The sequence below is a fragment of the Ceratotherium simum genome, chromosome 17, assembly GCF_057802395.1.
Source record: "Ceratotherium simum simum isolate JZ-2026a chromosome 17, ASM5780239v1, whole genome shotgun sequence".
Classification (NCBI taxonomy): Eukaryota; Metazoa; Chordata; class Mammalia; order Perissodactyla; family Rhinocerotidae; genus Ceratotherium; species Ceratotherium simum.
This window is the reverse complement of record NC_141916.1, coordinates 28,795,424-29,083,781: the sequence shown is the minus strand read 5'-3', so window position 1 is coordinate 29,083,781 and position 288,358 is coordinate 28,795,424. Positions and strand designations below refer to the sequence as shown.

Genomic DNA, 288,358 nt, shown 5'->3' with positions numbered 1-288,358 from the left:
GGTCACACTTTGTATCTTACCTTTAGGGGCCTGCTGGGACTTAAGTCTAGTCATGGATCTAGAAGCAAAGAGGGGTTTTCTGGGGGGTGTTCTGAGGAGAATCAACAGTAACTACCTCAGGGAATGAGGGTATAGTTTCCTCAGGCAATGGAGGGTTAATTCACTCAGACAGGGATGTGGAGAAGCTTCTTCCGTTGGGTGTGGAAAGGCTGCTTCCACTGGCAAAGAGGACTTAGAATTTAGGGGTTCAACGTCCCCAGCTTCATCAGGGTCCCACATCTCCATGCCAACTTTCAGGATCCCATTCATTCCCAATCAATGCCCTGTCTTCCGTGTACATACCCTGTGAGGCTGGGAGTTCAACTTGCATTGTAATTCAGTCAGTTCTATGTGTGATTTTCAGCAATCTCAGCCTTGTGGCTACAGGAGACAAGGGTCTGCTTCAGGGCATCCAGAGAAGCTCACAGATCATTCTTGAGGTGGTTGAGCTGGGAATTTGAATCCTTGAGCTCATCCTTTTCTTTCCCACTTTGTCCAGCAACATTAGGAGCAATTTAGCCAATCTCATTATATTCACTAGTCTGCCAAAAATGTTTGAAAATATCATATACACAATCACCCAGATCCTTGCTTCCTTTAAGTGGTTGATTAGGAGTATTCAATGGTGATATTTTGTGTGTCTCTATTGCCAGATCATGCTATGGACTATCAGTGCTCTCGTTACTACTGGAAGTGTAGTCATTTGCATCTTTAAATCTAATCAGATTAGAAAGCCAACTCTAGAAACTCAGAACCAATGTATAAAACTCATCCTTAAAATTCCGTTCTCTCAGTACCAACAGCTGTATTAGCTAGGGTTCTCTAGAGAAACAGAACCAATAGGATGTACATATATATACACTATAGAAATTTACTATAAGGAATTGTTTCATGTGTTTATGGAGGCTGACAAGTTCCAAGATCTGTAGTCAAGAAACTGAAGACCTAGGAGAGCAGATAGTGTAATTCTAGTCCAAGGGCCAGCAGACTCAAGATCCACGAAGAGCCAATGTTTCAGTACACGTCTGAGGACAGGAAAACACCTATGTCCTAGCTTGAAAGCTGTCAGGCAGGAGAAATTTCCTCTATATTCAGGGGGAGGGTCAGCCATTTTTTTTCCATTCAGACCTTCAACTGATTGGATGATGCCCACCTGCATGAGGGAGGACAACCTGTTTCATTCAGTCTATCAATTTAAATGTTAAACTCTTCCAAAAATATCCTCACAGACACACCCAGAATAATCTTTGACCAAGTTTCTGGACATCCTTGGCCCAGTCAAGTTGACACATAAAATTCACCACCACATCTGGTAAATTTCATTGCATGTCAGACATTGTCTATTTGACCTTGCTGCCTGTTGGATATTTTTTTTATTCCTGTAAATTTTCATATACTTTGTTCTGGGATGCAGATAAGTTATTTGGAAAAGTTTGACCCTTTTATGTTTGTTTTAAGATTTATTTGGCACTACACTATTTGGAGTAGTGCTCAGACTACGTTTAATTACTTTATACCACTCAGGTAAGACTCTTCTATGTACTCTACCAAGACTCCATGAATCATGCATTTTTCCCCTTCTGCTTGGTAAGAGCACACACTATTTTTGGTCCTGTTTGAGTAGTAGACACTATTACTTCTAACCTTTTTGGGGTGACTGTTTTTTTTGTGTGTGTGAGGAAGATCAGCCCTAAGCTAACATCCGATGCCAATCCTCCTCTTTTTTGCTGAGGAAGAATGGCCCTAGGCTAACATCTGTGCCCATCTTCCTCTACTTTATATGGGATGCTGCCACAGCATGGCCTGACAAATAATGCGTCAGTGTGCGCATGGGATCCGAACCTGCAAACCCCAGGCTGCTGAAGCGAAGCGTGCGCACTTAACTGCTGTGCCACTGGGCCGGCCCCATTTGGGGGTGATTCTTTTTGGCACTGTTACCTCTAATCTTATTTTACCTGTCCTCAGGTAATTTCCTAACATATACGTGCTGATCAGTACTTGGCTGAAGACTCAAGGGAGACCCTCTACTGCTCTCTGGAGTTCTCTCTCTGTATAGCTCACTCCTCTCTGATACTCTGTCTTACTAATTCTAGCCTCCTTTATCTCCCAGACTTTCAGCTTTGTCTCCACACCCAGGGCATCCACCAGGCTCCACTTGGGTTCCCTCTCCTTACACCATGGTAAGAAAACTCTTTCACGCAGTAAACAGGAGCAATCATAGGTCTCACTTAATTTTTCCCCATCAATCAGGGATTATCGTCCCTTTGTTTTCTGTTGTTTGGTGCCTTGAAAATGATTGTTTCGTATATTTTATCTGGTTTTTGTCGTTTCAAGTGGGAGAGAAATACAATCCCCATCACTCCATCTTGACTGGAAGTAGAGATCCCCTCAGTATTTATTTTATTTTGTTACTGTATATGGCTTTCTTTCCAGTAGCCTGTGAGTACATAAAGAAGAAAATCAATGCCAAACACCCAATAGTAACCAACAAGTATTCCGTTGTTAATCTATGTCAAAAAACAGCTCTAAGAACGTCACATACATTTAACTTATTTAATCCTCACAACCACTCTATGAGGTGTGTACTATGATTAGTCCCATTTTAGAGATGAATACACTAAAAGACAGGGTGACAAGGTAACTTGCCAAAGGCTTCACCAGCTAGAAAATGATAGAGCTGGAATTTGAATCCGAGCTCTCTTAACAGTCATGGAATATCTCCTCTCCAAAGTGGAGGTTCTCAAAACTGACTACGTGTCAAATTTATCTTGGAAAGTTTTAGATCGATAGATTCACAGAAATCAGACTCAGAAATCTGTATTTTTAAAAATAATGCAAGATAATTCTAATATTTGCCCTGTTTGGTAACCTACTTACTATTTTAGAGGTGACTTTTAAAGTTGAAAGTTTTATTTAACCACATAGTTTTTCTTGAAGTTGGTCCAGCCTTCTGTTCATAGCACAAGTTGAATTGTTTGGGGGTTTTAAAATATTTTTATTGTTTTTTTACTTTTAGCTGTTATTTTTTCGGTTCCCTTCACTGCAGGAAAGTCTCTTCTATTTAGTACGGGATAGTGCTTCAGACCACATGTTCCTGAGTTTGTTATTTCCTTAGCTACAGAACAATTGGCAGGCCACCAGTCTCTGAGTCTCAGTTGACTCATCTGTAAAGTGGAGAAAATAATACTCAGAGGTTTTATTTTGAGGACTAAATAAAGTGATACATGTAGAATTCTTAGCACATTATAGATGTTTATTAAATGGTAGCTAGAATATTTGTTTAGCACTCAGATATAAAGCTTAAGGTTGTAAATTATTATTATTATTTTTTTTTTGAGGAAGATTGGCCCTGTGCTAACATCTGTTGTCAATCTTCTTCGTTTCCTTTTTTCTCCCCAAAGCCCCAGTACATAGTTGTAGAGTTGTAGCTCGTCTATGTGGGACACCGCCTCAGCATGGCTTGATGAGTGGTGAGTATGTCCACTCCCAGGATCGGAACCCGCGAACCCTGGGCAGCCGAATTGGAATGCGCGAATTTAACCGCTGTGCCACCGGCCGGCCCCTGAGGCTGTAAATTATTTACTGACATGTAGTTTTAGAAATTTTACTAAGTATATTTTATCAAATTTAAGGCATGCTTGATTGTGCTTAATTGTGTCATTATTTTCAGTACCAGTAAGAAATTTAAAAAATCACTGTCAGTTAACCTTTGACTCAATGCTTGCTTATTGTTGAGAATTATTTTTTGCTTTTTAAAAGAATTCTTTTAGACTTTTTAAATTACATCTTATATATCATATAAACGAAAATATTGGTTAATAGATTTCTAAAATTTCTGCACATTCGGAGTTCAAATCTTGCGATATACTATTATATTGAGATTTATTGATGTCCACTTTTTTTTAAAACGTGCTCTGTGCCAAAAATATCTTAATTAAAAAGATTTATTTTATTAATTTGCTCAATTTAATTATTTCATTAAATAGATTTTCCCAAAGCATTTATTACGAAAAAATTTAAACATACAGAGAAGTTCAAAGAATACTACAATGAATATTTATGTATACTCTCCACCTGGACTCAATCATTGATGCATTATAACTGCTGTCTGGGTAATAGCAACTTCATGACGCCATCAATCTTAAGTACATCCCTATTTTGGAAATGCTTCAACATAAAAAAATTCATACATCTTAGAATTGAAGAAATGCATTTACTTTTATTACATGTATGTAATATGAACACATTACATTTGTATGCTATTTACAAAGTAAGTTCATTTTTATGCTCCTCAGCACCAAGCTCAGAGATGTCCAATGGTATTAAATATGCTGACTGACTTACTGACTTAACTGATAGACTCTTATCACATCAATCATAATAGAGAATATTGAAAAAATGTCTTGAGTGTCAAAATTCTAATGCAGTTTCACTTTTCTGAAAATCAACAACGTTCTAATATATGATCGAGTGGAAATTCAAAAGCAAAAATTAAAAATCAAAACCCTGCCCAGATTTTGCTATTTAACCTTCAGCATTGTTCTCAATCTCCTTTGGTAGCAATTTTTACCATCTGTTATGAAAAGACTGTTGCTGCCTTATGGGTATTGCTTAGAAAATGTCATTAAAACTTTCCTCTACCTCCAGGATACCTGACAAGAAACATACAAATTGGTAACATTGGTTAGAAAAGATGTTAGAAAAATTGAAAACACAAGGTAATACTACTCCAGTTCAACAATGAGATACAGATAACTTGAAAGCTCATGAAGGAGACTATTCTATTGAGGTTTCCAGGCTGCTTGAATAGAACCAAATATGCTTGGGCACTTGTAGAGTTGACTGAAAGGTAAGGATTAGATTACCTTTCACACAGAATAAAATTAGATACAGCATCTCTCACGTAGGGAAATTAATCTGTCAGGATGGGGAGCCTTGCAGACCTATTTACTCTGAAGGATGTTTGTTTTTCCAAACTGAGAACTAAAACTACTTTTCAGCATGTAATTTTCAAAATAAAATATGTGGTGCTTTTCATACCAATGGGAGAAAATCAATGTGCGCTTATGGTCAGAAAAATTCAATTAACGAATATCAGCAGGAGAATAATAGTTGGTTTTTCTTCCAGGATCTAAAGGTTGATTTTCAGTTTTGATTGCATTCTTTATTCCTTTAACTGCTTTTCATCCTCAGAATTCCTTCCCAATTTTGATCTGGGGATTGATATAATAATAATCATTTGATTTTCCTGGAGATGATCCCATTTCTACATTGTCAGCAATTTTTTCTTCACAGGTGGTGGATGGGGAAAATCTTCAGCTGATCTGTAGAGGGAAGGCTACAGGCCATTGATGGAGAACTGGAACCACTCCCCTGTGGATGCTTCATGAGAATCTGCCCGGGAACTCTTACGACTCAAAAGCAGCTTTTGAGTATATGTAGCTACTAGTCCCACCCCAGAATTTTTCTTCTGCTTTTCCTTCTTTGAATTTAACCAATAGTTTACCTTCTCTAACTAAAACCCCTTTATGTGTTTTGTTCTTTAAATCACAGGATATTGGAGATGACTTAGGACTTAGACATCATCTAGTGCTTTGTTCTAGTTCTCTATGGGTCCCTTCAGGTAACAGAGAGCACCTGGACTCCCCACACCATTCCCCTCTCCTCCATCTGTTTAATATATTGGTTTATCCTTATGATTTCGTTTGAAGAGAGTTTGCCACTAAGAAATTTTTAAAAGCCTCACCCAATCCTCTGTCTTTTCATATAAGGCAACTGGAGAGGGTAATGATGGATCAAAGTTTACCTAGTCAGTGCCAACCTGGGGTCGTAACCTAGACCTTTTCACTTCCAGTCAGCAATCTTTCCACTACAACACACTGTCTTTACTTGTGTATATGACATGTCTTGGGCCAGCTTTGTTTTTTCATATATATTTTATATTAGCTAGGACTCGTGCTGTTGTAAATTTCAGAAACCCCACTTGAACTAGTTTTAGCGAAAAGGAGAATTTACTGGCAGAATGTAGGGGAAGGGAGTATTTCACAAAATCCAAGGATTAATTGAACAACCAGCTGAGGAAGTGGGAGGGCGCTTGTTACAACCCAACCTCTGAAACAATTGGAACTTGAGACCCTAGGGCTGAAGGCTTTTCTCCATCTGTTGTCTTTGCTTCTCTCTGTGTTTCTTTCTCACTTTTCTCTTTGCTGTTCCTTCTACGTGGTGGAAAATACAGCCTGGCTCAGCTTTGGGTTTCTGAATTCCAACTTCAATCAACATGAGAGAGACAGGCCTAATTTAACCCTTTCATTCCCAACACCAACGTTTCCAGGAAAGAAATCTGCTTGGTAAGCGTGGATTAGATGGCAATTGCTGGATGAATCAATTTGGCCAAAGAAAACATCACCTTTAAAAATGGCTGCTCCGGGCCAGCTCAGTGGCGCAGGGGTTAAATGTGTGCACTACGCTTAGGCGGCCCAGGGTTCACAGGTTGGGATCCCAGGTGCACACTGAAGCACTGCTTGTGGAGCCATGCTGTGGCTGCGTCCCATATAAAGTAGAGGAAGATGGGCACGGATGTTAGCCCAGGGCCAATCTTCCTCATCACAAAAGAGGAGGATTGGCATCATATGTTATCTCAGGGCTGATCTCCATCATAAAAAAAATAATAAATAGGGGCTGGTCCCATGGCTGTTAAGTGCACACACTCTGCTGCTGGCGGCCTGGGTTTGGATCCTGGGCAGGAACCCATGCACTGCTTGTCAGGCCATGCTGTGGCGGCGTCCCACATAAAGTGGAGGAAGATCAGCATGGATGTTAGCTCAGGCCCAGTCATCCTCAGCAAAAAGAGGAGGATCGGCATGGATGTTAGCTCAGGGCTGATCTGCCTCACAAAAAAAAAAAAAAAAAAAAACAGAGAGAGAGAAAAAAAATTAAAATAAATAAATAAATAAATTTAATAAAACAAATGGCTGCTTCCATGAGACTAGGTAGATACAGAAGGGAGAAGGGTGGCAGGTCCCATAAAAATGAGGGTTTAGACTGAAAAAAAAAAAATGAAAAAAGTTCAGTTCATGTATGCTTTTAAGCTGTATGAGAAAACAATTTTTTAAATCTTTCCTAGTACTTAAAAATTGATTAATTTAACAAATTTTATAAAATTAGACTGTAGTAATTTTTTTTTCTAAATGTTTCTATATGTAAGCTCCATCCGTCTAAAAAAAAAATGGCAAGCACTTGAAGGTCAAAGAAAAACCATGTAACCCCCACAGTGCTGAGAATAATGTTTAGGTCACAAAATTGTTGCCAATTTAATACATATTGAATTGAGTTGAATTAATAAGAAATTAATTACACATTACTTTTGAATGAATTAATTATTTCTTATTTTGGCTCCACTATGGTCTATTCAAAGAAGATCAAAGAAAAACTTTGATCTTTAAAAAGATGGAAGTAATAGTACAGTGTTGTGGGAACACATTCACCTACATTTGAAATCTTATGTCTGGCATATAGGCCCAGCTCCATCCCTAAACTGATGTGTGAATGTGATCAACTCAGAGCCTGTTTTCTCATCTATAAAATGACCTAAGTGATTTTTAAAATCTATTCCAGAAAAAATGCCATTAAAACACAAAAGGCTAATATTCCATTAGTAATAACTGTATGTGACCTGTCCACACATCAAGGAATGTTTTATTTATTTACTTATTTTTTAATTTTGTTTTTTGTGGGGAAGATCAGCCCTGAGCTAACATCCATGCCAAACCTCCTCTTTTTGCTAAGGAAGACTGGCCCCGGGCTAACATCCCTGCCCATCTTCCTCCACTTTACATGGAACACCGCCACAGCATGGCTTGACACGTGGTGTGTTGGTGCACGCCTGGGGTCCGAACATGGGCCGCCAGCAGTGGAGCGCATGCATTTAACAGTTATGTCATGGGGCCGGCCCCAGGAATGTTTTAATTCTCTAGTTCTTAGTGTGTTCAATTTTTCAAGCTTCTCTTCTGTTAGCAAAATTTCCTGAGATTACAGTGGACCAAACAGGAAAATTCAAGTAATGCTTTATGATTGCTTATACATTCAAATTGTTGAATCATGAAATCTTTGAGTGAGAAGGGAACTCAAAGATCAGACCTAGTCTATTCCGAATGCAGGAATCAGTTCTGGAGCACCCCTGAAATGTGGTCATCCAGCCAATGATGAGGAGCTCAGTATTTAACTGAAGCATCTGTTCAAATGTTGGATAACTCTAATTGTTACAGAGATTTTTCTTTTACTAGGCTGTAATCTGCCTTCCTATAATTACCTCTCATTGTTATTAATTCTGTTCCCTGGAGCAAAGCAAAACAAGTCTTTTCTCTCTTCTGCAAGACAGCCTTCAAATATTTGAATGTATTATTTTTTTCTATCAACTGAATATTCCACTTTCTTCAACTGTTCCTTTGACAAAATTTTCACGTTGCTCTTTTCTGTATATAGTCCAGTTGTCACTCAGAGCTTATCACAAACCAGTGATGAGATCTCAAGAGTATGAGGAAAAATAGGGCTATTATTCTTTGGGAATTGGATGCAATATTTCAACGAGTGCAGTGTAAAATGCCAATCACGTCTAAGGGGTGTAGGGATCAGAATTGGCCACCCCAAAATATGTCTCTTTGGCATGAGGATTATTTTGGGCTGGTTACTTTTTAAAAACTGCAGACACCGGAGAAGCTCTGAAAAGTAGAATTTACCCTTTGTAAGATACATTTACATTTGTAAGGGAAATCTCCCTCTGTAAAAGTATCTCTCTTTCTGTAGTAGGAAGAAGGGGGGATGACTTTATCTCTAGAAACTCTTTATCAGTGCGGAAGGCAAGGGCTTAAACCTGCATAATAACCTTACTCTTGTTTACTGTGCTTTTCTGGTAATCTCCCACAACTGGATCCCCCTACCCCCAACATCCTTCTTTGTCTTTAGCTGAAGATGGTATTTAAGATGACAGCCTCTGCCATTTTGGCGAGTTGCTTAGTTTTCCTGAGTGTCTCCTATGTATATGTGTTATAAAGCTTTGTTTGATTTTCTCCTGTTATTCTGTCTCATGTCATTTTAATTCATAGCCCAGCCAGAAAGACCTAGAGTGGGTATAGGACATGTCTTCCTCCCCTACAGGGGGCTACTCTCTATTCTTGTTTCACTATTGAACACATGAGGAGTTAAAATCCTTTGATTTTAACCTTTTGTTATAAATTTCTATCACAACTCTGTTTCTCATATTAGTAATAATAGAATTGATTTTTTTAATCCAAATTTTAAGACTTTATATTTACCGCAGTTAAATATCACATGATTACACTGGGTGCATGTGGCACTCATGAAAACGTGCCATGCAGATACTCTGCTGTAGGGAGCAAAGTTGATTGACAGTTCCAGCCTCTGCCATCTGAATCCACCAGTGCCTTTGCACAGAAGTCGTGTTATCCCTGGCTATTCTGAGTAAATGACTGAACACAATGGGGGTGTTAGTACAAGTAATTCTAGCTTGAAGACTTCCCCTATCTCTGGCCAAAACTCAGTAGTCTGAGATGCTTCCTATCCAATCCTTCCTTCCTCTCTCCTTTTGCAGGTGCCAGATTTGCTTTACAATCTGTAGGCTGTCCCTGCCTATTTCTGTTTCCTCCCCTTTTATTGTTAACAGATGTTTCCCCCAATAAAGCTCTTGCAACCGAATTCTACGTTGGCATCTACTTCTCAGAGGACTTGAAATCAGGCAGTAGGGTGGGGTTTGGAAACTGGCTCACTTGCCACAGTGGGCAAAGAGGAAGCTATCCTCAATGGTAAGTAGAGTATGGCTAGTTCCTGGTTCAGGGCACCAGCCTAAATGCTGAAGATTTCATGGATACTGACCTGAGAAGGCATCCCAGTGGATGTGTAATCACAGGACCAGGAGCAGAATTTGTCACCCCAAAATACGTCTCTTTAGCATAAGAGTTATTTTATGCTGATTATTTGTAAGAAACAGCAGACACAGGGAAAGCTCTGAAAACCTAGAAGTTACCCATTTGTAAGGGAAATTTGCAATTATAAGAGAAATCTCCATTTGTAAAGATGGCTCCCTTTCTGTACCAGGAAGGAGTGGACGACTCTAAATCTCTAGAAACTCTTATCAATAGAGAAGGCAATGACTTAAATCTGCATAACAACTTTAGCCTTGTTTGCTGTGCTTTTCTTGGTAACCACCCATAACTGACCTCATTTTAACAACAGGACGTTAAAAGCTATTTTTCAGGGGCTGTGAGCCAGCCAGAAGCATATGCAGAAGAGAAAATTTTGATCTGCCAATCGAAACTCATCCTGCCAGCTCTTCCTCATACCAGCCTGTCCTCCTTGATGCCTTAAACCTTACCCCATACCCTGGATTGGGGAGACAGAGTTGAGAGCCTATCCTTCTGTCTCCTTACCAATTGATTGCATGATAAATTGCTTCTTCTCTCAAAGACCAGTGTACCACGATATCAGCTTCTGTGTGCATCATATGGCGAGCCCTTGCTCAGTAACAGATGGGAACACCACAAAGAGTGGAAGATGGGCTACAGCCAAGAAGCACACTCAGGATTTGATAGAGAGGCACAGCCCCAGAAACTTCTCAGCCAAGACAAGTCTGTTATGCTAAGGTTAGGGCCCTGATCTGGGGTTCTGAAATATGGAATTGGGACATCTCAATGAATGCATCTGAGGATGTTGACTTTAAAAAACTCAATGGGCTTGCAGAAATGGCCTGCAAAGTCCTCAGGGCTTACAGACATGGTTCACCCCTCCCTAGTAAGAGCTAGCATCTCTAAGCTGGAAGATGCTGCAGAGCCTGCACCCACCCTCCACAACGTTAACAGTTGGCAATCTCCCTCCAAGAGCTCTTTCTACCTTCTTTACTGGCTTCCAGGCCTAAAACTAAGACTAAATTTCAGCATAACCTAGCTGAGTATGTGCTAGGCTTGATTAGGGAGGAAAGATATCATATACTGAAGGAACTGCAAGATTTAGCTAGAATGTACCAGCAAGATCTAGAGGAGTTCACAAATCCTGGGTTTGGGTTTTGAGGACATTTGATCAAGGGGACCAGGACGCAAGTATAAATAAGCAAGAATTCATTGAGTTGGGGTCATTTACTTGGTATATGGGAATTAACACCCTGGCAAGAACCCCAGAGGACCCTTGAGGGCAAAGTCACTGCTAGGTGGCTATTAGAAGCCCAGAGAAAAGATTAGCTTGAGTTGAGTGAAGTGGAAATGACTGAATTTCCCTTGTAGACAGTAGAAAGGAGAAATGAAGCTGATAGCAGTGAGCATATTGGAATGGATACATTATGTGAAGTCAGAAGACTTCAGAGGGTTATGTTCCATGTGAGAGTCCAGAGGACACACTTTCACCAAGGCCATCAGGAATGTACCGGTAAGAGGGGCAGTGGTGACTGTCATCTGCAAGCGACAACTGAGAAGTAGTCATGGAGCTCATTAATATCCGTGTGGATGATGAGGTTCCAAAGAAATAGAGGCCAGCTGGCAGCACTTAACTGCCAGAAGTCAGTACACCACAATTACCACAATGGCCAGTAAGGTAGGAGGGACAGCCAAGGAGTCATGGTGTTGGTTAATAGAGCACAGGCAGCCAACAAGAGTGCCGATTAACATCTACAATCAGAAAAGTGCAAGAATGAAGGAGCAGGAGACTGAGCACGTTTGCCCTAATAAAAAAGTCACAATAGCTTGCTCAGTTCTAGGATCTGAAACGATTTTCAGATCCAGAACCCACTGACTGAAGAGGTAGCTGGGTCCTTAGAAGGAAGGACCCTGCAACCCTGTGGCAAGTATATATGGTAATGATTGCCCTAGTCCTTCCTCCGTGAGGACCTACAGACATTTACTTGGGTAACTGCATCCCCAAGAAAGGGTAATGTCCAGACATTTAGAGGACTATTAGGTATAAGGCCTGAGTTGACCTTAGTATCTAGAGTCCAAAAGAATCATTGTGATCATTTATTACCAGTTTATATTGCATCTGTGGAGCTATGCAGTAGTCACTTTTCCAGTGTCTGAGTATATAACTGAGATTGATACACTAGAGAATTGGAGCAACCCATTGGGTCCTTGGCTTGTGAGATAAGAGCTATCATGGCAGAGAAGACTAAGAGGAAATTTCTAAAATTTCCCCCACCCCCTGTAGCCTAAATACTAAATTGAAAACAATATTGCATCTTATAGAGGATGACAGATGCTAGTGTCACCATTGAAAAGACAAAAATACAGAGTTGGCTATCCCTATTATATCTCTGTTTAATTCACCAGTCTGGCCCCTGCAGAAACCAGATGAATTTTAGAGAATAACTGTAGACTATTGCAAGTTCAGTCAAGTAATAGAAGGGATCAAAGTTGCATAGTGAAAATATGATATTATTGCAGGAGCAGATGAATAAGGCCTCAGGTACATAGAGGTAAATTCATTTGGTAAATGTGTTCTTATCTGTTGTGATTAGAAAAATGGAATAAAACAAAATATTAATTTAAAGTTTGACTTTAGGGTATAGTAACTCTCCTGTTTTCTATGTAATATAGTCCAAACATATCTGAACTACTTGGGCATTTTACCAAACCTCACATTGATCCATTACATTGATGACATCATGCTGATTAGACAGGAGGATCAAGAGGTAGCCAGTATGGTTGAGGCCTTGGTAGGACACATGCACTCAAGCAGGTGAGAGAGAAACCCTACAAAGAATCCAGGAATTACCAGTTTCAGTGAAGAATTTAGGAATCTAGTAGTCAGGAGCATACCAGATTATCCCCTCCAAAGTAAAAGACAATGCTGCATCTTGTATTCTCTATCATAAAAATGGAAGTATAGCTCTTGGTAGGCCTCTTTGGGTTCTAGAGGCAACATATCCACACCTAGGAATATACCAGGTGACACTGAACGTTACAAGCTTTGAGTGCGGCCCAAAGCAGAAAAGATCCCACAGTAAGTGCACGCTATATGAAGCAGCCCTGCCACTTAGGTCATACAATCTGGCAGAGCCTGTGGTACCAGAAGTGTTAATGGCGAGAAAAGTTGCAGTATTGCGTTTACGGTAAGCCCCAATGAAAGAATCCCGATCCTGCAGTGAAATTTATACACCTTTTCAGAAATAGCTCCTAGCATGTTTTTGGGCCCTGGTAGAGACAAAACATTTGACCGTGGTGCACCAAGTGGCCATACATTCATAACTGCCCATTATGAGTTGGTTTCTTTTGGACTTACTAAGTCAGAAATCCACATGGTCCCAGTAGCAATCCTTCGTAAGCTGGAAATTGCATATCCACTGTTTAGCCCAAACCAAACCAGAGGGGATGAGTAAGATACAAAAATAGATAGCCCAGACCCCCATGTCAACCAATACATTTTCACTAGCACTCATCCCTTAATTCACCCCTAATACTGTATAGTGTGTCTCATATGATGAAGGAGAAGAAAAAAGATTGGTTTTGGAGTATGGGTACAAATGAAAAATTAATTGCAGCTGCCTGACAGCTGCATTACACGTTTAAGGATGCCACTGAAAAACAGTAGAGAGAGAATATCCACCCAAACAGCAAAGCTACGGGGAATGTACCTGACCATCTACTTTGTGTGGAAGAAGTGATTTAAAGTGAGAATATATACAGACTCTTAGTAGGCAGCCAACGGTATGGCCCTCTAATCAAGGGCCTGAAAGGGAAAAGACTCGAAAATTGGAGACAAGGAGGTCTGGTTGAAGGCCTGCAGATGAACGTGTGGGAGCCGGCACAAAGTGTGAAGATGTTTGCATCATATGTTAATGCCCAACGTAAAGCATTCACTATTGAAGAGGTGCTGAACAACCAAGAAGACAATATGAATCAGGTCACCTCACTGCTGACACAATAGGCACTAAATTGAAATGGTCCCAGAAGTAGAGAAAGAAGCCTTATATTGGCCCAGAAGTTTGGACGCTCACTCCTGATCTAACTACTGCTGCCTCTGAACTTCTAAACTGTCAGCAACAGAGACCAATGCTAAGCCTCTAATATGACACTACTCCTCAAGGACCAACCAGCCTCTTGGTGGCAAGTTGACTGCATTGGGCCCAATGACTTTGGTTTGAGGGCCAAAGTCATGGCTGAAGCTTTTTTGGAACGGCACAGCAGTCTGAAACCCTTCCTGCCCAATCCTCCTTCCCTCTCCATCTCCGTTCACAGCTGTCAGACCTACGCTGAGTCCTGAAGGTGCTTCCTGCTTATTCCTCCTTTCTCTTCTTTATCCTTCATAGGACTTTCCCCCACAAAAATGTCTTCTACATCTAGCCCCTTCTTGGGGTCTGCTTCTTGAGGACCCAGACTTATACATTACATTATTACATTAGTTAAGATTATTTCGAATGATGATTCTCTCATCTGCCATTTTAGCAACCTTCATATCAATGCAAACTGTTGGGGGAATGACTCTTAACAAATCTCTTGCAGTTTATATTATTACAGGGGTGAAATTTTTTATTGTTGGCTGTGTGTTTTCAGCTAGTTGTGAATCCACTCAAATGCCATGTACTGCAAATATTTAACTTATGCCTGAAGATTTCATGAGTTATTTGTTATAAAAAAAATTCTGGAGTCAAAATACAATCTATGTATAAAAGTCTCATTAAATGTCAGTGAATTGTTAAAAGAAAAGCGGGTGGTCTGATACGAATTGTCTACTAATGGTAAATCCTTCTTATCACTGCATTGTGGTCTGCATCTTATAATTATAAAGCATGAATTATTTTACAGGGTTTTTTTTTTGGTGGGGGGGTGGCATTAGCCTATCTACTCACATGGCTCAAAATTCAAAAAAAATAATAATACAGTGGAAAGTCTCTCCCATATCTGTTCAGATCCAATTGTTTCTCACCTCATGAAAAATCAATGCTATTAACTTTTATATATTCTTCTCTTCTTCCATAGAAATTAAACACATACACACTCATGTTTTGCTCTTTTGCTGATTTCCAGATCTTGGATAACTTTCCCTATCAATATTTGAAGATTTTCCAGTCTCATTTTTACCCCCAAATAGTATTCTCTTGGCTAACTGTACCATAATTTATTTAACCTCTTTTATGTTGATGACACTTATCTTTTGTTCAACACTTTGCCATTAAAAATAATGCTTAAAGAGAAAACATAAATATCATTTTTCATATGTGTGAGTATATCTGTAAAAATCTGAAATAGAACTGCTTTGTCATAAGTTGTACATTTATAGTTTTGATATTGCCCAATTTTCCTCCATAACAATTGTGCCAATTTGTAATCCCACCAGTAACACAAGAGAATTCCTGTTTCCTCACACCCTCATGACCACAAGAGCTTATCAAACTTTTGACTCTTTCCCATTCTGGTAAAATATTTTATGTCAGTGTAATTTTAACTTGCATTTTTCTTACTAAAAATATTGTTGAATTTTTTTATGCTCTGTATGCATTTATGAGCCATTTGGATATCTTTCTCTGGGTGTTCTATGTCCATAGTCTTTGCCCATGGTGGAGTCTTTTTCTTACCAATGTTGTAGCAACTTATTAGATTTTAAGAAAATTAGGACTTTATCAGCTATATGATTCACAAATATTTTTCCAGATTTTATGTAAGTTTTTTTATTTGTGTGGATTCAAATTTGTCACATGTTTCTTTCACGGCTTCAAAGTCTTGTGTCATAGAAACAGATTCTCCACCTCAAGACTATAAAAGAATTCTCCCACAGATTGTTCTAGTACTTTAACGGTTATGTTTTGTACATTCAAATCATAGGCCCATTTGAAATATTTCTCAAGTAAAGAATTGGATATAAATCCAACTTCACAGTTTTTTCTAGTAGCTAGTCATTTGTCCCCAAATCATTCGCTGAATCATTTCCCCTTATGATTGGACACACTACTATTATCATATACTAAATTCAATGTGTATATACTCTACTTCTGTATTTTCCACTGTTCCATTGTTCTATCAATTTGTGCACTAGTACAACATTGTTTTAATTTTTCAGGATTTAAAATATCATTTAATACTTACACTAAACTCCTTCATTCTTTTTCTTCTTTTTGTCAGAATTTTTCTAGCTGTTATTATTTGTTTATTTTTTCCGTATTAAATTAAGATCAGCTCATATATTGCAAATGAAGACACATTTTGTATTGAAATAGAACTGCATTAAATATACAAATTAACTTAGACATAATTAGATGCTTATAATGTGCATCTACCTATCCAAGAACATGGATGATTTTCCATTTCTTCATCTTCTTTTGGGAGCTTATTAATTTTTGTAGATAAATCATGCATAATCCTTTTAGTGTTTGTTTTAAATATTTTATCTTTTAGTTGCTATTGTATGAGGTCTTTTCTTCCAGGATTTCTTCTAACTAGCTATTAATTGTATATATGTGAACTATTGATTCATTTATACATTATTTATTTTTTGCTCATTTCTTAATTCTCTTACATTTTTGTAATTGTTTTGTATTTGAAACAAAATTGCAAGTTGTTTTAATTCTCTTGTGGTTTTCCAATAATATAAAGAGATTAGCAATAATCTCATATCTTTTTCTCCCAAATTTTACACCAATAACTTATTTATCTTTTCCAATGCCTTGGATTAGTACCTCCAGTACAATGATAAGTAACAGTGATGATAAAAATTATTCTGCTTTATTCCCTGATGTTAATGGAAATGTTTCTAGTGTTTTCTCATTAAAAATGATGTTTGCTTTTGATCTAAGATAAATATAATTTATCATTCTCTTGTACTTTTTCAAAATTGATATGATATTCACATAACACAAAATTAACCAATTTAAAGCAAATAATTAGGTAAGTTCATCTACTCTATTTTATTAAATTTTAAAAATAAATAATGGGTTTTGAATGCTCCTACAGCATCTATGAAATATGGGTTTAGTTCACTAATATTTTATTTAGGATTTTAGCACTTGTATTTGTAAGTGAAATTGTTATTAATTTTCTTTTTGGTGAATTATTTTATGTTTTTTTGTTTGTTTGTTTGTTTGGTTGGTTTTTTTTGTGAGGAGGACTAGCCCTGAGCTAACATCTGGCGCCAATCCTCCCCTTTTTTCTTGAGGAAGATTGGCCCTGAGCTAACGTCCGTGGCCATCTTCCTCTACTTTATATGGGACGCCACCACAGCATGGCTTAACAGGTGGTGCGTCGGTGTGCGCTCGGATCTGAACCTGAGAACCCCGGGCCGCCTCAGCAGAGTGCTCGCACTTCACCTCTTGTCCCACCGGGCCAACCCCTATTTTATGTTTTGATACCAAAGTTATTTTGGCTTTGTAAAAAGAATTTGAAAGATTTTCTTTTTTTCTATGTTTGAGATGATTTTAAATGGCTTTGGAATTATTTGTTCTTCAAAAGTTTGATGTAAGTCAATGTGAAACAATTTTGGCCTGGTGCTTTTGGGAAAAGCATGGAACAGGGCATTTTGACAAATTTCTCAATTCAGATTAGGCATAATCATTCTTGGTCTTTGTTTTTCCTTTAAATTTTGCCATTTCTCCTGTCTTTAAAATGTATTTGCATAGAGAGAGCATATCAGTTTCTTGATTCTTTTGATATGGCTATGGTTATCCTTATCACTTCTTCTTTGTGTATTTGTGATTTCTCCAGTTAAAAAATGAATTAGTTGGGGGCGACGGGGTGGCATAGTGGTTAAGTTCACATGCTCTGCTTCAGCAGCCTGGGATTTGCAGGTTAGGGTCCCAGGCACGGACCTAGGCAATGCTTATCAAGCCATGCTGTGGCAGGTGTCCCACATATAAAGTAGAGGAAGATGGGTATGGAGGTTAGCCCAGGGCCAATCTTCCTCAGCAACAAGAGCAGGATTGGCAGCAGATGTTAGCTCAGGGCTAATCTTCCTCATCAAAAAAAAAAAAAAGGAATTAGATTATTATTGTTTTATTTTATGACTGTTCTTTTAAGAAACAACTTTTGGATTTATTTATTGGTATAATTGTTTTTCTCTTTTGCAATTTATTAATTCATGCTTTTATTTTATTTTTTTCTTTTCTCTCACATTCTTTAATCATTTTCCCCTAAATTTCTTAAGTTGGATGTCCAGTTCATTTATTTTCTTTTTTCCTTGTAATTATTAAAAGCTATACTTAAATAAAGTACAAATTTTCCTTTGAGCACAGCCCTAATAGATTTCACGTATTACATTTTTTCTGGATATTCTGAATATTTTCTAAATATTTTTCTGGATATTTTTAAAATCCACTTTATATTCTCTCTTTAAATAATTGTCTAAGAGAAAGTTTTAAAACTTTCAAGTTTTAATGTCTTTCTTTTCTAGTTTTTAAATTAATTTCAAGTTTCTTTGAACAGTGAGAAGAGAATATAATCTATACTACTACTTTTTGATATTTACTGAGGTTTTCTTCCTAATACATGGTCAATTATTGCAAATGTTCCATAGCCACTTGAAAAGAAGGTCTATTCTCTTTTTAGGGTTCAGAGTTGAATGTTTACCAATTATATTTACTCTTTTATTTATGTAATTTAAGTCACATATATTGCAGTCATTTTTCCTTTTTTTGTCTACCTAGACTGTCGTGAACTAAGAGAGAGGAACCAAAAATTTCCATTATAAACATATCTTTGTCTATTTCTCATTGTATCTCAGAGATTTTTCCTGTATGAATGTTAATGGCACACTATTTGGTGAAAATATGTTAACAACTTTTGTCTCTTTACTTTCCACATTATAAAGTGCTCTACTTAGGGCCAGCCCCGTGGCTTAGCGGTTAAGTGCGAGCGCTCTGCTACTGGCGGCCTGGGTTCGGATCCCGGGCGCGCCCAGACGCACCGCTTCTCTGGCCATGCTGAGGCCGCGTCCCACATACAGCAACTAAAAGGATGTGCAGCTATGACATACAACTATCTACTGGGGCTTTGGGGGAAAAATAAATAAATAAAATTATTTAAAAAATAAATAAATATAGTGCTCTACTTGGTCTCACATAATGCGTCTTGCTCTCAGTTAGACTTTGCTTGATATGATCACCATAATTCCTTGTCTTCATTTTTCCAGTGCACATCATCACTCCTTCTTAACTTTAATCATTTTGAGACACTTTACTTTCGAGTGTCTTTTTTCATTAGTGTTGGGTTTTATTTTGTAATCCAGTCAAATTTTTTCCTTTTATAAGTGAGCATAGCCCATTTATGTTAAATAATATGACAGAAATGTTTGGTCTTCATTCTCTTATACTTTTTCAAAATTGATATTATATTAACATAACACAAAATTAACCATTTTAAAGTGATTAATTCAACGACATTTAGTATACTAGTATAGTTTACTTAGTATATTATTGGGCTGCTATGTTGTACTTGCAAATATTCTTTGTAGCATATTTTTAAATATCTTGTATAGATTTAATAAAATCCTTTACTGTGTTCCCCTTGCTTGTGTGGGTGTGTCTTTATATCTTAAGAAGGTTTCTATTTTTATTCTAATTTTACTTTTATAACTAAACTTTATATAATCTGTTTAATTCTGTTTCCTACCATTAGCAATATTATGTCTGTTACCTCAAAATACACATGTATTTATCTCTTACTTCTAGACAAATTTACTAGATCATCTCTTTGTTAGATGAAGTTCATTATCTTAAGAAAGGCCCATTTTTTTACCTGGCTTTTATATGATCACAGTGGTTGATCTATCATGTTTTTTACTTGAAAGACAAGCCAGCAAGGATATGTAGCCATGGAGTTTTTCTTCCTAATATAAAGATTTTTCTCTGTCACCCTTGTTCTTGATGTTATATACTATGGGTTTGAGTTTTATACTTCAGGATACACTCCTCAGTTTCAGTAAGCATATTTTTGTTGTTTTTTCCTGAAGTCTATAGCCGCTGCCAACCCTTTCAGTGGGGTCTTTTTCCTCCCCTTTCTTTCGTGTCCCCACCTACTCCATTTCTATTCTGTTGGACATCATTCCAGCTGTTCGTGAATCTGGAGTTTTAGTTGACTTCTAGTTTTGCCAAAAAATAGATTTTTATATTTTATTTCACATCTCTTTGTTGCTTATCAATTTCCAGAAAGAAAAGGATAAAATGCTGGTGTTTTGTGACGATATTCAAGCAGGAGGTCCAAACTCTTGCTTTTATAATCCATCTATCACGGTTTTGTTACAAGGATATCAAGCATTCTCTTGGCTTTCACAGAATTTGCCTCTTTGTTTACAGCTTTCTGGTGCCCTTTTCATTCTTTGTAATTTTCCAACTGCTGTCATGACTCTGAACAATCAGTTTTGCAAATTCATTCAGCAAATTGGCTTATTATCTATTGGAACCAGATATTTGAATTCCTTGAAAGCAGGCTTCCTCTCAGTTCCCTGGCTAACTTGGATTTCAATGTCTGTTTTATAGTATTTGTTCTGTTCTTTAAATTCTGTTCTATTCTTTCCATTCTAATTCTATTCTAATTTCTTTGCCAGAAAAAAAGCAGAAGCAAACTGAGAACACAAAGGTCCTGCTTTCTCTCTGTCATCTATTGACATTGTTATCTTCCCCATGCAGCATGCGATCCCTGTCTGTGAAAAGAAAAAGAAACCCTGATTATAAAATGGAAATCTGGCTCTTTTATTTATTTATTTTTTTGACATTCTTACATTGCTTTCTAAGCGCTCACAAAATGAAATATACATCTTGGAATCAGCTACCCTACCTAAGTGTTTGTTCATTTTTAATAAATGTTAGAATGAATATAATGATTTAATATTTTATACAGGAGATTAAATTTCTCTGTTTATCATAATGGTCTTACCCTACACCTTTAATTACACAATCTTTATCATTTATTCTCTTTATCATACCTCCCACTGTCATCCAGCCTCTAACATACTGAGAGTCTTTCCGAGCATCAATGCCTTAAGATTCTCTCTGAGGCTATATTCCCTGGTGTTAACCACAGTTATGTTTCATTCTGCTAAATTGTAGCTCCAGACTACCTTTGTCTAAATCATTCATTTGTGTCTTCACAAGGCTTAATGTTGCTTAATTCATGTTGCTAAAATCATCCTTTTGGCTATCATTTGCTCTCACTCAAAACTCACTAATTTATTCACTTCTCTCTATATCAAATTTTTAAACTGCAAAACCAACCCTTTCTTCAAACAAAGGTTTAGACGTAAGTAAAAATATGAACCAGCTATAAGATATTTTCAATATATGTCCCAAATAATATTTCATTATCTACGAGCAGGTTTTGATCTACTCTTTCATCACAGTTTAAGAAAGAGGAGACACAATGGCTACCACCTCAACAAGGAGAGCAAAATAATGTACAGGGAAGTCCTGGCCAGAGAGGAAGAAAAACCCCAACATTTCTGGCCAAATGATTTGTAATGCAATGGATAATAGGAGACAGAGATGAGAGGCAGGGAAACCTGGGTCCTGTTGCCTCAGCAGATTTCAGTTTGGAAAGGTAGAGGCATGTTCAGTATATTAGGGAGATGCCCAAGGCAGAGTGTTTTCCTTTAGATTCAAGTGTAGGGTTCTGGGAGGAAAGCTCTGTACCAGGCAGTCTTCAATGGGCATGAGGCAACTTCAGGGCAGTTAGGCAGAGGGAGTGTCTCCCTTACACAGTTGATTGATCCTTCCTCAGTTCCCTAGGAGTCTGTATGTTGAATTAATAGCCAGCTGGCCTGCCAGGTTCACAGAAGTGGGGGCACAGGACTATCCACAGAGGCTATAGCACTGACACCCCAGCCCAGGGGCAGGGTGAGGTATATAGCGGATACTCAGAGGCATCTGCAGGGCAACAGGAAGAGAGAGGAGGGAGAGTCCCCATAATTTTCTCAACCATAGACCTTAGTAGCCATGTAAAAAGAATACCCAAGTATTCAACCAAGCCAAGTGTAGCTCAGAAGATGCCAGCAAGAGCTCAGCTAAGCATCAGCACATGACCAAAGCATCCTCTGAATGCCTTGATATTGTATATTTCCCTCCCTCCACAGCCCAATGCCATTTAGAAGAGGAGCAGGGGGACTGAACAAACATTCCAGAAAAACTGTGTTAAACCAGATAGTTTATGGAAGTCATTAGATTGGACTAAATTCTGCCCCTGGTTTGACTAATTTTTGGTGTGTGTGTGTGTTAACTTCTACCCAGTAGGTGGGAGTGGTTCATGAGAAATATCAGGGAAGTTTTAGAGAAACAAAGAAGCTACCTTTTTTTTAATATAGAGTATGGCTTAATGAGTTTGCAACATCCCTAAAAAGATGATAGCAAATATGCTCTGATTAAATCTGTGGTAAGAGGTATATATTTATTTTCCTATATTTTTCCAATAAAATTGCTTTCATTTACATTTATTTTTTAATTTATATTTACTTTTAAATATTTGTGAGATATTTCAAATAGAGAAATGAAAAAATATAACAAATACCAATCTTTATACTCATTACCTTTATTTCTATAACTCAACAATCCTATCTTTTACAATATTCCATCAAGTTAGCTTCACTTATTTTACTTTTCAATTAAAGTGCTATATTTACTGTAGTTTTGCATTTATTAGGAATTTAAAAGTCTCCTTATTAATGTGTCCTTTTAATTTCTAATATTTTCATTGGAGAGTTATTATTTTGGTCAGCTCCCTGTATAAGTTTTGAGTGGTCTAACCCAATCTGATTTTTCCTCCTAAGTTCTGCTATTTTTAACATGTGATTGTATAGAATACATATTTACTCATTTTTTCCGGGAACACTTACATTAGGTTATTCGAGAAATGCTATATATACAATTAGAGAAGAAGAACTAATTAGGTTGGTGGCCATCTCTACTCCTGTAAAGATCAAAACAAAGTAGCATCTTTCCTGCTCATATCTAGCGTCATTCCAGCTTGTGTTCCACCTGACTCGCTGAATCTTTTTTCTGTTAAAAATAATGGGAGCTCTACTCTGTCTTGTCCTTCTGTGCTTTCAAATACCACAGTAATTTATTTCATTTTCATCTTGATGAATTGCATTTGTTGGTCACCTTCTCTAGCTTACCAAGAGTATGCTTAATTATGATATTATGACTCCGCAATCATAACAAATCAGGTTTTGTTTTATTTGTTCAACTATTTAGTGAGATCTTAGAGAATACTCAAAAAAAAAGTGAGGCAGATAAAAATCTCACAGACAGGCCTCAAGGGTCCTATACTCCTCTTTGGTTGACATCACCATAGTCACAGCTTTGGGGCAGTAATGTTACTTCCTGGTTAAGAGTGTGGCTGTGGGGTCAGACACCTGGGTTCAAATCCTGGCCCCACCATACTGGCTGCGTGATCTTGGGCTAATTCTTTACCCTCTAACCTTCAGTTATTCTGTCTGAAAAATGGATCATCTTCCTCTTGAGATTACTGTGACATCTGCTGTGATATTAATTGAAATAACACACATAAACCCTGGGCACATACCTGACACACGATGAGGATGCAGAAATATTAGCTATTATTAGCTTTGTATGAGCTTTTGAATGCATATTTGGGGGAAGAAAAAAAGTTTCATGAACTTCTGAAGAGTAATTTTGCTCTTGGGTAAGCCCCAGAACACAGACACTCTTTGATATTGCAAATAATAGAACACAACCACATAGATTTGGGTTGTGACCATCATTTTAGAAAAAACATAATTTTCTCTTATGTATTGTTATAGTCATTTAACTACTCCTTTCATTACATTGATAAGAACTCAAAATAGGATCTCTTGGCTTCATGTTTCTCCCCCTTCGTAGTCAGTGTTGAGAGTTGATTTTTCTTCTATACTTGCTTTTGGCTAAACATTGTTTTGCCCTTGCCCTCATGCTGTCTGTTATAAGCACTTACTCTCACATAAAATGGCTTGCTGTCACACAGGCACACCCATATTAGCAGTCTGAACAGCTGCTGTGAAAGCAGGAATGGAAATTGGGGAGATTTTGCAGTCTTGCACATACGTGTTACCAAGGAAACCATCTATGTGTTAGCTCCCAGTCAGGCTGGCTTTTGTTTTGTGTCTTCAGTTCATAGGAGGAAAAAAGAAGAAACTCAGATTTCCTAAGAATGCCTCTTGAAAAATAGTTAAACTCTAATTAAAAAAAAAAAAAATCATAAACCCCACCAGTACCAGAATGCAAGTAATAGAAGGGAAAGTAGACTTTCAATGTCGACCAAAATTCATCATTAACTTTGATAAAAATGCATTTGAGATTTCAAGTACAACAGCCAGATAGTTGACAGGGAGCAGGGAGTTCACATTACAGCAGAGGAGGTGGGACTGATTTATTTTCATTTCCAAAGAGATTGTCATGAAGATACTGTCAGGGGATAGATGAAAAGGCAGAAGACTGGCTCCTTACCCTGAATTCACCCTTAACATCTTGGAATCTCAATGACCTTAGGTTTAAAATGAGCATGAAGATACCTTCTCTGTCTGCCTCAAGTTAGAAAATGGATGTGAGATACATTGTAAACTGCTGAATTGCTATTTAAATAAGTATATATATATGTGACTTTTCTAATTTCCTAAGATGTTGGGAAAATACAAAGTCAAATTATTTTTTTTAAAAAAAGGAATAAATTGGGTATGCTTATCCACAGTTTAAGAATGAGAAAAAAGTAATAGGGATTTCTAAGACCAAAGATTTAGAACTTTACTTGTAATGAGACTGCCCAGAGCAGAGAAGATTAGGACCTAGAGATTATAACAGTCTCTTAGCTTTAGTTTCTGATTCAAGACATTCTTTGCTATGGATTATTCTAAATGCTTCTAACAAACTCATTCTGCCATTGCCTTGATCAGTAACTTATGTTGTGTATCTCTATGATCTATCATGCCTGGTTTTTAAAGTCCTTCATAATCTAATCTCAGTCTCTTCAGCTCATGTCTCTTTATTTTCAGCATGTATTCTCTGTTCTTAGCATGTGTAATTTATCCTACCCCAAAATCAAGTCATAATCATTTCTACTCTATTAACTATGAAATATATGTCTTTTAATTTTAATATTTGCTACTCAAGGCAAATAGTCTGGAACATATAGTAGGATCTTCATAAGTATTTGATTGCTCAGTTAGCCTGACAGCACCTGCCTTCTCAGAATCATTCATGTCACCACCTCATGAGGTCAACATCAATTTCTCAATCAATATTTTTTAAAAACACAAATTCCAAATTTGGAGAAGTTAGAATTAGTGTACAAAATGACAGAATGTATTTTGGCCCAAACTCATATGCAATGGAAGGACTGAGTCATCATTGTAACAATCACGTTACTTTTTTCTAGAAACCCATTTATCTTCCTGGGTAACTAAAGCGTTCTTATTATATATAACCTTGATGACAGTCATCTTTACTTGCTATATTAATATTTGTTGGTAAAAACAATTTTTCTAAAACCAAAGAAAATAAGTCACTATATGTAGTAGGATTTGAAATCACACAAAAGTGTATGTTTAAGTCTTGGTTCTACCAGTAAGAAGATATTTATTGGGCCAGCCCTGATGGTCTAGGGGTTAAAGTTCAGCATGCTCCACTTTGGCAGCCTGGGTTCAGTTCCCAGGCATGAAACCACACCACTCATCTGTTAGCGGCCATGCTGTGGCAGTGGCTCGTGTTAAAACAAAAAAAAGAGGAAGATTGGCAACAGATGTTAGCTCAGAGTGAATCTTCGTCAGCAAAAAAAAAAAAAGAAGAAAACATTTATCCTGTCTAGATGTGTTAATCTAAAACTGGAAGAATATTACCAAACTGATTCAGTTGCAATGAAGTTGAATATATGGCAAACCACAAAACATCATATGGTACCTAGTACATGATCAACAAATGGTGGCAAGTTACTCAAAATTCTTGAATGTCAACTTAAATTTTAATCTGTGAATTTTCAAAACACCTGAGAGTCTTCTACTTTCTGGAGGAGACTGGTTCAATTTAAAAAAACTGTAAAAAAACAATACAGACTCACAGTTTTAAAAGTTCCTAAAGAACATCAAACCTAACTCTTCACTTCCTGATATCTTAAATAATTTGGAGGCAAAAATCATTCTTAATAAACGCATTACCTAATAGACTCTCCCCACTTTCTTAATTGAGGAGAAAATTATCTTTTCATACAAGAATTAAAAGGAAATTATCTCCTATTATGGAATAGAACTTCATAAAAGATTATTAGATGTTGGGGCTGGCCCGGTGGTGCGGCGGTTAAGTGCACACACTCCGCTGCGGCGGCCCGGGGTTCGCAGGTTTGGATCCCAGGCATGCACCGAGGCACCGCTTGTTAAGCCATGCTGTGATGGCGTCTCATATAAAGTAGAGAAGATGGGCACGGATGTTAGCCAGGGCCAATTTTCCTCAAGAAAAAAGGGGAGTATTGGCATCAGATGTTAGCTCAGGGCTAGTCCTCCTCACAAAAAAAAAAAGATTATTAGATGTTTATTAACTTCCTTAATTTCTAGGGACACTGTAATAAGTGCCTGCATTTTAGATAATCTAGATTGTCTTGTAGAGTGATTTCTTTGAAAAAATAGTAGATCTTTAAGTCAGATGTGTAAACAAAGTGGTGTCAACATAATGACCCACTTCACTCCTTTTAGAATTAGCATGAGACATTTAGACCTCTCCCGTCAACCTAAGTTTAGAACATAGGGGTGGAACATCTGTGGTCAGTATTTCACAGGATTTCAAACCAAGAGACAAAGTTACTTAGAATCCCTATTGGTGTTTTCTCTTCCCCGTCTTCACTGAATATCCTACTGCCATGTATAATTCCTCAAAGCTTCCGTGCTCTCACAAGCCTCTATACCACTGTACATGTGCTTTCTTCAGCCTGCAATGCCCCTTCCCTTGGTCCAACTGAACAATTTTCACTCATTCTTCCTAATTTGTTTTCTGTTCTCTCATAACACTTCATGCAAGCCCCAATTAGTCCACTTCTACAATTTTTTAGATAATTTGCATACCTCCATTATTAAATGCTGAGCTCCTGGACAGAATTTCTCATGGCATATTTAGTCTTATTTCCTCATGACTTAGTACTATGCTCTCAGGTAGTAGTCAATAAATGTTTGTTGTATTGTTTAACAGTTTAAGTGGCTTTACTTTCCTTTGTAAGTAGGATAATTTTGACACAAAATCCAGGAGTTAATGAAAAGAAAGATCCTGTATCTGATGAAAGCACAGAAAGAAGAGACTTTGAATGAGAAGATGCTTAGGGAGGCAGAGCCATAGCCCAAATGGGACTAACTTGAGAACAGTTCAAGACTCTGAAATGCAAAGAGAAGAAAGCCTTGTACACAATGCGAATCTTCAAGTCATAAATATTTTCTCTCAAAGTAATGGGGCTAGTGTGAAACAATATAAAAACAATATGTGTAGTCAAGAAGCAGTGCAAGAAAGTTGAAGTTGGCATAAATTAGATAAGCTGGGATATTTGGAATGCTGGAAATTCAGATGGTAACTGTACATGGGAATATGTTATCAAACTGCACTGATTAGTTTGTCATATTTCTTGTGCCTTTGTATTTCCAGCTAAAACTATCCTTTGTGGATGCTAATCTTGAGTTTTTTGAACTTCAGTATTTAAGTGATCTAGTACTCAAAATTTCTTCCCACTAAGAGGAAGATAGCCAGTTAATACACCAGAGAAATATTCTAATAACAAAGCATTACTATCTTACTGCTGTACCTGGTGTATTAGTTTTCTATTTATAGCCATAACAAATTACCACAAACTTAATGGCTTAAAAAATATTAATTTATTATCTTACAGTTCTGTAGGTTAGGAATCCAACACAAAATCAGTTTAATGGAGCTACATTCCTTCTGGAGGCCCTAAGGGAAAATCCATTTCCTTGCTTTTTTCTAGCTTCTAGAGGCTGCCCACATTCCCTGGCTCATGGCTCCCTTCCTCCATCTTCAAAGCCAGCAACACAGCAGCTCTCTGAGCTTGCTTCCATTGCCACATCTCTCTTCTGCCTCCTTCCTCTACTTTCAAGGACCTTTGTGGTATATTGGGACTATCCTTAATAATCCAGGATAATCTCCCTATTTTAAGGTCAGATGAATAGAAACCTTAATTCTTCTACAAACTTAATTCCCCTTTACCATGCAGCCTAACATATTCATAGATTCCAGGGTTTAGGATGAGGACTTCTTGGGGGCTGTTATTCTGCCTCACACACCTGGTAATGGAAATGTTTTTAGCCCTACTCATAAAGAACATATGGCTTAAAGGTTTCCTTGTGGCCAAGGTCTGCAGATTTAAGTATAAGTTAAACAGTGACCATATTCCTTGTTGTATTTGGCACAAAAGGAAAACGTCCCTATCAAACAATTTTTACTTTACCCTGGCCACCTCCTTTTAAAATATATACTCTTAAAGAATATTTTTCAGAATTTTCATAGTATGTTTTTAAATAAACCCAACAAAATATTGTAGAAAGATTTGCACGGTTGACTTAACTGGTCTAGAAATAGATCTGCAAGCTGTTTCTATTGCTATGTAGGGCACAAGCAATCACAATTGTATTTGCCATCTTTTTGACAGAGAAATGATATTAAGATCATTATCAATGTTAAAAATTATATTGAAACCATTATCAGTTTTTGTTTAAAACCTACTCCACTGTATTCAATTATGCTTGAAAAGATCAAAGGGGAGAAAAGAAAATCTTAGTTTCTGGCAAGAAACCACAGAGGATTTACAGGGTCTTCATAATTAAATTGGAATAAAACCCTGTGTTTGAAAAAGACTATTTAAAGCAAGTCATAATGCAGACATTAAGGGAGTTCTTCGGAAGAGTATGACATAGTTAATCTACAGGGGCTGAAAGCTCAAAACAGCAGGCTATGTTTGATCTCGGTTGGATAAAGTTAAAGTAGATAGACATAGAGCAGGAAGTCCCACAGAAAAAAGGAAGATGCTAGCAAGCAATTAATCTCTGTGCTCTGATAAGCAGTCAGGGACTAGAAATATGATTACATAGGTAAATAAATTTTTAGTTAAAAAATTATTTGCTGTCTAACTGAAATACTAGTTACTTTCGAGTTGAAATGCATTATCCATACCAATCTGTCCATTTAGTAATAGCCATCCAAGAATAAAAACAATTATTTTAAATAATGAAAGTACCCACAGTGTTTAGTAAATCTATAATTATACAGCTATACCATTATATCCCATGTTTCAAATTAACCAGATGTTGGCCCTATCTTCACAAACTTTATAGTTTGAATGATTTGATGTTAGTATGGATATTCATAAGAAAAATTTAAGCCTAATAGTGTCACCAGAGATAGTGTACCAGGAAGAACATAATTCAGTATAAATAATATGTACTGGTACATTTGAGACTGACAAACAGTCACACTCTTACTAACTTAATTTAAAGAGTGTCATTGCAGGAAGGAAGAAGAAGGAACTGCCTACTAAGGCTGCACATCCAGATGTCATAAAACATTGAAACATCACTTAGGTTACTGTAGTGACTGCAGCAATCTTCCAAATCAATCAAGCCCCCCAGATGACCTTTCTTACTTCCTACTCTAATGCCACCACCATTATGGTGACTCAAATGTTCTCTACCTATTTTACCTACACCACTCTCTAGCTCGTGACATCTTCTTAGTATCTTCTCTGTTTGTATTTTGGCTTTTGCCTTAGTCTTTCTGTATCTTTTATTCATGTGCCCCAAGACGAAGAGAATCTGAGTGCTTTAGTAGTTACATCCAATAGAGATGCGCTCGTTTATCAACACAGATGAGAGATTTTGCAAAGCTCTCATAGTGGCCCATTTTAAGAGCCTCTGCTCTCTGCCTTACGTCCAATCCACTGAGACCAGGGAGTGGATTCATGTGGTACAAACGTAAAAGGAAGCACCCGTGGCTTTTTTTTTCCTAACAGAGGATTGTAAACATGACAGGAAATCAGAAAGTTTTATTTTATTCACATATAATAAATATTCTATGGAATTTTGGGAATTGTCATAGACTAGAATTTTAGAATTCCTAGAATGATGACCTTTAAAACAATATTCACATCCTAACCAGGTAGAAGCATGATACAATTGAAGTGGTGTGTGCATGTGTGTGTGTGTGTGTGTGTGTAGGCATTATTCATTCACTCATCCATTATTGGGCATTTATTGAATGTTGGCTACTATTCTTTACATTGAGAATACAGTGATACATCAGGCACACATTTTCCAAGCCCAAAGAAGCTTAAAATCTAATGGAAGAGAAAGCTCTTAACCACAAAATCAGAAAAAGTAATTTCAAATGTAACAAGTACTATTTTCACATGCTGCCACAATCAAACATATCCAAACCATCTCCATCTGTATCTTTATGCCACGTCTTCCCTCCTGTTACTGTGGATCCATGACCCCTGATCCTACTAGGACTGAGTCTTCAAGTTGTGCACTGGATGACACACCCAACTCAAGGTCACTGTTACCACAAGTCTCCCTTTTCTCCCCTAACTCATCAATTTTTCCTTCTCCATTTGATTATTCTCATTAGTATTAAAAGATGTTATCATTCTTCACATCTTAAAAAACAAATGTTCTCTTGGGGGCCAGCCCCGTGGCCTAGTGGTTAAGTTTGGCACAGTCCCCTTCAGCAGCCCAGGTTCGTGGGTTTGGATCCCGAGTGTGGACCTACACCACTCGTCAGCCATGCTGAGGTGGAAACCCATGTAAAAAATAGAGGAAGATTGGCACAGATATTTGCTCAGGGCTCATCTTTCTCAAGCAAAAAAAAAAAGAGGAAGATTGGCAATGGATGTTAGCTCAAGGTAAATCTTCCTCACCAAAAAACCAAAAAATCCAAATGTTCTCTTGATCCCACATGCCCTTCTAGCTACAGCCCATCTTCTATGCTTCCATGTACAACAAAATGCCTCGAAAGGATTGTCTATATTCGTTGTCTCTCATTTCTCTTTTCTCATTCTTTTTTGCTGCCCGGTCCATCTATTTAACATCTCATTGAAGCTGTGATTGTGAAGGTCTCCAGCGACCTCCATCTTGCCAAATTATAGGGTCAACTCCAGTTTTCTCTCATTTGCCCTATCAGCAACATTTCCCATCATTGACCATCTTTCCTCTAAAACATTTTTTTCACTTTGCCTCAGGCACACAAACTTCTCTTGGTTCTCCTTAGACTGGGCTCATGACTCCTCTTTCTCCTTTGTTGATCCTCATCATCCCCACATTAAGTGCTTAAGTCCCTAGTCCTTGGGCCTCTCCACTATCTGTACTCAATATGTACGTGTGATGTGTACAGAGATTAAAGTTTGGATTGGTGGTTGCTGGGGGGGAGGGGGGGAGGAAGGGGGGTGAAGGGGATGGTTCGGTACATGTGTGTGGTGATGGGTTGTAGTTGGTGTTTTGGTGGTGAACATGATGTAATCTGTGCAGAAGTGAAGGTGTAGTGATGTACACCTTAAATTTTTACAATGTTGTAAACCAATGTTACTGCAATAAACAAAAAATTAAAAAAAAAAAAGAGATTAAAGAAAATTTAGTTCCTCTCTTCAAGGACTTTATAGTTGAGTGACATAAAAGGAAAAGAAAATTAAGAGTATTTCAGGTATGAGTGACCCAATTAAATCCTTGTCTATTACATCCTTACATATAGATTCTGTTTTTGCTCTGAATCATCATAGTTTCAACCCAAAAGAAAAAAATTACACACATGCATCTTAGTGAGCAATCTAGATTTCACAGATGATTATGCAGGGAAAACATGGAGGAAGATTTATAGCAGAGCCAAAACAAACATATTAAAAGTTTTTATTATACAATTTTGTTTTGCAAAATCTCTGTCAACTGTCCAGCCACAGGAATTTTATGTTTTTATTCTTGTTGTCATTTGTTTTTATCTCTTTAGATTATTTGTGTGGATTTTTTCTCTTTTTCTCCCTCTCTTTACTCAACATTTTTGTTTACTCTTCTCCTTTCCTTGATTTCCTCCAAAATTTAAAATTGTTCTCTTCTCTATCATGAAAATAATTTAAGACCTTTGACTTCAAATCTTACGTACCCATACCCCATTGTTGCACACTATTAGAAAGGTTACTCCAAGTATCAGAAATCCATACTCTTGGAAGACAGTTTGCCATTTATATTTTGCTATTTGAATACGTTTTCAGCAACTCAAAATATTAGTTAGGTTTTCATTATGCTGCCTGTAACAGAGAAGCCACAATAGCAGGATCTTATACAAAGTATAAGTTTATTTCCTTCTGTCATAAGAGAAATCTCTTCCTTCACTCCCAAGCTGGTTTGATATGCCATGGAAACAGTAACTGAAATCCCCAAACTTTATTGCTCTGCATCCTCATAGGAGGGCTCTTATTCTATGTTTAAAGATGGCTGCTCAAACTCCAGACATCTGTGTTTCAATAAGCACAATGGGCAAAACAACAAAGGAAAGGGATGACCTCTCCGACCTCTCTTTAGGAATGTTTCCAAGAAATTGCACATACCACTTCTGCTTAATTCCGTTTGCCAGTGTTTCTCATCCGGTGACACAATAGCTTCAAGGAAACCTGGAAAATTATTCGGGGCATTTATGAGTCCAGCTAAAACCTGAAGGTTCTATTATCAAGAAGTAAGGAGAAAATGGATAGGTGGGGAAAATTAACTCACTCTCTGACCATGTCACCATTCATCCAAAAAGGTTTATTAATCTTTTTCTTAAAAAAATTTAGTAATATCTCCCATTAAATTTTGGTGAGTGAAATTCTCTCTAGTCTATATTATCTATCATCTATCTATCTATATATCTATCTAGGTATCTATCATCTATCATCTATTTATCTATCAAATTTATCTGTCTACTTACATATACATCCATCTAGTTATCAAGTCAGCAACTATCTATTTATCTTTTTAAACTGCATCACTGCTTCCTGCTTTCTCTGGGCAATCAAATTCTAAGATTTTTTTGTTGTTGTTATTATCAACAGTTAGAAAAGTTGCTTAGAATGAAGGTAAGGGCTGTAGAAACATTGGAACTATCTGGGAGTATTGTAGTTGCTTGGCACATGGGATTAATCAGCAAAGCTTTGAAAGTGTGTGGTGACAGCCACAGCCTCTCCATTGCTGCGTAGTGTGCTTGGTACTAGTCAGATCAACGCTTCTGATAAAGCTAAAGCAGTGCATGTGAATCTGATGGGGAAATACAAGAATACCTCATCAGTACCAAAACAATTCCCTGATGAGAGGCATCAATTACAGTATTTCCTATTTTGAGCTGTGTAAAGAAATTGATTGATCTCCATTATTATCTGTAAATTTCATATCTCTTTTTATTTGCAACAAAATGAGAGTAATTGGAGGTAGAGATCATGGCTTCAGAGTATGACTTTATTTTTCTTAAAATTAGCAATCAAGAGCTGAAAGCCTCTTTCCCTATTATTCCTCTGCTCATATCTAGTTCATTTAAAATAAATAATTAGTACCCCGTTACACTCAGGTGCCATAATTCCAGACCATACAGCATCTATCTGAGTGCTAAAGAAAGAAGATGACTAATCTTAATCTGCGTCCGGGGTGTTACAGGTATTATCAATGTAGGTGTTAAAGGTACTGAAGCTAATGGCAAAGAAGTTGCACTGGTTCCTTGGATATATGTCAAGGGGAATGGGGACAGGATGTCTCAAGTAGTAAATGAAAAAGTAGTTTCCAAGAGTGTGGCAGCCTATACTCATGGGGAAAAGGGTGGGAGCAAAGTTTTCTCAAGATAAGAGTTTATTCACCCAGATATGGTGAAAGGCAGGATTCCAACTAGTGTACTTGTTTAGAAATTTTTATGATAAACTGAAGACTTTAAAAACTGAGAATGGCTTTTCAAACATTGGCTCAGAGATACAAAAAATCTAAACCCCAAAAATGTCAAGAAAAAGAGATCTAATCCTACTTTTTTTCCAATAACCACAAACATGTTTTGCAAATTTACTTGTAAAAAAATCTTACAGAGATCTGGACTCTTAAAATTTAATGTTATTTCATATGGAATACAATTATCAATCTTGCCTTGATAACTAATTAACAACATTCATTCTGTGGTCTTAGTACCAGCTAAGTAACTATTTGAATTTTCTTTATTATACAGGAGAGTCGTTAATTTACAGAGTCTCCATGTTCTCCCTTCAGTTGATTATTAATGGCACTACTGATAGTAGAAAATAATTTGTCTTAAAAATTTGCATGTGAAATTTTGTTTTTACAGTTGATACACAAGAATCATTCTCTCTTCATCTGCACTAGTTCTTCATTTTGTATTCCAAAGTAGGAATCTTCACTCCTTGAAGTAAACGGAAGGAGAGTTCCCACAATCCTTTTGAATTTACTCCTCCCTAAAAAATTCCTCCCTAAATGGAATTGGAGGACAGCAGAACATACAGAATTCTGCCCATCATTCTTTTCTTTTGGACCTGCCAGCATGCATAGAGAATATATTTGACTCAGTTCCTGATGTTATCTTGTAAGAACACTGATATCAGGACTCAGAAATGCCTTCTAGAGATAGGACTGAGGGAATCTGTCTTCCTTTCCCTCTCTACCATCTGGTCTGTATGGGTATAAGAAAGCTATCCGTGGTGTTCCCAAGGTATAGAATTGCCGTTGCTAAGAAGCCTGAGGTGGTTTCACATCCAAATCACATTGAGTACTTTATTTTTAGTGGTTTGATCTCCTTTAGTGCTCAGTTGCAGAATCAAGGATTATTAGAGCTACTTATAATTTATTTCTTGTTTTATGTACATAACCACAAACATATTTCCCTCCCCTCCCTATTCCTTAAAATTTATACAGAAGCAAACAAGTAATGGTAAAATTTTTAATTTAATCCTAAGATTATAAGATATCTAGGTGGTAATGGTGATAGAGATAGAATAAAAATGAACATCACTAAGAAAAACACAGTGACAGATGGAATTTTTGTGTCTTTCTATTCGGGATATTGTAAGTCACATGGGACAGTTGTATTTTCTTAGTAAAGAAATTTTATTTATTTTTATTTTTGTCATTATTGGCATTGAGAACTTTATTCATAAAATCATATGTATGTATGCTGAATCATATTTATGAATGCTGAACAAAGATGTTGACTGTACTATAAAGTAGGAGCACATCCATTCCACTGTCTTCTATGTTCCCGTCTGTGTTACAGGGACTGAGAGGTGAAGTAGTTTTCCCTTACAACTAGGATTCTGGATGTGCTTTTGGTTTTGCCCATGAAATTTACTCCCATAAGGTTTGGAAAGTGGAAATGAGATGGAGATCATTTTACTGTGGCTGTGACAGCTAACAAGAACGTTCTGACAGTGAAAAGTGTATGACGAAATGTGAGGCAGTTACGTCAGCAGCAGTGATAGAAGCACCAATCACAGCTTCCCACCTCTGGACCACAACTACAATAGTGTGACTTGGAAACCAATTGCCGTTGGAAGACTTGCATCTTTCCTACTCTTCCAACGATTTTGTAAGCACCTTTATTCTCTCTATTGAATCTCTTTCTGTTTGAAATACCTACGATGTTTTCTATTTCCTGCATGTAACATTGCTTAATATACCATGACACTGGCTTTATGACATTGAGGAGACCTCAAGTTTCTTCACTGTAAAATGCTGATTATGATACACTATAAGGCTCTGTGAGGACTAGAGAGAAGGTGTACAAAGTGCTGAGTTCTAATAAGTATTCAATAAATAATTGCTATTTTCACCGACACTCATTAATAAAGCATTTTTGTTTGAATATAAAGTACATGATCCCTTTATGAGTGTCCTATTATATTGTTAGATCAAGAAGAATACTACAGATGAATATGTTTTTGTTTTATAGTCATTTCCACAAATTATAATTAAACGATTCTGTGATTCCCTGGAGTATATTAAGATATTTTCTTTGGAGTTTGTGGAATAATTTCCTGTCCCTCTACCTATCATGCAATCCTCCTGATTATAAATCAGGTTGGAGAGATTATAAAGTTTTCTATTTTCACAAGGATTACCATTCACCTCTCCTTTGTTCACAAGAACGATCTGACTGAGAAAAAAGGGAGATGAAAGCCTGTTATGCTATTCATAGATTTGGAATTTTTCCTCTGGTAATTTATGCAACATAGATTTGCCACAGCAGAGGGAAATGTCACTGAACTTATGCTTTGATTGTGTGTGTGTGTGTTGGATTCCATAAACCTAGAAATTTCTAAATCTATTCTCCTGCACTATGTTGAAGTCTGAAGTTGAAACATGCAGCTTCTTAATCTTTAAAATAATATCTTTGAGGAATTTGAGATCCACATTCCTCTGTAATAAAGTAAGAAATAGAGAAATCTCTCTGCATGCTGCTGTGAACTTTGACAAGTGTCATAGCTAACTGGTCATAGCAGCAGGATTTATTTCTTTCACAGAGGTTTGTGTTCTGCCAGGTGGAAATAATCACTAAAAATAAATGCCTCAGGTTTAAAAAAAAAAAAAGTGTTTGTCTTTTTATCGTGCTTACTCTGGCTCTGAGTGGTCGATTTTTTTGGTATCCCATCAAGTCAGAGTAAACGGGCAGAGGAATGTTTGGAGTGAGATGAACTGTGACTAGTTCTAGATTTGTTTGGTTTGCAAATTGATGTCAGCTTTATAAACAAACCACCAGGGATTTCAAGAATTAACTTGTAAATATGTTGAGAATCTTTATTTCAGGGTATTTTCTTCCTCCACTCTTGCTCTCTCCAAAAACTGAGTCTTCAATTTCTACAAACATTTGGTCAAATTGACAATCCTGACTCATTTAGGGATCAATAAAAATCTGGGGCTCAGCTCTTCAGTTGGAACACATTACTGATGAGACCTAGCAGAGTCCATATGTCACGATCTGTAGCTACAACTATGACTTGACTCACCCCAGCATTTACAAAACCTGGAATAGAGAGTCCCTGAAATTCCTATCACTGATGAACTCACTTTAGAATCTAACAAAAATTCAGATGTACTAGCATCATTTATCCATAATAACACCTTGGGGTTTTTTTGCATATCTATAGTTTCCATAGTCTCTTTATAATATCACAATAGTAAATAAAATCCTATATCCAACAAAATTGTCCTTCAAAAGTGAGGGAGAAATTAAAACATTTCTAGACAGCAAAAGATGAGGGAGTTCATTACCACTAGACCTACCCTGCAAGAAATGCTTAAGTGAGGCCTGCAGGTTGCAATGGAAGGACACTAGATAGGAACTAGAAGCCATATGAAGAAATTAAGATCTCAGTAAAGGTAAATACTTGGGCAATTATAAAAGCTAGCAGTATTGTAACTTTGGTTTATAACCCTACTTTTGGTTTTTTACTTTATTTAAGAGACTAATACATTTAAAAAATGATTAGTCTAAAAGCTAGTATTATCGTAAATTTGGTTTGTAACTCCATTTTTTGTTTTCTACAAGAAAATTATTTTTGTTTTATTTGAGACATGCATTGAAAAACTTTATAGTCTATGTTTTGGACTCAAAGTATAAAGATGTAATTTTGTGACATCAATAACTAAGTGGGGGTAGGGTGGAGATGGACAGGAGCAAAGTGTTTGCACACTATTGAAGTTAGGCTGGTTTAAATTTAAATTGGAGTGTTCTATTTTAGGATGTTAAACGTAAAAACCCATGGTAACTGCAAAGAAAATAGCTATAAAATGTACACAAAAGGAAATGAGAAGGGAACAAAAACATTTCACTACAAAAAATCAACTAAACACAAAAGAAGACAGAAATGCATGAAATGAAGGACAGAAAAGAACTGTAAGGCATACACAAAACAAATAGCAAAATGACAAAAGTAATCCCTGCTCATTAGTAATTACTTTAAATGTAAATGGATTAAAACTGATCTCTCCAATTAAAAGACTGAGACTGGCAGAATAGATCAAAAAAACATAATCCAACTATATTCTGTCTACAAGAGACTCACTTTAGATCCAAAGACACAAATAGGTTGAAAGGGAAAGGATGGAAAAGGATATTCCATGCAAATCATAACCAAAAGAGAGCAGGGTGAATATACTAGTATCAAACAAAATAGACTTTAAATTAAAAAAGTTTATAAGAGAAGAAAAAGGATATTATATATTAATAGAATGTTGAATACAGCAAGAAGATACAACAATTATACTCATTTACACATCTAATAACAGACCATCAAAATATAAAAAGTAAAAACTGACAGAATAGAAGGGAGTAATAGTTCTATAACGATAGCTGGAGACTTCAATACTTCATTCTCAATAATGGATAGAACAAACAGACAGAAGATAAGTAAGTAAGTAAAGGACCTAAACCCACAATGAAACAAGTAGATGTAACAGACATATACAGAACACTCTACCCAACAACAACAGAATACACATTCTTCTCAAGTGTGCATGAGACATTCTCCAGTATAGACCATATATTGAGATGCAAATTAAGTTTCAACAGATTTAAAAAGAGAGATCATACAAAGTAAGTTTTCCAATCACAACAGGATGAAGTCAGAAATCAATAACAGAAGGAAAACAGGAAAATTCACAAATTCATGGAAATGAAACAGCACACTCTTAAACAGCTAATGGATCAAAGAAGAAATTATAAGAGATATTAGAAAATATTTAGAGATGAATAAAAGTAAAAACACAACACACCAAAACATAAGGGACACAGTGAAAGCAGTCTTAAAGGAAAAAATTCATAGCTATAAATGATTAAAAAAAGAAGAAAGATATCAAATCAAGAAACTAAATTTACAACTGAACTGAAGGATCTAGAAAGAAAAGAACAAACTAAACCTAAATCTAGCCAAAGGAAGAATAATAGATTAGAGCAGAGATAAATAATATAGAGAATAGAAAGACAATAGAGAAAATCAACTAAACCAAAGGTTGGTTCTGCGTAAAACTTAATAAAATTGACAAACTTTTAGCTAGATGAACTAAGAAAAAAAGAAAGACGACTCAGATCACTAAAATCAGAAGTGAATGTGGGGACATTACTACTGATTACAGAAATAAAAAAGATTGTAAGAGAGTACTACAAGTAATTGTACATCAACAAATTAGATAACCTAAATGAAATGGACAAATTCCCAGAAACACAACAAGGCTGAATCATGAAGAAACAGAAAATCTGATTAGGCCTATAACTAGTAAGGAGATTGGTGAAAACAGGGATTCGTGCCTTGTTCTTGACTTAGACGAAAAGCTTTCAGTTTTTACCATTGAGTATGATGTTCTCTATGGGTTTTTCATAAATGGTTTTTATTATTTTAAGGTTATTTCTTTCCATGCCAAGCTTGTTGAGTATTTTTATCACGAAAGGATGTTGAATTTTGTCAAATGTTTTTCTGCATCAGTTGAGAGGTCATGTGATTTTTATCCTTCACTAGGAGATGTGTAAGAATGAATCTGTTTTCACTTATCCATCTTTTTTGAGCTTCTTCAATCTGAAAAATAATAACATTATTCAATATTGAAAACTATCTTCTCTTGGACAGTTATCTTTCCAATCTTCTCTTTAATACTAATTCTGGAATTTCTATTACTATATGTTAGATTTTTATTCATTATCTTTCATGTCCATAAGTATTTTCATCTCTTTGTCTCACTGTACTTTGTTCTGCATAAACTGCTAAATCTATTTGCCAACTCACTATCCAGTTGAATTTAATGTTCCATATAACATGTCCGTTGTGTTCTTAATTTTGATACCTATGTTTGTCATTATGTTTGAGATTTGGCTTTGTTCCACATTTAGTTTTTTTATTTCCATACTGCTCTCATCGTGGGTTTTATTGTTTCTTGTAACTCTTTAAGAACTTTAAATATTAATATCTGATTGTCGTGTTTATACCATTTTTATTCCTAGTTTTTCAGATATTAATTTTCACTTTTGTTGCATTTGTTGACTCTTTTTGCATTGTAATCAATTTTCATGTCTAGTCTGCATTTTTTTTATTGTATCTCATCTTTAGTAAGGGTGGATTTTCTTTGTGGGAGTCTCATGTATTGTGGGCTGTAGCTTCTGCTGGGACCAATGTTAATTTATTAATTTTTGGCTTTCTACCTCATGAAGAGTAAACATTCCGACCTCACAGCATGTGATTTGGGATTGGGATTTTCATTTCTCCAAATTACATTCTTTCCATTTATGGATCTGGTAATTGGCATGTTTCCTGATGCTTCCCTGGGTCTGTGGTTTTTCTGATCCAATTTCCACAGACATTGCAGCCAATAATGACATCCTTTTTTTGACTTTGCAGAAAGTTCAATTCCAGCTAACCTCCTCATGTGAAGCCAAAACCACAGCTCCTGTTCCAACATGAGGAACAATACTCCAATCTGTCCACTTTATCCCAGCTCCCATACCTCTGAGCCACTTCAGTAACGCCTAAATTTCTGTTATGTTTCCCCTTCATTTACAGCAATGAGAAAATCTCATTTCATTCTTCCTAGTGAGTGTGGCTGTGTATTTTTCTAATGTATTTTTGTCTTGGAATTCTGTTTTATCCTGTAGAAGTATAATATTTTTAGGAGTTTTATAGCAGTACAGATCAGAAGAATAGTGTTAACTGAGTTTTCCATATATAACCTCCTTTATCCACTTAATAATCAACACAGACATATTTGTATGTGATTGATCTTCTATTGTATCATTTTTACTAATTAAGACTATTTAATTATATTTATGCATCTTAATTTATTCAACTAAATCCCTATTTTGGTTGTGTCCAGTGTTTCTTTCTCATAAAAAATATTGCGTTACACAATTTTTTTCTCACATTCAGTAGAAAAAAATCAAAGAATATACATAAAATAGTAACAAAGCCAAAAAGAGCAGAGGGTTCTAGAAAGTAAGTGACAATAGTCAATGAAAGAGTTAATACATGTGAGAGTACCAAAATTTTTCTTTCTCTGCGGCAACGTTTTCACTATATCAAAAGAGTTTGTTTGTCTTTTGGAAATACATTTGTTGGTTTGTTTTTGCCAGCTATCAATGGTCCAGAAAATGAAAGAATTTGTAATAAACTAGGACCAAATTCCTTTGCTGGCACTGTATCTCAGAAAGAGACCTTTATGCTCTCAGAAAAACATTAACGTGACTGGAGCAGACATCACTTTTTCTTTCTTGCTGCCTTCTTCCTATTTTGAGGTGCCTGGCGGATGGTAACATATTGCATCCTGAGAAAAATGACTTTTATCAGTCTTGAAAAGGGGTGGCAGTTGTGATTAGGGTACCTCAGCTGAAACTCTGGTAAACTCGTTGGAACTAATCCCCCAAAGTGTTCCTAACACCATAAAAGCTATACTTGCTTATCAAAGCTGAGGCAGTCTAGCACTCTTTAAAGCTTCCAGAACTCTCTTCCATCTCAGAAGCAGTCTATTTCCATTACACGGAGTAGACAGAGAGATATAACTAAAAACTTCCATAAGAAGCAGAATAAAATATTTTTAAAAATAAAACAACAAACTAACTGCAATTAAGAACACAACACATGAAACTAAGGATAATATACAGCATTCAAGACAAATGCTGAAAGAGACAAAGGAAGGAAACAATTAATTCCTACTGCTAATTTTCTTGGGAAAAAAGTCGGTGACCCAATTGTCGGTGACCCAATTGTCAGTGACCCAAAAGTCAGTGATCCAAAAGTCATTGGAAACCAACTCCATCATCTTTACAATCAAGGTTTTCTTCATAACCTGACAGTAGACCCAAGTTCTTAACAGCATTTCTTTCTGCTCACTGTGGTCTACGGAGAGCAGATCTTCTAATACATTTTGAGTTGAAAATAATGTACTTTATTTTCTATTTGAAGGTCCCTTTTTTACTCCCACAAATAATGGAAAGCTAAACTGCCTTCAGCTGTCAATTGGTTAACTGATTTGAGTGTCTGTCAGTTGCACAAAATACTCTTCCTGCTTGCTTCCGAGTTTAATTAGGTCCCTATAGTGTTACATGAAATGCAGCACTGCTTAATTTGTGGTGCATAAGCAACCAAACCAAGCAGAACTGAGTCTTATAATTTTTGATTTGGTCAGTTGAGGTCGGACAGGTTAAGTGACTTGCTTAAGTGACAGCCAGGACTGTCAGGCTGTTCTCAGGAAAGTTACTCAGGAAAGTCCTCACGGGGGAGATAAATTCTAACCAATTTTGATATACAAGAAGAATATAATTTTAAAAGGGAAGTAGACCATCCTAAAAGGAAGAAATAAAATTTAACATCTCTTCAAAGGCAAGAATTCTTTTTTTAAGTATAATAAGCAGGGAATAGAAGCACTTTTGCCTGAACAGAGGAAATAGCAGAACAGGCGAGACGAGAACAATCTTCTCATCTGTAAAATGTGTGTGTATTTCAGATGGTTTCTTCATATAATCTTAAATTGCATAAAACTTATTGTGTATTAAATATTAGAGAGAGCATATCCATTGGGATATTTGAAGGAAGTGTGGTAGGAATTTTTAAGTATTATTGGAAATGTGTAGGAGATGTGTTAGTTTCCTATTGACGCTATAACAAATTACTACAAACTTAGTGGCTTAAGACAGCACAAATTTGTTATCTTACAGTTCTGGAGGACAGAAGTCAGAAATGGGTCTTACAGGATTAAAACCATGGTGTCAGCAGAGCTGTGTTCCTTTTGGAGATTCTAGAGGAGAATTCGTTTCCTTGCCTTTCCCAGCTTCTAGAGGCCATCTGCATTCTTTGGTTTTTATTCTCTTCCTCCATCTTCAAAACCAGCAACATAACATCTTCAAGTCTGCCTTTCTCTCTGACCTCTGCTTCTATTGTCACATCTCTTTCTCTCTCTGACCCTCCAATCTCCCTCTTAGAAAGATCTTTGTGATTATATTGGGTCCACCTGTGTAACCCAGGATACTCTCTCCATCTCAAAACCATTAACTTAATCATGTCTGCAAAGTCCTATTCCCATTTGAATAAGGAAACATATTCATAGGTTCTGGGTATTAGGATATGGATATCACTGTGGAGTTGTTTTTCCATCTATCATCTAGAATGAGTATTATTTAAAACTTTTAAGGTTTATCATCAAATAAATAAACCGCCATTTACTTTGTGAATTGTTACTTTGTGAACAATTTACAATGTTACCGCACCAGGTCCGTTTTTGCCCGCCGCCCAGAAAGCCAATCACCGAGACGACAAGATTGCAGAGAGAGAGGGTTTAATCACAAGGCAGCCCAGTGAGGAAAACGGGAGAACAAGTCTCAAATCCTCTTCCCCGAAAATAGGGACTTAGGGGTATTTATGGGGAAGGAGGGCAAGGTGGTCTGAAATGATTGGAGGTGAGGAGAGATGAGGTAACTGATGATCTGTGCAAGGGTAGTCAGCCTTCATGTTTCTTCGTAGGAGGCATCTTCACAGAATGGTGGCATTAGCATGCCCTGAGGGGGGAGTTCCAACCTCTTGCCATCAAAAGGGCCCAGTTGACGGGTTGGTGGTCTCAGTCCCACCTGAAGTGGACAAGGGGCTCAGTTCCTGAAAAAAAAATAGTTCAAACACCCATTACCATGGTAACCCGGGCTCCAGGGAGATGTCATCTATAGGAACCTAGTGGGAGTCAGATAGCATATTGTCCAAACAGCACAGTTAACAATAAGCTTCTCATGCAGATTTAAGGCCTTGCCTTCCATTCCGATAAGTTTCTAGGTAAGACCATCCCCCCTTCTTCCTTGTGCAGGGAAGAAGATACCTTTACAAATGGAGATGTTCTTTACAAATGTAAATGTCTCTCATAAAGGGTAACTAGAACTAAGAATGGGTTTAGCACGACCCACCCAGGTACCCAGAGATGTCTATAGTAATGGCCTTTTCTGGGGGCAGGCCTCCCATCCCAAACTCCTTTGGTCAGTTAGTGGGAGTGGGAGTCAAAATGTCATTCAGGCAGAGACATATTTTGAGTTCGCAGATTTTGATGCCCCACAGTTACTAGTTGCTTAATCATCAATGGCTGTTTGCCGGTTTCAACAAGATATGAGAAAGTTGATAACATTTTATCACTGCAACAATGTCTGTCACCAATAATAATTTAAATGTGCCTTTCCATCACCATCATCGTAAAAATCCATCTACCAATGATAGCACACATTGTGTATCTTTTAGGTATCTTTCTTGCAGTGGTTCTTAACTTCTTTTTCGTACAGACCACTTTGAGAATCTGGTGAAAGTCATGCCTCTCCACTTGCAAAATGCACCTGTGGGCACATTCACCACATTTGTATACATATACCACTTTATAAAGCCCATTCATGAACCATAGGGTTCAACTGAAGAATCTTATTTTATGGGGTTTTATGGATCATCCATTTACTCATACATTTCAGGACATTTCTGCTCTTGGAATAAAGCAATTAGATGGAACAAATGATAAGAATGAAGAGTATTAAAATGTATGGCTCCATTTTAGGGCAATTCCTTAACTAAAGACTTTGTTACAATTCTACACATAAAATTAAGCATCTGTGTTGGCTTTCAAGATTACTTTATCACTACATATCATGTAGTATAGGCTTACCAGATTATTCACAACAGGAGAATTCACAGTTAACACAACTCTGCATAATTTGAGATCCGAGTATCTAAATCTGTGATACTACAAATAGCCATCCTTCTCCTCTTTCCCCTTGTTTCTCCTTTTTTCTCTCCTTCTTATTATTGTTCCTCTCCTATTCCTCTGGCTTTTTGCCTTAGGGCTACTCCACTGTTCGTTAACTTCTTTATTAAAGAATAAATCCAGGTCTAAAAAGGAGATGAAATTCAAATTTTTCAAATTGACCACTTAAGAATAGCCTGGCTGCATGTTTTAGTCGGAGAAGAAATTGATAGAATTTCTATAATTGTTTGAGTAGTGACCAAATAGAAGTATCAGTCTATAACAAAAGGCTATCTTCTCCAATGGTGCCCAAGGCAGTCTTTTTATTTACCATTTACAAAGACCTTATATCACTGGCTATTCTACTCTAGAAGCTACTGCTGTGCCAGTGATTTTAAATATATTTACTACAGGTATAGAAGTGAAGAGAAAAATTCATTGAAGTTCTGCATAACTGAGTTCATAGAACTATATCAAACATTACTTATTAAGTAAGTCTTTTCTATTTTCCTGAGAATTTAGGTTGATGAAGAAGAATTGGGGAGCCTTTTAATTATATATTTATTTATTTGGCACTGGTTCCATGTGACAAGCACTCTGAGTGTTTTACAGATGCTAACACATTTACCTTTCCTAACAGCCATATAAACTAGGTACTATAATTATTCTCGTTTTACAAATGAGAGAATTGAGTCACAGAAAATGTAAAAACAGAGCTGGGAATGGCCAAGGCCAGGCTTTGAATCCAGGGAGCATGGCTCAAATAGTCATAATCCCTATTTTCTGCTCCTTCTGTTTTAATAATCGAGGGGCTAGTGGTAAGAAATAGATGTTGTCAAAACAAAATTCTTAAGGCTCCAATAGAAACATATCACCAATGTCATGCAACTCCATGCTCATAGCTAAAAAGTCTTTTAAGATTGAAAAAGCACAGAAAAATAATTTATTTTTTTTCCACTCTATTGAAATATTTAAAATATCTACACTACATTTTTAACATTTAGTCTACAAAAAAATTGTTCTATGTAGAATTATATCTCTCAAGGTCCATCAGAATTACCTTGGATAATGGTTAAAATGCTGAAGCCTGGACCACGTTCCAAATCAATGGAATCAGAGTCTCCAAGATTGCAGCCTTGAAATATGCATTTTTAATACACATATCAGTTTATTCTAATGTTTTCTGAAATTTGAGATTCTATGCTGTCTAGGATGAAATGTTTTGCCACTATCCCAAAAACTTCACATTCTGTTAAAATGTACTAATATGGATATAGAGTCTAGGTCAGTAACAATGAGATAGATTCATTGGAGACTTAATTTAACCACACCTGGAATGCTGAATGCAAAGCTAGACACCATCCTTTGAGGGACATCAAGTTGGCAATATTATAGAGATTCCTGAAAGAAGTCTCCAGGATTATGATGGCTTGAACCCTGTACCATGTTCTGTATTATTTCTTCTTACTTGTATAATGGAAGGAATTCCTGCATTAAATGTCGTCTCTTCATCAATTTATGCATTCATTTATTCATTCAATTAAATTTATTGAGTGCTAAGTGCTGGGGATATATCAAGGCATAAATCAAAGTCATTTTCCTCACAAAGTTAAACTTCTAGTGGATTGTCTAGGATTGAATCAGATTCTTAAGGTATTAATTAGCATTAGGTTCAGCTGTTATTGTTATACCCTAAATAACAATGGTTTAATTAAGATTAAAGTTTATTTTTATCTCACATAAAAATCCCCAAAATTGGCCCAAATAGATAACCTAGGACCCATTATCTTTTATTTTGTTAAAGCTCTGTGCATAGCCTTCACCTTATGATCCAAGATGTAACATCACTAACCAGGAAGTAGGAAGGAGAAAGAAACGAAGAACAGTGAGTCAAGAGAACATGTGTTCTTTCCCTTAGGGGAAGCACTTCTGCCTGTACATCATTTGCTGCATGGCAACATCTAGGCAAAAAGGAGACTAAGAAACATAGTCCTTAATTCATGAAGTCACAGCTAAAAATCAGGAATTTTAGTAACAAAAACTCAGAAAATGGTTATTGGGGGACAGTTGTTAGACATGGGACAATCAGCCCCTTTGGCCTCCAAAATACTCAGGAGTACTCTCTCCTTCTCACATAACAAAATAACCTCCTCCTAAGTGAGACATCCCAATGTCCCATCTCCTCATTGCGTCCGGCCCAAAATCCAAGATTTGGGGGTGATGCATATCTCTTGCCATTTAACTCAATAGTATCTCTTTATGATCTATCCCATAAATTAGAAGACAGTGTTTTCCCTCATTTTATTTAATATAATATGGCAGAGTCAGAACAAAAAAAAGGCAATAAAAATTTGTATATGGAAAAGAGGAAAATGAGAAAAACACACAGATGCTGATCCTTAATTAACGTTATCAAATTTCTATGGGCAGACATCACAAAGACTTTCTTCTATGATAAATAAAGTCCTTGGAGAGCCCATCTTGCAGCTTCTAGTTCATTCTCTAGGGTGAAATTTCTTATCTGTTCACCTCCACAGTCCCTGGATCTGCCTCTAGAAGTTTCTCTGAATGCCTTTTTTGGAACCTGCACACTTTTGGGACCCAGTGGTATTATTGGATGGTTGAGGATTAAGGGATTTCTTTAGAAATTAAACAAGCTATTTCAGGCCAAACTGGGTTTCTTTAGCAAAACAATTCCTTTAAAAAGGTAATAAGCAACTGATCTCACTGCTTCTGGTCAGTTCTACGTGTGAATAACCAAATCCAAAGATCTCATTAGACATCATTTTTTAGCCTGGAAACTCCACCTTCTACTTATTGATGACTGCTGCCCATTCCCTTCTCTTTCGTTTAAATTGAGCATATCTTGAGGCCATATGAAACCACAGACTTGGGCAGAAAGGCAAAATCATTAATCTACTTTTTGCTTCTTCCATTTTTTGGCAGAAAATCCTTAAAGGAAGCTACTTTAAAAAGCTGCTTCAGTCTTTATCATCTAGTAAGGCATTTTCAGCCATCATTTATAACTGTTTCAATTTGGGGTACAGGGTAGTTGGTTTTTTCAACCATTCAAAGCCCCAAATTATAGACTTCCATCCATTTAAACACAGATCATAGATGAAAGTGCCTATTTTAGCAGAGTTATATTTTCTTCCACCCATACTTTGTTGGAAGAGAAAGAAGCATCCAACATAGATGACATATTGAATTTTTCCTATTATTTCTCGGTGGGTATGTGGACTACCTTTCAAGACATCAATGGCAACAGTTTAAATACTTTTTTTTTGCCATAGCATAATAAGGGTCACCAGCTTTCCAGTCTGCTATGTCTGTACCTTTCCTACTTAATACCTGACAAAACAAATGCCAAATGTTTTAGGTTCTGTTGCATGCAGCATCCCACTTTGAAGTTAAAATTTGTTTTATGTAAAATTAAGATTACCTATACATGACAAATAAAAATCAAAATAACATGGAATTAAATAAGATAGAAGTCTATTTCTCTCCTACTTAAAACATCTAGAAGGTGATCTAGGACTCATATGGTCCTCAAGATGTCATGAACATCTTACTATCAAGTTGCACTTACATGCATAGATTCAATCTTATGTATCTGTTTTCCAGGCGGTAAATACGAGATGATTCCAAAAAGAAGAGGCAGACACAATATGCTACAGTCTCTTAAGGATATGTCACATGACATTTCTGCCTATACACCTTTTGCCAGATCTTAGTCACATGATTACATAAGTGTACAAGGAAAGCTGGAAAATATAATTTTTACTCTAAGGAGGAGCCATATTTTCAGCTAAAAATCAGGGATTTTATTATCATAGCAAAAGGAGAGAAGTGGATATTAGGATTCAATTAGCCATCTCTGCCACGTTCTACGACCATTTAAACTTTAAGGATATATGATTTCAAAATACACTGGTTTTTTTTTGAAAAGATTGCATGATCAAGATCTTCAAACATAGGCTAATAATTGTTCCTTACTTGGGCCATTTATTCCTTCAGTCAATTAATTAGTATTAATCACACCCAAATTCATGCTATATTATTTAAAAGAAAATAAAAAGAGACAAACACTGACTCAGAACAAATGAACTTACAATTTGATTAACAGTATAAGAGAACTGCATAGTTATTAGAAAAAAACTAAGAAAATGTACTTTAGGATCAGATTCTAGCCCCCTATAGTTATATTCTTGATTATAGGAGTTTAAAGAAGCATGAGATCAGGGAGGTCTAATTTTACCCCTGGCTGCACTTGGGGAAATTCTAAAAATAATCCTCCTATAAAGTAACCCAGAACCCACCTCCTGAGAACCTGATATAATTTGTCTGGGTTCAAGAAGGGACACTGGAATGAAAAACAAAACAAACATCAAAAAGCTCATCATTGATTCTACTGTACGGCCATCACTGACAATCACTGACTTCTGTCATTAGAGAAGACTTTGTTGAGGAGGTATAACTAAACCTAACCCACAAAGGATGGATAGATTTGGGGTTGGTAGATAGCAGAACGGCAAAGCAGAAATTGGGCATTTCAGACCAGCGCCAGGAAAATGTCGATGTCTTTAATGTTTCCTTATAAAAAGCCATGCCAGCCACCCATAAGTTTAAGAAAATTATGCATATTCCATCACCAACACTCCACGTCCATCTTTGATCTTGTTTAGATTTGTTGCTTTCCTCTGATGATTTATATACAGATTCTTCCTCTTTTTAGGGCCTTTTCATGAAGCAGTCATTGGGTCTTCTATTTGACTTCTCCCTGTATCTGCTTCAACTCCTTATACTTTAATTGTACAAACATACAGTCAATTCTGGCCAAATATTATTAATCTGGGTACCCAACCTAAGTTTCCCTGATACTTATCACCACACCCACCATCCACCTGCATCCAGGGAAATGGAATGGCTTAGAAAAAGCTTTAACAAAAACAAGTGTCATCCAGTATGTAAAGTTCTGATTATAGATTATGAGTCTCCAACTCTTTTAGTCTAAGTGACTTCATGTACAGATTTTTAAAAATTCCTTTTTGCTTCCAGTATGTGGTCTCTATTCTCCTTAGACAGTTCACTTATATCTGGACTACCAATCTCCATACTTTTTCAAGGGTCAGCTCCAAATTCTGTTTCTCAATTAAGTAGTCCAGTGCCTGTAGAGCTGATTGGGAGAATGCCAAAGTTGGTACAGCAGCACTGTAGATACACCTTCTAGTTCCCTGGTTGACACTTGGAAAAATCCCGTTATTAGATAGTCTGTGATGTGAACTCAAAATGACCCTATGACAACATCTACTATTTTCCAGAAGTATTTGGAATTTAGTTAACTACTTATTTCAAGTAACTTGTTCTCAAAATTACCTTTCTTGTAGACTCAGGTCATTTTATTTATTTATTTTTTTGTACACACTACATTTAATCTTTCATTTTTGAGAAACTGTCAGTTTTATTAGTAATTTAAAAGGTAACTTATGTGAGTATACACAGTTCTTTTGCAGGCATTACCATATTTTTTCTCTTAGGAGATATGAGTATTTCATGTTTCATAATCTGTTCCTAGTTGTCCCACTGGGGCAACATGAAATTCTGGGAAATTTTTTTCTCATTTATATTCAACCTTACTGTTCTTCTTTTTATTTTATGGACAATTATCCATTCTTATTTTGTAAGATTGTAAATGTGGTGCCATTTTCTTTCTGAAAAGTAATATTTATTATACTGAAAAATTGGATACAACCTAAACTCCTAATAATGGAAAATTAGGAATACAGTCAAGCATTTTAGCTTTATTCATGTTTTTGTTTGTATGTTTGTTTCTAGTCTTTCTAGATGAGGTGTAACATCCATTCATTCAAGTGTACAAATGGAACTGATATTAAATGTACAGCTCAATATATATATGTATATATTGTATATATATTATACATGTGTAATATGTGTTTATATTATCTACACATGTATATGTGTATATGTATTATATGTATATATTTAAAAATGTATATTTATAATATATTTTATAATATATAATATGTATATATTTTTTATAATACACATATATAATCCATGGAACACAACCCAGATCAAGATATAGAACATTTGTATGTCTTCAGAGGTTTTCCTGTGCATTTCCTAGTCCCAACACCCCTTCTTTCAAAGGTAACATCTATTCTGACTTGAATCTCTACTGATTAGTTTTTCCTGTTGTTAACTGTCACATAAATAAAATCGTAGAATATGTATTCTCTTGTGCCTAGCTCTACTTGCTCAACATAATATCGGTGTGATTCACCCATATTGTTACATGTAGCAATAATATAATCTGGATCATTTAGCTAGGTTTTGGCTCTTATGTATAAAGCTGCTATGAACAATCTTGTGCAAGTTTTTGATGGATATATACAATCATTTCTCTTGGGCCATTTAGTCTCAACTTATCTGTTCCTTATTTTTTTTTTTTTTTTAATTTTTTGTTTATTGCAGTAACATTGGTTTATAACATTGTAAAAATTTCAGGTGTACATCATTGTACTTCTATTTCTGCATGGACTACATCATGTTCACCACCAAAATACTAATTACAACCCATCACCACACACATGTACCGAATTATCCCTTTCACCCTCCTCCCTCCCCCCTTCCCCTCTGGTAACCACCAATCCAATCTCTGTCCCTATGTGTTTCTTTATTGTTGTTATTATCTACTACTTAATGAAGGAAATCATACGGTATTTGACCTTCTCCCTCTGACTTATTTCACTTTGCATTATACCCTCAATGTCTATCCGTGTTGTCACAAATGGCTGGATTTCGTCGTTTCTTATGGATGAGTAGTATTCCATTGTGTATATATACCACAGCTTCTTTATCCAATCGTCCCTTGATGGGCACTTAGGTTGCTTCCAAGTCTTGGCTATTGTGAATAAGGCTGCAATGAACACAGGGGTGCATGTACCTTTGCAAATTGGTGTTTTCAAGTTCTTTGGATAAATACCCAACAGTGGAATAGCTGGATCATATGGTAGTTCTATCGTTGATTTTTTGAGGAATCTCCATACTGTTTTCCATAGTGGCTGCACCAGTTTGCACTCCCACCAGCAGTATATGAGAGTTCCCTTCTCTCCACATCCTCTCCAACACATGTTGTTTCCTGTCTTGTTAATTATAGCCATTCTGACAGGCGTGAGGTGATATCTCATTGTAGTTTTGATTTGCATTTCCCTGATAGTTAGTGATTTTGAACATCTTTTCATGTGTCTGTTGGTCATCTGTATATCTTCTTTGGAGAAATGTCTGTTCAGGTCTTTTACCCATTTTTTAATTGGGTTGGTAGTTTTTTTGTTGTTGAGATGCATGAGTTCTTTATATATTTTGGAGATTAAGCCCTTATCAGATGTATGGTTTGCAAATATCTTCTCCCAATTGTTAGGTTGTCTTTTCGTTTTGTTGATGGTTTCCTTTGCTGTGCAGAAGCTTTTTAGTTTGATGTAGTCCCATTTGTTTATTTTTTCTATTGTTTCTCTTGCCCAGTCAGATGTGGTGTTTGAAAAGATGTTGCTAAGACCGATGTCGAAGAGCGTACTGCCTATGTTTTCTTCTAGAACTTTCACAGTTTCAGGTCTTACATTCAAGTCTTTAATCCATTTGGAGTTAATTTTTGTGTATGGTGTAAGGTGAGGGTCTACTTTCATTTTTTTGCATATGGCTATCCAGTTTTCCCAACACCATTTGTTGAAGAGACTTTCTTTTCCCCATTGTATGTTCTTGGCTCCTTTGTCAAAGATTAGCTGTCCATAGATGTGTGGGTTTATTTCTGGGCTTTCGATTCTATTCCATTGATCTGTGTGTCTGTTTTTGTGCCAGTACCATGCTGTTTTGGTTACTATAGCTTTGTAGTATATTTTGAAATCAGGGAGTGTGATACCTCCAGCTTTGTTCTTTTTTCTCAGGATTCCTTTAGCTATTCGGGGTCTTTTGTTGTTCCATATAAATTTTAGGATTCTTTGTTCTATTTCTGTGAAAAATGTTGTTGGAACTTTGATAGGGATTGCATTGAATCTATAGATGGCTTTAGGAAGTATGGACATCTTAACTATCTTAATTCTTCCAATCCAAGAGCACGGAATATCTTTCCATTTCTTTGTGTCTTCTTCAATTTCTTTCAGAAATGTTTTATAGTTTTCGGTGTACAGATCTTTCACCTCTTTGGTTAAGTTTATTCCTAGGTATTTTATTCTTTTTGTTGCAATTGTAAATGGGATGGTATTCTTAATTTCTCTTTCTGCTACTTCGTTGTTAGTGTACAGAAATGCAACTGATTTTTGTATGTTGATTTTGTATCCTGCAACTTTACCATATTCGTTTATTACTTCTAAAAGTTTTCTGGTGGATTCTTTAGGGTTTTCTATATATAAAATCATGTCATCTGCAAATAGTGACAGTTTCACTTCTTCCTTTCCATTTGGATCCCTTTTATTTCTTTCTCTTGCCTGATTGCTCTGGCTAGGACTTCCAATACTATGTTAAATAGGAGTGGTGACAGTGGGCATCCTTGTCTGGTTCCTGTTCTTAGAGGGATAGCTTTCAGTTTTTCACCATTGAGGATGATATTAGCTGTGGGTTTCTCATATATGGTCTTTATTATGTTGAGGTACTTTCCTTCTATACCCATTTTATTCAGAGTTTTTATCATAAATGGATGCTGGATCTTGTCAAATGATTTCTCTGCATCTATTGAGATGATCATGTGATTTTTGTTCTTCATTTTATTAATGTGGTGTATTACGTTGATTGATTTGCGAATGTTAAACCATCCCTGCATACCTGGAATAAATCCAACTTGATCATGGTGTATAATCTTTTTAACGTATTGTTGTATGCGATTTGCTAGTATTTTGTTGAGGATTTTCGCATCGATGTTCATCAGTGATATTGGCCTGTAATTTTCTTTTTTTGTGTTGTCCTTGTCTGGTTTTGGTATCAGGGTAATGTCAGCTTCGTAGAATGAGTTAGGGAGCTTCCCCCCCTCCTCAATTTTTTGGAAGAGTTTGAGAAGGATGGGTATTAAGTCTTCTTTGAATGTTTGGTAGAATTCACCAGGGAAGCCATCTGGTCCTGGACTTTTATTTTTGGGGAGGTTTTTGATTACTCTTTCAATCTCCTTACTGGTGATTGGTCTATTCAAATTCTCTACTTCTTCTTGATCCAGTTTTGAAAGGTTGTATGATTCTAAGAATTTATCCATTTCTTCCAGATTGTCGAATTGGTTGGCATATAGTTTTTCATAGTATTCTCTTATAGTCTTTCGTATTTCTGAGGTGTCTGTTGTAACCTCTCCTCTTTCATTTCTGATTTTACTTATTTGTGCCTTCTCTCTTTTTTTCTTGGTGAGTCTAGCTAAAGGTTTGTCTATTTTGTTGATCTTTTCAAAGAACCAGCTCTTGGTTTTATTAATTTTTTCTATTGTTTTTTTGGTCTCTATATCATTTATTTCTGCTCTGATTTTTATTATTTCCCTTCTTCTACTGATTTTGGGCTTTGTTTGTTCTTCTTTTTCCAGTTCCTTTAGGTGCATTGTTAGATTGTTTATTTGAGATTTTTCTTGTTTGTTGAGATAGGCCTGTATTGCTATAAACTTCCCTCTTAGAACCGCTTTTGCTGTATCCCATAAATTCTGGCATGTCGTATTTTCATTTTCATTTGTCTCCAGGTATTTTTTGATTTCTTCTTTGATTTCTTCATTAACCCAGTCGTTGTTCAGTAGCATTTTGTTTAATCTCCATGTATTTGTGGTTTTTCTGATTTTCTTCCTGTAGTTGATTTCTAGTTTCATACCGTTGTGGTCAGAAAAGATGCTTGGTATTATTTCAATCTTCTTAAATTTATGGAGACTTGTTTTGTGGCCTAATATGTGGTCAATCCTGGAGAATGTTCCATGTGCATTTGAAAAGAACGTGTATTCTTCGGTTTTTGGATGGAATGCTCTGTATATATCTACTAGGTCCATCTGTTCTAGTGTGTCGTTTAAGGCCAATGTTTCCTTATTGATCTTCTGTTTGGATGATCTATCCGTTGGTGTAAGTGGAGTGTTAAAGTCCCCTACTATTATTGTGTTACTGTCTATTTCTGTTTTTATGTCTGTTAATAATTGCTTTATATATTTAGGTGCACCTACATTGGGTGCGTAGATATTTACAAGTGTTATATCCTCTTGTTGGATTGTTCCCTTGATCATTATGTAATGCCCTTCTTTGTCTCTTTTTACAGTTTTTGTTTTAAAGTCTATTTTGTCTGATATGAGTACTGCTACCCCAGCTTTCTTTTCATTGCCATTTGCGTGGAGTGTCTTTTTCCATCCCTTCACTTTCAGTTTGTGAGTGTCTTTAGGTCTGAAGTGTGTCTCTTGTATGCAGCATATATATGGGTCTTGTTTTTTTATCCAGTCAGCCACCCTATGCCTTTTAATTGGAGCATTTAGTCCATTGACGTTTAAAGTAGCTATTGATAAATATGTACTTACTGCCATTTTTTAACTTTTTTTTTTTTATCAGTGTTTTAGTAGTCCTTCTCTGTTCCTTACTTCTTCTATACAGAATTGATGGTCTCTTTAGTTTGACCTCTGTCTGAAAGCTGTACTCTTTAACTACCCTCCTCCCTCCTTTTATGTTTTTGATATCATATCTAACCTCTTTTTTGTGCATTTGTATCCATTACATTCTAATCGTGGAAATAGATAATTTTTCCTATTTGTGGTCTTCTCTTTTCCCCTTAAATCAGTCCCTTTAACATTTCTTGTAACACTGGTTTCTTGGTGACAAACTCCTTTAATTTTTGCTTATCTGGGAAAATTTTGATCTCTCCTTCCATTTTGAACGATAACCTTGCTGGGTAGAGTATTCTTGGCTGTAAGTTTTTTCCTTTTAGCACTTTAAGTATATTGTGCCATTCTCTTCTAGCCTGTAAGGTTTCTGCTGAGAAGTCAGCTGATAGCCTTATGGGGTTTCCTTTGTATGTAACTTGACATTCTCTTGCGGCTTTTAGGATTCTCTCTTTAATTCTGGACATTTTGATTATGATGTGTCTTGGTGTGGGCCTCTTTGGGTTTATCTTGTTTGGGGCTCTCTGTGCCTCCTGTACCTGGATGTCTGTTTCCTTCCTTAGGTTAGGGAAGTTTTCATCTATTATTTCTTGAAATAGATTCTCTGCCCCCTTGTCTCGCTCTTCTCCTTCCGGGACACCTATAACATGGATGTTAGTGCGCTTGATGTTGTCCCAGAGGTCCCTTAGACTGTCCTCACTCTTTTTAATTCTTTTCTCTTTTACCTGTTCACCTTGGGTAATTTCTTCTAGTCTTTCTTCCAGCTCACAGATCCGTTCTTCTGTATCCTCTACTCTGCTTTTGAGTCTCTCTAATGAATTTTTCATTTCCAGTATTGTATTCTTCATTTCTGATTGGTTCTTTTTTATATCTTCCATTTCTTTGTTGACATTCTCACTGAGTTCATCTATTCTTCTCCCCAGATCAGTGAGCATCCTTAACACTCTTAGTTTGAACTCTCTGTCGGGTAGGTTGCTCATTTCTGTTTCACTTAGTTCCTTTTCTGGGGTTTTGTCCTGTTCCCTTACTTGGAATGTATTCTTTTGCCTCCTCATTTTGCCTCTTTCCCTGTGCTTGTGTCTACGTATTAGGTAGGTCAGCTACGTCTCCTGCTCTTGGATAGGTGACCTTATGTAAGTGATGCCTTAGGAGGCTTCCAGTGTGCTTCCCTCAGTTCTCAATGTTCCAGGGGTGCCCCCTATGTGGGCTACATGTGTCCTTCTATTGTGGCCTGTTAGCTCTCCCTATAGGCGCCCAGGGAGGCTGAGTTATGCTCCTGGCCAGCTGTTGTAATGCTCAGCTGCTTGTAGTTGTTGTGGGCCCTTCAGTCTCTTTATCAGGTGTGGGGAGCCCCAGCACAGTTGGCTGCAAGTTCTAATACAACATTTGTGTTGCAGTATTTCTTTTAAGCGAGTAGGCCCCCAATGTGGCAGGTTGTTAGGCTCAGGGCCTTACAATTGCTGTAAACCTCTAGTCTATTAGGTCTCTTGTCAGCTCTCTGAGGATTGCAGCTGGGTGGGGCTGCCCTTAGGCACAGGAGCACCCAATTGTTTCAGGCTTTGGAAGGTGGGGCAAACCTCATATGTGGGTCTTTGAGAAGCACAAGTCTTCTGCAGCTGACAAGCCCTGTTGCCCACAGGTCCACACACACAGTCAACACAGTCCTGCCCCATGTGAGCGCCCTGACCTCCCCATGCGGACCCAGTCTCTCCACTGCGGGAGCCCCACACACTCCGCCACCACCCCACACTCTCCACCCGCTCCTTGTGCACACCCTGCCCCGCTCAAGTCAGCTCAGTTGCCAGGCTGCAGAGAATCCAGTCACCAATCTATGCAGGCCCACACGTTGCCTGAGGGCTTGTTGTTGGGTGGGGCCAGTCTCTAGGGTGGGCTGCCTGCCCTGGCTGAGCTGGATTAAATCGGTGCTCTAGCGGGTGGAGCAGACCCTGGGCTAGCAGGTCTCAGGGAGAACTCCAATGGCGTCTGTGTCAGCAGGCTCACACCAGGCCACAACAGTGGCCGCCACCAATGTCCCAGTCCCTGGAGAGGTCTCACCCCTCACCGAGATGCACTCAGGGCCTATTAGGTGAGTCTCTTGTCACCGAAGCACTGTGCACCTTTCTTTCTGGTGATCTTAGGATGCTTTCTGGAACGGGTGAGTTTGTGCGCGGGCCCTTTAAGAGCCAGTTTTAGTTTCTTTGTGAACCGGGTTTTCTGGGGGTGCTACCCAATGCTTTAGTAGCAGGCAAAGTCAGATATTATGCCGCTGGTCTCGATTGTGCTGGGTCCACAAAATACCCACAGCGGGGGCGCTCCCCGGCTCAGGACCCCGCGCCTCCAGGGAGGCTGCGTACCTGTGAGCTGCTCCCGGCGGCCGTGAAGCTGGCGGCTTGTGGAGGCGGCGTTTTTCCTCTCCGGAAGGGAGTCTCTGCCTCTTCTACCCCAGTTAGGATTGTCCGTTGTTGCAGGAGTTCCTCTTATCCAGTTTTCAGTTCTGTCTCAGGGGTAATTTTTCCACGAGTAGTTGTAAATTGGCTGTGTCCACGGGAGGAGGTGAGTTCAGAGTCTGCCTACGCCGCCATCTTGACTCTGCCCCCTCAGGTCATTTTATATTTATTCTTTTCCAAATATGCTCCACATTAACTCTGAAATCTCTCCTCCAGAGCTTGGCCATATAATTATGTTGATTGCATTCTCATTTCTTTATTTCCAAAGTGCACCAGGTAATTGCAGAGGTGCAGCAAAGTCTATGCTGGGTTCAGATTCATTTACTGTGCTAATAAAAGGTTTAACCCTTTGGTATTGGCAGCTTAGTGGCTCTCCCTTGCATATGTGCCTAAATTTTATAGCACAAAGAAAATTCCTATCACTGGGAGGCTAAATTAATAATCAAAACAGAATTATTGATGGCATTTTTTAAAAGATTAAGATATTCAGATTTGATGCATCCCTCTTACTTGCCACCAGAGATGCAGTCACCAAAGCAAACTTAATCAGAAAATAGAATATTTTATAGCACCTACGAAACACAAACAAAATCACTTTTCAAATGCAAATCTTCTAGAGTCTACTAGATACGGTAAATACGACACAGAATTTAAATAACAAGCTCTTGCAAACTAACCGTAGTTATAAGTGCTGAATACCAGGAATTATTAAAAAGCAAAGCTATGAATTATTTGAAATTTTACATGATGTGATATGCCCACGGAAGCAGATTTTGTATACAGATACGCGTTCACACTATATGATCTGAGGTTTGTATCAGCCTAAGGTCTGACCAAAGAAGATGCAACTCTTCCTGTATTTTACTGACAGAATTCATTAAAAAGTATAGGAGACAGAAGATTTGACATAAGCCCTAGGATAACAAATGACAAACGACAAATATCAAAAAATAGACAAATACAGACATAAAATTTTTACGTTTGCTTATACATCCAACCTGCCACTCAGGAGTCTCAAACTTTAAAAAATACTTTGTCCTTCATCTATTGGCTAAGTATCAAACTCTACTGTCTTTAACCTGATTTTTCTTTTTTGAAAAAAAAGAGAGAGAGAGAAAGAATAAGGAGAGAGTGTAGTCATACAAGATATTTGAGCATATCGAAATACCACTTCAATTAAAGAAGGGTGGTACTGATGTAGGCAAACAGAGAGATCAGAGAAAGTGGAACAGGACCGAATATACTATATAGGGAATTTAGCATATAAATATCAGTGGGAAAAGATGAAATATTCAATAAATTTTGTTGGGACAAATAACGAGTAAATAAACCCAGTTCCCCTTGTCATCCATTATATCACAATAAATTTTACGTGGACCAAATACTTAAATATTAAAAAATAAAATACTAGAGAATGCAAAGGCAATAATCTTTGAGTGGATAAACTCCCTTCTACACGAAAGAAAGAAACTGAAGCTATAAAGTAAAGAAATAACAATTTTTACTGCACACAGTTTTAAAGTTCTGTATAGCCAAACACTATAAAGAAAAAATTTTTTAATCTAGAAAAATTATTTGCAGTAGGTGTAGACAAAGCACAAATTTTCTCCATATATAAAGAACCCTTCACGTTAACAACAGCTCCACCATTCCACATGTAGGAATTTATTTTAGATACGCAAACATGGGTGTGCAAATTAACTTCATTGAATGATAAATCTAAATACTGATTAATAGCAGATTGTTTATTACATGATAGTATAGCCAAACAGCCAAGAAAATATGGCACAAGCAAATAAATTATGGTTCACTGGCAGTCATAAATTAATTAGCCAATTAATTAATATTTATCTCTATGCATAAATAAAACATCCAATATATCCATTGATAAAGGCAAATTTCAGAAAAACAAGTATAATATAGTCATATGTATGTACGTAGAAGGAAAGAATATATCACAGATGCTTGCAGAGGAATGGATTTTGTGAAATGATATGAAAGAAACTGCAAACAGTGGTTACCCCTGAGGAGAAACAGTTGAGGACCCGGAGACAGGAAGCAGAGATGTACTGTTGACTTTAAACCTATCTGGACTATTTCATTTTACTCAAATATAAAAAAGAACTGGAAAACTCCAAAGAGCAAATAAACATATCAAGTTCTTCTGCTGTTGTTGCCTAATGCTTAATGTCCAGATGTTTTCCTCAGATCCTCATCCCTGGATGACCATTCTCTTTGGCCTTGAAACTGCTTGTGTGTTGCATCAATGAAGCATGTTTCTGTAGAGACTGACCCTGACTTTTCAAACTTCCTTTCTTCATCAATAACTGCAGCCCAGGCAAACTAATCCAAAAGCCTGACATGAAGGTGACCACAGATTGAGGCAATTAATTCTTGTCAAGAACAGATGCATTCACTCTGAGTGCTCAGTACAAACTACCATTTGCCAAGCATATTACCACTGCCAAGGCTTCGCATGGGCTGCAGATGACAGTTTTATTCAAAGATTTCTACCCTCTTAGCCAAACCAGTAGCTGCTTTGTGGCATCTTATTGGCTGACATTGAGAATTGCAAAATGTTAGACCTTTAAGAGACCTTGAAAATAATTTAGTCCAGCTCTTTTATCTGGTATATTAGGAGTCCAAGACTCAACAATAGCCTGATCACTCAGTCAGGTGAGGACAGATGTGAAATTACTGTTTCCTAAGTTCCAGTGATGGGCTATTAACAGTGGACACAATGGTGCTAGAAATCCAGTAATTTTCAAAGATGTAGACAGATAACTCTTGCCTCTTCCTTCTCCTGATCTTTATTAACACTCTAACTGAATGGTTTGGATGAAATTAAAATTTCATAACAATGGCATTTCTGTAACAACTGTACAAGCCTCAAGTCTCCTGAAAGACCCATGGATGTCCACTCTTTTTGGCAAGGATTCCTTTGAGGCATAACTGTCAAGAGCAAGGTCTCTGGAGTCACGGTGTCTAATTCTGAGTCCTAGCACCATAATTTTACAACTGTATAATCTTGGGTGTGCTACTTAGTCTCTTGATCACTCAGTTTCCTTAAATATACAATGGGAAAAAATAACAATGCCCACTTCATAGAGTGGTTATGAGAATTAAGTAAAATAATACCTGTTAGGGTGAGAAAAGTACCTGGTGTGTGAAAAGTACTCAGTAACTACTAGCTCTTTCTACCACTAATACTATTATTATTACCAGTTCTTGGAATTTTCACCTGTTCTCCTAATGTGAGTATCTGATCCAAAATTTATCTGGTTTACTGAAATAACTTCCCAACATTCTCTCCACACCACAATGTTTCTTCATTCTTTCTCATCATTCTCACTGCTGTTAGCACTAACTTTATATGACGTTAAGTCTGGTAATGTTATTTCCCTTGTAAAACCTTCACTGGCTCCTTATCATCTAGTTAAAATCTAACCCCCCTGGCATGGCACACAGGCCATTTGTGTTCTGAGAAAGCTGACAGGTCATTGTAAAACAACAGCTCCTCCCCGCCTCCCCATGCATGATAAAATTATAAGGAAGAAAGAATGGTAGGTTTTGACTTGTTCTATCTTACCTTATAGCCCAGCCTCTTTTATAATATGACCTAATGGCATTACAGTGTGATCCTGTGTAAAAGTTTTAAAGATATTCACATTTTGGATTCATAAGTTATAAAAAAAACTGTATATGTTTTTCATGTAATTTAGTTCATTGTATTTAGATTCAGTAGGTTTGGAGATACTGTAGAATAACACTGATATGATGTCACATTTGTGTGGCTAAACTGTACATTTTATAACCTTTTTCTACAGTGTAAGGGCCTAACGGTAGTGCTGAAAACCCTTAAATATCTGTATAGTCATATCTAGCCCAGAACCTCCTCCTTGGTTTCAGACGTCTGATCTGAATGGACACCTGTACATGGAGATACCACAGGTATTTCCAACTCGGCAATGAAATACTGCTTCACCTCCTTTATTCTCCATTCCTATACGAAGCATCAACATGCACCCAGTTCCCCCAACCAAAACCTGGGATGCATTTGATATTCCTTCTTCTCACTCCTCTCCAAAACTCAATTTGTCACAAATTCCTTCCTAATTGCTTTCAAAATTGTCTTGTCCTCTCCCTTCCAACACTCATTACTCTCATCATGCCTTCAGGCGCCCATCATTTCCGGTCTGGATGATTGCAGTGACTTCCCCCCAAAATCTCCCTGCCTCTAGGCTCATCCCACTTGAGTCTATGCTCTTCACAGTTACCAGAAGAAGATAGCTATAATAAAAATCTGATCTTTTTAATCCCCTCTCAAAATCCTTAGTAGCCCTCCATAAAGCTTTAAGACAAAATTCAAATTCCTCAACCTAAGATGTAAGGTCTTTCATAAATCTTCTCTGATCTACCTCTTTAGACTTACCCTTGTTTCCTTAAATATATCCTTTACTCCATCCATATCTAAGTATTAGTATTTCCCTGCATGCTGTGCTGTTGCACGCCTCTGTGCCTTTGTACTCTTAGTCTTTTTATCTGGAATGCCTGTATCATTTTCCCTCTGCTACCATCCTCATTGGCTTAACTCATTCCTCCACATTTTTAAAAAGTAGCTTTAGGGCCGGCTCCGTGGCTTAGCGGTTAAGTGCGCGCGCTCTGATGCTGGCGGCCCGGGGTTCGGATCCCGGGCAAGCCCCAAGGCGCCACTTCTCCGTCCAACGCGAGGCCGAGTCCCACGTGCAGCAACTAGAAGGATGTGAACCTATGACATACAGCTATCTACTGGGGCTTTGGGGGGAAAAAATGAATAAATAAAATCTTTAAAAAAAAAAAAAAAGTAGCTTTAGTGTCCCTTCATCTCTAGGAAGCCTTAGTAACCCACCTGAATTAAAAGATATTCTGTGCTCTGTTAATCCTCCTGTGAATACCCATTTATAGCACATATCACATTTTCCTAAAATTATCAGCTCTCTTCTCTTTCTATCTCCCTCTGGAATATGAGTTCCTTGAGGATAGGGGCCACACATTATTTACATTTGCATTCTCTAATGCACTCACAGCGCCTGACATTTAGTCTGTAAGGAAATCCTAAAGTCAGTGTGGCAGTGGCTGCAAGATTATGGGGCAATTCCCAAAAGAAAGAGAAGCATGAGCATCCCTCCACTTTAGGGAGGGTCTCAGCTTGATTATATTAAGGAAGTTAGGAGGTTTCCTTACACTGACGCTCAAGAAATATATTTTAAATAAATACATGAATGAATGAATGAATAACAAGAACTGAGTTCTATTGGGAATGCTTCATATTTCTTCCAATATATGAGCCCCTTCCCAGGCTGCATATTGTCAGATTCTACAAGAAGAAGGACTTCCCAGAGGAAGGATGCAGTTCTAAATCCATTATCATATAGACTAGGCGCTGTTGCATCCATTCATTGCATGTGGAATCAGGTGATTCTAATTATCCACATGGGCACCTCAGAGGGCTGCTGAATTTTCCATAGTTCTCATAGACAATTGTGAAGGAAAGATAGAAACTATCTCCTATTGCAACAATGAAGGAAAATAGCATTTGTTTAGCAATAAAATACTGTTTTGTTGAGTTTGCTTATTCCCTGTCAATGCCTACCCCTCCCACACATAAAAATATCAAAACCTGGAAGTTTAAAGATTTTTCTTCTCATCTGAGTTGTGTGTCCTATATTATTCTCCCAAGAGACTTAGTAAGATAAGAGTGTTTTTATAGCAATTACCTAAGCCTTGCTTTAGCACAGAGAGTGGCCTATCTGAAGGAGAAAAAATGTCTTACAACTGAGTATTCCATCACAGATTTCGTGTGATAATTGTTTGAAAAGGACTGTTTCTCTTTATGTACATAAATCTCCTCATACTCAGGAAAATGGGTAAGCTATAAACATGATGGATTTTATTCACTTAAAGGAAAAATAAGCTATGTAGAATTTTTGTTAAAATACTAAAACAGATAGAATGTCTGTAACACCAACAACAAAAAATTGCAAGCCTCTTTTATGTTAAGAATCTATAACCCCCGAATAAAAGATGTTAAAAACATGTCTGGGTAAGTTAGTTGAAACTTGTTCTCCTCCCATCCAAATATTCTAGTTTATTCCTTTATTTTTGAGAATCTAATTCTCTAAACAGTGATGACTATGTGTAAATGATATTTTGAAATGGATCAATCCAGGGGCCAGTTTTATGAACTTAACTCTTGTTCTCTGGCTTTCCCACTAAGACGTAAGTCCAATGAGAGCAGGAGGATTTTTTATTTTTTCTATTCACTGCTAAATCCCCATTACCCTGTATAGCTTCATGCAAATTGTAGGTTCTCATTAAATATTTGTTAAGTGAATAAATGGCATCCTTTGCGATAAAACGTGTAGAAGTTAGGAGGACAAGAAATAACCCATTCGATAGAGTTAAACAAGTAATGCTTCATTGCCTATTTAATCCACCCAACAAGGTTAAATGGGAAATAGAGCAAAGAGAACATATATAATGCTGTTTGCACTAATATCTGACCAGTTATGACTTTGGATAATTTATCTCTCTTTTTGGAAGGGATTATCAGTCCCAGAGAGGCCATATTAAAGTTGTAGTCATCCAAGTCAGAGTTAACAGTAGAGTCATATACAGTGGTGGCAGTGGAAAATGAGAGAGTTAGTGGATTTAGGAGGTATTCAAAATAGAGAATAGACCAAATAGATTGAGTGACAAGACGTGGGAGGAGAGGACGAAGGTTTAAAAGTGATTTCTGGGTTTCTGGATTGAACATGTATGTTACTGTTTACAGAGCTAGTAATTGTTTCCTTGATTGGCAATGGCAAGAACCAACATTGTTCTAACTCCCAAGTTGCAGCTAGGCCTCATCCAGAGGGAAGAACACACTTGAACAGAGTAGCTTCAGTAGATGCCCTTGCCTCTCTTACTAAGTCATCATTCTTGGAGAGATGGTAATTTGGAACAGTGCTAGGGTATGGCAAATGAATAATTTGGATTTCAACAAATCCACCTGAGGTATGAGGTGTGTGAAAAAGTGGTGTTAGCTAAAGCAATTAAAAATCAAAGAAGAACAAGGCAAATTTTGGTGAGAGTGTTTTTATGAATAGCTTTCCATTAACAATGTGTTTCAAACTAAATATGTATCTGAGAAAACCCTTAAAAGAAATTTATATCAATCAGGTATTGAAGCACAGATAAAATTGACTTGACTTTGTATATTCTCATGCTTCAGAATACTCTCTCTGTCTTAGTATTTCAATAAATAATAAAACCAAGTATTAGTTTAACACATGACTGCTTAACAACTTTTAGTTCACTCAAGGATTCTATGATTTGAACGTTGAGTTTAAAGCTAACACAGAAATTTTCTATAGCTTGATAAGAAAGAGAGAGAAGTGAGAAGAAGGAGATTTGAGCTATTTTTCACTGGGTAGAGAATGGCTACAGCTATCAGGCATATGGAAAATGCAGATTTAGTTGATGCCATTAGAATTATTTTCTAAGACTTCAGAACGACTATCAAGATTTTCATCCCATAAAATTGCTAATATACTGTATTAGTTTGATTAATTGTGCCAACCACAACAAATATTCCTTGTCCATTCCCTCATTTTTTTGACAAGCATCCATTGAATACTCAGTATGAACAAACACTGCTAGGATCTGGGGTTTAAAGACAAATTATACTTATTATTTCCTCTCAAAAAGCAGAAGCATCCTTAGAAGAGAACAGCCACTAACTCCATGATGACAGCATTATGTCACAAACACTGTGATCAAGAATGTACCGAAGAGAAAGGGCAGAAAAAGACTATGTTTTGGGAGTAAAAGTTAACTCAACGGAGAAGGGGAGAGTGAGAAGAATGAAAATCCTAAAGTGAGAAAGCTGAAGGCTCACAAGCATGATGTCCAAGGGAACTACAGAAAGTCCCACATGATGAAAACAAAGGTGTGTGGGGAGCACAGTGGGAAATGAGCCTGAAGCAGCAGGCAGGAGTCAGGCATGTTATTAAGAACCTTGTATGCCAAGAAAAGGGGTTTGGATTTTATCCTGAAAGCTGTGGGGAATTATTGAAAGGTTTTAAGCAGAGAAGTGACATAATCCAATTGGCATGTTATGGAAGTTGGCAATCAGACATGAATTGGCAGCAACAAGTTTTGAGGAGATGGAGAATTGTGCTTGCAAAGATCTACAAATATAATAACATGCTTAGGTCACATTTGATGAATGACAAACCTTAACTAAAGTGAAGAGTATACAAAGCATCAGTAGGAATTGGTCTGACCGTGGAGCAGATCTATGCTCAAAAAAAGAAAGAAAAGTCTTAGCAATGGGAAGACAAAATGTAAATATATATATATATAGAAAGCAGTTTTTGGACTACATCCTAGGGAGTAATAAGTAGCTGAGGTAAATGGTTTGAAGCTGATTTCCCGGAAACTGCTATTAGGCCTTAATCCCCAGCAAATGCCCTGTGGTCTTGTTGTTAATCTCAGACACTGAGAAAAAAATAACCAAAGGTGTATTGGGGTTTTAGTGGGTCACTCAAATTTAATTGCCAGTGTGAAACACTTCCAGACACGATTAGTTTTTACTCCAGCTATCTTGCAACACAAATACCTGAAGTAGTGAGGCCTTGGTTTCATATAATATCCAGCTGAGAGATAATGAGACTCTTTAATAATCAATAATAATATCTAAATGATGCTAATCGCCTTCATTAGAGGCCATATGCTTATTCAAACAATGCTCTTTAATAATTCCATGCATTTACTCAAGCAAGTTATGAAATTGGAAATTTTATGAAAACATTCCCGAACAACCATAGCAGGAAAAATTGGCTGAAAGTGAGTTAGAACAAATAGGAAAATGTATGAAAAAATTGTAAATCCCATATGGTTTTCTTTTTCTCTTATTATTTTATTTTTCTTTATTTCTATTGCCCTTTATTTTAAAATAAAAGGATACACTTAAGTTATTTAGAAAACAAAACCAATGAAAAGTAATACAGAAATTAACAAGAACTGTAAAATTCCATGGAGTGGCTAACATATCGATAAGGGAAAAATAGTCATCGGTGAGGTTCACTATGGACCAAGCAACAGACTAGCCAACTTATCTTTCTACACTTGTTGTTTACCACATTTTTGAACTTAATAAATGTTTGTCAATCTCCTTATGAATTTCACCTTGTTCCCTGATCCCTGCTGCCCCTGAACGTAAGCTAGCATATGGCTCTCTTTGCCAGGGTCCTGCTTAGAAACCCTAGCCAATGCTTCTTTTTGTAGATTCGTAATGAATTCATGCCACAATTGTCCAATTATAAGAGGAGTGGATTAAAGAGGGATTTTGGGTGAGCTGCAATAACTTTCAGAAGTTTATTAACCAAAAGTTCATTGTTGGAAGTACTATGGAAGGGGTCAGGAAGATGTGCAGCAAACTAGGTAAAGCATGACTCGTGGAGCAAATGATGTTTTATACTATCTAAAGTAATTGAGACTTCAAATAAAAAATGAGGTAATTCTTTTAGAGTAATCTCTCTTACAATGTTGGCTCCTATGGATCATAACATGTGATTTTTAAAAAACAGTTTTGTTGAGGTATAATTTATATACCATAAAATTCATTGATTTTAGTAAACTTACAGAGTTGTACAGCTATCATCACAATGCAGTTTTAGAACATTGCCATGTTTTGTTACGTTTATTATTTGGCAAAATCAACGTGTTTGAGATCTTTAATAAATAGAATAAGGTAAGAATATATCAGAGTAAGCCTAGGTCAGGTCTACCACTGGGCTCAAACCATCTGAGGTTATCAGGTGAATGGGTGGATTGAACCACTAAAGTCTAGTTACAGGAGGAAATGTGGCATCTCCTTCAGGAAAATCATTACAGAGGAAGAAGCAGCCAGAAATAACCAGATTTATTAAGTAACAATGTGTTAGTCAGCACAGGGACCCAGGATTCTGACTCCAAGCTGGGGTATGTTACTAGAGATCTGTTGCTTCTTCCACTCCCATATTCAATTCATGCCCAGTGGCTTTTTACCTGGTATATATTAGGCACTAAATAGATATTTGTTGACTGAAATATTTTTGAATGAGATAATTTGATTTATATAGAGGGAGCCAAAGAGCAGGTTTTGAGACAATAGGAAATATGGCGCAATTTAATAGAATATACCACAATAAGGGAAAGGGGGCATTTTATCTACTCTGCAACAGGACACTCGGCAGCTTTGGCATATGCCAGTTCCATTAGTTGGCTGCAGGAAGAAACCACACTACCTGCAAAGAGAGAGCAGTACCTGTGGACAAAGTTCAACCCGGGGGACATGTTTTGTGAAGGATCAAAGAGGAGATATGAAGAGTGCGACATCGAATCTTCCTCAACATATCAAGGTGTTTGATGAATCTCAACAACCGTGGAGAATAAGAGACCCTGCTCTCCTTCTCCACCTCCTTCTCTGCCATCCCTGCTCTTCTACTCGCTCCCTCCTCAGGGCCTTTTTGCTAACTGTTTTTCTTCATGAAATGTTCTTTTCTTCTTGATCTTGCGGTTGATTCTTTGTCTTCAGATTCACTTGAGCTCCTGACTGCTCAATTTAAAATAAGCATCCAAACACTTTCTGTCTTATCACTTAGTTTATTTTCTTCATTGCACTTAATATACAATAATATCATATATATTATAAGCATTATGTTAGAAGACCGATGACTTGAGGGAAATAATAACAAAGTAACTTTAGTTGGATTAAAACTTTATGTTTTTCTTATAAAAATGTATTGCTAAAAACTTTCTATTACATCTCCAAGAGGTCATCCAGCTCTGCTGTTAAATAGATCCAGTAAGAGAAGATTTGCTATCTCCCAGGTCAAGCCATTCTGTAGTTGAAGGATTCTAAATTTTTTTTATTTCTCATATTGATATAAAACACTCTTTCTTATAACTTTACAACTAATCCTGCTTTTTTCTCTTTGGAGCTACATGAAATAGATTGACGAACCATATTTACACATTCGTTTTTTCCAATATTTGATGGAATATAGGTTATTGCAGATCCAATCTTTAAACAGGAATGAGAACATTGTAATATTCTGGGAAGATGGTTTCTTGAGAGCTTATTAAATTATCTAGGTAACAGTAACCAAAGCAATGCATTATCAGACAGAGAGCAAACATGAATTTACTGAAGTCACTAAAATGGTTGGTTGGTCCTTCATATTGCTGCCATGGAAATGGCGGGGAAAGCCTTAGGCACGAGGCAGAACAGATGTAAGCTCATGAAGGTGGGCTTGACTGGTTGTTAGTGGGCTAAAATCTTCATCTTACAGTTTATTTTAATCAGAGGATGAAGAAATGTCAACCACTGAAAACAGCTTGAGGCTTTCAGAGCTATTTTTCTTTAACCTATGAAGATATTTTGTGCCCCAAAATAATATCTTTCTGCTGTCTTGCTGCTTTACATTGAGACTGGTGGAATTATTTCCATCATAACACAGGAAAAGAAACCGTCTATGAAGCTATTTGCAATACTGAGTATATAAAAAAGGGATCAGAACAGTGAGAAACTGTTGAGCTTTATGCTTTTCCTGGAAAAGTTTGTAAAATGGGTGAAATATTAAAAATTTTTCTTTGAGTTAAATTTTATGCCCATGGTTCTGGACTGTTTCTATAATTTCAACTCACTGGACATTCAATTGGTTTAACGTATATTTATTGAGCACTGAATGTGTACCAGGCTCTGTACTAGCTGTGAATAATCAACACAAAAATGCAATCACTGTCCTCAGAAAGCTCACAGTATGGTGAGGAAAAAGGCCTGTAAGTGAAAAAATATAAGTGTCACAAACACAGTTGTGAATAGGAGTACCGAGCAGTGGACCTTGTAGGAAGCTACACAAAGGACATCTGTCCCAGTCTTGGAGGATCAGGTAAAGATCCTCAAGGAAATAATGTCTGAAATGACACCTGAAGAAGGGAAGGAATTAACTAAGAGAAGGAGGGTGGAGAATGTGAATGGGTCTACAAATATAAGAGACCATGACTCCCTTGAGACACAGCAAGGAGTTCAGCATAGCTGAAGCACATGTATCAAAGCTGAGAGAGATAAAATTATAAGGCTAGAAGGATGAACAGAAAGCATATCTTGAAACATTCCGTGTTTGGTTATAAACCAAGGAGGAATAAAAAGCAAATGATTTCTCATTCATATTCTCTGATTTCAGATTCCATTGCACCTGTGCAAGACCTCAGTTTTTCCTGTCCTATGTTTCACCATCAGACTATGAAATTCGATAAATATTTGAATGAATGAATGAATATTGCACATTGACTCTACTATTGCTCTAAAGTCAGATAGATGCCTGTTAATTCCTTTTCCTACAACTTCGGTCTTCTTACTTCCTCTCCTCAAACAATGTTCAAATAAAGATCAACTCTTTCTCATCTAGTAAATTTAATTTACTCATCATAAAAAGGGCATATTATTTGTCTTTAGGAAACCTTCATTATAGTAGGGAATACAGACATGTTAATAATTCTAGGAGCTTCCATTTCTAACTAAGATTAAGGAGCTGTGACAAAGCAGTACTTTCACACACACAACAAACAAACCTAGAAAAGCCAAAGAAGAAGAGAAGGAGTAGGAGGAAGAAGAAAAGAAAGAAGAGGAGGAGACGGGGAGGAGAAGAATGAGAAAGAGAAACTTGTTGGAAGTCAAGTATATAACGTTAGTAGGGATCCTCAGCCTAGGATCCTATCAGATACCACCTCAGAGGATTAGGGAAAGGGTCTAAGAGGCAACGATGCCAAAGCTGAGGACTAACAAGCATCCAAGATCTCGGGAGAGAAGGGATGCTCATTTAGTTAAGCTCAATGTTCTTCATTGATATTTTTTCATTGGGGGCATTTGCTGATTCTTGTCTTGGTGGGGTGGGGTGGGTAGACAGAATGCTAAGATCAGAGCGAATCCAGCCAAGATTTAAGCAATCTCATGGAGCTAGAAAACAAAACTTAGAGTTCAGAGCCACCATAAAGGAAAGAACCTAGTAAACACCCTACAATCTTATTTGGAACCCTTGCAAAGGTGCCTTCTAGAAGGATGAAGCAGAGGTAGAATCAACCTAACAGAGGATGGAGTCTTGCCTTGAAACAGCTCAGCCCCTGATTAGATTAAGGTGATCCACTCAACATAATCCATCTACCTACCTGTAGGAAAGTATAAGGAATATTCTATGGAGAAACAAACAAATTTTCTAGAAATTCTGTGTTTTCCAGACATGTTTCAAGTATTAAACAAAAATTACTAGGCAAACCAAGAAAGAGGACAAGAGACTAAAAAATATATATAAATAGATCCCTCGAAATCCTAGATATTGAAGTTGTCAGAACTAAACTTTAAAATAACTGTGGTTAATATGCTCAAAAAATAGAAAAGATGATGGAAATTTTCACTAAAGAACTAAAATTTATAATATATAACCAAATGGAAATAAAAAATACAATACAATCATGTGCCACAAAGCAATGCTTTGGTCAGCAATGAACCACATATGACAATGGTCCCATAAGATTAGTACCATATAGCCTAGGTGTGTAGTAGGCTACACAGTCTTGGTTTGTGTAAGTACACTCTATGATCACACAACGAAAAAGTTGCCTAAGGACACTTTTCTCAGAACTTACCCCCAACATTAAGCAATGCATGACTGTAATAAAAATTGAGAATTTAATAGATAAGTTTTACAGGATATTGGACTCAAGAGAAGATTAATGAAATTCAAAATAGATTAACAGAAAATATCCAGCTGAAGCACACAGAGAAAGATGGATGGAATATTCTTTAAAAATGTATAATAAGTTATAGGACATGTAACTGAAGTCCCAGAAAGGAAGAAAGAGAGAATGATGGAGAAGCAATACTTAAAAGGATAATCACTGATAATTTTTCAAAATTTATCAAAAATATCAATCCACAATTTCAAAAAGTTCTATGGACCCAAATAAAAAGAAAATAAAAGGGAAACTACACCTGAGTACGTCATAGTAAAGTTGCTGAACACCAAAAACCAAACATATCTTTTTGTAGGGAGAGGAAGGCACATTACCTTTAAGGATAAACTGTAAGTCCTAGAGAGTTGATTTCTTAACAATGGAAGTAAGAAGACAACAGAATGACAACTTTAAAGTGCAGAACAAAAGAATAAATGTCAATCTAAAACTTTTTGCTCAGAGAAAATATCCATCAAAAGTGAATGCAAAGTAAAGACCTTTCCAGAAAAACAAAAATTGAGAGAATTTGTCACCAGTAGACTCTCAATAAAAGAAAAAAATACCATTCTTTTTTTTTCTTGCTGTAACATTGGTTTATAACATTGTATAAATTTCAGGTGTACATCATTATACTTCTATTTCTGCATAGATTACATCATGTTCACCACCCAAATACTAATTACAATCCATCACCACACACATGTGCCTAATTATCCCTTTTCTTTCCTCCCTCCCCTCTTCCCCTCTGGTAACCACCAGTCCAATCTCTGTCTCTATGTGTTTGTTTGTTCTTGTTACTATCTACTTCTTAATGAGTGAGATCATATGGTATTTGACCTTGTCCCTCAAAAATAGCATTCTCAAGGCAAAAGGAAAATTATCCCAGATTGAAATACTGAAATGCAGGAAGAAATGAAGAAAAATGGAAAAGATATGTGGGTAAGTATAAATTAATACTAACTGTACAAAATTAATCATAGTATTTTATGAAGTTTAACATATATGTAGAATTAAAATATATTTTGACAAGATCATAAGAATTCAGAGTTAAAATAGTCTATCACCCTGGCATTATTTGAGATGTGGTATAAATAATAGTTTCTCTGGAATCTAATAAATCAGGATACATATTACAATCTATAGTAACATTAAAAGAAGAGTAAAGGAATATGTAACTAAGAAGCTAACAGACTGGTAATTTTATTATGAAATAGCAAAAAATACGTGATTAATCAAAAAAAGGTCAAGTAAGGAGAAAAAAACAGAACATAAAATGAGTGAAGCAAATTTTTTTTTCCTGAGGAAGATTGGACCTCAGCTAACATCCATTGCCAATCTTCTTTTTTGTATGTGAGCCACCGCCAGGGCATGGCCACTGACAGACAAATGGTGTAGTTCTAGGCCCAGGAAACGAAACGGGCCACTGAAGCAGAGTGTGCCGAACTTAACCACTAGGCTGCTGGGACTGGCCTTGGAGCAAATTTTTAAAAATAGTAAGATGGTAGATATTAACCTCAATGTATCAGTAATTACATCAACTCCCACTCTGGGAGATTATTTCCCTAATAAACTTCATGTGCCCAAATCTTACTTTTAGGCTCTTCTTTAGGGGAGAACACAAACTAAGAATTTGGGGTCCTATTCTGCAAGGTAGGGAGAACCCCAGTCAGGAGTGGCTGTGCAGAGCCATGCGGGAGATTGATTGTCAGACTGAATGTAGCAAAGATTGCCAGATTTATCAAGTAAAAATACAGGATACCCACTTAAATGCGAATTTCAGATAAACAACAAATAATGCTTTTTAGTATAAGTAGGTCCCATGCGATATTTAGAAATACTTATAATAAAACATTATTCATTGTTTATCTGAAATTCAAACTTAACTGAACGTGATGCATTTATCTGGCAACTCTAGTTGCAGCCTTATCATTGATAAAGTTATCTGTCCCGCTGGAGAACGTGACTCAACTCAAGCATCATGCAGATTAACCCATTCATAGCATTACCCCAGGCAGGCCTCCCACTGCAAATTCAAAGCCTGTTCCTGGAGAAGCAGAAATATAAATCCAAGTAAATGCTGCTACTAAAAGAGAAGTCTTAAATATAAGGATAAGAAAGACTGAAAGTAATAGAATGGAAAAAAGATACACTATGAGAGTACTAAGCAAAAGAAACCTAGCTTAGCTATATTAATTGCAGACAGAGTAAACTTTAAGACATGAAGCATTCCTAGGAATATGCCCAATAGAAATGGATGCATATTTGTTTCAAAAATCATGGACACTATTAGCCATAATCTTTCTTCATTATGTTCAAAGCTTAAAATAACCTCAATGTCCATCAAAAAAGAAAGAAAAACAAATTATGATATATTAATACAATGGAACACTACACAGAATTTTAAAAACTGCTATGCACAGGCACTTGGAGAAATCCCATAAACAAGATATTAGATGAAAGAAATAGTACAAATGAATACAAATTGTGTAATTCCACTTACACAAAATTTGAAAAAAAAAGACAAAACTAACCTACAGTGATAAAAGTCAAGATAGTGGTGACTTGGAGGGAAAGTTTGTGATTATGATGGGGCAAAGAGAGAACTGCGGGTAATATATTTTTGATCTGCATGGTGGTTACGTAGATATGTTCATCTTGTGAAAATGCATCAAGCAATGTGCTTATGATTTTTGCACTTAAAATGTGCTAAAAAAGCACATTTTTAAGTATATTATACTTCAATTAAAAAGTTATATCAAATAAATAGATATCATGGTATTTAATGTGCTAAATAGATACAAGTATGTAGATATACCTGAGCAGAGCTTCAGAAGATGAGTAGCAGTGAGAATGTTAAAGGATTGCCATGTGGGAAAGCATGGAGCATGAAATGAATGGTATATGTTTAGAACTGCATGCACTTTAAGATTTTATTTATTTATTTTTCCCCCCAAAGCCCCAGTAGATAGTTGTATGTCATAGCTGCACATCCTTCCAGTTGCTGTATGTGGGACGCGGCCTCAGCATGGCCGGAGAAGCGGTGGGTGCCGGGGATCCGAACCCGGGCTGCCAGCAGCGGAGCGCGTGCACTTAACCGCTAAGCCATGGGGCCGGCCCTGCATGCACTTTAATACAAGTTGCATTTCATGTGGGAAGGAGAAGTGGCAGGATATGAGGCTGGAAGTACAGGTAATGCCAGCTCTGTGTAGGTCTTGAAGGCCATGTGCTTCATATGCTCCTGATGACCCAGCTCATTCTCTTAGCCTCACTTCTGATTTCAGCCACATCTGGGTTAACGCAGGCTTCAACTCACTTTATGCGGACAACGTCTGACCTCAAGCACGCACTGCACATCTTTAACTTTTCACCCTGGAAAGGCTCCAACGCCGTAGATGCTGGAGAAGCCCATTCCTCAAGCACGTGTGGGCAGCCCAGCAGTGCAGGGCACTCTAACCAGTAGAAGATGGGAGCTTACAGATAAATGCTTCTCCCAGTCAGTCTGCAGGTAGACGATCCTGAGAAGCACTCTATATGTTCCTCAGAGGTTCAGGGGCAGGAGGGAGCCTTGTTGCCTTCAATGACTTTGATAATTTACTCTTATAATGTATTTCCCTGTTTCCATCCCTCTCCCAAGTCCCTCACTCCCACTCCGGGAGATTACCTTCCTAATAAACTACCAGCACCCCAGTCTTTGTCTCAGGTTCTGCTTTAGGGGAGGACACAAACTAAGAACTGTGGATTCTATCCTGCAAGATAGGGAGAATCGCAGTCAGGGGTACCTGTGCAGAGCCATGCAGGACATTGAATAACACTGCAGGCAGTGGACTCATTGGGAAACTGTTGGGGTCTTTGAGAGGCCTGGATAAATCACCCCCTTCTCTCAAGCAATAAGAAATAGGACAAAGAAGTAAAGCAGATGGGAGACAAAGCATTATCTTTATCTGTGGCAAAGGTCATATTGGAGAATGTGATTCATGTCTTTAGGCAAATGGGCTTTCTGTTAATGAACCTCAAACTTAGACAGATTGGCTCCCCACAGTGTTACGGTGGTAAGACCTCTCCACTGCAAACATAGCCTGCCCTTAGACAGGTAGAGCAGAATATGTATATACAGCCTGGAGAAAAAGAGGCGTTGATTCCTAGTAATCTAATGAATGCAGGAAAGCATTGTTGAAAAGCAACATCTGAGCTAAGCTTTGGTGGATGAGCAGCGTTTTGACAGGTGTAGACAGAGGTTACATGTGAGATAGTGCTTTGTAAGTGATTAAATGCTAAACCAAAGTCATTACTATGGTTTAGGAAATAGATTATCTAACGGCGGATATAGGTAAGATTTCGAGTATTTATTCATTCCTTCTTAGAAAGTTAAATGGAATTCAGTCTTGTCAAATGGTGGGTGGAATTCTGAGCTAAAATGCCAATATGTAATAACCACAATCCTCCACATTTCCTCCCCACAGCCAAATTCATATTCATTAAATCCTTCTCCCTTGTTGCTAAGCAGAGGATGCAAGAATACATTACAAATCATACATATTAGCACAGTAGGATTTGCAAGTCAACCTGTCCTATTATGAATGCAGTTGCAAAGTTATAACCTTCTGTGTTCTTGTCCACGTTCTGTACAGGCTGGGAATACTTCCCCCTGGATAGAGAATCAGCACCGGGAAAGGCAGTGAATGCTTGTCAAGCATTGTCATTTCTTCCGTACCAAATGCCCTTGTGAATGTGGGTTCGCTGTTGTGTACACATAGATGGAGGTACATGTATGAGTGAAGGCATATATTCACTCCCCCTCCCCACACGCACGCACAATCCACTTGGAAATACACAAAACACAGATGAAATGCAAAGGTAAGGACACAGTATACTTTTCCAGTACTTAAAATATAAATTCTTGCTGCTTTCGTTTTAAGGTAGAATGTAGGCTAACATGCTTAAAAGATTCTTTAATTTTGTTTTGTTTTCTTTTATTTAGTATGCTTGGTCAAAAGAAATTTCAGGGCAGAAATGAAATAAGATCCTGGCATCTTGTGAATATTTTCTTTTCAGACCATCCCAAGTCAGGACCTGTGGCTATCAGATGTGTCAAAGCTTCATTAATCTCTTCTCTGCTGCTGCCTGCCTGCCTTTTGACCATTTTACTGCTAATTAGCCCTGAGAACAGGTAGAGAGAGAAGCTGTTGATCTCTATTCATTCCCTTTCACAGATCTGGTTTAGAGGAGGGATAAATAAATGTGGGAAAAGTGAGGTTTGGTGCTCTTTTAAGGTTTACTGATCTCTCTTAGTCTGGATACACTGACATTCAGGCTTATCTTAAAATATCAAGTCATTAATGTCATTCTCAGTGATCAGTCTTTTAATTCAATTCACTTTCAATAATTCAATTGATGACCTACTAAATGCTAGGCCCTGTGTGACATGTTAGAAGAGTGAACAAGACTTGCCTGCTTTCTGCTATCATGGAGTTGCTGAACAAACCTGAAATACAGACAACAAACAAGTAATTAAAAATGTGGTAAATTGGGGCTGGCCCAGTGGTGTAGTTGTTAAGTTCATGCGCTCCGCTTAGGAGGACCGAGGTTCGTAGTTTCAAATCTCGGGCACGGATCCACGCACTGCTTATCAAGCCACGCTGTGGCTGGCGTCCCACATAAAATAGAGGAAGATGGGCACAGATGTTAGCCCAGGGCCAATCTTCCTCAGCAAAAAGAGGAGGATTGGCAACAGATGTTAGCCCAGTGCCACTCTTCCTCTCAAAAAATTTTTATAAAATGTGGTAAATGATGGGAAGATAAAAACAGGGACACAGGCATGAGGGCACACACAAATAAACTCAAAGACATTCACAGAGCAATGGGACTGGGCTTTATCTCTCATCTTTCCCATATCCTCCAGGTTCTCAGGCCAAGAGAAGAATGGCGAGAATATGTGACTGACTTAGAGTAATGGCTAAGCTAATGACCTGCCTTTTTAAATAAGAAGCTGAGATTTTTCACTTGCTGACCAATCTCTCAGAAGGCTCTTTGATAGCTCAGTTCATCAAGTTCATTCAATAACTTCCTCCCATCAGGCTCATAAAGGGCCAAGCTTCAGGATGTGCTCCAATTAAAGTAACTTCTATCATTGAGAGAACCACAGAAGGATAGTGCTTTAAGGACCTTTATAAATATCACCCAGTGATATGGATGATAAAAATTAGGTTTGGATATTTAACGATATTTTTCCAAAATCAGACAGCCAAGATGGAAACTCAGATCGTTTGACTCCAATATATGGCATGGTAATGAGTTATTCTCCTTCTGGTGAAGCCTCTAGTGATTTTATAACCAACGTGTAGAAAAGGCCAAGTACATATATAATCCTTTAGGTTTAGATTTCAAATCATTGGTTTAAAACTACTATACATCCTCAGAAAATAAATGAAAAACTAAAAAGTACCTATAATTCTTCATCTTTCCAGACTGCCATTTGATGACCTAACTCAGAATTTGTGAACTGATATCATAGATGTTTTTTGTTAGTTCTGTTTGTTTAGGGACTTGAAAATTTGTTCTTGATGAACCCAAAGGAGTTTTTCGTGATTGTCACTTTGTTTTCTCAGGGCTCCCTCACTTCCTTTTAAATCTTCTGGTGCAGAATTATCTAAAGGGTGTGTCGAATTTGCCCATCTCTGTATTATAGAATATGCCTTTGCTATTGTCGAAAACAATGAAATAGTGAAATAATTTTATTAATTTTAAGTAGATTCAGATTTAAATATTTTTTAAAAGATTTGATAGATGCTTTATTTAGTGTTTCTTGTCAGAATTATCTTGTGGAAATTGTAAGAGTTATCAAACTGCTTGTTCTCTGTCAAAATGACTGAACCAGTCTTATCACTTCTATTAATTCACTTATTCTGGAGGCAGGAAGGATCTCTGCAAAGGGAGATATTTTTAGGCCAGCCCTAAGCATATTCTTTCCTTCAACCTTCCTCCTAATTTGTAAGGTCAATGATATCCACCTCTTTGACTAACAGCAAATCCTATCCGTATAAAATCAGCTTATCTAAATACGTTAGGAATGCCCAGCAGGCCTGTTTCATGGAAATTAAATTAGTGAATAACTTTGTGATGAGAAAACCAGGAGGTCATGACCACTGTTGCTTTAACACTAAATGAGCAAATCTTTACATCAGTTTGTTTTTGCTCCTTCCATGGGAAGAGCTCAGTGGTCATCTTTCTCTTAGGTTTCAACATTCAGAGCAGCTCCAGGAAGTAAGGACAATGGCGGATGATGGGGTTGGGAGTGGCTCCATAGAGCGTGAAGTAAGCAACAACCCTGCCTTGTGACCTTTGAAGATGTTTCCTGTCAAACTGTTCAGAAGTCTGCAACATGAATTAGAACTAGCATGTCTTTAGGTAATAATCTTAGCACAGACAATATGTTTGGAGACTTTTGTGTATTATGCCGGTAAATTTTGTTTAATTACAAATAAATATTTCCCTGTAGTAAAATGATCGTTGCAGGCCACATCAATTTAAAGAAAAATAATTTTATTCTGGGGCATTTACCCTGCTCTCTATTGGCAAACACTTCTATTGGGTGGCTTCTTACTCCAGTTGTGAAACTTAAACTCTGAGATGTGGACGTTGCTAGGTTGATCATCTATGAAAAGAGTGACAAGCATAGCTCAGGCTTGTATTTATTGTTTCTTGTTCCCCTTTCACATCTTCAAAGGAAGTCCTTTCCAGCATTTGTCTGCTCATGATGTACCAAGTCTTCCCTCATCAAAATCATATCTTAAGAAAGGAACTGATGAGGAAAAGCGTTTTCGAAAAAAATTCTTGGTGCAAACAATTACATATTTATAAAATGTGCTTATTAATTCTTAAAAGTTCCATGTCTTTCATCTTAGCATCTCCCTATATTTTGTGGAACGAAAGGATTTGCCTATTGTTAAATGATTTTCAGGGATCAGCAGAGCAAAGGGAGGAATATTTGGTAAGAAGATGGGGTGAGGGGCACAGCAATGCTGAGTAGGAGGGGAAGTCATCTAGAATTGTGTTGATTCTAAGGGGAAAAAACATCAACTTTGAATCCCTTTGATTTTATGCTTCAGTGTCCTGTGGGTCATCTAGTGACACAGAGATTAAGGAATCCGTTCATTCTGTGAGTGGTAGAATGTTTGTGAAGAAGATGACTGAAAAGAAGAAAGTTTTCTCAGAAATTCTATAATGCAGTGTAAAAAGATGTACACGAATGAGGTAAACTTGAGATTCTCACGAGGACACTCACTGCATGTTCCTCTGGGCCTTGCTTTCCACAATAGATTTGTCAGGGAGTTGCATATGCAATATTCTTTCAATTTAATTGTAGTACAATTACACTAGGGAATATAAGTAGAAAAAGATTAAAGATGGAACCTCTTATAAGCAAAGATTATTTGAGAAATAATGTCTGTAATGCAGGGCTTTCCTCCCTTTTTCAGTCAAGAGTTACATTTGAAAAAGGAATATTTGTAAAATATCCTGAAGTCCACCAATAAGGATGCCGGAGGCTGGGAGCCCCAACTACCCTAAAGTGTACACCAGTAAGCCATGTGCAAGATGTGCACCTGTAAACTATCTGTGACATACTAACGGGAAAGCTCTGTACACATGTAACTTTATACAAGTAGATTTCCATCCTTTCAATCTTTATTAAGTGATACCACAGGCATCCAAAGGAAACCAATTTGATCCACAGCTCTGTTTCTTTATTAGGGAGTGTATCTGATTTGTGCAAATGACAGAAATTAGTCTTTGAGCTTTTAATAAGTATCTTGCCCTTCTGTGTCAATTATAGATATAAGTAGCACAAAGGCATAAAACAGTTAAAATGCACCCATATTGAGAGGAAAGGGCATGCTCTTCAGTAAAATTTTGGGTAGTTGATGGTCCTCTAAGAAATAACCACATCAATCTTATCCTTGTGAGAGAAATCTCTTTACATCCTAAGCTGATGATAAGACACAGTATTAAAAATGTACACTAGTCCACCTAATTATCTTCACTAAGTCTGAAGAATAAAATAACCTACACTCCAACTCTACTCCCACACATACATACAACACCATTCAGAATCATATCCACCTCTTCTTTTCTCCTTGTATTACATGCTGGAAGAGAGAATTTTAAAAGTAGTGATTGAGTCATCCCACGTTCTTTAACTGCAGCACGTATAGACACTATTTACACATTACAGTAAACTGGGAAGCTTTTAAAATTTACCTATACCCAGGTGCCATTAAATCATATTCTCTGGTGTTGGGGAGACAAGATGACCCAGACAAAGTAAAATAGTTTATAAGTAATATGAGGTAACAAATATACTAAAACGCAACGCAAAGGTGAGTTCATACAAAGTACTGATTATTGGTAGCTGACGTTTTAAAAGAACACGATTAAAAGGAGTTGGGGCTTGAGCTAGAAGAGGCAAAGGATATTCTAGGTGGAGGCCCAAGGACAGAGGCTGACAGAAAGAAAGAGTATGAACTGTGCCTGAGACTCCAAATGAACTCAGATTGGTTGGGGGAGAGTGATGAGACAAGTCTGGATAGTTTTAATACTCATTTAGGAAGCAATGGGAATTGATATTATATAATTGGGTGAGACCAGGTGATGGAGATGCTAGAACAGAAGGTCAAAGATTCATCCTGGAGTTAAAATGGTTTTCATTAGAGAGGAAGGAAATGGGATTAGAGAGATAAGACAGCATTTAAAGCCTTCTGGGGTTCTTGAGGGTGCCCAATCATAGCCTGCTTTCTGCCACAGGTTTGATGACTTGGAGCTATTATTCTTCTCTCAATACACACCTTTCTCGTTGCTCATTACCTTCATGTCTAAATACCCCAGATACGTAGTTTGTATGTGCAAATGTTGGTATACATTTGCGTTTACAGAATATGTCTCTGAGACTTTGCATTGCACGTCCCCTAACGGCAACTCACAAAATTTGAGTACTTGTGCAATGGTAACAAGCTATATAGTCTTGGATAAATCATTCAACCCCTTCAGTCTTGGTTTCTTCATTTATGCAATGAAGAGACAAGACTAGGTATTTTCTACATATCTCTATGTATTATCGTACATAGAGAACTAACATCGCATACGTTTCTGATGATTATTCTCAGCCATACCAAGGATACGATTTGTGACTGAGATGGTTTCATTCTTAGCCATCCACCCCCACTAGGTTTGGGCATACCATTATTAGATAAGAAAGTACACATCTTTCATTTTCTCTGATCAGTTCAAAGAAAAATAACTGAGTTTGACAAGCAGGAAAGAATATTGATCTTATTTATTTCTGATTTTTGGACTGATGAATGAAGGTAAATAAAAAATCTGTAGGTTAATAAACTATATTGGCATAAATATTTAAGATCAGTAAAGAAATCATCAGACTCCATGTCATTCATACATAAAATTTACAGAGCAAAGTTATCCTTTTAAAGATTTTAATACATACTTAAAAATGGACAATTTAGTATTACATAATTGTATAATATTGATACTGTTAGATATGTGGATGTATATATTTTTCTTTTCAGTAAAATAGTTTCATGCTTATAAAAGTCACCCTAAGTCAATTTGGGACAAAGAGAACAACATACAGTAGAAATAAACCAAGTAGTAAATAGGGTATAAATAAGGAAAAATATTATAAAGCAGTTACATTGTTGACACAGAAGAAAAAAATAAATACACTTTTCTATTATTTGAAGGCAATTCACAATCATTTCCAGGAATTCTGTGAGAATTTAAGGCCATTTGTTCTAAAGAAATGCTTTAATTGAGACACAACGTCACAAAATTGTAATTCTTGTAAAAACTGTACATGCAAAAACTCTTTACAATTAATTGTGGACAGGCAGATCAGTAGATAGGAGTAGGTTATTTCACAAATGTGTTGTGCACTAAGTCACATGGTTGTGTATATTTAACTGGGAATTTCACAAAAAACTTCCAGCCTGTGCACCCTGCGTGGCAACGTGGAAAGGTGATTGATTACAAGGAACCCAAATCAAGAGAGCCAGTATCCCTTTGAATTAAAATATCTAGACAAGGTATAATGGAATAAAAAGTTTAAAACTTCTGCTACATAGTTCACAGTTAAATATTCTGGGTTTTAGTCTTTCTAAATAGCATTATAATATAAAGATGCTACTTTTTACACAAGGTATTTTCTGTGCATTTACAGTTCACGATGTTTGACTTTTTATTATTTTTACTTAGCACTACAAAACAAAAACTGACTGCAGTCTAAATTTACAACCCAAACTCCATGAAAAATGCATGTTCTTACGGGATACACATCTGCTAAGCTTAAACTCCCATACTCGGCAAACAGTGCAGAGAGACTGATTCATAAGCAGATGCAGCTTCATAAGACAATTCATTTACTAAGAAATATGAAAGTATCTTTCCTTTCCCTTGTTTGCAATTGTATTTGTCCAGACAGTCATTCAAAGAGATATTGCTCTTGTGATTATAGCTATTGCAATTTAGAAGACAAAGGATTCAATATTCAAAACTCTTATTCTTAAGAACAGTTATAAAAGTATTGAAATTTAAAAAGTAGTAACATGTAAACATTGATACAGAGAGACTGCCTTCCTATACACACAGCAGTCGAGGACAATATTTGAGTTAAAAACATAGTTTGTGCTTTTTTCCAACAATACATTGGAAATTAGCTGTTTCTGTCAAAAAAAAAAAAAAAGTTAAAGATTCAGAGAAGACATCCATATTTTGCTTCAAGCATTTAAACAATTTTTCTGTTGCTCATGGAACAATCATATTTACAGTTTTGGTTTAGGAGGAGAATTAATTTTGGATCCCAGAAAGCATATTAACCAGTACTGCTGAAACCCAACTGAGAAAAGTTTATCTCATTCCCTGGTTCGTGACAGAGCACCAGGAGCAAAGAATTGACTCAGCAGTTCTAAGTGATGTGTAGTTAGCATTAGCATCTCAGAGCACAGTCATATTTGAGTCTGCAACAGATGTGTAGGTGGGGTGTACGGGGGAGGCGCAGGCGATGGCTTGATTCCTCGGGCCCTCATGTAGGAGAGAAACTGCTCAGGGATCTCGGCTAGGACATCTTTAGCCAATCTAGCCATGCTCAGGATGTGGTTTCCGCTTCTGTCAATATAATCCCTGAATGGCACGAACTAAAACAAAGGTGAAAGAAAGTTATTTCACAGACTTTAGCAAGCTATTTAACAGACACAAATATCAGCACATGCTGATGGATAATAATTACTAGGCATTTTAAAGATATTTGATTCATTACAAATAGCTATAACAGAGACCAAAATTTTCTAATATATATTTTATCTAAAAAGGAATGTAATTGTTTCCCCCCATAACTCATGTCTCCTGGTCTCGATACACCCATCGTGTTGCTACATGTGTTCTGTAGTTTTGAGTTCTGTACCTAGCCTGACTCCCAATAGGATGGAGCACTGATCCTCCTCAGGGCTCAGTTTCCTGTCAAATGGAGTTAATAGATGACTAATTTCAGCTTTCAATGCAGAAATATTACCCAACTCGAGGTAAAAAAAAAAATAGTGTATATCGTTAAGGAGTCCTAAACACATGTAAAGTGTTTTTAATTGTTACTTGAATATCAAGGGCCAGCCCTGGTGGGCTAGTGGTTAAGATTCGGCGCTCTCACTGCTGCGCCGGGTTCGTTTCTTGATCAGGGAATCGCACCACCATCTGTCGGTTGTCATACTGTGGCGGCTGCGTGTTGCTGTGATGCTGACAGCTATGCCACTGGTATTTCAAATAACAGCCAGAGTCACCCATGGTGGACAGGTTTCGGTGAAGCTTCCAGACTAAGACAGATTAGGAAGAAGTACCTGGCTACCCACTTCCGAAGAAAACTGCCCATGAAAACTCTAAGAATAGCAGTGGAGCATTGTCTGATATAGTGCTGGAAGGTGAGAGGATGGCGCAAAAAGATTGGGCAGTATACAGCGCTGCTGTACACAGGTGTGCTAGGAGTCGGAATCGACTCAACAGCACTAACAGAACATCAAATCACATGGACAATGAATATAAAATTCACACAGTTCATATTAGTAGGAACCTGATATATTCAGTACATTGAGTCTTGCCCCAATCTTGGTTTTTTTTATATGTTATGTGGAAAGGCAAACAAACAAACAAAAGAACTCAGCATGAGATTTTGGCATATTTCTTATTGAAATATCATCATTCTTATTTTTACATCATATAAAAATGGTGGCTATATCTTTATGTAAGCAATTATGTGAGAGCCCTTATCAGCTCAGCACCAAATACTCCGGCAATAGATTGCCTGATTTCACTCTCATTTATAATGGTTACTTAAGTTAATAAACATTGTGCTGTTTGAGGGCATTAGTTCAATTTCCCCTTAAAGACATGATGATTCTTGAAGCAACTTGGAAATGATTGGAACTGTTAATGTTGTGATAGTTTGGGAACACAGTAATTTTAGGTCTTAGATAAAGGCACAGTGAGGACATTTTAGGAGGTGGAATAATTTCTAAGTATAATATCTAAATGTTTGAATTAAATCATTTTTTTTCCTCCAGAGAGTGAGCCCCCTCTCATCTCATACTGTAACAGAACTATTTTAAATTTATTTTGAAAAACTCACTTTTGATTTAGGCAGTTATCAAGATGTGCTTTCAGAAAACAACTGTTATTAGGAAGTAGGTTTTAAAATGGTCAGGTTGCCAAGTTAAAATTCATCAAATAGCAGGTGTAATACCTTTTATGCAGTGAAAGCAGCCTCTTTTTTCTTTTTTTTTACAGGGAAGGATTCACCCTGAGCTAATATCTGTTGCCAATCTTTCCTTTTTTTTTTTTTTCCTCCCCAAAGCCCCAGTACATGGTTGTATATTCTAGTTGTAAGTCCTTCTAGTTCTTCTATGTGAGCCACTGCCACAGCATGGCAACTGACAGACAGGTGGTGTGGTTCCTTGACCAGGAAATGAACCCAGGCTGCCAAAGCAGTGAGAGCACCGAACTTGAACCACTAGGCTATCAGGGCTGGCTCAAAAGCAGGCTCTTTTAAGGAAGAGTTGAAAATCACTCCTCTCTTTTTAAAATAAGACACACCATAGGCAGAAGCATACCTATACAACTATAACTATACCCTATCTCTGTTGCTACCAGGAGGAAAACTCAGCACAGCTTTTAGAAAAGTGTGATAGGAAGGTGACAAGTCTTTCTCTTAGCCCTGTAGGTAGCTAAGTAAGGGTAAGAAAAGACTAACAGAGCGAACATAATCTTCAGCTGAGAAGAGAACTAGGCAGATGTGAACTTTTGTGAAGTCATAGCATCTAACTTTGGACAAGACTTGACATTTTTAACAAAAAATCAAAGAGGTGCAAAAAAAAGCTAAGGTTTCTTTTTCTCTCTGAAACTATAATTAGAAAAGTGAGAAAATAGGAGTCAACATAGTTAAGGATTAATGAGAAAAAGATATCTAATTGCAGCTATAGTTTATTTTATCTGTATTTCAAAAGGCATAGTATTTTAAAAATAAACATTGAGTAATGTTGGTATGGTTAGTAAACGCGTAATTATTTTTTAAACTATTTTTTAATAGAGTTCAGGTTTTTGTTTTCCTTTTTTTTGTGAGGAAGACCAGCCCTGAGCTAACATCCATGCCAATCCTCCTCTTTTTTTTTTGCTGAGGAAGATTGGCCCTGGGCTAACATCCATGCCCATCTTCCTCCACTTTATATGGGACGCCACCACAGCATGGCTTTGACAAGTGGTGCATCGGTGCACGACCGGCATCTGAACCCGGGCCACCAATAGTGGAGCACGTGCACTTAACTGCTATGCCACAGGGCTCGCCCCTAGAGTTCAGTTTTTCAAAATTCTGTAGCTAATACCTACATTTCAGGGAAGTGACAACACCTCTGGCAAAAGTGGACACTTCTCTAGGGAAAGGGAGATCTCACCTGCTAGTGTCTTTCCTTTGCTCAGCTTTGCTCTAATATTTTCCTTTGATTCTTTACCTTTCTCCTACACCACAGACATTAAACTCATTTATATTTTTACCCCCTATTCATACAAACTCTGGAATTGGACTTCCCAGGTTCAGAGGCTGGTTCTGTGGCTTATTAGCTGCACGATCTTGGACAACTTACTTTCCACTCTTTGCCTCAGTTTCCTCTTCTATAAAATGAGGATAATGATAATAACCTCTACTTCATTAGGTTGTTGTATTAAATAAGTTAACATGTAAAGTGCTTAAAGCAGTGTTCAACTCATATTATGTACTATATGTGATAGCTGTCATTATCATCATTACTACGGCTATTCATCCATTTGTACATTTATATTTTCAATATAAATATGATCTATTCTTTAATAGTTTTTTATTTACATTCATATCAAACATTAAATGGAAGGAATATTCTTATCAATTTTATCTCTTTCAAAGTCAGGTACACTACCAGCATTGTAATCTAAAACAGTAATTCCTGGCCTTTCTGTTATTTTAAACACCTGCTGTTTCACCTTTCCAGCAAATGATATAAGATGTGCTAACTTTTTTTATTGAAGTGAATTAAAATTCATTTTTAAGAATGTTACAAAACTCTGGAATGTTAAAACTAAGATTCACAACCACTCTTCTGACAATACTTATAGTTCTACTCATCTTTAAAACATGTTTATAAATAATGGGTAAAAAGAAATCTTAGTTTCAGCCAAGGGGGGAATATAGATCACATTTAACTTAAGTTTGTTAAGTGGGGGCACAGATCCTGTTACGCTCCTTCAGTATTAAGGGACTTTGCCCCCCTATCCCTCCCCCGGATCGAGAATCACTGTCATCGAAAGTTACTGTTATCAACAGGAGTACACCCCATCCACATGTGTGTTGGGAGCAGACAAAAACATGTTGAGAACTTTCTACTCATTAACCTAAATTATCTAAACCTTTTCCAAAGGAACATTCATCTCTTCAGTCATGTCAACAGGTACTCTCCTCAGTGAGAGATGAAAATGACAAGGGACTTCATTTCCTTTACCTCTTATTAATGTTGAATCTTACAGTTTTCATGAAAAAATATGCCCCCTTTCTTCTCAGAACTACTGCTCGATATCCTTTTACAATCAGTTTTCCACTCAACTTCTCAGACCACTCTGTTTATTGTCTCTTTTAATCATCCATTTCTGACCACTGTCTCTGGGGACCTCCTGTTCAAAATAATGCCCGCATATTTGTGAATGCGTGTTGATCATTGACTCTTACCACAATTTAACCTGGACTCTTAAAATATCCAGTTTAGAGGAATAAATCAATTTTTCCTTTGTACTCATTTATCACATTCATATGAAGAATACCAATAAATGCATTCTGTCTGTAGAAATATCTATAAGTTGATACTACTACATCTCTCTTTGAGCAGCCATTCAGTACAAGGAAAATGTTCCACACGGCTGCTCTCATGGCGGGCTTTGCCTATTTGTGAAAACAAGTTTGAATCAGTTTGGGCAAATGGGCTCTTAGTTGCTGTTCTGCTCAATTTTACTTGATTGTTCCCACTGTGCAGAGCTCCATTAGTGATTTTCAAGTCTCAGCCTTCAAGGTTATTATTCTCCTTTTAATGGAAAATATGATTTAAATATAATTTTTAAGGAAATGATAGGCTGGCCAGCAGCTGCATGCAACCAGGAGAAATGACACTGCACTATACACAATGGCCAATCCATAACACAAACAAACAAACAGAAAGCCTTCTACATATACTGATTTAAGAAAATAACTCATTTAACTTTTAGAATAACAACCGCACGATCTCATCCTGCTTACTGTTTATACTATAGTCATATGAGATTGAATCTTGAGGCAATGAATATAATCACACACAAGGCTGACTACAGCCTCATATGTAAAGGTACAGCTACTGTGAAATAGTCACATAAAAATGTCACTATTGACATTCCCATTGGACTATGCCAATGTACTAACTAATAATAATAACTGATACTGACATTAATGCATTTATTGAGCAACCAGTAGGTAGGAGGGCTTCTGCTAAAAGACACAAATATAATATCTCATTTAATTTTTATAAGCATGTTATCTATATTTTGAATTTACAGAAGAGGAAACCGAAACTTAGAGAGTTTAATTAACTTATCCAGGATTAGACAGTTATAAATAACAGAGTCATTATTTGAACCCAAATTGATCTGACTCTGAAACATTATCCACTACAGCAATATGAAAAGGAAAATAGATCCTAATAATCTCAGAGTTTTACCTTTTAGGAGAATAGGTGTGTTATAACAGAAAGAACACAGGTTTTGGAATCAGAACTCTGTTGGAAATTTGGATCTACCAATTTATGACTTAAACAATTTTGCCCAAGTTGTTTAACATCCCATCTTGGGACTCAGTTTCCTTATTTATACATTACTATAAGGCAAAAAGTGGTCAGTATTTTTAAGAAGTTATAAAGTGATATGTGAATAAAATGAAGGAAAGGGGAAATTAGTTCAAGTGTGTGAGAGGGCTTTGTGAAAGGTTGTAGAGTGGGCAGTTTCAAAATGTAGGATTTTAATCGGCACAGATGAAGAGAAAGAGTATTCCAGGTAGAAACAGAGAAAATAAAAGCAAAAACAATGGAAATATGTCATAAAATGACAGTTAGTTGTCTTATTTGTCTAGACAAAGTGTGTGTGTCTGTGTGTGTGGGTGTTTGTGCGTTTAGCTAAAGAGGAAAATTGGGGTCAGGTTATGGAGAATCTTAAACGCTATGCTTAGGTTTCAGAACAAAGTTATACAGAATGCTTGTTAAGATCTTTAGAATCAGATATTTTAAGATTAAATCCTGATTCCACTTCTTACTAGCTAGGTGAGTATAGACAAGAGGAATTAAACCTCATATCTTCTTTTGTAAAATGTGGTAATCAAAGTACCTGTCTCATAAACTCAAGTAAGGATTGAGTGAAGTAATGCTATAGCTCTTAGCCTGCCTAGTATATGAAGGACTTAATAAATGATTAAATATTATTATTATATGAAGAAATTGGATGCCACTTAAGATTTGACATAATGAAAACCCCATCTACTACCCCCAACTGTCCGCTGAAACTCAGCTACCTTAGGCATTTTTTATTATTTGCAGCCTTAAGCTTTTGTTTATCCACTTAAGAAATTGGAGTGTCACTATTATCTTGATTAGCCTCAACATGTAAGAAAGTAGCAAAAAAGTAAGAGAGCCTAAAAAGACCCGATTTTCTGATAATATTTTACCCAGCAGTGTTTATAGCATTGATTAGAATGGCTTAGATATTTTCTGATGTTGGGAAGGTTGACAAGGTTATCCTTGGTGTGCCCTTGCAACTCCAATATTCTAAGTATTCAAGAATATTTCTATTCTTGAAAATAACTCATTTGGAAAACGTTTTAGTGCATGGTACAACCTAGAAAACTGTGATTGGTGGAATGTTTTTTAAACCTTACTTAAGGTAAGAGGGAGGATGCTAATTCTTCTTCAATGCAATGTGATATGTAAATGATTACCTTGCTCACTATTTTTAAAAGACCAATTACCATTTAGGAACTTTGCCATGAAATTCGAAAAGGTGCACCAAATCTCCTTAACTAAATGTAGGCACGTAAGCCAAGATGTCACTTTCATTTAGGAAACTACCAATTCTCTGGGAACATTTTAATTTCCTATTCAGTATGTGTAAGATCCAATGGCTCTTTCAGTTCAACTTTATGAGGGAGAATCCCTTGAGTGTTCACCTATACCCCAGGTGCCTTCAAAATCTTTGGGGATCCCAGTGTCACTTGATAGTGGTAGACTGGTCTCAAGAACTCTGACTTTCAAGGAGAGGAAACATATAATTATACTAATATATACCTTATACTGATGAGTATTAAAGTATTTTCATGTGTTATTTCCTCTGAGACTCACAACATCATGGAAAGAGCAGAGATGAAAGAATTTAAAGTCTAGACCTAATGAAATAAAGGCTTAGAGAGATTTATTGACTTGTTCAAGACCAGAGTGACAATAATATAATTTCATAGATCTGGGTCCTATGTCAATATTCTGTCCAATGTAGTGTATCCATTGGGAAGCTAAATACTTTTGTGATCAAGGGCATTTTTATTTTATAAATGCTAATAGGCATGACTTTTGGTTGTCACTAACATAACATATTAGTCCTCTTAAAGGAAACCTTAATGATATGAGCAATTTTAACTACTTCTTAAGGGAGAAAGTAATACCACATTTCTCATAAGCATCATTTAGATGATACTATGAGATATGGAGTTGCCTCTGTTATCTTTGTAAAAATGCATTATCAGAGCAACCTAACACATTTGAAAGGACTTCAAATTCATACTTCCCTTCCGTAATTTGATTTTTTGGAAACTGTGAGCCAGACATTAAGGAGAGCTTTTAGATAAAGTGTAATTACTTGGACCTATAATTATGTTAATGAGGTTAAGTTGAATAATCATGTGTCTAATTATGAAAACAAAACACAATGAGATTCTTAAACAGATGACCACATCACCATGTTCCCTTTCTCAGCTGCTTTTAACCTAATCATTCATGTATGTGTGCTTTTTACTCTACCAAGAACATTAGGTTAAAAATTTAAATCATAATTAACTGTTTTTTTAAAATAGATATTTCTATTTGAAAATTAAATTTTACAGACTGATGAAGAACAATGCTTTTTTAATCTTTGCCAACTTAATCTTTATGTTATCATATTTACAGATTATTTTATATTATTTTCTCCTTCAAATTATTTTAATCATTTTCTAATTGTATTTTACTGAGTTCTATTTCAGGAATGTATTTTATATACATTATCTCATTTAATCTTTACAATAATGCCAGAACATTGAAATTTAGAAAGCTTGCCCAAATTATCACAGTGGACAATCCAGGATTTGAGCCAAATTCTGTTGGATTCCAAATTAAATTTTCTTAATCACTGTATTATGGGTGAATATATAGATTATTATTTAGGAGATAATACTGAAGTCCATTGTTTCCTCCTCCAAAACTTTTATATCATGTGCTTAAATGGTACTGAGACCTTCTTCCCTTTCCTATTTAAAAAGATGTACTTCAAAGTCTTTTTTCCCTTTTGATATCCTAAAAGATACGGAGACTCTGAAGTATGCAGAAATTTAGTTGAATTAACTCTTTGCTTTCAATTATAAATTTTAACTATATTAGTTACTGATTTTTTCCTTTCTAGTCACTCCCAGAGTAGTAGGCTTTACTTAAGTATTTTCTTGATTCTAATAAAATTATGAATCATATATGTATAATATATATTATTATATATATTAATTATGGTTTTTATATTACTGTATTATTATATATTTGTATATGACATATATTTTATATATAATTTATATATAATTTTAAGATCTATTTCTCCACATTTATAACCATAATCTACAGGGGAAATTGAAAATATCTATATTTTTGCTTTTTTCCCTATTAAGTTTACTTACTCTGAATACGTATCAGCTGTCTTAAAATATATTTAGTTTTTGATGAGGACTAAATAATGAATGGATAAGCATCATTAAAAAGCCCATTATGTTTTTAGCTTCTAATTTCACTAAAGATCTCAATAATATTTTCTGGTAATAATAAAGCAAGAAAAGGCACTTATTAACATTTCTATTTTGGATATGGTAAACCTGAAGTACAGGGGAAGGACCTGGGTCCTTATTCTAGGCCCTGTTACTTACATGCACCAGAGAGAATCAACCAATTAAATTAAACAGCACCTGAGACTCCTGATTTCAATTTAAGTTGTTTATTTACAAATCAGAGCTGACACAGGCTCTTCACCATGAACAAAATAAATAATTTTCATTAAATTTCTTACCTGCACAATGTCCCTTTCAGCATATTTTCCTCTGGAGGAAACTCTTATATTGTCTCCATCCAATTCGATCATTGCTTGAAAATAAAATAGGATCATTTATCCAGTGCATTTTAGCCATATACTAACACAATGTAGGCAACAAGGAAATCAAGATGTATGAAGTAGCAATACGTCCTCTGTAAAAGGAGAAAGCTTATTGATCTCTTCATCTTCTAAGTCAGTTTTCCCACAAAACTCAGGACTGAGTACAAATTTTACCAGTGAAGCAAGCAAGCCAAGACCTCATGTAACCCTTGGAAAGATGAGAAGAGCCAACGCAGTATAGAAGTCTTTAGGTACATCTCCCCATCCTAGGAGTTCTCAATTCTGGGTTACATGCTTACATGACTCATTGGGCAAGTCAGGCTAATCAATTCAATTTTAATTTTTTCTTTCTAATTTAGGAAACTTGGCACTAATCATTACAGAATTTCCAATAACAACTTGAACTTTATTCTCGTTGAAACTACAAAGTTATATATCCATATTGCCCAATTTCCACTTTATAAATAGATTTAAAAACAAAGAGGCATTGGCTCTGTTCTTATATTGATTGGATAAAGTATAGTCTTTCTGAAGTAAAGTATGATATTTTTGTTGGTTAAGAAACAATTTCAACATTACAGACATCAGCTGGTATTTGGGAATGCTGTGATATAATGGGACAGCTGGTGATACAGTAATGTTATGCTGCAATTTAGAACATTTTCCAGAGTTTATTAAGTTTTCAGTGAGAATTCTCTAAATAATTAATTACATGAGGAATGCTAATTTGTGCTTAAAGTATAATTCTATTACCGATAATTCATTTTGTATACACATGACTTTCACCAGACTCCGGAGAGCCACTTGCAATTATGTTTGCCTCTTCACCTGCCAAAATATATTGCTCAATCAGAATACAATCCTCACCTTTCTGTTATTTTCTTCAGTGCCTGGATAATGCATTTGGGTTAAAAATTTTGTTTTAAATTTTATTTTTCTACACATCTTCATGAGTCAATGTGTGGGCTGAAGCATCACTAGTACACATAATTGATAGCCACCACTCAATAATTTGCTTAGATATACATGTCATAATTTAGTAAAATGTGTACATGACCAATAAGAAGGTAATTAACTTATTCAGAATACAGAAGACCTACTTTTTCTCCCCTCCTTATTAGAGACGAAAATAAGAGAATTCATTATACTCAAATATTTTCAGTAGTTAATTCCTCCTTTTGGTCTAGGTTTGTTTTCAAAATTTTCATATTACTTTGAGACATAAATATACATTGATGGTGACATGCCAGCAACTGCAGAAACTTCTTTATTATCTTAATTTGCTAATAACTCATAATCATTACCCTACACTCACTCTAAAATGGAAAACAAGAATTAGATGATAATCTGAGTCTCACCTCCCCACAGTCCCTTACAGTCTCCATTGGCCTTTGTGGATTTTTCATTCCAATTAAAGAAAATGACAGTTAATCAGACAATAATGTATTAGAATGAGATCCCATAAAATAACTTCCACTTTTCAGCATGTTCTTCGGGTTAGAAGGGTGCAGGTAGCAAGAATGGGAGGCTACACTTTTGAGAGCAGGAAGAAGAGAAATGGTGTTTAAGTGGTGGAAGGGTGACATTCACCCTTCAGGTTCTCAGATCATCTGGTCCACCGAGGAGCCTGAGATTATAAGCCCCAGTTCCCCACCAGTACCTCTCCTTGGAAAAAAGCTATATGAGAGATAGATCTGCATTTCTTTCTAGCCATGGGAGACACAATGAAATTAGGACTCCTTCTACTTCTCCCCTTCTCCCAACTCAGATCAAAGCAGGTAGCCAGATGCTGCGTTAATTTGCCTTTTTGCCTTTTCAGGATGAAGAAATCCTGCCTTGAGAAATCTTTCTCTTAATGAAGGTGCTTTATAGAGGAGTGAAAAATCATTGGGGGAAAATTATACAGAAAGTCTTAAATTGTTCTTATTAAAATACAGAAATAAGAAATTTGAATACTCATTGATCTAATCGTTTATTCCTATTTCATCTACCTTCAAAGAATGAATAGAAAAATATTGCCTCTCTTGTCCATGCAAATAATGCCTTTCTGGTTAAAAATGTGTAGATGTTGGATTTAGGTGGTTAAATGATAAAATCTGCAAGTTTTAGGGCTGCCTGGTGTAGTGGTTAGGTACGTATGCTCTGCTTCAGCAGCCAAGGGTTCGAGGATTCGTATTCTGTGGCCAGACCTACACACTGCTCATCAAGCCATGCTGTGGTGACGTCCCATATACAAAATAGAGGAAGATTGGCACAGATGTTAGCTCAGTGACAATCTTCCTCAAGCAAAAAGAGGAAGATTGGCAGCAGATATTAGCTCAGGGCCAATCTTCCTCACCAAAAAAAAAAAAAAAATCTGCAAGTTTTGTTTCAGTCTTTTCCTATGTCAGTTTACATGTGTGATACATAAACTTAATCTGTGGTAGATTTGGAGGTGCAAGAGAAAGGTTATTCTGATAGGATAGCAGCAATTTGAATGTTAAGTTAGAGATTTTCTGTATTAAACATGAGTATTCTGTCCTTTTCTTCATAGTCATGGAGGGAAGAGATGTGTTTTGAGAGGAAAGAAAGAAAAATACTTTAGAGAAGCATCTATTGTCTCCTAGTGGAACAGTCTACTTTCTAGTACTGGGCCTGGAAGATGTTCTCTCCTCTAAAACCTCCATCATGATGCAAGCAGAAGCCAGGTGGTACAGGAGCCTAACTCCCTGTTTACATGTTTGTTGGAGGAAAGTTTCACTCTAACTCTGTGAGGAAACTCTCCTGGGAAAGCAACTTCCCTCTTTCTCTATAATGTTTACTTACTTTTCCACATGGAAAGAGGAGTGATTCACGGGATTATTAAGATTCAGGAGAAAGAACAGACCTTGATTCTCTTTCTTTTGGAGAGCCTATCCTCAGGTTGAAGGCAATTTCTCCCTGTGGCATGTTTAATAGGCAAGGCTCTGCCCCTGAATGGAGGAGGCCTGGAGATGAGGGGTGAGGTCATTTAATCTTGGGGGAAAAAAGGTAGTGAGAGGTCTGGTTCTGTGTATAGGTTAACCCAAATTCTCCAATTCTGCATTGCTAGCAATAAAGCTTATATTCTGGTGTCTGTCTGAGTGATTCCTGCATTTTTTTTTCCAGTTAGTTCAGAGAGGGAAATAATGAATTATCATACCTCAAAACTCTAATAAATAATTCATTGGGAACAAAAGACATGAAGAAAATAAATAGCCGTGGCAGTTGAGTGAGGGTAATACCCAAATAGCTGTGCCTGCCACTCTGAATAGAAATACACGACCAGAGGGCCGGCCCGGAGGCTTAGGGGTAAAGTGCACGTGCTCTGCTACTGGCGGCCTGGGTTCGGATCCTGGGCATGCACCGACGCACCGCTTGTCTGGCCATGCTGAGGTGCCGTCCCACATACAGCAACTAGAAGGATGTACAACTATGACACACAACTATCTACCGGGGCTTTGGGGAGAAAAGGGGAAAAAAAGGAGGAGGATTGGCAATAGATGTTAGCTCAGGGCGGGTCTTCCTCAGCAATTAAAGAGAAATACATGACCAGAAATATACATCAGGAAGGGTCTGTGGCTCTGTCTTCTTACATTATGTGTGGGGGTTCTTGAAGAACAAGTGACTGAGATTTACCATCTCTGGGGTCATACACCTAACGGTGGACTTCCATAGGAGTTTGGGAGACCTGAGATGTACTCAAGGAGAGGTGCATCCTTGAGAGGCAAAAGCAAATTAGTAGCGAAAGAAGAAAGCCTGAGTTATTTTAACCTAGCAATCAGTGACGTTTGTGAATCACAGTCTATCACTGATTAATGCAGATGATCAAGTGCACAAAGTGTTAACAAGAAAGATATGTCTTAGCTTTCCTGACTCCAAAGAGGTGGCTCAAATTCATGCCTGAAGCACAATGCAAACAGATGTGAATACACAGACAATGTTAGCAGAAGCAGCAGAAATCAGGGCTAAATGACTTTTGCTTTAGAAACTGGAAGATTATAATGATGCGAAGGGTGACCAGCCAAGCATGGAATCAAAGGAAGGAATTTCCAAAGTCAGCAATATGCCTGCCTGTGGTGCTTTACCTGAGACGGACTAATCTATACTATCCTCATGGAGGAGGCACTGGTGGTTAAATAAGAATCATCCTGTTGATGATCATACTATAATTAGCCACCTACGCGCCTAAATTAACCTATAATGTACCAAAGGGTGTTCCAGATATTCTATAATTATTCTCATTTCCAAAGTCCCACGCTAAATAAACTGTCCTTGTTGGTGTAAAAACACCTGAACCAGGTGAATGTCATGTGGTCATACAGTTGCTGTCTAGCATAGAGTTCTCTTAAAGGAATTCACCAGATGACTAGCAACATGTCCTTAAAGAAGTTTACCAGAGGGGAAGGGAGGAGGGAGGAGGGCGAAAGGGATAATTCGGCACATGTGTGTGGTGATGGGTTGTAATTGGTATTTGAGTGGTGAACATGATGTAATCTATGCAGAAATAGAAGTATAATGATGTACGCCTGAAATTTATACAATGTTATCAACCAATGTTACTGCAATAAACAAAAAATTAAAATAAAAAAATAAGAAGTTTACCCAGATCGCTAGTTACACAAACGCCTGTCACTTAATTGGCATTTGAGCAAGGCCTGGCCCAAACAGAAAACTGAGTATTAAGTCAATTTAGCATAATTATATAAAGTCACATTAAATCTCAGATGGTCAGTTCCATTTTCATCTTACTTTGCTCTTTCACGTAACAGAACTTATGTAGTTATAAAGCTAATGTCTAGCAACTAGCCAGGGTCTGGAAATCCATTAAAGTAGTATATTATGCTTGTGTTAACATTTCTATTCACAACCTAATGGTTTATTAATTTAGCACTCATTCTTCAAGGTTTTTAGTGAACCCAGAGTGTGTTTTGCCTTGGGAACAAAAACTCAATTTATCACTCTGTCAGTCTTAAGACATATTATTTTGAGGTACAAACCATCTCTAATGAAATGGAAAGCTACATGTTGAATTAATCTATACTAGAGAGATGATGTCCTACTTAGAGGACAATCTTTTAATTTGCTCACCTTGACAGACCTCATTGTGAGATATCTATATTTATGTCAATACGTACGTGAGCATTACACACAAATTCACATGCACATTCACATTCTTACATGTGAAAAAGAGTGATAGAAACCTAAGAGCATGTTGCTTCAGATTTAATAAACTCCCAGGGAATACTACTGAAATTTTATTACTCACCATCAAATTCTGCTGGTCCAACACCTACTATAATTATTGACATTGGAAGTTTTGAAGCCTTCAAAGAGAACACACAATTAGTTCACAATCAAGAAACTGAGTTATTAAGAAAAGAGTTAAGAATTAAGAAGAAAATATCCTGAGTTTTAGTTGATATTTTTTCACAGATGTTCTTTAAATAGTTTTGAACGTATTTAAAATTAACTTGATTCCACTTTTATCCTTTCTGAGCTCAGTACATACACTAATTCAGCAGGATGTTCTTCAGGAATGATCAGCCTTGAATAAGATAAAAAACAAAAAGCATGGAGCATCTGCTCTCACTTGCTACTCTCAGCCAAAATCTTCCTAAGCTGACTTTGGGTATCTTTGGTCTCTTTTTTCATGTTCTCTCTCCTTTCAAAAATCTTTCAGTTTCTAAAGGGGAAAAAAAGGTGCCATATTTGTGAAACAGTAGTACCTTACTCCAGCTCATTTATAGCCAGGGTTAGGAAAAGCAATTTCCATAGTAAATGAGTGAATACAAATGATAATTACATCAAGTTATTATTAGTATGATTAATTGATGTATTAAAATCCATGAAATTGTGTGGGATACTGAATATTTGATGTTACAGTATATTTTTCCATCATATGTGTCACTTAAATAATTTAATGATAAGAATGTGAGATCCAGCAACATACAGATGGAACACTATAGCAACCACATCTTCAGCTATAAAGGTCCCTAAATTATGAATAATTGTTCCTCAGTGCATCATGTCCTATTAGTTTAAACCTAAACAATTAAGTCCATATTTTAAAGTGTACACTAATGTCACTGAAAGAATATAAAGAAAATCAAGATAAATTCAGCCCAAGTGTGTCTAGTTAAAAAATAAACAAACAAATAAATGTGTAAGCCTTTACCTCTCCTCCTTTCTGTGTTTAGTTTTTCTAAGTATATGTCTATAAAGCATTTGATTTTTTTTCCCCACATGTAATTATTTTTTTCTCACACCAAACAGCTAATTATATTTCCTCTATGCTATTAATAAATATGAGGTATGATAAACAATTCATTCATGCAACCCATTTTTGTTAAATTTCTACTTTGTGCCAAACCTGGATATAGAAAGGTAAGTAAAAACAGATAATTTTATAGATTACAATCTAGTAAATATAGATTTTACAGATTATAATCTAATACAGAAGACAATCAATAATCATAAAAAATAAACACATAATTAGGAATTATAATGAGAAGAATGGTTTTTTAATCAAGTCCAGTTCCTATCCAGTTCTATAGAAATAGGAATTAGCCAGCACAGTTCTCTGGGAACTGAAATGTAAATACTAAGAAATAATCTGTACAAATCGTAAGATTGTATACAAGTAGGTCAAACTAACAGAGATAAACAGACTCATGCACATGAAGATAATGCTATTATTATTTTTTTTTCTGGAAATAATTTTGTTATAACTCAATTATCCACACTTCTTAGCTTGGTCCTTATGGATCAACGGTACAATGTGAGTTGTCTGGATAAGGTTAAGAACACAATCGGCTGCAAAGGCATGGACATTTTGTTTCTCTGTTAGGTCAGATAAGTAGACCCTAGTCTCAACCTAAGTAGCACCATGCTGTCACTTAGCCAGCCCAGGACTGAACGACCCCTACTCACGTTAACTATGGACTCCTTAGTTTGAGCCATATCCGAGATAACACCATCTGTCACAATCAGGAGCACAAAATACTGGGAGCCATCCTTTACGGAAGAAGCATATCTGAAAGGCAACAAAAAGGTAAGGAATACCATAGAAAATAAAACAGTTCCTCTCTATGTGATGGTTGCTAAATATAATTTGGAATAGTCAACAAACTTTTTAATCTCAAGAAAATATTTAAACATATGTTAGGAGCTTACATATGCAAACTCTCAAAATATACGTTTTTTCTGAAATAGCAGACTGGAATAACAGAAATATTACTACATGCCAGCACACAGAAATGCCTGGCTGCCTTAGAAGATCATTCACTAATAAAAGGCAAGCTGGATGACAGTATGCTTAGCACAGAGAAATGGATATAGATTTTGGAAAACAGACATCCTGGCTAAGCAACACATTACGTGTACGATCATCAGTAAATTACTTTAAGCTTTATTTTCTTACCTTTAAAATTGAGATAATATATCTTTGTATTACTGAATGAATAAAGAAATTACATGTATGATACTTAGTATACAATACAATTCTACAAGTGGGAGAAATAATCAAAAATGCTTTTTCTTTCGGAACTAGACAGAGGTGAAAGTTGCACGACATTGTGAATGTGCTAAACATCATTGAATTGCACACTTTAAAAAGGTTACTTTTATGTTATGTGAATTTCACCGAAATAAAAAAATGCAATAGAAGAAATGCTTTTTGCCACATCCATAATTCAAGTTCTTAATACATGTTAAATTGATGAAAGATGGGAAGAATGATAACAAAGACAAAAATCAGTTATGTAATAAGAACATATTCTAGCACTTGAAGAAGTTGATCAGAATTCTTGCCAAATAATACTCAGTAATTTAACAAATACGTTGTATGTTATTATATCTCTTTTTCCCATCACCTTCTATATTCTGAGTATCTAGATTACATTCTCAACAAGGATAACTTTTATGATTTTTAGTACTTAACTAGTATGCAGTTCATATCCAGTAATGAGAGAGCATTACCGTGCTCTTGGGAGATAGAGAGTAAACAAGAAGACTTTAGTCTACTTTTGTAAAAATCTTTGAGTAAATCATAGAACAACTGGGTTCAAGAAAACTCCCATTGATTGGCCAATGAAATTCCTTCACAACCTGAAGGACTCTAAGTGATCAAGTTTGAACAGATCTGGGACACACTAATAGCATAACAAGTCAGGGCAAAACTTATTTCTTGGAGAGCATAACTAACAACCATATCAACAAGAAAAAATTTACAGCTTTGCCATAGACTACAGAAACTAATAATTCCTTGTGCTGCTAATAAAATGATTGGTAATTTTACAGATTGATGAAGAGAATACAGTAAGTGTGGCATGTTCACACCCTGTAAAGATAATGTTGAACTGGTTCTACAACGTATGGTCAAAAATATTCCCACAATATTGAACGACTGATCTTGGACATTAAGGAATTTGTATTAATTTGATGGTAGCACAATCAATGGAAAAGAATCCAAAGCAGATATAAGCCAATTCTCCTCTTTTATGCTTAATTCTTTTTCTTTTTTTCTTTTTTTTTTTTTTTTAAAGATTTTATTTATTCATTTTTTTTCCCCCCAAAGCCCCAGTAGATAGTTGTATGTCATAGGTTCACATCCTTCTAGTTGCTGTACGTGGGACTCGGCCTCGCGTTGGACGGAGAAGTGGTGCCTTGGGGCGTGCCCGGGATCCGAACCCGGGCCGCCAGCATCAGAGCGCGCACACTTAACCGCTAAGCCACGGAGCCGGCCCTTAATTCTTTTTCTTAAGAAAAGAAGTCTGATAATCTCCGTCAGGAATCCATTTTTTAATTTTTAAATATCCATTATATTTTTTGTTTTAAAAAAGCATTTCTTACTGACTATACTTCAGAAACGTAGGGTTTTATATTTCATGTGATTAATGGAAGGCTAAAAATAGCAGTGAGAAAAGCTTCTACGAGTACAACAGTATCGTTTTTATGCTTTTCTTACCAAGCGATTCTCTTAAATTGGCAAATTTCTACTGGATTCAAAAACAAGATGAAAAGTTGAATATTATACAGTCTTGTAAATACCACTTCAAGTGGCTTAACTGTCTGATTTTCTTTCTTTTTTTTTTGTATTTACTTTTTATTTCTCATTCAATGCTTCTGGTTACCCATGGAGAAAGTCTCAGTTGTTGTTAGTATGTCTTTTTTCTCCAGCTTTATTAAGGTATAATTGGTGTTAATAAAACTGCACATAATTAATGTATACACTTTGATGAGTTTGGATATATGTATACACTTGTGTTACCATCAAAACAATCAAGGTAATAAACATACCCACCCATCACCTCCAAAAGTTTCCTTGTGTCCCTTTGTGTGTGTGTGGGTGTGTGTGGTAAGAACACATAACATGAAATCTACTCTCTTAGTAATTTTTGTTTTTTTTGTGAGGAAGATCAGCCCTGAGCTAACATCCATGCTAATCCTCCTCTTTTTGCTGAGGAAAACCAGCTCTGAGCTAACATCTATTGCCAATCCTCCTTTTTTTCCCCAAAGCCCCAGTAGATAGTTGTATGTCATAGTTGCACATCCTTCTAGTTGCTGTATGTGGGACGCGGCCTCAGCATGGCTGGAGAAGCAGTGCGTCGGTGCACGCCCAGGATCTGAACCCAGGCCACCAGTAGCAGAGCGCACGCACTTAACCCCTAAGCCACGGGGCCAGCCCTCTTAATAAATTTTTAAGTGCACAATACCTTATGGTTAACTAGAGGCACTATGTTGTATGGCAGAGCTCATGAATTTACTCATCTTGTATATCTGTAATTTTAAACCCATTGAACAACTACTCCTCATATCCTTTCACCCATCCCCCTAACCACCATTCTACTGCCTATTTCTGTATGTTTGACTATTTTAGATGCCTCATCTAAAAGGAGTCATGCAGTATTCATCCTTCTGTGACTGACTTACTTCACTTAGCATAATGCCTTCCAGGTCCATCCATGTTGTTGAAAATGGTAAGATTTCCCTCTTTTTAAGGCTGGATAATATTCCATTGTATGTATATACCACATTTTGTTTATCCATTCATTTGCCAATGGATATTTGGATTGTTTCCATGTCTCAGCTGTTGTGAATAATTCTGCCATGAACATAGGAGTGTAGATATCTTTTCGAGATCTGATTTCGATTCATTTGGATATATATGCAGAAATGGGATTGCTGGATCACATGGTAGCTCTATACTGTTTTTCATAGTGGCTGTACCAATTTACATTCCCACCAACAGTGTACAAGGGTTCCAATTTCTCTACATCTTCACCAACACTTATCTTTTTTTTTGGCCGGGGAAGATTGGCCCTGAGCTAACACCTGCGCCAATCTTCCTCTATTTTGTACGTGGGTCATCACCACAGTGTGGCCACTAACAAGTGGTGTAGGTCCACGCCCAGGAACTGAACCCGGGCTGCCAAAGCGCAGCGTGCTGAACTTAACCACTAGGTCACAGGGCCACCCAACACTCGTTATCTTTTGACTTTTTGATAATAGCCATCCTAACAGGTGTGAAGAGATAGCTCATTGTGGTTTTGGTTTGCATTTCCCTGATAAGTAATAATATTGAGAATCTTTACATACACCTCTTGACTATTTGAGTGTCTTCTTTGGCGAAATGTCTACTCAAGTCTTTTGCCCATTTTTAAATCAGGTATTGGTTTTTTGCTGTTGAGTTGTAGGAGTTCTTTATATATTTTGGGAATTAACCACTTATCACATATATAGTTCACAAATATTTTCTCACATTCCATAGGTTTCCTTTTCATTTTGTTGATGGTTTCCTTTACTGTGCAGAAGCTTTTTAGTTTGATGTAATCCCATTTGTTTATTTTTGCTTTTATTGCTTGTGCTTTTGGTATCATACACAAGAAATCATTGCCAAGACTAATGTGGAAAAGGTTTTCTCCTATGATTTTTCTAGGACTTTTACAGTTCCAGGTCTTAGGTTTAAGTTTTTACTCCATTTTGAGTTAATTTTTGTGAGTGGTGTAACATAAGGATCCAATGTCATTCTTTTGCATATGGATATCCAGTTTTCCCAAAACCATTTATTGAAGAGGTTATCCTTTCCCCTTTGTGTATTCTTGGCACACTTGTCAAAGGTCAGTTGACTGTATATCTGCAGGTTCATTTCTGGGCTCTCTACTCTGTTACATTGGTCTATATGTCTATTTTTATGTTCGTTCCTCGCTGTTTTGATTACTGTAGCTTTGTAGCACAGTTTTAAATCAGGCAGTGTGATGCCTCCAGCTTTGTTCTTCTTGCTCAAGATTGCTTTGGCTATTCAGAGTCTCTTGTGGTTCCATATAAATTTTAGGATTGTTTTTTCTATTTCTGCAAAAAATGCCACTACATAACAATATTAATTCTTCCAATCCATGAGCACAGGATGTCTTTATTTGTGTCTGCTTTAATTTCTTTCATCAACATTTTATAGTTTTCAGTGTAAAAGTCTTTCAGTTCCTTGCTTAAGTTTATTCCCAAGTATTTTATTCTTTTTGATGCTACTGTACATGAGATTGTTTTCTTAATTTCCTTTTTGGATAGTTTGTTGTTAGTGTATAGATACACAACTGATTTTTTTGTATGTCAATTATGTATTTTGCAACTTTACTGAATTCACTTATTAGTTCTAACAGGTTTTTTTGTTTTTTTTTTTGGTCTTTAGAGTTTTCTACATATAAGATCATGTCATCTAAAAACAGAGATAACTTTACTTCTTCCTTTCTGATTTGGATGGCTTTTATTTCTTGTTTTTGCTAATTTCTCTGGCTAAATCTTCCAGTACTATACTGAATAGACATGAGAGAGTAGGCATCCTTGCCTTGTAGATCTTAGAGAAAAAGCTTTCAGGGTTATACCATTGAGTATGATGTTACCTATGGTTTTTCCATAGATAGCCTATATTGTGTTAAGGTAAGTTTGTTCTGTACCTAATTTGTTGAGAGTTTTTATCATGAAAGGGTGTTGAATTTTGTCAAATGCCTTTTTTGTATCTCTTGAGATGATCATATGATTTTTGTCCTTCATTCTGTTAACGTGATATATCACATTTATTGATTTGCATACTTTGAACCATCATTGCATCTCAAGGATAAATCCTCCTTGTTCATGGTGCATGATTCTTTAATGTGCTATTTTACTCAGTTTGCTAACATTTAGTTAAGGATTTTTGCATCCATGTTCATCAGGGATATTGGTCTGTATTTCTCTTTTCTGTGGTGTCTTTGTCTGGCTTTGGTATCAGGGTGATGCTGGCCTCATAAAACGAGTTTGGAAGTGTTCCCTCTTCTATATTTTTTGAAAGAGTTTAGGAAAGATTGGTATTAATTCTTCTTTAAATGTTTGGTAAAATTCACCGGTGTAGCCATCTTGCCCTGGGTCTTTTTTTTTTTTTTTGGGAGGTTTTTGACTACTGATTCATTATTTGTTATTGGTCTGTGCAAGCTTTCTGTTTCTTCTTGATTCATTGTTGGTAGGTTGTATGTTTCTAGGAATTTATCCATTTCTTCTAAGTTGTCCAATTTGGTGCAGTACAATTGTTTAAAATAGTCCCTTATGATATTTTTTATTTCTGTGACATCAGTTGTAATATCTCCTCTTTCATTTCTGAGTTTTAGTCTTTTCTCTTCTTTCAAAAAACCAACTCTTAGTTTCATCAATTTTTTCTATTGTTTTTCTGTATTTTCTATTCTGTATTTCATTTATTTCTGCTCTATATTATTTCCTCTGCTTAGTTTGTCCTTCTTTTTCAAGTCTCTTGAGGTGTAAAGTTGGGTCATTTGAGATTTTTCTTCTCTTTTAAAATGTGGTGTTTATCACTATAAACTCTCTTAATACTGCTTTTGCTGTATCCCATAAGTTTTGGTGTGTTGTGTTTTCATTTTCATTTGTCTCAAGACATTTTCTAATTTCCCTTTTGACTTCTTCTTTGACTCAATGTTAATTTTCATTTATTTGTCAGTTTTCTTGATTTTTTTTTGTTATTGATTTCTAGGGTTTTTTTTCCATTGTGGCCAGAAAAGATACCTGGAATGATTTCAATCTTTTTAAATTTGTTAAGACTTGTTTTATAACCTAGCATGTGATCTCTCCTAGAGAATGTTCCAAGTGTGCTTGAAAAGAATGTATATTCTGCTGCTGTTGAGTGGAAGGTTCTATATATGTCTGTTAGGTCCATTTGGTCAATAGTGTTGCTCAAGTTTGCTATTTCCTTATTGATTTTCTGTCTGGATGATCTATCCATTATTGAAAGTAGGGTATTGATGTCTTCTAATACTATCATATTGCTGTCTGTTTCTCTGTTCCGATATGTCAATTTTTGCTTTACATATTTAGGTGCTTTGATGTTGGGTGCATACATATTTATAATAGTCATATCTTCCTTTTGAACTGACCCTTTAAAAAAACTTCATTCTTTTTAATAAAAATTGTATATATTTAAGGTGTACAACATGAAGATTTGATATACATAGTGAAATGATTACTACAGTCAAACTAATCAACATGCATCTCTTCACATAGTTGCCATATTTTTTTTTTGTGATGAGAGCACCTGAAATTACTCTCTTAGCATATTTCCAGTATCCAATACAGTATTAACTATAGTCATCATGCAATAGATCTCTAGATTATTCATCCTACATAATGCAATTTTATACCCTTTGACCAACATTTCCCCATTTTCCCTCTGTCACTGCTCCTCATAACCACCATTCAACTCTCTGCTTTGATGTATTTGACTTTTTAAAATTCCATATATAAGTGAGATTATGCAGGTCTTTTTTTTTTCTTTCTGTGTCTGGCTTATTTTACCTAGCATAACATTTTCTAGATTCATCCATGTTACTGCAAATAGCAGGCTCTCCTTTTATAAGGCTGAATAATATATATATCACATCAACTGACTTTTTTATCATTATGTAATGACCTTCTTTGTCCCTTGTGACAGTTTCTGACTTAAAGTCTATTTTGTCTGACATAAGTATGGCTACTCCTGCCTGCTCTCTTTCAATTACCATTTGCATGAATAACTTTTTTTCATCTTTTCATTTTCAGCCTATGTATGTCCTTAAATCTAAGTTGGGTCTCTTGTAGACAACATATAGTTGGATCTTGTTTTTTTAATCCATTCAGCCACTCTATGTCTTTTGATTGGTGAGTTTAATTCATTTACATTTGGTTTTCTTTTGATTCATCAGAAAGTATACCTAAGAGAAGGGGTGAATATGTTTATACTACCAAGAGAGTTTCGGATAGAGCCTGAAGCAGACATAGTAAACTTGGAATTTCTCTGAAGTTTGTTGTCTTATATTAAAAACTCATAGAAATTTTGTATTTTACTTTATAATAAATATGTGCTTGTATTAACGCTTTATGTTTCTTAACTTTGGGGAAAATTAGTGCTGTAGAAAGAAACAAATGTTTATTGTGTGGCTCTCACTACAGCTAGACACATTAATTTGAAAATAAATTACATTTTACGTAAGAACTATTCAATCCATTTAGTCTTTATCATCATTAGCACCATAAATTAATCTTTTTACACTATTCATTTTTCCTATGGCATTTGCTCTACACATTGGCATATTGTTGCACTTTGCAAGTAAATCTAAATTTCAAATAAAATAATATTTTGTACTACCATTTCTTCTAATTTAGCCTATTTTAAAATATTATATATTTATGATAAACTAATTAAACTGCTACAGAAATGTATGAAGTAGAAAGTAGAGGCTGATCACACCCCAACCCTTCTTCAAGGAGGTAACACTGATATATAACTTGCAGATTCAAATTATATTTTAAAGGTATTAAAGAAGCTTGCTTCTTAAAGGAAGCTGATGATAAATCTTTTTGTAAATTGCATAATTAAATCTCATTAAAAGCCTGCCAACTGTCTTTTTTCACATACAGGCAATCTATAATTTATATTTTAATATTACCATGACAAATCTGAGGGAGAAGTTAACTTTCTCAGAGTTTTAAAATCAAATACATTTCTTTAGAGTCTTTGTCAAGTAAGTTTCTGGGATTGTTTCTATAAAAGTTCATAAAAGGTTGGCTCAGATTTGTGGAATATTCTTTCAGCTCATTATTAGTTCACAGGAATCGAGAGGACAAGATAAGAAACTGACTCAGGCGTGTTTTATTTAAGTAGTTTAATTTTGATATACACAATGAATTAAATCTTCTTAATACTAAATGAAGGGATGCATTTAAATATTTCAGTACAAAGTAACAAGCAACTTTTATGTTACTAATTTGTTACCCAAACGACTTTTGGCAGTGTAATGAAGTGACCAATTGTATACACAATGATAGACAGTTTTTTTGCACTTTCCTCTGTGTGTCTTTACCTCTGTAGCAGAGATAGAAAGGTTTAAGTATGCAAGGCATCATAACAGTGATTTGGAATCAGATTATTCTGTTTGGAATTTTAGCTCCACCACAAATGGCCACTCTCCATATTTATCTTGTCACCAGTAAAATAGGAATAATAACACTACTGTCATCTCTTAGAGTTGTGAAGATTAAAAATAATCTACATTATAGCACGGAGGTTACTGCCTGAGATAGACTATAATGATTGAATAATGATTGTTGTTTTGATTTTATTATTATAAATCATACAGATGGAAGAGATAAAATATAACACATTCTTTAGATTAATTTTAAAATTTAGTTGTAGAAATTCTAAAATAAAGAAATGTTATTTCCTGAAAAATGAAAATTAATTTTAGCTCATTATCTGGGTCCTGGAACTTTCTCAATATCAGAAAAAAAGAAAAAAATACAAAAGTTTAGTCAATATTTAGAAATTGATAGATCCCTCTTTAATTAAAAACTGAAATGTGACAGTCTCAAAACAAGTAACTGGTTAGGCACAGGAAAGAAATGATTAATAATTAAGAAACAATGAATATTACGTAAGGTAAGTGAAGAAAACAGGGAAATTTTCATGATAGCCTGAAAAGAGAATTGATATTTTCACTGGTGTATTAGTTTTATTTTTGAAGTAATAAGCTGATAAAATATACCAACAAAACCTATTTCAAATAATTTGAAATTACTGCGGTAGAATTTTAGATGAAAAGAAACCTTTGAAAAAATTACCTAAATAGGAATGTAAAAATGATAATTACCGTATCTAAGAGGAAAATGAAATTAGTCAGGGGATGAGTAAACCTCTCTTTTATTCAAACCACATATCTATAAATACATGATTTCCTTAACATTTTTCTTCCTACTATTATTAATTAATGAGATTTAAACAGTGTTACAGACATTACATATATTATTAAGTTCATATATAGAATGACTTGAAAATATTTATCTGATTTTAAATTTGTTTTCAATTTACAACATAATGGTAACACATTTCTCTTGTGGTAGCTGTGATGGTAAGTCTTATGTATCAACGTGGCGCTATAATATCCAGTTATTTAGTCAAATGCTAACCAAGGTGTTGCTGTGAATGTATTTTGTAGATGTAGTTAACATCTACAATTGGATGACTTCAAGTAAACGAGATAATCTTTTACATTGTGAGTGAGCTTCATCCAGTCAGTTGAAGGCCTTAACAAAAACTAGTTTACCAGAGAAAAAAGAATTCTGACTCAAGACTACAACGATATCAAATCCTGCCTGAATTTCCAACCTGCCAGCTTGCCCTACAAATTTCTGACTTGCCAGCCCCTACCATTCCATGACTCAATTCTTTAAAATAAATCTCTTTATCTATATATGTATATCTATATATCCTATTGGTTCTGTTTCTCTGGAAAACCCTGACTGATACAGTAGGTATCAATCACAATTGCATTTTCCACAGATCATTGAGATTGACTAAGCATTATCATTAACAGTTTCTTTAGTTTCCTATTATAACCTTGCTTATTAAAATGTACCCATAATGTATAGTAGACAGAAAGTTCAATTGAAGAAACAGGTGTGGATTTCTCAGTATATGCAAAGTATTGTGTTTTCTATTCTTAGATATATATGATTAAGCCAAAATTCCTGTCTTTAATGTGGAAAAGATCTACAAGTAAAAATGGAGTAGGATCAAATTAGTAAGTGCGGTGACAGAGGTAGACATGGAGTGACATTATAGACCAGAAGAAGTAGCGATTCTCTATGACTTAAGTGCAGCACATTTGGGAGAATGTGGAGGGAAATGAGCTTGGATGAGTGGGAGGTAGTTGGATACTGGAAGTTCTTGAATATCAAACTAAAGTATTTGGACTTAAATTTGGGACAAGGCATCAACAGATGTTGAGTAGGATTTTTACATCATTTGAAATGCTGTTCTCCGGACAGCTCTGTGAACCGAGGACTGGGAAAGCAGGAAATTAGAGAGAGAGGGTTGGAAAGCCTCCAAATAACACATAAAACCTTCAAGTTTTGTAAACTTGATGCCTTGGGTCTTGACTATTTCACAATATTGTTATCTCATTATATCTTCTCAAAAGTCAATAGTTTTACATAAATTTCAGTTTTAAAAATGAGCATGTGCTTAAAATTATTATTCTTCGAAAGAAAAAGCAATGAGCATTCTTCAAAGTGCTTATAGAGAACTATTATAAATAACAAAGCTTTTACTAATATAGAAAATACACTTTTTAAGGGGAAAAAAATCAAGCAAAGAAAAAAGTACAAATATGTATTTGCTTTTGACTTTGCAAAAAATAATTTTTAATGACAAATATCTTAACATATACAGAATTCATTTATCAGACGTTCATTGAGTACTTATCTCCTATACACTGGGCGTGGTGAACTACTGTTAAAATCCATTTAAGAGTGACAAAATGCATTGGGAGTTTTATATAAATAGAGGTCATATACACTGTAACTTTGGCACTTCTCTCTCTCTCTCTTTTTTTTTTTTTGTGAGGAAGATCGGCTCTGAGCTAACATCCACTGCCAATCCTCCTCCTTTTTATCCCCAAAGCCCCAGTAGATAGTTATGTCATAGTTGCACATCCTTCTAGTTGCTGTATGTGGGACCTGGCCTCAGCATGGCCGGAGAAATGGTGCATCAGTGTGCGCCCGGATCCGAACCCAGGCCGCCAGCAGCGGAGCTCATGTACTTAACCGCTAAGCCACGGGGCCAGCCCGGCACTTCTCTTGATTTAGAAACAAATAGTAGCTTGTCTGTTAGTTGATAAATTTTTTGGATGACAATTTTGGGTCAGACAGAAATTGTCTGTCTTAATAAAACCTTAAAAATAAAATTAAACATAACTCTCAAAGATAAAAGAAAGGAGAAAGGTACTTCTTATACAGATTCATAATAAGAGATATTCAAATTGTATTGGAAGGAAAAGATGACTCCCCCAAAGCTGTATCTTACTGTGTTTCTTATTTTCTCTCATTAAAAAATAATAATAAAGAATTATTAGACCATAAATTATTTTCAAAGAGTCTGAAAGTGTTAGCTGGCAACTACCCCTATATTTGAGAATTTTAAAAATGCTGGACAAAACATAAAAATTAGTAACAGAACAGAGCCTACAGTTTTAAACGGTATATAGAAATGCACCTAGAAATTTTATCTACAAGCTTAACTTTTATAGTAGAGATGTACCAAGACAAAAAATACAAAATTAATTAGTAAGCACTGATAAGAACATTTATAACTAGCACCAGTTCACACAAAATAGATCCTATCATTTTTCTCTTATGTTTTTACAAAAAACAGTGATCTGTATGATAGTATGTGAGAGAGAGAGCCAACTATAATTTATCTTGCATTAAAATTATTTTGGATTCTGCTTTATTTGACAGCCATCAAAAAACTAGGAAAATAGAATATAGATAACACTACTAATATAGGCTAATACAATAAGCTAGGATGTGTTTTTCAAATTACAGGTAATGCCCATTAGTGGATTCTGAAATCAATTTTGTGGGTCAAGATCTGCACTAGAAAAAGGAATTGAAAACAATAGGATGCCCTAGAAATAAAGAGAAAATATGAGATAAGGATAAATATTATTTCATAAATAATCTTTTTTTAGTTATGTGTGTACAGAGTTGAGATGTAAAATTCATAACTTAGTACAGATTGTAGATGAAAATATTTGAAAAACTTGAGCTAAAGGGTCATACTCAGAGAATGATCATCAATGTATCACTGTCAACCCGAGGTGGAGTTCCACAGGAGAGGTCCACTGGGGTCAGCCCTGAGTGCAGCAGTATTTTAGCATCTTGTCTGTGTCCCAGATAATGAAAAGTAGAACACATTTAAGTTGTTGGTGATGTCCAATAGGGAGACAGTATAGAACCAGAACCTTCAAACAGAGAACTGAGGTTTCATATTGCCTGTACATTGATAAACCGATCTGAATGCAGTATTTTTTCAAGCTCTGGTTACGAATTCAGAAGGATACAAGATACAAGAGCTATGCTTTTTTGATTATCTAACCATAAGGCAGAGTTTCATAGGATTTTCAACTGGGTCAAGCCAAACTTTAGAGATTTTAAAAATGATGTCTAATTTATTTATGCACTAATAAAAAAAATGATAAGTAAGCATATATAGATTTTTACTTTTTAACATTTTTTTCCAGAACGTGTACCTGGAGTCATAAGCAATTATACCCTGATCTCAATACTATGTACTATATACAGGTAGAGCTCTGGGAATTTATAAAATTAGCTATTACATTAATTTCAGAGAGGTTAAAATAATGTGCCCTATATACCACTGAAAGTCTTCAGTCATCTTTATGGAATTCAGTCTCTTATTTTCTCTATGTTACTATGGAATGTAATATTAGACATAAATGATGTACAGTTGAGAGCATGATCGATCTTGTTATGCTCTCATGGGTGCCTTTTCAAAAAAAAAAACACACATTTTCCTTGGTTGAAGAAATATAAGTCCTAACATAACCCAGTATATATTTCTTCACTTGAGATTTTGATGTAAAGTTCTTAGCAAGGTATCATGATAGCTCAATGGAGACTCTTTCTACTGTATATCTTTTTCCTCACTTTCTTGGAGGTGAATTAGAAGAAAGCAACTTTTACATGCGGAGTCACGCTAGCAATAATGTTACGATTTCACTGTGGTCCGGTACACTAGAATAAATATCTTGTCTACTTCCACTTACCTGGCTACGTGATTAATTACAGGAGCAAAGTTGGTTGGCCCATAGAGTTGTACAGATTTCAGACTCCTATAATAAGCCTCCATGACCCCCTCAATGCCTTCACAGTAGGGGTTTTGAGGGTTCCCATTCTGTAGAAAGTTACAGGCAAAAAACAGTAAAAAAGTAATAGTGTCAATAAAGATCAACTGGAAAAGAGAATAATACACATTGTTACTCATAAAGATTTTTTTGGAAGAACACTCATTTATATATTAATAACAACAACAAAAAATAAATTAAGTGGTCAACAATACATTACAATATACTATGTAGATTGTGATATGTTGATATAACATGCAATCATTAAAAACAGATACAAAAAAAGGGCAGGAGAAAATTCTAAATAATCTTGACAAGCTGAATATCACAACATTTTATAATTAATAGTATCTTAGTTTTACACAGGTCTGTGTACATATAGAGATGAACATATCAAAATCCTGAAAAGAAGTAAACAAAATATTAATAGTGGTTAGCGTTAGATGGTTATATAATTGGTGACTTTTATTTCATTCTTTAAAGTACTCTATATGTTCGATTTTTCTGCAGTGACATGTACTAAAACCAGAAAAAAATGCTATCAATTCAAACAGGTTTACTTTACAAAAGGAAAAACGTGAAATATCTGCTACACGCACATTTTCAAGCCCCAAATGATAACCTCAACTGGACAAGCGTTCAGAGGGAATGTAATTTGATCTGAGACATATCAAGACAAGATAAAAGGAAAAAAATCAAAGAAACATATCCATGTTGTTCAAGGGAAATGGAGCTTGCTACCAAGAAGTTCTTATTCTAGAGATGGCATCCAGAAGGGCAACTTTGAACCTGGAGACCTAGTCTAGCTTTTTCATACATTGAATGCTCTGTTATTATTGGGTTTGATTCTCCTAGTTCAGATTCCACAAATAACATAAATAAGGCTGTGTATTAGTTATCTATACATGTAGAAAACTACCCCCAAAATGAGTGGCTTAAAACAATAAGCATTTATTATCTCACACATTTTTGGGGTGTCAGGAATCCAGGAGCAGCTTAGTCAGGTAGTTGTCGCTCAGGATCTCTCTAGAGCTTGCAGTCAAGATATGGACCCAGGCTGCAGTCATCTGAAAGCCTGACCAAAGTCAGAGGATCTGCTTCACTTACATGGCTGCTGGCATGAGGCCAACCTGAACTGTGCATAAGGCTGACTGAGTGTTCTCACAACATGGCCGCTAATTTCCCCAGAATGAGCGACCCGAGAGAGAGAGCAAAGAGGAAGCCCTAATGCCTTTTATGAGCCAGTCTCATAAGTTCCATACCATTACTTCTACTTTAATCTATTTGCTAGAAATGAGTCACTAAGTGAAGTCCGCACTCAAGGGAAGGGGAATCAGGCTCCATCTCTGGAAGATGGGGGGATATAAAAATATGCATAGAGGGACCAGTGCCGTGGCATAGTGGTTAAGTTTGGTGTACTCTGCTTCGGTGGCCAGGTTTGCAGGTTCGGATCCTGAGTGTGGACCTACACCACTTGTTGGCCGTGCTGTGGCGGCGACTCACGTACAAAATAGAGGAAAACTGGCACAGTTTTAAAAAAAAAAAAGGTAGATAGATTTTAAAACACAGTAACTGTATTTTTTTTTTTTCCTGAGGAAAATTCTCACCCTGACCTAACATCAGTTGCCAATCTTCCTCTTTTTGCTGAGGAAGATTAGCCCTGAGCTAACATCTGTGCCAATCTTCCTCTATTTTGTATGTGGGATGCCGCAACAGCATGGCTTGATGAGCAGTGTGTAGGTCCACGCCTGGGATCCAAACCCACGAACCCAGGCCACTGAAGCAGAGCACATGAACTTATATTCAGTAAGCATATTTTAACATAGCAATAATTTTAGCATGTATGTTTTTACCTGAACAATCACAAGTGACTAGTAATTTATAACTCAAATTTGTTGAATTCTATATACCAAGCTTTATATTAAAATATTTACACATATTATATTATTTTCATAACAACCCTAAAAAAGTAGATAAAATACTATCATCATCTCCACTTTACAGATGAAGAAATTGAGGCACCGAGAGCTTAGATATTGTGCCCAAAGTCACACGCCGCCAGTGAGAAAGCCAATATTTGAACCTACGTAGTCTAACTCCAGAGCCCAATCTCTTCACCACCACCAGGCACCTTGTTATGAAATCCTAGGCATTTTGAAAGATTGGGAATTTTAGAAAACTAAGCCAGATGTTACCAACCACTTCAATTTTTTCATTTGTGAGCCAGAGATTTACACCCACTTTCGCTTTTTAATTTTGTCTTTTCTTCAAACGCTTTATTAATTAACCCTCACAAAAATCTTTAAAAACATAAAAATAATAAAAGTCTTTATTTTATGAAAATGGTTACATGAATTGACTGAAATTAAAATGTAAAAGTTTAATATTTAGCACAAAGCAGTTAAAGGTTGGTTTTGATGTTAACCTGAGCTGACCTATTTAACCTTCCTTTAAATAAAATTTTACAATGTTCTTTTCCCTGGGTAAGGTATGAAGCTAATTAAAATTAAAACTCATTATTGATTTTGGGCTTATAAAAATGTATTATACATCTGCCTTAAGGGAACAATTATAAACCAGGATAGTTCTGAGCTACTTTTTGATCATTTTAACATTTTGACTGGGGGTTTATATTTCTATAAGACTATGTATTTCCTCTACTCCTCTGGAATTGAAATTACCAAAGTCACCATTTTTCTCACCACTTCATTTATCTTAGTGGAATGATAATTATTGGATGTTCTATTCACCATTGTGGGATATTTAAAGCACTGATTTCTGCATTAGTTCTAATTCCATAATAAATTGTTCTAAGATTTCCTCATATGCCTTGGATGATAAGAATACTTTATTACATAAAATTATACGTTCTTTTTAATATATGCTTTGCATTCTATCAGGATTCTTTTAAATCATTTACAACCATTAAAATGAGATTTTCCTCTAAATGATAGAGCTGTAATGAGTTATAAAAAGAGTTTTGTCTTTTTTAAAACTTGTTTCTTAAAATAATTATGAAGGAAATTAGTTTTTGCTTGTTAAAACAAATTAAAATAGGCTTATGTGTGGATCTAGTACAAAAGCAAAACACAGGACGCTTTTGAAAATAAGTGCATTCAATTTTTTGTTTGTTAATAAAGAGGGCAATGGATGCCCTATTTTATATTTCCCTTTTAATTCACAATCTTTTCCATTTATCAAATAATGAATGTTAATTTGTAGAACACATAGAATGTATAAAGAACAGAATTCAAAACGAGCAATGACTCCACCACGCAGATTTAAGGGGGGAGTGTTCAGCTCTTACCCGTTTTTCCCTCCATTTGGCTTCCTGGGGATTTAGATTCAGTTTTGAGAGAGAATCCTATAGTCTCTGTTAATGCCTCCAGCCTGTAACAGCCTTCAGCAGGGCTAACACGCCGAGGAAATGCTGAAGAGAAGCTGTGACGAGCTGTTGCTTTACTCTTTGAAATGCATCTGTTACTGTCTAGAGATTGCTTAGAGTGGGGAAAAGCTAAGCGCAATCTCCCTTTTATTCAATAAATAAACATCTATTGAGCTTCTATTTTATGCATACAGTGTTAAAGACCCTTGGTTATCAAATTATTAGCATCTAGTTGGGAGAAAAGGCATACACATAAATATTAAATTGCACAGATTTCTATAAATGCCAAAATAAGAGAAAAGTATGCAAGTGCTTTTAGATATTTAGTAGGAGAAACCACTTGGACAGATGTAGCATTTCTCTACTGATCAATGCAGAAGACCTTCTTTTAAGGGTCACTGGCCACACGCCCAGTAGAAGTACTGCCTCTAATGCCCTACACTATGGTATTTTCAGTTCTAACACCAACATAAGGAGTTATCGAGAATCACAACGAGAGGAGAGCAATGACTTACTCTTTTCATAGCCAAAAGTGCTAACATGGTGATTCTAGGACATTTTTCCTTTCCTTTTCCCACTATATCTGTTCTTATACATATTTCACATGAAAAGCTGGGGTTTTCCTGAGACCCTTTTGATTGAGCAAAGCTCAATTTCAACATTGGTGCTAACCCAAAACTCACCCACCAGGATTTAATTTTTAAAAAGGCCTCCCTTGGTATCTCAAAGATTGTTTGAACTTGGTGTGATAAATAGATTAATGGTTGTCAATATATATCACAAATTCTTACCATGGAAATATGAGGGTTTGTTAACATCAGGTAGTACATTAATTGCCAGATTGACATGGGACTGAGGTTTTTATATTTGCCATTTTTGGCACCTATAGATATATATTGCAATTATTTAGATGAGGTTATCACAGAATACTTTAATAGAAATCAAATCAAATACTATCTCATTGAAGACCTACTTAACCTTTGTTTGCCTTTCTTATCCAAGAAAACCAAGAGTGCTTTGAAAAAAATTAAACTAATATAATCATTAGGTAATATTAAATTTGAGGCATTACTATCACTATCATCATTGTTGTTTTCATCATCAATTTGTGAGACTATTTTTCATAAATTTAAAAGGGTATGATCTCTATCCTATAAGTATTTGAGCTGGGATCAAAGAACCATTTAAGACGCAAATAATAAAAAAAAAAATCCTTCCTTAGCAGTAGATATTTGCATAGGTTTGGTTATAAGGAATGAATGTAGAGATAGGAAAAGTAGAGAGGAGAGGATTAGAGGGAGAGAGAAAGGAAAAAAAATCATACACGAGGTTGAGAAGACACTTGCGGAGGAAAATTAATAAACCTCATTTAGCTTAACATAATTATTCCTTTTCTTAGGCTTTAAAATAGCTCATGACCTTTTTCCTGAGGCATTTAAGACTTAAGATCACATGAGTGATTTTCATGGTCTTATAAGTTCCTGAGAGATTTTAATTCTCTAAGACACTACAAAATCCCAACAGATATTCATTTTTATATGACATCGGGAATGTGGCATGTGGGCTATTTCATGGAAGAAAGAATTAAACCCTCCAGCAACCTTTCCCGAAATTGTGTGGGCGATGAAATAGAAAAGCAAGAATAAATATAGAAATAAAAATGCAAAAATATGGCTCTTAAAATTTATTTAAGGAAGATGAAATCTAATCACTTAAAAGCTTCTGAAAGTGCATGTGTGTGTGTGTATATATACACATATACGTCATGGTGTTAATAAAGCACATTTCTGAGAGATAATATTACAGGTAGGTACTTTTATAAAATGTGGATTAGTAGTGGTTAAGAGAATGGATTCTAAAATAAGACTGATCTGGGTTCAAGTCCCCTGGAACCCTGGCTAACCTCTGAGCCTCTGAGCTGAGTGCAGTCTTTTTACTGTATTCAATATGAGTGGCACTTGCTAGACTGGCGCAATGTGACAGCCATGACCTATGTAACACACAGGAACTTTATACAGATTATATAAGAAAACAAGTGTAAAGTACTTAGCTTTATACTCAGTAATTAATAAATGGTAATATTAGTATTTACTTTTGTCTATTTTGCTTGGAGAACTTAAAAAAAATCCCTATAATGATCATGCATTGCTTTTGTAATAAGAATAAAAACAACAAACAAAGACCTAAAAGACATTGGTGATGGGAGAGTTTACCTTCTACAACACACAGAGGGTAGGCTAGGAGGGCACTTCTATTAGGAAAAGCTAAATTTTTTCCAAAATGATAGCTAACCTTTTCTATATTGATTTTCCCATTATTTTATCAGAAAGTGTAAGTAAGAATAAGGCTGACTGGGCCTACAAGCATTATCTGTGTGGAGTTTATTTTGAAGGCAGACTGCAGCACATTGCTTATCTGTAACCATATAATACAGAAGTAGATCTATGTAAATTAAACATTAACTAGAGAAATAATTATTCCATTCACATCTATTCCATTATACTGAAATCATAATTAACTATAGTCATAAGTATTGCTTCACATTTGAAGACATTAATTCCAGCTGTAACTAATCCTTTAAATTTGAAATATCATTTTAGAAGATGATAGATTAAGGATAGCCACACAGTCTTTGATACTCCTCCCATTGAGAGGTGAAGGTTACTTCCCCTACCTTGAAACTGGACTGGCCTTAGAACTCGCTTGACCAAGAGTATGTGGCAGAAGCAGCATTCTGGGACTTCCAAGGCTATTGTATAAAGAACTTGGTAACCTCTGCCGCAGACTTTTAGAATACTCACTCTGGGGAAGCTGGCTGCCATGTACGAAATCTGACTACCATGAGATCACCGTACTGTGATGAAGCCCATGAAAACAGCATGGGCAGACAGTATGCAGAAAGAGAAGGAAATGTCCAGGCAACCCAGCTATTTCAGCCAACCCAGCTTGGGCATCAGACATGAGCAAAGAAGCCATGTTAGAGGACATGATAGTCCCAGGAGACATGACATCGAGAAGAACTGAGGAATCCAAGTGACAGCCAGAATGAAGCCCAGATATACAGCTCTAGTCAAACAATTCCAGCCATCTCTAGCCAATCAAGCCATCCCCAGGTGAAGCCCCAGACATTCCGAAGAAATGCACCATCCTCCATTGTGTTCTGCTTGAATTTCTGACCCACAAATCATGAACACAATGGAAAGGTGTTGGTTTGCACCTCTTGTTTTAGGGAGGTTTGTTAGGCAGCAATAGAGAACCATAGGACATCTGCTTTTTATAAATCAGATGCACTTTAAATAGATTTATTGCTAATCTATTTAGCTGTCTTTTTTTCCCTTAACATCACACATCTTTATCAATCATTTACCAATATTGAGCTGAGTCTACAGTCACAAAAGCTTGCTACACGATTGACTAAAGCATAAGCAGCAAACCAATACTAAAAGATCCGATATATTATTTTTTTCAAAATATCAAATCGCTGTGATATATTCTCACCAAAGCAAACTCATGAGATATCCTTCCATCTGGAGGCAGTTTTGCACCGAAACCTAAAGCTGGGAACATTTTATCACTGTCATAATCTTGAATGATTTCTCCCACTGCTTTCAGTGCCATCCCATAGGCATTCAGCTGGTAAGGATTCATGTAGTGGAGAGAAGTGGGCTGGGCAGGATTGCCTGAAGACAGAAAAAATATTTCAAACATGAGAGATCAGGCTAAAGATGTACTTTTTTTGACAATATTTTTCTTGATATCTATTTCAGAATGAAATATTTAAAATTATCTTTTCTGTCTACATCCATCGTGTGTCAAATAGCTTCTCTTTGGATGGATATTAACATGGAAATATTTATTACATTATATCAGACATGTAGAAAGTTTCCCAAAGATACGCCAAAGCATATGCAGACTTTCTAGAAATTATTCCTCATTGTCAATGCCACAGGCTATTCTTGAGTTGCAGTTCCAGAAGAAGTATAAATGTACTTTTGTTAATCTTATTTTACTGTAATCTTTATTTAAAAAAAAAAAGAATCATGTGCCTTTAGCTTGAATCCTTATGCCTATAATCATTAGAGGACCCACTCGATTTAATGGGCTTCAATAATTCTGAGGCCTTCCTAAAGTTGTACCACAAACATAAATTGAATATTTGAGAAATATCCCAATTTATCACTTATGGAAAAGGAGAGCATAGTGATTTTCACCTTCAAGCTAATTAAATATCTAGATCTGAAAAATTATTCAGAGTCTCTAACTAGACATTAAGCTAGGAGCCAGAAGGCCCAAACTGGAGTCTTGCCATTTGCAGGACAACATCTATAAAATGCCTGCAATAAATCCCACCACAGTGTTTACTGGGAGAACAAATGAGATTATATGTGTGGAAATGACTAAAAATAATAAAGCACCATAGAAATGTAAGGTTTACGACTGTAGTTATTGTCTGGGTCATCCACAAGGTTCTGAATTTTCAATAAGCTTATACTATGTAGAATGTTGCATTTGAATAGAGATGAATTTGAGAGAAAGTAATATATGTGCTACCACTCAAACACACTGAGATTCACACTGAGTTGCCCTAATTACCAGCACAAAGGCAGCCTGAAAGTCCATTTAGTTTCTTAAGTGAAAATGGGAAGTTAAATGGGACTTGTAACAGCACACAAAGCTCAATTCGGCCTTAAAACATTGCCTGAAGAAGGAAAGCCTCAGGGCATAGTGCTTTTCTGATAAGGAAAAATAATAATAATAAGCACTTGAGATCCAGAGAGAAACAAAAGAAAGGAGAGATCTCCCCTTGGTTTATAATACATATAATTAGACTCAGAACATTTTTGGTTTAAAAATAATTTATTGTACAAATGCATTTATATTTCCAAAGGGTTATCAGCATTCAAGGGCTGGTTCCACATGACACAATTTCTAAAAAAGTGTCTTCTGACCAAGATGGCCTTAATGTGTCCCTCAGCTTGACTAAACTTTAGACAGGTTTCTCCTGACTACAGGCCCTTGACTTCCCTTTTCTTAGAGCATTAACTTTAGAAAACTTATAATTGTAAATCCTTTCTCTGCCCCTTTGAGGTGTAAATCTTCTACAGCTCAGGAATGTCTCAGGAAAGAGTCATTACCCAATGGTTGCAATATGGCAACTAATTCTATTTCACTAACAAAACCATTAAGAAGTTAAAATAAAAATACTACTAATACCCCAGCATGTCTCAATTTCTTAGCCTATCATGCATAGCAGGGCCTGATCCTACCCATTCAAAGACGTTGCCTATCTCCTTCCAGTATCTTCACCCAGACCAGTCTCTTCACTGTACCACTAATGATACCTTCCTTCCCAACCCTACCTCTCAAGTTGCCACCCTGTCCTGAAATTCACTTTCTTCTCCTCCAGCTTACGTCTCACATGCACCAGACAATCTTCCTTGTTTGCGCCAGCCCTTATTGTCTTTCCTTTCCTCCTATTATGGCTCTTGTGTTCTGCACCACAAGATTTGGCAATTAAAAAATTGCCAAATTAATAGTCAACCCCTTGAATCTAGAACCATGTTTGTACGACCTCTGTCTCTGTAACATAGGAAGAAGGAACTTGTAGTAGGTTGATAATATTGGGGCCCAATGAATAACAATAATAATTATAATAGCTTGGCATCTAACATGTATTGAACACCTTACTTCATATCTCACTTAATCTTTTTTCAACAAGCTTATAACATGGGTACTTTTATTCTACCTATTTTTCAGATTAAATAACTTGCCCCAAATCACACAGTAATAATTGGTAAAACTAAAATATGAATCTAGGCAATCAGATTCCATAGTCCTTACTCATAGCTATAATCCTTTACTTAAGGATTTTGTAATATTTTAAATCCTAAATATTATCAAACTATATCTGATTTTGTTTTAGAGGTAAACTATGCCTTTGTGAAATATCACAGTTGAATAGACTCTTTTTCAAAAAGCTTTATTGAGATATAATTCACATAACTTACAATTCACCCATTTAAAATGCACAATTCAGTGACTTTTAGTATATTCACAGATAGGTACAGCCATCACTACAGTCAATTTTAGAACATTTTCATCACTTCAAAAAGAAACCTCATACCTATTAACTATCACTCCCTTATCATTCCATCCACCCCAGCCCTAAACAACGACAAATCTACTTTCTGTCTCTATTAAATTGCCTATTCTGGACATGTCGTATAAACAGAATCACATAACATGTAGTCTTTTGTGACTAGCTTCTTTCACTTAGCATAATGATTTCAAGGTTCATCTATGTTCTAGTATGTATCAGTACTTCATACTTCATTTCTGTTTATTGCTGAATAGTATTCCACCATTGTTATGAATATACCACATTTTGTTCATCCATTTATCAGTTGATGGACATTTGGGTTGTTTCTACATTTTGGCTATTATGCTGTTATAAACATTGGTGTATATGTTTTTCCATGGACGTATGTTTTCACCTCTCTTGTGTATATATCTAGAGGTGGAATTGCTGGTCATATGGTGACTCTGTGTGTAACAACTTGAGGAGCTGCCAAAGTGTTTTTTAAAGTGGCTGTACCATTTTACATTCTTACCAGCAGTGTATGAGCATTACAATTTCTCCACATCCTCACCAACACTTGTTGTTATCTGACTTTTGGATTATAGCCATCCTAGTGGGTGTGAAATAGTATCTCATTATGGTTTTGATCTGCATTTCCTGATGCCTAAGTATGCCAAGTAACTTTTTCATGTGCTTATTGGTCATTTGTATATCTTCTTTGGGGAAGCGTCTATTCCATTTTTTAATTGGATTATTTGTCTTTTTATTGAGTTAACAGAGTTCTTTATACATTCTGGATACAAGTCCCCTATGAGATATATGATTTGCTAACATTTTCTCCCATTCTGTGGTTCGTCTTTTCACTTTGTGAATAGTGTCCTGTGAAACATAAAAGGTTTTAATTTGGATGGAGTTCAGTTTATCTATTTTTTCTTTTGTTGCTCATGTTTTTGGTGTCATATCTAAGAATTAATTGCCAAATCCAAGATCATGAAGATGTATCCCTATGTTTTCTTCAAATAATTTTATTATTTTAGCTCTTACCTTTAGATCTTTGATCTATTTCATGTTAATTTTGTACATGATGTGAGGTAAGGGTCTAACTTCATTCTTTTGCGTGTGGTTTTCCAGTTGTCCCAGCACCATTTGTTGAACAGACTATTCTTTCCCCATTGAATTGTCCTGGCACCCTTCTGAAAATCAGTTAACCTTAGACACATGAGTTTATTTGTGGAATCTCGATTCTATTTCATTGATCTATACATCTATCTTTATGCCAGCATCACAGTGTCTTCATTACTGTTGCACTGTAATTAAGTTTTAAAAATGTGAAGTGTGACTCCTCCTACTTTGTTCTTTTTTTTCAAATCTGCTTTCGCTCTTCTGGGTCCTTTGAAACTCTATGTGAATTTTGGGGTCAGTTATCCATTTCTTCAAAAAAGGCCTTTCAGGTTTTGATAGAGATTGCAGTGAATCTGTCTTTCACTTTGGGAAATATTGCCATCTTAACATTGTTGAATTTTCCAATTGATGAACATGGCATGTTTTTCCACTTATTTAGAGCTTTAGTTTCTTTCAACAATTTTTTTCAGAATGCAGTCTTTAGAGTACAAGTCTTGCACTTAGTTTGTTAAATTTATTTCTAAGTATTGTATTCTTCTCATTACTATTATAAATGGAATTTCATTTTCAGATCATTCATTGGAAGGGTATAGAAAAAGAATTGATTTTTATATACTGATCTTCTATCCTTCAATCTTGCTGAACTCATTTACTAGTTCTAATAGATTTTTAGTGAATTCCTTAGGTTTTTCTATATATAAGATTATGTCATCTGCAAATGAAATAGTTTTACTCCTTCCTTTTCAATCTGGATATCTTTTTTTTCACTTGCCTAATTGCCCTGGCCACAACTTCCCATACAATGTTGAACAGAAGAAGCAAGAGCACACATTCTTGTCCTATTCGCCATCTTAGGAGGAAAGTATCCAGCTTTTCACCCTTAAGTATGGTATTAGTTATGGGTGTTTCATATTTCCCTTCATAAGGTTAGTAAGTCAACTGCTATTCCTAGTTCAGTAAGTGTTTTTATCATGAAAGTATTTTTGACTTTGTCAAATGCTTTTTCTGCATCAATTGAGATGATCATGCGGTTTTTACATTTTCTTCTACTGATATGGTGTAAAACGTTATTTGATTTTTGAATATTCAGCCAACCTTGCATTCCCGGGATAAATTTTACTTGGTCAGGGTGTATAATTCTCTTTATATGGTGCCAGATTGGGCCAGCCCCGTGGCTTAGCGGTTAAGTGCGCGCGCTCCGCTGCTGGCGGCCCTGGTTTGGATCCCGGGCGTGCACCGATGCACCGCTTCTCTGACCATGCTGAGGCCAGGTCCCACATACAGCAACTAGAAGGATGTGCAACTATGACATACAACTATCTACTGGGGCTTTGGGGAAAAAATAAATAAATAAATAAAATTATATGGTGCCAGATTCAGTTTGCTAATATTCTGTTGAGGATTTTTATATCCATAGCTATAAAAGGTATTGACGTTTCGTTTTCCTCTTCTTACGATGTCTTTGTCTGGTTTAGTTATCAAGGTAATACTGACCTCATAGAATGAACTGGGAAATGTTCTCTCCTCTTCTATATTTTAGAAGAGTTTGTGAAGAATTGGTATTAATTCTTCTTTAAATACTTGGTAGAATTCACCAATGAAGCTGTCTGGACTTGGGCCCAGAGAAACTTTGTGGGTAGTTTTTTTTTTTTATTATGAATTCAATCTATTATTAAAGGTCTATTCAAACTGTGTATTTCTTTATAAGTCAGTTTCAGCAGTTGATGTCTTTCTACTGAATAGATTTTTGCTCTTCTAGTTGTTGTGCTAATGTTCATCAGTGAACGTAAGGTAGTATTTTAAACCAGTTGGACTTTAGGTGTTATTTCTATGTTTCATATTTTACTGAATAAAACACATGAGTAAAAATCATTAACTTGAAGTCATAAGATGAGCTGAATTAGAGTTTGGTCTCCTCATCTGTATTCCTAATTCTAGTGGTAATAAACCAAGAAGTATTTATTAGTAAAGAGATTCTCTGGATCTGAGTTTTCTCATCTGTATAAGACGACAGTTGGAGTAAGTGATCTCTAAGATGCTTTCTTACCTAGAAATTCTATTATTTTGTGAAATGTGAGTCAATGTGAGGTCAAGGGAATATAATGTGACAGCCATAAGTACAGTAAGTAATTTTGGGAAAAAAAAACACCTAGATAAATATTGATTGATGGCAACTTCTGGTAAAAATTAAATACTGAGATTTTTGTTTTTATGATACATAATAACTGATTTCAAATGATTGCTCCATTTGAAACAATGTTGCTTCAAAATAAAATTAAAAGCCCATTATCTTTTCTTTCTTAAAATGTTTAGTATACAAATTATGAATATCTATACATGGGGTAATATAAGACAGTCCCTCTGAATTCATTAAAATATAAATGTGTTAACAAGAGCAATTCTTAAAAATAAATAATCAAGTAAAAACGAAGCAAGTTGCATAAGGTACATGTATTTGAATTGCATTTTTATAAATTAATATACACAAAAGTACTATAAAAATGAGGATTATAATTAGACACACTTCAGAATCACAGTTATGAACGGAGAAGGGAGGGTAGAAGAAATGGAGCAGGGTAAACGATGAGCTTAACTAGATCTAAGATTTTTTTAAAAAAAATATGTGAAACAAAAATGAGAATATTTCAATATTTAATAAATTTGAATGGAACTACTATACACTTTTGCTGTATTTCTTATATCTTCCTTATACCTAAACTATTCCATCGTATTAAAAAGAAAAGAAAAATTATCTGAATTTTACACGAAACTGTAGGAATAAAAGATCTAACCTCATGAAAATAAATATTTATTTTTCACTTAATTGCTGATAATTTTTATTAGGGGATAGTCATAATACTCACCATTTGATGCTGTAAAATCAATAGCCACTGTGAAATTGATTTGTGTTCTAGAATATAAGTAAATAAGAATCATTAATAATTAAATAACCTCATAAAAAGGAGTTTGATTTCCATTTGTATTATATTTTTTAACATCACTAATTTTCTTAAATGTTATTACTAGCAACTCTGTTGCAGTTCACACTGGAAAGCATCGGATAGGCCGTTTTACAGGGTAAGAACTTGGCAAAATACCTTTACAATCATACAACTGTAAAATGAAAAATAAAGAGTCAGGACTAAAAACACTAAAAACACTTATTGGGAGCACAATAACAAAGGGAGAGGCTCATAATGAAGAAGTCAAATTGCAAATAACTCTTTCTCAGTCTCCAATGTCAGCATTTATTATTAATTTGCTTTCAAAACTATCCTGTAGTCAATGTGAAATTATTATGCCCTTAAAAATGTGGCATAGCTAAAATCATTTCTGCTAATATCATTCCTTAAATGATGTAATTCTTTCTAACAATCCTGAAAACACGGGATTTTCTTCTGTTTTCTTCAGAAATGCAATAGTATTTCAGATGCTGATCTACTAGTACAAATACTATCCTCAGTGCTCACAGCCTTCCTGTGTGTACGTGTGTTTATAGATATACATAAGTATTTATATAGATGAAATTGATTATATATGTATACTTTAAATTTTCAGCATACGGTAGTTACCCCAAAATTGTTTTATTGGGTTATTATTTTTTTCTGATGGAAACCAAAGAGGTGGCATTCAAATAAAAAATTCACTCTTTTGCATATACTTCTGACTCTTTCTATATGCAATTCCACCACCTTTTCACCAAAGAAGTCATAAAAACACAAATAAGTGACAATGCTATGATTACTGGGATAAACTGCAATCACATCTAATTTAAAAAATAATTTTTATTTCTTATTTTTATTTTTTTGTTGAGGAAGACTAGCCCTGAGCTAACATCCGATGCCAATCCTCCTCTTTTTGCTGAGGAAGATTGGCCCTGGGCCAATATCTGTGCCCATCTTCCTCTACTTTATATGGGACACCACCACAGCATGGCTTGACAAGTGGTGCATTGGTGTATGCCCGGGATCCGAACCTGCGAACCCCGGGCCGCTGCAGCAGAGAGCGCCACTTAACCACTATGCCACCAGGCTGGCCCCTTAAAAAATAATTTTTAATTTAAATAGTAAATCATTTGAAAAAATGAATACTCAGACTGTTTTTAGTAACAAATGACTTTCAGAACACTGCACAATTGATTTAACACATTAAAGTCTGGAACTGTTGTTAAAATGGTGGCGGTGATGATGATGATGGGTACTACAACATAGAGTCCCTTGTAGTTCTCTTAGTATAAAGCATAGTAATATTTCCTTCTTTCTCTAAAAATTCAGCTTAAAAAGTCCTTAGTACCATTTGGGTATTGAAACAAATTCACACATTTTTTTTCCTAAGGAATGATCAACCTTTTGTGCTTTACATTTAATAAAAGCTAATATAGATTCTCTTTATAGCTATATGGTAATTTTTTCCTCAGAGTAGAAATTAGGTTTATAGGTTAAGAATATAGGCTAATTTGGAGTATAACACTAACCAGTATGAACCAAAATGAGTTAAAAACTTTTAGAAAAAGAATATAGTGAGACATTTGGGAGAACATTTTGAGATAATAAATTCCTTTGAGGAATTGAAAAGAACAGTCACCATCAGCATATTGCTTTGTCATTCTGCTGCTAGGGAGAGAACTGACTGTAATACAGAGTGGTGTGGTGTATTAGAAAGGGAACAGCTTTTGAGTCTGAAAGAACTGGGTTTGAATTCCAGCAACCCAGTTGCTGACATTAGCCAAGTCTCAAAACTCAGAGGGCAGGTGCCTGGCACACAATAATAAAGCAAGAGCTGACATAAAAACTACATGAAATATTATATATATATACACATATATATAAAATACATATTACATACATACACATTGTATTATATTTACAATGTGTTTTTACATAGCTTATATCAATTAACCTCTTTTTAAAAGAAGATACTATTATTCTCCTTTTACAGACAAAGAAATCTATGCTCACAAAACTTAATAACTTTCCACATGAGTAATAAATGCCAGTATTGGAATTTGAATTCACATCTAACCTCAGTTCATACTCATAAACTCAATACTACTCTATTTCTACAAGTAAATATTTGTAAACTGCCTGGTTGTAATAAGAACACAATACAGGACAGTGATTACTATGTTACAAACCTAAAAAAAATACTACACAGATATCCTTAATGATAAAGATGCCAGGACATATTCTCGTGTTTGAACAAATCTGTCCTTCTATCAAGTATGTTATCAAATACATAAATGACAAAATTATCAGTGTAAGTGCCTTTTTAAGCTATTTTACTCAAATGAAACCTCCCTAGGATGAAAAATAACTGTCAGCTTCAAGAACATGTGTTTTAGCACCTTATAAAGGTCAATTTAGGGTTGAGTCTTTAGGCAATCTCCCTTAGGTTGTAGGGATAGACACTTTGCCTTCATCAACTCTCTCTTATAACGGTGTCTGCACAATACTTTCCACATATTGGAACCTCACTGTGTTTATTGAGTGAATGAATGCATTAATTTTATGATTGTTTCTAATATGCTTTCCAGAGTAGCCCAGGATGTATAGCATAACCATCAACTTCTTAGAAGCATTAGTTCAGATAATAAACTTCAATAATCAGAGATACAAAGATCATTTCAAAGCCAAATTATGCCTAGCAAAGCTACAAAGAAAAGGTATGGTTACTAATTAAAGAACTATACTGTACATAAGAATAAAAAAAGAGAAAAGAGATATTTGTTCTTAAACTACCTTACTAAAACCTCTAGCTAGCTAAACAAACTAAATTACAAAATCAAGTATGTTAGGTATAAAAAAAAAGTGAAGTGTAAAAAAAAATAAGAAAAAAAGAAAGAAGGAAGAAGGGGGGAGGGAGGGAGAAGGGGGGTAAGGGAGGGAGGGAGGAAAGAGGAGGTGGTGGGGGAGGCAGGCAGCACCAAGAGTATCTCTGAAGCTTTGAAGACTAGGACACTCCAAGACTAAGTATAAAAAATTGGTGCATTTAGCACTAAATGATAACAAAGACCATTTGATAATCATGGTGCAACAGAGAATGTCAACAAGTAAAACAGAACCCTTGATGCATATCTAGTGGTTGATTGATTCTGAGATTCGATTAATTCTTTGCCTCATTCTGCATGTCAGAAAGAATCTCACTCCTTTACTGTTTTGAATCAGCATTTAAATCAGAAGAGAAATATGATGGCTCATTACATAAAACATTTCATGCTTGTGATGGTCTCTTAGCCTGTTATCACATCATTTGGATTTTTCTATTTAAGAAACTACGACAATTATTTATTGAGCATCTTCTGATTGCCAAGCACTATGTTAAGTGAAAAAGAAAAAATGGGAGCAAATCAAACACTATCCTTGAACTCAAAGAACTTACAATTCCAGCTTTCTACTATTAAAAACAATGACAAAACAGCACAACAGTTTATCATTGAATTCATAATCAATAGCATAGCCTATAACTCAACTGTGCATTTACTGTGGATAACAGCTTGTTCATTCCCATAATTCCTAAGAGTTCCCATTCATATTATAATGTATGCGTACCCTACCAAGTGTCACAATCTATGTATTTTGAAAATATTAACTAGTAAGTGTTTTAAAGAAAGTTGCTAGCAATACTATAACTTTAGGCTATAAGACAGACTTATTGAAGACTTTGATAAATGATTTATGTCATAAAAGAAACCAAACAAAACATCTTCATCAGTAATCCTGTTACCCTTTTTGTTTTACGTTTTTTATTTATTTATTTTGCCTTTAATATTGCTTGAAGTCTAATGTTACAGGAAAAAAAATCAATCATGTGTCAAAGTAAAAAATCTGAATTCACACAAGATGTCTCCTGACAGAATATTCATAAAACTATCACATATAAATTCTCAAAACATTTCGCTTAGCAAGTGTTACTTTAGCTGTCATTTTATCTTTTAGAAGCAGACAAGAAAGCATAGGATTTCAAGAAACCCAGATAGAAGTACAATATTCTAGAATATAAAAAAGGCATGCCTGCCAAATTTCATGAGTTAATAGTAACATTACATGAGACTTTCCAATGCAGATGTCCTAGCAATGCTAAAATATATACTTAGAAAATATCCCTATTTTATTCTGCCACATTTCCAAAAGCTGTGAATGTCAGATAAATCAGACGTCAAGATGGAAGATTTAACTAGCACAGCAAAGATCCTTAGAAAACAAGTATACATGTGCATGTCAAAGAAAACTAGACATACGCATGCGCACACACACAGACACACACAGTAATACCATCTTAGATAACTTTTCCATAGCTGTTATTATGAATTAATTATTGAGAACTAACAATTGTGATGGGGTGTGCAGAAGGACTGTTTTACTTTCTTTCCAATTTCAAATTCTGTTCAGTTGTACAAACTGAACATTATCAATATGAAAGATGAACTCTCCCCACCCTTCTTTAAATTAATCTTGACAAATGCAGATTCAGATCCACTAGCTGTTGGAATGTAGAATCCATAAATGCAGTTGAGATGCCCACTCAGCTCTATATTCCTCTCATTCTTACCATGCCAGTACCAAGACTGCTTCTGCCTTGATTTATTGATATGTACTCTAGTTCACACTTGGGTTCTGGAACCTTCCCTGAACCCTGAACCCGTGGTTCACTTGCCTCAGGCACTATTATTTGACCTAATCCTTCTCGACCCTAGCTCACCATAGGCTAAACCTTGAACCCTTTTCTGTCTTATTTTTTCCCGCTTTCTTAAAAGTAGTTCAACTACCTGAATGACAACAGATGGCTGCCTGATTCAAAACTTTGTTGCATCTTCAAAATTCCTGTTTTCCATGCCCATAAACTACTCACAGGATTAATTGCCCTCAGCAAGTGAGATCTGCTAGAATGAGGACGGGCTTTGAGATACACAAATGCAAATTCAAATATAAATACATTCACCTACTTGCAATGTGATCTTGAAAAAGCTATTTAACCTCTCTGTACCTCATTTGTAATAGGTTAAAGATAATAAAACTTTCCTTGGGTTGTTGCTGTGAGGACAAGAAAAGCACCTGTCCTTAGTAGGCACTCAATAAATAGTTGTTATGATTATTATCACCAGTATTGATGCCAGTTTTTCGAGACCCAAGTTTAGCATACTTCTTTGAAAACTAGAGTGTGCAGTGCTTAGTAAATTTCTGGATCTACTACAGTTTCAGGTTATTTCTCAGAATCTGACCCTCCCGTGTCAGATTTCCTTTCCTTCACGCCAGCTACTAAGGTCCCAACCTGCCCACCCCAAAACTGCACCGTGAATGACCTACTCTTGTTAGAAGATGTTATCTGGGCTCTTCCTCAAACAAAATCCCTCTGCATGAAGTAATTGTACGCTTTGACTCCTGCCTTATTTTCCTTTCTATCCTGCCAAAGATTCTGGATTTCTAATGGATCTGTGAAATGTCAAAAGTAAGAATAAAGAAACTGGAGACAACTGATATGATTCCCCAACTCTTTATGCTAATATTCCTGGTCCTCACTAAATCTAGTGTTCGTAAATTAACAAACCTTTGTGCCTTCTCCAGACTTTGAAGGTTGATTTCAGTATTTTTTTAACACAGTAAGAGTGTTCCAAGATACAGCTTCACTAGGAGGCAAGCTGATCTTCCTGTAGTGCAATAACTCCTTGTTAAGGAAGGTATACAAAATGGCCAACCCTTTTTGAAACGATTAGTTTAGAAAATATCTCATAAGTGACATAATCAAACAAACAAACAAAACAAATAAAATAAAAAATATCAACTCCCAACCAAAAATAGAGCACTATCCAATAGAATCCCCTTTAAAATGAGGTAGGTGCTGAAGAGGCAATGAGGCTTAGTAGAAAGATTAGGAACTTCTGAATCATAGACTGGAGTTTGAATCCTTTGCATAATTACCAAGTCTCTGAGTCTCAATTTTCTCATGTGATAAATAGGTGATAGCTGCTTGGAAGTTCTCTAATTATTAGAAATAAAATTCTGAAGTATCTGCACATAATGAATATTCTGCATGCTGGAGCACAAATCCCTTGAGCAACCCATGTCATCCTCTCCTCGTTCATATTAATCATTTCCTCTGTTGGGTCAGAAGAGATAGTTCTTTCTTTACATTAATGTATATTTCTTTTTCATTAATTCTTCCCATAGTGTTGGTCAGTGGTATGTCAAGGGTGTGGCAATGAACTCCTAATTGGTGTAGGCAGTAGGAGGTGCGTTGTCTATAGATAACTTAGAAACAATAGTGTAATCTACTAATATACAGTCTACATTTTAATATCACTGTATACCAGCAATTGTAAGCAATATCAGTGATAAATCCTTCCACCTTACCACAACCTGCCATGATAAGCCACTCTTCTTTGTTTAACTCTGTTTCTCCTTCCCCCAGCCCCCAACCTTGCCCTCCAGAGAGGAACTATCTTAGAGACAGCATGGCTAAAAGTGCACACTCTCGTCATGAAACATAACTAACAAACTGCCTGATACAAAATAAACTGTCAATATTTTGGCTAAATGAGCACTAGTTCTGATGATGAAGTATACAGGCAGTTTCCTTTGACTTTGAGATGAATAGCTCTGAAAAAATCATTTGAAAAATAACATGAGCTGGCAATCACATCACAATCTTAAAAGATTTAACGAGATATCGCTAGACTATTCAAGCATGCACAAAAACTAGAATCATGCACTAACCAAAACAATGTTTATGAGTCTTCTTAATATTTGTAAAAGTTTGTTTTCTAAATCTTAGTTTAGATGAGTTTAGTTTAGATATGATAATGTTCTATGTGAATGTATTTATAGAAGGCAGAATGGCTTTATTTTTATTAGACTTATCCCCATTCAGCACTGCAGAGTTTAGCTTTCCACTGATTTGACGAATGCAAAGCCCTTGCATGCCCAACAAGAAGCATTATAAAAAATCCTAGACATGTATATTCAGTTTTCAAATAAGAAACTGGATTAGGAAAAAAAAAAAAAAAGAATCTTATAGTGTTGCATGTTCTGGCAAGATGTGTTCCCTGAGGCAACATATCCAATAAAATGTCCCCAGTTTTATCAAACTAAGGTAAACATTTTACAGCATCATTGCACTTGCTCTAAGTATTTCAAGGAAAAAAACCTTTATGGGGCTTGTTGATAACGGGACTTACTGATATTCAACTCACCTTTAAAAGAAGTGGTATCAAGAAGCCCACTTTAGCCTTTAAAATGAGCTTATGATAGGTAGGTAGCTCCTTATTTTTTTATAAGACTTTTTATTTCTTTTGAGTGAGATATAAACCTTTGATCTATAATTTCAGGCAAGTTTTAGATTCAGGGTCAAGAGTTTGGGTCGAGATTGACTGGAATGGAAGAAATGTCCTGGCATTATCCTCCAAAGAGAACTGAACTATAAAAAAATGACTTTTACTGACTTTGTAAATTTGAAGATATCTTTTTCTCTCTCTGTCTCTGATAACTAGGACAATTACCACTGAAAATATTATGATGATCAAATGAGATAAGACATATTGGAACTTTAAACAAATTCAGACTACTCAGAAAAATGATAGCTAGCATTTATTGAAGCTTAACTATACGCCATGTAATCCCCATAGCCATTCTACGAGATTGGCATTATTATTTTTATTCCTATTTCATAGAAATGGAAGCAGGTTATGCTAGCAAGAGGTAGATCCAGGATTTGAACTAGGCAGTTAATGCCAGAACCCAAATGCTTGGCCACTACTATGTACTGCCTCAATTAAAAGCAACCCCTTCTTTGCAACTGACTTGACTTTTTGCCAAACATTTACCTCTTATTTTGATTCTTTCCCAGAACTTGCCCACTTTGCGTCTCCCCCCGATTACCTTCTCTCATGCTCCCTTTCTGTTAAGATGTGAGGAAAACAAGTATTTCATGCATCTAATCTTGATCTTGCCTTTCCTCCAAGTCACTAAAACCCAGATATACAGTTAAGCTGAGATAATTTCTGGCAGAGGCAACACAACAGCATTTGTTCTTATCCCAGAAAGCCTGGTGCACCTGTTTTGTTTGGTGATTGTGGTATGAGGCGTAGAAAGAGGAAGGTCACAAGATGATAAAATCTGAGAGAGACAGACATGGGGGTTTGTAATCCAGTTCACTGAATTGTCACACTCTTTGTTTAAAAGTCCAATTTGTCTATGTTTCATTATGCTAAGAGATTTGGGGATAAGTGTGGAAAGCCAGGCTTAAAATGGCTTTTTAATTAATCTATGTTTATTCAGTGGCTACTTTGTGTTCAGTTCTATAAAAATATTGTAAAATTGCCTGCCCCTTTGAGAAGATAAGTCATACAAATGGACAATTAAAATGACACCCAGGGAAACTAGCAACCACTGAATATAAGTGGTAGGGACTTGTGTAGCTCATTGGGACCAGCTGGATGAGAGTTTGGGCTTTCTTCAGAGGAAGAAAATGACAGTCTGCAGACTTGCAAGTTTCTAATACACTCAATTTTCTGATAAAAGTGTAGACTAGGGTTTCAGGTTGACAAGAAATTCTGGTAGCTTAGAGGTCCTCAGTGTGCACTAGAATTTGTGATCTGTTTTCCCCCTTCATCTGTCAGTTAAAGAGATGTGGAAAACTTGATAGATATTTGTTCCTTGGTCACGTTGGTGGAATGAAGAGTTTCATGAAGACTTGAAAGTCACAGAGGACTGAAGGCTGGACAAAATCAAATTGAAATTTACAATTCTGCCTTCAGATACTTACAGTATGAGCTGCTGGAATATGGAAATATATATTCTCCAAATCTGTAGAGGCCAATAAACTCACTTCATAAATAATAATAATTATAAAAATGATGCTATTGCCCTAAAGGAGTATCTTAGATTTCAGAGCAGTTTCTGATTTTAAATGAAACTGACATTGTCCTTATCAATGATAATTGGGATATTCAATGCCATAGATTAAGGATTACTGAATAAACATCTTTAGGTACCAATCATATCAGACTTTTAATATTAAAATTATTTCTTAACAAGTAAAGAGAAATAAAATAACCACTGGGATAAATGTACTGACTATGATTAAAAATAATAACCCCAAGGTCAATAATCCAGAAGAGGCAATCAGCTTTTTTCACTCTACAGTAAGACCTCCTTTGTGAATATTATTCTTCTATTTAGAAAATAAAACTCGACTACTTCAAGTCATAAAATGCATCTTATGCTCCAGGAAAAGCATGGTACTGCTTAACAAAAAAAAGGCCTAAAGATTAGATTTTTATTTCACAGCATATTTGCATAAAAATTGGATCTTGGCTGATTTAGAATGCATCTGTCTCATCTGTTCACTGTGTACCTGAATCTATAAACCTGTCTACTGCAGCTAAACGCAGTGGTTGAGGCATTGAGACAATGAATGAAAAGTAACAAGCTAACAATATGGTTTCACAAACAATCAAGGTTATATTTTCATGTAAATATCTACATCAATAACAAGTAAAGTAATGGAAGCCTAGACTATCCAATACTAAGAATTAAGCCCATAAAGAAGTTCCTTTGAAGGGGAAGATATTAAAGGACTATGAAAACAATTTTGTTTAATATTTACATGTGCTCATTCTTAACTCTGAATAATTTCTACTTGGATTCATGAGAAAACAAATAACTTTTATAATTTTCTATTCAATTCTTTTTTTGTGAGACAAAACAAGAAGAGAGGTGAAATTTTAAAGTGCATTTCAAGAATTTCTTTCTAAGAGTTGAATCACAATCTGTGAGCCCTACGTATTCCACATCAGTCACCTGTCTTGCCCCCTTTCTCTATTCTCATGCTCCCATACATCCAGTGAAAGGGAAATGGTTTGTCAAGTTAATGTAGAGAACAAAATTAATACAGGAAAATCTCAACCAACTTCATATTGGATGGCTCAGAGCTAGCCAAAGTACCAATTTAATTGTCGTTATTCATATTTCATCTGATGATTTTTCACCCTTTTTGAAGACCTCCAGCTTTACTGTCAATCAAGATTCAGCATAAGTGTAACTCAACAATAGTTTCTCCTAGACTAGAAAGGGTATGGTGAGTAGTTCCCTGAACAGATGCCACTCAAGTTAGCAACAATGATGCTAACCCACGTTAGCAACAAAATAATCCACAAATACCAGTAATAAATGCTGATATCTTGGTATTTTAAGTTAAAAGTGAGTAGTTACTAGGATTTATTATAAAAATCAAACTCATTTCAATACTTTGTTCCAATTGCTTCTGAAATATCTTTTTTTTTTTTTTGCGTAAGGAAGATTAGCCCTGAGCTAACATCTGTGCCAGTGTTCCCCCATTTTGCACGTGGGTCACTGCCATAGTGTGGCTTGACAAGTGGTGTAGGTCCGCACCTGGGATCTGAACCCGTGAACCCTGGCTGCCGAAGCGGAGCATGTCATACTTAACCACTATGCCACATGGCCAGCCCCTGAAATATCATAATTTTTTAGAAATACGGTGGGGCATCTCTTCAAAAAAGCTAACCTTGAACATTTCCCAAATCTTCAAATGTACTAATATGACCTCCAAAATAATACTTGAGATTGCTTGGTTGATTGCAACCCAAAGTGTTCTTTTACTGTTCTTCTTCAGTGTAATCACAGGGCAAAATGCAAGGCCAGATGGCTAAATTAAGAAGAGTCTCTTTAGATGTGTGCTGAAAAGTAGTAGTTTCAAAGACCTACATGTGAATATTGGGTAAGTTTAGTTGAAGCATTGACCCCACTAAAGGATTCTGCTCTTCTGCCTTCTGTCCCCAGCTGAAAATACTCAATCCTTTTTGGTGGGACGGAAGGAAGAGGGAACAGAGGAAAAGCAAAAGAGTTCTGAAATCTGTTTCCAAACACACAGCTGGTTAAATAGGGGCTTTTACAAAGGACATCAAAATGGCTAATAAACAGGTTTCACAGATTAAAAACTGACAATGACTTATAATGTTTGTCTATTAAATTAGCAAAATTGAAAAAGGAGTGACGCTATTCAGTAAGGGTAAGGATATGTTAAACTTCCATACATAGACGTTAGAAGTAGAAATTATTATTATTACCCTTTCAGCAACACAATTTAGAAATATCTAACAAATTGTAAAATATATATACCATTTCAACCATCAACACTATTTCTAGGAAGTGACCCTGTAGACATGCTTAATGAAATGCACAAAAAGGTATGCACCAGGGTTTGACATTGTAGCCTTATTTATAACAGGAAAATAAAATGGACACAACTAAAGTGTGTATCAACAGGAGATTTTTACACTAAAGTATGTACATCTATACAACGGAAAACTGTTAAAATAAGGTAGATATAAGTACTGACATGGAAATACATATACACAATATAGTTAATGACAAAATATACATTATAGAATATTGTGCACAGCGTGATCCCACTCTTATAAAAAATAATGATGTGTGTTTGAGAATAAACAAATTTCTAACAGTGATTATTTCTGGAGAGTATGATTACAGAGGATTCTAGCTTCATAATAAATTATTTTTATTTTACCTAACTTTTCTTTTTACCATTTCATGTTTATGTTTATGTTTATAATGTGAAACACAAATATAGATATTTATGTTTAAAATTTGGGTGACATAATGCTTCTTTCTCCAAAACCTGAAAATAAAACACTAATAAAATAAAAGTATTCTGTGGTTTCAGAAAAAACTACTACAAAGAGTACTAAATATTACTAAAGTGTTCAACAGTTTTCAGAATTGTTTTAGTGCAAGAGACTAGAAATTCTGACTGTTTTTTATGAGTTAACAGCCATTATTGAAACTATACATAATTAATTGTCAATTATTACAATTAATTCTAATTGAAATGAGTGTAGCTCATTATATTCTATTTTGCTATTATTCAGAAATTTTGTATAATTATGTGTCTGCTTTTAATATGACTTTCTATCACTGCAGTGCATTTATCTACCTGGAGGATGGGATTTCTTAATAGCAACTGCAGAAAGCCCAAAAGACTTAACCATGTCTAAAACAGATGAAAAAAATCGGTAGGAAATGTATCAAGGAAAATAAAAATAATTTACTGAAATATTTGGAATAGATGTTTGTAGCTACATTTTCACATTGGTTTTTATGTTGGTGTTCTCCATTTCAAATTGCTATGATTTGTTATTTTCATATCAGTAGAGATTTTTAAGAAAGATAAGAACATGAGACTCCATTTTTCATTCTTATAATTAGAGTTCATCAGGTATTCACTGATCAAGCCCCATAACTCACAGTTAAATAAAGTGTAAATCTTCATAAATATGTAATAGTAAAATTCTTAGGTATTCTGCATGCCAAGGCATCACCTCCCTTTAGGCTATGTAAATTAAACTATTTTTGACTGGCAGCAATTTGACGGTAAATATTAGTTATACAAAGACTGAAAGTTAACAGTACAACAAGTAAAGGAATTTCATTTTAATTATTTTTTTAAAAAACAGAAGATTATCAATGTGAGTATTACTCATGAGAGAAAGTGGGAGAAGGAGAAAGGGGGTGAGCAGAAGGGGAAGGGGTCACTGTAGAGTTAATTCCCTTGAGGCACTTAGCTCCGGGCCTGACACACAATAAGTGGTCAGCAGATGTTAACTATTATTATATGCAAATTACACTGTATAGTAAGTTGATAGGTAAGAATAAGTCTTCTGTAGGAATATAAACAACAACTTCAGAGGGAAGAAAAATAAGATACCATTAAGGCCATGAGAGAGCTGGAAGATCTGGTTGAATGCCATCATTTTACAGGTAAATGTAAGCAGGCAAAATGTAAAAAAAAAAATTATTTTACAGTCTGTGTAGAACTACATAGACTCGTGAACTACAGGAAACTAAAGTTTAGATATACGAAATGATTTGCCTGTCGTTATATAGCATGAGGGGTGCCATGATAGAGACGGATCTCATCACATTATTAATAAAAATCAGAATTTAAATTTTGTGTCCAATTTCATATAACAAGTCCTTAAGAGCAAAGACACATACAGACACATAATTCAATAATTATTTTGCTTGAACATTTGGATTTGCATTATCAAAAAGGACAATATATTAATAAGTCTGTATTATAAATTTTACAAATAGTGATAGGTAAATATGTAATTGTAATATATTTAAAAGATATATACATTTATTACATACATCTTCATATAAAAATAATGTATTTGGGGCCGGCCCGGTGGTGTAGCGGTTAAGTGCGCGCACTCCGCTTCGGTGGCCTGGGGTTTGCAGGTTCGGATCCTGGGCGCGCACCGATGCACCACTTGTCAAGCCATGCTGTAGCGGGGTCCCATATAAAGTGGAGGAAGATGGGCACAGATGTTAGCCCAGGGCCAGTCTTCCTCAGCAAAAAGAGGAGGATTGGCGACAGGTGTTAGCTCAAGGCTAATCTTCCTCACACGCACACAAAAAATAAGGTATTATATGTAGATAATATTTTTCATGTCCTTTTCAGATAATAGGATTGTAAAGAAATTAATATAAGTCCAGTTAGATTAATTATGTAGTGAAGTTCAAACTCTATTTCCTTAGGCCCCAGTTGTAAAAAAAAAAATGGGTTCTTATAAAAGTTTTGGGAAGCCAGGGCTGGAACAAAGTGTACCTCACAGGTTGGGGGTCCAGGTATATGCTGACTTCTGGCAGAAAAAGGTCACTAGCATTTCTTCCAGCCCAGGCAGTGCTATAAGTAGGAAGTGTGTAAGGCAAAAAAACAAAAGAATCTTGGAGGTTGTAAGCAGCAGAAAAATATGACAGTGTGATATAGTCAAGACTGCCATTGCTCTATGTACTGCAGAAACTCATTGGCTCTGACTAGCCCTAAGGATCCTCAAAAGGAGAATGTGAACAACCAATAAAAGTGATTCATTGGTAACATTCTGAAAATGTCTTTTACTGATAAATTCACATCAAAATATTACTAGATTTGCACTGCTGACAAAACATGTTGGGTATTTCTTTCATACACACACACACACACACACATACACACCAGCTTTACAAAGCAAAACAAAACTGAAAAAAATTTTAATATTTTAAAACTTCAAATCATTATTCAAACACGCGAATTACAGCCAGATATATCAAGCACTTTTTTTAGGTTTATAAAGAGTATAATAAGGGATTTCTATTATCTTACCCTCTCTCTTTATCAATTAGTATCTACAGCTACTAAGGAGTTTAATTATCTATACAAGAATCTACTTTTTATAACAAATTCAACTTTCTATTTTCCCATCTTCTAAAGTTAAAAATGTGCACAGACATTGGAATAGTAAGGGGAGTTGGCAAACATTTTTTCTACTTAGTACATTTTCCTTTAGCTTTATTGAAACAAGCGTCCCAGCTTCTGAGTCTTTGTAGCCAGGTGGCAGGTTGCAAGATGCCCATATATAGCAAAGATTCCCCACTTAGGCAAGTATAGCTTTGTTTGTTTTGTTTCCTTAACTAAGAGCAAAAAGGGGTAAGCTTTCTGTTTTTGGGGAAACTATCTTTGTTCCTTTGGCCTTCTCATTCTCTCATCCCTTTCTTAGGCCTGACGACATTCCATTAGTGAATCAGTATTAGAAAAAAAAAATTGCTGAATCATAATTAGGAAGCAATTCACATGAGTGATGTCTCCTCTGTTATTTGTCATGAAGTTACTAAACACATTCAAATTTGCCTCTCACCATTTTTGTATATTGTAGACACAAGGTAATAACAAATAAATTAGAATATGTGGCCATTCTTGACTGCATGGTAATGAATTATTGTTTCAATCTCTGGAGATGCTAGGTGAGGTAAAAAATAGGGACAAGTAGGTTAAAAATAGGAACAAAATTGAAAAAATTTCCCTATTTACTAGAGTATAAGAATCCACAGGGGCCGGCCCGGTGGCTTAGCGGTTAAGTGCGCATGCTCTGCTACTGGTGGCCCGGGTTCGGATCCCGGGCACGCACCAACGCACTGCTTGTCCGGCCATGCTGAGGCGGCGTCCCACATACAGCAACTAGAAGGATGTACAACTATGACATACAACTATCTACTGGGGCTTTGGGGAGAAAAAGGGAAAAAAAAGGAGGAGGATTGGCAATAGATGTTAGCTCAGGGCTGGTCTTCCTCAGCAAAAAGAGGAGGATTGGCATGGATGTTAGCTCAGGGCTGATCTTCCTCATAAAAAAACCAACAAAAAAAAAGAATCCACAATACATTACCAAGACAGACTCTGTCTAGACTGTGGAAAATTTCACAAATGGTTACAACAACCATTTTTTTCTGAAATGCATTCCTGCCTGGAAGCCTAGGGAGTAACTAAATGACTATTTACCATCCATTTCTGCATTATGATTTTATGACAAGATACATCCTTTAATATTCTGGAGCTAGAATATACATTTACAACAAGCCCTCAAGCTTGTCTTCTATTTTAAAAATAATAAAAAGTGCAACTAAAAAGTCCCATGTGTTAGGCTAATGAAAACATCCTATGAAAGTGCCTATAATAGCTTTATCTACAACTATTATTAACACAATAAAGTGTTTTCTCTTGGTCAAAGAAAAGTTACAATTTTCCCCAAAAGTAATAGCTTTTGGTATATAAGGTCATCCCTATAGGTCTGAAACAAAAGTGCAATAGGTCTGCCATGAAAATATAATAAAGGTGATCATTTCAGTTGCCTATTACCTAGTGGTAACATTTGCTACACACATTGAAAGAAATGCTTAAGCAATGAAAGAATTTCAGAGAATGACTTACCCTCCCTTAATATAGTCAAGGAATGAAACTTCTGTTTCTACCAAAAAAGAGAGTAAGGTTACCTGAAAAAAAAGAAAAGAAAAGCAAGGCAGAATTAACTGCTAGGACCAATTACAACCCCAAATGGACTTTTTTCTATGAGAGAGAAAATCATATTTCCTAGCATTTTGAAAATCAGTAAAGATATTATTCTCTATTAAAATCTGCTAGGACTGATTATTCTCACATTTAAAATGATCAGAAGGAAAAGGGCCAAAAAAAATTAACTAACTCTTTTCTATGACCAGTTTACTTCCTTTGAAGAACAGTATGAAAATTATGTACAAGGACACTGTGCTACTTCCCATTTTAGATAAAAGGAAAGATGAAAGGGAGTTGGAAAATGGTTAAAATCAAAAAAATCAAAATCCGTGAGCTAAGCTATATAATAAGAAATGTGCATTTTTGTCATGGTCCTTTACTGAGGCCATCTAATATTTTAAGTGTCTTGCTTTATAGAAATCTTTAAGAGATGAGAGGGAACTAAGATTTTACTTCTCCCAAGGAGAGTTAATCTTGGGATAAAATCTTAAGAATATTTTTTATCAAAATAGGATGATTTTGATTTTTCCCAATTTTAAGAAACTTTTACCTCTGCACCCTCCTGCACTGATTTCGTCCACATTCCCCCAGAGTTGTAAATTTTAATGCACTATAAATTAGCACTCTCATATCCCATAAAATGAGTCTTAATAGTTAAACATAGTCTATCAAAAATATAATATTTCTTACTACTACTTAAACTTTTTCACGTCTGCTTGATGCTCTCTAGTGTGATTTCATTGAATGAAGAATTCATAACAAAACTTCAGCTTCTGTCAGAGGCCATACAACCCCTGCAACAACCTGCAGGAAGCTGGGTCACTACCCCTATAAGGAATTCTCCATTTCAACCATTCCCATAGCAAATTAATTTTTCTATCATATACCTTCATATTAAAATCCTAAGTGAAACAGCTCAGTTTTTAGTTGCTTCTATCCTGATAAAAAATGTTACATATTTTTTTATTCTTTATTTGAATCTTTAATGAATAACATAAAACTTGACTTACTGTTCCTGAATTGATATATTTTTTCTTTTTTCCTTTCTTTTTGGGATTCACCACCTTAAAAAGCAGATGAAACAATTAGAATGTGTTAGGTTTTGTACTGAAATACTTTAAAAATGTGTAGTTCAACCTAGTGCCTTGACTTCTTATATATTTATTCATTCACAAATGCCTTCAGTATGACTTTTGGACATTTATTTTTTTCACCTGTTTTAGACATCGTAAGTCTTTCAGGCTTTCTGCCCTTGCTGTTAAGAAATCTCAACCTCCAAGTAGATAAATGCACTTCAGCCAAAACTTCCCTGCAAAAGGGAAGTGATCATTTTTTTAAAAAAAATCTTTTTCAGTAATATTCTTCTCAACCACTTTATGCACTGATTACCCTACCCATATGCACCTTCTTGATGTGAGAGAGACCTTTAATATCCAAGGTGCTAAATAACAACGATTGCTTTGTAGAAAAACTACACGTTGCTAAAGAAAAATATATCCAAGAGACACAATTTTTTTATTAGATTATATACATTAACATAGTAAATCACCTAAATATGTAACTATTTAAAGGTTCTATTGACCTAACTACTGCTTTATAATGGTAGTAATTTCCACTAGACACCCAACTGTATAATAATTGGTAAAGGTCTGCTTTGTATATAAAAGATTGAGTTTTTGACTGTTTATTCCGTGAGGAAATATTATTGCACTCCTATATTTTACAAGATACTGGAGGATATAAGAAATATAAAGATGAATAAGACCCGTCAATCTAATGGGATAAATAGAACACGTAAATGCCTTAAGAGAGGATCCTTCAGCACATCTCAATCCAAAATACAGAGGAAGCATTTTGACAGGGAAAGAAAGATGAAAGAAATTATATATAAGTATTATTTGAGCTAGAATATATTAATTTAAACTAGGGCTCCAATAAAAACAGAATAGAGAAATACAACATTCTAGAAAGATGAAAACGTAATTGGCTCAGGTTGGCTGGAGCAGACAGCAAATACAAAGAGATTAAAAATGAGACACTCCTGTCTGTGCTCCTGGAGATCCTGAAAGGGCCCTCTAGTCAGCTCCAGCCCCCTCACAGCCACAGTCCACCAACAGTCCTGCGGGTTCAGGGTCCCAGTGGGAAACAATCCTGTCTGCACACCCGGGGATCCTGAAAGGGCCCTTTACACAGTTCCAGCCCCTCCCAGCCACAGTCTGTGAGCAATCCTGACAGCACAGGGACCCGCCAGGAGACACCGATGTCTGCACTTCAAGAGATTCTGAAATAGCCCTATGCTTATTCGGCTCCAGCCCCTCCAACCTCAGTCGGGAAGCAGTCCAGCCCACCCAGGGACCTAGTGGGAGACATGCCCATCTGTGCCTCTAGAGCCAGGTCTATAGACCTCAATCTTGGCTGTGGAACAGCAAATAGCCTGGGGCTCAGTTCCAGCCCCTCTCAGCCGTGGTCCAGGGATAGTCTTGCCCACTCAGGGGACCTATCCGGTCATCAGGCAGGAGCCCTCCCAAGGATCTGGTGGGAGCCACACCCGTCTGTGCACCTTAAATAGCTACATGTTGAGGACTGAGGACCCAACTGTGCACCTTGAAGAGCTTGGTCTGGTGCCACCGTACTGAACAAGGTCCTGGAGCCAGTCTCATCCACCCAGAAACCAGACATGATCCACTCCCGCCCAAGCCCCTGGTAATAAGCATGCCAACTGCAGACCAGACCACAGACCTAGCAACAGCCTCAAAACCAGCTCCAACCCAGCACTACTGGAATTCTGGAGGGAATCCAATCAGTCCAGGGAATGACAGAAGAAGGTCTTTACCTGCCAAAACCAGTCTGTAAAGCTGTGGGGGGCTTTTAAAAGCTTGGGCATGTTGCTGAGGATCTAGAAGGCCAAGTGCTTATGCAGGACTGTGCACATGGCCAGGAAAGACCTTGAGGAAATCCTAATCTTTCATCTCTGTCTGACTGTGAGGCTGCTTAAACAGCAAGTGAAAGCCAAGGCAGAGTTTTGCACTGTTGGAGCATATAAGGAGTGCACCAACATCAAGTCATGTGCTCACCACTAGCTAACCAGGCCAAGACTTCAATGGCCCACACAACAAAGAAAACAGACTTTATAGAATTAGCCCAGGAAAGTCACTAAACAAACGGCAACAACAACAAACCCTGGGGAGGATCCAATCTCCAGTGTTACTACGCTATGTTTTTTAAAATTTACAGTATTCAACAACAACAAAAAAATACAAGACATGCATAGAAACAGGAAAGTATGGCCTAAACATAAGAAAAAAGCAATCAATAGAAACTATCTCTGAGAACGTGCAGATATGGGATTTATTTGACAAAAATCTTTAAATCAGTTATTATAAATATGTTTAAAGAACTAAAGGAGACTATGCATAAAAAATTAAAGAATGAAACAATGTCTCACCAAATAGAAAAATCAATAAGTAGATTAAAATTATAAGAAAGAACCAAATAGAAATTCTCAACTTGAAAAGCATAAGAACTGAAATGAAAAATTCACTAGAGAGGTTTAACAGAACATTTGAGCCGGAAGAAGAAATAATTAGTGATCTTGAAGATTGGTCAATTGAGATTTTCTACTTTAAGGAACAAAAAGAAAAAATTAAGAAAAAAATATTAACAGAGCCTAAGAGATCTGTGGGACACAAACAAGCATAATAACATATGCATAATGGGAGTACCAAAAGGAGAAGGGAGAGAGAAACGAGCAGAAAGAATATTTGAAGGAATAATGGCTGAAATTTCCATGGTTGCCTCAACAAAACTGAATCCCTTGTATGTGTGCAGAAAATGAAGTTTCCAATGTATTGGACCAAGAGCTGTCCATTGAAATCCTAAAACTACCTGTACATAATACATAATGGTCTCCGATTTTCTTCAGACTTATCTTTTCTATTGACAATATGTATAATAAGAAAACATTTATATTTGACATTATGGCACAAATATCCATGCAGAGTATTTAATAAGGAATAATTGTTACTAAGCTTCTTTGTCATCTCATCAGATGTGGCACCAATCTCCTCATTAAGCAAGCTTTGTTGAATAAGATAGCGCCAAAGAACAGAAGACATTATAAAAGCTGAGCAACTCAAAGTGGTTGATCTCTGGAAGGTTATGTGGTGACTGGCAGTAAATGAGTCCTAAGTACAAAGAGGACTGGTACGCATATGTTGTTCCTCCTCAGTCTTGAAAGCAGGCAGGGAAAACAGGCATCTATATAATTACAACCTGTCGTATACTACTTTCATTGCCTCTTTAGAGCCTTATTAATATTCCTTCCTTGGAAGACCCAGATAGAAAAATCTATCCATTACTCCATCTTTGTCTTTGCCTGGGAAGCTTTCTTGAGTTGAGTTTTGCACCCCTCTGCATTATCTCATAGTCCACTAAGTATACAACTATCTACATATAGCACTTATCAAGACACAGTAGACATATTTCATGTGTTTGTCTCACCCATTAGACACTGAAATTTTTATTCATCTCTGTATCCCCAGGGCCTAATATAGAGTGTCTGATATAGAAGCCATGTAATAAATATTTTATTTATAAGTTAATAAATAAATGAATGCATGGAATACAACTGCTTTAGCCCAGAAAGAACGTGGTAGAAGAAGGAGATTCCTCCACTCTTAACTTAAAAGAGGTTAATTTTAGTGTCAATCTGGCAGGAAACACTAAATATTGAGATATGCTCCTTTAATATCAATGCATATTAAATTAAAAAATTATAGAGATTGTACAGATAACTTAGCTCAAGGATTGACAGTGCTAAAACATACCGTATGCTCCACACATATCTGGTAGTTAACTGGCAGGGTAGGTTTCAGGCAGAAACAACCAGTGTGTTTGCTTTAATAACTTAGATTTCTCTAATGACTGAGTCATACCTTCTCATTCCCTTCAGTCTTCAACTAAATACAGTGAAGGTGCTCAGACACACTAAGCAGACCACAGCTCATTTAATAAGACCATGTGTACACAACTAAAATGTATGCTGTTCTCTTTTTATTAAAAAAGGGTTGAAGTGGCCAGCCCCAGTAGCCTAGTGGTTAAGTTTGGCACACTCTGCTTCAGCGGCCCAGGTTCAGTTCCCAGGAGTGGATCTACACCACTTGTCTATCAGTGGCCATGCTGTGACGGAGGCTCACACACAAAATAGAGGAAGACTGGCAACAGATGTTAGCTCAGGGCGAATCTTCCTCAGCAAAAAATAAATAAATAATAAATAAATAAATACAAAGGGTTGAGGGAGGAGGTTGGTAGGAAGGCAAAACAGCAAGGCTGAAGCTTAAGGAAAAATAAACTTGCACCCATATTGAATTTTTTTTAATAGAAAAAGTTTAATAGGGAGGCATTTCTAAATCTCTCAAAGTAGATTTAAAAGACTATGTGACTTGAAGGGAAATAATATCATTTAATCTCAGAAACAAGTCTGTTCAAAATGTTTAAAGATTCTTACATATATTGGTACTCAGTTAACCTTTGGCAATTACCCTTTGCAAAATCTACTTTTGAAGCACAAATTTACTTATTCCAGAGGAAAATAATAATAAAATAAAATTTCTCTTACCTCATATACGTTGAACTGTGATTGCCCTCTAGAAAGTTCCCTATAGCTTGTTGTAAATTCTCCAATGAAATCATGACTAAAATTAAGGGGAAAAAATTTATACAGTATTAACTTTCACACATTTGGCAATTATATTTTAAAGCTTTTTAGAAATGTATAGTTTAATCATAAAAAAAATGCTTGATATTATGAACATAACTTAATAACTTGTGATAATTTAAAAGAGACTGATATGTAATTTCATTGTTCTTTAGCCCAAAATTATGCATAATCAAAAATTACATTAGTATTTAAACAATATTTAATTTACCCCACCAATATTAATATTTCAAACAAGCATTTTAGCTCATATCTCAAAAACATTTCATCCTCTATGCTATCCAAATGATTATTTATTAGGATGAATATTTAAGACAGTCAAAAATTTGTTATTATCCATATCAATAATCACAAATATATAATATACAAAATCTTCAAATACTCCTATGATCAAGATATAATAGGACAGCATTTTTAAAAGAGTATCCTGTGTTAACATGGATAATAGTCACTAAGCCTTGTTTTCAATAATAATAACTTAAAAGTACCCTGCTAATACCAATACGGTTATTCCGAATTTTTTCACCTTAATGCAATCGCCACTACGTTCTCAGAAAGCAGAACTTCTACAGACGCCTTTTCAGTTTAGGTGGGGAGGGGTAAGGATTGAGTAAGCATGTCTTAGTTCTCACTGTAAATCCTTATCAATGTGATTATGAGGCTGACCTCTGCAACTGTAAAAGCATGTTATGCATTCAGCAATTTAGAGAGGACTTGTATTCTACTACTCTGCACTAACGTAATGGCCACCACTAGGTTGAACACACACTGCTGAGAAACAAGTGCCAAATTCTGGTATTCAATGCAATGGTGAAACATAATGCATGAAAAGCAGAAGATGACTGTAGGAGCTAACGTAGTATACCACACATAAGGGATGTCGCTGCTATTTGTATCGTAGAATTTAAGCTTGGCCCACTCGCTTTGCAAATGCAAGGTGCTCATTACTGTAAAAATGGATATTTTCCCAAAACTCCATGCAGGTTTATGCTTAACTGTGAATCACTAAAATGCACAGAACCTTCCATAAACCTGATGACCAGTAACAAGCAACAAACAAGTTGTGTCTACAGCCAAGCAAAACACTGATTTCTAAACATGGGGTTTCGGAGAGAAAACAAGCTGCCATTAATCTTAGTAGAGTTTTTGCAATAAGAAATGTTTTTCAAAAATTGATATAGCTCGTTTAGACATCCAGCCTCCCAGTTCTCCCTTATAGCAAAGATCTTGTACATATATCACAGTAGGCCATATGGTGCATCCCTCTTTACACCAGTATCACCTTGACCTCTTCTAGATTTAACTTTCAGAAGCAGATCTACAAACAAGAAAATGGTAAAAGGAAAGAGGATTGAAGACCGTGATAAATATATTTGCGTTTATGAACCCAAACCCATAGCACTCATCTTTCACATTACATGAGGAAAATTACAAAACAGTACTTTAACGCTACTTTTTTTAAATATTTTTATATTTTTAATAAATGAAATAATTCTCTTTGATCTTCAGAAGTGCAAGCTCATAACCGTGAAATCTTTCACTGCAATCTTAAAAACTCTGAGATATGGAGATTATGTTTAGAATCTATCCTCCTCCATTGCTATGCATGTTTCAGATATCTTAAGTAATAATCACTGAGATAAAAGGTTCTTTTAGAGCACTTCAAACATAGCACTTTGATACTAATATGTGAACAAGACTTTTATATAACCAGGCCTCACCACACTAACGGTGGGAACCTAATATAGAGGCATTAGAAAATGCCTAGATCATTTAAGGTCTTTTGGTAGTTTTCTGATTGTGCAAGTCCTACCCCTGTTTTGTTAATTGTTTAAATTCAATTTTCAGCTCTTATTGGTAACACTAAATTCCTGCCACGCAGCACTAATCAAAACTTAGTAGAGAGAAGCAAAATTTACTGGTCTCAAGTAAATGCACTTATTCAATCAAGTCTCGAGGACATATGATACCTCCATCAGAATAAAGCCATTCCAACACAGTAGCAAATCTGGACCCAATTGCAATGGTCGGGTTTACTATACTGCACATTGACATGTCCACGTTGAAGTCATTGTGGAACTTTCTAAGAAGCAGTTCTTTGATATTTGGTTCTGCTTTGTTCCTGTTAAATTTGTTACTCTACAGAATTGAGTGATGAACAATGGGGTACAATTCTCTTTGATCTCCATGCTAGGAATCTGTGCTGCTCATGTGTGTTTCCTATTCTGAAAAGACCCTATTTATCATGAAATGGAGATTTTCCCTTCTGAGGTAGTTGTTAGAGAGCTTAAGCCAAATTTGTGGCTCATTTCTAGCAGGATGTGTCTTCACGATGTGCTGTCCTCTGCAGACTTTTCAGATATCTCACTCTTGTTTCCTCTTTGCTTCAATTTCCTCACAGTTTATTTTGCCATGTCTTATTATACGCCTTCTTATAAGCTTCTGTGGATCCTTTCCAGAATAAGACAGGGCATAAACAAATGAAAGAATGAATAACTTTCCCCTCATTCTGAATCTTGTTCAAGATGATTATTTTGAATAAAACACTGAATTTGCTTGTCATATAAATGCAATGTTCTCCTGTGTTGTAGAGGAGAAAATGTAGAGTCACAAATTGCATTTCGGCCTCCAAGACAACATTCTGTGAGATAAAGAAAACACATCATTGTATCTATTCAGATTCAGAGAAATGGATGATCAAGAAGAGAGGATTTGTCAAAAGGTCATAAATATAAGGCAGTAAGTGGAGACAGCAATAAGAAAGCCAAGCCTAGATATAAGGTGCCACGTCTCAAGAAGAAATCTGAAGAATTTGGGAGGATAAGTGGATAGATTCTCAGGTCAATTTTGTTATAGATCTCTTGGAATACATGGAAGTTTTTCTAGTTTCCTTTGTAACCTGTCATATCTCAAATACTACATATTAAATCATAGGTAAGTACCCTAAAAAACTATTCTAGGTGGTTTTCACTGATTTATTCTTATCATTCTTTTTCCCTATCACCTATTCCCAGATTCTACTAAGATCAAAAGAAAGAAAATTTAATTTGCTTTAATATTTTTATCTGCTCATGACTGTCAATACTATAACATTGAAACAATTCTCACCATACAGAGAAATACGATGGAAAGTACTTTGATAAATCACAACCAACAACTTCCTTGGGATTCAATAATACTGCTTTGCTATTTCCTGTTAATTTAATTGCAACTAAAATAATTATTCTATGTCTCCAGCTCTCTGACTGCATTTACAAAATAAAGTTTACTCCAGAGCTGTTTATCTGATTTGTGCCTATTTGCATCTCTAATTTTTTCCATGCTTTTTTATAATTTACATATGTTATGTCAAATCTGAGGAAATAAAGAGATACTTAGAGCAAATGGATTAATATAGCTAGTACTTTGGCTCTAAAATGCCTTGTTTGAGTAAAGTGATTAAATTGTTGAATAAAATCTGTACATTATAATCATTTCTAAGCTCTATTAATAGTGGAAAAACGAGTACTATGTATGTCCACATTTACATCTGAAAACTGTAAGACAGCCACTAGTCCCTATTTAACAAACGTGTCCATCCTCCCCTACTTTTGGCATCTGTTTCCCCTGCATCACTTATCTTTTACTCTACAGATTAGCTATTTCCTACAAGAAGCCTTTTCTGTTTCATGCCCTTCCTCTTTGCTCTCAAAAAATCCTCAGTCTCTCATTACACTTCCTATATTGTATTATACTCATTGTTTATATAGCTCCCCTATTAGGTTTTAGCAAACTTGGAGGTAAGAAAGCTGATAAATTCATCTCAGTATTCCCAGCAGCCACCCCAATGGCTGGTACCCAGTGAGCACTGTTGTACGTTACAAATTTACTCATGTTAATATCACAGTCACGCTGTGATCTTACCTTGCTGGTAATATTAATAATATTAACAATTTTTCTTCACATCAATTATATTTAGTCCAAAAGAATGGCACAAGTGCCAAACATATTAACATGGCTACTCTATCTCCTTAAAACAGCTCTGAGAGTAATGCAGACAACTGTTATTTTCCCACAGAAATGCATCCACATAATTACACCAAAGGTACAGAAAAAAAAAGGTAGAGAACATTGCCTTTTGTTGGCATTTCCGATGGTTTTCCTAAAGGCCACCCTGCCTTGGGCACAATGGATGATGCTTATTTTCCTTGCAGTCATTAAACTAATTTTCCACATAATGTGTACAAACGGCAAATACATACTGAATCCACCGCATCACTTTCTCTATCACTATGCGGTCTTCAGTAAGTCAGTCAACTTTGAGGTCCTTGTATCTGCACCCAAAAATTGGAGGCAATGCCTATTTACTGTTTTGAAAATAAACCCGGAGAATTCATTTGATTCATTCTGTGAAAGGTGTTTAACTCCTTAAAAAAGACACCATTAAAACACATTTTTCTAATTATTAAGAACATAACTCCAGACATCTATATATGTAGCTTTAAGGAACTTTTAATCAAAATAACTTGTGAAGATGTAATAGGTTTATGAATTGATATTTTGGAGCTACACAAACACCTGTGGCTTGTACTGTTCTGCTGAAGAATGCTTAATTCATTAGGCATACCTCGCCTTTGGAGTACATCACAGTGTGATGTGTTTCAGGTGTGTACTGAAGGATATCTCAAATGAAGATTTGTACACAAATTATACATTAAATACAAATTCTCTAATTGGGATGTTGAAAAGATTTCAGCACGAAAATTGTCATGATCTTTCCTATGGGAAAAACAGCCCCAGATACTGTCTCTTCCGTTTGTATTTCAACATAATAATTTCCCATGTTCCTCCATCTTGTCTAATGTGTCCCAGTCCTAGCAAGCACAGTGAGATTTAGGAAAATAGCAAAAGATTGAGCGGTTACAGAAATGACAGATGCTTTTAATCGAAGTGTAGTTATGGTGACCCTAATTCAATGGATAGGTTATAGACATTTTTACTGCTCAAACCTGTATCTGTAAGAGGAGAGCAGCAATGTTTTTCCAGAGGTGACTGAAACCAAGCCATTAATTCCATAATTACAAGTAAAATATACCATGGGACTTGTAATTTCCTATGACGGCCACAAAAAATTTTCATGAGTCCAGAAAACAACATAACAGCGGTCTATGATTTTGCTAATTTTCTTTGCTTTTCTTCTATTCAAAGCCTTTGACTTGGACACAACTTTTCAGCATCTAAGTACACTTTTTCTTTTTGCTGAGGAAGATTTGCCCTGAGCTAACATCCGCTGCCAATCATCCTCTTTTTGTATGTGAGCCACCACCACAGCACGGCCACTGACAGAAGAGTGGTGTACCGAAACCAGGCCACCAAAGTGAAGCATGCCAAACTCAATCACTAGGCCACCAGGGCTGGCCTAAGAGTGTTTTTTTTAACGAGATAACACTAGCTTTCATTGATTCTTAAAGGAAGTAGTTCTATTTAAAAATTTCAACAAAATCAAGCCTTCTTTGCCTTGTAACTTCCTCAAATCCTGATGGAGACTTTAGTTTCCTTTAAAAAGTCCAGAAATATGACCTTCAAATATTCCTAGATTATGAGCTGGTCTATTTCTAAACCTACAGAACTATTATGATTCTTAATTAATAGCCCCAGTAAACACAGATTATAAGCACATTCTGACAAAAGTAATTTTTTTCTTCATAAAGACCCAGTTTATGTTTTTACTGGTAGAAATTATCATACACAAGATCTATATGAATGTACTCAATGTAGAAGTGATCATTTATCTCCAGCTTTGTTGAAATTTTAAATAATTTCATGAGATTTACAACTTCTTTGCTCCCTCTGTAGATTACAATAATACTTCTGGGCCTCCAAGAGGGAAATAGATATAATCATTCTCAAATATTAACAATTCAGCAAGAGAAATAGGCTAATTTTATCAGTCTTATCCACACCTACTCCTTGATCCATTTCTAATACAGATAGAAATTTTAAAAGATATAAATACCATATGTGTATAAAATAAGTCTGATTGCCCTTTTGAGTATAAACATATATAAAATTTTATAGAATAATATATATTACATCTACATAATCATACATTTGAATGTTTGTATTTTACCTATTATTATTTAATATTTTGTTTATTAACTTTATTTTCACTTATTTATTGTATCTGCCTAAAGACTTGGATAAATCACATTTTCTAAAATAAAGACAATATTTTTAATGTGTTTTACATTGATATAGCAAATGATATCTGCCATAATAAAGGAAATGTTCTACATGATGATTTATCGCATTTAAGCCAAAACTGTGTGCCTACATAGTTACTCCAAATTAAAAAAACATACAAGATATACACATATTTTTAAAGTATATTTATAATGTTAGATTACCTAAATTGCATGTGTATCTATTAGACATAGTGTAAATTTTAACTACACATAAAGTCTAACTTTTGTTATATAATTACCTTTAATTCTTTTCTATTGCCTCTAATAATCTTAATGCACCAAAATATTTTCAAGCAAAAACTCCTCATTCAAATTAAAATCTGTCTGATCAAATAAAAAGCATTATCTTATTTAAGGCCATATATTCTTAATATAAAATAGCTTTTACCCAGCAATAGTTTCACACTGCAATTCAATCCACTGAAAGGTAGGACGTAGTTTCTTTAGCCAGCCAGGATCTTTGGATATTTTTCTAAGTTATATGAATTAGAAAGTTGACTGAGATACTGTCTGAAGTTAAAATCTTCTCCAATATCACGGACTTTTAAATATTTACGTCATCCATGTCACATACCTTTTCTTCTGTAATTTCAAAGTGATTGAATACTAGCTTTTATTTTAGAGAAGAAGGTCTGTGTGATCCAGTATCCTGTTTCCAAAATTTAAACTAACAGCCAATGAATGTTATTTAGTTCAGAATAATGAGAACTAATAATAATTAATATTATTATAATAAACAAAACAACAAAAAAGAAACAGGAGGAACATTAGCATAAAATAATGATAAATTTAATGTTGGCCAAAGGATCAAAGTTAAAAAAAAAATTGGACAGTAAATCTCTATTCTTGCACCTTTTTGTTCTTTCTCTGTCACTGGTCTGTAGTCATATAAATGCAATTCAAAGTAATCATTTCTTTTCCAACATATTAATAACAGATACCTTTATTTAAAAAGTTTAAAAAAAACTGTCATAAGAAGAAAAATTAATTCATAGTGTTAAAAAATTTTACTTTAGCTATGCCTCATATGCTTTTGTAAATTGTTCATTTATATACTAATATATTTCTGGGCTAGTGCTGAATAAAGATTGGTATATTAGTATATTTATATTTTACTTTTTTCACTCAAAGTTGCATGAGTTCATAGATAGATCTATCTACCCATCTATCTCGATTTGATATTATACTGCTAGCTTTCTTTATTCTCTGTAAGCTTTCACTACCACTGTATGTCGTTAAGAAATAATAATATCATCTTAATTTGTCTTGTTTTTTCACAATGATTAAGTCTAGAACAGAGGAATTCTATCACTGCTCAACCCAAGGTTCATATTTTGATAAGAAAGCACAAGGGAAAAAAATGTGACAAGAGTACAACACTCTCTCACACACACCCACACACACACACCCACACACACCTATATAACACACAACTCCCAGCCTGAAGTAGCAAAAGTTGGCAAATTGCACACTACAGTCCACTGCTACCCAAGGTTAGGGTCTTTTCAATGGTGAACAATCCCTTCTTTGCCTCTGGAGTATCCTCTCCACTCTGTGTGTTGGGACACCACTTCCCACAGGCGTGCCAGAGTTGCCAACAGACATCATAAGTGTTCTAGCTTCCTTGCCATCCTTGCTTGTGGAGCCAGCTACCAGTTTCCATGCTCTTTCTGGCCACTGGTCTCCATACTGCCCATTATCTTCCTAACAGACTAAGGGACTCCAAAAAGGGCAACAGGGATCAACTGCTAGGGGTAAGTCACAAAGAGGAGATTAAAGTAAATTTGCTATTGAAATTCTTTCAAACATATGGGGAAAAATGCACTTTGGAGAGCTTTTTTTGATCAGTGTCAAAGTCTTAGATTTAATAGTCTTACAAGCCAAAAAAAAGAAAAGGTGTGTCTACTCAGTACAAAGTTATATGGATTATTGCTGCTGTAGTTTTTCATCTGTATAGACAATTCAGATAATTCAAGTCCGAAAAGCTGTCATCCCACCAAATTGCCTAGAATATTTATCTCAAAAAAAAAAAAAGTAATTCACAAAATTCACTTTTATTTTGTGCTGTGTAGACAAGGTATTCTTAGTAAAAAATGTACGTTACAAATGTTTAAAATGATCATCTCACTTTGGCTAAATTTCACACTTAGAATTGACCAGAGTTTACTGTACTCCTTGACAGAGATCTCATTTGGCAGCTCAGAACTTTCAGATTTGAAAGAATTTCAGTCTCTGGAGGTTGTTTGCTTATTTTTATACTAATATAAAAGTAATAACTATTTATGAACATTCAAGATTTGTAAGGTTTTCTTTGAATTCCTATATAATGGAAAAAAATGAAAATTATTTTCGTATACTACTTATGGAGAAACAAACTTTTTAGGTATTTTGAGAGGCTTTAATAATTCTTTACGTGATTTTTAGGGGTGTTACTTGTATGATAATGGCTTTAACAATGTAAATATCTTCAAAGTATTAAAATATGGAAATAGGATAGCCCACCTCATAAAGTTTGTTGTTTTGTTACAAGCTTGAATAAATTAGTATATTTTTAACCAAGTGAGGCTCCAGGAGACTATGAAGCAAAATTTCAGAATTATCGAGTTCCCAAGAGATACAAATCTAAGACATTAATCAAAGAATTGAAAGCACTGAATGATTTAGTGTTCAGGCTGCTTAGATGGGATAATATCTACTTGAAGAAGCACTTCCTTTTCAATAATAGGCATAGTAGGAAGCTTGTCCCTAAAACACATTATAAAAATCTGTGAATTTTCTAGTGGAAATGAAATAAATATCCATGCAACCCAATAAAAATAATGTCTCCCTATTTGCTCTACCTTTGAGTTCTACTGACTTTGGGTAAGTCATTAGGCTTTCTAGCAAAATTTTCTCATCCCTCAAACCCACAAAATACGTTTTCCTATTTACTTCAAAAAAAGAGTTGAGTTGATTAACTTGAGTTGTTCTGAACAACTCACCAGAAATATGCTTTTAAGTTTTTGGAAGAAAGGAAGTATCTTAGAAAATGGCCATAAATGCAGCCCTAATCTCAATATATGTTAAAAATAATTTTAGAGATTTAAATATAAATTTATAGAGGCCAACCCCACGGCATAGTGGGTAAGTTCAGCGTGCTCCACTTTGGCAGCCCAGGTTCACCGTTCAGATTCCGGGCGTGGACCTACACCACTCGTCATCCATGCTGTGGCGGCGACCCACATACAAAATAGAGGGAGGTTGGTACAGACGTTAGCTCAGGGCTAATCTTTCTCTAACAAAAAAAGAGGAAGATTGGCAACAGATGGTAGGTAAGGGCAAATCTTCCTCAGAAAAAAAAAAAATTATATATATAAATTTATAATACATATGTTCCATTGGCTTACTCATTTAGACTATGCTCTAATACACGCAAACATATTAGCATTTGATCTAAAGTATATATGGTAGATTCCTTCTACATATTAAATATCTTCTATACTTTCAGGAAAAATAACACTAAAGAACTGTTTATAGTTTAGATAGTAATGACTTCAAATAGGCATTGTGAATATGTGAAGATTTAAATATAAGGATATTTTTCTATAGATCTAAATAAACATTCCAATTGTGAATTCACTTTAAACATAAACCATAAGGAAAAACAGCACATCAGAAATTTCTTCCCTGGCTTGCATGTTTACTTTGTTCTATCTACGTACAAAATTACAAATTGAGGCTAAAAAATATAAGTTAAATTTATATCTCTATCCCAGGATTATAATCATAGAATAATACTAGTAAACCAAGCTACTTAAGTAGTACACTCTATAAATATTCATATACTTTTATTTGTTTACAATGTTTTATTTCAAGTGTGTATCAACTCGTAGATTTAGAAGATTTAGTTTCTGGAAAAGGTTGCCAGGAATTCTGCAACACATCTTACCACAGTATATACAATTGTAATTAATACATGCCATTAGTTAATTATATATTATTAATCAGAAAATCCAAAACTTCAGATTATGTTGACATCCTTAGAAACATTATATAATAAATATTAATCATAGGAATAATTGTGATACCAAAAAAAATATCTAGTTCTTTTTAAGGACCTTACTTACTAGGCAGAAAACAGTTCCTGAGTACTTCCTCTAACTGAACCTTAATGCCAAATAGTTACACTTAGTCTGTTTAATATACACATAGAATAGATAAGAAAAAGCAAAAGAATGGCTTATTCTCAGAAATTCTTTGATGGCGTCAAATTCAGTGCAATGCCAAAGATGTAAATTTTATGTGGTGTTAGCTTAACATTAAAATGTTGCTAATTTTTAGTAGCATAAATATTAATGTAGACTTCATAATCTGGTTTAAACTATAATAGAGAAATGATTCAAAATATTGCGAAACATACATAACAAAAGAAAGTTGTGTTTTCCATTTCTAATGAAGTGGATAATTGAGGCAATTACTTAGATAATTAAAATACATAATTATCTGTATATTTCAAATAAAACTATTTTGAGGGCTTTGTTTTCCCTCTTCAACTTGCATGTACAGACACAAGTTAGAAATTATAAGTACCAAAGCTATGTACCCAAGAAGGATGGAACTAAGAATGTCATGGTTGAACACCAGAGCTTAAGTATAAAAAAATAGGGTAGAAATGTTTGAAGGAAGAGAGCAGCAAATTGAAATTTAGGACATAAAATATTTAGGGAGCTCAGCTTTTACCCATACTAGAGAGGCATGTATCAGTCATCTGGTCAAAAAATTTTAAAAATAAATAAATAACACTAGTACTCAAATATGTTTGAATATTTACCAAAGCTAAATTTTCATTGGTAGTGATAATATTCTATGTGTCTTAGTTTTCCTCCAGATCAGCAACTATAAAATTTTCCTTTCCAAGCATGATTTAACTGTAACATGAATAAATGTCTAAAATATATTTTTGTCTTTTTTAATTCTCTCAGGTTATGCCTACTATAGTCATCATCCAATGCTAAAGGTAAGAACTTGTGTTTCAAAGGGAAGATTGAGGACTTCTGAATATCATGTTCCATTTTTCCTACATGAAGAAGCAAAGGATGACGGGAGATAAAAGCAGTGCTTAGAAAGACAGTTATGACAGAGAATAATTCAGTTGAAAGCCAATGACTACTTGACAGTCATGCAAAATGGATGAGTCATTTCCAGATTCTGAGCCTTAATTTTCATATCTAAAAAGGAAAAAGAAGAACAGTAATATTCCTTATTGGGATTTTTTTTTTTTTTTGAGAATTAAGAGGGGATGTGTAAAATTGCTTAGAATATCAAATTAAATTTAAAACTCTCATAATGAGTGATCACAAAATTGGGTCAGCAGGCTATTTTATAAAAGCAATTTATATAACAGAAAGACCACACCACAACAGTCTCTCTTTCCCATTCATATTCTCTCTCTCTGACTAGCCAAATTCAATGGAATATTAAAATTATTACAAAGCAAAGGTATTTGGCAAATTCATGGCTGTAGTGAACTTCTTACTTGCTAAATTTTAACAAATTGTTTTCAGGACTTAGTTGCTGCTAAGCTTAGTTTTATGCGTATTTGGAAGACTAATAGGTGACTGACGAACACTGTACAGCTACACATGTTGGTAACACAAAATCTCAAATTGTCTTAGTGTTTAGAATCACAGAGAAAACTGGGTGACCATTACATACCAATAATCATCCTCTCGTATAAAGGACAAGCATCAATACTATCAGACAGTCTTCATCGCATCCAGAAGTTTCATTTCACTGGTAAGAACTTTATGGCCAGCTCTGCCTAAGTTTCTCCCAAAATTTTGATTAAGCAATCACATATACTTCTATTATCTCAAAAAGATATTTTAAGTAGAAGATTCCCCAATTTACACCTTTAATTTATACTCCAGCTTCTCTCCAACTCCCTACTCTCACATCTCTAACTGCCTGACACACATCTCCACTGTGACATATAATTTTAAAAAGAGGAACTAGGGGTAGGAAAAAGTAAAGGAAATACAGTGAATGGCAAAGTCTTTAGCCATGCAATCTTGGGAGAGATAAAGAGAAGCAGGGTAAAACCTAGCCAGGTCTTGGAAACATGTGTATCTATTAGGAAGAGAGAGCTGAGTCTCGTGTAAGAAGGCACAACAGAATTAAGCTGATGTGATCTGAAATGTTTTCATTCCTCTGGAATCATGAATTCCAGTATTGCCTGATTGAGACCACCCACTAGGTTTACATTTGGGAGTCTCCTCATCAAAACTAAGCAAAAGCTAATATAAGAAATTTAAATTTGCCAAGTCCAAAACCAAGTCCATCATATCCACCTTTATCCCCACAAACTGACAAGTTAGCAACCCCCTAATCCCCTATTTCTGTCAATGATGCACATTTTTCACTGTCAACTATCCACAGAATCTGAGAATTCTAACAGTGGTTCTCAACACAAATCTACATCAGGATGACCTGGGGAGTGTTTTTTAAAACAATTCACATTTAGACTGTAACCCAAGCCCAGTGAAGCAGTGTCTGGAGAGGCGACATTTTGAGAAAAGCTCTCCAGCTGTTTCTCATGTACGCCTCCAGTTGAGACCACTGCTATAAATGGTCCACAATGTTTCTGGCAATAAGTGAGAAAATTTAAATACATTTTACTCTTGATTACAGAAAAAGATCAAGATTTTCTGTTTCATAGAATGGAAATGTCACTTAAGATCATTACAGAGATATGCAAAATATTTTCAATATAAGCAAAGGGAAAACTCTTCTGAGCATGGATCAAAAATCTTTTGGGTGGCCGGCCCGGTGGCATAGCGATTAAGTTCTCGTACTCCACCAGGGCGGCCTGGGGTTCGCAGGCTCGGATCCCAGGCAAGCACCGACGCACTACTCGTTAAGCCATGCTGTGGTGACATCCCATATAAAGTAGAGGAAGATGGGCATGGCTGTTAGCCCAGCACCAATCTTCTTCAGCAAAAAGAGGAGGATTGGCATCAGGTCTTAGCTCAGGGCTAATCTTCCTCACACACCAAAAAAAAAAAAAAATCTTTTGGGATGCACATGGTAAAATTACTTGAAGTCACAAATATGTTAATCAATGCAATATTTTATCCAGTAACTTGGTGGTCAAAAATGATTACCATGAATGGGGAAAAGAGGTAAGCTTTGTGTTTTTTTTCTTTTGAAATCTCAATACATTTCTCATGCATGTTATAATATAAATAAGCTGTAGTTTTTTTCAGACTAATTTTTTACAAAATTACCAACTTGTAAGAGAGTCCAAAGGATACCATATGCATGAGATAACAAAAATGACAAAAACAATGTTGAGTTGCTTCAGAGTCGAATGACTGAATATCTTGTCTACACAAGTGTCAGTCTCTCAAAATGGTATTGAAAACTGCTTTCTTTCATCAGGAGACTGTTGTTTGGCTAAAAGCATCTTTATAAGAAATTATTCTCGAATGTTTTAAATATAACAGAAACAGAAAGGTTTTCATTTTACGGACAAAAACTAAGGACCCATAGAGATGCTAATAGGAACTTGAATCAAAATCATCAGCCGTAAAGCAGGCGTTACCTTAATTTTTATGGAGAATAAAGTGCAATTAAAAGTTTCCTCTTTGTTACTGCTCAATTTCAAAACAGGATCTAGAATCCCATATACAGAAAATACAGACTGAATTTGCATATGATTTAGATGTGTTTGTCTCCTGAACTAATAAGACGGGAGTACAACATATATTAATTAAATGAAAGAAAAAAACTAGTTTCTATAAAAAGGAATTGGAAACTTGACATAAACAGGTGATCTGTGAGCCAGTTTAATTTTTTCCACCTCATTCACACTTAACTCTAAACCTCTATTCTTGGAATATAGAATCCCATCCATCTGATCTTCCCATGCTTCTCACAAGCAACAAGATTTTCTGGATTTATTCTAACAGAAATAACGTCCTCTACTAGCAGCTAATCAAGCTACTATTACCAATATTTGTAGCTATTGCCAAAGATTTTCCAGATAGAACCTTTGTAATGTTGTTACTTCTCCCCCATTGTGTATCTCTCTCTCAGGGTACTCTCTGATAGCTTTCTTAATCATCTCCCAATCCCACAAGCAAAGAGGTACGAACTGGATTAGAAATTGAGCTCTCTAGTCACACTGTGGAACTGGAGAGTTATGATGTCAAATTGATTTATTTACAGTGTTGATTTTTCTAGATATTTGGTTGACATCTTTTTCTCTTAATCTATTTTAAGAGCTCATGGTAAAATTTTTGAGAATACAGAAATGCATAAAAAAAGGACTTAAAAGGGTACTTAAGGGGCTGGCCCAGTGGCGTAGTAGTTAAATTCATGTACTCCGCTTCTGCGGCCCAGGGTTTGCGGGTTTGGATCCCCGGTGCAGACCTATACACCACTCATCAAGCCATGCTGTGGCGGCATCACATATACAAACCCGCAAACGTGACATCCATTGGCATGGATGTTAGCTAGGGACCATCTTCCCCAAACAAAAATAAAGGAAGATTGGCAACAGATCTTAGCTCAGGGCCAATATTCCTCACCAAAAAAATAAAAAATAAATAGATAAAAAATAAAAGGGTACTTAACCTCACCACCCAGAGATAACCTTTTTGATGGTTAATGTATCTTTTCTATTTACATATTTTAAAACATATCCCAGATACTGTGTAGAAAGCTACACTGTCCAATAAGGGAGAAATTAGCCACAGGTAGTTACTGAGTACTTGAAAATGTAGCTAGCATGAACTGAGGTTTGCTATAAGCATGTAAAATATATACTGTATTTCAAAGACTCAGTACATTGAAAAAGAAAATATCTCATTAATAATTATATTAATCATGTTGAAATAGTAATATTTCAGATATATTGATTTAAGTAAAACATATTATTAAAATTAATTTCATCTGATTCTTTCTACCTTTTTTTAATGTGGTTTCCACAAAATATGACTCATATGAAATTTCTATTGGGCAGTGCTGTTATAAAGTACTCTGAATTTTTCACTTATCATTTTATTAAAAGGATATCTCCAAATAATTAAGCACTCCTAGAAAACAATGTTATTATAGACACATAACATTCTTTTTGATAGATGTTTCACAATTTAATTTGGAAATTAATTTATGTTGTTCTATCATAAATTTTCAGCATAAGTTCTCTTTTTCAGGTTTCTGATAATTACCTTAGAATAGATTCTTGGAAGTGAAATTGGTAGATAAAAATCATAGAGGTATTTTAAGGATATTAATACATATAACCAAATTGGTTTCCCAAAATTGTACCCATTTATAATCCCTTAAAAATATGAAAATACCTACTTCAATTCTCTCTGAACAGCACTGATTAATATATTTTAAAATATTTGCCATTTAGTTTAAAAAGTTATATGTTATTTGTTATATATAAAGCTGTATGTTTTAATTTTTACTCTGTTTTTGTTGATTACTAGTAAACTTGAATTTTTTCATATTTTTCCACCATTTATGTTCCTTTGGTAAATTGCTAGTCTTCACACATTTGTAACTGGATGTGGGTATTTTCTTATTGTACTACAGCTCTTTACATACCAAAGAAATCTTATGTTTAGTATATATATTGCCAATTTATTTTCCAATAGTCTTTCACCTTTCAACTGTATGATATTTTTACATACAAAGCTTTATGTATTTAAATCTACAGACTTCACCAAATGGCCAACAAACTTATGAAAAGATGTTCAACCGGATTGGTTATCAGGGATATGCAAAATGAGATATGCACAATGAGATATCCACAAGAATGCTAAAATTTAAAAATTGGATCTAAATGTTGGCAAGAATATAGAGCAACTGGAACTCTCATACAGTCCTGGTAGTAAGGGAAATTGGTAAAACCATGTTGGAAAAGCCTTTGTCAGTATCTACTAAAACTAAACACAGGCACATCCATGACCTGCTTCTAGGTAGATATCCAAATGGATTGAATTTTACCATATAAAACCAAAAGACATACACAAATACATTGATGCAGCACTAATCATAATAATAATAACTCGAAAAAACCCAAATGTCCATGAATAGTAGAATGAATAGACATCCTAAAGCTTATTCATCAGCAGAACACTCTAAAGTAATTGATATGAACAAGTCACATGTAACAATGTGAACAAACCTCACAAACTTAATGCTGAGTTAAGCCACACACAAAAGAGTACCTACTATGCAATTCCATTTATATCAAATTCAAAAACAGGCAACACTGAACTCTGACAACAAAAGTCAGGAAAGTGGTTACTTTGCAGGAGGGGAAATAATGAATGGGAGAGAGAAGAGAATGCCTTCTGCAGTGCTGGTAAAGCTGTTTCCTGACGTGGGTGCTGAATATAACTGGTATATTCAATTTGCTAAAATTCATTGAGCTGAATATTTATGACTTGTGCACTTTTTTATCTCACATTATAATTGACTTACAAAATTTATTTTAAAATTGGATTCTTTAGTTCCACCTCTTATTATGTTTAGAAATCCCTTCCAAATTTGGCCATTATTTCATAGTCTTCTATTTTCTTTTCTTTGGGTTTTATTCTCTCCATTTATGTGGAAATTATTTTGATCAATGGGATGAGTTTTGATTAATTCTTAGGTTAGTATGAATCTTTTACATAAATTATTACAAATCATATAAAAGGCTCGATTGGTTATTTTCCAATTTATCATTCTTCCTATTCTTATTCTAAAGTAGAAACTTCATTGCCCTTGAAATAACAGCCTACTTTCCTAGCAGGTCTCAGCCTGAGTTACTGCAGAATGTTGGATTCTGAGAGCTATAGATTTTAATAATAAATCATGTTTGCAGATTAAATTAAAAAGTAACATTTTTGATAACTTGAGTTCTTTTTCTATGCCAAGGAGTTAACCCCAATTCAACAACGGTGGCACTGGAGATATAAAACGATTTATGTTGGAAAGGTGGACTTATTACCAACATCCTTTCTGACACACATTTATAAAACCTGAGCTCTACCAATTTGCCCTCATTCCAGAGCTTGCTGGGAGGTTTTGTCCTATTCTCAACAGTCCTCTCTATAAATTCCCTTTCTCCTATTTCTATGGCTATGTAAACTCTACAACTCTGTAAGTCTTCCATTACTATGATGCAGGATTTCTTTAGTTCTTATTTCTTTTCTCTTTCCCTAAGCTGCATTGTAAAAAATATTTTCTACTGTTCTGTTGCTCTCTTTACCATTCTTTTTGTATATGTTTACTTTGTTTTTTTAAAAAAGTACTCCCATAACTTTGTTGTACAAATTATGATACTGTTGCAAAATAAATACTGATTTAGCCTCGTAACAAATATTTACCCTCTTCTTCTCATAAATATATTTATTTCATCTGTTAACCTAGTGGAAACTGTAAATAATTACAGAATTAACTTTAGGAAAATCATGAATTCATTCTAGTGACAATAATGCCATGATTTCATTGTTTATTTCCTACAGATGCAGGAGTTGGCAATCCACTGATATGGTGGATAAGAGCAAGGAAGGAATCAATATGATAATCTTTCAAGTCTGCAATCCTGGGATTGTGGTAATGCCTAGAGATAATATTCAAGGGGTGTAAATCAGTAAAATCAAAGTAAATGTAAAAATACAAAAACATTTGTCTACTCACCCATTGTTCAGAGTGAGTCTACTCTAGACCCATTGTCTACTCTCTTGTGTGCCTTCCTACTACCCCAGCTTCCAAGGACCTTCCCCTGGGCTCTCCAGGCCGGCAATTAAAAGGTTGAACCTGGAGGCCAGCCCGGTGGCATAGCGGTTAAGTTCGCACGCTCCACTTCAGTGGCCCGGAGTTCGCAGGTTCGGATCCCGGGCGCGCACTGATGCACTGCTTGTCAAGCCACGCTGTGGCGGCGTCCCGTATAAAGTAGAGGAAGGTGGGCACAGATGTTAGCCCAGGGCCAATCTTCCTCAGTAAAAAAAAAAAAAGGGGGGGGGGGAGGATTGGCATCAGATGTTAGCTCAGGGCTAAACTTCTCCACAAAAAAAAAAAAAAAAAAGGTTGAGCCTGGCAAACAAAAGGGTTTCCAGGACCCCACTCCTATTGTACAGCTCTCATCTATTTTGATGGTGATAAACATGTTGAATACCACCCCTAGTAATCTCAAAATGGAATAAAATCTACCAGAGGAAAGACAGATTTAGTGGTGAAATCAATGATTAATTCAAAATTGGACATAACTAAATAGGCTCAGTCTCCTTCTTGTAAAATAGAGTTAATTCTAAAGATTCCTTCCAGTCCCAAGGATGCTAACATTACCTTATATCAAAGTTAGAAATTAATTTATATTCCAAGTTTGACTGATGACATTCTAATGGAAGCGAATTAAACAGTACCGTGATCAAAAATCAAAATTTACACTGTAAATGTATTTGTTGATTTGAATTTGATAATTCTGCTGCTGAGTTGGTGAAAGTCATCAGTATTTGAACATGGAATAAAGCAGAAAAATTAATCTGTATGACAAGAAGATCATAGATATATGAATATAAAATCTAAGACATCTGCAAATGATTAAAAGAAAAAGACAGCTGAATTAATTACTCACTGCCTGAAGTTTCACTAGAGAAATAAAAGCTCTAATATTATTCAAGATGATTTCACAATTTCAAGTAAAGGGTAGAAAGGAGATAAATAATAAGCACTGACGGAGGACTGAGTGTTCATTAGAAAGACAACAGTTATTTCACATATTCTGTCCTGTAATATTGAAATAATATAGCAAGAAGCTACTATAGTAAAGTCCCTGTAATCTACACTGTGAGGAATAATAAGACAAAACACAGACAGTCCTTGACCCTAGGGAGTTTACAATTGAATATGAAAGATAAAGTAGAAACAAACAATTTCAACATAAGTCATATGTGTTAGATGTGCTAATAAACATTCTTAAAGGGTAAACACAACACACAGGAGAGAGGGATTAAATGAATTTAGATGTATAAGGAAAGCTGTCAGACAATTCATAGCATTGAAGTTGGGCCTGAACAGAAAACCAACAGGCAAAAATGAACACAGAGGGGCTTTCAGAGTTTTGAAGCTATCTAAGCAAATATTTGGTGACAGAAGAGTAGAGGCACATCTCTGGAACCGCGTGGTGGAAACTGGCTCAGATGCCACATGCTCAAGCCTATCCTGAAAACGTCTTTTAGTCAAGGGCCAGTGTGAAATGTTTATATGATTTTCCTTAAAACCTTATTGAAAAAGAGAAAAAGCTTTTTTCCTTGAAATATAGATCTGAAAGAATCCACAATCATTCAAGGTGAGCGGAAGGATATAAAAAAAAATATTAAGGAAAATTAAAATATTGTTGTTATAAAGACTGGAGTTTTTTGTTGTCACATCACTTGGCAAACTGTTTAGCATATAATAAATACTCAGTAATAGTTTCTCCCAAAATTAATTAATAGAATTTCTACTGAAATTCTATAAATAAATAAAGACATATAGAAGTAAAAAATTGATTACCACTTTAGGTATCGAATATCAACATAAATAAATCAGTCTCTCATGAGGGCAAGAATTATAGATTGAAGGGAAAAAGAGGACCAAAAACCCACAAGCCACTTGTGAAAAAAATAATTACCTAAATTTTTAGTAGGTGGAAGAAAAAATAGTATGTCAGTAAATAACGTAGATTATGAAATTCCATTTATCAACATTTTCTGAAAGTCTCAAAGAAGTGCTAGGTACTAAAACAATGAAAGGCTGAATCTTGTCTATTGAATACACATTCAGGACATTCAGGGTTAATGCAAGCCAACAGCTATGGTTAGAGAAAGATTAATTAGGATAAGTGAGGAAATTTAAAATAAATGTGTAAAATATACAAGGTTTACACATGCTCCTCCGAAATGAGTTATTATGTCTTAGACAACTTACAAGAAAGTTCTCGAGTGAAGCAGTGGACGAAGAATCACTTATTTCACACCATGATGATACATAATCACAGAAATAAGACATCAAGTGCATTTATCAATTATTATCTTCAAAGGTAACATACTAGAAAATGATAGCATTTGTATAGCTTTTCACAGATAAATGAAGTTTGCACTTATAATAAGTATCACTATTTAAAATGACTACATTTGGTAAAACGCAGAGTGGTAATAATGAAACTTTCACTCTCCCTGTTCAGCAGACTTCAAAAGCTGCATTTTATGATTGGTAGTTCACTAGCTCAGCGTTTTCATCAAATCATCATCTTCTGAGAGATAGCGATCTACTCGGTGGCCCATTTACAATCAGTCCCACATGAGAGTCACATGGTTTTAATGCAGAACTGTTCCATTAATGCTCCCTGAATTTTAAATTAAGCCACAAAGTCAGCTGAAGCAACTTCAAGCAATTGAAGCTTTTCCGATACCACCGATTGCTCTGTAGCCCAGACAAGTCAGTTTCTCAGCACGTCAGCTTTTCAGTTGTTAAAATGAGGTTAGTCTTCCTTCATGTCCCTTGAAGAAATGGTGGGAATTATGGGGATGGTTTTAGTAAAGTGGCTTAACTTGTTGAAAATTAAGTACATTTAAACTGATTTATTCATACTGAGGTCAAGCAATGCCCCTGCACTCTGAGACCATCCTTTGTCAATGTGTTTAAATAAAAAAACGACAAATGACGATATTTCTTCTATTCTAGATTAGCTCAGGATACCAATTTTTATGTCAACCGGTTACTTGCTCAACAGTATTACCACCTTTTTGTATGCCTCCTAGATGCACAAGATGTTTCTTACAGAATTAATTTCAAGTTGACCAACTGAGGCAAACATGCCATCAGATTTCCGACCCAAGATCACACCACTTCCTGAAGTTCCTAATCTGAATATCATTATCACCTCAATTATCTGAAGTACCCTAACTAGTAAAACAAAATGTGATTGTAAGCAAGTAACCCTGTCAAGCATTTTTCACGTGAATTTTTGACTGAAATATTCTCTTTAGATTGAAAGATCAGATTACTTTATTGGTTTCATATGGTTAAATTTATACACAAAATAATACAGATGTCTGACCAGTTTTTCCCCGCTTTATAAGGGGACAATTCTAAACTTCTATTAAATGCAGACAAATAAAACTGATTTAAAAATAAAATGAATAGCTGATACCAAATTACTTAAGATGATATTACATGGACTTCATTAAACTCCACATGGTGCTGCCCAATATGGTAGCCACCAACCAGATGTTTCTATAGGGCACCTGAAAAGTAGCCAGTCTGAAATGAGTTGTGTTGTAAGCATAAAATATACACTAGATTTCAAAGACTTAGTCTTTTCATTTTTTTTGCATTTACATAAAAAATGTAAAATTTCTCAATCATTTTATATTGATTCTACATTAAAATAACATTTTGCATATATAGGATTAAATAAAATATATTAGTCAATTTCTCTGGTTTATTTTTGCTTTTTAATGTTACCACTAGAAAATTTTAAATTATATATGTGACTCGCATTATATTTCTACTAGACAATGCTGGTCTAGCTGTCAAAAAAAAAAAAAAAAGAGGGAGAATCCACTGAGCAAATAATCTTTTCTAAAAAGAGGAATCAAATGTTCTCAATCTAGATATAGAATTCAAAAAATGATACACGTACAGGATTTATGACAAATATTATGGATGACAGGTAGACAAACAAGAAATAAGAAACAGTCTCTGCTGATAATTACATTGTATCATGAAATATAATGAGTGTCATATCATATTCACTCTGATTGACGAGAACATCTACATTACGAAATTATATCAGATAACCAAAAATACTTGTAACAATATAATAACCATATGTTATTCTACCATGCATAACCACAAGCTGGAATATCAACTTTTATAACAATTCACAAAGTGACTATTATTATTGCATTATAAAACTAATATCCGGATTTTATACCTTTTATGCCTCATTTTTATTGGAGACTAATATGCCTTTCAAATTTCATAAATAATATTATTTAGTTGAAAGGGTTATCAAGAATTATTTAATCACGATTTTAATTTTGCTTTTTACATGTTATCCACGAATAATCCATGATAATTTTGTTAACATTGAAAAAAGTCTGCTTTAGTGCACATGGATTATATAAAATTATACACTGAAATTTTTTATACTAAAATATGGATCTATATTTTGGATTAAAGAAAGAACACTTTACCCCAACATTAAAAAATTATCAGACTGCTTATAAAATTACAATATATTCCCCCAACTATTGTACTAATCATATAATTCGTTTCCAAGGAATATTTAAAGTTCCCCCTAACAATTTCCCCCTCCCAACATCATCCCCTTTATTGTCAGACAGTCTTGAATTCCTCAGGTTTCTTTTGAACATGCCGTTAATGGTGGTATACTGAAGTGAAATTTAAAAATAAATCAATATTGGATCCACCACCACCAATCTTCCTCCCCAAATAGTTGATGATCCAATGACAACATGAGCTTACAAAATCTCAATATCTAAATATTTTCTTTCCTTCTAAATTCATATCTCAAAAGCAAATCATTTTTTATTGAAAAAAATTTCCCAATCTACTGACCCAAATTCTTCACTTTTTTTAACTACGTTTCATAAAGGACCTCTTTCTCTGTCTCTCTCTCTCTCTTTTTTTCTCTCTATCTCTACTCTCTTTCACTTGCTCTTGCTCTCACACTAGCTCTCATTCTCATAATCTAAGACAGCTCTTTTATACATTTCATTGACCCTTTCATTTCATTGTTCATTAGGATTTTTTTAAATCTATATTACTCATTTTTCTATACCTAACTTTGTGTTACATAAGACTTGCTACCTAGGAATGCTTCATCCGTTTTTGCAGATAATATAAAATGTCAGAGAATAACATACTTATGTTAAAAGTTTTATTAATAAAACAGCCCTTGCATTCTTCTTAATCACCACATTACCAATTACCAAAGAACCATGGAGTAAGACTTATGACCAGGTTGAAGGCTTTTATTTAAATGCCAGAATCTACAATTGTAAGGCCCCAGCAAACAGTGTATTAGTTATGAGCCAGCCCTGGGGGTCTAGTGGTTAAGATCTGGCACTCTCACTGCTGCAGCCCAGGTTCATTTCCTGGTCAGGGAACCACACCACCCATCTGTCAGTTGTCATACTGTGGCGGCTGAATGTTGCTGTGATGCTGAAAGCTATGCCACCGGTATTTCAAACACCCATGATGGACAGGTTTCAGCAGAGCTTGCAGACTAAGACAGACTAGGAAGAAGGACTTGGCCCTCCACTTCTGAAAAAACTGGCCATGAAAACCCTATAAATAGCTCCAGAAGGTGAGAGGATGGTGCAAAAAGACCAGGCAGCGTTCAGCTCTGCTGTGCACAGGGTCCCTAGGAGTCACAATCAACTCGACGGCACTAACAACAAAACAACGAAGTTATGAGTGCACTGTTGGAAGCATACTACCAGGGCCTCCACTATTTATTAGTCGTGTGACCTTATGCATGTTACTTCTTTGCGTTGGTTTCTTTATCTGTAAAATGATATCAACATAGTACTTATCTCTTCTTGTGAAAATTAAATGAGAAATAACATGAAAAATGCTTAGAGAATACCTGACACATTGGAAACATGGAAACAAATAAATCATATGCTGGGTAGGAATGCTCAAAACTCCAACATCAAAAGAAAGGATAATTAAATTCCACGGTAATTCTGATCCCCAAAGCTATTCAAAATTTTTGTGGCTCAGAAGTAGACTAGAGACAATAGTAGAGTCATAAAAACTCACCTTTCAAACAAAACAAGAAAATATCTACAATTTCTGCAAATTTAGGATAAAATGCTCACAGATGCATATGAAATCTGAATTTACATCCTTCATTTCTAAGTGGTCAAATTAAAACCATTTCCCCAATTTCCTAAAATTACTAGGGAAAGGCCACCACTTTTGCCCATTCTCAAGTAAAATTTAAAATAGGGTAAACGATACAGGGCATAAAGTCCTACTTTACTCAGATTGGCATTATTTCTTTTTCTATTTATTCTGAGGAGCAAAACTCACTTTCTCACTAAATAAAGTTTAATGAAGCAATGGAGCATAAGTCCCTTTGGGAAAACATAAGGTTTTCTACTGAGATTTCTCCAGAGTGCACATAGAATTCTTGTGAAGGAAATCTAAATAAATAACTAATTGAATGAGTCATCTGGCAGAAATGTATAGCTCAGTGGTATAACATGGATCATCTCTAAGAGTAAACTTCAAACAGTGTTAGGATGCTTTAGCACAATCATGTTTGGGACATAACTTGAAAATTGAAATCAATTATTTGGTGATAGCTCCATCTCCCTTATCATTCATTGAAAAGGAGAAAATACTAATTAGGCCAAATTCCAGGACACCTAGTGGACCACGTGTGTGAGTGAGTGTACGGGCAAATGTCATCTACACGGTTGTGTGTGGCTCTCCAATTAGGCATCTTCCTACCCATGTAGCAGAAGGGATGAGGGGAGGTGCCCTCTCGGTACAGGCCACGCTTCTCGATCGAACTTATTCCTGTACCAACAGGAGTGCTCAGGTCTCCAGACACTCATCCCTTTGGGCTTGGCTGCTGGCTTATATAAAATGCAGAGAGAATGGCCTTGCTTGATCTTGAGCTTTCACACCCCGCTTCAGCTCCATTCACCAGTGAGCTCTGAGCTCAGTAGAGTGTAGGACATTAGCCAAGTAAAATTGGGTGCCCTTTGCTTTCCCACTTGTCATTCTCGTTTGGCATCTGTATATTCAGTGTCTTCAGGAACCACCTAGAGAGGCAATTATCTAGGGCAAGGTAAGATTTGAACATTTCTGGGTTCCTTAGCTTAACATCATTTAAAAATACTTCAAAGTCGATCAAAACAGTGGAAAAATACTTAAAGAAGAAAGAGAAAAAGCAGTATATTCCCTCTCTTTTAGTCTTTACCATCTGCTGTGATATGAAGAGGGAGACCATGATTTTGGAGCTCTCAACTATTTGTACTCGCAATCACCAGGCATAATTCCAGAGTTTTGTTTCCTAGTTTGTTTGTGAGGTCTGTGTCTTTTTTTGCTGTGTTGGGGGGTACTTAGGTGTGTTCCCATGAATGATATGGGATAGAAAGGTTATAGGAATCTTTGAGAATATGTGAACAGAAATTTGAGAATCACTACTCTACAGCTATAAAACAAGACATCTTTAAGTTGAACGCAATGAGGAATTATCAGGTCCAAGTTGAAAATGTTTACTATGTTATTGGAAATGAGGAAGATCTCTATTTTATTCTCTAAGTTGAAAAAATTACATTCATTCTTAAAATCTCACGTAAACACCTCATAACATTTGGAAAAACAAGACAAAATCTGCAACCTGAAAATTAAAATTAAAAAACGTGGCCATTTCAGTACACTTGCTTGGTAAAGCATAGTAAATTTCAAGAGTAAGAATAAAAGAAAAGACAACGTCTTACCTCCCATCTCGATCCCAGTCATACACCTCTACTTTGATTGTTCTGTCCATGGGGAAAACATACACACAGAGTAAAGTTACTTAGTAAGGTCAAAATAACATATGATTGAGAATTAAAAAATAAGTCGCAGATTTTCGTAGATAAAATATTGTAGGCTTGTAGGTTTTACAAAATAGTTTGAAGTTAATTTTGCTAATTTTATTACTATATTTCAATTTATCTTAAAATAGGTTTCTAAAATTTGTATTGGGTCTTTAAAGAGAGTAGAGAAAGTATACGGGAAAAGCATGTACAGTTTGACGGAGCGCCTCAATAGGGAGGTATGCAGCTATTTCTCTTGAAAACCATTGTGTTAGAGTAGAATTTCTCAAACTCAGCGTGGATCAGAATTACATGGAGGGCTTGTTGAAACACAGATTGTTGGACTTCATGCCCAGAGTTCCTGGTTCAGTAGGCCTTGGTTGGGGCCTAAGAATTTGAATTTCCACAAGGTTAACTGGATGATGCTGATGCTGCTAATCAGGAACCACATTATAAGAACCACTTTGTTAGAAAAAGAATGAGTCCAGTTAAGCAAAGTTATGATCTTGTGAAATGAATAAAATGACAGTCAAGTGGTAAGATAAATTTTCAAGTAAATTTAATGACAGATTGGTAATCTATAGTTCCTTCTATGATATTGGTTAACAGAATAAATTCACATTTTTCTAATATATAAGTAACAAGATAAATAAAATAACAAAGAGATTGAATTTTTACTTTCTATTTATTTATTTTTCTTTTGGGGTGAGTAGGGGTTTTTATATTATAACCTTATAATCAACTTTCATAAGAAAAAGGAAAAAACTTTGATATTAAGAAATCTTCAGGTATTTTGTGGGAATATCTTCAGGGCCTCTTCACCCACCTACTTGTAAAACACCGGAATCTACCTGTTCCATATCTGTAGAACTTTTATGATTCAGTAACCATGAGAGCAACGATGCCAAATGGCATTTTCAAGAGTATGTTAGGGTTGATAATATATCTGGTCATAGTCTTGTATCTATTATATATTTACTTATTTCATCCACTCTAGAAAGATACCATGAAATGAAAGCCTTGAAGCAATGAAAATTCTGGAATGACTTTGAATAATATGTTAAGATAAACTAATATTCAATATATTTTTAGCACTTGGCACATTTTTTCTTGTAAAATCAGTCAATTTAACCAAATTTTAATTAGCTAAACTATCCCTCTTCCCCAAATCATTGTGGATTAAAAATAAAGTTACTTTTTAAATTCTGAATAAATCATCCATGCTTTTGTAAATACACATTTACATAGGTAAAGAAGCTACCTTAATTAAAAAAAAAATTCAACTCAGATTATTGGATACAAAATCTATAGCAAATATTCAAAACTCTCAGATAAGTTGTCATTTATTTTACCTGTCATAATCGCCATTACATAATGCTCTGACTGAGATCTTGAATGCTTGCCATACAGGATTTAGAGTGTTTTTGACAACTTCCGTTTTATGACAAATTGTAAAACTGTAAAAAAAGAGGTTTTCAGTTATGTTCATGATTCAATTATGAAATACTGTTGTTTTTTTTTTTTAAAGATTTTATTTATTTTATTTTTTCCCCCCAAAGCCCCAGTAGGTAGTTGTATGTCATAGCTGCACATCCTTCTAGTTGCTGTATGTGGGACTCGGCCTCAGGATGGACGGAGAAGTGGTGCCTCGATGCGCACCCGGGATCCGAACCCGGGCCACCAGCATTGCAGCGCGCGCACTTAACCACCAAGCCACAGGGCCGGCCCTGAAATACTGTTTTAGCAGAGTTTCTTCTCTTTTTTTGTGTGTGCAGAATAAATTCTGCCAGTCCCTCTATTGCTGCTATATCATTTCATAAAAAGAGATTTGTGCTTTTAAGACTTTAAATATTAGCTCACTGTAATATAAAGCAATGAGATTTTGCAATAAGTTTACCAAAAATGATCTTCCGCAAATTCAATAAATCCTAAAGATGCTTTGTAAATAATCTCTATAAAAATTGTGATGACATATCGATAAAATGAAAAATATCCATGAGTCACTAAGAATATGAAGGTGATATTCTGAGAAGAGCAGTTTTGTTGGAGTGTTGGGACAAAACCTGATTGAAATGAGTTTAAGAAAGAGAAGAGAACTGAGGCAGGGTGTGTAAACAACATTTTTGAGGAGTTTAGCTGTAAAGAGAAAAAGAGAAATTGGGAGTAGCTTAAAGGGAAAGATTAGTCAAGCAAAATGATTAGTCAAGCGAAAAAAGTTTTGTTACTTTTTAATTTTTTTCAAGATGGAAAAAATGACAGCAAGGTTGTATGCCAAAGGAAAAGATCCAATAAAGAGGAAACAATTTGTGATGTGTGAGAGTAAGGGGAGAATGGCTGGAGCAATGTCCTTAGGAGATGAAAGTGGATGGGATCCAGGGCATCAATGGAGGAGTTGGCCGTGGGAGCACAGATAGTCAGAAATGCAGGAAGGTTCATGAAGGCAGAGAACACAGGTAAATGTTGTGATGGGATCACGAAGAAGTTTGTCAGTTACTTCCATTTTCTTATGAAATAGGAAGCATGATCATCAGCAAAGGAGGAAGAGGACAGAAGTACTGGTGTCTGGGAGGGAGGGAAAGTTGATGGATTAAGGAAAAGGAGTAGGATTCCTGGGGAGCCTCGAGGGCCCATTTAAGATTAACATCATGAATTTATAGTGAGACTACTCAGTATGTGGTTGTTTCTTTATTTAAACTGTTGGCTCTATATATCTAAAGAATTCCTGGAGGGAAGGAAGATAGCAATTCAAGAATACACAATAAGGACAGAATCCACAGAGCCTTAAACTTAGTTTTCTGATTCAAATTCCAGTGTTCTTTCCAATAAAACGTTCAATCTCTAGACACCAATCAGGTCCTGGAAATGTTCTTGCCTAATGAAAATTTATGCAGGAGTGCATGAGCTATAAAACATTTAAAATGATCTTAGTTAGAACAATACCTAAACCCAGCCCTCATCAAGACCTTAGTCATGATGTGTTCCAAATGCAGGCATCTCTCTAACAATCATGAGCATGAGAATATTACATAATTATCATAGTGACATACTGCACCTAACGCCTACAAGAAAATATTCTCATTTTGAAAAGACTTTGAGTCCATTTTCCTCCTCTCAGGCAAGCAGGGTTTGTTTCTATTAAGAGATCAAATAGATGTCATATAAAGGGATCAAGTATTCATTACAAGACTTATGGAATTAGTGCCATCCCCTTCCTGGAGTATCATCACCCATCTAAAGAAACTCATGTTACTAAGGTGACAGAGCTCAAGAGAATATATCTGTGGTCAAATGTGCTCAGAGCTGACTTGCCTGAAGCGATTTGGGAACCACTGGGGGCAAAAGGCATGAAAAGAAAGACAGAGAAGACTGGAAAAGGACAATCAAGATATTTAAAGTAGAGGGAAGAAAAGTCAACGGGTAAGGGAGAAGTAGGCAGGGAAAAAATAGAGCGAATCAAATGAGAAAAGGCAAATGTACACAAAAATGGTTAAGAAAAATTTATAGGGACAAAATTACATGTATTGTTTTGTTTTAAAAACAGGCACCTGCCTCCTTTCATAATATAATACTGTACATTCTTAAAGATCTACAAAGGGCCTTTCTCTTCTTCTCTTGTACCATATTCTAACGTACACCAAGTCTTTGGTATGGTGGTAGATAGAGATAGATAGCTAGATACATGATATCAAGATAGAGAGACACAGAGAGAGAGAGACAGAGACAGAGATAGAGACAGAGACAAACCAACGCACCACCTTCCAAACCAACATGCTCAACAATCTACTGACTTTTTGGCCTCTTTGTTTATGGTTAAATCAAAACTTCTGTTATATTCCTAGTATCACGAGCCATAGTAATTAAATACTTTGACATTTGAAACTTCTCCTCTTAAGAAAATGACTCATCTCTTAGTGAGATACTTATGAGCCAGGTAGTCATCTGTCTTCTATTAACCATCTTCACTTGTAATGCATTAGAGGTGATATAGACCACAAAATCTCACTAGTAATTCCAGTGCTACTGTAACTAGTGACAATTCTAACAGGAGTCTGATGTAGTTCTTTCTAACATTCAGGAGTATTGCTATATAAATATAAGTGCGTATGTAAGTACGTATTATAAGAAAAAAATTTTACTAAATAACCTGTATTAAAATACATTAAATGAAGCCATCTACCAAAAAAAACAGGTATTCCAAAGGAAAAGTATTACCTAATTATGAATACTGGTCATGTTACTAAATAAATGTGAAAACAAGAAAATAAGAATTTATAATCATATATTATTAAGGTTTTTTATTAATGTTTCTAGGAGAAATCAAGTTTTACTCTTTCTTATAAAATGAGCCATAAACACACTAGGCAACAGGCAATTTTTGAAATAGCTCCATATACAAATAAATGTTAAAAATCAAACTAAAATCTTGGCAAAGATAGAGACTTACACATAAAAAGTGAGGAGTAAAAGCATTTTTACTCATTATATATATATACACACACATTAGTATATATACTAACAACATATATATAAACATATTAATTTATATTGTGTATATAAACACATTACATATATATAAACACATTAATACATAAGCCTTAATATATATATTTGGATCTAGCTGGTGAATTAGTTTTCTGTGTGTAAACGTAAGCGGAAAGTTTTCTGAAATGAGACTTACCAAATTTTAGCAATTTGTTTCTAAATGATTTGAGATTTTTGGATTAGTTGTACTTTTTCCTTAGTATTTTGATTTCATTTAATGAACAAGTTAATATCATTTTTACAAGCATAATAAATTTTTCTAATATAATTTTCACCAGTAGCATCGAATTGTGATAGACTGAAATTCTAAAATCATACAACTAATCTTTATAAATAAAGAAAATTAATAAGAATAAAGATATAAAATTCAGGAAACAAATAGTTTAGACAGGAGGAAGCATAAGAAGATTGTGATTCAACAATTTTGAACTATTCTTTAGTTTTTCTCTACCTTTGAAATAAGTGGCAAATAGTATTTTCTTCACTGTCCAATATTTTTCGCTTTGGATATGGATAAAATTAGTGTTCAGATGGAAATGCTACTTTGACATTTTTATCACCAAAATAGAAGGGCAATATGTAAAATCCAATAATATGACACCATAACAAAAATAACCAACAGTTGCCCAGTAGCTGCACCAACAAAAATTGCACATTAAGTACCATTTTATACTGCCAAGCGTATTCACTTTAAATAGCAAACTTTCTATTTTTATGTAACATTTTATACACTTATTAAGATTAACATGTTGCATAGTTTCATTTCTAAGTGTAGCAGTAGTGACCATTTTTTTCATTCTATTCCCCTCATTTTTAATCTCCAAATGACATTTTCTTTAGCTAATATTTTATTATGCATAGTTAAGGAAAACAAAAAAGAAACATTATACTATAAGATAATAAGAATAATAACAGCTAACATTTAAATTCCTCTTATGTGTTAGGCAGGCTTCTAAATGTTTTTTGTGTAGTAACTCATTTAATACTCTTAACAACCCTGTGAGGTAGCTATGATTAGCTATGATTATTAGCCTGTTTTACAGATGAGGAGACTGAGTTTCATATGGATTAAAAAACTTGGCCAATGGTCCCATACTATTAAGCAGTAAGATTGTGATTTAAATCTAGGCAACAGGACCTTAGCTCATAATTTTAACCACTAAACTTTCCCATGAATACTGACAGCAAATATGAATCACAGAAAACAATAATAAAATACATTTAATGGTAGAATCATACATATTAAATTATACTTTATAACCATGGATACATTTTCAAACCACATAGAAACCAGTCTAATCATGACTGATAAAAACATCCAAATTACGAGAATGTAATGAAAAATTTTATTGAATGTTAGACTTAGATATTATTGGGGGGAAAAAAAATACCTGTAGTATAAAAAGCAACCCATAAATCCCTATCTTTCTCCAAGAAAATGGTTTGAGTTCAATTCTATAACAAAATACATTAGTTGCAGCATTTTAGATTTCCGCAAAAATATAATTTCTCCATACTATTAAGGCAATATTATAATTTTAGGAAAAGTAAAGAGGAAATATTTCTAGGAAGCTGAAAATCATTCATTTTAAATATTAAACAAAACATAAAATGCTTATAAAGTTATACATTATTATTGACATACAAAAATCAAATCAAATTTTAAAATACAAAAATATTTTACTGTTTATCAATTTAATGAGCTTCTCTGAGAAAAAATAATTCAAATATCATCCTTACCAAAGAGCTAAAATGCATAAAAATAGATCTACCTGCCATCTTCATTACTTCGATAAAATACAAGAAAAGGATCTGATTTTCCAAAGAAGTCCTTCTTGTCCAATTTGTTGGCACAAAATTGCATCAGAACAGCATCCTATCAACAAAATGAATAAAATAGCTCAAAACCTAGGTTATAAATAACTAGACACTGCAGATCACAAGCGAGACTTGACAAGAAAACAAATTTGCTGTTTTAATGCAAATGGTCAGGTGTGCGAGAATTCCAGAGAACATAAAAAGCTGGATGACTTTAGGTATCCAATATTATAATACAAGATCTTCATTCACATCTTCAAGTATTCAAGCACACATTTTTGGAACATAAGTGTTTCTTTAATTCCTCAGGAGCTATTTACGAAGCATCTACTACATATCTACTATGTATTAGATGCTGAGATGTATTAGATGATTAGATGAGGCACAAGACAGACCCAGATTTACCAGACAGTTTACAACCTAGAGGGGAAAAAGGTTTCTTCTTAATTATACACAAGTGCACTACAATGTCTCAATAGTTATATCTCAAAATAATTTCTATTATATTGGGCTTCAAGAAAAGTAAAGCACTTTCATTTTCATCTGTAATTTAAATTACATACTTGTATATTAATTATTATGCCAAACCAATTATTTTCATCAATTTATATACTCAAGCACTCACCGTCTACATGGTTTAGCTTAAAGGTAAACAAGCTTTTAAAGTAAACAAAGTGTATTATAAATCAAGGAAGTTAAACATTATTCAATTAGGTAGGATAAGCATTTTTAAAAGGTAGAAAATATACAGTAATTTAAAAATTAAAATCAGTATTTTGGGGGCTGGGCCTATGGCCTAGTGGTTAAGTTCAGCACTCTCCACTTCGGCAGCCCAGGGTTCAGTTTCTGGGCACAGACCGACACCACTCGTCGGCAGCTATGCTGTGGTGGCGACCCACATACAAAATAGAGGAAGATGGGCACAGATGTCAGCTCAGGGTGAATCTGCCTCAAGCAAAAAGAGGAAGATTGGCAACAGATGTTAGCTCAGGGCCAATCTTTCTCAGTCAAAAAAAAAAAAAAGCAGCATTTTGGGTTTATTTGGTTTTTTAACTGAAAGGAGATGCTAAGCATTTTGGAAAGAAGTGGAGGGTCAAAGTAATTCAGATTAAATCAAGAGGTCACAGTTTTAGATACTATTTACTGACAATGTTAACAGTGACTAAAAAGTCAGTCTCTTATTCACCACTTCTTTGTTTTGTAGAGTCCAGCAATACTACTAAGCAACCATCTAAAATTCTCATTTCCTTTCAGTAATTCCAGAACACTATACAAGAGATAATTATCTCTCTCTTCTTCATTCATTCGTTCATCTACTTACCTACCTAAGATTTCACAAGCAATACTCGGTTAGAATCTGGGAGTAGACAGATGCACAGGACACATCTCTAGACTTCTGGTTTTCAAAAGCATTAGTAGAGTGTCATTTTAATTGTTACTTAGCATATAGATGTGATAACTTCTATATGCCAAGGGGAACACTCATAATAGAGCAGGAAATGTGCTTCTAGGCAGGCATAGTGACAACACACGTTTTAAAGAAAATTAAAAGAACAGAGGCAAGGACAATATGGATATCACTATCACCTCCAACCTCTCAACCATGATCACTTTTCAAATTTGAGGTTTACAGATCAAAAAATTCTATACTATCCTTAAAAAAGCAGGGAGAGAATTATGCTGATGATCCAACTATAAAATCAAGGCAAAATGGAGAAGGAAGGATTGGTTTTGTTTTTCTGCTTTGTTTTGAACGCCCTTTCACCTTCACATATACTCAAATGCCCTTGGGAGAGAGTGGTTTTCTAAGAACATGAGACAAGGACACTGTTCTTGCCATAGAAAAAAAATTGCTCCTTTAAGACATTCTCCCAAAGCACCTGAACCAAAACACAAACTACCAAAAAACATTCTGATATACTTAAAATGCATAATAGATTACTGAAATGTGTATATTAAACTTATTGTGAATAAAACTTCAAAGAGATTAAATATTATTAAATATGCATTTTCAGTCTGAAGACTGGTAAACATTATACCAAATTGCAATTTTTCAAATTATATCCCCTAAGGCTTGCAAAACGAAGAACTGATTCAAAATAAAGATTTCTTTCAGTGCAGCAAATTATACAAACTTGTGGAAAAAAATTTTTTTTTTTTTGCAATTACAGGTTAATAACTTAGCAGGGATTCCATCTGTATCAAGCACAAAAGAAATCTAACTTTTGGGGGAAAAACAAGTATTTACTTACTTTTAGAAATATACAAGCTTCATTGCAAAGTGGTATTTTTGTTGTTTTTTTTGTTGTTGCTGAGGAAGTTTAGCCCTGAGCTAACATCTGTCGCCAATCTTCCTCGTTTTTTGCTTGAGGAAGATTAGCCCTGAGCTAACATCTGTGCCAGTCTTCCTCTACTTTATACGTGGGTCACTGCCACAGCATGGCTTGATGAGTAGTGTAGGTCCGTGCCCAGGATCTGAACCCACAAACCTGGGCCACCGAAGTAGAACGCATTGAGCTTAACCATTACGCCACAGGGCCAGCCCCTGCAAAGTTTTTTTTTGTAAATCTTTTATGCTTAATACCATCTGAAAGAATCTTAAGACTTTTCTTCAGTACTCCACGTCAATGTAACAAACTTCCTATTGAAGAAACCCATTTGAATGTATCACAGACACTTCTAACAACTTCAAATGAAAGTTGCTTCTCCTGCAATTTTCCCAGCTCAATTAGTGGCTTGTCATCCACTCAAAGTACTCGAGGAAGCTGTCCTTGACTCCTCCCTTTTCCTGACCCTTTTCTAATCCATCACCAAGTTGTATGTACCATTCTATCTCTAAAACATTTCTCAAATCTCCACTCCAGCCACACTGGCATCATCTTAGTCCAAGCCAACCTCTGTTCTCACCTGGACATGCACAGTGGCATTTATTCCTTTCTCCCTCTTTCACTCTTGGACTATCCTATCCATTCTCCATCCAGCAGACAGAGTAATGTTCTTAAAACATGAAAGAAATAGCACTGTTCATAATGCGTCAAGGCTTTCCCTTGCTTTTAGAATCATTAACATGGTCTAAAAAGCCCAACACTAAACAGGCTCTGAGCAGACTTTCCCACCTTCATCGGTCCTCAATCATCTCCCACTCCCAGCCCCTTGCCGTCACACACCAGACACACTCCTTTCTTTGCCTAGGACCTTACACAAGCTATACGTTCTGCTGGAATTCTTAGCCTTTGGCTGGCAAACCGTTCCTTAGGGATAAGCTTAAATGCCATTTTCTCAAAGAGACCCGCAGTGACCCCCTCCCCAATATAAATTAGATTCTCCATTGTACTCTCTCATATTTGATCACTTAGTATTTCTCATGACATATTTATTTACCTGCATCTGATTAATGTCCGTCTTTCCCACAAACTACATGCTCATTAAAGACAAGGACCAGGGTTGTTTGTTATTGTTGTTGTTTCTCACCATTGTACTCTAACCATCCATTCTAGGGACTAGCACATTGTTCATTTTATGAATATTGTTCAATCAACCAATCAGAATGAAAAATACTATTTGTGGATATTTTCAAGCTACTTTTAAAATATTGAGTGAAGAAATATTCCTAATATGACTTCAAAATTACATTAGTTCTTACTCTGGCATTTGAGTAGATATATTACAAAAGTTGCATTTGAAATAAACTATGTAATACTAGGTTGAGATAATCAGGATTATCACACTAAAAATAAACATTTGTATAAATTTATAATGTACACATCTTTCAAATGCTGCCTCTTTTTTATTCTGCAGGGTAACCATGTGGGGAGGTATTAAGATGTTTAGCACTTTACAAATGCAGAAATTAAAGCTCCAAGAACATAACTTCACTCAGCTGAATACTGAAAGAGACAAAACTGAAATTTAGGTGTCCTGATTCCAAAGCTTACGGTCAAGTTAATAACTAACGATGTGTTTCTTGTTTTCTGTTTTTTTTTGTGAGGAGATCAGTCCTGTGCTAACATCTGCCAATCCTCCTCTTTTTGCTGAGGAAGACTGGCCCTGGGCTAACATCCGTGCCCATCCTCCTCCCCTTTACATGGGACGCTGTCACAGCATGGCTTGACAAGCGGTGCGTCGGTGCGTGCCCAGGATCCGAACTGGTGAACCCCAGGCCGCCGCAGCGGAGTGGGCGCACTTAACCGCTTGCACCACCAGGCTGGCCCCAGCAATGTGTTTTAAAGGAAAAAAAATGTCAGTTTGTATGATTTCGAATGTGAAATAAAATTATTTCATTCAAAATTCCAAATGACAATGCCTGATATTTTTAAAGTACCCTAAAATGTACATTTAAAAGCCATTGTCTCTTTAACTATGAACATTGCTTTGAATATACTCGTTTCTTCTACTATACTAGCATAGAAATATTATTTCAAGGTTTATATGTCTTAATGATGCTAATTATCAGTAAGGCTGTAGCTAAGAATCAGAAGATAGGACACATAAGTGAAGCTACATCAAGATTCTAAGCAATATTTAAAACAGATTTATAATTTCTAAGTATGAGAAATATGTTTACTTATTAAAAGATAATTCCAGATGTTCTGAAAGTTTTAGTAGTAGAAAGAGTAAAAATGCCTCTAGATCACTATTTAATGCATTCCACTTCATTTGTATGGAAGCTTTGGAAGAATTTCCCCTTTCTTGGAAGCAAAACAATAGAATTGAAAGCAGAAGATATTTGAGATTCAGCCTGGCCATAATCTATGCCCTTGGTTTCTTGGTTCTATTTTGAAATAAAACTAATAATGTGTTCATTGGCATATTTAAACAAAATCATATTAATGTCAAGATTTTGACAAAGTAGCATAAAGAACATGTATCTTTTTGACCTTGAACTTCTTTTTCTCTCTCCTCCCTCAGTATACAAAACACATATTATCATAGACATATACAAATTCAGAAACAAGAAGTATAAAAGATGATTAGATGAAATAATTAAAAGAAATCATTGTGCCATTTTAACTAAAAAACAGGATGGTAAGTAATATTTCTGCAATTAAATAATTTCACTACTTTTTGTAAGGCATTTTTATTTATTTATTTATTTATTTTATTTATTTATTTTGTGGGGAAGATCGGCCCTGAGCTAACATCTGCCAATCCTCCTCTTTTTGCTGAGGAAGACTGGCCCTGGGCTAACATCCGTGCCCATCTTCCCCCACTTTATATGGGACGCCGCCACAGCAAGGCTTGACAAGCGGTGCGTCAGTGCGTGCCTCGGATCTGAACCCACAAACCCCGGGCCAACGCAGCCGAGCGCGCGCACTTAACCACTTGTGCCACCGGGCCGGCCCCTGTAAGGCATTTTTAGTATACATAAAATGCTTTCGTATATATTATATTTTCAGATTTAACATTATTGTAGTCCATTATCAGAGCTGGGAGAATATTTTAAAATAATCTAGTGACTGGTTCACATATTTGGCTTTTTGCTTCCCCTGAAAATACAGAAAGTAAAACAGAGCAGTTCAGAAACACATTATGTATATAAAGCCATAGTGATTATCCAATATCAAAGTATTAAGTTTTTGGTTTGCTTTGGAAGTTTCTGTTCCTAAAATCATGAAGCAAAAATTGAAAATAAAGAGCCCTAGAGATACAATCTAGGGCAAACAATTTTCCCCCACAAATAACAATTCCTAGGGATCTGCTGGGCCACATTAAATAGACAATATTGACTTCGGATTCAGCGAGCCGAATTACCTCCAGTGTGGAGTGTCATAGGTATCACCTCATTTCTTGATGATAGTGAAATCACTGAATGTGAGTGAATGGCTATATCAGCAAATCACAACTAAAAATAGCAGTTTTCTAAAAATATCAATGATGCACTCTATGTCGTCATACTCCTAGCTGGAGCAGTAGCTGGTCCTTTCTTCAAATGTGAGCTTCCCAAGCTAATAAAAGATAGGACCCTATATAAACTCTGAATTAATTTAATTAGAAATATGGAAAAACAAGTCTGTTATGCAAAAGGGCTAAAGTCAAGTGAGTAGAAATATTCCTTCAGAATCACACATAAATCTTCAAAATTTCTGCAAGAACTGAAGTGACTGGTACAATTGACAATTCCTTGTATTAATGCCCCCAAAAGGATATTGACATTAGGTTTTATTTTAATAATTTCTATTCTTTAAAAAGACTGTTATGATAACTGATTATCCTTTTTGGACTATAGCATGTAGTCTCTCTGGATAAGGTACTAAGCATCTAAAATGATATTTTATGGATTATAGAATTATATAACACAAAATTTTAATTAATTTTTGCTAAAATTACTCAAGAATTAGCCATTTAAGTATAGTTTCAGAAATGTCATTTCAAAAAAGTTTTGGAGGGGCCAGCCCGGCGGCACAGTGGTTAAGTTCGCCTGTTCCATTTTGACGGCCCAGGGTTCACGGGTTCAGATCCTGGGCGTGGACCTACACACCGCTCATTATGCCATGCTGGGCAGCATCCCACATACAAGGAGAATTGGCATGGATGTTAGCTCAGGGCCAGTCTTCCTCAAGCCAAAAGAGATGCAACAGATGTTAGCTTGGTGTGAATCTTCCTCACCAAAAAAAAATAAAAATAAAAAATAAGTGTTGGAAATACTTTTTAAACCAAAGAAATATTTACTTACTCTGCAACAGTTTAATTCCTCTGCTGTAAGTATGATTGTACCACATTTCTTCCCTGGAATTCCTCTAAAACAACAAAAAATATATTTATATACATTAATATTTTATATTAACATTATATAATATAAACTAATATTATATATTTTATTTTTATGCAACCAAATAAAGAGCATACACTTACAGGCAGGCTCTTTCCTAACAAAATATATTCCCAGTTTCAACCTTGAGATAATCCTATAGATCCACATTTCTTGATGAAGCTAAACTTTGATCACTTTCAACACGTCAATCCTCTGCCTAAGTCTTCAGTAATGTCATATTGTCTATCACACATAATACAATATAATAATCTAAAACATAATAAAACTTTCTCCCATGGTTTCTAAGATTTCTATTATGTGATTAAAACCTATTCCTGATTTGAGTTTCAATATTTCTTGCTCCTTTCATCAACATGATTCATTATTTGTGCTTATTTCTTCTTTGTGCCCATTCCCACGCCCTGACATACCATAGCATGTTAACTGTTCCCTATTCTGCCTCAAACTTTCCATATCCCCAGATGAAGTTCTATTTGTTCCAAGAAACCTTACCCCAGTCAACCTCACACAAAGCTGGGTCTTCTTTGCATTCCTACTACACTTAAAGTCAGTACCACAGGTTTAAGCTTTTAATTATTCCTACATTGTTACAATCACATATTTTTACCCTTCCTTTTCTCAAGTTGATTATAAGCTCTACAAGAGCAAAATTCATGACATAAACCCCTTGTAAACCAACAGAACTAAATATCTATACATAGGTTATCAATATATAAGGAAAATACGTAGTACATAAGTAAAATTAAGCAAAGTAAAACTCGCACTCAATTTTCTTTCTACATGTCTCTGGTATATTGATGCTCATATAGCTTCTAGCTGACATCAAAAGCGAAGTCCACTAGGAAAATGCAAGGTGTGTGCCTGGGTTCCCTGCTTTACATGAGGCACTACAGAGACAAGTCCATGAGAATCCTCCAAAGAGTAAACCTAATGCCCTAAAGGTATACTTCATGCTTCTTTTGTCCTATCACAAACCACAATTCAGACTCTTCTGTTTGGCCTGGGAGCTACAGGTTGTGGAATTAGAGCCCAACAAGTGTTTTTGTCCTCAAGAATATAATTCATCCCTGACAATCTATGCCACCATGTATGCAACAAATACATAACCCCTTGTTCTCCATGTATAAACAGATTGGAGTCTTAGTATCTTGACTGGGAACAAAGTAAAAGAATGGAAGCTTAAATATTCTGAGTTGTGAGTATATGAATATATGAATGTACTCACACTAAAACTGCTCTATCCTCTCTTTCTTCCTATTCTAAACTTTCTTTTGGAGACCACCACTCGGTCTTGAGCTAAAAATGCCCTCTCACAGCTTGTGCAGGAAACTGCCTATCACAAAATCTTGTTTCCTCTATCTCTTTACTCCCCATTAGTGTAATTGTACATGTCAGGATCTTCAATTTTCTCCAGGTCTTAATGACTAAGAGATCAATTAATTTGTCCTTGCATGTTTTTTCTTAGAATATTACTACATCATTTTTAGCATCCATACAACATCTTAATCCATTGGTTTTTCTAATCCAGCTGTACCTTTCTTTCTTCTTTCTATTTGTGAACCACAAGATTTATATTTTTAGCGTTATGTCAAACTAAATACTCTGAATGAACATCTACCAGAAAATACTTTAAAATGCTGAATAAAATTTGCAAAAAAGTCTTTATAAAAGCTCTAACATTCTGGCAAGAAAGTAAGGACCAATCAGAAGCTGAAGATGGAATGCCAGCTCAGAAAGAACATTAGAAGCTGAAAGACAACTGAAAAAGAATCTTCAACGGTTTTAAAGAAAATAACCGTCACCCTAGGAATGTATACTGTGTATATTTCCTTTAAGAACAAGCATGAACAATAGATATTTCCAAACAAATAAAAACTGAGTGAATTTATGTCCAAGCACCCTTGCTTCAGAAATTTCTAAAGGATGGACTTCAAATTGAAACAGAGTGATCATGGATGGAAAGTCTACGATGAAAGAAAAAACAATAAAAGAATGGGCAAATAAAAAATATGGGCAAATCTTAATAAATATTGACTATAAATCAATAATAGTAAGGTTAAAAAATAAATAGCAAATACAAATGCTAATGATAGCATTAATCAGGAGGGTGAGAATTTAAGTTCAAGTCTTCTGATGTTCTTTAATTGTTCAGGAAAAAATAAAAGATGTTTTAAATTTAATAGAATTTGAGAAATGAAGTAAATGTGTTTAAAAACTTCTAGGAAACTACAATTTTTTAAGGACTTTATAATCTAAAGGTTAGTAAAGGAAAATTGTGGGATAGTGCTTTAAAAATACAACCAATTCAAAAGAAACTCCAGAAAAAAAGGGCAGAGCAGATAAGAAGCACTAATTAGGTGACAGAAATAAATCCAAAGGAATAGCTACTAAGGTACACATTGATAAACTAAATGCTCCAGATTAAAAACAAAGGTTGTCATTCTATATAAAAAAATAAAATTCATCCATAAGTTATTAATAATAGACATCAAAATTTAAGGATTTAGAAAATTCACAAGAAAAGAAGGGAAAGATATACTAAGGGGAAAAAAACTAACCCTAAGGAAAACCGGTGTACCTACATTAATAGCAAACACATAGATTTTAAATTTAAAAAGACTGCTAGAAATAGTTACTGAGTAATGACAAAAGATTTAATTAATTAGGATGATATAATAATCTCAATATTGTATGCATCTAACATTATAGCTCCAAAATATATAAAGCAAGAATTGACTGTACTACAAAAGGATAAATATACCATTATGTTGAGCAATTTTAACCCGGCAAACCTTTGGCCAGTAATCAAGGCTAACATTGCCAGTGATAAGTCATGTTGATATCACGTACCCCTAATATAATGTAATAAGAATGGCACTTCACCTTTGTGGCCTTCCCCTCCAAATCCATAACTCCAATGACTTCTAACCACGAGAAAAACGAGACAATCCCAACTGAGGAACATTCTAGAAAATATCTGACTAGCACTCCTCAAAACTGTCAAGATCATCCAAAACATAGAAAGACTATGAAATTGTCACAGAACAGATGATACTAGGAGACAGGATGACTAAATGCAATGTGATATCCTGAACTGAATTCTGAAACAGAAAAAAGACATTAGTGGAAAAACAAGGGAAATTCAAATGAAGTCTGGAGTTCAGTTAATTGTAATGTATCACTGTTGGTTTCCGAGTTGTGACAAACGCACCATGGTAATGTAAGATGTTAATGTTAGGGGAAACTGGGTGAGAGATATACAAAAACTCCCTGTACTATCTTTGCTACTTTTCCGTAAATCTAAAGCTATTCTAAAATAAAAAGTTTATTAAAAGCAATGCAAGGCAAGAAAAGACAAAGACAAGCTGAGGAAATATTCCAGGTTAAAAGAGACTAAAATCAGGACTTGATGATATAGGTATGATTCAATGTATGATTCTTGATTAAATTTTAGACTGAGGAAAATGGCTATAAAGGACATTATTGGGATAATTCTTGCAATTTGAATATGGAGTGTGGATTAGATGACATCATTGTATTGTTATGAAGTTTCCTGATTTTAATCATCATATTGTGGTTATGTAAGAGAACATCCTTATTAAGAAACAGACACTCAAGTATTTAGAGTCTCCAACTTTCTCTCAGGTGGCTCAAAAAAAAGAACTAGAATATGAGAGGGGAGATGAGAGGAAGGGAAGTGGGGGAGAAAATGATAAAGCACATAGGACAAAGTTAACATTTGTTGAAGGTACACATTATGGGTAAAGTGCATACAGGAGTCTCTTTACCAGAGTCTTACCCTAGCAAATTTTCTGTACAATTGAAATGATATCAAAATAGAAAGTTACTCAAAAAAAATCCATTTTGAAAATAGTTTCCCGTACTTGTATTCTCCCATTATATTTTGTAACACATAGAAAGAATAATAGAACTCATCCCCAAAACAGCTGAAGATACATCTCAAGAGAATTATTAGAGATGAGTAATCCTTTCCAAAATTGAGCACATGAAGAATAAATGGCCTTTTGAGAGACTGGGTGGTTTGTTTTTGTTTGATTTGATTTGTTTTGCTTTTTGCTGATTGCTGCAGTTGGGTTTTTTCCTAACTTCAACATGTTTCCATATGTCTTACTACTTCTTCATTACCTCTACCACTGCCTTAGTTCATACCTTTACACTTTCACTTGGGTTACTGCAGTTTTCTTGTTCCTAACTGGTCTCAGGCTGCTACTCCTTTAATTTATCCTCTCCATTGATGCCAGATTGATCTGATCATGAATTCTAATCATGAAGCCTTCCATCTTCCAGTGGCTCTATATAGATCCTACAATAATTTCAAATTTATTAATTAGGACATAATATCCTTCATAAAATGCAGTCACTGTTAAGTCTCTAATTTCATCTTTCCTGCCACTTTTCAATAGAGCCACACTTTTAGTTCCCTGAATCCATAACAGATGTTTCATTTCTCCCTGACTTCGCCTGGAATACTCACCCTACCAACCACTCAAGGACCCTTTTTCATCTCGGTGATTTCTACTCATTGTTCAAAATTTGCTTTAACTATGGAACATTTATTAAAATTGACCACATATTATGTCATAGAATATTTACTAAAATATCTGAAACTTATTGGTCAAAAAAAATTGTTAGCAATTAATGACAAAAAGCAATTTTTAAAACAGTTCTGAAAATCATTATTAAAAGAAAGAATAATGGAAAAGAGAGAATACTTAAAATTGTACAATAATAAAAATAACACCTGTGGGATTCTACTAGTTTAGTATTTCTTACCCAAAAAATATAAACAGAATGGTATTAAACAAAAATCCAGCAGTGTGTTAACAAAAGATAATGTAATAGCAATACAATAATAGTAAGAAATATCAATATGCCACTTTCAATAATGGATAAAACAACTGTATAGAAGATCAATAAGGAAACAGAGGACTTGAACAACACTACACACCAATTGGACCTAACAAACATATACAGCACACTCTATCCAATAACAGCAGAATATCCTTTCTTCTCAAGTGCACATGGAACATTCTCTAGGAGAGATCACGTTAGGCCATGAAACAAATCTTAACAAATTTAAGAAGCTTTAAATTATAAAAAATATATTTTCCAATCACAATGGAATGAAATTAGAAATCAATAATGGAAGGAAAATTGGAAAAAATACACAAATATGCAGAAATTAACACACACTTAAACAACCAAAGGGTTAAAGAAAAAGTCACAAGGAAAATTAGAAAATACTCTGAAACAAATGAAAATAAAACACAACACACTAAAACATATGGGATGCAGTGGAAGCAGTGCCAACAAGAAAGTTTATAGATTAGACCAGAGATAAATGAGAGAATAGAAAAACAATACAAAAAAAATCAATGAAACTAAGCATCAGTTTTTTGAAAAGATAAAAAAAATTGATCTAAACTCAACCAAGAAAAAAAAAAAAGCACTCAAACAAATAAAACCAGAAACGAAAGAGGGGACATTACACCCAATGTCACAGACATAAAAAAATTATAAGAGAATACTATGAACAATTGTAGGCCAACAAATTGGATAACCTAGAAGAAATAGATAAATTCTTAGAAAAACACAATCTACCAAGACTCAATCATGAAGAAATAGAACATCTAAACAGACCAATAACTAGTAAAGAGATTGAATCAGTAATCAAACATCTCCCAAGAAAGAAAAGCCTAGGATCATATAGTTTCATTGGAGAATTCTCTCAAACATTTAAAGAATTAACATCAATTTTCCTAAAATTCTTTTAATAAATTGAAGAGGAGAGAACACTTCCAAGTTCATTCTATGAGGCCAGCATTACCCTGATACCGAGCCAGACAAAGACACTACAAGTAAACTACAGACCAACATCCATGATGAATATTAATGCAAAGATCCTAAATAAAATACTAGCAAACTGAATTCAACAGCACGTTAAAAAGATTATACACCATGACCAAGTGGGATTTATTCCTGGAATGCAAGGATGGCTCAACATATTAAAATCAATCAACTTAATACACTTCATTAACAGGATGAAGGGCAAAAATGTGATCATCTCAATGCAGCAAAAGAATTTGACAAGATTCAATACTCTTTCATGATTAAAAAACACTCGGCAAACTAGGAATAGAAGGAAACTAACTTAATATAATAATAGCCATATGTGAAAAGCCCACAGATAATCTCATACTCAATGGTAAAAGACTGAAAGCTTTTCCTCTTAGATCATGAACTCTAAGATGCCTACCCTCACTGCTGCTATTCAACACCATTCTGAAAGTTCTAGCCAGGGGAATAAGGTAAGAAAAGATATAAAATGCATCTAAATTGGAAAGGAAGAAGTAAAATTATTTCTGTTTGCAGATGATATAATCTCATATGTAAGATTACATCTAAGCCCTAAAGATTCCACATTAAAAGAAACTGTTGGGGAGGCCCAGTGGCGTTGTGGTTGGGTTCATGTGCTCTGCTTTGGTGGCCCAGGCTTCGCGGGTTCAGATCCTGGGCACAGGCCTACATACCGCTCATCAAGCCATGCTGTGGCGGCGTCCCATGCACAAAATAGAAGAAGATTGGCACAGATGTTAGCTCAGGGACAATCTTCCTCAAGAAAAAGAGGAAGATTGGCAACAGATGTTAGCTCAGGGACAATCTTCTTCACCAAAAAAAAAAAAAAAAAAAAAAAAACTGTTAAAACTAATAAATAAATTCAGCAAAGTTGCAGGATACAAAATCAACATAAAAAAAATCAGTTGTATTTCTATATACTAACAATGAGCAACCCAAAAAAGAAATTAAGAAAACACTTCCGGTTACAATAGCATCAAACATAGTAAAATACTTAGGAATAAACCTATCCAAGCAGGTGAAAAACTTTTACACTGAAATGTATAAAACATTGCTGAAAAAAATTAAAGAAGACACAAAGAAATGGAAAGACATCCTGTGTTCATGGATTGCAAGACTTAATATTATTAAGATGTCTGTACTATCCAAAGCAATTTACAGATTCAACACAATCCCCATCAAAATCCTAGCAGCAATTTTTTCAGAAATAAATAGAAAAATTCATCCTAAAATTCATATGAAATCTCAAAGGACCCCAAATAGCCAAAGCAATTTTGAAAAATCAGAACAAAGTTGGAGAACTCACACTTCCTGATTTTAAAACATATTACAAAGCTACAGTAATCAAAACAGTGTGGTACTGGCATAAAGACAGACAAATAGACCTATGAAATACAACAGATAGCCCAGAAATAAGCCTTCATACATATGGCCATATGATCTTCAACAAGGATGCCAAGACCACTCAATGAGGAAAGGACAGTCTCTTCAACAAATGGTGTGGGGAAAACTGTATATCCAAATGAAAAAGAATGAAGTTGGATCCTTATCTTACACCATACATAAAAAAATCAACTCAAAATGGATTACAGACTTAACCATAAGACCTGAAACTATAAAACTTCCAGAAGAAAACATAGGGGGAAACCTTCATGACATGGACCTTGACAATGATTTCTTGAATATGACCCCAAAAGCAAAGCAAAAAATAGACAAATGGAACTTAAAATGCACCACTTAAAAACTTGTGTGCATCACAGAACACAATCAACAGGATGAAAAGGCAATCTATGGAATGGGAGGATATGTTTGATGTTAATATGTCCCATGATTCATGGCCCTCGCATATGAAAACACATTCACCTGCTCCACAGGTCCCTGAAGGTTTCATCCCATTACAATATCAACTCAGTTCAAAATCTCATCTAAATTTTATCAGCTCAAAAGTCCCAAATCTCATCATCTAAATCAAGTGTGGTTAAGTCTCTAGGTATACTCTATCATGGAGCACAATTCCTCCCATCAGGGCACCTGTGTTTCTAAAGAAACAAATCATCTGCCCCAACATACAATCCTCGGTCAGGCATAGGATAACAGTTATAAGCATTCCAGTTCCAATAGGGGAAAAATATAAGGTAAAATGAATGATCAGTCCAAAGCAATTTTGAAATCCAGCTGAGCAAACTCTATTAGTTTTCTGTGGTTTGTAGCTCCAAACTCTGGGTTATTCTTCCTTTTTTATGAAAGGTAACAAGAGACTGCAGCTGAGTAGTTTTACCAGCCTATTTCCTGCCAGTAGAATTTGGGGGTTCCAACACCCTTCTTTCATTTGTAGTCTCTCTCTTTCCGTCCAAGCTCTCGGTGTTTCTGCTGGCATAAAGTTCTCCTAGAGTTTTGTGGGTCTCTTGTGTATGTCATAGGGACTCACTCCATCTGACAAAAATCTCCTCCACAGATCATTCTTCTATCTATCTTCTACACTTGAAGGTATTTATTATAGCAGCACCCCACTTTTAGCTACCAAAATATGCATTAGTCTCCTATTGCTGCCATAACAAATTACCATAAACTCAGTGGCTTAAAACAACACACTCATTCATTATCAGACAGCTCTGGAGGTCAAAATTTCAGCCAAGTGCTCTGCTTAGGGTTGCACAAGGCTGACATCAAAGTGTCAGCCGGCCTGGGTTCTTATCTAGAGGATCTGGGAGAGAATTAACTTCCAAGCTCAATGAGTTTGTTGGCAGAATTCATTTCCTTCTCATGATTTCCATGTGGTCTCCCACATCTTCAAGCCAGCAAATGCAGGTAAGACACTTCTCATGCTTTGAATCTCTGACTTCCCCATCTGCTGCATCTCTCTGACTTCCTGTTCTGTCTTTCTCTTCCGTTTTGAAGGGCTCATGTGATTACATTGAGCCTATCTAGATAATTCATGACAATCTACTTATCTTAAGGTCAGCTGATTAGTCATTTTAAATATATCTGCAAAGTTCCTCTTGCCATGTACAGTAACATGACCATGGGGTGTGACACCACACACCAAAGGTCATGGGGACCAAAATTTTCCCTTCTTTACCGCACATATTCTGTGACCCCAGAATTTCATTTCTAAGCATATAATAAAAAAACATATAATGATTTTTATTGCAGCACTGCCTATAGAGAAAAAAAACAAGAAACTACAAAAAAGTCCATCAACTTAATATTAGGTAAATCTGTAATTCATAAAATGAATAACTACACAGCAATGAAAAAATGAATAAACTACAGCTAAACTACAAAAAAGTCCATTGACTTGATATGAGGAAAATCTAGTCATAATTTATAAAATGGATAAAGCAATGAAATAAATGAATAAACTACAGCTTCACACATTCACATATCACCCATTACATGGATGGTTCTCATAAACAATTTTGAGCAAAAAAAAAAAAAATCAAATCACAGAAAAATATATAGTATAATTTCAGTTATATAAGTTGAAAAACATGAAAAATGAAACATCACATTTAATAATATTATGAAGGAGATGCTATCAGGTTTAACATTTTTCAGAAAATTAATCAGTTTATGCTGAGCTGAAAGCAATAAGTCATATCACTAAAGCGGTATGTCTTTGGTAACATAAAATGTTTCCTGCCTTAAAATATCTCCTTCATCAGCCTTTCTTAAGGTTTAAAACTTTCAGGGTGTCAGATTCATCTTTAGACTGTTTACTTGGTAAACTCTTTTTCATTTTTCAAAGCCCAATTCAAACGCTGCTTCTCTGACTCCCATAACTAGAGTTAATTAATCCTCTCCTTCTCCACCTTGTAGATACTCCTACTGTGCTACAATGAGACCTAGTACATAGAGACTGTATTTAGGAGGTTAAATCCCAAGTTACATCAGTTAATGACTACGACCTTGTATGAGTTGTTTAACTTTCTTGAAACTCAGTTTCTTCATCTGAGAAATCAAGATAATAATGCAGTTTTAAATATCAAATGTGTATAAACACAGCACAGAACAAGTATTCAATAAATTATAGTTGTTATTATGTGTTGACACGCATCATTCACAAGAGCAGTGAGTTCCAGTAGGGGAGGAATTATGCATTGCCATCTCTGCACGACTACACCTAAAGACTTCTGGCACTTATTAGATGTTCTCGAAGCATTTGTTGAATTGAATTGCATTTGATTTAAGAGAGTGATTTCAGAAGCCCGCAAGTAAACAATATAACTCAATATGGATAGGCGAGAAGAGTAACAAACCAGTAGCACACTTTCAATACAACCTTAGTACTGATTTGTTTATTATAGTACTAGCTCTCTGACGAATGGGCCAAAGATAATAGGATGCAGTGCATTCATTGATTGAGGGCAGGGAGAGAGAGGTGATAAAAAAATGAAGGGATAGTCCATGATACAAAATGTTAGGCAGCTAAAGGGGCAGAATGAGAATTCTAAGTGTTTTACCTGTAAAGGTAATAGAATTAAGGGATAATCTTCAACACAAAATTTACTAATGACATATGGTTTGGACTAGTCTTGACTGCTATTTGGGTAACAAATACCCAAATTGGAAGGGGGAACGGAGGGGACAAAGGCTCTAGTACGGGGTAGTTCCTAAGTGGGTAAAAGATAAATCAAGACCTTTTCCATGTTAAACCACTCTATTTCAATCGGGGCGAGAAGAACTCAAACTGTCTGGATTAACTCTTTTTAAAAAATTAAATTTAAAAAAAGTTAATGTAACTCTCAAAGTTATCTGGTGGCACAATAAAGTTATCCAGTGGCACAATGAAGCATTTATGTAATACTGCACTAAAATTTGGTAACACCTAAATAATTAATAGATGAGAGTTCTGTTTATACTTGAATTGTGAGAGGAAAAGACTTAGATCTTAGCGGGGAAACAAATTATACAAATAATTGACTGAAACTTGCCCAGTAGTGATGTAAGCTATGTGATAAGTAAAAATTAATTTGTTATTCATCAACATTAATGATTTTAATCTAAGAAGTAAACTTAACATGAAACTATGATTTTTCTGTTAGTGTATGAACACTTCTTTAATCCCCAAATGAATTATTCATATGATCTTATTTCACCATCTTATGATACTAATATATGAAAATGATAGTCAAATTGGCTTTCTGACTGTGAAATACTAATGAAAAGAGAACTTTGTATTTCATATTATTTATAGGTCCAAATAGCAAAACGAATATAGATAGATCACTTAGATTTACAGAATTACAATACAAACAGAATAAAATTCATTTACTTATTTATGCAACAAATATTTGTTATCAACTTATATGCAAGGCATGGCAACTAGTACTCTCTAGGGTTCAGTAATATAATCATTTAAAAAAGATGTATTGAGTGCTTACTCTTTTATAGGCATTGTGCTAGATAGTAGAGAAACAGATAAAGTGAAGAAGATTTAGTCCCTAGCCTAAAGGAGCTCAGTGGGAAGAAAAACAAACACACAGTAAAGACGCTGTAACTGATGCAGTAACAATAAAGGATGATGAATATTATAACTGAAATAAGACGCATGTGCTAGAACACCAAAAATGGGGCATTAACCCTCGTCTGGCAGAAATAAGGGAGATTTTGCATAGATGACAGGAACTGAGTCTAACAAGGTGAGTACATACTGGCAAGCGGGAAAAAGTGCAGAAACACCTTCCACACACGGGGATCAGACATAGCAATGTGAGAATATGATCCACTGAAGGAAATGCAAGTTGTTCAGAGAATAATATGTGTTTGGGAATATTAGAGTACACACCTGAGTCTCAAGCGTTATTGCAAAGAGTTGAGTTTTCTCCCCTAAAGCTTATGGGAAAGAATTGGAGGATTTCAAACAAGGAAAGGGACTGAATTTTAGATCTGACTCCAGAACTGGTGCATGCAGATGGGACTAATGCAGACTGCAACTACAGACATCAAGGCCGGTTGGGAGAGTTGCATAATTATCCAAGTAAGAAAGGTTGCTGCACAAGGGTAGTGGAGGTGGAGATGGACGAGGGATTCTGGAAAACTTGGTCACTTATTGGGAAAGGAAGGAGAAATGGAGAAAGAGCATAGTATGACTCCCAGCTATCTTGCTTAGAAAACTGTCTAGTGATGCTGTTACAGAGAAAGGACAGAGCAGGAGGAGTTTTGGTGATATAAATGGCAAATTCACTTTCGGGGTATATTCAGTTTGAGATTTCTTTGAGACATCTATGTTCAGTGGGCAGTTGCACATATGCATCTAGAACCAAGGAGAGAAATATGATTGATAGAAGATGTGAGCATCAACAGCATATAGCTGACAGTTGAAATCAGGGCCATATCAGAGATCATCCAGAGTAACATACCCTGTAGGCTGTAAGTCTTAACCTTTGTTGAGTCACAGACACATCTGAGACTCAATAAAAGCTACGAGAAAAATGTCACCCAGCATTTTGCACACAATTTCAGGTCATTCTTGGGCCAGTGAAGGAGGGTAAGAGGACTTCCAGGAAGCCAGGAGGAAAACTAGGAGAGATGGTGTCATGAAAGCAATGGGAGAGGAGCTTCAAGGAAGAGGTGGTCAATAGCACCAAAAGCCACAGAGAGGCTAAATCAGTTGAGAATTGAAAGCACCTGATGGATATGGCACAGAGGTGGTGCCTAGTCCCAAGTAAGCCACTTGAGTGGAATCATGAAGAGTAGGTTGAAGAGGGAGTGGTAGCTGAGGAGCTGTACAAGAGTCTTTGAAGATTATTTGCCATGATGGGAAGAATGGAGAGAGAGCCAAAGAATAAGGTAGAAGCACAGCTGCGTGTCTGAGGGATGGCAGGGAGAAAGCTGAAGATATAGGCCAGGTCCCCAGGGATGTCCGTGTGGAGTGCGATCCAGGGCTCAGATGGAGGCGACTGTTTAGGTGAAGAAGAGAAATATGCTCAACTAAACCAGGAGAGAAAAAGGTAAAATAAATCTCACAGGCAGCGGACAAAAAACCGAAGAAAGATTAAGGGGCCAGACCTGAGTTTTAGAAAGCTATTCTGGGGATTTCTTCTCTTGATTTTGGTTAAGGTATTTAATTTCTCTAAGTCTCACTTTGCTCCTCTGCAAAATATAACTGATAATCTCTATTTCGCTAGGTTGAGGAATGATTAAATGCTATAATATATGTAAAGCTCTTGGTACAGTCTGATAGAGTGTTAAATAACAAATACAGCCCGAATCTAGCAACTAATATTATTTGGTATTATATTCTCTGAGAGTAAAAGGTAAAGTTGTAAAAGTGGAAGGCTAGGGGGTGAGGAGAGGAGATAGACTTTGAAGAAGGTTATTTGTAACTTTTTGTAAACGCTGCTGAGGAGACAGGGAAAATGTGCCCATGAGGGTCACAGAGCATTGAAGGCGGAGCTGAGCCTGGAGCCCAGGAGTCAGTGGTGTCACCAGACCATTTGCTTCTGTGCTAGGACCCTATAGTGCTCAGACCACCTGGGCGGGAATGCAGAGAAGGTAAATAGCTGGGGTTGATGGCATAAGATATCAAATGTTTCTTGTTAAAGAAAATCAAAGCCACATACATAGCCCAATAACTGAAAACTCTAACATTCAAGTGGAGAGAAACTTATTTTTAGTATGTTAGTTTTATTTTGAGATCTAATTACACGAGGAAATTATGTCATTTCCAAAGGCAAAGATAAAAGATCCATGCAAGTACAGTTTTTTCAAAACTAATGATTCATTTAAATCTGATGCATTTATCTTTCTATGCATTATGTTTTATCTCTAAAATATTAACAAAATGCCATTTCTAAGATTTTATTAAACCAGTTATCATAAAAGGAAATATACTATGCTCACTGTTAAAATAAGTCATATTTTAAATAAAGTATAACCTTTGCTTAAAATTTGAAACACTGTGCTCATCAAGCAATCCGTTACCCTGTAATTTTTAACATTACAATTAAATTAAATGTGATCTCGTTTTATAGTTAGAATGTAAATGTTGACGTTAAAAGGAAAACAAGATTGTTATTATCATGGTACAGAATCACTACGAGTACAATCAATGATTTGATACACAGTTTTTCAGTAACAGAAACCAAGTAAACTGCTTATAATCTCTGGAGATTGAGATTTTCTTTGGAAGTAATTATTGATAAGAATGGTGTGATCCTAGCTCTTAAATACCACATACGTCAAAAATTTTTAAGAAATTACTTTCTTTGCTTGTGATAAATTAGTTCTAGCCATCTATCTACAGAAATATTAGGTTGCTAATAACACTAAAAGTATACTTTGCATTTGTAGTGTAATAAAACGCATATGCAGCAATGATATTATAATCTAAGAATTCTGTTCCAAGTTCTGGGAAACTGAAGCACAAAGTTATAATGTGCAGGAGAGACACTTAGAGTACTTAACAAAAGGGGAGAAGCATAATAGTGTGACTATTATTCTGGAAAATTAAGTTCAATAAACATTTATTTAATTCTAACTACTTACAAGGCACAACAACAGGTCTCTACAATATAGAGGATATAATGGTTTCTTTTTAAGTCTTTTCACAATTGTTACATGAAGAAAGGGATGGGGGGTGGGGATGTATTCAGCCTCTTGATTGAATTTTAGAAGGCTGTTTAGGTGCTTTGCTCCAGCATGCTGTGGAACCCACATGTGTTCGCAGAAGAATTAATAAAAACAGAACAGGAGCATCTACTGTGTATTCCTTTGATTATTTTTTTTCAGTAGACCTGCTTAAGAAAGGACAATAGAGAATTTAAGACAAACAAAAATAATATGAAAGGAAGAAGGAAAGAACGCTCATAATGCTGGGAGAAGCTAACAATTCAGTTAGCTAGAAATAGTATTTATATTTAAAAAACTGAATACATTCATGCAAAAGACTAAAAATATATTGGAATATAGATATATTTGGAAATGTCAGTTTACTAAACTGCCCTCCATGTTTAGAGTCTTTCATCAGAGTTAACTCAAATTGAGAAAGAGTAATTCAATTGATCTATCTCTAAGATTACAGGGAGGGTCCAGTCAATATTGCTATCAAAGCAGACAGTTGAGTTGCAAAGATTATTGAGATTTTTCACTTACTAGAATTTATTCTCAGGACATCCTGTTGCACTGTGAGAATCTACCTATACCTAAAATGGCACCATACCCCAATCAAGGTTAATTATTCACAAAGGCTTTTTAAAAATAAATAAATAAATAAAAACACTAACAGTATGTTTAATCTCTATTCCTTCCGATCTTTGATAGGGAAGAAAGCAGCAGAAAGCTCAGAGTTTTTAGAAATGGAAGCAAGTCATCCTGCATTACCAAATGGAAGAAATGACCAAGAAGTATGAGAACATGGTTCAGTTTACTTGTCAATACACTGTGAATTCAAAATGATGATTTTTGAGAAGATAAGGAAAAAAAATCTGATATACTTATTTACTTCTTTCCAAAACTAGATATGGATTTATTTTTAAAATTTCGTCCAATAGTCTTTCTATTTAGATTATTTTGGCACTAAGAAAATTTAATGCCGCTCCTGCAGAAGAGTACTTTCATCTTAGTTGACCGCAGAAAGAGCGGCTGCAAGCCCCCTGGACATACCTGGCTGGCACTGGAAAGTCATATGTCACCTTACTTAGAGGGTATTGCTGTCTTCTCAGTAATCACAGGGAAGAGCAGAGTCTCAGTGCACATCCTACGGAAGCCTGGAGTAGCCCATAGAAGCTGAGTGTCCATGACCCAAGATGGATGCAAGAAGCGGAAATTTTGAAGAGATAAGCACTATTTACCTCAGGAAACAGTGGGACACTGGACTGTGCCTGAGGAGGAGTTGTATGGGGGAGAGGTAATTAGAAGGAATCTCATCCTTGAAATGACCTTAGTCAGAATGGATGTCCCTTGAAAGCTCTTCTCAACATCCAGAGGTGTTCTTGACTTTTAAGTAAATACTTTTGTATTACTAAAATGAAATATAATAAAAATTTAAATTTTCTTTCAAAGCTGTACATAAACATATTCATTTACTGAAGGCAATATGGTGCTGTCGTTAAGCAGCAGTTTGGCTCAGAAGCCAAACAACCCTATTTGAAGCTGGTTTCTCCTGAGTCCTTGTCTCGGTTTCTTCCACTGATGAATGGGGATAATAACAATACCTACCTACCTCATAATGGTGCTATGAGGGTTAAAGAAGTTACTATGTGTAAAGCAGGTAGAATAGCAACTAACACATTATGAGAACTCAATCAAGTTAGCTGCTGGTATTATTTTAAAAAATCATTCACCGCTCCCTTTCACTTGCTTAGAAGACAAAGAACCAGTTGAGTGTAAGTATAGGAGCAGAGACGATCCCCAAATGTTTGTTCCAAACATTCATCTCAACAGTGAGTAAGAGCTCAGACCAAGATGCTTATTCCAAGGTTGGCCCATAAAAGTCTTTTCTCACCTACTAGTTTGCTTAACTATAGAACTAATATTCCTAGCCTGCGTTTTGAATCTCAGAATCAGCAAATTATGCCATATACAGGAGGAGAGAAAGAAGAAAGGAGCAATGAATTTCACTGTAGAGAAAATTGCAGTTTCTCTGCAAGATTTTACCCCAACGTGATTTCTAAACATTGTCTATAAAAAAGGTTCTAACCCTTTAGAAACTCATCTGATATTTAAACTAAGTGAAACTAGGAATGTTTATTTAATAAAAGTAGGTACTATTTAATTTAGAACCCATCTTCCAAAACAACGCAGATCATGCCTTATTCATTTCTTTCTTTCAGTTAGGTTTTTCTACCAGTTTTCAACCCAACCAAGGAATTTAGGCAAATACAAACAAAAAAAATGTTGCAAAGGTTTATACTCCGGGTAAACACCAGCATCTGCAATACAAGGATAGAATGACTCATCTACTCCTAAAGCTTATGATCACTTGTGGCAAACTCAGAAATGGATGATCTTCACCTTAGAATACAGTACATCCATCCACCCAGTTACTTGTGTAAGAAATCTGAAGGTCATTCTTGAAATCTTCAACCAAGACTACCAGCCTACCACCAATCTTTGTGAAATAAACTTTCAAAACATATTTTGTGTGTGTGTGTGTGTGTGTGTGTGTGAGGAAGATCAGCCCTGAGCTAACATCCATGCCAATCCTCCTTTTTTTGCTGAAGAAGACTGGCCCTGGGCTAACATCCATGCCCATCCTCTTCCACTTTATGTGGGATGCCGCCACAGCATGGCCTGACAAGCGGTGCCTCGGTGTGCGCCCGGGATCCGAACCCAGGTCACCAGCAGCGGAGCACATGCACCTAACCGCTACGCCATGGGGCTGGCCCCTCAAAATATATTTTTAATCAGCCCAATTCTTCTCATCCTTTGAACAGGATTATTTCAACAGTAATTAACTTACTGATCTTTCTGTTGACTACCCACAACCATTCTCCATACAGAAGTGAATGAACCTCTTCGAACAAAAATCATGAATTTTCCCACTGCATTTAGGATAAAATTCAAATACTAAAAATGGCCTATATATTCCAGTCTAAGCCAGTCCTCTAATTTTCATAGGGTTTATATCAACATGTAATTATATTTAATTGTGTGATTATTCATTTAATGAATAGATGGTAAACTCAACGAAGACAGGAACGACTCTGTGTTTTCATAATTGTATACCCAGTGGCTAACAGTTTCTGGTCCATAATGTATTCTCAGTAAAGATTTGTTGAATTAAGTGAATTAAAAGAAATAGTAAAGAATCTCTAAGACCTCTACTACACTCAGCTTGTCTGACAGAAAAGTAAACAAATCTAGTCAGCAATATAGTCTATACTGTAAGCACTGACATAAAATGATTTTGCCTTTTGTTTTTCCTTCTTAAACTGGGGTTCTTATGGAGTTACTTGTACACAAGCCTCATAGAACAGGAAATCTAACACCCAAATCAGAACAACAGATCGACCATTCTAAGGCTTGTCTCTGATGATGACATTAAGGGCTATTTTGAGAAAAATTTATTTATCTTACCTATATCTCTCATGATTGGCCATATCCTTTACAAGCCTTTCTATCCAGAAGAGTTCTTCATCTATGGGCCTATAGCTATAACCACTGGAATTTCTGAGTAGAGCAGAAGTGTGGGAGCTTGCAGCTGTATACAGTCTGCTTATTTTGGTTAAAACAATTAAACCTCGCAAATCCTTCCAGAAAATGAGGTCAGATGCATGAATGAATGTAAGAAAGTGGTCCAGCATAACATTTATTAAATTTCCTTTATATGGAAGACTCATAACCTTGTGCAAGATACAGAAGGAAATGTACTGAAATTCCCTCTACTCTTGGCCTTTAGAGAATACACAATTTTTCATTTGGGGCTCTCCCAGAGGTAGATAAATGCTTTTCTCTAGGTCCATGAAGCATCTAACATCTCTCTAAGATGCAATCAGTGGCTCAATTTTTAACATGTGGGATCACAGGAAAATTACTAATATGTATTCACATCTATGTGATCTTTGCATATGAGAGAAAAATAATTTTTAAGTGATACTGAACGCTAGATTACATTTTGCAATTACATATGAACACAGGCCCAAAGCTTTAGAAATTCAGGACATTTCCAACAAAATAATAACACTATCTTACACAGGCATGCCTCAGAGATATTGTGATTTCAGTTCTGGACCACCACAATAAAGCAAGTATCACAATAAAGCAAGTCAAGTGAATTTTCTGGTTTCCCAGTGCATACAAAAGTAATGTTTACACTAAAGTAATGTTTACACTACTTTAGTAGTGATACTAAAACACACTATCTATTAAGTGTGCAATAGCATTACGTCTGAAAAAACAATGTACATATCTTAAATAAAGCATACTTGATTGCTAAAAAATGCTAACCATCATCGGAGCCTTCAGTGTGTCATAATCTTTTTGCTAGTAGAGGGTCTTGCTTCGATGGTGATGGCTGCTGACTGATCAGGGTGGCGGTTGCTGAAGGTTGGGGTGGCTGTGAAGTTTCTTAAAATAAGACAATAACGTCTGTTGCATTGATTGAGTCTTCCTTTCACAAAGCATTTCTCTGTAGCATGCAATGCTATTTGACAGCATTTAACCTACAGAAGAACTTCTTTAAAAATTGGAGTCAGTCCTCTCAAACCCTGCCGCTGCTTCATGAACTCAGTTTACGTAATATTCTAAATCCTTTCTTGTCATTTCAACAATCTTCACAGCATCTTCACCAGGAGTAGATTCCATCTCAAGAAACCACTTTTTTTGCTCATCCATAAGGAGCGACTCCTCATCTGTTCACGTTTTATCAGGAGATTGCAGCAATTCAGTCACATCTTCAGGCTTCACGTCTAATTCCAGTTCTCTTGCTATTTCCAGCACATCTGCAGTTACTTTCTCCACTGAAGTCTTGAACCCCTTAAAGTCATCTGTGAGGGCTGACATCAACTTCTTCCAAACTCCTGTTAATGTTGATATTTTGACTTCTTCCCCTGAATCACGAATGTTCTTAATGGCATACAGAATGGTGACTCCTGTCCAGAAGGTTTTCAATTTACTTTGCCTAGATCCATGAGAGGATGGAGTGATTCCATCAGAAGAATCACCATCTACGGAAGCTATAGCCGTTGGAAATGTACTTCTTAAATAATAAGACTTGAAAGTTGAACTTACTCCTTGATCCATGGGCTGCAGAATGGATGCTGCATTAGCAGGCATGAAAACAACATTAATCTCGCTGTACATCTCTATCAAAGCTCTTGGACGACTAGGTGCATTGTCAATGAGCAGTAAGAGTTTGAAAGGAATCTATTTTCTGAGCAGTAGCTCTGAACAGTGGGCTTAACATATTCAGTAAACCATGCTGTAAACAGATGTGCTGTCATCCAGGCTTTGTTGTTCCATTTATAGAGCACAGGCAGAGTAGATTTAGCATAATTCTTAAGGGCCCTAGGATTTTCAGAATGGTAAATGCGCATTAACTTAAAGTCATCAGCTGCATTAGCCCCTAACAAGAGTCAGCCTGTCCTTAGAATCTCTGAAGCCAGGCACTGACTTCTCCTCTCTAGCTATGAAAGTCCTAGATGGTATCTCCTTCCAATATAAGGCTGTTTGTCTACATTGAAAATCTGTTGTTTAGTGTAGCCGCCTTCATTACTTATCTTAGCCAGATCTGGATACCTTGCTGCAGCTTCTACATCAGCACTTGCTGCTTCACCTTGCACTTTTATGCTAGGGAGATGGCTTCTTTCTTTAAACCTCATGAACCAACCTCTGCCAGCTTCAAACTTTTCTTCTGCAACTTCCTCACCTCTCTCAGCCTTCATAGAATTGAAGAGAGTTAGAGCCTTGTTTTGGAATAGGCTTTGGCTTAAAGGAATATTGTAGCTGGTTTGATCTTCTATTCAGACCACTAAAACCTTCTCCATATCAGCAATAAGGCTGTTTTGCCTTCTTATCATTTGTGTGTTCACTGGAGTAGCACTTTTAATTTCCTTTAAGAACTTTTACTTTGCATTCACAATTTGGCTAATTGTTTGGCGCAAGAGGCCTAGCTTTCAGCCTATCTCAGCTTTCGACATGCCTTCCCCACTAAGCTTAATCATTTCTAGCTTTTGATTTAAAGTGAGAGATGTGCCGACTCTTCCTTTCACTTGAACGCTTAGAGAATATTGTAGGGTTATTAATTAGTCTAACTTCAATATTGTTGTGTCAGGGAACAGGGAGGCCCAAGGAGAGGGAGAGAGATGGGGAACAGCCTGTCAGTGGAGCAGTTGAACACACACATTTATATATTAAGTTCGCCAACTTGCATGGGTGTGGTTCACGGCAGCCCAAAACAATTACAATAGCAACATCAAAGATCACTGATCATAGTTCACCGTAACAAACATCATAATACTGGAAAAGTTTGAAATATTGCAAGAATTATCAAAATGTGACACAGAGACACAAAGTAAGCAAATGCTATTGGAACCATGGCACCAATAAATAGACTTTCTCTACACAGGGCTGCCACAAACCTTCAATTTGTAAAAATACAATATCTGCAAAGCACAATAAAACGAGGTACACTTGGAAAACCCAACCTAATGAAAAGCACAAATTTAACTCACTTCCCCAATTTGATTGTTTAGCTCTACACTGAAAATAGACAAAATAGTTTTTAATATTTATATTTGGTTTATACTTATTTTAAATAAATGTAATCAAGTTTGGTTGAAAATTGCCCTTTATGTAAGCTTGCCGAACTCCTAGCTAAACAATTCTCCAAGGAAAATAAAGACAAAAAAACAGACAGAAAGACAGGAACGAAGGATGGGAGTGAGGGAGGAAAGGGGGGAGGGAGGATATTATTAGGTGATTTGATTTAAGAGGTCTTTCCTACAATATATTGGCTACATTTAATAACAACACGATATTAAAAACCACCATTTGAGTGTTTATTAACTTCCAGTATTCTCCATGACAATTATATAAAGTATTGCTATTTCTTACAGCGACTCTTTTAAAAGTGTATTATTCATATGTTTCAGGGGAGGAAACTGGAGCTAAGGAATTTAAAGCAATTTGCTCAAATGATACACCTAATAAATTATGAAACCAGGTCTGACTGCCCCGGAAGCCCATGTACTATCAACTCCACTACGTGGCTATTTACTTATCTCCAGACTAAATTCTTCATAACAAATGTGACCCACAGAGATAAAAATACAATATAGATGTGTAAATTTTGTAATATTATATTACAAGTTAGTAGCAGAGATGAGACTAAAAACGTCATCTTCTGATTCCCAGCTCAACATTCTTTCTAATAAAATAAACCGGAGAGTATAACAACATCAATCTAATTTTCAGGGAAGTTAATAAAGTCAAGACAACTTTGAAGGTCAAAATTTCCCCCACAGTTGACGATATTTTCACATGCGAAAAGCTGTCCAATAAAGACGTGCTGCTTTATTGCAAGTTTGTATGTTTCTCACCTTCAAGACTAACTGTTCTCCTATCCCTCCTGCTCCTCCTCTCCCTTCTCCCACTGACTCGTGATCTCTACATGCGCTCACAGCCACAACAGAGCTTTCAGGATAAGGCCACATTTGAGTTAGATCTTTAAGCCAAGGCTTTAAGGCTCTGCCTCAAGCCCTATTCTTCCATTTTGGTCTTCTGCCTTCTTCCCAAGCTTCCTTTCTACTTTGTTCCTCTTCCCATATTTCCCCATGTTCTCTTGGACTTCGGCACCCATTGGGCTGGATCCCTGAACCCTATGTCAGAGTTGGGATTCCTGTGTCCATCAGACAACTGCAAGCTGGTCTTCCAGTTACCATCTGCCTCTGAGTTCCTGTCCCTATACTCTTCACACCTGTCGGGACACTCACTAATACCTCTTGGATCCCTCCCTTTATCCTCTCACACTACTGACTGCCTAGATCACAAGCTGCTATAGCCAGCCTACAGAGAACATAATCTTTCCCCTTACCCAAAGCAGCTGCTAGTTCAGTTACCCCTGGAGTTCCCGCTCCTCCCCATAGTAACAATCTTCTTTCTAATCACAACCAGTCCCTGCCTTCTTGCCCCATCCTTTCATACAGAACCAGTCAGGCCTGGATGAGAGTAACGGGAACAAACAGGTCTATTACTTGATGAATATAATAAATACTTTCCTCCCAGAGGAAAGAATGGCAATCTTTCTTAAACTGGTGCTGATTCTAGCATTTTGGAAGGCTTTGCTGAATCCATCACTGAGATCCCTAAAGATAGAATAAGACTCTCTGACAGCATCATGCAGAAAATTGGATACAATCTCACAGCATGAGAAAACACACTGCTGAGTGAGTATAATGCTAAATAATAATGAGAGAATCTAAAGAGAGGAGCCGATGAGTCATAGGAAGACACAGTAAATGCTGCAGACAAATTAAGTAGCACGAGACTCATTTTAGGAGGGTTAGGGAAAAGACCAAAGTGTAAGATGGAATTAAGATATGAGAAATGTGTTTGTTCAAAACTTGAATCCAACAGAACAGACTGTTGGAAATTGTGAAAATCTTGAGCTGCTATTAAAAAGTAAACAAAATTCTTGATCATCAGTTTCAAAAAATTTCACCTAAGTTCCTACAAAATATTTTAAAAAGAATTTTTATTCTCATAATAAAATGAGAAAATCTATTTTTTAAAAGTGACAATAACTGAAGTACAGAAAATAAAAAGACTTGAGTTTAAATTTAAATTCTGATTATTTAATAGGGCATGAACCTATATACAAGAAACCATTTTTCCTTTGTAATAAACATAATTTAGTTTTTAAAGGCTTGATTAATAATAAATAATTTAAAGCTCTAGTATCTTCGCTTTAAATATCTGAATTTTATAGATATCATCATTTTTAAAAGACCACCTCTGAGGCCTTTAAGAAGAAATTATTCTGAATACCTCAACGGAAAATAATTTAAACAAGGCCATTTAAAGGGAAGAAAACAAGGGAATATTTTTGAATAATTTAGAGTATAAATGGGAAACTAATTGGAAAATAAATCTCTAATCTAAAACAAATTGACAAATAAGCATTAAATCACTTGGACGATGCTATTTAAGATAAAGAACATTTGGGACACAGAAAGACTTCTTAAATTCAAGATGAGTCAATTTTGTTAATTACAGGTGCATTATCTGCCTCAGGAGATGTCCTGTGTGGCAATTTTGAGGCCTATAGCCGTCCAGATAGGGAAAATCTCCTGACTGCTTAACAAGATTGCCAAAAGTGGCTGCAGCAGGAGAGTGTACAAATTCTATTTCTAGCTGCAGCCATGAGAAACAGACCATGAAAAACAGTAGGATGTTTACTGACCATCCTGCAATGTTATCTTTAACTAGATAGCTAAGCCCTGGCCAGGGCAGGTTCACAAGGGAGGAGAGGGGCAGGGGGAGGTAAAAAGGACTATGAGCTATGGATGTAAGAGCTACATTGTTAAATACATATTATTTCCCCAATGCGAACTTCTTCATCATTTCTGCCATGCTTTCACATATTCCACTATTTTTACATATTATGTGATAAAACTTGGAACCTTTAGAATTTGTGTTTGTCATCAAGCTTCCTGTCAAAGAAGAAAACACTTTCCTGACCTTGCATCATCTACAATATTCTCCCTGGCTCCAACCTTTCTTCCAAAGCCATTCCCTCCTCCACTGAAATGTCACATATCTTCCAATCTTCCCATCTCTCCCCACCATCTGTCCATTAGATTGGTTCAAAACATCAAGTACATGGAAAAGGATGTCACTGGGCCACGGTTAGCAGGGATGAGTGTGGAATCGGAAAGCATCCACAGAGTGCCCAGCTGCTATAAAGGACTATTTCAACATTATGGGCAGAGAAAGATTCCATGCAAACAGTATTTCACTCCCTTCCTCAACCCAATTATGCCTTTTCAAAGAAAGAGTATGAATGGTTTTGATTGCTTCTCATTTGAGGGTGAGGTAAGGGGGTAAAATGCCATTTGAATAGAAGCTGCATCTTCTCTCAAAGCACTTGAACTTCCAAGAGCTTAAGACAGCATCCTTAGCCCAGTGGACCTGGTTCTTCAATCCACCTACTACTCCCTTTCCTCTAGACACATGCCTTCCATAGCTAGAGTTTTTAATGAAAGCCAATATTTTCTCAAGCAAGAGGGTGGGTGACCACAAAGTGGTTTTTTTCCAATCCAGCGTTCACCTGGGTTGGAGTAACTGCTCTGGTGAGAGCACATGAATATATTACTGGATGCTTTGATGAATAAATGCAAAATATCCTTCCACTAGCAAGCTAACTGCTTTCAGTTTTACTGTCCTGTTTTTTTTTATTAATCTCCTATTTGAGTTCCCTTTCATCTCTTTCCTTTGTTCTCTTAATCTCAAGTATTCAGTTTAATTCCTTCATGTAATAAGCCACCATTCTGCAATTCTTACAGTTTTCTTCTTTGTTTCTTTCTTTTGTAACCAATCTCTTTGTTACATCCAAGCCCTACATTTCATTACCCATTTAGAACTAACACTTGCTTAGCTAAACTTACTTAGAAAAATAAAAAAATCTCTCACTGCTCAAACAATAAGCCCACCTCTAAACCCTTTTCTTAATGTTTATTTGCCTGAAAAGATTGCCCAATAACATCAATGGCTGAATAAAAGATTAGTTACATATACTTTAAAAAATTGAATGAATTGTACCTTTTTCAATAACAAAGATATAATATCAACACTTTTAATAAACTTGCGTAAATTACAAAATATCCTATAGATGTAGCAAAACGTGTAGCTACAATATCTCCACGTTGTCTGAAGAGGTTTCCAACGCTTTGCCTCATTTATGCTACCCCATCCTCAGCAGGAGCTAAGAAAAATCTAAAGGGCATTGCATCCTTTCTGATTATGTAAAATGATCATGACTCAACTGCTAGCAAATACTACCAACATTTACATATTCTGCCAATCATTACTCTAGGTATCTTCACCCTTTAGCATGAATTTGTTTTCGTTGGTCTTGTCTAGTGAGAACTGCTGAATCAGCTGAACAAGGACCACATCTTACACTATATTCTATTTACCACATACCCCAACCAATATAATATCAACTTTTTGACATGTCTCCAGACTAATATAACGGTGATTTTCCACTGGGAAAAATTTTCTGCAATTTAAGAGTTTTCTGAAATAAGAGTTATGACTTCCTTTCATGGAGAAAATAACATCAGAGAAAAATTTCCAATAAAATTATCAATTTAAAAATGAGTGCCAGTTCCATAAAAATCTCTATTCTGTTGCCCTGAAATAAAAATACTATATTTTAACTGTTTTTCTTTTCTCTCAAAGAATATCAAAGGCATCCTTAAGGTGGCATTGTATATATTATTGATTCTTTTTTCAGCAAAAAAAAAGGGTAGATTTAGTGATCTTCCAAAAATCCTCGTGGGCCTAAGTCACTAGACTAGAAAATGCAGTGAGAATTATATACACTTAATAAAATATTTATATTTGCTATACAAATTACTTATTAAAGTGAGCATAAATACATTTGACTCATAAACTTCCAAACTCTATACTAATGTGAAAACAAATTACACAAGAAAAGAAAGGTAGTTGATATGAAAAGTTTTCAAACAGACATTCGGTAATAATTTTCTGTGATAATCAAGTTAAATCAAAGAAGTTAGAATGCATAGACTTATTAGCCTAAGAAGTTTGTGCATAGCACTGAACACATTAAGTATAAAGTTCAGTTTTACATAGTTAAAGTAAGAATGATGTCTCAGTCATTTCAAGTGTTTGATGTCAAAGGTGAATAGATTTGTGGAGTTTTGACATTTATTTTGTGAGTCTGAGATTCTTAAAAGACTGGTGAAGACACAGACTTCGATATTCCCCAAACCTTTAGACATTGTGGTTCGCTCTGCAAATGCCTTAGTATTTTTCCTAGATCTTTTGATTTTTATAAACAGTAAATATAACAGATTATATTTGAATCCAAATATAATCAAGATTAAGATGGGGGAAGAAGGACGACAAGGAGAGGAAAAGGTCAGGGGAAATGTCTAGAGTTTGTTTTCCACCCTATTTGGAACTGGAGAAAACAGGATCATCCCATGCAATTGATCTGAAAATGAAACATGAGCTCAGGAATTGAAGACGAAGGTGAAAGCTATAATTCTTCACGACTGCCTTCTCTTAATATTTACACACTTACTGCCTTCCTTACAGACAAATTTTGTAGTAAAACTTACTATTAAAATCTCAATCACTAAATATACATTTATTAAACGTATGGTATAAAAGGGGGTGCTACATATAGTCCCTGGCCCAAAGGAGTAAAACCTTTTGCAAAAAGTACTAAATCTAAGACTTACTAGCACAACCAAAAGGAAAACAACACATTTTCTTATTTAAATCTGCTACTTTCATTTTGCGAACATTTTGTAGCAGGGCATATGACAGCTAACATATAAATTATCCTTTACAAACATGTCAAAATTATTTGCTGGAAGAAAAAACCCAAATAAGATTTTAAAACCCACTTTTGGTCTACAACCATGTATTCATCAATTCGAAACTGCCAAAATAGACACTGAAGAGTTAACATTTCATTGTCTGAATCAAAAAATACTTACACTATTGGCTTTTCCAGGCGACTTCCCTGTGAACCAACAATCTCCCCCAATGTACAAAACACTTGTCCCAGAAAGTCCTAAAATAGACAAAAGGATTAAAGCTCATAAGTTCCCAAACTGTCTTTTCACTATATATTTTGTACATTATATTTGCATTGTTTTCATTGCTGAAATACTGAATTCCCTAATTTCCAATAATAAATAAAATAAGCTCAATATGCATTAATATTAGCATGTGATTTTCCCCTAAGTTTCCACAGCCCTTTATCTTTTTAATAACAGAGCAGGCTTGTTATTCTGAGTATTTAGACATTGCATTTATTTTCTTTTTTAAATTAAAATGAAAATGGAAAAAAGTTCCAGGATTTGAATGCACAATTGACTTGAGTTTGGACGTCTCTGAAACTGCTAAGCTTTTGGCTGAAGAGGCAAATCGTGACAGCACAGAGCAGAGGTGGCTAAAAATACCAGCGATACTTACAGAGAGGTCATGTGATGTCATGGCTACAACTGGGGTCCAGAGCCACACTGCCCATGTCTACTGCAGTACCACCACTGACTACCTGTGACTGTGGGCAATTAATTAAGCTCTCCAGTTTCCTCATCTGTAATATGTATTAGTCCCCCACACAGTGCTGTTTTGAGAGTTTGATGAGTTATTGCATGAGTTAATATTAGCACATATTAAGTGCCTAAAAATGTGTTAAGTATAATACATTATAAAGTTCATTAACATACAAGTAGATGAATCTTATTTTCAAGACTCAGAATAACCTTGAAAAATGAGAAGTCTGTTATTAATACTTCATTTCACATAGAAAGAAACTAATCATCTAGGAAGTTGACTTTTCCATGTTTTAGGCAGTGAGTAAATAGCAGAATCAGGACCAACCCAGATGTTCTGATTCTAGATTGATATGCTGCCCAAGAATTTAAAGACCATAAATACAATGCAACTTCACATGCCAATAAAATAAGGGCTTCAACATCATCTGGATATGCGGGTCAAGAAAATATGGAGGTGTTTCAGGGAGAGACACATTCTCTAGTTTAGCCTGTATGTGACTCCAATCTGTCCTACAGGAGGTGGGAGATCTTCCTAAATTGTACAGTCAACTGGCCCAGGAGAAGCCCTAAGAAGGATGGACAGAGAAATGACAGCAAACAAAATGTTGCTTTAGATTTTACTAAATAAAATTTTAAAATGCCTAACAAATCACAAAAGTAAAAACTATGTGGTTCAGTGAAAAAAAAGGGGAAGGAGACAGTGCTCTAAGTCTCATGAGGGAAAAAAGTACCACTGTAGACTAGGATAGTCAGGGAAATATTTTCCCAAAGGAAGTAAGCCTTGAGAGCCAGGTAGGAATCAGATCATGGAGAGAAGAGAGCTGGACATTCTAGTCGAAAGGGAGCAGAATTTGCCACCCCGAAATACGCTTCTTTGACTTAGGGATTATTTTAGGCTGATTATTTTTAAGAAACAGGAGAAGCTCTGAAAACCGAGTTAGAAGTTACCCTTTCGTAAGAGATACTTACATTTATAAAGGAAATCTCCATTTGTAAGGGTGTCTCCCTCCTGTACTAGAAACTGGAGGATGATTCTAAATCTCTAGAAACTCTTATCACCGGAGAAGGCAGAGACTTAATCCGCCTAACAACCATACCCTCCTTTACTATGCTTTGCTTCAAAATCTCCCACTACTGGCTCCCTATCCTCCAATATCTTCTTTTGTGTTTAGCTGGAGATGGTACTTAAGGTGATGGTTTGGGCCATTTTGGAGAGTTACTTAGGTTTCCTTGGTATCTCCCATGCAAACAGTAGGCATATATGTTATTAAGCTTCTGTTTGTTTTTCCCCTGATAGTCTATCTTTTTTATTACAGGAGGGTCTCAGCCAAAAACCTAGACGGGTAGAGGGAAAATTATTTTTCCTCCTCTGCATAGTCCTAGAGAACAGATCAGAGTTACAGGCAAGAATGTAATGAAAAAAGAGCAGGCCTCAAGTAAAGGGCAGAAATGAAGATGAAGAGCCAAGACTGTGGAAGGCCCTCTTGGCTAGGCAAAAAAGTTGCCTCAGGATAATCACAAGGAACCGGAAGTGTAACCACGGGCCCTCCAGGACCAGTTCAACTCACTCATCTTATCAACAGAGTAATTAAGAGTGGTTTTTTAGGAACTGAGACCCCTTGTCCAGTTCAGGCCTGTTGAGACCACCAACTCATCAACTGGGCCTGAGCAAATGCTCGACAAGTGACCTTTCTGACGTCAAGGAGCTAAAAACTCCACCCTCAGATCATGGTAATGCTGCCGTTTGGTGAACATGTGTCCTATGAAGAGGCACGAAGCTGGACTACACTTGCGCAGATCATTAATTACCTCACTTCTCCTTACCCCCAATTATCTATCTCCATACTTCCGACCGCCCTGCCCTTCATCCCACAAACTGTGCACCAAACCCTGGATGGGGGAGGCAGATCTGAGAGCATACGCTCCTGTCTCCTTGCAGATCAATCTCACAAAATAAAGCTACATTTCTTCTCCCAAAAGCTGATGCTGTAATAATTGGCTTTATTTTATGTGCATTGGGTAGGAAAACTGCATTTGTACGGTAACAAAAGCCTTCAGCAATGCAGGGACACCATTAGAATAGCACATTCAGAAGATTACTCAGGCACCAGTTTGTAGAATAGACTGAGAAGTGAGGAAATAACGTGGCAGCCACATCAATCAGAAGGTGATAGTAGTTAATAAGAAGCCAAGTGTTAAAGCCCAAACTAAAGTTGTAGCAAACAGTAGGGAACAGTGCAGAGAAAAGTGACAGGATTTGGTGTAAACTGTACTTGCATATGGTGGAGTGCGGGGTGGTGGGGAGAGGAAGAGTGAGAAAGACAGAAGATAATTCTGCATCTGGAACTTGGTGGCTGACAGAACGACAATACCTTTACAAAATTGCAAATCATTTTAAATTTTGCTTCCAAGTAGGTAAAAAAGTACTTAAGGTAAAGCCTTGACATATTTAAATGAAATATCCTTAATAATAACATGTCTTTCCCAACTTCAAAACAGACTTTACAAGTATGTTTATGAGTTAAAAAGCCTAAATTTCTCTAAGTCTCATGGCAGAAAATTAGCGCTGAATACCGAAGATTTGGAATATCTCATTGCTCTTCTGAGTCAGCAGCAAAAACTCATATGAGGGATTCTAGAACTCTTTTCTAGAAGAAATAAGGATACGGATATTGATGGGCAGCTGCACCTGCTACATATTAAATCTATTTGGCCAATGGAGTTACAAGTCTCAGTAAAAGCTGTTCTGTGCTATAACTACTCAAGAAAACAAAACAGAAGTATTGAGCATATCCATATTAGGATAGACACATATCAACAAACAGAGAACACACAAATATCAACATTCCAGACCAAAAAGAAATTAAAATAATAAAATCAATAAAATGTGCAACAAAAAGATATGCTGTGAATCTATACACGTTATCTCTACAGTAATTGCACACTTCGTCCCTAAATATTCATGGCATTTACGTAGTTATTACACGTCTGCTATGTTTGTGAATTCCCTATCAAGCAATGCATTCACTACTCACAATGCAAAAATCAGCACATAATATTTGTCAACTACTGCCTGTGTTGGAAAGCTCTACTGAATCCATTTTTCAGTCATCTCAAGGTTCACATTTCCTATGCATTTTACACAATAGTAGTAGTATAATTAGTGTCCTTTAATGGATATTTTTAGATATTTTGGTCTGTGGTTAGATAAAGACAGAAATAAAAACTAGCTATAACATGAACTGCTTTATTGTTTCTTATTACGGTGCTGTATTCCTGCTGATGAGTCTTTATAATTAGGTCATAATAGAATTTCCAGTAATAATTCCAGGCACCTTGCCACAACTCTTAACACACACATAGACCAAATCTAGTTTAGAGTGGCTGGTAGTAAAGAAATGCTTCAATTTATTCAATCATATTAACTATTGAGCTTTCCCAAAGCTGACCATGGGATCAATAAATAGTTGTCAAATGAGTAATTATTACTTTATAATCTAAATAATACACAGATAGAACTTAGTTTTGAAATATGTTCAAATGGACATAAACCGTATTGTTAGTACATAGGATGCATTCTACCACTCTTTAAAAGTATCCAAATATTACCCTTAATCCAATGTGCTGGTACTAAAGCTGAAAGACCTAGCAGTGAGAAGTGGAAGAGAAGAAAAAAGCAGAGAGCATAGCAAGACAAAGAATTATAACAATAATATGAGTTTCACATTGCATAAGTAGTTAAAAAAACTTAGCAAATCAGAGGGAGTGTTTGGATTATTCTCATAACAATCTAAATCTAGTTTTATTACTAGCACAACACAGCTCAAAATCCAAGGAAACACTGCCATACCATCAGATTCCAGCTGATTATTATACAAACACATTTAGATTTCTCTTCTCTTCCTTGTTCATATTCAGGGGAATGTCTACTTTAACTGTATGCATGAACATAATATTCTAATTTATTTAAAATTATTACTTTATTATTTCTTTTGTACCAATTTTTACTGATCAATTCCATCCATCTACATTTTATATTATGTAGCTAGCTACTTATCTGTATTCATGAAAATTACATTAACGCTATATGTGCTTTAATAATTCCACATATATAAAAAGGTAATTTACCAAGTGGTTTTGTTTGTTGGTTTGCTTGCTTGATGCTAGGTACCAGTATTAATGATTCCTATATATTCTTTTTAAAAGATCTTTTACATACATACATACATACATGCATATATACATACCCTTATTTATTTAGCAAAGCAATATAACATACTCCTTAAGAGTGAGAATCATGAGGGTCTATACCGCCTGTGCTTATATTCTGGCTGAACCATTTGCTAATGTCTCTATGCCTCAGTATCCTAATCTATAAAATGGACATAATAAATAATATCTACATATTAAATTGTTGAGAGAACTAAATAAGGTCATATATGCAAAGCACTTAATAAGATAATGTATGCAAAGCACTTAGAACAGATATTTGGAACATGGTAAGTGTCTAATAAATATATGCCTCCCCTCTCCTTCCTACTTCCCTGGAGTTAAAAGGATATTACTACATACTCAAAACTTACCACTTGCCACTAGATTCCAATACTGGAGATACTACAATTATGTGAATAAATTATATATTTTCTTTTCCAAAACCACTTTACATGCATGGTCAATACAAATGTTCATTTCAAGTGTCATTAGAAAATCCAAATGTGTCCTATACACTAACTTATCTTACAGTCATGTGCCACATAATGACGTTTCAGTCATTTCAACATTGTTTTAGTCAATGACAGACCGCATATACGATGGTGGTCCCATAAGATTATAATGGAGCTGAAAAATTTCTATTGCCTAGAGACATTGTAGCCACCCTATCGTGGTAGTGCAAGGCGTTACTCACGTGTTTGTGATGATGCTAGTGTAAACAAACCTATTGTGCTACCAGACGTATAAAAGTATAGTGCAATTATGTGCAATACATAATACTTGATAATGATAATAAATGACTATGTTACTGGTTTATGTATTTACTGTACTATACTTTGTATCGTTATTTTACAGTGTACTCTTTCTACTTGTAAAAAAAAAAATTTACTGCCAAACAGTATGCCGTGTTACTCTGGCAGCAGCCTCATACATCTTGTGTTTACCATGTATCTTGATTGCATCATTTCCTCTTGTGCTTGATTTAAGTACACTCTATGATGTTCACACAATAACAATATCACCTAAGGACACATTTCTCAGAATATATTCCCGTTGTTAAGTGACGCATGACTGTAGTATACATATAAACACATATAAATAAAAGAATGACATTTTTAAAACAATGGTATAATGAAACAAGAGGCATAAGTGAAATTTCTGATTTCTATACTGTAACAACGCTAATCAATGCATGTAGTTTATCATTAGCATCATCATAAACAATCTCATAAGCATTCAATGGTGCAGCATCTTTCTTCTAAAAGGTCTACAAAGAAAATCTTTAAATGGCTTTCTTGTCGTATAAAGTGATCAATGAGTATCTGAAATATAATATCTCTAATTAATAGATAATTTAAGAGACATTAAATGCGCTTACTGATAGCTAAGTTTTCATAAAGCACAGTAACTGGGTGCAGTCAACTGTTTAGGAGTTAATCATCCAATTTCTTGATAAGAGTGACAATATGCCTCCATTTATTGTTTTTACCCATCTTGTGATCATTTAACTGACTCTAAGCACATTCATGCTAAGCCAGTAAGAGCAAGAGAAAATAAGTGATACAAAACTTCTTGCTTTTATAACATTTTAATCACATGGAAAAAAACTGGTGAGGAAGTTTCTATTACCTGTGAAATTTTATTGTTGGCATTATCTACTAATATTCCATTGCTGGTACTCCCTGCTAATATTGCTGGCTTCCTTTGTATTTAATTAATTCATACTAATCACATCAACTATAAAGACTGAGGTGTGACTTAAGTTATATGATGCACTATATCCTAATACGGCAATCATTTATAATAATGGAATATGGTGCTTCTTTGTTCCAGTAACGACTCCTACTTTCTTAATGGTTGTTAGCACATCTATACGCTGTTTTGGGAATAAGACAAACTCAACATGAAACAACTGGATTCAATATTTTAGTAGAAACAATTTCTCACGTTTTGACACTATAATAATAAAACTCTTTTCCTTAAGCAAGGATTTGTCTTTTTAATGGATGGATAGATCTCACAAAGCAAAAATGCCAATCTTACTTCCAAGAGATTAATAAAAAGTTCTAAACTTAGACATCAGTAGTTAAAATACAAATACTATTTCAAAATTATTCTCTAAAGCTGAATTTATTTATTTCTTTTCCCCCAGCACAATTGTAGGTTTTCAAAGTATTTTTTTGCTTGCTAAGAGTCCAAATGAAAGCAGTTAAATAAGACACTGAATGAAAATTAAGCTTTTCAGCAAAGAGTGGGTAGTCAATGATCTAAATTAACCAATTTTTTAAAATTATCCACAAACATACATATTTAATACTTGCAAACCATACAATAAATAGATTTTAAAATAAAGCTATACTATTCACGAATATAATAAATCTATGGAAAATATTTACCTTCTGGAGGCACATCACTTTTTGTATAATACTAGTTCTTATCAGTAAAGAAGTGAGAAATGTAAGATGCTAACAGAAAATAAGTAAATATTCTACCTGCTAGTAAAAATCATGAGACAGTCAGCAGGCCAAATAATTAGAAAACTTACTAAATATTATTATTAAATAATATGAAATATATTATAACGTTATTAAGTAATAATATTAAATATGCCATAATAGTATTACACAATATCATTATTAAATACTAGGGCCTGAGTAAGAGCCAGTTTAACCTGCAAACAATCTCACCTAATATAACTTAATGAGTGCTGAAGATACTGTCATTAAACCTACCTCAGGCATTGTCTTTATCTCTGTCTCAAAGTCTAAGACAGATTCTGTAAGATCCTATTGAAAATGCAAATGGCAACACAATCCATTTATAGAGCATCAGTCATAAATACTTCAACTCAAATCTGCTTATAAGGCTCGCTCTCATCATCTAATGAGGACCAGGAAGCATGTAACATAGAAAAAGAAAATTATTATTGAAAAGGCACCAGAAGAAACACGGAGAGCTCTTTTACACAGAGAAGTCAGGCAAGGCCTCTCAGTAAGTGACAATTTAGTAGAAATCTGAATAATGTGAAGGAGACAAGCATGTGAATATTTGGGACAAAAGTACTCCAGGTAGGAGAAAAAGCAAAAACAAAGTCCCTGAGATAAGAACATATTTGGGTTGTTGAAGGAAAAGCAAGAGGGCCAGTGGGGCTAGAGCAGAATGAGCAAGGAAGAGAATGGAAGGAGAGGAGGGAGACAGGGGCCCCTGAAAGACTGTGAATTCCACAGTAAGTGTGGAGGGAAGCCATTGGAGGGTCTGAACTGGAAAGTGACATGTCCTGACCATCCTTTAAAGATAATAATTCTGGCTAATCTTCTTCTACCAGATTTCTAAATGCTGAAGTTCCCCCAAGGTTCTATCCTATTCTCTTCTCCATTTATACTTTTTTTAGTTGATTTTATTAAGTTCCAACTCTATAGGCTGATAGTTCCAAATCTCTCTCTCTAGTCTCCAGACATGGCCTAGTCAATATTTCCAGTTAGATGCCACCTGGGGTCTCAAACAACATACACCCGCCCTGACCAATGATTTCTCTACCCTCATCCCCACCACCTCAATCCCTTCCTCTCTAGTGTAACCCATTGCAACAAACTGGATCACCATTTATCCAGTTCCTCTCACCTAGGAGTCATTCTAACTTCTCTTATCTTTACCCCTGACATCCAACTCATCAGCAATCATATCACCAAATATATTCCAAATCCAACCACTTCTTTCCACTTCAAGAGCTACATTCACCAAATATTGTTCACCTAGCCAAATTACAGCAGCCTTATAACTGGTCTCTGTTGGTTCGCAACCATGGGAGTTTCCCAAGTAAAATCTGAAACTGGCCCCCATATATGGAGGGCAGGAAAAGACCAAAAAAAGAGGCAGAGCACTCCAGCTTGTCTTGGATGGCTGCAAGAATCGTAGATCTCCATCCCGTCTGCCAGAATCTTAAAAGTTTATATAAAGGCCGTAATAGGGTTCAGTCATATATACTGTCCAGATGGTCTCAACAACACATTACTCTCTCAATGTTGTGTCCTTGAAATGGCTCCAACTATTGGAAAAGTGAGCAGAACATACATTCCAAGGACAGGGGAGAGGGTGAGGAGCCTCTGATTGCCCGGGTCCAGTGCAAGGGTCAACCGGCAGTCGCATCCTCTCAATGACATCCTCCAACAGTCTCCTTAAGTCCTGTCTTGCTTCCCATTCTCTACTTCAGCTGTCAGTCATCATTTAAATATATCAATCAGATTACAGACCAAAAATCCAAACTTTTTTTTAACCATCATCTAGAAATCTCCGATCCACCTGAATCCTATGTACCTTTCCAAACTATTTCATTCCGCTCTCCTCATCATTCACAATATTCCATTTATAGTAGCTATCTTTCAGTCACACCAACATTCAAATTCTTTCCTGACTCAAGATCTTTGCACTGCCATTCCTTTTGCCTGGAATGCTCTTCCCCTAGATTTTCAATATTCCCTGCTTCTCTTTAATAAGTATACCCAGGGTGAGAACTGGTACAGAATCATGCTGCCTGGGTAGCAGAAACCTAAGCTTCTAGGTAACATGCTTCTTCAGTCACTCTCTCAGTATCAACATCTTATTAATATGAGTGCTATAAAGAGGTAAGTTATTTTAATCATTTATTTGCATTTGTTTTTATGAACAAATATACCCACTCCACCTCCCCAGCTCCAAAAGGTAAGCTGTTTTAGGACAAGGACCTTGTTTGCTTTATTCATTGCTATATTCCTCAGCACTAGAACAGCACCTGGAATATATTTACTGCTTGCCTGATTGTATGAATATACATTAGAATTCACTTCAGTTATACATGGGTTAAATTGGCTTTTATTCTAATGAAAGAATCTTGCCCCACTTATAAATCTATTCCTATGAGAAAATGCATTTCATGGTGCAAACAACTAACTTTCAAGTGAAATTTTCAAATACAACAGGTCTACAGGTAGAAGTTTATATATATGACATTTAGAAAATATAATAAAGAACATGCACAACTTCACTGAAGGCTGATGTTTTGTGGTCAAAATAACCCAATGAGCCACTAAGACATCTAAAACAAAAATTTTAGTGGGTACTTTCCAAGATCAACCAAATGGATAAATGTATTTTGGATTGGTGGATATGAAAATTTAGTACACAAAGTACAGTTTCAATGTCATCTGGTCCAGAACACCAAGCGGAACCCTAGATACACCAATTATGAGCCTTGTTATTAATCTTTTCATTAATGATTTGGCTGATGCAATTAAATTATGCAAATGAAAATATGCTATGTAGTTCTGCTAACGGCATTACGATGAGTGGGCTCAACAGTAACTCAGAGAACCAAATGCCAGATTTTGTTCACAGGCTCTAACATTTTGGGGGGATAATATTTTAGTAAAGTGATTTCCTTAGAGAAACATAAAATGGATAAATCCTCTAAAGAAATATTTAGAGGATTTATTTATGTCCCTGGATTCCATAAGTCAGCCTGGAGCACGATATTCCTCCACTAAAAACTTTTCCGCCACCAATAGAATCAAAGTTATACTGATCCACTGATCCTTTATCCACTCACCTCGTATTCATTTGCAAAGTTAGAAATCTAAGGTAGAGTTCTATATTATATCTCCATTTTCCCTAATAGTACAAAAAATTTAAGAATTTGACCCAAGATCCTTAACTACTAGAAACCAAATACAGTCATCCTGAAAGGGGTTTCTTTCAAAACTATCAGAAATGAGAATGAAAAAAAAAGATTTTATTATTGTTAACTCCAGGGATCTCTCCTGCTATCAAATTCCTTTTGTAAAAGATAAGTGCTGCATTCCACATGTAGGCCCAGGCACTTAGCATTCTTTCCTAAAAGGTTCCAGTTTTTATTTCACTTTGCAAAATTGGCAGGTAGACAACCATACTTTTAAAGAATCGTATCCTCAGGGAGTAGACCAAGCTTGTTTATTGGTACGTCTGATGTTCCAAATGCCTCCTGAATTCCTTTTGGGTTGAATGAATTACATACTCTTTTACCCAAAAGCTGTCCTTGGATGCTTTCAAGTAAGGGAGGGCTTTTGTCATTGTTAATTTCTACCAGAAATTCAAGGCAGTCATCTCTAACAATTCTTGTAACAATTTAAAAACACAATTCCTCCCTCTTTTGACACACTTTATCCACTTATAAGCTCAGGCACTTATTAACTAATTTGTGTTGCTTACTAAAAATATTTAAGATAGATGACACAGAAAGAAATGTAAAGCATACATTAAAATGTGAGATAATATAAGCCACAGGAACTATAGGCTATGCAATACTTTAAGAGAAAGGTGATGAGAATCTGAACTAAGGCAGTAACAGCAAGAAAGGAAAGAGAAATCATTCTTTGTTAAAATGAATAGGATTTGGTGACTCACTAGATGCAGCATGTGAGACGGAAAGAGGTTAACAATCGTTTTCTAAGTACACTATGTTGACGATAATTCTCAAGATAGATAATACAGGCAGAGAAGCAAAACTAGGATGGAAAAGACAATACATTTTAGATATTTTAGATATATTTGAGTTTCAGGCTTTTGCAGAATATCTACCAGTCAATATCTAACAAGCAGTTGGAAGCTTGGATTTGCTGTGGTGTATAGAGGGATAGATCCTAGGGAGTCATCAGGGTAAGGCGTGGAAATGGTTGAGTTCTCCCAAGGAGAGCTTATACAGTGAGATGAGATGGAAATAAAGCCCTGAGAAACACTAATATTAAGGGAAAAGAGGAGGATGAGAAACTAAAAAATGATAGCTAATGAGTAAACAGAGAGGCAGGAAAAGAAGCAAGGGAGAAGTTTCCATGGAAGTCAGGGGAGGTATTTCAAGAATAGTCAAGTGTGTCCAAAATAATAGAGAGGCCAAGTAACATAAAGAATGAAGGGGGAGTGGGCAGCCTGATGGCATAGTGGTTAAGTTCACACGCTCCACTTCGGCAGACTGGGGTTCACAGGTTTGGATCCCGGGGCATGGACCTACACACCGCTCATCAACCCATGCTGTGGCAGCATCCCATATAGAGGATATACAAAATAGAGGAAGATGGGCACAGATGTTAGCTCAGGGTCAATCTTCCTCAAGCAAAAAGGGGAAGATTGGCAACAGATGTTAACTCAGGGCCAGTCTTCCTCAGAAAAAAAAGAATGAAGAGAGGCCACTAAATTTTGATCTAACGTGTGTCAGAATAGTTTAAGCAGAAATGAAAACCAGAAAACAGTAACGTAAGTTGAAGAGAGAATGAAAAGGAAGTTAGGATAGAAACCCAGGATGTTCTGTAAAAAAGTATGGTGAGGAGAAGATAGTAAAAGAGACATCATGAGGGTAAAGTAGAGTCAAGATAAGAATTTTTACCATGGGGGAGACATGAAAGTTTTCTTACAGAAAAAAAAAAAAGCCATTCTACAAAAGAAAAATATTTGACAAGATATGTATATTCACGGCTTCTACAAGACATACATCGTATAGTAATAGTCATTATCAACTATTAAGGAAGATATAGTTAATCATGTTTGAGCTACCTTCCTATCCCCTATGGTACTCTCTGCCCTGAACGCAAGGCAACTATGTTGCTAAGAACCATGTTACCACCTTCACACTCACCCTTAAAATATTCAACCCCTTAAGGTCCTTAACTGGCCAGTTATAATGCCCTCTGAAGAATAGCTTGAACTGAGAAACACAGAAATTATATTCGGGGAGAGTGGGCACTTGTAAGTCTACATCCAATCAGGGTTAGGGAGGTTATTTTTCCTATGTGCACAATGATGAATAAGCAGAGAAATTTGGTCTTCAGAGAGAAACAGAGGCTCAGAGAAAAGTCATAGTGCAAAGAAGACGTGGCCTCAGAGAGAAAGAAAAAAATGAAGAAAATAGCTGTCTCAGTCCCAATACACCATGGCTGTTTCTAGCTGCAGTTCCCAGAAGGGCAAGCTACATGTCACATTTACGAGATGCTCCTAAATCCCTGTAATAAACCACCTACGTGTGAGATAAGGGAATGCATTTTCTTTCCTTGCAACTAAATAATTTTGACTAGAAAATACAGTTCCTTTTTCGATTCTTCCAATGAAACTTGGAAAACTTTCAATACAAAGCTATGCAAATAAATTTTAAATCTCCAGCCACAACGCTATACTTCTTATCGTGAGGAGTACGGAGGGGGCATGGCAACCACAATGAACCTTACTTATGGGAAGGAATGAGCTTATTACAGCATTTTTTTCAATTCGTATAAAAATCAATCAGGCAGACTGTTCTTTGAATCTTTCTTCAAATGATTCTGCTCTATGCTTCACAACAAAAATAAATACCATACCTCCTTTAATGAAGGGAAGGAGTAGTAAATTATGATTTTTACCACCATACCCAGGCTTCCAGTTTCCCCAAATCAGTCTCTTAGCTTGGGATCATCCCTTATTTTCCCCCTCTTCTCTGAATAATGACATTCCCCCTCTGCAAACTACACTGGAAATCACATATATATGTATATATGATATATATATATATCAGTCTATTCTAGTTAATAGCCTACAACAATGGAAAAGTGGAAAATCTCGCCCTCCAGAGCCTCTGGGCATGGACATTAGTCCAGCTGGCCTCTCAACCCTGGCACAGCTGGGTTCTACATCTATGTACTCAGATTTCACTTGGAACCAGATTCCACTTGAAACTTCTTTCAGAATACTCTTTTCACCCCCATTCAGCCCTTCCTACTAGATCGGGCCTAATTCCAATCCCACAGGTCAATAAACAGGCTGATGGAACCACCAGCGCTCAGCCAGAGGATCTCACGCTCTTCCCTCTCTTCCCACCTCTTTACCTGCCTAGCTCTGCCACCCCTGCTGCTCCTGAACCTGGAACTTTCCCCAGGTAATGGCTGTTGCCTGGTGAGCAAAGCTCCCAAGAAAAGAGGAATGGAAAGATCAGGACCCCAAAAGAAAAAAAAGAGACTGTAAGTGACTTGAGGACAGACTTGATGTCTGTCTTGCTCATACTGTACCCTCAGAAATAGGCTTAGTGACTCGCATGAGAAGGTACTTGGAAAATATTGTTGAGCAAATGAACTACAAGGATAGCAGAATTGCAAATCACTCTGCCTACACCTAAGTACCACCTAAGTAAAGCCTCCCTAAAAGACACAGGTTCACTATTTCATCCTGCTTAACCTGATCCAACTTCAAACATTCCAGGGAACTGACAATATTTCTTTATAAAAAACAAAAATAAAAAATAAATAAATAGGATTAATCCATTTCACATACTGAAGGTGTCTTTCTTTTAATAAGCTCCTCCAAATGTTATTCTAGAGTCCTTTAAAAATGTTATTTTCTATGACAATTATTATATGAAAAGTAACGGACATATATTAATAAATCAACATAAATTATAAATCATATAATTTATACTATGCAATCATCATAAATAACATAAAAATATAAACTTACATGTTTGGACAAGTTGGGACTCTTTGAATCAACATCATACCTAAAAGATTAAAATACAAAATTCAAATTATTTCCATAAAATACAGCTAGGGAAAAATATCAGCATTTTCCAAAAAACATAAATAATATAAAAATGAATCAAAATTATATCAATGGGGAGAAAGACTTAGCAAATTTGAAAGTTTCTCATAATCTGTGGCCTACATGCCAATGGTAGAATTCACAATCCTTGGGTGCTTTTATTTCTACAACCTAAATATTAGTCCTAATATTTTCACAGTCATCAATTCTGCTGCTTAATAGAACAAGTTAATTATGAATCAGCAGTATCCTAATACAGTTCAAAATTCCCTAAAAACTGAAATTCCTCTTCTCTGGATGCCATTAAAAAATAAACAGGTGCTGGTAACAGGGTGTCATTTGCATACATCGTAATTCTTATTTAATATCTAAAATGCAATTGCTAACTTTGAAATTTGACTAAAATAGAGAGACATTCTTTTTCCCGAATCACAAGATTTGGGGAAACTGTATACTCATGGAAAGACAAATATATTCATATAGGACTATTATATGCCCTATTTTTGACCAGTTGGTTCTGGAAATAAAGGATTTCTTGGAGAAATCCTGGGAAAACATCACTATCACTTTAGCACCTCGTTTTAAAGAATTTGTAGAAATGGAAAGATTGCTAACAGTCAAAATAACCTCAATGTGCTGAATTGTTGAACAGGAAAATATTTGTGTTGGCTCCAGTCTCTCTCCCAAATCACATTCCTTTCACATTCCTTGTGCACGCACAGCTTCCTACCAGAAATTAACTGCCTTTTCCTTTACTGTTAATTAAAGTCATCCTTCTCACATAACAAGAATGTTTCCACAAAGAAACAAAGTATCTCAATCAATAATAGACAGGGAAACAGATGAGGTGCCCTGATGCTGGGCAGAGGTACTTACTCAATAGCAAAGAATGTTCACCACAAACTGGCTTTAAAATTGGATGATGCAAATACCTGCCTCAGAAGAACTACCAATTATTCTCCTTCACAGGAGGACATCAGGGCATTCTGATCACTCTCATCAGATGTAACCTAGAATTTTATATTAGCAAATTGCCAGCATCTACTGAAGACCTACAGATGTTAGTACAAAAAATATTTCTTATTCAATAAATTTTTCTTATTCAAGACAATTTTTGTAAGAGTCAGATCAAAATTAGTAACTGCAGCAATATCAAAAGTGAAACCTAACTATGCTGGCTCTTTCCCAAGAATCAGTCCTGGAAACTATTTTCTATAAAGTGTTTAGTGTGGACTGAAGAGAAATAACATGGTATGTTCAGTTCAGTTCAAAGAAGCAAACAGAAAAGAGTATATGTTTTCATCACAAAGAGTTTAAGTATTTTCAAACACAATCCTCTTTCATTGTCTTTAACAAAGCTTTTTTAATGTTATTATCTCAAAAGTAGGTAATTTACAGTATACCTCTGAAGGCTGCAGATAATATGTTGGATTATAATGCATTTGAAATTACCATGACTTGCCTTTTAATGGAACTTTCCTTCTAACTTTTCTTAACATATCAGGACTACTCTGGTCCTCACCCTAACAGGTCAGAACATAAACACTACATCTTAAATGGTTAAAATGTGTGTGCGTGTGTGTGTGTGTGTGTTATGAGTGTCATATTCTCCTTAAGGAAGAGAGAATACATTGCAAAGTAGGCAGCTCAGTAGTTTACCCCTAGGACGGCGCATCCCAGTGCCTAAATTTATGAAGGGCAATCTTGTAAACAACTTCATCCTGCTATTGAAGTCTTATTACTAGCGTACTAAATTGGCAGTAACTGATTTGAGTGGCTCCTAAGGATTATGTTTTCTATTAGAGGGTAACAGATGTTGACTGGAATTTTTCCTGTATTTCTGGAATTCCAGCTAAGGCCCAAATGTGAAAACGAAAGATGCTAAGTATCCCCTCACGCTGAGCTCAGAGCTGCCAATGAGTCAGTCTCGTCTCCTTAGGTTCAGACCCTTCTCCACAAAGTTACTCATAGAGTGACAGGCTATTCTCTGCCTCTTAGGGGGCAGGAGGAGGTTCTTTCCACTCCCCCCAGCCAAGTGAAGGGGAGCTCCAAAATCTGAGGTGCTTGTGAGAACGGGAGAACAGCATCTGGTTCCGCAGTCAGCTAAGAACCAGCCCTAGGTCCACCCTAGGGCTGCCAATGGAAGAGAAGGTCAGGAAACAGTCCTAGGAAGGGCCTTCTCAGAGCTGAGGAACAAGGAAGAACGTCCTTTTTAGTCCCTCCACGATGAGGAAGACAAGCAGGGTGCCTGACAGGTGTTCCCTGAGTCTGCTACCCTCTAAGGCCTAGATGTTTCAGGAGGTAGGAGACCCACATCTCTCTTCCCAGCTCCCCTGCCTTTCTGTTCTTCCTCCTCCCTTCTCTCCTGCAAGCAGCTGAGACAATGGCTCCAAGTGAGGGGAGAGGAAGTGAAGAGCTTTGGATTAAGTTTGTGATTCAAGTTTTAAAGTGCAGAGTATATAACGACTAACAAAATGAGATGGTTCTAATCAACAAAAGTGACTGAAAAGTCATGAAATTAGACCTTGACATTGTTAAGGGAGCCCTTAACCAATGGGGAAAACTGGAATTGACAGTGTTGGGACAAATTATTGGAAGAAATAAAGCAATTTATTTTCCCCTAAACTGTTGAGAGCCTTGGAAATTAGGTTGTTAATAACATTATACAGTTCATAATTATCACCATTTAATTTATCAAGAAGGAAAATAATTTACTAAGTAAGTCAAATCTAGACTTGAAGCTCCCTTGTTGGTGCTCTGGTCTAAATGGAAAAACAAGAGTGAAAGGGGTTATATTTCATTTTTCCTATTTCCTTGAGCAACATGGCTACCCACACTTCTTACTCAAAGACGTTTTTGTACAGCTGTTCTGTCAATAATAAAGTTTTCAACTGTGACAACAAAATGATTTGTGAAGTACTCATACTATTCCCAGTGTGATAATTATAACAAAACAAATACCAAAGTTTATGACTTTGTGATATATACATAGCATGATGACAGAGACTATGTCTCCTGAATGAATAAGTACACATCAGATCAAAAAGGCAGGAGAATTTTAAGACTTATAGCTGATAAACTAGTCTTAAAAATATATCTCATGGGGTCGGCCCAGTGGTGTAGTGGTTAAGTTTGTGTGCTCCGCCTTGGCGGCCCGGGGTTCGCAGGTTCGGATCCCGGCACGGACCTACGCACTGCTTATCAAGCCATGCTGTGGCGGGCGTCCCATATAAAGTAGAGGTAGATGGGCGTGGATCTTAGCCCAGGGCCAATCTACCTCTGCAAAAAGAGGAGGATTGGCAACAGATGTTAGCTCAGGGCTAATCTTCCTCACCAAAAGAAAAAAACCAAAACACACAAAACACAAGATATGCCTGTGTCTCAGGCATATCAGTAACATTTATCAGTAATAATAATAATTACTGCAGATTAATCAGAATTTACAGGAATTTGGGCCAGTGGTGCCAGGAATACATACTCATTTTCTCTCTCTCTCTCTCACTTGCTTTTTCTCTGACATTATAATTTTCCATCAGCTTTGAAGGTTAAATAAAAAAGCTCCTAATAGCCATTTCTCAAACCTTCTGTAATACACAATTATTTAGATCATACACTTCAAAGTTTCTTTTTTATTGTTTTTTAGAATTTTGTAAAACCAATGGACAGATTAACTGAATAAAAAACAATTCTGAGGGCCAGCCCCAGTGGCGTAGTGGTTAAGATTGGTATGCTCTGCTTCAGCGGCCAGGGTTTGGCTCCTGGGCACCGACCTACCCCACTTGTCTGTTAGTGGCCATGCTGTGGTGGTGGCTCACATACAAAAAGAGGAAGATTGGCAGTGGATGTTAGCTCAGGGCAAATCTTCCTCAGTAAAAAAAGAAAAAAAAAATTCTGAAAACCATTTATATCTATTGGCCAATTTAGACTACTGTATTCTTCAGCATTGCTGTTCCCTCAGGGGGACATGTTCCTATAAATATGTTGGAGTGTTTGCGGTAGTTCTCTGGATGATGCAGGTTGAGATTACGGGTGATTTTATTGCCTACTTTACCCATTTTTTATTTTCCAAATTTTCTATAATGAACATTTTTTTCCAGGAATAACGCATTGGTAAGACAAAATTTAAAAACCAATCATAGGTATAGCAGATACACATAACTAGTAAACAATTACACTGTTTTCCATACTTATTTAGGTAGATACGCTGGAAAAATTACAATGTAAAAAAAAAATGAAAGAAAGCCTGCTCTCACAGGTTCAAAGTGTTATGTGAGATATTCTAATAAATGGGAAATCAAAAGAAATTAATTAAAGTGATATCAAAAATACTACATGAGCTAAGAGAATATACTTGTTGCCTTTTTTGATAATCTTCTCCAGGTATTGCTTTCTCTGGTCCTAACTGTTTGAATTTTTCAGAGATCATATAAAATTGAAATAACATTTGAATCAAATTTCTGAAATTAACCAAATACATTCAAAAGGTAAAATGAAACTTATTTAATTCAATTTTGCAATATGCTTTCACATTTCAAACATTACACAATTTCTGTGAGAATTACTATAATTTTTAGAAAAAAGGAAAGCTGAAGAAGTTAAAATATATCAATTTACCTACACTAATTTCTGTTACTTTATTTCTTCTTGTCACACTGAGATAAAATAATACAACATGCTCCCATTCCAATCAAACATAATTCCCTAGATATTCTTACTTTTGCTTACTTAGATAGATTAAATATATTCCATTATATTATTATATTCAATGTGAAGCAGAGTACTTCAAACGTATACTTTCATCAGTATTAGATAACCAAGGCAAAACTAGAAATACCCCGGTTTAGACATTACTTTTAATCTTCATAAAATTTTAGAAATTCAGGTTTTGTACCATTTAATTATAAACTATTTTAGGCCAAATTTGACTTTATTGGAGAGCTCATTTACTGGCTAACACTTGATTGCTATCAACCTCTTGAGAGCATCATTTCTTTTCTTTTCAGTCTACTTGTGCAATTCTATAATAGTTACAGTTATGAATATTAAGTGATAAATGATGAGCAGGACGTGGACTTAAGAAATCAGTACAAGGAGGGCCAAAATGTGGGAGAGCGAGTGAGTACAGTCACCTGGCAGCAGCTGCTCATGATGGTGACAAGGACTTGTTGGCAGACAGCAACCAAAAAACAGAGAAATGGTTCTAAAAGTCAGAGCTAACATATAGGCGAGGAGTTCAGAGAACTAACAAAGCATATAGGATCTCTAAGTTGGTCTCAAAGATTACAACCAAGCAATGAGTAGTCTTGTCCATAACCTTTCACCCTAAAATTTGACTCTGAGTAATTTACATTCTGAAAATGGAAGAAAAAAAATTTCAAAAAATTTGCATACCAGGATACTCACTGCAGGATTACATGTAATAGTAAAAACAGAACCAGGCAAAATGTCCCTCAGTAAATGTTTGGCTAAATAAATCACGGTTTTTTTGAACAATGAAAATTATGCAGACATTAAGATGAATGAGATATATATACATACACACACACACACACACACATATATATATATAGTGGCATAAAAAGATATCTAGAAAAATACACGTAACAGGAAAATACTTGAGATTTTCAAAATATCGAGATTCCCATATGCGTGCATATCTTTTAAAAAAAGATATGAAAGTATATACATTGAGTCATTTACAGTTTTGGTTGTGGTTTTTTGTTTTTTTTGGTATTAGGATAACAAGGAACTTTTACTTTTTAAATGCCTATATTATTTAAAGTTTATAATAAATATTTACTACTTCTAAATGAGAGAAAACAATACAGATGAACGAGAAAGGGAGGGAGAGAGAAATGGAAATAGAGAGAACAAAGACTCATGAAACGGTGGCTGGTTTTAGGATAAAGTTAAATCTGAAACTACAGGGAAAAAATTAAGAGGGTACCATGCTGGGGTGAGAAAGAAGGAAAATTCTTAAAAACAATTGCTATGAAAGCCCTGAACAATGGAGAATGAAATCATATCCTAAATAATTTATACGTTTGTTTTTAAATAACAACACTGTGCAATCGCCATGATAAATTTGATTTATTTATAGGAAATCATTACATTCCACTTGGTTTTTTTTCTCATGAGCCTCATTTTTATTATTTAGAAAGGGGTTTCAAGGAAATAAAAACCAAATGGGGCACAATCAATTGTATTTGATAAATATAATGAATACTTAGAACTCCTATCATTCTTAAAGTAAACGGCCTGGTATAAGATTCTCCTTTTTTAAACAGAAGCACTGCAGGCCATTTTACTGCAACACATTTTAGAGGAAAATGAGAAACACTATTAACAGTACAGAACTTTTTTTTTATATTAGGAGGCAAATGGTGACATTTTCAAATAATATATTGATAGCTTTTGTTATCAAAAAATATTTATAAATTGTGACAGCATGGTACACTTTATTGTTTTCAGCCATTTAAAATAAGACATTTGTCTTTTTAAATACTTGTGATGTTCACAAACTCTAATTATTTTGATATATTAAGCACATATTATAATATGTGGTATACTTTTCTCTCTCAATATATTTCCTTTTAACAATACTCAGATACGTCAACAATCACCACAGTTTACCTCTGTGGAACCAAAACTCAATAATTAATACCTTATAAGCAGACTGACTCTAGATTCTCTGTGGATAGGGAACTGAACTTAGCAATTATATTTTAATAGGCGTGATTCAGCATCAAAATAATAAGAATATTAAAAATATTAAAACTTCTGATTCTAGCATCCTGGGTCTTGGAAGTAGGAGGCCAGGAAGGGATCTAAGGAAGCCGTAGTTAGGCAGAGACCCATGTACTATAGAAAAAAGCAGCCGAGAGAAACTTACAAATCTGAGAGACATCAACCATGGGAGTAAATGAGATCACCTTTGAGTATATGCAGCACTTGTAAGAAACCCACTAAGGCATAAGACAGTTTGAAAGAATGTCCATATATACTGCCTTGCATTTCTACATGGTTAAATTATTCACTTATTTTTCAATAAGCATATAGCCGAAAACCTATAAAATGCAAAGCAGTGCTGGGACAGTACTCAGGCCACACTCTAAACAGAATTAATCTGTTTTCCTGCCAATATAATCTAGTATTCAGAGCAACCACAGGACCCAGCCTTATGTTATGAAAATTGCCTTTAAAAATCAATTTTTTAAAAATGCGAGTGTTACTAGAACTTACAAGTCAAAGCGAAGATTCTCTCTTTCTTCAAAAAAGTAGTCCAGAATAAATTTTCTTACAAAATCAGGATTTAAAGTATTATCAATTACTTCAGTTCTTCCAAACTGTTGAGAAAGAGAGACAGGGGTTAAAATCAGGCCTTGCATGGTTTACTTATTATAGTATAGTATTTAGCATTAATACAGTTCCTGGAAAACATAAGCAATAAATATCCAAATGACTTGACAAAATAAAGCCCTTCAGAAAAATTTTTAGAGATCAAATCATCCATCTTATTCACTCATAGAATTCAGAAAATGAGGGCTGAGTTCATTCAAATTTACCAGAAAAGCTGCTTCTGGAAATTCATATAAAAAGCCATAACACATCCTCTCCTCTTCTCCCCACTTGAAAGCCAAATCCCTTTCTAATCAAAAGAAGCTACTTATACATTAAATTTAAATTTATCACAAATATTTTTCCTAACCTAGTGTGTAACACTATCCCAAGCAACACATATTCTTACAATTGGAGGAGTCCAAGTATTCATAATCAAGCAGTCCTCTACACAAAACAGGTTATTAGCCATGTGTGGGGGAGAACTATCTTATAATCTATTATGCACTTCAATCATTTGGTTTTTGTTTTGTTTTGTTTATTTTTATTTTTATTTTTTTTGCTGAGGAAGATTCACCCTGAGCTAACATCTATTGCCAATCTTCCTCTTTTTTCTTGAGGAAGATTAGCCCTGAGCTAATATCTGTGCCCATCTTCCTCTATTTTGTATGTGGGTAGCTGCCACAGCATGGCTGATGAGTGGTGCAGGTCCATGCCTGGGATCCGAACCTGCGAACCTGGGCTGCCAAAGTGGAGTATGCCAAACTTAACCACTATGCCATGGGGCCAGCCCCTGGTTTTTGTTTTGTGTTATTTTCTTATGATATCTAAATAGCCAAAATGGGACCTACAATTCTTGCATGTTTTTAAGCTAGTGTATTGCACTTTTGCTTGGAAAAAATAAGTTCTTCCATCTTAAGGGAAGTGAAAACCAAGAAACAAAAGTCCACATCTAGTCCTCCCTCCTTTCAGTGTGAAGGAAGGTCATCAGACACTGCTTCCAAAGACAGAGCAGAAATATATACTTTCTATCTCTGTTTTGCATTTGGCTTACATTCTTCCCCTTCTACTGCCGTGGAATTCTAATGAGGGAATTTTAACCTTTACTTCTGACCAGCATTATGCATGCTGTCTTATCAGAGAACCAACTTTTTGTTAAAGTTTAAGGAAAAACTATCTTTTTAATAGGAATAAGAGAACTATGCTAATCCACTAAAAGGTGAAGGTCATAGTTCACATAAATTTTGATAATAAAACTATGGTACAAAATATTGATGACAAGGGATTTACTCTGCTACTGCTAAGTAATTATTCAAAAAAGAACTAACTTGCAGAGGCTTATACATTGAACAATGTTTTATATCATGGAACAACATCATGTAGACAAACCATAACCCAGGTAACTAATTCAACATTTCAAATATTGAACATTTACTTCAAACAATAATAAGAATTACAGCCACCATTTATGGAGTATTTAACTTTGCTCCAAGCACTTTTCACACATTACATTAAATCTTTACCATAACCCTGCAAGGTATGTATTACTAGTTCTACTTTATAGATGAGAAAATTGAGGCAGAGTGTTCCAACCTAGGTCCCTTTGGCTACGAGATCTACATTCTTTCTAGGACTCTCCTCTGTTACAGCATAGAACATGTTAGGCCCTGGGAAGATTGAAGATGAGCCTATTTATGGTTTCTGATTTTAAGGGAATGAGAATAAGAGCATGTACCAAATAACCACGGGCTGGCAGTGCCCATGCACCCAAAAAGAGCAGTGCAGAGGTCAAGGGGTACAAGTCTGAACCAGAGAGAGCATGGGCCCTCCCAGCCTTTCTACTGCCTAGAAGCACAATGGTTTCCAGACCAGAGCAGAGAGAACCAAACTGGCAAATACACAACACTCTCAAAGAGAAACTCAGCCACCACCCAAATCCCTCTTATGGATTTTACCGAAACCCACACTCAGAGGGAAGAAGCCAGAGTGAAATTCCCCAGGGTAAGGTCCACTGAGTTGCAAGCCAGCAATTCCTCAGTGCCTATGATTAAAACCTCCACAAGCCTGTTTCTTAGGGAACACTGGCTTTTCAGCAATATGGGTGGCTGAGTACACTTCACTACCTCAAGTGAAGATTAATATGTAGCTATTAAAATTTTAGCTAATCATTTATAAATCATGAACATCTACTACAATATGCCTTCCGACACACAGCCCTGAAATTGCTTTTGACGATATCACCAGTGACCCTCGTATTGCTAAATTCAGTGGTCAATTTTTTGGCCCTCATCACACCAGACTGTTCAGCAGCATTTGACACAGCTGTCCACTCCTTCCTTTCTGAAGCAGTCTTCTCTGGCTTTTTGACACCACACTCCCGTTTCCTTCTTCTTCTGAGATTCTCAGACATGCAGTCTCTCATTGTCAGAGCACAGTTTTGGCCCTCTTCATGTATCTGTCTTCACTCTTCTATTAGGTTATTTTATCTATTCCTTTGGCTTCAAATCTCATCTACAGGATGATAACTTCCAAATGTACACATCAGCCCAGATTCGCCTGAGTATAGACTCGTGCTTGCCACTGTCATCTCTGCTTACTCTTGTTCCCCCTCCAATCATCCTCCATATAACATCCAGAGTAATTTTTTGAAAAACATAAACATGGTCATGCAATTTCACCACCCTCAAAGTCTTTAATGACTTCCCATAGTACTTCAAATAAAATCTCTTTTCTTTGGTCTACAGGACCTGGCCCCTGTTTACCTCCTGAACTTCATCACGGGCTAGTATCCCCTGTTTCTGTCTGCTCCTGCCAGCTGGCCTTCCTTAGATTCCTTTACACCTCAAACCCTTCCCATCTTATGGCCTTCGCACCTGCTATTTCTTCTTCCTGGAACACTCTTAACCCCACTCTTGCATGGCTAACGTTTTTTCATCCTTTAAGCCTCTGCTTACATGTCAGCATTCTGGCTCTAAACACCCAATCTAAAGTTGGTCCCCTACCCCTAAAATTATTCTCCTTCATAGCACCCGGTTTTCTTTCCTTCATAAAACTTATATTTTGGTATTATACTTTTATTTGTTTGTTTTATATTTTCCTCACTAGACAATAAGCTCCATGAAGGCACAGGACATACAGATCTATTGATTTACACCTGTACAAAACTGAACAAATGTTAACTTAAGGAGATCTGCAATATATTGTTCAGAGAAAAAAATCAAGGATAATGTACAGTAGAATATCAAGTTTGATTAAAATATGTTTATATATATATACAGATAAAAATAGAAGAAAGTATACCATAATATAGCAATTATCTTCTAATTGTTATTTTTTCATTATGTATTTCTGGGTTTTCCTAATTTCTTGCAATAAGTATATTTTACTTTTAAAATCAGAAACATAACACTTTTCAGCAGTGTTCCTGTTTTTTAATTCATTCTATTATGAAAAGTGAAAACTGGCAATAATAAGAAATCCACAGATATATTATGACTAGTTCAGCTCATGGGAAATATGTTGGTTCTTTCCCAGAGGCTGGAATATATTAGCTATCAACCAAGTGATTAATCTTTTTGACATGAAATGAAATTTAAGTCTTAGCTAATGCCTTATACTACTAAATAAAAAATTTCTAATTCCTTGGAAAATGTACAGTTGCATATAATTCTATGCAGATCAGAGAAGATTAGAATTTTGAAGAAAGACAATTATTAATAATATTTGTTGATGGTATACACCCAGAAACAGCTACATTTGAAAGAATTGTAACTTGTACCCTAAAAAACCTTTTTCTGAATATCAACAATCCTGAATTGTCGGAAGTTCCTACAAACCTGATTACAATAATTCCCAGCACAATGAACATATCCAAATATGTGGACAGTCAAGCACTTTCACATAATTATACAGTGTTAAGTTTCATCATCTCATAATTAGAAAAATATAGAAAAATGTTCTTTTATTCACCAAATGTGAAAGTTTTCAGTCATTTGAAAAACAGTATGTGAACTGTTAATTTTGCTAGAACATAAAACATTGTTTCTTGTAAAACTTTAAGCGAAAAATAGAAAACAATTCACAATTAAGTCGTTGAAAGTTTTCCTTTGTTTTATGCTTGAGCTAATCGGATAAGTACCTACTTTTCCTATTTAGGAACAAATCTTGCAGAAAATGATAGAATGGAAATACTCCTGATTTCTGAATCAACTAATTGTTAAACCACTTCAGAGGAGTAGTACTGGAAAGAAATTCATCTATTTATGGCACCAGGGAAATGAACTCTGTTTTGAGAAAAATGTTCATAAAGGTTTACTATATTGTGAAGACCCAGAACAACCACTCAGTCTCATATTCATTTGTCAACTCAAGTGAAAGTGATGGAGGGAAAAGGTCATTTGGACTAGCGCATATCTTTATTTCAGTTATTATACTAGAATTAAATCTTAGTAGCAGTGATATACAGAGGACAGTCTCCAGAGGTTAGACAAAAAGACTATGTAAACTGAGGAGTGCAGACAGAATATTAAGATAAATTCAATTTAAAAAAACCTCAGTTTAGGTTTTCCTGATACATACCCAACCTGCATAAAGGATACCAAGCACAAGTGCACCCATGGGTGCACACACGCACAACACCAAAAGTGAAGACTTACATTCTTACACACTCCCTCTCAGGAGTTAGAACCGGTTTACCAGAGAATCCTTGGACCTTTTCCTCTGAGGAAAAGAGATATAGTTCTGGCATGTAACTCACTATCCAAGACATTTTTTAACAAATCAATGATCTGTAATTCACTTAATTATAAGAAGACAAATAAAAAATCTGAAGGCTTTATCTAGATCTTACATTAGTATAGACCAATGAGATGTAGCCATAGATACAGATATACATGTACATACGAACAAACAGAAAGAGAAATAAAATGACTTCCTTCTAATATTCTTGGTTAAGACAATATTTCACATAAGGGACTTTCTTTCGCTTTTTAGGATCTTCTATTTTTAGGAATGAATCTAAATCATTAACCAGCAAAAAAAGGACACTTTGATCACATCTCTATAATTGTCACACATAAAATATAGACAGGACTACAGTCCATCAATTTTTTAAATTATAGTATTTTAAAACCTTAGATAAAATATTTTATATTAAATCATACTTTAAAAAATAATATTTTAAGGAACTGCTTTTACCATGTCATTGCTTGCTCTTAATTCTGTGATCAGTGACATGTTTTACCATCTAAAGAGAAAAAAATTGGACTTTATTTATCCAGGATGTCCTTACTGGAGATTATGGGTTAATTTTATCCCATATCAGTTAGATTTTCACTTATACGAGACAAAATATTTTTTAAATGAATTGGGCAGATTATTATTTTACTCTACCCAATTACTTCTAATTAGATTATTTTATTTAGATGATTATCTAAATTCAATTGAAAATAAACTTGAAAAATGTATTCACACCAACCCTGAAGTTTTTGAATATTTAAAAGCAGTTCTACTCACAAATGCACAATAAATGTTGTTGACTGACATTCATCAAAAAGTAGGCAACAATGAATTTCACATACTGAAAACTAACTTTTGATCAATTATCTTTAAAATCCTCCAAATCAATAATTCCTAGATTTTTGTTTTAGAATTATTAAATTCTATTACTGTCTTTCTTAAGATTTTGCAACACTCTTTCTCTCCTTCCTGAAATTATTGTATAAGATAGAACTTTAGGCACAGTTTCAGCACTGAGATTCTTAAATTCTCAATGCTTAATTTGTAAGTTTTATTCATTTTAACTTTTTGTTGAGAATTTTGCAGGAAAATAGAAACATCACAAAGCTGTCTGAGAATTATTTTCATTCAAAGCGGTCAGAACAAACTTTTAGTTCTGCCAATGGCAAATTAGGTTGTTTCAGACCAACTCTTCCACTGAGAATAACTAGAAAAGTGAAACAAAATATTAAAATAATCTTTATGAAGGCACCAAAGAGCTAACAAATAGGTTTTTGTGGAACCAAAAACCTAGAGTAAAGAGGAGCCCTGTAAGGTCCTGTATTTGATAAAGGGAAGCCAAACTGAGCAAAGACTTCCACAGTCTCATCAAGCTGGGGGAGACAACAAAGTTTTAGAAAATTCACAAAAGCAGTGTATATATGTTCATTCTATATTTCTTTCTACTTGTCAATATGTTTAAAAAAATTTTTTTAAAAAGAAGGATTAAAAAAATAAGGCAGCAAAGGTTTTGGATTGGGGCCCCCCAAAGCTAAAACTTCCCCAGAAGCAAAAACAAACCCACCCTGGAGAAATATAAAATCATCTAAAACCTCAAGTTAGCTCTAATTTTTTCTATAGAATATTCAGCAGTTATTACCAGGCATGAGGATGTCCGCCTCCAGCTCTAACGGAGTCACTTGTAATAAACCAACACTCCTGCTGAGAACCAGAAAAAGTAGATAATATACAAAAATTGATTGTCTGATATTATTGTAGAGATGCAAAAGCAGCCAAGAGTTGAAGGGCCCAATGCTGCAGAGAAGGAAAGTTAATTAATGTGAGCACAATTTTTGCTTGAAACAAACAGTGACAAAGAAAGAGAAAGTCCAGATAAAAATGGAGAGAGAAGCAAAGCCAGGAAGTCTCAGCAACAATTAGCCATGGTTTTGAAGATTATATAAGTGAATAGGAGAGCTTTGTGAAGTTAGAAAAGCTATCTGAACTCAGATTCCTTTTAAATTTCAGGAAGACTAAAGATATCAAGGTCTAATTACATTCCAAGTTACTATTAAAAAAAGAACATTTCCAAGGTGCTGGCCCCATGGCCTAGTGATTAAGTTCAGCGTACTGTGCTTCGGCGGCCGGGTATTCACGGGTTCAGATCCTGGGCATGGACCCACACCACTCATCAGCCACATTGTGGGGGCAACCCATATACAAAATAGAGGAAGACTGGCACAGATGTTAGCTCAGGGCAAGTCTTCCTCATGAAAAAAAAAAAAAAATTTCCTACAGGAAATGAGAGCATGCCAAAAGATAAACTCAAAAATCAGATCAAAACTGTAATGCAGAATTTCACATGGAGCTAAACACATAAAGAAAATTATAGAAGACATGAAAGAATAGTATAAATCAGAATTAGAAACACTGAGAAAGGAGGTGAGAGAAACAAGGAAGAAATAGAGGTAAAATGAAACATTTTAGAAATGAAAGAAAGTAGTAAAGACACAAGAGTAAATAAACACAATAGACAATGCCTTAATTGGAAAGAAAGGTTTTTGTTTTTAAGAATCAAAAAGGATAGAAAGAGTTGAGAGAAGGTAGCAAATTTTGAATACAGGCAAAGTGGATCCAACATATGATAATAGAAGTCCATGAAGAAAATCAAAGCAAAGAACAGACAAATATTAAAAATTACAATTCATTAGCACATGACTTAAAGAAAAATAAAATTAGATTCTCATCAGACTTTCTGACAGAAATGCTTTATGACAGAAGAAAATGGAATAATATATTTAATATACTCAAGAAAAGAAAATGTGATCAAAAGATTTTATATTCTTCCTGTTTAAAAGGCGTAAATTATTATCAACATACAAGACCCAGGGGAATATTGTTCCCATGAGCTTTTCTAAAGAATCTACTAGAGATTGAGCTTTAGATAACCAAAATTACTAGAGAAACATTGACATGTGGAACAGTGGTGAGAACTACTTACAGAACTAAGACTAAATTAAGGATAAAAGAGAGAAAATAAAGTATGCAATGGCAATATGGTCTCATAATGCTGATATAGGACAATATTATTTCAAGTAACAAGTGAAAATTCCCAGTGATCTAGGCACTAAGCATCAATGATTACTAACACCAAACAAGAGTGAAAACAAGACACCATTTGCCTCCTAGTTCACACCGCCGCCAATAGGTTTACTAAATGAACTGAACCTGTGTGTGATCAACCTTCTGATTCAATCTGTCAAATTGAAGAAATACAAAGAACAGAAAAACACAATGAATCGCATCATAAGCACATAGTCAGTAAGATCCCAGCTGTGGAACTGTAAGTCAGATGGTCTAGACACTCTAAGAGATAAGTTGTAAGAAAAACAAAGAGATGGAGAGAAAACTGTAGATTAAAACAGACAGAAAATACATACCAATTCTTTTTTTAAATGAGCAAGACTAAACTATAATGTTGAGAGATGCACACTTGGATGATAAAACTGTAAATAAACTCACACACACACATAAGTCATTACTCTTTGAAAATAGAGAGTGCTTGATTAGGAGGGGCACATAGAAGGACTTTTTGGGGTGGCTGTCAAAGTTCTATTTCTTGACCTTGCTAATGGTTACAAAGATGTTTGCCTTATAATAATTCACTATGTTTTTCATTTTTTGTACTGTTTTCTCTATTTTTTACAATAAACAAAAGAGAAAAATAAATGCAAAATAAAAGACTTTCCCCTCTAAAAATAATTGAGACAATTCATTGACAGCATAACTGCAAAACTGCACAAACAGAAATTTTACAGAGATTTCTTTATAAAGAATAAAAATGATCCTTGAAGGAAACATACAAATGCATGAAAAAACAAAGAGCACATGATAGGAAACATATGGAAAATATAAAAGACTATTGATGATATAAAACAACAATAAAATTTCTTGCATGTTTACATTGTATGCAAAATTAACATCACAGGGGCCAGCCCTGAGGCATAGTGGTTAAGTTTGGCATGCTCCGCTTCGGCGGCCTGGGTTCTCAGGTTTAGATCCCAGGCATAGACCTACATCACTCGTCAGCCATGCTGTGGCAGCGACCCACCTACAAAATAGAGGAAGATTGGTACAGATGTTAGCCCAGGGCTAATCCTCCTCAAGTGAAAAAAGAGGAGGATTGGCAGCAGATGTTAGCTCAGGGTGAATCTTCCTCAGCAAAAAAAAAATTAACATCATAAAAATGGCACCAAAGATGGGAGTGGAGATAGATAAGGAGTTAAAATGTTTGAAGGACCAAGTATTTTCTGGGAAGTTGTAACAAAACTAATTTGCATCAGATTCTAAAATATCAAGACTATATGCTGAAATCTTTAGAGTAACTAATAAAAGAATAGTAAAAGAAAGTAAAACTAACAAGCTAACATTGTGAAAAATGTATATATTTAGTCAAATCCAAAGAAGGAAAAAAAGGAGAGATAAAGAATTTAAAATATGTGAATAAAATAAAAAGAAATAGTAAAATGGTAAATTTAAACCCAAACATATTGGTAATGACATTAGTTGTAAATGATCTAAACAGTCCAAATAAAAGACAGAGATTATAAATGTAGATTTATTTTTAAGCCCAATTATCTGCTACTTAAAGAGATACACCTTACATATAAAAACACAGGAAAGTTAAAAGTAAATCCATGAGAAAAGATAAACCATACAAACATCAAACAAAAGAAAGATAGTTTATTCAAATATCATGCAAAGTAGAATTTAAGGCAAGAAACATTACTAGAGAATAAAGCCCTGAAGTGAGGAACTGCTAAAGAAATGACAGGGGCACTTTTAAAGGAAACAGAAGCCAGCTTGAAGGTGCTCCCATTGGGCAAATTTGGGACAATTTGAGCACCAAAATAAATGATAGTAACATATGAAAATCCATCAAATAAAAGAGGAAATCATGAGTCCACATTTATAAAATAAATGAATAAATTAAAAGTTTAATGAGGAAGAAGTTTAACGCTCTCAAAGTATCTCCCCGTATATTCATTAACTACCTTCCCAACATAACTCCCAGAGTCCCTTCGCAAAATCAATATTAACTACAAAAAGGAAAAAGTAACTTTTTTGCTGGAGAAGGCTAGCAAACACCAATTTCAAGTGATCAAAGTTAACCTAACCAGAAATAAGGCAAATCAAAATCTGTACCACCAGACAGGATATAATGAGAAGAGCACAGTATCACTTTTGTGATATTCTATCCAAAGTTGCATCATGACGGGGAAAAAAATATCACATAAAGTCAAAATGAGAGAAATTGTACAAAGTAGTTGGCATTCCAACTGGCCCTGATGGTCTAGCAGTCAAGATTCAGTGCTCTCACCACTGCAGCCCAGGTTCCTGGTCAGAGAACCACACCACCCATCTATAGGTTGTCATGCTGTGGTGATCGCATGTTGCTGTGATGCTGAAAGCTATGCCACTGGTATTTCAAATACCAGCAAGGTCACCTACGGTGGACAGGTTTCAGTGAAGCTTCTAGACTAAGACAGAGTAGGAAGAAGGACCTGGCCACACAATTCCAAAAAGTGGCCATGAAAACTCTTATGAATATCAGTGGAGCATGGCCTGATATAGCACTGGAAGATGAGGGGACGGCGCAAAAAGAGCCGGCAGGGTTCTTCACTGCTGTACACAGAGTCACTAGGAGTTGGAATCAACTGGACAGCACTAACAACAAAGCTGGCATTCCATCTTCAAACGTGTCAAAGTAATCAATTTAAAAAAAGACTGAGAAACTACTCAAGATCAAAAGAGACCAAAAAAAAAAAAAAAAAAAACAGGTAAATGCAATAGGTAATTCTGAATGGGATCCATTTCCTAGAAGATATTATGGAGGGTCCGGCCTGGTGGCGTAGTGGTTAAGTTCACGTGTTCTGCTTTAGCAGCCTGGGCTTCGCAGGTTTGGATCCGGGTGCGGACCCACACAATGCTTATCAAGCCATGCTGTGGCAGGCATCCCACACATAATGTAGAGGAAGATGGGGATGGATGTTAGCCCAGGGCCAACCTTCCTCAGCAACAAAATAAGAGGATTGGCCACAGCTGTTAGCTCAGGACTAATCTTCCTCACCGGAAAAAAAAACAAAAAAAGATACTATTGGGACAATTGGTGAAACTTCAATGGGGTTTTAGGATTAGATGGCAGAAATATGTCAGTGTTAGTTCCCTGATTCTGATTATTAGATTATGTTATGTAGGAGAATGTCCTTTATACAATAAAGTATTCAAGCACTATAAGCATCACATTGGCAACTTATTCTCAAATAGTTCAAAGGGAAAAAATTGTTTGCAAACTATATTTGCAACTTTTCTATGTTTGAGATAGTTTCAAAATTATAAAAAAACACTTTGAATCTGAAAGCTAATAAAAGTCTAACATATCAAAACTTGCTGGATATAGTGAAAACTTCTTTAAAGGGAAATTTATAGCCTAAAATGCATAATTAGAAAAGAAAAATAACTGAAGATAAATGTTAAATTCTCTACCTCAAGAACTTAGAGCAGCAAATTAAATTTTTTTAAAAAGTAGGAAAAAATAAAGATAATTGCGCTAATCAATGAAATTTTTAAAAATTAAATAGAGATAACCAACAAAGGCAAAAGTTGATTCTTTGAAAAGACTAATAAACTTGATAAATTTCTACCAAGATGGATCAAGGGTAAAAAACAGTGAAAATACAAATAATCAATATCAGAAAGCAAAAAGGGGAGCATTATTTTAGATCCTACAGAAATTAAACATATCTTAAGAGTATATTATAAGCAACTTTATGCCAATAAATTTGAGAATTTGGTTGAAATGGACAAATTCCTGGAAAAACAGCATATAAAATTGACAGAAGAGGAAACTAAAATCCAAAGTAGACATATATGTAAGAAAGAAATAGAATCTGAAATTAAAACATTCCACAAAGAAATAGCCAGGCTCAGAACACTTTAGCAGCAAATTCTTCCAAACATTTATCTAAGACATAACATTAATCTTTCACATATTCTTCCAGAGTATAGAAAAAGAGGAAATACTTTCAAACACTTTTAATGGGGTCTGCCTAATCTTAACAACAAGTTTATGCCAAGGAAGAAAATTTATAGGTCAAGATCACTCATAACATAACGCAAAATTCTAATAAATATCAGCAAAGCATAGCAAGCAATATATTATAATGATAATAGATCAAGAATCAGTTGGATTATTCCAGAACTATATTTATTTTAATACTGAAAATCAAGCATGTAATTCACCTCATTAACAAAATAAAGAAAAATCATATAATCATCTCACAGATGCAAATATATGAAAACTTTACCCCTAGGATCAGGAACAAGACAAGGACACCTCCTATCAACACTTTCATGCAACACTGTATGAGAGGTACTTGTCAGTACAATAAATACTATGATTAGAAAGAAAAAATTAAAATTCATTATGTGCAAATCACTCTAGTTCACGAAGGAAAATTTTTTTAATCCACAAACTATCATTAGTAAATAAACTGAGCAAGGTCACTTCAGAGTTATTATCCAAAAAATCAAGAGATATTTTATAAGCCACAATAATAAATAGAAATGAAAAATGAGTTACACTGGCATCAAAAATATATCGTATCACTAGGGGTAAATCCTATTCAAGTTGTACAAGACACCTACATAGAAAACTATAAAATATTATTCAGAGAAACTAAAGAAAACATAAATAGAGAAGTATCCATATTCACAGATTATAAGGCATACTATTTCACATATTTCAATTCTTTCACATTGATCTACAGCTTCAATGCAATCTCAAATCTCATAGGGTGTGTGTATAAATTAAGAAATTCTAAGATTTCTCTGGAGATGTAAAAAGCTAAGAATAGCCTAGAACACGGTTCAGAAAACTACAGCCCATGAGCCAAATCTGGCCTGCCACCTGTTGTATAAATTAAGGTTCATTGGGGCATAGCCATAATCAACCATTCATATATTGTCTACGGATGCTTTCATGCTACAATGGCTGCAGAGACCACAGGGACCGCCGAGCCTAAAATATTTATCCCTGACCCCTATTGACACCTGGTCCTTTACAGAAAAAAAATTGCTGACTCCTGGCCTAGAAAATCTTGAAGAAAAAGAAAAAACTACAAAGTGCACACAACCAGTTATTAAGACAGAGCAGTGTAACACAACGGAACCCTCAACAAGGCCCTCACATATAAAGTAATTTCATTTACGGCCAAGGAGATATGATTGTACAGAAAAGAATGAAAATCTCTTCAATAAATGCTCCTAGGTCAAGTAGATACCATTTGGAATCAAAGCAAATTTTCCCTCAAGCCAAACACAAAAATTAACCCCAGAGGAATTATAGATCTAAATATGAAAGTTAAAACAATAAAACTTCTTGAAATATAACATTGGGAACACCATCATGGCCTTCAGATAAGAAAGATTCCTTAAACAGAACAAAAGCACAGATCATAAATAAATAAATTGCTATGCTGACCTAAATTAAAAACGGGAACTTCTGTTCACCAAAATATACGGTTCAGAAAATATATGGTTCAGAAAGTAAAAAGCCATGCTCCAAAAGAGGAGAAGATATTTGCAAGACATATCAATAACAAAAATTCCTATCCTGAAGATATAAATAACTCCTAAAAATCAGTCAGAAAATAAGCAGACCACCTGAACATACACTTCATAAGAGGACAGTCAAATGGCCAAGAGGCCTACCAAAGGGTGCTCACCCACATTACTCATCCGGAAGTTAAAATGAAAACAAGATATCTTTACACTAACCAGAATGGAAATATTAAAAAGACTGATAATACAAAGCACTGGCAAGGATGAACTGCAATGAGAATGACAGATGGAAAATTCTGGAAAACAATTTGGCAGTATCTACTGAAGATGAAAATATGCATACCCGTTGGCTCAGAAATTTTACTCCTATATGTACAGACAACAATAATACATAAATATAAGGTCTAAAAGACATGTACAAGAATGTTCTAATCAGTTAATCACAACATTCAACAACTGGATACAAACCAAAAGTCCATCCAGAGTAGAATGGACAAATAAATTGGGGTATATTCATAAAATAGAAAACCATACAGCAACGAATATGAACAAACTATTGCCATGTGCATGGATAGATTCCACAAGCATAATTCTGAGTGAAAGAAACTAGACACAAATAAATAAATACTATATAACTCTATATACGGCTAAAAATAGGCAAAATTATTCTATAGTGCTAGAAGTCAGGTTGGTGATTTAACTTGGGAGGAGGGAAGGGCACAGTCAGAATTCCTGGATGCTAGTAATGTTCTATTTCTTGATCTGGGTGGTGGTTACACGGATGTGTTCACATCTAACAAATTCATTGTGCTGTGTGATTCATACACTTTGTTTGGGTGTGTTTTATTTCAATAAAAAGGTATGTATTAAAAACAGAACAGGAATACAGCCATAAAAAAGAAGCAAATTATGCCATTTGAGACAATATGAATGAATCTTGAAGGCATTAAGCAAGTGAAATAAGTCAGACAGAGAAAGACAAATACTGTATGATCTCACTTATATGTGGAATCTGAAAAAAACAAACTCAAAGAAACAGAACAGATTGGTGGTTGCGAGGGGCAGGAAGTGGGAGAAATGGGTGAAGGTGATCAAAGGGTAAAAACTTCCAGTTATAAGATAAAGATAAATAAGCTCTTTATCTTATATGTAATGTATGGTATAGTGACTACAGTTGGCAATACCATATTGTATATTTGAATAGATTTTAAAAGTTCTCACTACAAGGAAAATTATATATACATATATATAATAAATACATATATCCATATACAAATAAAACTATGTAAGGTGATGGGTGTGTTCACTAGCCTTATTGTGGTAATCATTTTGCAACAAATACATATATCAAAACATGACGTTGTACACTTTAAACTTACACAATCTTATATGTCAATTATATCTCAATAAAGCTGGAAAAAATAAAATAAATGAAAACAGAATAGCACAAAATAATTCGAGACCAAAATTATTCTGGACTTGTTTCTCAACTAAGAGTCAGCAAAGTTCTGTTGAAAGTGTGATTCTTGTTCAATCAGTCACAAAACATTGACAGAGCTAATAGACTTCAACTTAGCCTGATAAACTATGGGCAACTTATATTAAGCCACGGCTTCTGGGGCCGGCCCGGTGGCTTAGTGGTTAAGTGTGCGTGCTCCACTGCTGGCAGCCCAGGTTTGGATCCCGGGCGCGCACCGACGCACTGCCTCTCTGGCCATGCTGAGGCTGCGTCCCACATACAGCAACTAGAAGGATGTGCAACTATGACATGCAACTGTCTACTGGGGCTTTGGGGAAGAAAAAAAAAAAAAAAAGAGGATGATTGGCAATAGATGTTAGCTCAGAGCCGGTCTTCCTCAGAAAAAAGAGGAGGATTAGCATGGATGTTAGCTCAGGGCTGATCTCCCTCACAAAATACATAAATAAATAAATAAGTCACAGCTTCTAATTATCTATGACCAGGAATATTTGTAAAACTATCTTATGTCCTTTTCTAAATAGAAAAATTTTAAGGCCAATCTGCAGTTCTTTTTCCAAAACTGGTATGGCTGACATTGGCAATCCAAACGAACGTACACAGTATTTTCTTTAGGGACACACAACATATTTTTGCTAAAACAGCAATGCCTTAAGACTGACTATACACTCCAGAGATTACATTGGTTTTACAAAGTTCCTTCAACCACATGCCACACAACTGTTCGTCAAATGTCTTCTGTTACAATCCCTGCAGTCAAGCACAGTGGAGAAGTTGTGATAGATATAGTGAGGATCCTTCAAATATCTACTAGAGGAATACAGTCTCTATAGATTGAATTCTCAGCAGTATATTGTAATTAAAATCTTTTTTTAAAGAAAAGAAAAGAAAACCAAATCAAACAAAAATGTTCAGGTGCTCTGCAGCATGAATCCAATAGTGAAGACTGTGTTAATGCCACACAACACCCTCAATGGTTCAGCAACAATGATTGCCTAAAGACTGTGGGGAGCTTCCTCTGTCCTGTAACAATAACTTTAGATGTTCCACTCTAATATTTCTATAGAACAAAAAGCAGAGAATGAAATGAGTATCCCCTAAGCTTTAAGAGGAGAAAATAGCATGTTTTCAATGGATGCTATAATTCAAATTCCAAAATATGTAAAGTTACAATAAAGAGCAGCAGAATAAGCAGTGAGCTCTCATAACTAGTTAGCATGGCACACAAATGTTCTTGTATGAAAAATGTGACCTTTGTACCAAATGATCTAAAGGGAGTCTCCTAACTCATAAATTCCGAAACCGTGACAGTTAAATGTGTGCCTGTACTTGAGGGTATCCTCAAATTTATCCTTTCAACGAATAATAATTGAGCACCTTCTAAGAACAAAGCCCTGTCCTAAATGCTGTGGTGTGGGAGCTTGACCTGTAAGGAGCACTGAGTTAGGAAGTGAAGCTAAGACATATAAGAAAATAAGTTCACAAAAAAGTCCTTAATGTTTGTTGAATGATATAAAGTAGAAGGTAACACGGACCATAAGAAAGATACAGAAATTATGGGATTCTAAAGGTGCAAGGAGGAAATTCTAGTTGTGAAGTTTAGACAAGACTAGCAGGTAAAGTAACATTTAAACTGAGCTATGAAGAATTCTCTCATCCTTTCTGAATATGTGTGTGTTTATATATTATACATATATTATTCAGTATGGAGATGAATAAATGTTAAAATAGCTCAATGTCAATGGAATGGTACAGAAGCAGAGACAATGTCAAACTATAGTAATCAGCATTTGGTGGTAGATTTGCCTCCAAACTAAATCACTGTGGGTTATAACAACTTCAGCTCGCTTTCTTTCGTCACATACTAAGGGAATCTGGAACCAACTCTATAATTATAAATGTTTAAAAGTAATCCATAAAATAGATTACCTATGGATAACTAAAATATAACTCAAAGAAGTTAATTGCAACATTTTCAGAACATCTCAAAGTCAACTGTTCATCCTTAGGGATGTTACTTTGCTATTTCCACTTGCCACTAAGAGGTTTACATATTTTCATAATTCATGCCACTTCAGTATCATTTCTAGCTCCAAAATTATTATGCACTGAAATATCATTTTAGTTTTAAAAGATCAATTACTTCAAGAGCTTTTGATAATTCACAATCATTAGATAGAATTTATTGAAGCTATGCAGGTAATTCTAATAGAGTCAGATATAAATTTAAAATTGTATATTTCAACTACAGATTGATTTTAAATAAATTTTTCTATCCCTTTATTTGGAGCATTTGTTTCAAAATATTTTAAGATCTCTCTTTTTTTATTCCTCTTTACTATCTAAAAGTAATTCATCCCAGAACATAAAATTATGTGGCTAGTTACTACATGCTTTTGCAGAGTACATCTAAATTCAAATACAAACACAACCACTATGTCACTGATACAGTGTTGATACCTAAATTAGTAAATTGACTGTACAGACACACTGAAGTTGCTGGTAAAATTCTCCAACTATATGCATGCTCCTTGAGGTAGAAATATGTCTATTTTAAAATTTTGTCTACCACTGTAGTTACGTAATAGTCACCCAATAAATAAGTCAAATTAATAAATGGGTAGATATATTTAAAATTATTAATAAGGTATCTATAATATTGTTTTACTTATCTGATTCCAAATATCCTGAGATTAATTATCAGAGTGGTTTTTGCTATTCCTTATAAAATAATGTTCAATACTTAAAAGATAATTGGAAGAATTGATAAAATGACTAGAAAACTCTTTTGAACGCGATAGCATCGTAAATAACAGACTTGCAAGGAAATTAGAGCTAATCCAGCCCAAATTCTTTCCTGATGAATCAGTCTAGCCCTTGTTTATAAATTCCAGTAACAGGATATCTGCTACACTTCCAGCATACAGGTCTAGGAAACCCATTCTGCTGTGAGCTACTCTAACTGCTAAAAAGGTCTTCCTCACAATGGATTAAATAATGCCTCTTTGTCTCTCTATCCTTTGGGCCAAATTTTTTGCTTCCTCCTTTTTTGTCTCAACTTCAAGTAAGTGTACCCCCATTTCTAAGTGAAAATACTTTAAGAGTTTAAAGACAATTATTATGACTATGCAGAGTCTTTGCATTTTTCAGATTAAACATTCCTTTACTCACATGGCATAGCTTCTATGCCTTTCTTCAAGATGGCAGCCCACCTCAAAAATATACTTGGCATTTTGATGGTCTCAAATTGAAAAGCAACCCTCCGGATTTGCTCCCACCAGAGCAAGATACAACAGTATTTGATTGAATCACACAAAATTGCCAACACTCAACCATTTCTGACCTACAAAAATGACAATTACATATAGTTCAACATAATAGCATTATCTTCCCTGATGTAAGCACTGCACATCCATCAAGGCATCCTCAGATTGCATTAGCTTTTTAGCAGCTGTGTAACACCACAGCTTCATATTAGGTTTGGGGCCACGTAAATCCCATAGGTCATTTTCCCATCAACTCCTGGGCTTATGCAAGGAATATTACAGAATTTTATAATGTAGGAATTTACTTACCTGCCACCTACTAGTTTTGATATCCTTAGAAAAGTTTTTTGATCTCTTAGAATCCCAATGCATCCTTAATCATATAGTGCTTACTATGGGCCAGACACTGTTATCCGTGGTTCACATGTAATCCTCACAGCAACCATGTGAGCTAGAATCATTATCATCATTCCCCACATTACAGATAAAGAAACAGAGACACTGAGAATCAAGTGTATTCCCTTACCCACTACATCATACTGGCTCTCAAAATAAGGAAACTGTTTTTCTCAAATGGTTTTGTGGGGATTTAATAATATATATAGCGTGTTTCATTTGTTTACCCCTTCTTTTATCCAGAAAGTTTAATTGGCTGCTAAATATAAGGGATTTTAGCCCCAAAATCCTTGTCTCTTGCATCTGGCATTTCCTTTCTATTCTTCCAGACCATTCTCTAGTTCTTAACACTTTTAATTCTTTTGAAACGCTGTCTATTGAAATTGCCGCTTAACTGGTATCTCCCCATCTTCATCCATCTGCTCCTCCCTAATCTATATAATTCTGGACCCTATTCTCATTACTTTCTCAATTTCTACTTTGTTTTTATACCTCTTTTGAGTATTATTCCCTCTTACTAATACTTTTGACCCCTTCAAAGAGAAAAAAATAAACAAGTAAAATATTCTGTTTTCTGTTTTATTTTAATATTATGCCATTTTCCCTAAATAGTAGGCCTCCTCTTCCTATTTGTCTTTCATTCAGAGACAAGCTTAGAAAATAAGAATAAAGCCCCAAAGATCAATTTATAGAATTTCTTTCCATTAATAAAACCAGACTGTGAAGGCTGGGATAAGGATTCTGCAAAGCAAGGTAGTCTGATAGTAGGGGCTTTAGAGCCAGATGGCCTGGGTTGAAATCCCCACTCTGTTATTTACAACTGTGTAACTTTGGTCAGGTCACTTCAGCTTTCTGAGCTTCAGTTTCCTCTTGTGTAAAATGAGGATCATAATTGCAACTATCTCTTAAGTTTGCTGTGCAAACTAAATTAGTCAAAATATCTAACGGCCTTAGAACAGTTAGTCATTATTATTATGAAAGACCTTGTAAATTAAGTAAGAAATTTATATCTCATTGCTTAGGCAATAGGAAAGCCTTATCATCAGAGATTTGCATTGGCCTAGTCCTGTACCTTATGGATACTTATCTCAGTTCCTTTATTGGTCCCTCAAGTAATGTAATTTTCTGAACACTCCTAGTAAATGCTCAGCCCCATCTAGCCTGACACCTACGGTCAGTCAGTAGTTCCACTGGATTGTTCCAAGCCTTTGAGAAAGGGAACTCTAGAGTGAATGACAAGAGACAGCATGTCTTTTAGGAAAATAATCAAAGGAATAATTAGACAGTGGAACAAGAGAGAGGAGGGGAATGGATTGAGGAGAAGGAAGTAACAGGGAAGACAAAAGATAACATGGATCTGAATAAATGAGGTGGCTCATCTACAATTTTTTTTTTTATGAAAGAGAATTCATAACACTGGATAACTGATTAAATGAGGAAGGTCTGGGAGAGAAAGTCAAGGACGGCAACAAAAATTGCAGTTTGATATTTGGGCCATATTTGGAGCAAAGAAGAAGCAGGCATACAGTAAGACAATGAGTTTACATTTGGATATGTAGAGTTGGAGATAAACACCAAATACCCATATGGAAATGCACAGAAGCAACGAGATATGAGAAACTGGTGCTCATTAGCCCACCGACCCACTATCAGTAGGGACAATTTTTGAATTGGTTTATTCTCCCAGTTTTGAGAATAAATTGCAATGATCTCTTCTTACCCTCTCTCTCACAATTGAGATACATGAGTAAAATGGCTGACTGTAAAGCAATCTGTGGCAACAAATAGCACGAATCTCACTAGGGAAATCTCACCAGAAACTGTAACCTCATTAAAATAATGCACTAACTTCCTGAGATAACCAGCAACTACACGCAGATGGAAATGTCTATTATTTTAATATGTTCCCCTCTCCTCCAGCAATCATCCTTCCATTTGAATGCGGACATCCACTAGAAAATAAATTAACTCAAGTAATAATTCTGCCACCTTGCTTTTGCTTCACTAAACGAAGTATATTTATATTAGAAAACTGACTTTCCACTTTATTTTCAAATAAATTACTAACTGGCAAAAAGCAGGTGATAGTTGATATCAAGCACCACATTTCAAACCCTTTAAATGTGGTATTTTATGAAAATCAGCAGTTGACCTCTAAAAGTGAGACTAAGTCCACAGACTTCAATTTCCTAAGGATTGCAACACATTAAATTTACGTAATAGATTGCAACACTAAATTTACTTTTGACTGAGGAAAATACAAGTTTCAAAGCTAGAATGTTCCACAGGAAGGTCATAAATCAGCCAAATATTTAGGATTATTAAAAATGAAACACAAAGGTTACTTTCATAAAATGAAAAAAATTCAATCTTTGGGTTGAAAAAGACAACTAAAAACAGAAAAGTATCATCTTCATCAAATTATAACTTATACCATATCTTCCAGCACAGTGATTTTTTAAAAAGAATTTTAATTGTTACCTCTCTCCATTCTTTATTTCCAACTCCTTGTACATATAAGACACAAACTACAAAAGATGAAAAAAATATATATAAATGTCTTTTATAAACATCAGATATGAACATATACAATTTATTTTTCAGCTGTCCAAAAACTACATCAAAATTAATTCCTAATTCCTAGCCTTACTCTTGCAAGAAAATTGCTAGTAAATCATCAAATGATTAAAAATTTTTGTAAAGAAAGAAAAAAACTATATCAGATCTTCAGAACTTAATATGCATAGAGCTTGGCACATAAAAAATATAATAATTATTTGCTAATGTCTTCATCTACATTACACTACAGACGTAGATAAATTTTAAAACCATAGTTTAACACTTTGAAATATTTCAGTATGTTACTAGATATAAGTCAAAAGCTCTTCCTAAGATACCTACTGTGCTCAAAGCCATCATAGGAAGGACAACCTAGAGCAAATCATACACTGTATTTCATATTTGCAATTCCCACCCTTAATATTTGTAAACAGGTAAGAAACCCTGTCAACCACAAAAAGAAGTCAAAAAAAGGGAGATTAAGAGTTTGGGATAAAGATTAAGGGATTAAAAAAAATTCTGCCCATTTGTCAAATGAGCCCCAGGAATTTTTTAATACCTACAAATTGTAATGTCTTTTCCCCAATGACTACCTCAAGAATTCTTCTAACATCTAACAAAACCTTTCCCTTATAATTAAACCACATTGGTTCACACATTTGTAGAGATGGAGAGTTGCTGGGTATCAATTTCTAAATATTACAAGATTTGTAAACACTAGCTTACTTTTACATTAATTTATTTAATGATTTAATTAAATGATTTAATTAATTTAATGATTTATACATTAATTCTGCTGTTTTCTAATTCAAACAGTGTTTTTCATTTTACAAGTTACCTCCGATTTTCAATATCTCTAATTAGGAATCAAAAAATCGAGCTCAGGGGCCGGTCCAGTGGCACAAGCGGTTAAGTGTGCACACTCCACTGCAGCGGCCCGGGGTTAGCCACTTTGGATCCTGGGAGCGCACTGACGCACCGGTTGTCAAACCATGATGTGGCGGCGTCTCATATAAAGTGGAGGAAGACAGGCATGGATGTTAGTCCAGGGCCAGTCTTCCTCAGCAAAAAGAGGAGGATTGGCAGATGTTAGCTCAGGGCTGATCTTCCTCATAAAAAAAATAAAATAAAATAAATCGAGCTCATACAAGAAGATGTTACATATTTCATTTGGTTGTGTATGCCTTTATATACTGCTTTTATTTACCAAAAAAAAAGGAAAAGTATTGCTCTATGACTAAATCACTTAAAATTATCCTGCATTATGGTTGTCTTTCAAATACAGTTTCTACCATATGATCATACCATGAGGTTGTAATTTCAAAGTGAACTGTCCTACATTGGCGTCATCTGTATTTTCATCTTATCCTCAAAGTGCTAACCAGCTCCCTCTTTAGCCAGAGTACTGCCCAGGTAGATAAGAATGCAGGGCTTGAGACCATCCCCCTTCTTACTTTCTAGGCTTTAAAAGAAATACATAAACAAGAACTATGAGCTTCATACAATTTTTGCAAAATCAAGTAAAGTAAAGTAGGTAAAATAAGTAGACTGTTTCAAAAAGCAAGTAATAGATACTTACTTGGATCAGACTTCGAAAATGTGTCTCTGTCAAGAAGATTTCTGTTGAATAAAACAGAAAATGTTAAATGAATATAAGGCCAAAATGTTTATATAAATATATATAAATGTGTATATATATTATATATGTGATATATATTATATACATACATATGACTAAATAAAAATTTGCTAAAGATCTGCTTGTACTTATTCCAACTGAACATTGCTGGAGTTCAAGAAGCCAGAGGGGGCTTATTTGTTCAGCCTGGCACTGTAGTTAGCCGATAACAAGACTGTCCACATTCTAAAAGTAAAATCTCTGTGGGAGAATTCACTGTTTTAGGTTTCCTTTTATACCTTCACTAATGAGGATATAGATGCTCAGAATGTTTCCTGAATTGTGAGTTGTTACTAATGCAAAATGGTTTGAGATTCAGAGCCCACAATCACATTGGTCCATAAAATTAGATGGCAACGGTGAAGGGTCATCTATTGACATTTGTGTGGTGTCAACCCTGATGAGCTTTATGCTGCTATTGTGGTTTGAGAATTTAAGATGAAAGTACAGATCTTGTTTGAAGATTCTTTTCCGTAGAGGAAAAGATTAAAAAGGTAGACAAGGTCATTACTAGCAGCTATTTATTCTTTTTTAGAGGTATTTCCACATCTACAACAGAATAAAAATGGAAAATCAGAAAGTGTGAAAGTCTGGATTCCTCTGATATTGGGGTATCCTGTTACCTTCAGTGATAGTAACACAGTCCTACACTTTATGCTTGTAACCATAATCCTGAGTAATCCAAAAAAAAGTTAAGTTCAGTATGCTCTGATTAATAAGGCAATTATTAGAAAAATTTTCATCTAAAACTAATTTTTTTCCTAAAAAGTGATAATTTGAAGTTATATCCTTATCGGAAAAATTTGGTTATCTAGAATGATGTCTCGATGGTTCCAAAAGTTAAATTTGTATTTCATCTTCATCCTCCATTAGTTGGTAATAATTTGTAATAGCTAGATTACATTCTATGTTTAATATTTATATTAGAAATCTCATGGTTAAGCTGTCTTATTCCTCCACCAGGACTGCTATTCATGTGTATTTATCTGTACTGCCCTTGGTATCTGAATGGCCTTCTTTTTTCATATCAATCTGATATCCTTTCTTATTTCAAGTTCTCAAAAGTTACTGCTTCCATGGGATCACTGAGAAAATAAAAATGTAGTCAACAAAACAATGCAGCACAAACAAAAAAATGAGAATGTGTCTTGGAATACTCCCAGAAAGAAGAGATAATTTCAAACATATTTATACTTGGAATTAAGTCAGATTCAAAGACAACTACTCAGAAATCAAACTAAAATAATCCTTCTGTCCCCTAAGCAGACACCACGACTCCAGCAAAGGTTGACAAATAGTAAATTAAAACATTTTCATTTGAGAAATTACTGTGATATTCACAAAGGTAGTTTTCCACTTAAGTGGAAATTCTCCAGCCCTCCCTGTGTCTCCAGCTTTTGCTCATTGAGTGTCCTAAAACAATGTTATTCAGCCCTTTCTCTCCAAGTTCATAAAAATCAAAGAGAGATGACAGTGCAAAATATTACATGTGGTTGGGACTCAAAAACTATGTTATATACGCATTTAAAAGAAAATAATGTGATTTCAGTGCCCTATTTATCTAAAAAAAACCCTACCATTTTTAACTACAAATACAAAATAATGGATTTCTATCAACCATAAAGGTAAATATATTTTTAATCATAGACTTCACTGGTCACATTGTTTCTTCCAGCCATTATGATCCATAATGATAAGGTCAAAAACAAAGAAACAAAAATCTTAGATCATTTATATGATGAGAAATAAAACTCCATAAACTCTTCATAACTTAGTCCCTGAAAATTGCAATTTAACTTTCCCATTGCTGTTTGACAATAAATTTCATTTATACTTTGGTCATATGAATATAATAGAATAGACTATCTCCGACTAGATTTAATTCCCAAAAGACTACTTTATTCAAACATAAATGATTTTAAAAGTTTGGAAAAGGCAAATATTCTTAAATGCTATATATACTGCAAAAGACCAATGATTATCGCAATGCATCATAAAGTCTGGATTTATGATAAGAATGTAAGATTTTTACCTTCCCAATATCCTATGAGAAACAAAGCACATTCACATTAAGTAAAATGAGATAGGTATTATTGCAAAGCCCATTTTAGAAAAAAAGAAACTAAGCTGAGGCTCAGAGAGACTGAGAAAATGAATAAAAGCACACAGCCCAGTATAGAATAATCCAATGGAGTCAACCCTTCTGAATCCGATTTCCCTGTTCTTTACAAAATGCCAAACTGTCTAAGGAAGTCCAGAAGAAACAACTTATGTTCCTAAGCACTGGAAATGTGGAAGGTCTACCATTATACCTATTGGTTGAGCCACTAGAGTATAAAATAAAATAGATTCCTGTTCATAGACTAATATAAAGAGAGATGTTGCCTATAGAATTGGACACGAGGGTAAATCTAACTGTACTTATTCACAGCAAACTACCTTTGTTTTCTATATGAGGCATTTTAAAAAATAACACACACACACACACTCACACATATGCACACACACCTCATCAGCTTTTATATGGGAAAACTACTCTTCCCTCCATGGGGTTGTCATTTGCTTGAGCCTAAAACTCGTAATTGTCATGCTTATAACTTTACACCTATAATTTTATAACATGATGTTGAACTTCAACACTAGGTTAAAAATCCTGAACATGTCTTTCTAGATTTAGACAAATCTAAATTTAGCTAAATCTAGATTTAGCCAAAACAAGGAAGAGAGCAAATTCTTGAAAAGAAATTATGGGAAAAATACAATGTATGAGTCAGAAAACTTAACTGAAGAAATAACCTAATCAAAATTATAATCTGTGAGTTGTCTGAGTTGTTCTAGAAACCACTCATCCTCAAATTCCAACTAAATGCCTGGACTATGGACTGAAAAGAGTATGACTGAAATAGCATCACTAAAGCTGAGGCCCAACCAATTAAACTCTAACCTGCATGAAGAAATACCAGGTTAACAGGAGACGCCTATTTTGCATGAAGCCTGAAATAGGAGAATAGATGAGCAACAATTTAGTAACATCTCTCCAGGACCATCCAGGAGACAGGCTTCCCTGACTGTCCCCTTCACCGCTGAATCCTGATAGATATTAGTCCCTTACGACAGAGACTGATACATCAAGCTACCCTCACTTGATGACAATAGTCAGTTAGCTCATCTGATTTTGTGCTCTGATTTGTGCTCTGCCTGCTTTGATTCTGTGCTCAACAAGTTGCTTTCCAATTTTAAGATAGCTTCCCATAGAGTTATTAGCACAGAACTGCATTGAGTAGCTGACACAAATATTACAGTTTTCTTGACCATTATAGTTTTTATTCTCAATTGGCATTCTAAGACCTATACTGAACAGCCAGTTCACCTCTTAAAAGGACATCTCAGGTTTATCTTTCTCTAACTAGAAAATAGCAATTCTCTTTAAACTTCAGTGCAATTCTGCAAGTATTTGTCAAGCACTCTATTCTCAAGACCTAACTTGCACACGGAAGATATAATATATATTAAAGACATGTTCCCTTATTTCCAGAAGCCTGAAATTTACTAGGAAGACAAACTCACAGAAATAACTTAGAAGGAATATTGGATGGTATATAATATAATAGTTTACTATGAAGAGAAGGAAGAGAAACCTAAAAAGAGTCAAATTGATTCGGCTACAACCAAAAAAAAAAAAAAATCAGGTAGCATGGTTAGCTCTTATCTCAACTATTTTTTAAAATATACTAGAAAAAAAACAATTTTTAGGTGTGTCTATATAATTAGAATAATCTAAACAAATATATATCTTTTTTGGGTGTGTGTATGAGGAAGATCAGCCCTGAGCTAACATCCATGCCAATCCTCCTCCTTTTTGCTGAGGAAGACCCTGGGCTAACATCTGTGCCCATCTTCCTCTACTTTATATGGGATGCTGCAAGAGCATGGCCTGAGAAGCGGTGCGTCAGTGCACGCCCGGGATCCAAACCCGGGCCACTAGCAGCAGAGCGCGCACACTTAACCGCTACGTCACGTGGCCAGCCCCTAAACAAATGTATATCTTGAAATAAGTACCTTATTTTTAAAAATCTCACGTATCCTTTTCTATTATATATAATGAAGCTTTATTAGTGGAAAATAAAAATTCCTAATTCTTCATGTGTAAAATGAGCATAATAACATGATCTATTAAGGTAAAAGTGATTTGTAAGTGAGTTAACCTAAAAGTTGCAGGCCAGCTGCTCTTTCCTATTCAGTAAATGAAATCACCTAACACATACTATTCTTTGATAGTGCAGTAAACATTGGATTTTTTTTTAATTCTTTGAAAGGGAAGCAAATATTATCCTACCACAGATGCAATTTGCAAATTCACTTGGTATGTACTGTGAATTTTAAAGCTAACAGTTTCAGAGTAAAGACAATTTTACTATTTGTGACCTTTTAAAGTGCTAATTTAATAAAATATACAATATACTTGTTTTAGGGAATGTCTTCAAATTGAAGATATGAAGTGAGTTCCAAAAAGCAGTGCTATTTGCGGCCAGCAGAGCTTAGACAACATGTAAGGGGCTCTCCTGCTATATCCGAGTGGAATTATTCTATTTAATTTTCAATAAGAACAAAAATATAGCTTACAAACAGAGCCCAACAAAAAACCATTCTATTTAATTTTCCATAGGAACAAAAATATAGCTTATAAATAGAACCAAACAAAAAATTTTCTATTTAATTTTCCATAGGAACAAAAATGTAGCCTATAACTAGAGCCAAACAATGCTTTGTCATTTTACAAACATTTACCAGCATAAATTGTCCACATGTGGACAGAGAATCACATCTCTGCATCATATAATCTCCCCCAAAAATTGTTCTGTATCTATAAGCAAAATGATTCTGGATTTAATTAAAATTTAAGAAATTATTAGGGGTCTTTTATTTACCTATTATTCAGTGTAGTCTCAGGACCATTGACCACCTGCAAGGTCTTGACCCAATATTGCTTAGGCAGCCATAGAACCTAGCACAGGCTTGCACATAAGCAAGGGTTCAATGAGAACCTAGTGAATGAATGAACCGTTTCAGCATCCAATCAAAAGCGTCAGCTTTTTACCCTTCAGGTATGGTGCGGTGTTCTATTATGGAAAGAAGAGCAGAAGAGGAAGGTGGCGTTTAGGGCCTTTGCCCTAATAAGTAATCCATTAACTAAAGAAACCCGGGAGTGACTGCTTTACTGGGATTATAAACAAGATCCATGTCACTGTGATTTATAAAAGATATAAAAAATAAATATATTTATTTAAATGCACATACACATAAAATAAATATATATATTTAAATGCAGAGACACACAAAATGGTTTTCAAAGTTTTTTTTTATAAAGACAAGAAATCAAAACTTTTTTTTAAGTAACTGAAAGGAAATCGATCCAATCTTTGGAAGTGATCTGAATGTAATATTTAATCCTCTCTGACTCATTTATTCATTCTTTATTTTATTCATTAGACAAACATTATCACTGGAAACTTAGCATACAAATTTAAGAAAAAAATATTTTTCCTGAAACTACAAACTACAATTTCTTTTTTTTTTTTTTTTTTGTGAGGAAGATCAGCCCTAGCTAACATCCGTGCTAATCCTCCTCTTTTTGCCGAGAAAGACCGGCTCTGAGCTAATATCTATTGCCAATCCTCCTCCTTTTTTTTCCCCAAAGCCCCAGTAGATAGTTGTATGTCATAGTTGCACATCCTTCTAGTTGCTGTATGTGGGACGTGGCCTCAGCATGTCCAGAGAAGTGGTGCGACGTTGTGCGCCCGGGATCCGAACCCAGGCCGCCAGTAGCGGAGCGTGAGCACTTAACCACTACGCCACAGGGCCGGCCCTGAAACTACAATTTCTATGACAAGGAGAAACAGATTATGCACAGGCAAAAAGTGAAAGCTTTAGAAATAAAAAAATGAAGTATTTTGAAACTGAAGCTTACTGAAAAGTTGAAGTCAACTAGAATCTAAGATTTCAAGTAATTCTGAAGGATGGGGTCATTGGAAAGTAGTTAAGATTATCTGGCTTTCAAGAAAATAAGAAAAGACTTTCAGATTTGAAGTTGTGCAAATAAACTAAAAATTCACCTCAACAGCTTCCTCTCATAGCCTGACATACAAATAGAACTTTATCACACATGATACATATTACTCCCCAAAAAGTGAGAATAAAATAAACTTTATTTTTCAGTTTTTGCTGAAATTGGTGGGGTTTTTTTTTTCGTGAAGAAGATTGGCCCTGAGAGAACATTTGCTGCCAATCTTCATTTTTTGCTGAGAAAGATTGGCCCTGAGCTAACATCTGTGCCCATCTTTCTCTATTTTTTGTGTGTGGGACGCCGCCATGGCTTGATGAGCAGTGCATAGGTCCGTGCCCAGGATCTGAACCTGCAAACCCGAGGCCGCCAAAGTGGAGGACACAAACTTAACCACTACACACCGGGGTCAGCCCCCAAAATTGGTTTTTTAAAGTATTTATTTATTAGTACTGTTGAGCTGAAAAGGTCAGTGATAAAAATGCAGTTTCAACCTCTGCATGGGTTGAATTTAGTTTAGATACTAAAAGAAATTTGAGGGTGAGATAATTAACAATGAAAACTTTTATGTTTCTCCTGATGCATTCACCTATGATTGATATTCTTAGAAATTACTTAAAAAGAAACCCGGGGCTTTTTCAGAATCTGACATATCAGATTTGGTTTGCCTATAAGGTAAATAGAAGAAGCCATTGGTTTCATGTAATGTAGGGTTAACTCAGGGTGATCTTTCAGAAAAAGATACAGAACCCAATCCTTGATATCAGTGGAGAAGACAAACATAACATTTATGTTAACAAAAATAGGCAGAATAAAAAGAAACTGAGAACAGGATATGGGTCTTCTTAAGAAACTAAAACTCACATATAAAACTAATCTCATTTTCTTTTCCCTGATGTTGTAGCTCTTCTATTTCCTGTCTCAATGAATGGCAACCGTGAAAGGCAGAATAATGGCCCCCTAAACATATCAGCTCCTAACTCCTGGAACCTATAAATGTGACCTTATTTGGGAGAAAAAAGGTATTTGCAGATGTGATTAAATTATTGATCCTGAGATGAGATTTTCCTCGATTATCTGAGTGGGCCCTAATTGCAATCACATATATCCTTATAAGAAGGCAGAGGGAGCTTTGACACAAACAGAGGAAACAATGATGTGAACAGAGCAGAAAGAGATTTGTAGACTCTGGTCTTGAAGACTGAAGTGATGCGGCCACAAACCAAGGTATGTCAGCGGCCACCAGTAGCTGGGAATGGAAGGATTCTCCACTAGAGCTTCCAGAGGGAGAGCGGCCCTACCAACACCTTGGTTTTGGCCAAGTGATACTGATTTCAGACTTTTTGGCCTCCAGCACTGTGAGAGAACAAATTTCTGTTGTTCTAAGCCAAAAAGTTTGTGGTAATTTGTGACAACAGCCACAGGAAACTAATACAGCAACATTGTCCAATCTACTTCTCTTCTAGGCAAGATCCCGGAGCCATCTTCCCTTTTCCCTCTCCCCCTAATGCTTCCCCCACCTTGGCTTCTGCTTCCAAGTCTCAACTACTCCCCAGACCTTAGAGCTCTTAACTGGTCTTCCTGCCTCCTGTCTCTCAGTTCATTCACCAAAATGCCTCCAAGAGAAAGTCCTCTATAGTAAAACCCAACCAAACAGCTCCTTAGCATAAAACCCAGTACCCACAGAAACTCCAAACTCCTTAACACAGCACTAAATTCCTGCGACATTCTGACCCCGGCTTTATTCCCAGCTGCATCTCCATCCATATTCCACATCCTAGACTCAGCTCCAGACATGTCAGAATTTTGCAGTCCCTTAAGCTGGTATTGCCTCACATTTCTGTACTCACGTTTACCCATAGCATTCTTCCCTTTCCTTGAAATTTCCTCACCAACATCACTCTTGCTGGGAAATGCGAATTCCTCTTTCAACCTCTCCTCATTGCTGCATCCTGGGCTAGTAGAACTGATTATTCCCTCCTGTGTGTCCCATCATACCCAACCCAAACCTATATCACAAATTCTACATCTACTATTCATTTACTGAGCTGGGTGCCAGGCACCGTGCTGAGCACTTTAAATAAATCATTTCATTTAACCCTCGCCATAATCCTAACAAGCAGCAATTATTACCAGAATCCATTTTTCAGATGAGATAATAAAATTCAGATAGGTTAAATAAAGTGGCCAAAGTCACAAGAATAGTAAGTGCCTAAGGTGCATTTTTGTAAATTTTGGATTGACTTTTGATTTTGATTTTGATTTTTTGATGCTTGTATTGGTTATATTGAATATTTGTCTATGTTATTGAGAACAAAATGAAATGAACTGCAAATAATGTTATCATTCAGCATCACTTTGGAAGTTTTAGGGAATAAGATAAAATAAAAATGAGACAGTATTGGAAAGAAAACAAATTATCATTATTTGCAGGAGACTTAATTTTGTACATAAAAAACAAGAGAATTAATAAAAGCTTTCAAAATTAATAAGATAATTCAGTAAAGTGATTGGAGGCATGACAAGAACATATAGGTCAATAATTTTATAAACTCTTAATAACTGTCCTATCCAATTTGGACTACTGGGTAGTTATCTGTTGCCTTCAATTGCTGAAGTATGTGAGGGCTATGCAGCTCTCGTTCACTATAATCTCACTCCCAAATGCTGTTACCATGAAAGCAAGTCTCAGACCAAATTCTGCCAAAGAAACAAACATTCATTAGCAAGCAGGACCCAAAATAGTCATGCAATATGCTCTACAAGCTTAATGAAGTTCCAGCTCTCTGTGCTTTTCAGGCATTCCCAACAGCACCTTAAGTCACATGTGACAATATTCTGATGGCAAGATTCATCTAGCCTTCCCGTCCAATCAGTCTAGAGAAACCTCTAAACATTCTGAGCCTGTGACTGAGGAGTCCTGAGGCCTAGGGCCCCACTCTAAACGGCATAATCACAGAACCCACTAGGTATGTATGCCCTGTTCACTTATGCAATATTTCTAGCTAATCTACATACTTTATTAAGACAGCTTTACTCAGATATCATTCCCATACCATAAAATTCACCCTTTTAAAGTGTAAAATTCAGTGGTTTATAGTAAATTCACAGAGTTGTGCAACCATCACCACTATCTAACGTTAGAACATTTTCATCATTAGAACATGCTCCCCCCACAAAAAATCCCTGTACCCATTAGCAGTCATTTCCTATTCCACATCCGCCAGCCCCTGGTAACCACTAATCTACTTTCTGTCTTCATGTAGTCACCTATTCTGGACATTTCACATAAATGGAATCATACAATATATGGTCTTTTGCGACTAGTTTTTTTTCACTTAGCACAATGCTTTTAAGATTCATCCACGTTGTAACAAGTATGAGTACTTTGTTCCTTTTTACTGCCAAATAATATCCCATTGTATGGATATACCACATTTTGCTCATTAGATAATATACATTTGGGTTGTTTCCATTGTTTGGCTATTATCAGTAATGCTGCCATGAATATTTGCATACAAGTTTTTGTGTAGACACATGATTTCATTTCTCTTTGGTATATGACCAGGAGTGGAATTTCTGGGTCATATGGTAACTCTACAACATTTGGAGGAACTGCCAAACTGTTTCTCAAAGCAGCTGCACCATTTCACATTCCCACCTGCAACACATGAGGGTTCTAATTTCTCCACAACCTTTTCAGTACTTATTGTTGTCTGTCTGTCTTATTAAAACCATCTAGTGGTGTGAAGTGGTCAATCCACACATCTGATCACCATACATTTCACTAGTAAATGAAAAAGTCATTTCTGACATCCAAAGTAATTATAAAACCCTCTGGTGCCAATCAAGGATAAAGATAGTATAAAAGTCCAGAGTAGCTACTTCTGGAGTGTTGACTCTTGATTTGACCAATACATCACGTCCAAAGTATGTGGTCCTGATTAGGATACTTCAGGTTGAACACTACAATCTAACACACGCATCTATATGACACTGTCTCTGCTGAAATATTTTCAAGTAAATTATAGAAAATATAGTATCAATTAGGAAAAAACTGGAAGAAAATGTAAAATGATATTTTTAAAATCTTGGCATGAAGAATACTTTTCAGCTTTACACAAAGCCCAGAGAAAAGGTTAACTTATTTGATAATGAATGCATTTTAAACTTGAACACAGAAATGATACAATAATTAAAGTTAAAATACATTTGTTACATATATGATGATGATAGATAAAATGTCAAAGCTATAAATATACAAAGCATTCTCTAAATTAATGAAAAAAATATCTAAACACTCCACAAGTAAAATGGGCTACAGAAGTGAATAGGTATTTTATAAGAGAAGAAATACAGTTAGTCATTGAACATATTAAATGAAGTTCATCCCCAACAATAAGCAATGACATGCAGATAAAATAAATAATAAGAGTGTTCTCCTGTGATATAGATAAACAAATATTAGCTGCATGAATTAGGACTCATTTAGTGGTAAGTGACATAAAAGAGGGAAATTTATGATGAAAATATGGAGACGTTTTATGGAGCCCAGAGTCAGGAACGTACCTGAGCCTATGGAAAGAATTAAAACAAGAACAGGAACACGAGGCCCTGATAAATCATCAGAGACCAGCACCACAAAGCAATGAGCAGGGCTCCACAGGCAGCAGGCAGCAAGACCACATGCCAGGCCCTGTAGCAAAAGGGCATTACTGCAGCTTCCCAGTGGCACGTCAACAGCGACAGTTTACCAATAGCAGAGAGGGCTCTGTGGAGGCAGCAGAGAAAGAAAGAGGGATTTACTGGAATAGCAGCTGAGGTCATTCTTTTAGAGAGGTGCACTTGAGTTCTGGCTCTCCAGGCAGGGGGCACCAGGCTTGCAGATAGAAAGTCAGGTTCAGGTATTAATACCCAAAGTGGAAAATCCAAGGAAAAACTGTGTCCATCTTGTCTACATCATCATAACATGGATATTAATGGAAGCATGCCTTGTATATATATCTAAATAAACGCACAGAGCGATATCTGGTTGGTATGATCTAACATTGGGTGGAACTGGGGGTGATTTGTACATTCTCTTTTGTTCTTTTCAACGCTGTTTGGTTTGTTTGTTTGCATGTTTTCACAATGAGCATGTAGCACTTTTTTAAAAATTACAGATTTTTTTAGAGACCCTGCACTATCTTCATGATGTGATCTACTATTTTCCAACTATTTCTGTTGAATGCCATTTTAAAAATAAGAGTTCCTTGCTAAGTGACAGGAACTTTCTAAACACTTTAATGATTTTATATTATACAATCCTCATAGCAACTACAGTATATGAGAAGGAATTTCTATCCCCATTTAAAAACCAAAGCACAGAGAGATTAATTTATCTGAACGCGCATAGTTGCTAACATGGAGCTGCAGTTTAAATCCAGATCTTTCAACCTCTAAACTTGTGCTCTGCTCCTTAATACATTACACCAGTTCCCTGATTATGTTACAACACTTGAGATTGTGTATCATCACTTTCCTCAATCCCTCCTCCTGCCTACTCTACAAGCAGTAACCACTTTCAGCTCGCTTGCTAAAAGCAAGGTAGGCAATGAGCTTGCTTGCACATATTTTTTGTGTGTGTGTGTGAGGAAGATCAGCCCGGAGCTAACATCCGTGCCTATCCTCCTCAAGACTGGCCCTGGGCTAACATCTGTGCCTGTCTTCCTCCACTTTATATGGCACGCCGCCACAGCGTGGCCTGACAGGTGGTGCATTGGTGCGTGCCCAGGATCCGAACCCAGGCCGCCAGCAGCAGAGCGCACGCACTTAACCACTACACCATGGGGCCGGCCCCATTGCTTGCACATATTTTATTTTATTTGTTTTTTATTTATTTTTTTTTATAAAGGGGGTGGGCAGAGGTAGATTTTATTTTATTTTATTTTATTTTATTTTATTTATTTTATTATTTTATTTTATTTTATTTTATTTTATTTTATTTTATTTTATTTTATTTTATTTTATTTTATATTTTATTTTATTTTATTTTATTTTATGAGGAAGATCAGCCCTGAGCTAACATCCATGCTAATCCTCCTCTTTTTGCTGAGGACGACTGGCCCTGGGCTAACATCCGTGCTCATCTTCCTCCATTTTGTATGGGACGCCGTCACAGCACGGCTTGACAAGCAGTGTGTCAGTGCGCTCCCGGGATCCGAACCTGGGCTGGCAACAGCGGAGCACGCGCACTTAACCACTATGCCACGGGGCTGGCCCCAACTTGCACAGAGTTTAAACAATCAGCTAGATTAGCAGTCTTTCAGGATTTATTACTTCTCCCAGAGTCAGTGCATGAAGCATGTCTGTAAGTGACAATCACTCGTCCTAAAACCAAGAGCTGATGAGTGTGAGAGGTCCACAAATCACCACAAAGTAGAAAGCTGAAAGCTAACACTACTCTGACCAACATCAGCTCAGATGTTGCTGCCTTCCAAGCACCACTCCCAAAATATATTGGTCACATGACTAGGTTTTCTAACTCTTTGTTTCTTTGTCTTTTAGCTGCTGAGTGATATATTGTTTCTGTGGGGAAAAAGTAATGTATCTTCAGGCTCAACATTTCAAAAGAAAATCTTTATATGCAGGGTTGTCTTGAGTGAGCTCTCTTTAAGATTTATCAATCAATACATAGATATACCAATCAATACATACATCATCAATATCTAGACATCTATGCCAATGAGAAAAATAATATGCCTATAAAGGTAAGGCTAGGTCGAGAGGGTGTTGTTTTGTTCTGTCCTCCAGATTTTAAATAATGTCTTCTGTGATTTCTTTGGATCATTGATCATTGAACAATTCATTGTTCTTAAGAGCAATCTGAGCCTAGCAGAATCAACAACAGAATTTAAACAGAAGAGGAATGAATCTGGAAAGGAAATTTGTTTGTAAGCATAAATGACCAGCTGAGCTAGGGCGACTGAGAATAATTTTTTAATATGTGTCTGTTATCCTTGTCACAGATGATTAGACCAGGAATTTGCCCCGACTCAAAAACTCACCTAAGTCCAAAAAAAAACCAGCTCAGTAGCAACTATGAACCCATGCTGCAAATAGTTCTACAAATCCTAAAAAATAACAAAGTGAAACAGACATAGGCAATTGTTCAGCCACAATTGATTTTTTTTTTATTTATTTCATGCCAACCATAACTGGAAAGCATTTCTGCATTTATGCCTTCCGGTCACGGACTCCATTCATCTGGGATGCTCTATTTTCCTTTCTTCAACTATACACTGAATAAATAATTATTAAGCACTTTCTATATACAAAACATTGGACTAGATACTAAACAGATACAAAGGTGAATAAGACACAGTTCCTGTCCTACAGGAATTTATAATTTAATAATTGGCTAATACCTCTTTCAAATGTTTATTCAACAAGCACTAAGTTACTAAGTGACAGAAAAAAGATTTCATGTTGGAGACTGTGATATGAACACATGGGCTCCTGGCCCTAAAATATTTATATTCCATTAAGGGGACAGATTTGTAAACAAATATGTGCAGCAAAATGTGGAACGCACATAATAAATTCATTACAGATACAGAAAAGGAAGGATAGTCAATTCTAGGTGAAGGATCAGGGAAAGTCTTCATTGTGAGAGTGATGTTTGAACTATCAATAGAGTCTATGGAGTGAGGTAATAAAGTGCAGCAGAACTATTCCCATGAGAACGAAGTCCTGAGCATCATGGTTCTCTCAGGAAATGCAAGTGGTGTGAGTTTAAGAGACAGTTTAGAGAGGACAGTGGGGAAGGAGAGAGTCGTGGGACATGGAGAGAAAAAGATGAGGCTGAAAAGCTAGGTCAGGGTGTGGAAGACCCTCAAGGACTTATGTCATAGGAAATTAATGGGTTTTAAAGAAAAGGGTAAGAGCGTGATGGTATCTGCCATTTTTGAACAGGACTCGGGCAGCCCAATGTGCAGGATTCGTGGCAGGGAGGAGGAGGTTGGCCAAAGTGGATGGGAGGTTGGAAGAGGCAAGGAATGCGTGCCACGATCTCTGCAGGAGCCAGACAGGTCTGGACCCAGTCAAAAGCAGAGTGGTCAGCCATGTTAAAGACATGATGTAGAAGAGGCAGAAGTTCAGGGCTTGGGCTCAACTGGCAGAAATTCTACTGGGGTATTGAGAGCATAGAGAAAATGGTGGGGAGGACTTATGCCCTTGTAGGGAAGCAAACTGGAATTTCAGGAGTACTAATATGTAGTTTGAAAAATCCCTGAAGCAATTCTGATGACGATAACCCTTGTTTAGAATAGTTGGTTTAGACCATGCCCCCAAAATGAAAGTAATACAACCACACAGTAACTTCATTTTTCAAATCACAGTATTTTACATGTGTGTTGGAAATGTTCATCATCATCACCATCACCATCATATATTAAACTAATTCATCCGTTTATTGCCCTCTTTGAAACAAAGTGGCTTTATAATTCTGTTTTTTTCTAATTTTATAGTTAGAACCACTCTTGAAGTCAGTGTCTCTGGAAAGATTTGATGTAATCAGGGAAGACATAACATTTTAGGTTAAATATAATCAATTGAGCACTTAGATACTTCAGCTGTGTTACAAGCACCTAGGAAATTATTTAGGCAATCCAACAAAACTTTATAACTAGACAAGTGTGAGAAATGACATGATTTATGGACAGTGACTTGACTTAATAGTGACTTGACTTAAACGTGATCATGTTTTATTTGTGCATATGAAAACAAGTTCTGTTTTTCTCCTTTTTTCTACAGAAAGCATTGTTTCCTCGTCCGTTTTCCTGTTCTCAACACTTTTTTTTAGTTGAATTTAGGCTTTTCTAAAATTTTGTCTTACCACATCGTGGCACAAAATTAAAACTAGTGGAACAAATACACAGGGAAAGCACGTTAGCAGATGAGAAACCTATTGCTTCTTGAAGAGGCCAGGCCACCAGTAGCTCTTCTTACCCCAGATTATACCCAAGTGAAACCATCATGTCTTGCTTCACTTTATCAGTTCAATTTAACAAGTAATTCATTAGAAACATCTTTCCCCAAGTCAAACCCTTAGGTCAAAGATATGCTTATTTATTTTCCTATTTAGAGATGTTATATAGGATATCAAACATACAAATTCTATTACTTCTCACTTTGTCTCCATTTTTTTTTTGCATACTATTCATCCCAGATTAAACAAGCAAATCATCTGCCAGTATTCAAAAAGTACTGTGTCCACTTCTAGAACTAGCTTTGCTGTGCTTAGAGACAAAGTAAGTTAAACTTGAAATTCCTTGTTTCTCACATCTTCACAAATGAAACTTTATTGAATGTTTTATATTAACTAAGATTGAATAATTACATTTTTATTAAATTGTATGGTAAAGTCAGTAATTTTAATGCTCTTACTGTGTATATAAACTAATATTTTTTAAGGGTATAGACATACACAAATTCATGGGTGTCCAGATTCATTCTTCCAATCTGTCCATCAGGGAACAAACAGTTATTGAAAACCTTCTATGTGCAAAGCACACAGTTAGGTTTTGTGAAAATCAATGATAAAACAAATACACACTCTTAAAACTGGTAGGGGAGACAGACATGCAAAAACCTAAATAATTATAAGCAGAATAAAATAAAAGTCCAAGAAATGTGGTGTGGGAACTCAAAGGAAGGAACAATTAATTACAGTTGCAGGAGTCTAGGAAAACATCACGGGTTGCTGTAAGTGAGGTATACCTTGACAACAAAAGATAGGCTCAGAAATGCGAAGGGGTGGGCAGGAGGCTTTTCAGCCTGTCTGACAGCATCAACAATAGTGAGAAATGAAAGGATACACAAGGGACTTGGAGACTAGCCAGTGCTCCACTTGGGCTGGAGTCCACGTCTGAGAGGAGACTGGAAGGGGCTATGGGCAGGATGAGGAAAGACCCTGAACACCATGTTAAGGTGCTTGGATTCTATTCTGTAAGCAGGGGGAAACACTGAAACTTTCTGCAAAAGGAAAATCACACAATTCAGTCTCTAGGATGCTAACTACACAACACGTGAAAAACAGACCAAAGAAGTGAATTCTGGAACCACAGAGAATAATTCAGAGAATATTTTAATAGTCTGGGAGAAAGCAACAACTTCCTAAACAAGAATGGTGGCAGCAGGAATGGGAAGGAAGTGACACTTTGGAGAGCTGCGTAGACAAGCTTCAGTGACTGATCAATAACTGTAAGTCAAAGGTTATAACAATTAAAAAGTAACAGTATACAGGGGCCGGCCTGGTGGTGTGGTGGTGAAGTGCGCACGCTCCGCTGCTGGCTGCCCGGGTTCAGATCCCAGGCGCACACCGATGCACCGCTTGTCAGGCCATGCTGTGGCGGCGTCCCATATAAAGTAGAGGAAGATAGGCAAGATGTTAGCCCAGGGCCAGTCTTCCTCAGCAAAAAGAGGAGGATTGGCATGGATTAACGTTAGCTCAGGGATGATCTTCCTCACACACACAAAAAAGTAACAGTATACATGCCACATAGTATTGGTTCATTTTATTTCAAAAGTTGACTATAGCACTCTTTCCCACAAAGCCCAGATGCCCCCTAGGAATCCCTCCAGCTACCACTCCTGGCAGCCAGCACTTAGTAACAATTAATCAGTTAACACAAGATTGAACCCACTTGCCATCTCCACTATAAGCTCTGTATTTGCCACAGAGATATAAATGGTGTGAAAAAAAGGTAATATTACAAAGGTAAATTGCAAGAAAGGCACAGATAGTTATCAACATCAAACATTGCTCATTTTCAGGATGAAGAAAGGTAGCTATAGATCCCTATTGAGAGGAAAAACTAGAACAGCAACAGCAGAACTTGACATCCCTTCGGGAGACTATTAAGTGAAATAAGGACTTGCAACTAGGAAGTGGTTGGCATTAGAAATAATCTACCTTAACTTAATCCCTTAAAAAACTCAGACACTAGGATTAGGGCCTAAATTTTCAAATTGGCATTGACAATCGATCACAAGACTTCCTTCAGTCAGAGCATGTTTACATTTTATTTCAAGGTCCTGCCTCAGTACCATAGAACTATCAAGCTCCATGTGACATCCCAGGTCATCTAGACCAGAGATTCAACCTTTCATAGGAACTAATGCCCAGAGAAGTGGCTAGATTGTCAGAGGTCACACAGCCAGTGTCAGGAACAGAATAAAAGCTCAGGGATTTCCATTATACCTTGCTGACACACTCCAAAAGAAAGCAAGAAGTCACATAAATGACATTCAAATGACAAAATGGTTTAAGTGAAACAAAGAAACTGAAACCATTTAATTCAAATTATGAGACAAATCTTGAGTTGAAAGTCAATCCTCTTTTAGCTGGTATATTTCAAACTTCTCTCCAAAAATATTTTTAAATTCACCAATTTAAATTACCAATTAAGAGAAACATTCACAAATAACTTAATATTGATTATGCCTCCTTTTCCCAATGCCTACAAAGAGGCTTTGGATGAAACCACTGGCATAAAAATCAATTGAGATCAACTTTCTAATATTTCTGCTTCCACAATTAATTTAAAAGTTGAGATAGCAAGATAAGTCAGATAATATGCTCCAAAATAGTAGGTAATTTGCATGGGCTTAACAAATACAGTTATTGTTTTGGTATAGTTCTCAGGTATCACGTTGAGTCTCCCTCATTTGCTCTCACTCTACTAGCTCGCTCGCTCTCTCGTATTCTTGGCTTTATAGCTGGGAAACATGAAAACAGAGTTATATACATTGAGATGATGCAACAGTAAGGAGCTGTGGGCAATGAGAAACAAATTTCTCAAAATGATTCTAAAACCACCATTATGCTAACTAAGGCTCAGAAATGTGTTGGTTTCAACCAGTTATGGCAATTATAATCATATCTGGTTCATTACGCTCTGACATTTGAGATGGTTCTTAAAATTAATGTGTCACTTGTTACTTGTTATATATATAGACAGAGAGAGAGGGAGAGCAGCTAATTAGCAAAGTAGAAAATACTGACTTTTACAAATTCATGTCACAATTCAGCCAGTCAGAATACTGTAGTGACATTTTCAATATCTAAGTAATTATTTTATTTACATGGAATTCTGAAGAACATATTTGTCATGAAAGGAACGCTGGAATTTATTAATGTAAAGCTAGCAAGTTAAATGGTGACTTCCTCATTATTAAGAAAGCAGTGGATTGAAATGACAGGGCTTGAGGTCAATTCTCAACTCCAAAGGCAAATACAAATGTCATACAGTCAATTCAATTAATTTTCCTCTACTTTTAATTTGCCTAGTACATCACCTTTCTCTAGCATTTAGCTTTCATCTCACCCGGCCTGCTGATTTCCAGTTAAATAGTCCTCTCATTACTTAATTTTCCACAGCTTCATTAGGTAACTCAGCAGTGGAAAAAAGATAAGTATCAATACTTGGAAATTAAACATCAAATTGTTAAAGTTTATGCCATTCATCTGAATTGTTCTACCCACAGCTCTCATCAGTTGGAGACAGATAAAATGCAAAAGAATTCCGTATTCGTCTTTGTGACAGTATTGATATTGGCTACTGTAATTGTGTCTCCCAGCTTTGTAACTTTTCAGTCACTGACACATCAATACTGATAGGAAAGAGCCCCATCCTTAAAGCCTAAAATAGAGAACATAGGGAAGAGTGACAGCATATGGCCAGTGGTCAGAAAAATACACCTAAGAATTAGACATATAAGGACTCAACCTTGCTACCTCCTAGATGTGTGACTTAGGCCAAATTACTTCAATTCTCTCTGAACCTCAATCTCACCTGTAAAATAAGACATAACATCACCTGTTTTACAGAATTGTTGTAAGGACTGAGTGAATTAGCATATGTTAAGCGCCTTATACACTGCCTCACATAGATTTAGATTTTGACATGAATTTAAACAAAATGTATAACAAATGTCCAAGCTGTCATGTTTTTGCCCTATTAGTACAGCTTGTGTTTGAATGGCTTTACTGTCTAATAAATAGAAATATTTCCCAGGGACTATCAATGATATTTTGTTTTTCAGAGTTTCAGGAAGTTATCTGGTAATTCCCTCAGAATATTTGCAGTATTATTCTTTACAGAATAAACTTGACAAAATGTCTCACAATTTGAAAAAGAACGCCCAATAGCTGATGTCACCGGCTGAAGAGGCATTACACTGATGATTGTCATAAGTTTGAAAATATTAAGGTATTGTGTGTCAGACAGTGGACATCGGCCATTGGGGCAAGGCACCTTTTAAATACGTCTCATTTTATTATTGGCAATAAATGCTTGCCCACCTTCTGCCTGTGCTATTTTCTACTCGGATATCTGTTTTATCACATGTCTAACACGAAAGAGCTGTCTAAACATCAGCCTGTTGATTTTATTGGTTAGATGCAAGATTGTGCTGGAATGTGCTCTCACCCTAAAACTTTGTTGTTAAAGACTACCTCCTACCTGTCAAATCCCCTTAGTCCAGTCTGACTGTGTGTGTTGGAGTGGGGAAGCTGTGGGGCGGAATCTGTAGAAATTGAGTACACGTTTTCAAATCCACACTCTTCTGACCACTGTTTTACTCTACATTGCCTCCACATTTGGGTCTTCAGCCTGGGCTATAATATATGGTCTTTTACGTGCAGCTTTATAACTGTTACCTTGCATTTCATGTTTCTCTGACTCCCCAAACGGATTGTAAATTTGTCCAAAGTACAGGTACCCTCTCTTCCATATGTATGCCGCACGGTAATATATTGATAAGAAACTGACATAAGACTAACAGCTATCAAGTGCTTTTCTCGTGACAGACATGTGCTGAGCACTTTATAGACTTTATTTCATTTACTTCTCCAATAGTTCTATAAATTTAGTTTTTAAATCATTTCCATGTTACTGATTAGGAAATGAGATTCCACAAGTTGAACTAAGTTACCCAAAAGAACATTCCAAAAAGGGATAAAAATGGGATTTAAAGACATCTGTCTGACTTCTAATTCCATTTTCTTGCTGTTATGCTCTGCTGCCCCAAATTCTCATTAATCTTTAAGCGCAACCTTCTCATGGGAATAAAAGTATTTAGATAGGTGCAGCCGGTGAGTTTAGACTTGGCTCTGCTTATTTAAAGAGCAATGGGGGCAAAAATAGCCAAAACAAGCTATTCAAGTCCCCTTGAGAAGATAGCTTATTAATAACTTCAGCTCTAGAAAACTATCCCCAGGAAAAGAAAATCATAGATGTCACCAAGTGTTTGTAAATAAGAATCTCATCTGTGGCATTATTTTAAATAGTAACTCTTTGAAATAAATTTTGGAAAATAAGAGATAAGTTAAATAAATATAGTATATCCATAGACTAGCCTACTGCACAGGCATGGAAGGTTATATTTCCAAAAACTAATGAGAGCAATATCTATATGTTGTAATATTAATAGAAAAGTTGCAGAAGATAAATTGTGTAGAATATAGTATGATCTCATTATACAATGTGAGAGCATACACATATACACACATACACAGAAGATATGAATATAAACGTGATGTTATAAATGAAAGAGAAACTAAATGCTCATAGTGTGATGAAATAGTGGGTGATTTTTATTTATTTATTTTTTTGTGAGGAAATCAGCCCTGAGCTAACATCCATGCCGATCCTCCTCTTTTTGCTGAGGAAGACTGGCCCTGACCTAACACTCGGCCGATCTTCCTCCACTTTATGTGGGACGCAGCCTCAGAATGGCCGGACAAGCAGTGCGTCGGTGTACGCCCGGGATCCGAACCTGGGCTGCCAGCAGCAGTGTGCGCACTTAACCGCTACGCCACGGGACCAGCCCCTTGTGGGTGATTTTTATTTTGTGTTTATATCCATTTGTAATTACTGAGTCTTTAATTAATGTGACAAGCAGTGTTTTAACTTATGTAGATGTATTAACTTATTTAACCCTTGAAACAAATATAAGATGTAGGGGCCATTACTATCCCCAGTTTACAGATGAAGACATTGAGGAACAGAGAGATTAGGTAACTTTCCAAGGTTTCACAGCTAGTAAGTGGTAGAGCTGCCCTAGTTCCACACCCACGCTCTTCTAGGCTAAGCAAAACCGGCTCCAATAAGCAAGCATTACTATTCTAAAACAGGCTAGCAACTGAATAAAAGCCCCTTTCAGAGGAATTGTTTTTCTTCCCTGCCTTGAGTAAACTCAAATAAGGAATGCAGGCTTCTGCCTGTTATGCCACAAATAACGTACCTAAAAGAGCACAGCTGTTAACACCCTCTCCTGTGGGGCCCTCCTTCGTGAATTGCTTCTAGACTAACATTCTCCACATCCCAAAGCCCCAAATGCTAAAAAATGCAGGGCAGACCAAAATATTGATGGCACAACAACCTGAGTAAAACTCTTCTCTGCTAAAACATACCTGGGCAACTCCCACACTGAGACTTCAAAATCACAGTCCAGAAATGCCCCTACAACAAATTTCTCTGAAACTCTGGGGCTAAGACAAACCCAAATATGGCCCGACAAAGCACTACATGGTGATTACAATTTTGAACCTCAGGACTTCAGGAACTGCAGAGCCAGGAGAATAGGAGGTTACGGCCATTCCACAACTTGACTCTCGGTTTACCTATCATATGCCTTGTTAACAGGATGATCCGCATTCTAATTTCTGTCACTTGTAACAATTTTATAATTTATCAGTTTGCAGCATCATGTGAAAACCTATTTACAGACTAACTTTAAACTTTCTGTCTGACTAAAGAAGGGTAAAGTGTGTCTAAGAGATAAACCAATAGACGGCGGTGGAGCCCCCAAGTGTTGTGTTTGAAAACTTTGATTCTCTTCCACCAAAGATAATCACAACAGCACAGGTGTCTGCTTCAAAGTGGGCCAATTCCCACTGCACCAATCAGATTCTCTCTCTTGGAATCTGAATTTGCTTTCCCAGGCTTTCAGTTAATCACTAAGTGTAGCTGGATCTATAACATGTAAACTTGCAAAGTATATGCCACCAGTGGATGGAGAAACAGACAAAAAGGCTTCCATGTAAGAGAAGAACAAGGAAGATGTGAAGAGGACCATATGAAAGGGAGAAGAAAGTAAAAGGCATTCAAAATTTCAGTCATCTTCCTGTTTCATTCACAACACACTTGGAGGCTCTCAAAACCTTTCATATTGTAAGATCACACAACCCCACTTATTCCAGCAGAGAAGCAAGACCAGAGACAGTGCTGAACTTGACACTATCATTTCTAACAGTGACAACAGCAGCAACATCTTCCTTTGTATAATGCCTTATCTTTTACAAAAGCCCTATAAACAGTGATGTGTAAGTATATGGTTAACAATGAGTCCTCCCCAAGAAAGCTGAATGCATATGCATATGTGTGTACCTAATTTATTACAAATTTTACTGACATAAAGTATGTGTAGCTGAGCACAAAATTTATATATAATTTTTATTGTAAATTCCATAGAGTTAATTGAGTCCCAAAGAATGTCTTAAGTGTAGACAACAAGAAAACAATAGATCAAACACTGATTTGCAGTGTTTGCCAGTTTCCATGGTGTAAATATTCCCAGCATGGCCAATTTCAAGCTACCAGTGTGATGTCACTGAGCACGGATTGAGATGAGATGAGCAGTAGCACATGACTGCATAGTATTTTCAGCACAAAGATTAAAAAGATAGAACACAGATGATAGTAAAGAGTATAGATAATAGTAAAATGTAGTAAAATAATTAGGAAGTAATAACTGTTGAGTATGTCTTAGTTTTTAATATACTTTATTTAATTTTAGGTTTATATAACAATTTTTAATAATCACTTCATCTAACAACTGGCACACAAATTCCTATCTCAATGCCATTTAAGCCAGTTCTGACACACCACTGAAAAGTATCCTCCTAACACGTTAGTAAGGCGAATATTGCTAATCCAAACCAGGTGACTACAGTCACAGAGTCATTTACTCATCAAACTAGTAGATTAAAATTTTTACAGTGTAGGGTAATGCTAAAAAAAGCCTGGTACAAAACTTCCAAAAGACAGTTCATAAGGCTTGAATATGGGGGTCTAAGAAGCCAGAGGTGCCAGCAGAGCCTGACAACATCCTGTTAGCATGCTGGGGTGGGTGGAACAAGATGACAAAAGATCACTAATGACACTATCCAAAGCAAAGACAAACTTCTGACTCTACCACGCACAGGACACTAGGTTCAGAATTGATTTATTCATAGATTTGTTCATTCCACCATTATTTTTTTTAAAAAAGTTTAGTGGGTATAACCAGCACATGGTGAACTTGTTAAAAATCCAGATTCCTGGGCCTTAGTCCCAGAGATAAATTTTGATGCAACGGATCTTGTGTGGGGCCTAGGAGTCTGTATCTTAACAGGCAAACCGCCATCGCCATGCCAGATGATTCTTTCAAAGAATTACAGCATCCAGCATTTATGGACTACATATTCTGTGCCAAGCTCAGAATACATGGACACAAAAGAGAGAAAACTTGTCCTCAAGAAGAATACAGAGACCAAGAATTATAATATAAATACTGGTACATACCAGCTGCTTTGGGAATACAGCAAAATCCAGCTTGGGAGAGGAGTCATGAGAGAAAATGATGCTTGACCTGAGTCTTGAAGAAGGAACACAAGCTAATCAAGAACAAAAGGGGAAGGGAGGAAGGGACGTTCAGGGCAGGGAGAGCGGCATGCACACAGCCACACAGGCAGAGAGAGTTTGATCCAGCAGGATAGCAGCACATGGTTTGAGACCGTATCTCTTATTTGTGTTTTGCAGCCGCATTTATCTGGCACGATCTTTGGTGTACAGTAAACACATATTTGGTAGATTATGTTCAGTCAGAGAATTCATGTAAGGAGTGGTGGCAGATTAGGCAAAAGAGTTATGGCAGGTCAGGAAGGACTTTTTAGAACGTCTAGCACAAAGTAGGCACTCAATAAATAGCCACTTAGTATTCTTCCTTCGACACTAGTGTTTAAAATTAGTTTTATCACCATTATATGATTATTGCTGTGACAGGACTGACACGTGGTAGCTAACCTACAAAGTCTAGAAATACAGAATGCTCTCACTGTTTTTATAGCTGATAAGCTAATTTCTCAATCAAAGAAAATGACAAAAATCATCAAGATAGTGTTTTAGAAAAATAGTGCAACAAACCAAGTTCCCAGGGAAAACAGGTGATTACCGCATATTATTTTCCCCATTGGTTTTACTTCATTCTATATTAATCTGTTTTCAGATTAAAATGGGAATGTGGGAAATGTTATTTTATGTTACTAAGGTGGTATCATTTCAGCTATAGAGATTTTAATTAGGTAACCCAATTAACTTAAAAATCTATGAATCAACATAATAAAGAAAAATGAATGAAAGAGCTAAATAATGGGCAGAAGGGAAGTCAAAGAGTACGAGCTTGTCTACATAAACACAGCTAGCAAAGCGCACTTGTCCCCCTAACACACAAGTTTGTATTCACTACAAACCCTCCATGTGTACTGTCTCTTCTCTAATGCAAACCATGCCCATCTGTCTTGTCTTGTCTGGTCTGCCCTCAAGCCCCATCTCCTCTGTGTAGTTTATTCCAAGCACTTCGTTCCACAATGATCCCTTCCCTCTCTGTGTGTGAACTTCATCTTTGGATTTAGTCCTACATTATCATGTGTTATGTGATATTTATCTCCCAACCAGATTTTACATTTTCAGAGAACTTCTCTTGCATTTCTCATGGAGCATGGCATAATGCTAGACACAGAAAAGTCACTCAAACACTTAGCGAGTGAACAGACTAAATGATTTCCATGAATTATATGTAGCTTCAAGCTTCAGCTGTTGATTTTCTTACCTCCCCCAAAAATGAAGATGAAAACATCATAAAGCTTTTAAAAAGCCTTAGATTGGGGACAGTTGAAAGGAAGTTATGAAAAGGGATTCTATTCTTGAGTTACCTTTTAACTGTTAGCAAATCATCAGAGGTCTCTGATATGAAAAGGCAAGTGAATTCCTTGCTCTGCTTGCCCACTGTAAGGCTGAGGGGCCTACAACTGTGCCCTGTTGCTATGCGACATACCCACAAACATCCTAGGAAATGTGCTCTTTACGCACATCAAAGAAGAAAGAGAAAGAGGGAACGAGTATCCCAAGGCTGCCTCCATCCTTGTCTTCTTTAACCAGTTTACTGAAGCTAAGAGAGGGACTATTTACAGAATTCCATAACTGAATCATATATAATACATTTATTCAATAAATATTATTTCTAATATCATAATAGCTAACATTTTTGAACATTTTCTTTTGCATCATACATGGTGTAAGCACTTTTCAGACATCATCTTATTAAACTCTGATAACACTCTATATAAGATAAATACCATAATTATCCTCATTTTAGAGATGAGGAAGCCTAGATTAAGAATTTGCTCCTAGGTAACAACACGAGTAAGTCACAAAGCCAGAATCTGCATCCAGGTCTCTTATGTCAAAGCCCAAAGGACACCACCATCTATGATTACAAGATTCATTTCTCAACAATACAAGTACTTGGGTTCTCTTTCAGGACCTTTTTTCTATTGGAACAGTTAAAAATAAGACACCAAATCAATGGTATGAAAAAAGGCCGGAACAGGGAATCTCCAGGGTCTCAGGTAGCAAGCTGAAACAAACTGGCTTGAAGCCAATTGACAGGATTCCCAGCACACCCACAGCAAACAAGCATAAAAAAAAAAGTGGTTAAATGTGTACCCTCTTAGCAGAAAGATCGTCTAAGATATAATTTCCCCATCACTCCTATAGAGCTTACAGGAAATTCAGATTTAATTTACAGCATTTTTACATTCATTCCATATACAGGCCACATGCCATTCAGAGTTTGCAGGATGTTCAGCAGAGGATAAGAATTCTAGAAAATGCTATTATTGTAGGACTTTTGGCTATGCATTATCTGTACATATTAATAACCTCCCTCTAGCATCCAAAGCCAGCTTCAGAGAAAAGAAAAAGGCCTAGAAATTAATGTCTAGAGAGAGTTTTCCATACAGCTTCACCTGTTCAACTGAAAGAAAGAAATCTCAGGGAGCACTTAAAACAGTGACCACAATAAGGCAAGAGCTTAATGTTAGCCATCATTATCAGCATTATTGTTTCCAGAGTCTAAGGTCAGTCTTAAGAGGAAGCAAGCAATCATGGGATATAGTTTCAGGGATAGTTAAAGGTTATCCCCTAGTCCCTAATTAAAACGTCTACTGGGGTTGTTGGTGCTTGAATTTCTACACACACACACAAATCCATTTCTTTGGCTTTAGACTTAGTCTTGTGAAAATGCAAAATCAAGTACCACTGGGTTGACAGCATTTCAAGCTTCAGGGCTTACTTACATGGAAGATTACTCATGTTTATTAGCTTTTTTCAAGGCAAGTTTTGCTAAGGAAAGGAAAGGGAGGATTTGAGGACATTAAAAAAAATCGGGGGGCAAAAGTGGACAAGAGAGAGGAGAGTTTTCCACCGAGAGAGATCAAAATAGGCAGACAAGGGAGCGGGCTCTGGAGTCAATATTATAATTCGCAAATCCTCCCTTTCCTTCTGTTGCCGTTATCAATTTAGTGTAGTCTGCCCATCTCCTTCTCAAAATCTTCTGCGATACAGCAATTATGCTGCTTTATTTACAGGGAAACTGACCCAAAGAACGTCAAGCAAAGGAGTTGTTATAAGCACTCAAACGTGTCTACTTGCAGGCAGAAAGTCGTGACTTCCCAGATTTCAGGTAAGGCACAGATTCGTCTGCAAAGAGGCGAGAGCCTAGATGTCTATCTATCTGGCATAAGGCACAAAGCCCGGAATGGTTGGGGGGAAAGCAAGCAAGCTGGACGGCTCCAGGAAGTGGGTGGGGAGGAAGCTGCCGAGGTGAGGGCCAACGGTGACAATAGCAGGTTTGCACAAGGCTAGCAGAGGGAGTTCCGGGCCGTGCAGCAGTCCCAAGCGCTTTCCGCACAGCTTCCCCTTTCGAGTCCCGTCATCACTCAACCGTACTGCTCGGGTTTGGGACGTAAAAAGGGCTTGTGAGGTGGGCGGCGGCCGGGGTTCCCGCCGCTGAGTCACAGCCCATCCAACTTTCACAGCATTCCCAGAAAGAAAAGAAGTCCCAGTCCCGTAGCCCACCGCTCGCTTCTAGTTCTCGCTCTCCGCTCGGTGTCACTCGAGCCGGGGGTGACTCCAGACCCACAACTGGGGTGTTTCCTACTCATCGCGCAACTTCTCACCCGCGCAAAGCCTCGGGGTACCCCAAGCGCTTCCCAAGAGCTACCAACCCCGGAGATGGGAAGGCAGGAGGAGGGAGCGGAAGGGCTGCGTTCTCACCTGCAGGACACGGACACCTCCACCCGCGTGGCCGGGATGGCCGCGCTCAGCTGGTTCAGGTCCCCGATGCCCGCAGTGCTGGTGTAGCGGCTGTCCATCTTGGGTGGCGGCGCCGAGGACTTGTCCGGCGCCCACATCCAGAGCTCGGGCAGACTGAGGGCTCCGAGCCCAGCTCCCGACAGACGGGGATGGGGTGGAGGGTGGAGGCAGAGGAGGGAGGCGGGGGCAGCTCACGGGAAGCGGGAGGGTGGGGGGAGGCAGACCTCTGCGCAGAGGCGCGAGGAAACCACGAGCCAGTCCCGGCTGCGGCTGAAGCTGCCGGGGAAGTGGCGCACGGGGCTCCCGGCTGCCTGCCCGCTCTTTGCAGGCGGTGGCCCCAGCGGGGGACACTCCGTGATTCTTTCCTCGCTCTGGGCGTCTGGCTCTGCGGAGCCACGGGCAGCCTGGTGGGGTAGGTGGCACCAGACCCAGACACCAAAAGTCTAGGAGAGCAAACCCTGACCCGCTTTGCTTGCGGTTTGGGTTTTGTCTCCGCCCCTACACACCCACACCCGCCTCCTGGGCCGCGACTTCCCTCTCCTGTCAATCAGGTGCGGACCGGAATGTAAGGCAGTTCCCTCGCCTGGGTTGGAAGCCAGAGGTGTGGTCGCCTCTGCCTGTTCCTAACTCGCCCATCATAAGTCCACTCCTCCCCACCCGCGCTGGTCCTCACCTCACCCTCAGGGCCCACGGAGGTCCCTCCCACTATGCCTTCGGGCAGATGAGAGCCCGGTCCCCGCTGCTGGACTGCCCATCCTCGGCCACTTGAAGGTTGAGACCATGGGACTTGAGGACGATCTCCAACCTTCTGTACGCTATGGTAAAGTGACATAAATATATGGGACAAGGCAGGAGGAGAGTGGACTCTAACGTGGGGGAAAAAAAAACAAAAAACTTTGGGATTTAAGCGAGCCATCTGGTTTCCCTCTTCCCTCAGTGCTTCGGAACATGGGGGTCTAGTAGGTGGGGCTCTTCTGCGCCCCCTCGTTTCCAAAAGCATGGGAGTTCTGCCCTGAAACTTGGAGGTCACAAGCATAAAACGCAGCTCCCTCACCCCGACTCCCACCTGGCAAGACCTGCGTGAAACTGGACGGATGGAAGCAGAGAGGAGCCGGAGTGAGCGCCGCGTTTGGGAAACTGGATTCTGGGGCAGCCAGACTGGCGCCAGGATGCAGAAGATGCAAAAGCAGCGGGAGATACCCGCCGCTCCCCTCCACTGCAGAGACCTTGACGGCCGGCACCTTCCCTCCTGCCTCACCCGTGCTCCTGCGGGTCCCCGAGCGCTCGCCACCAGGGGGCGACGGAGAACAGGACGCGGCGGACCACGAAGGAGAGTGGAGAGGGGGCCGCTGTCTGTCTTCCTTTAACGCGCCAAGCACGGAGTTTCCAGCTGGCTGGACTAACTCAGGAAGGAGCCCGTTTTCATGATTGAGGACCTGCCATACGTTGTAACATTTTAATCCACTTGGAGCCACCTGCCTAGAGACTCTATAGAGCCGCGGGTGGGGATGTGTGGGCGCAGCTTGCCGCTTCCCCCTGCCAAGTATCCTTTCCTTGTTGCCTTCTTGGTTTTCTTTCCTGCTCTCCCCACCCACCGCTTGTCACTCTTTAAATCCAGAGGTTCTTTTTCTCTTCCTCTTTCCGTATCACAGATTAAACAGTAGTTTATTACTATTTGGAAATGCGCTAAAACTCCAGACATTTCTATTATGCTGCCCAAAATTAATTTTCGGAAAGAGATCTACGTGTATTTTTTTAAGCTAACCAGACTTATTTTATGGAAGCCTACTGAAGAAATGAAAGTTGAGAACTTTAAAATAGTACTCAACCCATACGACCTTTACTTAATTTTTTTCACTTTCTAGGGCTATAATTGATATATAATAAACTGCACATGTTTAGTGTACCTTTTGATAAATTTTGATGCATATATACTCCTGTGATGCGATTACCACAATCAAAATAATTTTTTATTTTGGTTCCATCACCTCAAAAGTTTTCTCATATCTCTTTTGTAAGCAGTCCCTCCTTTCACCACTAAAAACAACCCTGCAGGCAACCACTGATCTTCTTTATATCACTATAGATAAATTTGCATTTTCTATAATTATATATATATGGAATCATACAACATGTACTATTTTTTGTGTGGCTTCTTCCACTGAGCAAAATTGTTTTGAGATTCATCAGCGTTGTTGAGTTTATCAATAGTTCATTCCTTTTTTGTTGCTGACTAGTAGTCCATTTGTATAGATGTCCCACAAATTGTTTATGCATTCACGTATTGGTGGACGTTTTAGTTGTTTCCAAGTTTGGGCTATTAAAAATAAAACTGCTGTGAACATTTATGTACAAGTCTTCATGTGGACATATGCTGTCATTACTTTGGGGTAAATATCTAGAAGTGGAATAGCTGTCATATGGAATGTGAATGTTTAACTTTTTAAGAAACTGCTAAACTGTTTTCCAAAATGTTTTGCTATTTTCCATTCCCACAGCATTATG

The 288,358-nt window shown here is 35.9% G+C and overlaps 1 protein-coding gene and 1 long non-coding RNA gene across 2 annotated transcripts; one reads left to right on the top strand and one right to left on the bottom strand.

The window, feature by feature from the left end:
• The first annotated feature begins 57,208 nt into the window (after nucleotides 1-57,208).
• Nucleotides 57,209-165,873, top strand: LOC147914763 (uncharacterized). The gene is made up of 4 exons (XR_015554968.1): nucleotides 57,209-57,422; nucleotides 159,160-159,194; nucleotides 159,853-159,973; nucleotides 165,706-165,873. It is a non-coding gene; the product is annotated as an uncharacterized LOC147914763 (long non-coding RNA).
• On the bottom strand, nucleotides 82,051-286,312 carry CPNE8 (copine 8). The gene is made up of 20 exons (XM_004441153.3): nucleotides 285,815-286,312; nucleotides 258,233-258,273; nucleotides 256,576-256,622; nucleotides 235,522-235,625; nucleotides 228,199-228,238; nucleotides 213,940-214,016; nucleotides 186,827-186,890; nucleotides 180,108-180,211; nucleotides 175,146-175,250; nucleotides 173,713-173,754; nucleotides 147,876-147,951; nucleotides 143,269-143,322; nucleotides 142,178-142,239; nucleotides 126,265-126,311; nucleotides 119,698-119,879; nucleotides 112,737-112,864; nucleotides 99,529-99,631; nucleotides 97,865-97,922; nucleotides 92,515-92,588; nucleotides 82,051-83,783 (listed from the first exon to the last, which is right to left on the bottom strand). The coding sequence occupies exons 1-20, from the start codon at nucleotides 285,949-285,951 to the stop codon at nucleotides 83,595-83,597; spliced, it is 1,734 nt and encodes a 577-aa protein (XP_004441210.1). The 5' UTR covers nucleotides 285,952-286,312; the 3' UTR covers nucleotides 82,051-83,594.
• Nucleotides 286,313-288,358: the final 2,046 nt, after the last annotated feature.

Excerpts from the sequence above, each read along its gene's own strand:
- CPNE8 (XM_004441153.3), bottom strand. The coding sequence starts at position 285,951 with ATGTGGGCGCCGGACAAGTCCTCGGCGCCGCCACCCAAGATGGACAGC. Across the intron at positions 175,251-180,107 it reads CGAAGTAATGAAGATGGCAG|TTTTACAATTTGTCATAAAA; the intron begins GTAGATCTATTT and ends CTTTTTTTACAG. Across the intron at positions 126,312-142,177 it reads CTTGACTATATTAAGGGAGG|AACACAAATCAATTTCACAG; the intron begins GTAAGTCATTCT and ends CTTATATTCTAG.